The sequence below is a fragment of the Mya arenaria genome, chromosome 9 (assembly GCF_026914265.1).
Source record: "Mya arenaria isolate MELC-2E11 chromosome 9, ASM2691426v1".
Taxonomy (NCBI): Eukaryota; Metazoa; Mollusca; class Bivalvia; order Myida; family Myidae; genus Mya; species Mya arenaria.
Genome location: NC_069130.1, coordinates 41,894,772 through 42,144,878, shown reverse-complemented (window position 1 = coordinate 42,144,878; position 250,107 = coordinate 41,894,772). Strand labels below are relative to the sequence as shown.

The 250,107-nt window shown below is 34.4% G+C and overlaps 9 protein-coding genes, 3 long non-coding RNA genes and 3 other non-coding genes across 28 annotated transcripts; 9 read left to right on the top strand and 6 right to left on the bottom strand.

Annotated features, from left to right (window-relative positions):
• Positions 1-40,453: 40,453 nt before the first annotated feature.
• On the top strand, positions 40,454-165,954 carry LOC128203320 (protein polyglycylase TTLL10-like). 8 transcript variants are annotated; one of them, XM_052904700.1, is made up of 11 exons: positions 131,030-131,266; positions 132,184-132,333; positions 150,506-150,683; positions 151,307-151,425; positions 152,577-152,777; positions 154,973-155,135; positions 155,757-155,928; positions 157,163-157,309; positions 157,850-157,966; positions 161,334-161,427; positions 163,008-165,954. In XM_052904700.1, exons 2-11 carry the CDS (start codon positions 132,306-132,308, stop codon positions 163,766-163,768), a joined length of 1,980 nt encoding a protein of 659 aa, XP_052760660.1. In that variant the 5' UTR covers positions 131,030-131,266; positions 132,184-132,305; the 3' UTR covers positions 163,769-165,954. The 8 variants fall into 8 exon arrangements, with proteins under 8 accessions (XP_052760657.1, XP_052760653.1, XP_052760661.1 ...); XM_052904698.1 differs by having other exon boundaries at positions 131,848-132,333; XM_052904697.1 differs by lacking the exons at positions 131,030-131,266; positions 132,184-132,333 and adding an exon at positions 40,454-40,817.
• On the top strand, positions 43,593-120,538 carry LOC128203322 (uncharacterized). Of its 6 annotated transcripts, XM_052904706.1 has the most exons (6): positions 43,593-43,743; positions 49,251-49,416; positions 100,513-100,663; positions 106,032-106,238; positions 106,877-107,066; positions 116,185-120,538. In XM_052904706.1, exons 3-6 carry the CDS (start codon positions 100,579-100,581, stop codon positions 117,437-117,439), a joined length of 1,737 nt encoding a protein of 578 aa, XP_052760666.1. In that variant the 5' UTR covers positions 43,593-43,743; positions 49,251-49,416; positions 100,513-100,578; the 3' UTR covers positions 117,440-120,538. The 6 variants fall into 6 exon arrangements, with proteins under 6 accessions (XP_052760666.1, XP_052760669.1, XP_052760664.1 ...); XM_052904709.1 differs by lacking the exons at positions 43,593-43,743; positions 49,251-49,416 and adding an exon at positions 51,180-51,380; XM_052904704.1 differs by lacking the exons at positions 43,593-43,743; positions 49,251-49,416 and adding an exon at positions 54,745-55,104.
• LOC128203334 (uncharacterized) lies at positions 137,312-139,230 on the top strand. Of its 2 annotated transcripts, XR_008255926.1 has the most exons (3): positions 137,312-137,546; positions 138,581-138,677; positions 138,973-139,230. It is a non-coding gene; the product is annotated as an uncharacterized LOC128203334 (long non-coding RNA). The 2 variants fall into 2 exon arrangements; XR_008255925.1 differs by lacking the exon at positions 137,312-137,546 and having other exon boundaries at positions 138,277-138,677.
• Positions 165,955-169,721: 3,767 nt separating the features above from the next.
• LOC128203324 (uncharacterized) lies at positions 169,722-172,291 on the bottom strand. Its single transcript, XM_052904711.1, has one exon. The coding sequence runs from the start codon at positions 172,128-172,130 to the stop codon at positions 170,409-170,411; it is 1,722 nt and encodes a 573-aa protein (XP_052760671.1). The 5' UTR covers positions 172,131-172,291; the 3' UTR covers positions 169,722-170,408.
• A 2,258-nt stretch (positions 172,292-174,549) lies between these two features.
• Positions 174,550-176,179, bottom strand: LOC128246032 (M-phase inducer phosphatase 1-like). Its single transcript, XM_052964241.1, has 4 exons — positions 176,118-176,179; positions 175,485-175,809; positions 174,876-175,217; positions 174,550-174,711 (listed from the first exon to the last, which is right to left on the bottom strand). The coding sequence occupies exons 1-4, from the start codon at positions 176,177-176,179 to the stop codon at positions 174,550-174,552; spliced, it is 891 nt and encodes a 296-aa protein (XP_052820201.1).
• A 12,244-nt stretch (positions 176,180-188,423) lies between these two features.
• Positions 188,424-188,496, top strand: Trnav-aac (transfer RNA valine (anticodon AAC)). The gene has a single exon. It is a non-coding gene; the product is annotated as a tRNA-Val (tRNA).
• A 173-nt stretch (positions 188,497-188,669) lies between these two features.
• Positions 188,670-189,694, bottom strand: LOC128246031 (M-phase inducer phosphatase 1-like). The gene is made up of 3 exons (XM_052964240.1): positions 189,578-189,694; positions 188,999-189,340; positions 188,670-188,831 (listed from the first exon to the last, which is right to left on the bottom strand). The coding sequence occupies exons 2-3, from the start codon at positions 189,338-189,340 to the stop codon at positions 188,670-188,672; spliced, it is 504 nt and encodes a 167-aa protein (XP_052820200.1). The 5' UTR covers positions 189,578-189,694.
• An 8,004-nt stretch (positions 189,695-197,698) lies between these two features.
• Trnav-uac (transfer RNA valine (anticodon UAC)) lies at positions 197,699-197,771 on the top strand. Its single transcript has one exon. It is a non-coding gene; the product is annotated as a tRNA-Val (tRNA).
• Positions 197,772-197,963: 192 nt separating this feature from the next.
• Positions 197,964-199,214, bottom strand: LOC128246030 (M-phase inducer phosphatase 1-like). Its single transcript, XM_052964239.1, has 3 exons — positions 198,852-199,214; positions 198,289-198,630; positions 197,964-198,125 (listed from the first exon to the last, which is right to left on the bottom strand). The coding sequence occupies exons 1-3, from the start codon at positions 199,212-199,214 to the stop codon at positions 197,964-197,966; spliced, it is 867 nt and encodes a 288-aa protein (XP_052820199.1).
• Positions 199,215-204,771: 5,557 nt separating this feature from the next.
• On the bottom strand, positions 204,772-206,036 carry LOC128246028 (M-phase inducer phosphatase 1-like). Its single transcript, XM_052964238.1, has 3 exons — positions 205,674-206,036; positions 205,097-205,438; positions 204,772-204,933 (listed from the first exon to the last, which is right to left on the bottom strand). Exons 1-3 carry the CDS (start codon positions 206,034-206,036, stop codon positions 204,772-204,774), a joined length of 867 nt encoding a protein of 288 aa, XP_052820198.1.
• An 8,598-nt stretch (positions 206,037-214,634) lies between these two features.
• On the bottom strand, positions 214,635-216,624 carry LOC128246027 (M-phase inducer phosphatase 1-B-like). The gene is made up of 4 exons (XM_052964237.1): positions 216,563-216,624; positions 215,784-216,114; positions 215,061-215,361; positions 214,635-214,783 (listed from the first exon to the last, which is right to left on the bottom strand). Exons 1-4 carry the CDS (start codon positions 216,622-216,624, stop codon positions 214,635-214,637), a joined length of 843 nt encoding a protein of 280 aa, XP_052820197.1.
• A 12,256-nt stretch (positions 216,625-228,880) lies between these two features.
• Trnah-gug (transfer RNA histidin (anticodon GUG)) lies at positions 228,881-228,948 on the top strand. The gene has a single exon. It is a non-coding gene; the product is annotated as a tRNA-His (tRNA).
• Positions 228,949-233,327: 4,379 nt separating this feature from the next.
• Positions 233,328-237,052, top strand: LOC128246026 (M-phase inducer phosphatase 1-like). The gene is made up of 4 exons (XM_052964236.1): positions 233,328-233,465; positions 234,131-234,151; positions 236,303-236,644; positions 236,933-237,052. Exons 1-4 carry the CDS (start codon positions 233,328-233,330, stop codon positions 237,050-237,052), a joined length of 621 nt encoding a protein of 206 aa, XP_052820196.1.
• An 8,597-nt stretch (positions 237,053-245,649) lies between these two features.
• On the top strand, positions 245,650-246,144 carry LOC128203338 (uncharacterized). The gene is made up of 3 exons (XR_008255930.1): positions 245,650-245,720; positions 245,821-245,911; positions 246,107-246,144. It is a non-coding gene; the product is annotated as an uncharacterized LOC128203338 (long non-coding RNA).
• Positions 246,145-246,608: 464 nt separating this feature from the next.
• On the top strand, positions 246,609-248,013 carry LOC128203337 (uncharacterized). Its single transcript, XR_008255929.1, has 3 exons — positions 246,609-246,701; positions 247,731-247,827; positions 247,995-248,013. It is a non-coding gene; the product is annotated as an uncharacterized LOC128203337 (long non-coding RNA).
• The last annotated feature ends 2,094 nt before the right edge of the window (positions 248,014-250,107 follow it).

Sequence of the window (250,107 nt, the reverse complement as noted above, 5' to 3'; positions counted from 1 at the left end):
GGAACAGCCAAGTTTAGCTACTGGAACAGCCAAGTTTCACCACGCAACATTAAGAACAGCGTTGTAGAAATATATATTCGAAAAGAGTCACTTAAAGTTGTGTTCATTTATATACTCAGTAATCATTCAACGGAAATTTAAATTCTAATTTTAAGTAAGGCAACAAGATTTGTCTGAAACCCAATTGTGCTTGAAACATGACGGACAAAAAAATCTATGTCAATGTATGACTGTGTTAATAATGTATTGCTGTATACGGTTGATAGAACAATACGCATTAAATATCATAGTATGTTATGTATTAACATATCTAAGGTTTTTAGTTTATCCACACCTCGATCTGTGATCTACTGTGAATTATTTTAAGTGCATACGGTAAAACTATCAGTAATAAATAAATAATGTTAACATGTTTACAACGCGACAAGGGAAACCACTCTGTAATCAATTGTCAGGTGACTTATTCAATCTCCTACGCAGTGATATCCCTTAACATACAACTGTTATCAAAATATAGGTATAACAGTGTTATTTTTCATGCTAAAGCATTTCCAAAAAATACATTGCAGATGTGCCCCTGTCAAAAAAGGTATACCTGATTCGTAATTAACCTTGGGTCATTACTGACCAAGTGTGTCCACATGGATAGATGACATACCGGCACCGTTTATAAACCTCCGTCCTTGCATTATTTCCAAACAGGTATCACGATCTATTGCGATACGCTGGATCTGTATTACGATCTATTGCGATACGCTGGATCTGTATCACGATGTATTGCGATACGCTGGATCTGTATCACGATGTATTGTGATACGCTGGATCTGTATCACGATGTATTGCGATACGCTGGATCTGTATCACGATGTATTGCGATACGCTGGATCTGTATCACGGTCTATTGCGATACGCTGGATCTGTATCATGATGTATTGCGATACGCTGGATCTGTATCGCGATGTATTGCGATACGCTGGATCTGTATCACGATCTATTGCGATACGCTGGATCTGTATCACGATCCATTGCGATACGCTGGATCTGTATCACGATCTATTGCGATACGCTGGATCTGTATCACGATCTATTGCGATACGCTGGATCTGTATCACGATCTATTGCGATACGCTGGATCTGTATCACGATGTATTGCGATACGCTTGATCTGTGTCACGATCTATTGCGATACGCTTGATCTGTGTCACGATCTATTGCGATACGTTTTTAAATAGTATGTTATGGGTTTCAATAACAAACACCACGTGACTACTCTCGTCCAGTCAATGAGTTTATTGTGATACGTATATTTTATGTTATGCAATCTTCAAGTAAGTGCCGATTCTTACTTTTATGATATCGGGGATTGTTTTGGAGTTTCATGGGTTCTTATAATATTTTATATATAATATTTTATAATACTCCTTTGCAGAGAGGCGTTATAATGCCCCTTTTAAGTTTTATTGATGTATACGATTAGTTTAACATATAATTGAAAATATTAGTGATGCCAATGTTTAGACATAAAGCAATTCATCATCACCATACGCTTTACGTCTTTTACAATTGCCAAAGGCATGTTAATTAATTTTCATTGTTATTTTCTAATTTTGTCTAATAAGTATTCTATACCCAAATTTATTTCGGTTCAATGTAGTTATCTTTAAATGAATCATGCTGGCATTGTCCGTAAAGTTATCTATAAAACTGTTCCCAGCCTTGACTTAAGTCGTTTTGGTTTATTTTAATATGCATCACGGTAAGCTTGCATAGTAAGCTCCACGTACTAGTTACCGTCCTAATATGAGAATTAATTAGACTACGAGCGGAAAAGGGTTTTGCTCCCCCCCCCCCCCCCCCCCCCCCAGAGGGAATTTTGTAGACCATGATTTTATGAAAGTATATCATCTTGCAAACATTTTAAGACATGTTTACGCCTTAGAATGACAGGGTCTCAAAACTTTCCTGCAAAGTTGTCAATTTTCCCTTGGTCGAAAAGGAAACATGACATTTAGGTTACTAGTATCATGGACCTGCTAGTATATCATTGTTGACCATAAAAGCGATTCATCCGTAGGAGTTCTTGTTTCGGGACCAGATATCAAGAATGTTGGTGCAGTTCTTTTTTTGCATTCAACTTACTTGAATAAATCAGGGAAACAAACCAGCTTTCCGAATGTATCAGGTTCTCATGGTAGGTTTTGAAGTATTGCATTGCGGACATATGTTTGTGCAACATCCTCGCATGATTTTAAAAGCCATTCTATCAGCAGTTTCTAAGAACCATGTAACTTGACCATAGGAAAAGGGCAGTTTTGTGCACAATTGGATTTAATGACCTATTCCATAGTTGCAAAGCCTGTTCCATGAGCACAATTTTAAATCTTATTTATCTTACAAAACTTTCTTATCCACTTATTTATCAATTGATGCTTATGTTTGTAAACTACATTTTAAAGAATTTTCACGCTGTATTGAATATGAATAAAATATATTTTTTATGCCTTTATACAAGTTCAGTTGAACAAATAAATATGTTTTTGTATTATTGTGTTTTAACATTGAATTGATTTAAGCTCTATTTGATTTTACCCATTTTCCACATGAAACTTAACAATAGCATTCAAATATTCTGACTAAGTAACGTGATCATGGTTATTTAGGTTTTATCACTGGTTCAAATTAGAAATAAAACCAGAAAATAATGTGTGTATAATTAAAGCAATTTATTGTGATAACGGTATTCAGCATCAATCGTTATTATGCAAAATATAATAATGTTATCTACACAATAATAAATAAGATTCGGGATTTATTGATGAAGTCGTCTAATACATATTTAAGACATAGCATACCTCTTTAATCAAGCACAATAACATGATTTTATTTGTATAAGCAGTCTGTGTAACGTATTATTTCTATAAAAACGTTGCTTTTTATGTTACGTTTTAACAGTAACGTAATTTACACCAATTCGTGCAGTTTGAATTATTAGAAAACCTTCATTATTTCATTACTTCGAACTTCAGGACGACGTTTTTCCAACTTTTATCTCATAAACGAGCGTTACACATGGAAGAAATAGTACAGATAAAACTTAAAAGAAACTACTTAGGGTAACGTAGTTTAAAAGTCCGTTACTCATTTATGCCTCCTCCCCCAGAGCGTAAACATATCTCATTTTGTGGCGTTTCGCTTAAGCTTTAATAAAATCATAACATTCAAAATTCCCCCTTGGGGGAGCAGGGTGAATTGGCAGCTTAAGGTCTAAATGAATAAGAAAACTCTCCGATGTAGAACTTATTCGCTTCGTTTGAAATAAATCATAAAAAGTGCAAGTCACTATTAAATGTATCGTTTGTATGACATACCACTGAGTGTAACATTATATTGATATTAAGATAATAAAATAGCATATGATATTGTTTGAGAGCAGCAAAGAAATTTATGAGATTATCTGCTATCAGTAAGCTGCAAGAGTTTTTTGGTGGCACATCGCGTGCTTAGTTCAAAATTGTTCTAACTCAATGAAGAAAAAAAGTCGTTGTCACAGTATTGTGCTAAGCCAGCATGCACTTTGCTAGATGTTTGTCGCCGTCGCGTTTGTTTACTTGGATACCAGCCTTCAATGTAAGCTCTTCACTTATCATTAATATAGATCATTTATTATGCTAATATTCACTTAGTTTGTATTTTCTGCGGCATGGTTTAGCGCGAAACCATATTTTTTTAGTTAAAATAGGTATCCTTTAAGGACGATATTAAAGGTGTTCAGAAATACTACGTGTACTCTGGTACGTGTACGTGGGGGGGGGGGGCTCCTTTTTACGCTTTGTATCATTCAGGTATGTAAACATATTATATCATTTTGTTGCAATCTCAAAATATTCATAATGGTTACATATCTATTACAAAATGATCACGGCATCATTAAGATCCAACTAATGAAATTATATCTTTGGAAGAGAATTAAAGCAAAAACATTTTCTGTGTTCTGCCTTTCCAATCTTGCTTAAGCATACTGATTTCGTTATTAGAGCAACTGTATGGTTAGCTTCGTGAAGGTTCTTTTGATTATCTTGGTTGAGCCAAAGTGACATTCAAGGTTTGCTTATACATAAATAACATGGAAATATCTGAGCATTTGTTTAATTCTTTGAAGGTCAAACATCATCCATTCATTCATTTCGTTGATATTAAGTTAATATTCTTAACCTATTAATCTTTTTATTATCAAACATTAAGCAAAATACAAAATTCAGCTAAAATAATGCCATATGCCACTCGATCTCAGTTGATGACAGCAAGTGACGCTCAGCTTACATATTCGGTAATTTCCGTACCAAAATTCGATGTTAGATACAAAACGGGTACGAGCTGCATTCGAAAGTTTCCGGTAAATCGTCAATGGTTCAAGAACGGAATCATTTCAATAAAATCAATGATTGCATGGAACAATTGAAGTATTAGATGCTTAAGCACTGACAGTTCACTGCTGCTTTCAAATGTCGTCTGCCGAGTATAACCATTTCGAGAAAAACTAAACAAAACATCTGGTCAAAACGTACCAAGAAAATATTGTACAATGATTGAATATACATACCATGTTTTATATAAATTATCAAAATATTCGATTTTAAGTTCCATATTTCCTCTCTGAATTTGGTCAGGATCAATTTGTTCTTAATTTCCATGGATTTAAGTGCCGATACAGATTTAAACCTGGGCAACTTTTCCAGTTTATCTGATGTTCACTAGCGTGATATATTGCCACTAGGCAATTCTAAACAAGTGATTAAATCAGTGCATTTTGTCATGCCGCTAGGTCCCAGATGTCAATATTGGTCTGTTTCGGCTCTATTATTGGGGCATACTTGACATTGCTCATCTCGGTCCAGAAATTAGCTGGTTGACCGTCTTGGTTAACCACAGTCAAGGTCACTATAACGGTTCTTGAGCCTTGAATTTGTCCCGGTTATCACCTGGTATCACCCCAGGCAATGCCTTTGATGCTGTCGAAACCTGGGTACATAACCTTCATGGCCCTTCATCTGAATTCCGGAGCCATAAAAATACGCTGGTGGCGGCTTTGGTTCACCGCAGTCGAGGACCTTAATATCTGCTCTGAATTTAGTCGGGTGACTGCCTTGACTAACCTACTTCATTTCATTCGTTCTTTAGCTAAATATCAACAGTAAATGTTATTAGATCACAAGCAATGTCCCTGAGGTATGTCCGGAATTTAGATAAGTGACCTTAACAGTGTATCACTATCAAGCTCTCTTCAAGAGATCCGTTCTGAAAAATGTCCAGATAAGACGTAATGCTATGTAATCTTGTAAACAAAATAAAAATAAAAATATCAAATCTATAGTTATAGGGTAGTTTATATTGTTTAGCCCTAGTTAGAAGCTTAACAAATTTAATATTTATATGAAAAACAAGCCAAAAGTTTAAACATAAACCCCGTCTAATGGCACAGGGTAAACGCCAAAGACATAGAACACGAAAAAAAAATATCACAATCAAGAAACATGGAACAACAGCACAAAACTCCACAAAAACACAGTGCATATATACTTTATAAAAAAAAAACTAGGCGTGTTTATCAAGGATTTTTTAGGTACAGCCTTGGAACGGTCAGTAATATGTAAATTTAAAATATTACGGTGTAACGTCTGCCATATTACGGTGAAACGTCTGTTAAATTTAAAAGGAATGATCTATTCACTATTGACAGTGCATTGTTATCTCAACGGGAAAAACATTATATACATATTTATGTATGTAAATATCGTAATCATTTTTAAAGCAAATATTCATTCATCTAAAGGTGGACTCAGTTTCAGAAGAAAACACTTTATATTGTATAAGTACACTGCTTAAGTCAAGTATACATGTATCAGAAAATAAATGATTGTTTTTTATACTCTGACTGACTTTTCCAGTTATTAATAGTTTCAGCCAAAGTTTTAGTGTACAAACTTATCAAAGTAATCTAATTTGCCTTTTTTAAGACTACCTTAAATTTCTGTAGTCATTACTCAAGTAATATTCCTCCTCTAAAATATGTTTCCATCTGTTGAACATAAATACTCAGAAAATATTATTTTTATTAATTAAAATACAACATATGAGATGCATTTATGGTAGAATAAGTTACACCGTGGCTAGTCCACCATTGGCTTACACACTAAACCAGTCCAACAATGATCTCCAATTTAAACCAATCCACCATTGACCTACAAAGTAAACAAGTACACCAGGGATCTACAATTTTAATCAGTTACATACAATGTAAATCATATGTTGTATTTTAATTAATAAAAATAATAAATAAAAGCATTATCATATGAAAATTGCTTGAGCCTTTTCTAGGATACATCTAGTATAGAGAGGCAATTAGTTGGGGTGATACTTGAACAAAAAAGACTTCTTGGATAAGAGGCGGACACCCCTTGGCAAATTTCATTGTTTAAAATATCTAAATTAAGTTATCAGATGATCATACTTGATGTGGTCGCATGCATGTCACACGTTTTAGTGAAAACATGGTTGCTGCCAAATTCCTTTATATCAATAACAAGTTTATTTTGAGAAGATTAAACAAAGAAGATTGTCCATACTCATGATGAAAAACATGTAAATTTACTTATGATTTGCCTCAAAAGTATGAGAAATGATCGCAGATAGAGACAAGTGAGCCTGATCTTTCAGGCAGTAAAAGTATGACATTCGCAAAAAAAAAACAATATACCTAAGTGATATAGAACTAAAAACATGTGAAAAACAAACAAATAAAATAAAACCATCTTTTCAACCATATTAATTTTTCTTATCGTATCAGAAACGAGTCTACTCAAGATTCTCTTGGTAAAGTGTTATGGGCTTTATTATTTAAAATTTTGACACTTTGTGAAAGACAGGGGGTTATGTAAACATTAAATGCATTCCAAACGCAAATCTTGAATCCATTGGAATAAGTTAACTGATTAACAAAGAAATGGGTAAAATATAGTTGAAATTAGATTAATATGCCTATATGAAGTTAAAACAGCATATTTAGATATGCAACCTTGGCTAATTACTTGTAATGGTTTAAACAAAAGTATTTATCGATTTCATGAATTTCCATTTGTAATACATTATTAAAATAGCAGATTTGAACAGTGAAACATGACTCACTTTTAAGCACACCTAAAAAATACACAAATCAACATGATCATTTTTGATCATTAAACTTGCTAGAGATGGCATGAACTTATTTGTACACAAATGATACAAAATCTCGATTCTTAGTATGTTTATATTCTAAAAAAGACACATATATGGATTACAGGCCAATCAGTTAAGGGCAAGGTGGAGACAAATCATACACCTATTATGCATAAGATTTCAAGATTTCAAGATTTCAAGATTTATTTAGATCATGGGTTATTACAACCATGTGATTAGAACAATAACGCTTTAACAAACAATTAATTAAACATATATATATATAAACAAAGTGGACATATATTACATACAGTTTCCTATAATAGGAAATACTAAGACAAATAAGTCGTATTGTTTTTAAAGGAGAATGACTATTTGACATTAGATAAAAGGGATTTACAAAATATAGCCAGTTTAATAAGTTCTTTTTTGTTTTTACTGTTCATTAATTGATCTAACTTAATACAATTAGGGTTACGACAAAAGTACAATTTAATATTTTTCTTTCTATCGTCTGAAAAATGTTGACATTCAAACAAGTAATGAAATTCATCACCTAAACTATTACTACTACACAAATGACATGTTCTACAAAATCTCTCAACATTTTGACCACGCCCTACTTCAATAGGAAATTTGTGATTCATAATTCTAAATTTAAGCAAATACAATGAAAGATTCTTGGGTAGTATATCAATATAGCTTTCAAACCCAAACTCTTTTTTGTATACTTTATACATTTGACATTTTGGTGAATTTGAAACAATACTATACCAATTTTGAATAAATTGGTCAGATAATCTGTTTTTAACCATATTTTTAAAAATAATAACACTATTAACCTGTTGCAAATCAAAGTACATACTTAATCCTAGCTGAGGAAAAGCCGTCACTGACCATGATAGTACCTGTGAAATTGTGTACTGAGTACTGGCTTAAAAGAAGGAAAATTGTATTCCGTGCATCGGTGCTTAATTCCGATCACGTTGGTATGGTATTTCACTCTTATTTGCTTTCATTTTTAATTTGTTTCTTCAATCTTCCTAAAAATCTTGATTTGAATTGAAATTGCCGTCACTTCCACCTCATGTCTTTAATAACATTTAAACATACTTAAAATGCATCATGGCGGGGTCATGCCATGATGCAGCCAATGGTCGGCGCGGGCATAAATTATAAACTCTCAAAAATGTATACAAAATCAGTTAGTCTGGCAAACATATACTGAGTGATAATAATTAGTTCCTACCTTGTGGTTTTCTGGCGATGGTAGGCTAACGTCCCTGAACACTTTAAAGCTGCTTTCTCACAGATTGAACGTTTTGACAACTTCTTTATTTTTTGTCTTGGAACAAGCCAATTATTGCGAAAATCCATGGAAACCAGTTATATAAGACTGCTGACAAAAAAATAGCAGATTTTTATATTTAAGTTCAAAAATTGATGTTTTATGCAGTTTTTAAACCGTTAGTAACGGTTTAAGCCATAAAACATTAATATTCGAACGGAAATATGAAATTTTACGATCTGATTTTTTGTCAGCAATCTTATATCATTGGTTTGCAGATATCTACGCAAAAATTTGCTCTTAGAAAGATAAAAAACGTTGTAAAAACGGTAAATCTGTGAGAGTGCAACTTAAAAGGTTGTTATTAAGGTTTGTGTAAGACAAGGGGTTTGTGCAACAGTCAACGCGTTGACGTTCGGTTTTCAGGATGCTGCGATGTTTTGTGTTTAGGGCTTTGAAGACTTTAAGGTGAATCAGACCTTGCAAAGTCCAGGGAGATAAATAAGGCGTCGAGGTGCGGATAACTACTTGAATTTTAGAGGCAAGGGAGCAGTCACTGTAACTATGGAAGGTATAAACTCTTGTTCTGTGCTATAAAGTTTTTGTCTATATCTGAAATGCTAATGTTAAAACAGACACTATTTACGATTTCCATAAAAAGACATTAAATCAAGAGGATATTTCAATGTCATAAAAAACGCTCGGAAAATACGTTACACTTACATGTAAACAATCGGAATTCGCTCGGCTAAAATCCACAAAATAGTCGATTAAACATTGATGACACGAGTTTAAACTCAATTATTGCGATGAAAGAACATCGGTCGATAACTTGAAATATAAAACTGGATTCACTTTGACGAAGCTGCTAACTCAACAGTTCAAATGACACATTTAGCATGAAATTAAGCAAGATGGAAGTCCGAAAGCAATATTTAATAATTTTTAATATCAACGCCCGACGAATACATGAATAGTATCCCAGTAGAATTATTGCAATGCAATGAAATGAACGCACACAGAATAAATTTAAATTTTGGCAAATGTACACTTCATCATTTTTTATATTTTTAAATCAACAAATACTTTTTAAAAAGTACGACGATACGGCATAATATAATAACGAATGAGAACACTAACGTCAACTGCTTCAATTCATCACTGTGAATCAATTTTTACAGTGCAATCTCATTTTGGTTACTGTCTGTCAATTTCTGAGTTGAAAGTTCCATGTTGTTCAGGGCCTTCCACTGTGCAAAAGAGGATGATGAAAGCTTAATACTAAATTGTTGTGAAAGTTGATTTTTTTTGTTTTAAAAACAATAGGAGTAAAACATACATCCTTTGCAACATGTTTTGTGGTATAGGGAGTTGACCAGATTTTACGAAAGAAGATTTTATCAGATTTTGGATAAAAAAAAAACAAATTTTTTTTTGGAAAAGTCTGTCGACAATATAGGTGTGTTTCTGTGTCGAAATGCGCCGACCAATCCAATCAACAAGGTCTAGAAGTTTATTTCATACGATTAGCTGAGCTCATAATTGTACCTTCACATGTTGCAACAGATTTTTTATGCTTGCTAACTGAAACCTTAAAACTAAATAAAAAAAATGTGGGGTTTTTTAACATTTTTTATTTTGGTCTTTCGAACGACTTTTGACTTGTGGGAGGCCCTTAATTATTTTGATTGAACCTGAAACCAAGGAATTTATGATAAGCTTATTCTTGCTTGGAAACGTAGCCGTAGTCTTTAGATGCCATCAGGCTAAAAACGAACCAGCTGCTTGAATCCAAATTGATGACTGATTTTATATTATACATGGGATTTAAAAAATATAAAAGCGAAAATAAGTCTTAATGTTTTGTTGTTATACGTCATTATAATATAAAAAATATCATATGCAATTTTTATAGATAATATGTCATTTTAAATGCTTCCATTTTCTAGCTCGTAAAGAAAAGCTATATGTAGCCTTGTAAGATATGTAAGATTGCGCAATTCTGATAAACAATTAAACGTCTAGTGTATCAACAATTCAAAATGGAATACAACTTATGATAATATATGATTCGTACAAAGTATTGATAAAAGTTACGTTCGGATTCCTTTCATTAATTGACAGCGGTCTAATGGCAGCATAATGGCCTCTTACCGAGACATACTCAGTGAGAACGAAGCACAGAACTGTGTCAAGGCCGCCCTCGCCCTCAACATCACAAAGGATGGTCTACAGTGTTTTGTGGAGGACGTGCTGACATGCATGCACCACGATATCTATAGAATCACTTTGGTTTCCATTGGCCTGCCAGCCGGGTCAATATGCGCCCGTTGTTTTACCGAGAACGTGCTGCAGTGCCCCACTCGTGGGATATGCACCAAATCCCGAAACTGTAGATTTCATAACGCACCTCAGAAACAGTATGCTCCTTGTCCAACTGGGATTTGTGAAAGTGTCCGTGATCAAATAATTCAACACCACATATTTACGGGTCCATCATGGAAGAACACAAACGCTGACAAATGGTGTACCAGCCCATGGGAGATCGGAAAGTGTTTTCTCCCTCCTGATGGCTACAAGACCGTGTCCTCCATCAAACACAGTGACTTCAATGGCGTGATAAGCGTCATGATGAATTGTAATGCTTTTCAAAACAAGCTTTCCTTCAACATTGCAAACCAGCCAAATTTGTTGACAGAGGTATTTAGAAAACACATTGTATATTCTTTCAGAACAAGAAAGCACCCTTACATATCTACATAAAACATACATTTTAATTTGAGTCATGAAAACAAGTACAAAACATTATTATATAAACATTCCTGTAAATTTGTGTAATTCATTGATATTTAATACCTTTCATTAAAGGTTCGGGACATTGGTCGACTCGTCCGCCATTCCCATGATCAGAAAGTTAAGGACACCGAACTAGTGGACTTTCTTTTCAAGCTCCGCACCCTGCTTGAGGACAAGACTGAACTAGCAAACCGACCCGAGGCACAACATGCCGTGGAACAGCTTAAGAAGGTAAGGATTTACATGCTTAATGAAAAGATTGTACTATCGAACCGACACAATGCACAATATGCCGTGGAATGGTTTAATAAAATGTTGATTTTACATGCTAGTTGACAAGATTGAAATAGCCAAGCGACCCGAGGCACGACACGCCATGGAATAGCTGTAACAGGTATGAATACTAGTATACATGCTCAAGGACAAGACTGAGGTAGCCAAGCGACCCAGTGCACTACATGCTATGGAACAGCTGATACTGAGTATGAGTTTAAAGGCTAGAGAACAAGATTGAACTGACTGAGGCATTACACACAGTGAATTAGGTTAAAATATACGACGTTTAACTTACTTGTTTAAGAACAAGACTGTTTTAGTCAAGCGCCCCGAGGCATACCATGCCGTTGAAAAGCTGAAACATGGATGACTTTACATGCTAGTAATAAGTAATGGACTAGCCAAGAGACTCGAGGCAAAAATGCCGTGGACCAGCTAAAACATGCTAGAGACCAAGGTTGAACTAGCCAAGCGCCACGATGTACATCATGCCTCGGAACACCTAAAACAGGTAAGACATTAAATGCTTGAGAACAAGGAAAGACTAGCGAACCGACCGAGGTACGACAATCAGTTTGAGATTAAACAGATTAAACAGGTATGTATTTATATGCTAGAGGCTACTTTTAAACAAACGAAACTTAAAAAGGTAGGACTTTACATCTTAGAGGCCGAGACTAAAAGAGTGAACCGACCAAGGGGCGACACGCCGTAAAATAGCTTAAAATGGTATGATTTTAAATGCTGGAGGACCAGACTGAACAAGCGGGAGACCAAGGTTGAACTAGCCAAGCGCCACGATGTACATCATGCCTCGGAACAAAACAATTTCTTTCGGTGCTCACCATGGAATACAATTTAAATAAGACTGAATAAATAGTTATTCTCTATATTTTGTTACATTAACATTTTGTTAAGGAGCCTTTAAATGTGACATGTTTATTTACTTTGTGTTATCAGCTCCAGACAGACGAGTTCAAGGTCAGCGCTGGAAACGAACACGATATTTTGAAGGAAGGTAAAGAGGCGATTTTATCTCGGCGTTTAAAAGTTATTTAAACATCATATTGTCATATCGAGCATCTATTTATAATCAATATGTTATAATACCAATGTGTCCATGCATTCATATAATAATTACCAGAATTAACTAGTGATGATGCTGCTACACATCGTATTGCCAAGTCTTATTATATATCTGCTACTTATCTCCTTTACACTGTGTCATGTTATAAAGCTGCTACATATCTTCTATATAAAGTATTTTCATGATGGTGATACTCATCTAATGTACTATGAGTATTGTGATTATGCTGCAACTTATCTTCTGTATGACGTGTATTTGCGACTTATCTTCTTCTACGAAGTGTAACGATAATGCTGCTACTTATCTTATGTAGCAAGTTTCCTGTGATAAAACTGTTGCCCACATTTTATATGTTTTATGACCATACAGCCACTTATCTCATGTAAAAATTGTTGTGATAATTCTGTTACTAATCTTTTGTACCCAGTGTCCTTGTGATAAAGCTGTTAATTATATTTTATACACAGTCTGATGAATATACTTCCATTTATCTAGTGTGACAAGTGAACTGGTAATGCTGCTCCTTATCTTACGTGTCATTGTCGTGGGATAATGCTGCTACTTATACTCTGCTCCTAGTGTAATGGTAGTGCTGCTACTTACTTATGCACCAAGTGTAATTGTAATGCTGCTACTTATATTTTGAACCAAGGATAGATAGAATCATTTAGATCAATTTAGTTCCTTTCTGTATGTAATGTTTAAAACCTGGAAAAATATACATGAGTAAAACAACAAGCAAGTTAATAGACCATGTGAACTTCATTGCACACAAAGGAAGAAAATAGTTTGGCATAGGAATACACATTTAAACATATCAAAGATTGAAAGCTAGATTACTATTTAAAAAACAATCACAAATTGATAAAATAAATAATTGCACAGGGTGACGGCATAAGCAAAACAACAAGAAATCACAGAAGTGTTATGCTGAGGTTGAAACTTAAAACCTTTCACAATTTTATCACGCGAATTGTATTACAAATTATTATAATAAATATTCTTATAATAAATATATATATGACAAGAAACCAAATTAAAACAAATATAATTAAATGTAATTAAATAAGGGTGGCCGTAGTCCCACAAGTACGCTTTAATAGAGGAACTTTTATAGACTTTCCGTATATAATGTGGTAATTCATTCGACAGGAGTTGAAATCCACCAACGTTCCTGGTCTCAAGCCATTCAATTTTATCTCGCGGATTAACCTTTAATATCTTGATCCATTTTAACGTCTCTAACACAAATACCCCTATATCTATAAGGGACTGGTCGTATTCATTGAAATGATCCGACATTGGTTTACCACAGTGAACCCGTACGTCTGCCTAGTGCTCCTTAATTCGCTCCTTTAAAGATCAAGACATCTCCTCGACATAAACCATTTTGACACATTGTTTTGCAGAATACGTCATACAAAAAGTTCCATACCGTTCATTCTTGGTTGCAAGCAAACTTTACTTCTTGTTCCTTTTTTTTTTTTGGTGCATCCCTATGTCTAGCATATTGCAAACAACACAAGATTTTTTTCTTGTTGGACATTTTTATTCAGGATTATGTTTGTTTAACCGTAAACTAGTTCCCCAAGTATTACTGTTATTAGATACGCTATATTCGGAACTTTTGATAAGATTTATTTAGTGTTCTTTCATTTTCCGCTCTATCTTGTGAATGCCTGGCTATAGCTTGGAATATGTAACAACTAGAGGAACTCTTTGAAAGGACTGCCCAGTTGTTGATGTATATATCTGAAGAAGATTTCTTCTCTTGCTCACACTCGTGATAACTGGTTTTCAATGATTTTTTCACTGTATCAACGTATATGGTAGGAAACGAAATAGTTGCTCTTCGCCATGTGTTGTAATGCCAATTCCATCGTTGATGATTTTTGATAGAAAATAGGTATTTTTCCGATACTGAAGCTTCTTGAAATGTCGATCAAGCTATGATCCAATTGCAATACCCTCTATATGTGAATATGCCTTCTCGGCAAACTCAAATTATTATTATCACTACATTTATCATTTCTTCCACTTCGTTTGTCCGAATATATTTTACTACATTAAAGCAGAATACAACTGTATCTTTGGGTAACGATAGGTTTACTTCTATTTCAACCTTTTGTATAAAATCACTTGGTGTATCTGATAAAATTAGGTGACTCTTTAATAAATCAATTTAACTCTATTTCCGCTATTTCAGTCATTCTTTTTGTAAATGTACTTATACCACTCACAATTGTTTAGACTGGGTTGCATTTTTTGTAGATCTTTGGGATGGCCTTTGGGAACTATACACTTTTTAATATTTTTCGCGATGATTTCTTTCATAGTACATTCTGCTAGCAAATTGGTTAACTTTCTGATCGGCTATTGCTTGTTCAGTACCCTCAGAGTTCTCCTTCCTGCATTTTTTTCTCTAATCCTCCAATGTACTTTTCTGTATCTGGTATGACCAATCCTAAGCCCTTATCAACAGGCTGTATTATTATGCTGGAGTCGTTTAGATGCGTTTTTTTTTAAATCTTCTTGTTAGGGGGCTTGAAAGATTGGTTTGGGTAACTTGTTACTTGTTTCTTTATTCTTGAGTAATAGATTAAAACCAATTAAGGAATAGTCAAATTGGTACAATAAGGGATACTACCATCCAAATATTGGTATATTGGACATTTTTATTCAGAATCCTCAATATTGCATTTACTTTCTTCATCACAGCCAAAACCATAGCATCAAAACATTAACTCTTATCAATGGTTGCATCTAAGTATTTAACCGAAATACTTGGACTCAAATGAAAGAACTTGACAAGTGGCGTTAAGATTACACTGAGATTTAAGCCTCTGATTTGACTGAAATAATATAGTTTCTTCTTATCAATGTGTAATGATTGCACATGAGTTACTCACTTACATTTTCCAGCTAAGAAAAGCATAGAAAATGCATTTTCTCATTTGTATATTTGGCGGAAAATAAAATGGCAAAACCTTCCACATATATATATGTTACTTATGTCTTACAACAGCTGGCATGTTATTCACATATGCTAAATAAAAGAACCTAATTTAGATCCTTGGGGCACATAACATGTTTTGTTTGCCTGTGAAGAAAATCTTCCCGAAACATATACTAACTGATGCTTGTCAAACAAATAGGACAACAAGCACGTGGCAGCGGCCAAGGGCTGAAAGTTTGTTTTATAATATAAAATGTTTAACAGTATTATTTTCATCAAATGCTTTCTCTAGATCAAGAAGTATGGCTACTTACCCCTGTACTTGTATAAATGATTCTTCCAGTTTCTTTATCCAGTGTTCATTGGTACTACTGCTTCTAACTGACTGTATCGAGTGTCTCGTAATAATGTTGCTACCAATTTTCTTAAAAAGTGCCTTGAGATATTGCTGCTACTTATCTTCTGTACCAAGTGCCTGGTGATAATACTGCTTCTTATCTTCTCGTTACGCGTGCGAGTATACTCTTGTTTTTTCACGTTTTATCATGTTTTTCATTTATATATATTTACAGGATTACGTATGCGTTTGGTAAACAACTACCAAACCACGTTGGCCGACATGCCGCTTTCTCCCATTCTGGTTGAAAAGAACGCCAATCTCAGCAGATTTTACGCGGCACCGAAAATTATGGAGAAAGATCATAGAAAAATCGGTAGAACTGACAAGAACGAATGCGGTCAAAGAGTATCAAAGTTTTCAGATGTTTTCAGCAATAAAGGTCAGTTCCTCAGAAATGTTTTCCTTGTTGGTGAACCGGGTAAGGGCAAATCAACATTCTCCGTTGTGTGTGCCCTGGAATGGGCTTACCAGTTTTTACCAGTGGAGAATAGGGTTGAATGTAAAACAAGCTTTGCCGACTCAGAATTTTTCCAAGAGTTCGCATTTTTGTTTTATGTCACTTTACGAGATTCGGGTCAAAGTTGTGATCTTACTGAAATGATCAAGGACCAACTTATAAGTAAGATATACCACAATAAGGATGTCGATGATGGCTTTCGGCTTTTACAGACGGTCCTTGAAAGTGAAAAATGTGTAATCATAGCTGACGGCCTTGACGAATGGACTCATCCGGATAACTCAAACTGCACCTGCAAAACGGACGAGACAGTAACCCCATTCCGTAACGCGGCCAACAATGCCACACTTCTCACGACAACAAGCCCTTGGCGTCTTTCACAGTTTAGAGTACAGGATTCAAAAATCGACAAATATCTTGAAATAGAAGGACCTCAAGAATTATCACAACTCGTGAGAAACATTCTAACCATTCTTAATGAGGATACTGAGGATTTAAAGACACCAGAAGCTTTTATGGAAGTGGTGTCAGCGAAGGATTTTGAAGGTTTTTTATCATCACCTTTCATTATCACCCACCTCGTGTGTCTATGGTTCGAGGGCATATCGATAACAAATTCAAAGTGTGATATTTATGCTGGTGTGATCAACATGCTATCATGTAGACACAGTTCTGTGCGGAGGGAGCATACAATTCCGAAAATTGATCTGCCATCTGTACTAAATGAGCATGAATGCTTCATGCAAAATCCAACGGTTTACATTGCGCTGGCAAAGTTGGCATACACTACTTTGTTTTCAGAGTGTCCGGGATCGTCTGTTGTTTTAAGCAGCAAAATGGTCAACACAACGTTAAACAGGGAGCAGGTTGATTTTGCATTAAAGTCAGGCTTACTCACTGAGAAGAAATCCAACTCATTAATCAGGAGATCATCTCATTTTTCATTCTTTCATAAAATTCTACAAGAGTTTTTTGCAGCTCTTTATTTATGCTTAGATGGAAACAGCTACAATCAGCTTCTAAAAAAGTTCGATCTAGATAATAAGCAATATATCTTGGGATCTGTTTCTCAGGTATTTGTTTTCATATGTGGAATGAAGCCCGATCTCGCTGTTCAAATGTCTTCGTGGATCAACAAATCAATCCCATACGCCCTTTCTAATGACGGATTCATGAAGGAGGTTGCAACACCAACTGATGTTAAAATACTTCAGCGCCTGATTGTCTCCGGGTTCCGTGAACTCCAGGCAAATAACCACCGTTACATCCCGCTCACTCTTGCACACTTTGAGATTGAGAATTATGACAGTTCATTTAATAAACAAGTGCCGTATTCAGTCACTGCGCATCAGTGGATTTCCTGCCATAGTTAGTGAAGAAGAGATTCAGGATGTGTTAATCTCCTCCTACGACACCCTTAAAGCAGTGGAACTTACGTACCTGGATGGGCAGTATGATCTGTCTCAGTGTCACAGGTTAGAATATCTAACGATTTTGGGAAACACTACACATGTTCAGGTGGATACTACAAACCTTGTAAGATGTGAATTAATTGCAGTATCTTTGGAACTTGAATCATCCATACTTAGTGCCTTTAAACACAATAGAAAGGGGAAGAATTTAAAACAGCTTATATTATCAAATGTTACGAATATCCAGTTACTGTGCGATACCCTTTTCCGCCTGCCTCAGTTACAATATATTTATATAGCCATAACCAATTTCGGTGAGCTTCTCCTGATCCCTCCAGCTTCCATCAACAACATTGAACTGAGGTCCGTTACAATGACAGCAGATGCGGTGCGGATGCTGATGGAAACGATGGAGAACGCACAACACACCGTGAAATGTGTGATGCAGTGGTGCAAGATTGAGCCTGCCAGTGAGTTTGGGCAAATAAAGAATTACTTGGACAGTTCAGAAGCATTCAATCTTGACACATTTGACATTTACAAGGGTGAAATTATTTTCACCAAAATGTAAATAAAATCGTATGTATTTGTTAGCATCTATTTAGCACTGATATTTTTAAGTCAAAAGAAAAATGAAACGCTGTGCAACAAATCGTGAAAGTGTTTTTAGAAATCATTCGTATCTAAAAAAAAAAAAAAAATATTTTATGGGTTTCGTTTCTTTTCTTATAGAATATTGTTATCTAACTGAAAAAAGGCATTGCGTTTATGATTTTGGAAAACGCCTAATTTAAATCAGGTGTTATTTTAAAAATATAACATCAATCTTCAGTTTTTATCACAATTTAATAAAATGTTTATTTTTGGTTATACTGGTTATTTTGTTCGGCAAACATAGTTTTGCCTATAAAGCTAACGTGTTATGATTTAATAAAATGACCCAAATCATTCCATATGGAAACTCGAAAACTAAGCGGGTTGCCCGTGTGTGATGTTAGTACGTTTGTGTCGCTCATTCAATGTCGTTTTGGCATTACACATTGCCTCTAAACAACGTTTATGTTTGAAAATTTGAACGCCAGGCTTTTCCATGTAGTTTTCACTGTAGTATAGAGAGAACAAACACGTTAAGTTAACTTTAATTACAATTTATATTAAGATCAATTGTAACTGGAATCCTATCATATTAGGTATTGTAATGTCAAACTCAAATATGATATATGTGATTCTGTAAAACTGTTGATACATTGTATCAATTGGACTGAGAAAAGAAATTAAACATACTAGAACTTAGCATCGAATGATCAAGCGATATTCTTGTCTTTAAACGTTCACTTTAACCTTCATCTATGCCATCCTGATCTCAAAAATACACATAACTGCTTACGCATGTCGTGATTGGCAACCTAGGGGTGGAGGTGTTTGGTCCTATGGCCAGCCATACTCGAGTAATTGCTCGGGAAAAGTTTCCTTAACAATCTTGAATATGTTATTGATCGTTAAGCTGCTGATCCAAAACTGATAAAAGGGTCATCGGCAGCCTACTGAACGTGTTTCTCGGTACAGCCTTAATATATGCCCAACCGTTATCGAGCTGCTGTGCGAAATCAGACTTGACCCTATCCATTGACCATCTGTCTACAAACACTTTTCGGGACATATAAATGTCAAGGCCATCCTACCACAGAAATGGCATGGCCTAATGGCGACCTATTTGTCAAGTTACTGTGCTGACAAAGTTGTTTTTATAAAAGTATTGACCATTATCTTGACTTTTGATTTCCTAACATAAACAATAATAGTGGTCATGTATCGGTCAAAGTCAACCTACTAATGGTGTTGCATGGTCCAAAGTCAAACCGTAGCCACATCAAAAATATTACCTGTGTTTCTTGATTGATGACTTACTAATCCAAAAACAGATTATGGACATTTACTGATCAAGGGCAATGTACTAGTGTAGTTGCAGTGTCCAACATTAAACCGTTCTACAGTTGTTATGTGGATAACTATTTCAACTAGACTGTTTACATTGGCATTGACCATTAGCTTACTGACCCCCAAACAATACGGGTCATTTACTGGTTAGGTCAATCTATTGTTGAAACTTCATGATTTCACGTCGAACCGTTATTGTGCTGTTAAAGTACTACCCAAAATTAAACGGGGTCAAGTATTTTTGAAGGGTAGCCCACTAATGGAGTTTCATTATTCTATGTAAAACAATTCGAGTTATTGTGCGGACGAAGTTTTTTTATGACCATTACCTTTGAATCACCGTTCTCAAAATCATAGGGCAACCTTATTGTACAGACAAATATTTCATTTGAATGTTGACAAAGACCTTGATCTTAACCTTTGAACTACTCGGCCCAAAACATATTGATGATTTATTGTTCTATGGCAGTCTACAATTGAATATTCATGGTCCTGAGTAAAACTTGATAAAACCGTTCTAGAGTTATTATGCTGACAACGTTTTCCAAAAACGTGGTTATTTACTTGATCTTTGACCTACGGAACCCAGAAAACATTAGGCGGTAGTAACTGGTTAAGGACAGTCTACAATTGGATTGTTTAAATGTCCAACGTCATACATGAGCGTTTCAGAGCGAGTGTATCAATTCAATTGCGGGGTAGTAAATTATGTTCCATGTTGTAAGGAAAGCGTTCAATAAATAGCGTGTGGTATAAATGAAAAGCGTCGTAATTTATCCGCATGGTTATGCTCCGCCTTGTTCCCGCGCCGATATGTATGGGAGTTAATAAATAAAAAAGCTCAAAGAAAACACTCCCTTACATGGTACAAGAAATGATTGCAATATGCATGTCGAATAGGTTATTAATTACCATTGACGGTTTCATTTATTACTTTAATATCATAATTACACTCTTTCAAATTATCTAAGATCTACATGAGAAGCTACGTGATCCTTGGTAAACATGGTTAGCCCAAAAGAGCACACGGATTTTTTTGTGAGCAACTGACCACACAAATATTAATTCAACCCTTCACAATTGGCATAGGTGGGGCTTAAGAAATGGCCTCAAACTTGAACTGTCCAAAGTTGGCATTGTCAGGTTGTAATTACTGAAACAACATGTCCGTAAACTGTTGCTAAAAGACCTGTCTTACATATTGTTTATTGTCCTATATCATCGTCAGCCACTCCCAGCCTTGAGCATGGTTATCCATAATAATAACTCCACATTAACACAAGCATGGATTCAAGGGACTCACTCACACATTTTATTATGGTAACGAATTGTTTAATTTTTATTTAAATGGAGATATTTTACTTCATTTTATGAACAAATCAAACACCAAACAGCAACTGGCACATACTCATTTGAACAGAATTTGAAAACCCAAGGCTAAGATCGTAAAAAACGCTTTTCGTCAAATTAAAAAAATAATTATGTCATATATCTGACAAATATTTATTACTCACTTAATAAAACCAATTAATGACTAAATAAAAAATGGCTTTTGATAACGTCATTAAATGTTTATTTGGCGTGTTTTTTAAATGCGCAATCAATTTTCGGTTGTCAGTCGTCATCTACATAGTTATATGTGAATTTGCCCGGAGATTCCATTGGCGGAGGCAATGAGCCCGAACACTTATATGAACGTTTAATGACGGTTCATCATTGTAAATTCGATGACTGCTCCTATAAAAAGAGCTTGAGGTCATTGAGCTCTGTGCGTGACACTTGAAGCCACATGACATTGGTGAACACGATAGGGTCAACATTATAATGATTATCTTTTATACTTTTTGTAAGAAGACACTCTTCAGAAATGACAGAAAAGTAAGTCAAATATGGTAATTCAGTTATATCAAATTTTAAGCGCTAATTGATAAATGTAACGTCCATTATAACAAAAAGAATTGTATAGACCCTCGAGTTTAAATCATTCCTTATGACACAAACAGATGATGCAAAAGAAAAGAGTTGTCGTGGGACGGCACGATCGACACTACGGCGCTTTGTCTTAGAAATGATTACAATAATGGTGTTATATGTGCCTATCAAAAGCCAAAAACAAAAACAAAAGAAAAAAACGCCACAAGAAAACAACCAAGTTTTCAATGATTGACAGAAGGACTTTAGCCTTTGTTGTGAGGTTCAGTTTAAACTGTAACAGTGACCTATATCTTGACCCTAGGGGCCCCAGATGCAACCCAATGGAAGTCCTCCATAAACTTTTTGTACATACCAAGTTTAGTCACAATATGTCCACCGTAACTAAAGTTATTCAGAACCAAAGAGTTGTCCATTTTCAGTAACAGTGACCTTGACCTTCTCCCTAGGGACCCGAAACGCGATCCCGTGAAAGGTCTCCAAAAATTCTTCCTATAAACAAAGAAAGGTCACAGTAGGTCAACCCTAACTAACATTATGCAGTACCAGTTTTCTATATTTAGTAACAGTAACCTTAACCTTGACAATGACTATCGGGCACCAAACGCATTCAAATAAAAGTCCTCCATAAATTATTCCTATATACAACGTCTGGCCACTATATGGCAAACCTATCTTAATTTTTTTGAAACCATTTTTATAAAAAATAAAATTAATTAAAATAAGTCAATCAATGGTCATAATTTGAAATAATAAGAAGCTATGTTAACTCATTGTGTGGTGGTATGAACAACATTGTGAAGTATTTAATTAATTAAATTAATTAAAGGAGGGGTATTGGCGTTAAAATGCCAACTTGCCCTAAAACTTTAACCGGACGCTGACGCAGACGCTCGGGCGTGTAGTAAAACATCTTTTTTCTTTGAGTACTCGAACTTGAAAAGTAGGGACAAGTTATATGTTGAGAGTGGTCTAATGGTTAGGGTAATCATATTTATTTTGATGTTAATGGTTCGAGTGTCCGCCTCTTACACACGAGGTTGTTTGTTCGATCGTTACCAGGGTGTGAGTGGTCTAGTGATTAAGGTGTCCGCTTCTCACCCAAGAGGTTTTGGGTTTTACCCCAACCTGGGAAAGAGGAGTCAAGTGGTTAAACTGTCCTCTCACCCTAGAGGTTGAGGTTTCGAAACCCACAAGGGTTAGAGAGGTCTGGTGGTAAAGGTGTCCGCCTCCAACCCAAGAGGTTGTTTGTTGGATCCCCACTATAGAGTGAGAGTGGTCTATCTTCTCTCACAAAAACACTGTGGGTTCAACTCCATAAGGGTGTGATTGTTCTTGTGGTAAAGGTGTCCGCCACTCACGTTAGAAGTTGTAGGTTTGATTCACAACAATACTTTCTCGTGGCATCAATTAACACGCTTGTACATACAGTTTCCACCAATGGACAGGACTTGGGAGTGTTTGATATCAGGTTCCAACTGTCTTTACAACCGAGCTAAGACAAATTAGTATCGGGCGAACAAACAAGCAGAAAACACAATTAATACACACACTCAATATACTCAAGCAAAACATACAAACAAAACACGCATAAAATACACACAAACAATACACACCACAATTACAATACAAAACATTCAATATCAATTTGAATAAAAAGGTTTGAAAGATGTGCAGAGATAACCGGATACAACATGTTTAAGGTAATCAGCTTGCGTTTTTCTCCCTTGAACCATGCGTTATTGCAAATGCATACGGATCATTAGCTGATATTGTTTTTATTTCGAAACATAATGTACGTGTTCATTTGGGTGTAGAAGAAGTACATACTTACATTGCAGTTTAGTAAAAAATGGAATATTAATGAAATTAATGTTTGCACTTTTAGTAATGAGCTAACTGATACTCGCCTATAAAATACTTTCTCGATTTTTAAAATGCCAAAAATGCTGTTTCATTGTTTATTTAATATACTAGATACGAATGAATGGGTACACTTCTTTTCACGAGCGTACTCATATCTACATCATTAAACCGCCCGCCTTCAGTACCGAATTGTCCTTCATTTGCATACCAAATAATGCGCAACAAATTATATTAATAAATTTGGATAGTCTGCGCACTGAGTAATGCCACATTTTGAATTTCTGTCGATTTGACTACCATGAATCCAGATGATCTGCAAAAAAAGGCCATTGAAAACTGCGTACCGAAAATTGGGGATTCAGCCTCATACCTTACATATATCTGGAAGGTAGGTCATTGTTGAGCCTAGAAAGGAGCAGGGGACCGCGATAATAGAACCTTGAGGGACACAACGTGAAAATAGTTCACTCATTTGAGGAACTCACACCTTCGACTAATAGGTGCTTGTTGCTGTTAACAGGAAAGAGGCTATCAAGTGAATAAATTGTCCTAAAATCCATTGTGGAAGATCTTCCAAAGGAGTCATTGGTAAGTTACTCGGTCGAACGCCTTCGAGAAATCGAGTATGATGGGTCTCTTATTTAGGGATGCGCTAAGTTTATGCACTATTATGAATGGTTTGTTCTCCAAGTTCATAGGTCGATTAATACGTTGTGTTTGTCAATATTTTTTTGAGTGTAGCTTATTTTTATTTTACTATTTAGTGCTAAAGTAGTTTACCACAGAAGCTAGTGGGTAAGTCTTGTTTATAACCTGCTGAAAAATGGTGGATGCCTTTTTTACAATGTCTATTATATTAGTCGGCTTCCTATTATCTCTGAATCTTCATTCTGGTAGTGACTGGCGGTGAATAGTTGCCATCCGCATTGTCTTCCAGGCCTAAGATCTGCGTAAACATTTAACCTGCTATCGGCAAGACGAATATGTTTATTGCCTTTATGGTCGAAGCAGCCTTTGAGACACCGGCTATCAAAAAGCCTCCCCCTCCCGCCAGCTCCGCAAAGTTTACTCAGTCTCGATCCTTGTTAACTGTGCGTCCTCGCATGCAAATAAGTGTGAGTGTGAGTGTAAGTGTTTGGGTGTGTTCAAAGGATCCCTCTTATAATGTATCTCATTAACATATGTGAGGTTGGAAAGATGATGCCGTATATAGGATGGTGGTGCGAAGTATGCAGTATCTTAAATGATCATCCACGGTATTCGGGATGTATACCGGATTCGGTTCAGTGATCGGGGTGAGGAAGGATCTATACAGTAAATTGAGGAACGACTTTATAATAAGGACGTAAACTCATGTTACACCCATGCAAATTAAAACTAAAACAAACAGATAATAAATTTGGGTATTTTAAGTACCAAAGTATAATTGTTTCCGCAAAATCCCATTTTATGTTCATGATAAGAATCAAATATTGAAGGTACTAGACACCAGATGATCTTAAAATCGGCAAATACAGTATTTCTTCAAACAAGCCTTGAATTATCAATACGAGCGAGTTTACACAAACAACTGCATAAGGGGTTAAATGGAGCTTTATTACATTAACTTAACTATTGCTCCAAACTACAGAAGCGCGCGAACAATACATATATAAAGCACCGGAAAAATATAATATGGCAAACAATTACATAATATGATAAACGAATTACAATATGAACAAAAATATAAACACTCAATAATTAAAATTGCATCTGCTGATAAAATATAAATTAATCGCCCAATACCGCCAGGTTGTAGTAAGTAGCATTAGGGGTAGTAGAAAAGGGATTAAAATTTAAACATATGGCAAACGTCCAGTCTGATAAGCGCGCATGTAATGACCAGCATGGAGCGAGGAATTGGCTCCCAAAAAACCATTAGAGGTCACATGACCAGAAGGTGTGAAAAAGGGGGCGCCAGCAGTAGTTTGTCTAAATACAATTATGTAGCTTAATTAAACATGAGGACGATAATAGAGAATGAGAAAGATTTTTTCAAAAACGTACATAAGATTGATAGAGTTGTTAACAACGCATTGAATCTTAATTACTGATTTAAAAAGTGTCGTCGGTATATGTCTCTGTACTTATTATGTGACTTCCACATGCTTAATTTACACACTATAGACTGGGAAACCAATAAGAGCTGATTTTTATCGGATAAACTCATATGAGACAGCGACAAAAATCACTGGTCTTTTAATCATGTAAAATGGTGTTTTATCAGCCTCATACAAGCTCGTATTGACAGTTCTTGGCTTGTTTTGTGAATTTTGAACCAGCTGGTGGCTAGTTCCTTTAAATCAAGACACTGTGATTTCAACTAAGCACAATTGTAACAGGCACACAATGTTAGCATTATTACCTTATTAGCAACAATGGCGGTCAATTTAAACATATGTCTTACCTTTCTCTTCGAAAAGTTTCATTATATACAACAGTTATATAATTGGCGGTTTCCAACGACAGCATCGATACAGCATCAATAAGAACAATAAAATACCTTAAAAACACAAATGACTAATGTAACAGTATTTTTATGTTAAGTAGAAAACTAATTCAAAACAACATAGCAGTGCCCGATATCACAAAAAATACTTTAGTCATTTGTAAATTTCATAACCTTAAACCATGTAATAACAAGTGTAATCATCCTTCTCAAAAGTGCACTTTCTCTTTATCTGTAATCCCCTCTCCCTTGGAATCCGGAATACCATTTATTTGTAATCCAAAATACCGCTTAATTAGAACTTCAATTCAGAAGATCATAGAGTTTATGTTTATCAAGGATTGTTAGGTACCGCCTTGGACCGGTCAGTAAAGGCCTTGTTTGCTTCAAATTTTAGGCGTTTATTTAAACATTGGCTTCTCTGGTGATTTTTTACTACATGTTATCAGTTATTAAACGCCACATTGTGTGTTGATGTCCCTCTTTTGGTCGGTGTAATCAAATATAGTGGCATTCAGGTAAAAGAATGATTTACACTTGGTTCATACCAACGGCCTTAAGAATACAGAATCCACATCTCATTGCCCGTAAAAACACAATTAATGGAAATATTTATTTATGTTGTACCCGCTCTTCAAAGGGTATATATGGGAGTGTTTGTTACACAAAAATAATTTAATTTGTATTAAAATACGATGGACAATGTGAAACTCTTTACAAATATCATATCATAGGAGGAAATTGATGAATACGGGATATGAGAGAAAGAGAGCGGGGGAAGAGAGAGAGAGAGAGAGAGAGAGAGAGAGAGAGAGAGAGAGAGAGAGAGAGAATGAATTAAAGGGATTGACAGACAAAGAGAGAAAGAAAGAAATAGAAAAAAGAGAACGAGAGAGAAAGAGAGAGAGAAATGGAGTAGAGTAAGAAAGGGGGAGAGGCAGAGAGAGAGAGAGAGGGGGGGGGGCACAGAGAGAGAGAGAGAGAGAGAGAGAGAGAGAGAGAGAGAGAGAGAGAGAGAGAGAGAGAGAGGGGGGGGGGGGGCACAGAGAGAGAGAGAGAGAGAGAGAGAGAGAGAGAGAGAGAGAGGTTCTTGGAGCCAAGGATTCCGTTCAACACACACTAGAGCGGTAAATCTTTCAGTCGGGCTCTATAAATCAGCACCGGTAGCTTCCCGTGGAATTAAGAAATTGTAAATATGTACCGTATAACTTAAAAATCCTACATGTAACACAAAATATTCAAGTCAAAATTTAAGTTTTATTCTGAAAATACAATACATTAAAATAGTTCTTTTGGCGGTCGGTTTTTCATCAATAACGTATGTTAGATGTTCTATATATAAATTATTTGTTACAATATTTATCCATTGGGTTCGAAATTGGAATGAAAATTTTGTAGACTACCAGTGGTACGTGCACTATTGAACATGCTTTTATAATGTTTTTGTATAATCATTGAATTATTAATAGTCCTAGATACGTTTTATGCAGTTTAATACGTTACAATATATGATGTGACGCGCTTTGGTACAACTTAATCAATTAGATGTTTAAATGGCTGAAACGAATTATGTTCATGAAAAATCATGTCCAACCTTAATAACTTGTTTCGCCCATGTACTCGTAAGACACGATAACTTGAGCAGTTTATGATATGAATGTGAGAATTTCTTTATGTTTGTGGTCTTTCATGGTATATACATATAAGCGAAAATGGTGTTCACTTGATGAAATGATGTGGTGTAATAAACTTGGCAGAGAGGAGTAAAAAAAAGAAGGAAGCGTTATTGACGTCATGAAAATGCACTGAAAGTACTTTCTGTGTATCCTCTTTGAAAGAGCACAAGTACTTCTTCAATTACTGCGATATTCCTATGCAAATTACATTCCAAGCGGTTCGTGGGACGACCATCACACCACAACATAACAATTATATTGTCTATTTTCTATTGCACTTTCCGTTATCTGTATCAGGTTTTTGGTAAACAATTGCTTTTCGGCAAGCTTATTCACATGCAATTCAGTGAAGCAATATTTTTTCAAGTCTTTTGCTATTAGTGCGTCCCAAAATGGAACCTACTTTATTAGAGGTTTTTGATCGTAAGCCCAACAAAAGTACATACTTGTCTTTCACTGTTGTTATTCCATTTTGTTTGTTAAAGCGTTATTATTTACGTTTTTAAAACTAATGTTTATCTTGTTAAACAAACGTCCCTAAGTTCATCTCTTATACATCTGGTCACCAAAGTCATCTTGTTTAACAAATGTTCCTAAGTTCATCGCCTTTAACAACTGGCTCCTAAAGTCATCTTGATTAACAAATGTTCCAAAGTTCATGGCCTTTAACAACTGGTTCCTAAAGTCATCTTGTTTTAATAAAGGTCCCTAAGTTCATCTCCTTTAACAACCGTTTTTTACGGTCATCTGTTTAACAACAGGTCCCTTAGTTAATCTTCTGTAAGAACTGGTTCCTGGGTTTATCTTTTAATAATTCTCAGTGGAACAGTAATACTGCAGATCTTATACAGACGACCAAAAGCAAGTGGCTGGGTCCGGGTCATGCTGCCTCTCGAATCATCGGCATTATGGAATGTCCCGAAACATCTAGGACAAAGTCACATTCACATTATCAGGGACAGTCCCGCGACTAGTATTACAGTTACACTTATTGTATTACAATGAGTATTTGCTATAGATATAATTTTTATATCATTGATTTATGCGGGATATTTTTGGGGGGCTAATGGATTGGATCTGAATCAAGTTTGTTGTATACAGTCACGGATCTGACAATAACTCGACTTTTGGTCGAACAACAGGCTACTAACTAACACCATCTTGCGCAATTATTCTTAAGCATGGGAGCTGGCAAGCCTTAGTAAACAGGTAGAGGTGTTTGAATAAAAACTCGCCAGTGTTGGTACAAATACATCATGTTTACCTGCATCGATGAATAAAATATGTTTAAAGTGCATGCTGACGTGGTAATCAAGCAAAGAAATCGTGTTTCATTTCAAGACAAAAAGCGAGTTATGACATCAGAATTACACAAGTTGTATTTCAACGAAAAAAAACCACTATTGCAATTGTTCTGTTATTTTTTTAATATTGTTCTTTATATATCGTATGTTAATATTTTAATAATTATGTTATACGAACAATTTGGATTTTAGTGCGTTGTAAAATATACATGTAGAATATTTATCTCTGTCGAATTGTGATCTCGATAGTTATGGAGGTGATGGATCATAAAATGTATATTCGGCGGGAAAGTTTGGCTAAAATTATATTATAGACCAATTGAATGCCTCTCGTCTCAAAATGTTAACTAATATAAACGTTTTATTAACTATAAATTTAATCACTGAGCTTTATACGTGGCTTTTGAGTAGTCCGAAATTGAGGTCAAAACTCATTTCAAACAGCTATTCGGAAAATGTTATTCTTCTTTTGGCATAGATGACTGCAATCCAAAGCCTTTATGTCGAACACGGCCTCTCGATTTTCGACATGTATACTCTTACTAGCATGGTTTTTAGTCATACTTTATCACCAAAATAATCAAAAATTAACTACCGCGAAAACGATGTAATTTTAACGACATTATATGGACGCATTCAATGCAAGAATGCATATTTTTGTTGTTGTGCAAGTATTGTTCATCATTAAAACTTTAATATGGCTTGCTACTACGAAGTGGTTCACCGTGTAAACAATAACCTTCATAGTGAAGAGTCAGCCATAGTTTGTCTTCTCAACCTATATGTTTCTTGAAAACAATACCTTAATAAATACTTATCTAAAATATTTCGAAAATGTCAATAATACAAGAATTCGTAGCAAAAGTATACTTTATTCATTATAAATGATACAAAAAAACTACATGTAGGGAGAAGCCAAGTAGTCATAAACTCAACCCCTTTATTATGCTCAAGGTAAGGGCCTTAAAGACACTGTACGAAAAATATAAAAGTACAAACACCACACTCACAAGTTCAAACACCATCGACAAACCACACATATTTTTCATGAAAATGATGTGCAAGGTATAGCATTTAGTGCCAATACCAAACTAGTTAAGGGATTGAAACGGTTATTTTTGTCTTGATATAGGTGAATATAATACATTCTAATAATAATAATAATAATAATAATAATGTTTTTCGTTATCTTTATCACAAAAAAACAAGCCATGAAAAGCATATTTTAAAACCTCAGTAGCAATTACTTTTACCAAGGATTGGCTTATAAGCAGATCTTGATATACTGTACTATAGAAGAATATGAACGTGTATGTTTTATATTTAACACCGGACTAATCAGTAGCAACAATGATGTTTTCAATGATTGCTCTGTGAAGTTATAAATCTCACTTTGATTCAGATGGATACAGTCATGCCAACGTGTATTTCTGTTGTATTTATTGGCACATCTCGCTTTCTTGTATGTAACTAAAGAACTGTAGGGATTTTTTCCAGCCTTAGAAACAGCAACGAGAGTAAATAAAACATCTAGCAAATTAAACATTTATTGGCGATTGCTTATAGATAACACGTTGTATCCTAGGGGCATCTAAAGAATCAGATAATTTCACTGATTGGTGTAGTTAGACATTTCCTGGAATGCAACAGTTGGTCGTATCTAGGCAACGAGAAACACAGTAATATACGTCATATGAATATACTAATTAGTAGGCGTGCGCAGCACCGATATCTTAAATGTGATTGGCTGCCGTGTCATTCATTATGGCTGTCTGGAATTCTGTCTGGATATTAACATAATTAATTAAACAGCCGGTTGAACTTAATTCTAGTGTTGCGATTTTATTTTTCAACTCCATGTTCTTTATAGAAATGCATGTATAACCTTATACGAACAGACAAGTACATACTGAAAGAGCTTGGGGAAACGAACCTTGCAAGCTATGTCCCTTGAAAACTAGAAGTATTTTACGACTCTAAAGAATGCCATGTATGTGTTTGATCGCAGGTACACTGTAGGTAATACAATGGAAACAAACGTTACAAGCAAAGCAGCCAAAACTTCGAACAATGCCCTAGTTTAAGGACAAACTTATCAAGGAACAACAAACGGCTGTGGATGAAGCGCTAGGCGGACAGGGGTAGATTCTCAGCCTTGGCGTATGTGAGTTTGGTTTGTGGTCACCAAGCCGGACAAGTGGGTTTTCTCCGGGTAGTCCGGTTATGCCCACAATACAAGCCAACACTTATGCAGCATCGTGTCAACGAGATTGACATAGCATACGCTGATAGTGTAAAGAATCATGTGACTTCAAAGGAGTTTGTACATTGGTCACCACGGGTCACAACCGATGTAAACAGACAAGTTAGTGACGTTCATTTCTCAATACCTTTTTCGACAGAAAATACATGAAACTTATTCTTAGCCTATAGAGAATATGCTATTTTTCTGCTTCTGCACGTGTGAAATATTTTTGATTTTAATGATGCAATCCTTGGCCAAACTTTTAGCGTAGTATCGTTCTACAAAATCCGTCAAGTTAAAATTTTGGCCCAGGATCGCATTATAATGATACAAAGCAAATCTAAAATATGCCACACGTAAAGAAGCAGAAAATTGCGTATTCCTTTTATAGGCTAAGAAACATTTTTATGACTTTTCTGACAAAACAGTTATTTAGAATTAACGTCACTTATTTCAAGCGGTTTACATCGGTTATAACCTTGGTGACCCATGTGAGAACTCCCTGAAGCCACGTGAGTCCTTACCCTGTAAGCGTCCAGGGTTCTTATGCCAGCCTGGGCGTATGTGAGTTTGGTTTGTGGTCACCAAGTCGGGCGAGTGGGTTTTCACCGAGAACACCGGCTATGCCCACAAAACAAACCCACACTTACGCTGCATTGTGTTAACGAAAGTTACATAGCATACGTATATATGTTAATATAACTTCACACTCGTTGTAAAATAAACAAAGTTTTAACTTAACTAGAGAAACACAACACCATGTTGCACAATTTAAACAAAATAATAATAAAGCCGTTTAACCTAAAATTAATAACGAATTCAGTTTTAATTTACATGGTTGGATATTAAGTATTACTCACCAACAGGTCTTGGATGAGAGCAGTGAAGTTTTAACAAGACTTTTAAATTCTAATTATTTACCGCTTAACCTAAAATTGATCAAAACGAATTTAGTTTAATTTACATGGTTGTATATTAAGTATTACTCACCAACAGGTCTTGGATGAGAGCAGTGAAGTTTTAACAATAATATTTTATTCTAATTATTTGAATTAGCTTTCATCTACAACGAAGCCACTACTCTCGAAAAATGCGAAACATTCGTTGACAAACTGATTAGAACATTTATTCATTAGAAGGTCAAAGACCATTTCACCGATGACTGTACAAAATAGCAACGTGTCCAAATGTAATTTAAGATACAAACAATTTATACAAAATAAATGAATAAATACATGTTTACATTATGTAAAACATTAAAACGGATTAATACTTTAGAATATATGAATTGTAACAACTACCTTGCTACCAAGTCTATATATAAGATGAATAAAAAGGCATGAGTTATGTACTGAAAATCAAATTGAGGAACATATTTCAATAATAATAATAATAATAATAATAATAATAATAATAATAATAATATTGAGAATAGTTATAATAATTAACAGCCGTTTTAATAGTAAAATACATTATAATTATTTTATAAACTACAATTTACAATTTAGAATTAATGTAAATGAGAACTCTCATTTACCCCTTATTACTTTAAAGAAACAACGGTTACAGTTATTCACGAATAATTTCTATTATGCCTTTCCTTAAACAGTCTTGTAAGTCGCAAATTGGCTACAGAAACATGTATATTCAAAATACGACGTTGGTCAACGCTTTATTAGCAGGTCCAAACATAGTTGAAAAATGCATTAATATCATAACTATGTTTGCTAAAAACATGTCATTTATTTGTATTTGTATGATGAATTTTGTGCTAAAACAGTCCTTCTTGTGATGTATGTTTCTATTTGTCAGAGCTATTTCGATGTCAGATTTTACTAACAGAGTGTGAAACTTAAATCAATGGATTGTTTGTTGTTCAATCTTGTACGAAGCCAACGGTTGGTGGGAGAGGGTAATATTCGGTAATAAATGTTTTGGTATTTAAAATGATACTCTTGGAAATAATCCTTCATAATATTAATAATAATAATAATACTAATAATAATAATACTAATACTACTACTACTACTACTACTACTACTACTAATAATAATAATAATAATAATAATAATAATAATAATAATACTAATAATACTAATACTAATACTAATACTAATACTAATACTACTACTACTACTAATAATAATAATAATAATAATAATAATTATAATAATAATTTTTCACAACAAACTATAAGAAACAAACAACAGAATAATCAAACAATGGAGTCATCTATATGTGCAAAATGAACAACAATAACATGTGCAAAGTAACTGTCGAAAAAATGATTTTAAAGGCGATGTTGTTTAGTGGAAATAGAAAGTATTACCTAATATTTGATTTTGACAGACACACCACTATCAATTTAACAAAACAAACAAATAGTCCGTTCACAGTTGAATTATTTTACCTACATTTTTTCGGCATGCTTAACCGAAATGGATAAATATTGTCAGTAATTTCTTAGAACTAATTAATAACAGGTACCCTTTTTGCTGAATTGGATGAAGATACTTCCATCGGAACTGGAGCGTTACTTTGAACTTTGCTTGTTTGTGTTTTGTTTAATAACCAGAAGGATTCGTGTCAAATATTATGATAAAATGAATTATTTGTATTATTATTTACTGTGCTGTCCAATAAAATATTACAATGAATGTTTATATTATCATTTATCATATTTATTATAAAAAAAAAACAACTAACGTCTGGTCTACTTTTTATAAATGTTGTAGCGCTTTATTTATATATAAACATGTTAAAATTGTTTCTGATTTATATTAAGAAGGAAATAGTTTACATTTACCAGTCAGCCCTAAATATTGAATGGGCCCAAGCCGAAGCATAAGGTCGGCTATAACAGTTTTGATTGGGAGGTTTCAAAACTTGTAAACGGCCCGCAATGTCATAGTTTTATTATATTTATCAGTGAAATGAAATTGATATTACACTATTTAAAAGAGTGAGAAAAAACAAAACAATTTAACATTTTTCATGTTTTTGAATTTCAACTCCTCCATTTCGTCCAAATCAAAAGTCAGCAAGCACAGGACTGGGACACATTTTCATCGACATCAAAAATAGGTTTTTTATAATAACGTTACTTTCGCATACAATTTGGCGCGCTTTTCTGAAAAACTACAGCCAATTGTCATTTTATACGCTTTGTATGCATACATAAACAAAACAAAAAAAGTCTTCAGAGTAAGGTCGCAATATGTTTCACCTCAGGAATATGAAAAGTACATTTAAAGCTTTTGGTGCTCATTTGCTGAATTATATTGCTATTTTACACCAAAGCAAACAATTATCCTTGATAAAATACCGCTCAGTTAAGGTTTAATATAAAATTTGTAATTTTTAAGTAATACACAAAAATCATTTTTTCTTTACCTGCACATAACAACCCTTCAAATTGTAGCAACATTATATGGTATCATCATTGAATAATAAAGAAGCAGTAAAGTGTGTGTTTTCATAACTGTTTAGAACCAAGCTTTTTTAATTGCTCCTTTATTATTACATTCATATCGCATGGCTTCCAGTGCGACAGTACATATTGTCAACATGAGGGTAAATACTGTTGCCCTCAGCGAATGTCACTGTCACACCGGTAGACATGCACTATTTATTTTAATATACCGAACACAACTACAAATAGTCTTTTCACCTTTAAACAACTTTTCAAGTTTTATCAATTTATTATGTATTTTTTCTGTAACAATTTATAGAAGTTAAAAAATAAAACAAAGACTGGATTGATACAACACAACAAGTTGCAAACACCGGAAGTCACAGACTTACAACACATTTCTACAAGCGCTTTCCACATCAGATTTGGGAAACCAAAAATGTATGATTTATTTATTTTTAGATGCGCGTTCTATGTGACATTATCATGTCAACTGGTCAAAACTGTGCTGTCAGTGTGTTGCAGTATGGAATTGCCCATGAGTATACGAGAATTTAACACGGTAAAGTCACATGAGGTAAAGTAATCAATATTGTTCAGTGATCTTTTGGGTAGATATGTATTTTGAAACTCGAGGTATCCTATGTAGTCAAAGCAACACTTGTTGTGTTTGCAGAACAAAATATAAAATAATTCTGCTTCAGAGCTAACATTTACTAACGCTTCATCATTGTTTTTTTTTTACTTATAGCATTTGGAAGAAAGAAATCATTCCAATCAAATACCCTTTTTTATATAGTGAGAAGGAGTTTTTAAAAACAATTGAATATATCAATAAGGATATTTACTTTTTACAAATTAGTTATAATCAAGTGCATATCGAAAGTTTTCAACCCGTTTAAAAGTTGCTACCTTCGTTTGTGTATTCCTTGCATCCGCAATTCGTGAATTACATTGTATTATGAATGCCATTTTTCCACCGAATCATTTGTTTGTAATAAACACTCCTCAATTGCAAACGACCAAGTAAAGCGGGAACGGAATTATTTTTTACGTCCCGTGCCTCTTAAAATCGCCCCCCCCCCCCTAAAAACGTGCTTTGTTCGTTAGGGCATCTTTTTTCGATCAATTCATGTAGTACATCGTATGAGTAAATTCCTCAAAATGCATGAAAGAAACGCAAGGTGTGATTTCAAAATCTCCAGAAAATATGGATATTTGGAAAAAAGACGCGAGAATGTCCAATGAAACCTCGCGGCTTTTTCTTGGTGGATTTCAAGGGGCGATGGACAAAGACGCAAATGCCCTAACATGATTCCATTAACAGATGTAGTATTAGCCAGCCATTCACAGACCCAGTGATCTAAAGGTATTTCCTTCAGGGTTATATGACCTGTAAAATTGAGTGATATGAAATAAAACAATATGTTTTTCTTTAGTTTACATACGATTTCAAGACTTAGAACGATATACCATTCATTAAGTATGGATTTATTCCCTTCGCACCATTGTGCTCATCAAGTACTTTTTAGTATTAATGTTTGGTTTTCCAAATTATTAATTTGACATGGCGGGCACAGCCCGGCGGCGACTTATCGTGTAGAAGACCAAACATAAAATATAACTGTCTTAGTGTTCATTGTGAAATACACATCGAATGCCTTTATACAAGCCAATGCTCTTGAGTGAGCTGCTAAATAAATCACTTAAAAAACGATTTAATGAATGGAAAGTTGGTGGTAATTATCGTTACTAAATAGTAATTTGGCGGTTGTAATCTACTTAATGGATTTTTGGTTGTCATAGCTCTTTTGAATAATTAAATGTGGCTCTGAACACTCAGTTAAGGCCTTTGCCTTTTCCCCATTACCAAAACAAAAAGCTGCCGTCCACTACAGGACCGATGCTTTACAGATGGGTTGCCGATAAAATTTTGTTAGTTTCGGGAACCTTTCGGGATCATTATTCAATAAATGGGCGAAACATTGCCATCGGGGTCGTTCGGCATGTATTCGCATGTATAATCGGAGCGGCATACGAAAGGTTGTGGTATAAACGCCGATAACAATCCGAAGTAGCCGAATGCGAAGGGAAAGAATGCTGACCGTCCCGGAATCGGTTGCCAAATGTTTCCCGATCGTGTGGAAAGGTTCCAGAACATACTGAAGAGTAGCCGAATCGTTGGCGATAGAATGCTGAAATCTTGCCGATTTGAGAGTAGGGCTTTATAATCGTTACCGAACTACTACGTTTTTATCAGTTACTATTGGCACACCAATGATGTTTGAGGCCTTAACCTTACACTTCAGTTTCGAATCCAATCTGAAATGAATGCAATGCTTGCCTTGGAATTTTATTTGAGACATAGAGGATGAAGACGTCATCGATGGTGGGTCCGCCCCCCGGCTCAGACGACAGAAGGCTTCTGTATGGACAGTACAATACAGTCATGCACTCTAATGAAGATGTCGGATCCTTTATGAAGTATTTAAGGATCACACCAACAATGTTTGCCGACAAACTCCAGCGTCTAACGCCTCGCATTCAGAAAAAGAACACAAGGTTTCATAACGCCCTTCTTGTTGGCCTTAAGCTTGCGGTGTCGCTGAGGTACATGACAACTGGGGCGTATGACTTTCGTGTTGCTGCGGAAAGTGTATGCCTTTTGTCTCATAAGTGTGTACTGCATTGCTTCAGGAGTATAATGATAAAGTTCTTGCTATGTTCAATTATTCAGAGGCCTGGCGTGAAGTGGCAGCCTAAATTGAGAAAAGGTAGAACATGCCCCATACTCTTGGTGCACTCGATGGTAAACACAATGCAATTAAAAGAAGCGGTTTCGGGAAGTTTGTATCACACTAATAAGGGCTTCTTTAGCATATGTGTTCTGGCGTAAGTCGATGCAAATTATAAGTGTGACCTGGAGACATGGGCTTCATGTCAGACTGCAAGATATTTTATGATTTTAAATTGAAGAGTTGTATGGATGACAATTCTATTGGTTTCCCACTACCTTCGTGAATCACCAATGGCGACAATGACATGTCCTACTTTATTGTATTGAATAATGCCATACCAGCTGCGATAAATCTTACACTATAGCCATAATCGTCCACTACAGTCTCTCAAGAGAAAGAATAATAGTGAAGAACGAGCAAGGCATTCGTTCTGCTAGGTGGCAGTGCTTGACCAACTCCATGCTTCAACGTCCAGAGGTTGTCCGCATGATTACCATTGCCTGCATATTCATGAACAACCTTATTAGAATGCAGTATCCAGCACTTGACCGCGGCTACGGACAACAACTACGACTTGGTGCCTGGAGCCTGGAGGGAAGGAAACCAATTCCAAGAGGTTGAGCGAGCAGCTGACGCAGTTGCAGGGAAGCGGCCCGCGGGAATACTTTAGGTTCTACTTGGTCTGAAATGCTGGATCGGTACCATGGCAAGAGAGAGTGGTGAGAGTAGACAGTAAGTAGTTAGTAAGAGAGCCATGGACTGTTCAACTATAATTAGTGTTTCAGTGTTTTCAAAATGTACATTATTTCAGTTTGTCGTCGTTAAATAATAATGTAAAATATGTTTGAATGTGTTTGGTATATGAAGTTTATATTGTTAATAAATTGTTCATATGCTTTTCAATTATTTAGTTTATTTGGTTTTAGGGTCTATGGATCCTAACTTCGACATTATGCCATTATGCCACCGACACTTTCGTAAACCGGTAATCGTAAACCAGTCGAATCGTCACAAAATGACATCGTAAACGTTCGGTCTCAAGTGTCAAAAATAGCCGATGACGTTGTGAAGAAGGTACATTGAACAAGTGTACACAAACGTGTACGTTACAGTGCAGGAAATATATAAATGCACATCCAACCGCACTTAAGGGTGTATATATACATTATGACGAGTGTCCCTTAAACATTACAGTTTTTTTACGCCAATAAAATCTAAGTTAAAATAACACGCGAAGAAAATTAAGAAGCCTCGCAGAAAACTTTGCGATGCTGCCGAGCTACTTGCGACGGGTCCCAAAAGGTTGCCGATGGTTTGCTAAAGATCCCGAAGCCGTGCAAAAAAAAAACACCTTTAAACTTATAAAATTTCGATGCCGAAGTTTTTGTGATCACGCTTTGGCCCGAAGTGCCGAGAAGTGTCAAGGAAGGACACGAACGGGTTCCACAACATCGCGAAGACATGCCGAAACATACCGATTTTTGCGAATTCCGCTTTTGGCAACCCTTCTGGGCCTTGTAGACGGCAGGCCTTACCAAACTAACTGACATAAGCGAATTTCCATATTGAATGCTATTACGATTTTCTTCTCAGGGTAAAAAGGGTATATGAATTTCAAGTTTGAGCCCGGCATGTATCCGAAAAGAATGGTTTAAACAGCATTTTTTTTTCAGACAAGGTACAATGACAAAATATAAAAACATCGAGCCTAATCATGAACAATGCGAAATCAAGAATTACTAACTATATGCGTTAAGGACTACGCTAACTTTATATACTATGAAAATAGTCAAGCCGAAGCAAGCTTAGAGCTTATTAATAGCTTCTATGCATTTAACCCACTACCCCACTTGTCAAATATTAAATTTTTTAAAACCAATTCAGGAGTCTGTTACACAATGGTCTAAATATAGATAGACGCCAGGAGCCATTTTACGATGTTTGGTATTTGCAGACTGGTGGAAACAGCATTCTCATTCATCAAAGGTTTGATAATGATAATGTACGCATAGAAACATCGCTTTGGTACACGGGAATGGAAAACATGGACCCATAAAATAGATAAAAAATGTCCAACGGATGAAAGGTTTCTCAGAACACCCTTTATTTTGGCTAGCTAAACAACTGCATGACATTGCATGACAGTGCAGGCCCAACGAGTTCGTATCTATAGTTACATACACCTACCTTAACTGCTATTGGATCTGATTTTAAAATACAAACTTCCTAAAGAAATTGGCGTCAATGTAGTTAATTTCAACATTTAATGACTTGTTAGCAATAAACAGAGTTGTTCAACTTCATCTTTATAATGCCTCGTCCTATAAAATACATACTAAACATCGATGATTGAAAACGAAAATGTGCTATATGCTTCTATCATAAGTACCAGTTACAGGATTATATCTAACACCCATCGTTGTTAACCCGTAACCACAAAATATTGGCGCGATGTACATTTTACGTAAATTGCAATTAAATTTCTCCAGGGAAAATCATGTGATTAAGAATGATTTGCATAGCAGGCTTATTGCAAAGTCATCCATTTCATTTGTTCATCAATGTTAACTTTTCAACCAGACGCTTCCGCTAGCCAGTTGTTAATAGAAAACAACTTTTCAAATCATCATATTGTAACTAGGTATCGATTCATGCACTTCCTTTGTAAAAGCATTTTCCATATTCGATCCAAATCATATTGATTCAATTAAGTCCATCCGAAGTGCGAAAATGAATATAATATCGCACTCTGGGCATGGAATGAAATAGATGAATAAATAACTGAATAACATTCAGCGATCTCACAAAAGAATTAGTTTGTAGCAACAAATAAACACAGAAGATTTATTATTATCTGCCACTCAAAGCGTTCAGGTTTAATATAAAATCGAAAGTTTTATTGCTAGGTCCTTCTTTATTAAGTATTATGATATATCTATATCACTACAACAAAAGTAAATAGACTGATGTTTTATAGGCGTATTCATGATACAACGCCCTTTTGTGTGTACATAGAGATGAGCATTTGCATGTACACACTTCTTAACGGGTATTGAACGTTTTGAAAGCCATTGATTTTAATCGATCATCCTATTGCTCACGTAATAAATAAATAAATGCCAAACATGCAATAATTGGCTTTCAAGATGCTACACGAAATAAACTCTAGTGCAATATGGATACATTGGAGCTAGGTGAAGATAATTAATTAAAGAAATCGGACACTAAGGTTTCGAAATGGGAAGTAGTGTTAGCACTCCTAAAACAAACAGCAAGAAGGACGACGATGTTGCAAGTGTCAAAGATGAGCCTAGTGTAACAGCACAACATACAGGTAAAATATTTTCTGAATCTAATGCAACTAACAAAACCAATTGTTTAGGTAAAACGTCTTGTGAGACAAACGGTGGCAGGAAAAGCGAAAACGAAACCCAAAATGGCGGGAAACTTAAAATTGAAGAGGATACTGAGAGTTTGGATAGTAAGAACAGCGATGACACCATTGCGCTTGCAGGCCGAATGGAGCGTTATTTGGACGAGCAGAACAAAGACAAAGGACAGAGTAAATCTGGATATAAGTCAAAAGATGAGGAAAAAACAACCACGCTCGAGCAGGTTAGCAATGATAACATCATAGAGACCATTGCAGCAGAGAATAATGTAGTTTTGAATACTGAGTTCGGCGAAGAGAATCCGTATGAAGTAGATACTATAGCTTACTACATTTCTAAAGCAGATTGGCAAGCAGAGAACGAAGAAGTTATCAAGCTAAAAAATGGTGAGGTCAGTGAAAACAATGGTGCTACTAAGGACATTCCTGAACCAAATAGAGATGCAAGTGCTGATGTTGATCCTAACAGTAGTAAAGCTGATGCAAATGACATTACTTTAGACGATACAAATACCACAGAGACTGCTAAAGAGGACCACATTGATCAAGATCCGTTTGAAAAATACAGAAAAATCTATGGCACTAAACGCCAAAGCCTTAGAAAGCCAAGCCTTGCCAATAAGCAAGCTTTGGTCTTGGTTAAGGTCGGTCTCCAGTATAAATATGTAGCCGTACCTGCTTATCTGCCCGGACAAAAACTGTACAGCACGAACGCCTTTGCAAAGGGCTATGTAGAAAGGGCAGCAAGCTTATTCAAAGTGAAGCGACCAAAAGGTAGGTGATGCATGTTTAATCAAATAACACATTACCTTCAATTACAGTTACGCTAAAAGTATTTGAATTCTCGCATCTTTGAGTTTATGAGTATTACGTACCTTTTTGACCTAAATGTCTGATGCAAGTTAAGTTACCGATGAATGATTAGACTTTTCATTTCGTTAAACCATTTGTAATAATGCTATTTTTAATGCCTGGTGACCCATTTGATATCGGTAATTAATAATATGTAAACTAGATAACCAAAAAACAAACATTTAAGATAAAGTTATTGCAGTTCGTGTATTTGTTTCTTACTTCAACTTAAATTCGATGTGAAATTATAAATGCTGCAATTGTTCGAGGCATATTAATAATCTTGCCTGTTTTATATGTTTTGATATTGTTTGAACAAGTTATTTACCTACTGTAACATGACCAACCCTTTCGAATGATATCAAACTATATTGAGTCACCTGACTAAAAAAATAACATAATTGTACATCGGACACTTTAAAAGACATACTCTGCAAAATAATGTATGCAAAGAATACTGAACATGCAGTTGACTTTTTCAATATAAGCTTAAGATATGACGCACAGTCGAGCCCCGTTGGCTCGAACTCGTTTGGCTCGAATTCCTCGTTGGCTCGAACTAGATGTAAAGGATAGAGGTCTTTATACTGTAGGTACACAATTCCCGATTGGCTCAAAAAAATAGGCTTGGGGTATTCTCGCTGGTCCCTGGGATTCGAGCCAACGGGGTTCCACTGTATCTACCTTTAAAGCCAATGAACTTCAATTTTAAAACTTCGTTCTCCATATTGAGTTAAAATTTTCATAATATGCTTCGTTTTTGTCGCGTCATTGTACTCTACAAAATTAGCACTGAATGTGTTATCAAATGTAGTACAAGCAGTTTATCGCTTCATAATTTGATTTTTATAAGGTTTATATAAGCATATGCGCTTGATTGCCTTTGATAATATTTTATTTTGAGGTTAGAAAACGATGAAGTGCAATATGTTCTCTTTTTTAGTTTTACAACTCGATATACTTGCATGTACTTTAAAGTATATTTTGAATTTGGGCGATGTCTATCTTTTATGGGTTCCTTTGGGGGCTTTTCTGGAAACATGTTTATTTTAATTGTTAACGTCAATTAGTTTCAATTGCTTGAATATACAGTAACTATGGCTGAGAGCAATAAATGATGAAGTCGTGAAGTGAAACTGAAATAACTACAAACAATTATAAAAGTAAATAGGTTCTAATAAAACTCCCTATTTTCTTTCTTTCTGAACACGTGAAGAGCACTTTGTCTATCCTGCTTTTAAATGAACATTTTATTTGTATTTACATCAAAGTCTTGGCCACTTAAAATGGTTACATTTTGTGCCAATTTTATTATAGGGAACATAGCAGAACTGGTAATCAAACCAAAAGACAACTAGTTATATTTGCGATAACAACATGTGTTGATAGTAATTATTCCCCGGCTCGTTCTTATACATCTAAAGCCTTTCCACTGCAAATGGCCATAAAATACTTGTATTCAGCAGAGCATGGGGTGTTAATAATACTTTCTGGTTACCCAAGCGGGATGTTTGTCGGAAAAAGGCAAATAGTGTAGATTTATATAGCTATTGGTATTACAATATTTCATACATCATGTAATTTCAAGCAGTTCTATGTATGATGACTTTGCATTGTATGCATTTAAAAGTCCTTCAGTGGGTTGGTTAAATGAAACTAGTTTTTACATGTGACAAATACGAGAACGGTTTCAAAATGGCGCGGAACCGTTTGATCATCTCGCAGTCAATATAAACAGAATTATTTAGCATTGTAACGACATACACCATTGACCTGATCGATGATAAAATTTGAAGAAAAAGAGATCATTACATCGGGGCGGGAGGTGGAGGGAAATCTGTTAATATTGATTAAAACCGCGCGTGGGACATCCTGAGAAAAGTGAATATAGGAGGCTTAGGTGTCATGACAACGTACCGGCGCGCAGAAGAGCGTGTCGGGATACTTGTGAGCCAGAGGGTAGCGGGGATACTTCTCAAACCACGTGACCTTAAGGACACGATGACAACTGCACCAGGTAGGTCTCATTTGTTATACATTGCTTATTAAAAGCATGTATACATTTACATTTAAGGTCATACGCACGATAAAGTAATTAATATATGTTCCACAATGTTCTATGGTTGTGGTTTTTTTTCAAATAAAAAACAATCGTCTGAAGTTTCTCAATGCTTTGTATTTTGCGATACATTTGAATCCTTGGTAAACAGTTTTATACACAAATGATTTCTGTTTAACTCTTCGATCATTTTACGGTCTAATTCGGAAGTGATGTCCATTCATATTCAAAAGTTACTGTCACGCATAAAATAATATCGACGACGCGCATGCGCAAATTCTATATCGTTGTTTTTATGTAAATTTATCAATTAGAGGAATGTTAAAATTTTCGAAAAATTCGCATTGTAACATAAGTACATATTATAAATTCAAGTTCTCGGGAAAAAATAACTTAAATACAAGTTCGTGAATAGAACATTATGATTAAATCATTCATTGAGTCAAAATGGTCAAGGTTTTATCTGAGTTGACTTAAAAGAATGTCTTTTAATATGTCAAATACATTGACAGATCTAAATTACGGGCTTGCATATTAAGATATCATTGGTAAAATAATTGTTTTTCGGGCATATGAGCTCAATGGAGTTACGGATATTTGTAAATATAACTATCATTAAAGAACAATGTAGCAAGCGTGTAACTATATATCCACAAAATAAATTGATAGGGACAACACTATGAGTATCATACATTTACTTCATCATGTCCAAATATCACAAAACTACTCAATAATAATCTCAACTCATGTTACCGAATCAAATAAAAAGACATTTGAAATCGTACATGTTTTGAACACTTTTAAAATGTCCATTCTTTCATAGAAAATGTTGATTAGACACTTTGAAGATTCCGAACAAAACAACATTCTACAGCATTAAAAAAAACTTGAGTACAACTCATAGTTTTTTTTAACAATTACAAAAATGATCTTCCTTCCGCTAGTGTTCCCATGATATACTGACGAAGGGTTTTTATGAAAACATTCAATGAGATATACATTTTAAATGTAAGGCCAACTATCCAAATTATAATGAGATTTTAATATTTTATGCAAATATGCGGTCACTGATTCCCTTTTGTCATTTTTCATATCGAGGAATGAACGCGAAAAGGTTGTATCGGATTCCTTATTTAATGACAATAAGAACCATCTCTACTCATCTCAACTCAACTTTACTTCCACCAGGGAAAGTGATATTCATAAGTATGTATAAATGACTAGTATAATTAATAGTGAAAAAAATAGTTAAGCAGATAGGTTTTTTCCGTACTCATTGGGCAAAACAGAATAAATACAAATACCATTGTTACACTGTAAAAACACGTAGCTCTAAAAGTGTTTGTCTTAAGCATTCAAACAGTGAGATATAAACATATGTGTACGTCCTAAGACGTCTTTGTGCACCACATTGTATGGCTCTCTCACTTCTGCACCAAGAAGTTTCAAGAAGAAAGTTTGTCCACACATTGACAACAATTCATTTGCAAGATAGACGTCCATCTTTGTGACGTCAGCGATAAAAGTCAGGGGCTACTAAAAACTACATAAAACAGTTTACTTTGTTTTGTGTGAAGCAATGGAAGTAAAGAGTCAAGATGAGTGGCTAAAATAAAACCAAGATCCATTGATGAAGGTCAATCAACACTGATGGAAAGACATATAACGCCAGCAGGCAACAAACACATTACACAAATTCGAAAAAAAATCAGTAAATGGTTGGTTTACGTGACCGCCTTGATACGGTCAAGCATTTAAACTAGCGGGACAAAAACAGTAGTTGCAGTAAGACAGCCTTGGTCCTTTCTTAGAGTCAAAAATAATAAATAAAGTGCAATCTCAATATCGACGCATTTTAAAACATAACTTCAAAAATAATTTAACCTCGTGCAGTGCATATGTTAATACATGTATACTTTTTAAAAGTACATTCCCTCATTAAACATGTTGATTAAAAAGAAGAAGGAAATAGACAATAGCAAAAAGTATAGTGCAACTTAATGTTTTTAAGTAATTACTTAACTGCGTTATTACTTTCTTTGAATTATTGACAAATGGTTTTTATCATTACATTGTTTGATAAATGATCATGTGGGATAAACTGATGTTGTGTGATAACATGTCAGATTAATATAGACTTGGACATGTTTGCTATTAAAGGGCCTGTCCTCGACAAAAACTAGTTTGTACATCATTTTACTCCCATTGGTCCATATAAGATCATGTCTGTAGATGCCATGGTGTTTTCTTTAAATGGTAATAATGCTTCGTTGCTACTTACGCTCCACGCAGCATTGAAATGATAGTTCCATTAGACTCTTGCGCACAGTGGTCAGAAATTGGCTCAGGTAAAGCAATATTTAATATGCATATACAGAGAGCTAATTTTCTACATTTCTGCTCTGTGCGTATAAGTGATTATGGTAGAATGATAGGCAGTTTAAGAAGTCTTTGTGGTATTGTGACATTGTATGTCCCCTGTAAAGTATCTGGTAGGCTTTTAACCAAATACTTCAAAATAGGGTTATGATTATATGTTTGGATTCTGGGCTTGTTCTTGTAGTTTTCATTGATTGAACTACATACGAAAAAACAAGACATATCCCCCATTTCTTAAATGACAGGCATACATTTCAATATTCTGATCTTAATAATGATAAAAGTTTTATTCACATTCTTGCAATGCCGCATGGTTCTCAACAAAATTTAATAAATATATAGCCGTTTATTTTAACAGCAGGGAGATATGAAAAAATAAATCCATTGTCAACGTTGAAGGTCATAACATACCGCTACAGCTAACATGCAAATAGCAATGAAAATGAACATAAAATGTTAATATGGTATTCGTAATATGATAATATTTATGTTGTTCCATAATGTTCTGTCTCATATGAAAATAAAAAGGATAACATTGAGTACAAGGTACGGGCTAACATTGTATCTCAACGTAGGTCAAGTACATTGTAATATTATATTTGTGTTTGGATCTCTTCTTTCTCTACAGTAGGTGTATTTATATAAAACCTTAATGTCCATAATGGGTGTCAGATGCACAAATAAGATTTCGTTTTATCGTGATTTTGGTCGTTATTTTGAATATGGGTGCCGGGTAACACAATGTAACGTTGGTACCATTTGAAAGAGTATGTGTCACTAATTAATAACATGCTAAATATGTGACCGGACACATTATCATAGATAAAGTTATTGAAGAAAATGGTGTGTTCTTTTTACAAATTTATTTCAGCTGGTGAACATAGAAAACACCTCTGTTTCAATTTTTAAAGACCAAAAAAGTCGTATTTGTGATTTTGTTTTTCGGTATATTTTTATTTTGTACCACTGAGGACCCACGTTCTAGCGTGATAAGCTAAGGCAGTTAATTTCATTACGCCAATCTAGAAGTTAGCTTATAAAATTTAGTTAATCATGATTATCATAAGATAATTTTCAAAAGTCTAAAAACTCATAATAATGGAAATATTACGCATACCATACCAAATCAAATATAATGAGTTAAGCTTGATCTTGTTATAAGAAATAAAAGATGTTCCGAAAAGATTGAGGTCTGGCAACCAGTATTTACAGAATTGTACATCGTGTAGATGAATAGTCATTGACTTTGAGGTGTTGGACCATAACAGACAGGCAATATTTGTATCATGATATAAATAAATTGGTATATAGAAAAGATAAAAAAATCTAGCTTAAACTAAATAAATAACCAACCAAATAAACTAGACTACAGTTTAAGGAAATTGAAGAATAAAGGTTTAAGTATGATACATTTATTCTTCTTATTTCACGTGTTAAAACATTTTAAAAACCTGATCTGAATAGAATGCTCCTAAGACTAAAATACACGACTCAGTTTAGTTCTTCAACAAGCATCATACAACGGCCGTCCAGATAGCCAGCTTATTTTGGCTATTACGCTACAAACGTTGTAAATGATATCAACCAATCAAAGAAAGACAGAAACAATAAATAATATATATGAACTCTTTACATTAAATAATTTCCATAATCCGATCCATTTTATGATATGCTAACAACTATTTACTGCAAGCTGGACCTAAAAAAACAATAGGGGGTCATTACTGATGGAAGACATGTGGACTCTTAAGAAGTCAAGTGTTACAAGCGTTAGTCTTTCCCATACCAGAATGTGCTTTTACATATTTACGACAAGTACAACACACAATTTATACATGTTTGAGTGTCCTTTAAAGATGTGAAAAGGTTATAGGTTATACAATGATAGTGTTCGTATGTAGCGCATAAACAAATTGTCTCTTGGTAATAAAACGTTCCACCTCTCATATCTTTAGTATGTGTTTCATATGTATTGGTATTCCAGTTTGCTTGAATTTACGCTTGTGCACATTTGAATACGATTGTTGTATACAATGTTCATGAAAAAAATCAGTTGTCTTTGATGTGTTTCATATTTATTGGCATTTCAGTGTGCTTCAATTAAAGCTTGTGCACATTGATAATACGATTGTTGTGGCAAATGTTCAAGAAAAAAAACAACGAACAAATGTATTTGTCGCCATCAGCCAAACAATTCATGATTCATGTTGTGTAACTATCGATTTCATTGCAAAATAACAAAACATATTAATTCTGGAGGGATGGTGCAATTTTCTAGGTAAGGTTGGGTAAACTTCACAAAATATATTCGTATAAATAATTATGAATTTCTTCTCAATTCACCACAAGGACATTTTCTCTTTTTTTCAAACAGACGGCAAATACAGGTTTATTTCTTATTGAATGAGCACAAAACAATTTTCAGGCCAGGATTATCAAAATAGATTATCCAATAAAAAAACAAGGCATTAGCTGATAGAAATGGAGTGTTTCAGACATGAGAACATTAAGTATGTATACACGTTTTAGATGAAAGGGAATTGACGAACATCTTTTGAATCAAGATTGGAGTCCATCCCATTGATTTTTGCAGAATTTACAATTAATGCAGTCGTTAAACTGAGATTTAGAAAGGCGATAAAGACCCCAAATAAAATATTAATGCTTAAATGGTCCCAACATGGAAGATTCGCATTTTGATGAAATAGTTTCTGAAATGTTTGAATCCCTTTGCATGGCACCATTAAGTTTATTGTTGGCAGTTGACCTCCTATAACTATTTAAAGTAATCTTGAATTGATGATTCGTATGATAGGGTATATTACATGGTATATTCTTCTACTATAACGGTACTCTACTAGGTTGTAGGAGCATAAAATCACATGATTTACATTGTGAGTATTGTGGTCAAAAAGGAATATTTCAACTATCTTAATTATATAGTGGAAGAATTTCCGAATGAAATAACATCTTTTGGGTATACGAAATTCAGAATGGAATATTTAAATGATCTTACCCGAGTAGTCGGAGTTAAAACGTACCTTTTTATTCATATAAATAATTAGCATTTATTTTTTTATCCGTAGGGGCGGGACGATGTTTTATCCAACGATGCCAACCCAAATGAAACCGCAGACTACACCGACGTTCTGGCGCGGTTGAAAGACGGGTCCTAAAGTTCCAAAGAAACTCAAAGAATCTCGGATAAAGAACTGCAATAAAGATCGGGAGATTGGCGAGGGATCTAAAAAGGTAAGTGATCAAGCCTCTTTTGTTCTAAAATTGTGTTGTATATTACGCACTCCGTAGAATGTAGGATTGTATAGATGTGTGATTGTTAAAATAACAGAAAACAGTTACCTCATCCAAACATTTTCTGCTTGTTACCAGTTACAACATAAAATACTTACAGGTTTTTCTTGCTTAAAAAAGTAACAGTAATTTGTAAATATATACTTACACAAAAAGAATGTATAAATATGTGAACGGTTGAATTATTTATAAAACTGATGACTTTTCAAAGTTACGCCGATATCTACATCTATTATAAGTTCTTGCAACATACATTTTAGCCTAATAGGTATTCGCCGTTCTTTAAGTTAGAAAATATAAATATTTATATTTATTAAAAGATCACTGATTTTTTAAATTAAATATTTTATGTCTGGATACAATTTACTGCCTTATCAATACGCACAGCTTTTGTTTTGGGAGTTGATCTCGCACCCGTTTATTGGCATGATTGGTCAAGCAAAATGCTTGGTAGTACTTGTGTGTAAAGCAGTTGGATATATTGTGCATTTCCTGTTCTTATACGTGCCAAAGAACAAAATTCGGGTGGCTCATCGTATGTGTCTAATATGTGAAATGATCATTTTGGCATGGATTGTGTTACTATGTATTTCACAGCTTAGACATTGAGTCAACCGCCTTTGACAAAGACATGCATTACAACTACTTGACCACTGAAAACTCATCAACTTCATTGTTTTGAGTAGGAGAAGTCTTTGACAAAATGTATGCATACGGAAATGTACAACCTAGTCAGGATATAACCATGAATTTAAGTATGCAAACCATTTCTGGATAATTTATATCACATTCTTTGTGAAAAAATATAACATTGAAAGAATTTAGAAGTATAAATAACAAAGTTGATAAAGAAATAACATGTTTTTACATGTAATGTATGTCAACTGTACACGGAGAGTAAACGTCAAAATGACTATCTACCCCTGTCACGTGACTAGGTAGTCATTTTATTGCGTTTTTACGCACAGCGGATGTACAGGGTATTCAACTGTTCTGCGCATGATGAGCGAGGATTTTGCTTGATTAAGCAAATTAAATAACCCTTGTGATATGCATCAGTGTATTATTGGTGTGTGTGAATGGCACTTTTTGTTTGCTTTTTTATTGCTAAATTATATATGATACTGATAGCGAATAACAACATTAAAACATTTATGTATGAGACAGTGTATATTATTGTATATTTTGTGAACGTATGTTATTGCGTGAGATTCCTTAACGTTAATCAAATATGCATTGAATTATTAGTAGAATCAATTTAGTGTTTTAATTATAAAAAAATGTCAAAGAAAACATTACAACGTGCAAAAACTGAAAAAATAGGTGACCGGCTCTGATAAAATACAGCATTAAAAAATAATATCCATTCCTTAAAAAACAGTTTGTTAATAATACTGAACAAAGCGTCAATCTTTACACATTAAAGCCTAAAATATCCAACAATAAATATACTAGTATGTAGATTTTGTTATATCAATCATCAAATCTACGAAAATTCAAAAGCAAAAGTAAATACACATAGAGCCGAATATAATGAAAATCAAACTTGCTTATTAAAACGAAAAGGGATGCATACATAGGTTAATTCAATTGTCTTAGTGTTTAATATCTTAAATTATTTGACTTTATATGTTCTTTAATTTTAATCCAAATAAATCAATTTTGACAAATCGAGAGTTTCATAAAATTTCATAAGAGTTATAAATTTATGCAAATATATTCTGATCAATATAAAATTTTGCGCATGCGCAGTTTTTATAGCGCTTAAACAGACTGATTTATTGCATAACAAGCACCCAGCAAATTGTAAAAAGGAAAGCAATTTAAATAATGAGAAATGCAATAAATTAAATTGAGAATATTTTCGACTCCTGCAGAAGATTAACAATCACAATGACGTCTCTGTAAGTAAATTAAAACAAATTATACAGACATAAGCAGACATTCATCTATATATATTATGTGGATATAGCAGTTAACCTTAAAACATTTTCAAATAAAAAGTCGCGATGAATACTAAATTTGATTTCATTGGTTGAAATACAAATAATTTAAAAGTGAAATGATTCGAGCCAGTGGTGCGAAGAACATAACTTTAGTTGTAAAGATAATCATTGTGTTGTTTAAGAGATTGTACTTCAGGTAAAAATGATGAAAGGTTCATAACTGGTAGTGTCCTTGAATGTCAATGTGTAGTTTTATCACGTGTTAGCAGATGGTAGACCGAATGTTGCAGTTTTATGAAGAAAATGCGTTCCTAATTTGACAAAAACTACATTTACGGAAAATTTCAACAAATATATTTTTTTTTACTTCAAATCGGCTTGGGCACTGGAAGGGCAAATATTAACTTTAGTTTCCGGCTCTAGCATCACAAATTTTATCAGCAGGAGTGGTGTAGAATAAAAAAGTAGACAAATGTTTATTCTAAACTTAGGCTTCTTTTTCCTGTGCTCTCCTCACAACCACACTAAAACCGCGTTCGGAACTTATTTGATATGCTGATAGGAAAGCGGGTACACTCCAAGAAATTGCACACACACCCTCCGAAATGGGTCTACATTTACGTCAAACCCAAGTCAAGCCCCTAGGTAATTAAGAGCTCATACAGACTCAGTGAATTGTTTAATAAAAAAAATGTTTATCAAGAAGTAAATCAATTTTAAAGGAGACCTTTTCCGAATCAATACGAACAATGCCGATATATTGCAAATGGTGGACAACGGTCGTAGCTGGAACCGTAATTCTATGTGTCCGTTTATTTAAAAGGGCTGCTGCAATCGGATCATTTTAAATATAGACACCCGCCGAAAGGGGACGCCATATTGAAAAAAGTCCTCCCAGCTCATGTTAAAAATATACAAATTAAAGGCAAACAAGGCTGCAGTTTCATTTTATTCGTCGTAAATATAAACAAATAAAAAGGTCAAAATATAGTATGCGCCTTTAAGTAATTATCTTCGTATTTATAAAAAAGGAATCACGGATTATTTGATGAAAACAAGTTAATTAGGGGTATATATCTAAGTTTTAAAGGTTATTCAACTGAGCTCAGAACATAGTTTATAGTTGATGAGAGAGAGACAGAAATCTAACAACTGACAACCAACAATCGCATTCATAACCGCAAAGGTGTTCTGATGTTGTGTTGATAGTAAGTAAACCGTGTTCTTTCAGCCCTTTGATAATGTTGGAATTATCAATTATATCATTCTGATCATTATCCTTGAATTTGATATGAAAAAGACAAATTATATTAACATAAGAAGAACATATTCTGTATTCCTAATCAAACACGAAGCTATTTATCAGAATTCCATACATAGTTTTATTGTCCCATGATTAGGCCACGCTTTATTACACAAACAACATCATAAACACCTTGGCATAACTGCATCTTCTCTGACAAAACGAAAATCTCCTAGAAGTTGCATTTGATTGTAATTTGCTGGTCCCTTGTAATTTGTTTGCCTCAGAAATACTGGTGCCAAACATGATAATGCTATATGCAGTCAATTATCAAAACAGAAAATACATTATACGTGTACATTTACGTAGTTTGTTTTAAACAATACAGTGTTTCTTTGGTAACTTCCTTCCGTGTAGCAATTATTCGTGGCTAAACGACAACATCAACACGACATTGTTATCAACATAAGAATTTCATGGCGTGATACCATTGGAATTAATAAATTATCTGCAATTGTATGGCCCAATAAAACATCGCCTTATCGAACTCTTCAAAGCCTTTTCGCTACATATTTAAACACACCCCAGGCAATTCATATCTCTGGCAGTATGTTCATCGGTAGCCATGGAAACGCCATGCAACGCAGCTCAACGGCTCATTAAGCCTTCAGACACGAATAATACATTACAATTTTGCTTTTGAACTGTTTATGTATTCCTTTTGAGGCGGTGTTTTATCGCTGTGGTCGATGTCGTTTTCATCAGATTGGGATGTATCCAATTTTAATGAAGTGCTGAGTAGTCAGTGGAGAGGGTTTTTTCCACTGTGGATTATTTCCAGACTCAGTCTAGTTGCTTTTCATTTCCATGAACTCAGGGCCGTATTTTTTTATGAACTTTGCAGACTTGTTTTATGTTGACGCATTGACATACACTGTCACGTGTACACAACTGGTGTGGTTATTTCCAATGACTAAACCTTCGATTTTCATGACCTCAGGAATGTACTTTTATAAACTGGTACAGACTTGTTCAATGTTAACTCGTTAGCATGCAGGTTTACAAATATGTAATGGTCATTTTTAATGACTAAAGCTTAGATTTAAGAGGACTCAGTGCCATGTTTTTGATGAATTGTTGCAGACGCATTACAACACATGCATGTGCAATTGTTTATGGTTGCTGCAATGACAAAATCTTATTCTTGCACAACAAAGGAAATTGTAAAACAATACAATTATGTATTGCGTACATGCATAGACTGAAAGGGGTCCGAATGTACATGTAATTATATCATGCACTTTTTTATTTGTGCTGTTAAAAACATTTTTAAGAAAATGAGACCTCCTCTGGCCCTTTATTTGGCTTTTAACGGAGTATTCTGTACAGGTATCGTAAAGGCATAAAATGGGTAGCACTTTGATTAGAATTTGGCCAAAAAAATATCCATTCGGTGTAAATGGTATGTAAGCCAACACATTTGATAAAATGATGGTCAATTTCAATATTAAGGTCAACATCAGGTGGTTCTGGATTTGTGGTAAAGTTAATTTTCCTCTGTTAATAATATGAAAAAAATGATACATTGCATCCTCTGCGCATATAAGATGTAACGGATACAAACTTGGCAACTTTTGTTTGACGTAGTGGCGTAGCTTGTTGTTTTTTTTAAGTAAGTTTCACCATATAAGATTTATTTCAAATCTATATTTTTAAAGCGATGGCAAATACAAATAATTAATACGATTTGGAATAGTTACCACTTTAGGTTATGCCGGCATTACAGCAGATTGGCAGTCTTAAGTCATACTTTGATTGAACTGTGTGCAAACAAATACTCAAAGTCAAATGGTAAACGCTAGAAATGAGACCTTTAAACACTATTTAATTCAAACATAACACGATATTTTTGATTCCAGGCCATGTCCGAGTTTTGACTTTTTGTTAATTTAAACGTTCGCGCCATTAAGTACTTTCGCTCCTTTGCACATGATTTGTAAAAGAAGTTCTTGTTGGATGTGGCTGTTCACTACGAACCAATCGATAGTCCGCTTCGTTGGTCGTTAAGCACGCTGTTTATTAAAACAAGTACCTGTTGAAAGAGAAGTCCTACGCCCTAAACTTAATTTCTTTCAATATTCTCGTTGAATTTCTATGTAAATCAGTGACAGTTATATAAAATTAAGATTCTAATTATGATATGAAACTTCAGATATTCGCCACAACATTACTTTATCAGTTGTAAACTCGAGTCAAAACAGGTCATAAATAATGTAAACAAACAAAATGGCGGACATGGAATCAGACACATTGAAGGGAGAAGAAGAGACGCCTGTTAAACTGAAGTACTGCTCTTTCATTGACTGCACAGACACAAATTCTACTGAAGAAAACCTTTCACTTCAAGAAGCATTTAAACGATTCAGGGAAGCTAAACAGGTTAGAATTATTTCATTGTTTGGTCAACACAGTCTACTTTCAGTTTCACACTAAGGCTTATAACAGTAATCAAAGGGGAGCAACTTACATGTTCTATTTATCATGTCATGACATTCAATATGACTGACTGTCGAGTTCATTGATTCATGCCGGCTTTAAAGAAAAAGAGAAAGAAGGTAATGATTGTGGTTTTTTTTGTTGTGTAAACAATGTTTTGTTAATTTCTCAATGTTTTATTGCACGTATATGTTTAAATTGGTCCTCATTTCTTTATTGACAAACAAACTATTCAATTTGGGTCATTAAGGTCAGTGTTTGAGTAATTTAGATAAGCTTAGCATGATCAGTATGAGTGTTCATATATTACAATATGATACTGTGATAGAGGAGTCTGTTTATTGTTACTGGTATCATAGCATATTCATATACTTTTATTAATGACTACCGGTATATAATTATAATAATTATAATTATAAGTTGTGTATAATTATATAAACCATACCTTACTGTACGGTGTAATATTTGAAAGTAACTTTCTCTCTTTGCACATGAATACATGTACATGTGAAGGAAAATCTTCTAATATTATATTCTCATATGAAAGCTGCGATCTGCCAACCAAATAGGTTGTGCTTTGAATATTTATGAGCATCATTTCAATAGCTCTTGTTAAAATCCATATGTCAAAATTCAATAAGTTTTCTTTACTTTAAAAGGATAGAGTAATCAAGCTTTCATATCTTTTCTTTGAATGCCATACATTTGTACATCAGACATCATAATATAAAAAGTATATTATACCTAATGAAGATAACCGCATTTGTACATTTGAAGTGATTTAAAATAAAATTTTGAGAAATTATTAATGGAGATGATGTTGACGCATATGCTTTAGGGTTTTAGTTAAAATATTTTCAATAATTCATTAAAAGCCATTTCATTTAATATTCTTTATGAGAACGTGTGAATGAGGCATTTGTAGGAATCTTTAATAAAGAATTAAACAGATTGGATTAAAAGCCTGCAACATTCCTCTCTCAATATTCTCAGCCCATAGGATGGTGAATTTTGGGGGGTGGGGTTATTAAGCCAATAACAAAGTTGAGAAACATCACTTGTTTGTGAACTGGAAGGTTTATCTACATTTGCATGTACTCTTTGAGCTTATACTTGTAGACTATCCGACTCTTGCATAATTAATTTTTTCTTACATGAAATTTTTAAAACTTATACTATGAACTCATTTCTGGATGAATAAGCTCTTTATACTATGAACTCATTTCTGGATGAATCAGCTATGTACACTCAAAAAGTAGTCAATGTCAGGCAAAACAGAATCTTTTTTATAGTATAATATCAATGATATAATAGACAATCACATCTATACAATGGGAATAAGTGAATACACAGCATAATTTGAAGGGGATTTTTTTACATGAATATGAGGAAATAATATATACTTTTTAAGGTAAAGAATTTGAGACAGCTGTGAACAAAAACTAAAACTCCTAGGATTCTCAAAAGCTCAAACAATTCAACAGTTAATACATTTTGGGAGTGTAAGCAAAAAATCATTGCAAAGTTTTAAGGTAAAATACATGCAAACTAAATCAAAAAATTAATTGTTTCATTTTATAAATTGAACCTGTTTTATACATGAACAATAAAAGCTAATACATTTCCCACGAAAAAATGAGGTTCTTTTACAACATAGCAAACTTCAGAGAAAAGACGTTAATTCTATTAGGCTATAAAAGCCAGCGATTTGCATTTTACAATATCAGTAACATGTGTTAATAGATTCTTTAGATACAAGTTATTAAGTTATTAATATTTGGCTTTCATGTTGGTTTTTTAATTGGATATACAAAAACAATCCCACCAGAGAATGAATTCTCTCGCAGGATCTTGCTGATTAATTGAGAACGAGGCTTTACTAAAAAAATATTTTTTTCTTGTTCCCTGACCGACCCTATTCTTTAGTATCCCATCCAATTTCTTTTATTGCATTGAAAAGGACATTATGTTTTCCTGACAATCTCTTTTTCGATATGTTTTTTGCTATAGGTTTTCTGAACTGGAAATCACAACCCACCGACCCTTAGTATTAATATCTTTTGCAGTGATTTTTGTTTGGATTGATATAAAAAGAAGCAAACATATTTTGTTTTTAATTTCAAGGCTTTTTTCAGCTATTTTCATAGCTGTTGTTCAGCTATGTTCTAAAGCAAAAAGGTATAAAAAAAATACCATTAAGAATGCAAACATTCCCAAATAAATCTTTGAATAAATAAATGGTCTAGTTCGGCCACAAAGAACAAAATAGCAACATCATATTAAGATACTTCCATCTTACAGAAGCATTGAAAGGTATTTTATTTTACATTCCAGGATGTGATTAAAAAATATTTTAAGTAAATGCTGAGTGTGTTATTAGTGCATCAGTTGTAGAAGCAGTCATCGTTGTTGTATCATTAGCAGCAGCAGGAGCTGCAGCCGAAGCAAAATTGATTGCATTTGTGATATATGTGATTTTCTTTGGGGTGGCAAAGTTAGAGGATAATTGTTTGTTTCAGTGTAAGATTGTAATATATTTCACTGAGTGAGCACCAAAATTTATATTTCACAAGTGGCCTAAATACGCCACGAGTGAAATATTACCTTTTGGTGTTTACATAATCTGATTTTGTCATTCTTTAAAAAAATACTTATTTACATCATTATAGAATTACTTTTCTTGAGATGGATAATAAAGCAAATATCATTGGAAATTATTTAGGCTGGCGCCATTCATTCATAAATGATGCTAATTATATTGCATTTTTACAAACCCAAACATTGTAAATTATTATTCAAGCACTTTTGCAAGCAGATTTGTAATATCTTTATAACTGAACAGATAATTTTATCTATTGAAACTATTTACAATCCTGCCAAGGCATACAAAAGTTGTTTGTTTCTTCTAACCTAATCAACCCTAATTCTTTTTTTGAGCGAAATTACATTTTTCTCTGTCTGTCAGTTTTTTTTTTCGCTCTTTATATGTTCGATCATTTTTGCTATAATACACATGAATCCCATAAATTATAAGGCGACAACTTTGTACCTTGAAGAGTATTTCAAGACATTAGGTAAAACAAATTATTATTAAAGTACCAGGAGGAAACCCATTTGTCCGGCTTGGTCAGACCTGTGTGACTCACCAAACTCACATATTGCACCCAGGCAGGGAATTGAACCCTGGAGGTCTTACTACTATAGAATTGTTTTTTGGGAAAAAAATCGGGTTTTAGTTGGTTTCCAACCCACGCCAATAGTCGAGTCAAGGAATAAAACGGAAAAAAAATCAACAAAACCACACGCCCACAAAGTCTCATATACAAACATAAGGATAACTTAAGCTTTAAGCCTTTTGTTGAATCGTGTTTCAAATGCAATTCAAGATCGTGGACCTCAAAGATAATATTTGAGCATAATTATGAACATTTGTTGAAGTGTTCCAGCTGTCAGTATCTCCAAGTTTTAATTTAACACTCCTAATGATTTGCCACACTTATTTCGTCATACAAAACAAGAGCACTTTACAAAAACATGAGCCAGTCCTTTTAAGATATCATAGCGTTCATTATTAAGGCAATACAGTCAAACAAATTGCTGAATAACTACATTTATTTCCCTTTATCTATCGACAATAAAGACAATTTGTGTAAGATATGGTATTATTATCAGAGCTGACTCAACGCAGATTTATAGATTTTTAAAATGAATTGGTAATTACCAACTCATTTAATTTACAAATGGGTATTCAGGCTTTTACATTGGTTAAGTATTATTTTTAAGCAATTATAGCCTATTCTGATGAACAGATGAAAACAATACTTTGAAAAACAATAAATTTGATCTAATATATGGTTTCATTCTAGACTTACATGTTATTCAACTGGAGAAATAATGTATGAAGTAGGTGTTTCTGTTTTACAGTATGAATCAATGTGGTTCTTAGAAAAGCCATTTATTTGATTGCATCATTAAAATACAAGCAAATCTAAAATATTTTACACCTGTAGAAGCAGAAAATACCATATTCTTTTATAGGCTAAGAAATATTTTCATATCTTTTCTGCCAAAAAAGTTAATTAGATATTAACGTCACTTACTTGTTTGTTTACATCGGTAATGTTGTGAACCGTGGTGACCCATGTGAGAACTCCTTTGAAGTCATATGATTCCTCACCCTGATTGTTATATTAACATTTCTGCTGTTTTGATTGATTAATTTGATGATTATTTGAAATCATACTGACATGCATAAAAACTCTACATTTTCTCAACAATGGCATAAAGAATTGTTTTGTATGTGATTTTATACCCTGAAAAAATTATTAATTGCGTTTTCTGAGATTTGAATGGTGCAATTTTGCAAATTTGCTGCTTTGTTGCTGAAGCTTAATTTGTTTTTAAAGTTAAGATCATATTTCTACTTTTGTATGAACAAGCCTGATCCTTCAGTCATCGAAATTAGACTTTTGGATGAACAAGCCCGAATTCTTATACTATTGCTAATGGCACCAAATTTGTTAACAAGCCCTGCCTTATCAAATTCAGAATTTGAGCAAGCCCGAAAGACATTTTACCAGTGCAGGGCTTGTGGGCTTGTGTTTATTTTGACCACTGATCCTAATATCATTGCTTGGCAAAGTTTTGAAAAAGCCCTGCCTTATAAAATCCAAAATTTGATTATACCCGAAAAGGATTTTATCAGTGCAGGGCTTAAGGGCTTGTGCTCATTTTGACCACTGACAATGGCCATTTTCATTATAAAAATGATATTATATCCTTGAATTTTCATGCACTGGAGAATATTTTTCTGATTTTTGAGGAGGTGATAAAAATATTTCCAAAATGTTAGTATACATTTTCTTCAGAGCTTAATCTGATCTTAATGTTAATACATTTTGATTGAGTGTGTCATGCAATTATACCAACCAAAATATGTTTATAAATGATCATTGCTGTCAATTATTTGAATAAATTGTCCTTAAGTAAAAGTTAATGTTTAATTTGGGTCTAAATCTAAACCATAATGCCGGCAGGCCTGAGCCAGTGCGCATTCGCAAACAGCTGAACAACCCACTTAATAAAAACCAATTAATACGTAAATGGATCTTTGGCAGTCTCTTTTGTGGGAAGTTTCTGAACAATTAAATCAGAATCCGTCTGGCGATCCCATTGACGGAGACATGGGCGTCAACACTAAGTACATAAAACACCGAATTCCCCTTATTGAGTTGTAAAGATATATGTGGCAGTATCTCTAGGATCATAATTTTAAAGTAGTGTACACTGTCTGAGCTGTCGTACAGAGTATCGTATATTTCAGTGATGAAGACCGATGTTGACACAAAATTGGGGCGTTATCTTAGGACTATAAACCCTGCAAAATGGGCTTAAACCAGACCCTCGAGTGTTCCTAGGTTGAGTCCTCTACTTTTCTTATCAGACGAAAGATTAGTCTAGTGGGTGACCAATCAGTAATATAAAAATTTAGCACTCTATACCGTATATAGACAATCAAACATTTTCAAAAACAGCAATAGAAATAAGTTCTTTCACTTGCTTTTTAAAGATTGTGTGTGGAAACAAATATTAAAACCACATGTCCCATGTTTTTAAACTTGATAATTAACTTTAGTAGAAGGTTTACTTTTTAGTCAATACAAATCTTAACTGCGGAATGACAAAAATGTGAAGTGAAGTAAGAAAAGCCCAATTATAAGCAATACCTAATAATGTAATTTGAAAAGAAACATTTTACATTTACAAGGACAAATAAGGTTATTTTATACTTAAATTTCAGTTGAACAACTTTTCCAATGATTGAAGTTGAACGCAACGTACATGAAGTTGACCAAAAAATGAAAAGCATGATCTCTCTAAGGTATTTTCTGATAAAGTCTCTCAATTTCGCTTTCATCAAAGAGAGTATAACGAAGATCAATTAAATGATAAATGGCTTTTGATATGTGCCTTATATAGCTAAGTTATTACAAGTTTTTATCTGAGAAACTCTTCAGTACTCTTCAGCGAGATGGAAATGTCGCCAGTCTCCTTTGTAGAATTCCAATACCGCCTTTAAATCATGGCGTTTTCAGACAGGTATTTTACTTTTTATGGGGAAAATATATCAGTCAGGTGTTATAAGCGTAATTATTCCATTATCGGTATTGGGCTGTAATCCCTCGGTAACGTACGTGTTTTGTTGATTGTTGCCATGACGACAGATTGACTCCCAAGAGAGATTAGCTTTGCCGCCATGACGACTGACAGCAACAATTCAGTTGCCATGGCACTACATCCATGTACAACAAATTCTGTGCGTTTCATCTTTTCATTAGTAAGTTGTTGCATTACTTTCGCATTTTTCGACTTTCTTTCTACAGAAGGAAAACAATACCAGTATTCCGTCTACAAAACTAATTACTGCTAAATGTTGCCAACAACTATCGCTTTAAATATGTAATGAAACATTTTAGAAAATCATCAATATTGATGAGTTTCTTACTTGGTGCATCCTTTTTAGTTCATTTGCAAACAAAGAGCAATAATAGAGATACTCTTGGTGTCGTTGTTGGCTGTCAGGTGTCGAATGCAGTAGCACTGTCATCATACAAATACTTTAATGTTGGCCAACACAGGATATTTCAATGAAAATTTGTACACATGGTTATTAGAGAAATACACGTAGGTACATGTATTAGCCAAATTGTTATACATGTATCTCTGTTTTTGATAATTGGGGAGTTATGCCCCTTATCAGACTGGAAAAGCAGCAAACAATCTTTGGTATTTGCTCCAAAGCAATCTTGTAAAGTGTTTTCAGGGGCACATAGAAAATGCTTCAGGTTGCCCTCAGATCACAACAAAATTTAAAGGTCACTGTTCCTTGGAGTGAAGATTTATAAATATTTTTTGTGGGCTTGGAAGTTGAACCACCTTTGTCATCATGTAGGTCTAAAATTGCGAAGAGGGCTCGCAGAATTCTTGAATAGAAGCCTCAAGTGCAGCATTTCAATATTTATTATAGGTTTCTTACAATTCAAACAAGAATAAAATCCATGGGTAAAAATTACCAGTGATCAATGCTAATTCATTGCGATTGTCCGTCTTCTAAAGAGAGGGTAAATATTGAACTAGCTCTCATGGTCAATATTTGCATGCTGTAATGTTGACCAGTTAATAGACCATTATATTGAGGGTGATAGGGCTGGAATCAGGTCCAGACATATTTTCAATATCATCAAATTAAACAAAATCAATGGTTGCTATCACTGCAACTTCTCATTAAAGTCCTAGCACTATCTTTGTTGTTTCACCATGATTGTCTCGTTGGCATTTCAATCATCTTTGAAATAGTGGGAGAAAAGCTATCATGAGTTTTCATTTTTATATGACCATTTTATTACAGTTGAAAATGAAATTGTAAACCCATATTATTTATTGAAGTGTTGATACAAATTACATGGAAAATTTTTCTCCAACCAAGTAAAACTCATAAAACTGAAATGAAAAGTAATGTTTATAGGCCTGAGGAAACAGGTAGATGCATCAATGGTTTGATTGAGTACCGGGTTTTCAGTTTAAATGTGGCATAGCCATCCTTGAGCGATTTGCAAATTCCCCATTGAATTTATTCGTGAATATTTCAAATGCGTATAAATTTTACTAAATACATGTTTGTACAAGATTTTCTGAATACTACAGAGTCCAAAAGTACATATTTTTTTCAAACAATTTTATTTTATTGAGTTGAGGCGCGGACACCTCTAGCACTAGACCACTTTTACCCTGGTGGGGCTTGAGCTTATGACCCCTTAGGTCAGGCTTTAACCACTGTACCATTAGACCACTCTTTGCCCACTTGGACTTGAACTCATAACCTCTTTGGTCAGGCTAATACATCGCTTAACCATTAGACCACTCTTACCCTGGTGTAGCCCAAACTCCCAACCTTTTGGACCAGGCTTCAATTGCTATACCATTAGACCACTCTTGCTCTGCTGTGACTTTAACTCACGACCTCATGGGTCAGGCTTACATCGCTCTTAGACCACTCTTGCCCTGGTGGAGCTTAAACTCCTAACCTCTTGGATAAGGCTGAGCCAACTGTGTCACCAGACAAATCTTGCCCTCATCTTCATTCCCATAACTGAGTTGTTATGATGGAAGAAAAACGAAGGAATAAAAAATCCAACCATAACATTGCCTGTCTTGTCACAATTTTAATAGCTATCTTTACAAATACTGACTTGAGGGAGGTGTGAGCATTTTAGAGACTGATTTATACTAACTCAAAGCTATTTAAAATAGCAATAAATTTGTAATGGCCATGTTGACATATTGACATTTTATTAAGAATTCGAAGATGGATTAGAATTTTGGGGAGAAATATTTCAAACTTCCTTCAAGTGCTCTCGGTCAGATAAGGTCTGACATCCTGAAATCCCGAGACTTTTAGTTACATACAAATGTGACACTGTCAGAACATAATCTCTAAATTCTGTGATTGATTATTCCACAAACAAGCTCCTTACAAGTGAAGCAATCTCGAAGTGTGTAAAAGAGGTTAAGGTCATTTTAGACAAAAAAAAGGTCTCTGATTTATTTATTTTTTAAATTAATTTTAAAAAAAATCCCAGTACCGATTTGTTTGTTTTGTATTCCGTACCTTCCTCAGACTTATTTCATAGTTTTGAGTTATTAAGTGAAGATTTTTTAGAGAGTTTCCAAGGTTATTCATCATTGAGCTCAGATGCTATTTTGGAACTGAGGCACTGCCAGTCAGATAATGTTACAAATTGTTTGATCTTGTACTTATAAAATAAATACAGGACTTGTCATGGAAATGAATTGAAAGGCTGTTTCTAGTTTTATAATAAGATTTCATTTTTATATTCAGGGTGATTTTTTCATTAATCAAAAATTGATACTCAGGTGTACATGTAATGAAAGTAGCCATGTTTGACTTGTATTAACATTTATACAAAGATAAGTCCATTTTAAAGACTTCCTTAGGGACAGTTTTAGCTGGGTCATGCAATTCGGCATCACTATCGCCATAACTTACTCAGTAACATGCGATGATTTGAACTTGGCATTTACGGAGACACTGGGGCTTATATATTGTCAATATTCAGATTGTCCAAAACTGCCATGGGTGACACAGGAACAGAACCCATGAGAGAATAAAGCCTTGATAGAGATGTTTGCTCAGACCATAGTCACCATGATCCGTGTGTTTACTTTGTGGTTATGATCTTTGGAGACATGATACCAGCGGACTCAGGCAAACACTTTTATACTGGTCACCATATTGTAGAGAAGAAATCATTTAACAATTTAACAGTATTGGTTACATTGTTAAGAAAAAAAATGACTGCATCTGTGTTGTTTTGGTCTATCAACCATGGCATCAATGATTCTAAATTGTTCTTCAACGATGGCATTGTCTGTAAACAATGACATCCATGATATTGTTCTTCAACAATGGCATCCATAATGTTTTGTTCTTCAACGATGCCTTGGTATCCATGATGTTTTGGTCTGTAAACAATGGCATCCAAAATATTTTTTTCTTCAACGATGGCATGGCATCCATGATGTTTTGGTCTGTAAACAATGGCATCCAAAATATTTTGTTCTTCAACGATGGCATGGCATCCATGATGTTTTGGTCTGTAAACAATAGCATCCAAAATATTTTGTTCTTCAACGATGGCATGGCATCCATGATGTTTTGGTCTGTAAACAATGGCATCCAAAATATTTTGTTCTTCAACGATAGCATGGCATCCATGATGTTTTGGTCTGTAAACATTGGCATCCAAAATATTTTGTTTTTTAACGATGGCATGGCATCCATGATGTTTTGGTCTGTAAACAATGGCATCCAAAATATTTTGTTTTTCAACCATGGCATCCATGATGTTTTGGTCTGTAAACAATGGCATCCAAAATATTTTGTTTTTCAACGATGTCATCCATGATGTTTTGGTCTGTAAACAATGGCATCCAAAATATTTTGTTCTTCGATGATGCCATCCATGATGTTTTGGTCTGTAAACAATGGCATCCAAAATATTTTGTTCTTCGACGATGGCATCCATTATGTTTTGGTCTGTAAACAATGGAATCCTTAATATTTGTGTCAAGGTTTCTGTGATACAAAGTTTCGTAAAGTGTTCCCAAAATGCTACTTTTCAACAGCTATGTCATTATAAGCTTATAATGGGGAGTTAATATCAGATCCCAGTGATGTGAATTGCTCAAAATATTTTTGATGCAGATTGCCATGAACAATGATGTCATGGTTTAAATATTGACATGAAATATTGAACAAAAATAATTCAAAGTAATGCCTCATGCATGTATTGATGCCTGGCTCACAAATACGAGATCGTGGTACCAGTCCATAGCGATAGTACATGTCCACCCTTGAACCATCCTCAGAAGAGCTGCAGAGTTCTTACAAATTTCACTGTCTTTGTTTCATTTGACATGTTCATTCTGTATGGCTGTTTGAATATTCTCAAGTGAAAAGAATTTATTTAAAGGTTTTTTTAGGGATGAAAGTTGTTTTTTGTGCAAAAGTATATTATTTTACATGTTTTTGAAAAAAGAATCAAGGATTTCATTTTGGAATAAAGTTTTGTCTAGAGACAAAGAGATTATGTCACTAAAGTGTTTTGAAAAGTGTTGCATGGAATATAATTCCATGAGAAAATATTAGAACTTAAAAGATTTTTCTCATCAATGGCATGAAATTGTGTATTTTATTCGTGGGTAAAAGCGGATAAGCTTATTTGTCTAAACATGTTTGACTTTATATTTGATTATAAATGCGGAAGTCGGTTTGTTCCGCCGATTACCATGACAAAATAATATTTTGATATTGGATCAGCGATATTTGACTGTTTCTATAAATGTCATGATACTGTATTACATCATCTCAATATAGCACCTGATTTTGGTTACGTAATTGACAAATATTTATACGAAATAACCGTAGACTTGAAGCAATTTCAAGAATACAGGATTTGTATTAAAATCCATTTCTATTATCTGATTGGACCTCAGGCTACTGAGTTACTTAATATTATTAAGAGGAAACATGGTTTGTCTTTGTTTATTACACTATACACAATGTGTTACTATGGGATGAAATATGACCTTTGCGATTTTGTGTGTTATTATCATAGTGGACTTGTGATCGATCAAATAATTGATGAACCTCCATGAAAGAAAAATGTTTGAAGAGTTTGAAATGTGATAGCTAAATTTCAAGTTGAATCGTCAGTTGTTGAAAGAGCATGGCCTTGTCAAAATTTGGGAGAGCGTACATAACTCCAAAGAATTGATTATTATCGTAAAAAATGAAGTGCATTACTTTTGTGAAAATGAAACTTTGTGGAAGATTTTAAGTTTGGTTTTCTTTTATTCTTTATGGGTGGTATTATATATTTGATATTTAATTCACATGCACATGCAAGTATATACTAGCATTTTATTATGCTAATTTAATAAGCTGCGTTTTTATATGGAACATTTTATTCTGTTGAAATTCTTTGAAATGAAGGATCTTAATCAGCTTACATAACAGGATTATTTTTTAAAAAGTGTGATTTTTTTGCTAAGGAGTATTATACATAATATATGGAAGATATAATGCTATTACTTTAATTGAAATACCAGGAAATAATTTTCAGTGGAAAAATTTCAGAAGAAAAACATAATTGAGATTGAGGCAGTTTCTGAATCTAATAATTATAAAGTATGCTGAAACCCCAAAAATCAACATAAGAAAATTTAAGAAATGAAATAAAAACTATCTGATGGCTTTGAAATAAATTTTATAAAAAAAATACTGAATAGATAATGCTGAATAAAATTAATGATGAGATTAAATGTACAAAAAACTCTTAATCTAACATAATTAACACAATGTTTTTGTGAATAGGAAACTGATTCCAATAGTGTTTGTGGGCTGTCTCCTAGGTCAAAGTTTTCCATTGGATTATTTAACCATGCATTATAATGCTGCTTTTATTGAAGAGATGTTGGTCAATTGAATAGTAAAAAAACAAGTGACATCTGTTTATTATTTACAACCAGTATGATTAAAAAAAACAAAAACAATTTTGTTCCTAATTTTAAACAAACAATTTTTGCACAGTATATATATTGCTCCATATGTTTTCCTTTCATAACCCACACTTAATATGAGTGCTATACTGTGTGTTAAGGGGGGGGGGAATTACATATTAATGACCTATTCATTCGACATCATGATTGTCATAATTAAGTTCATTTACCAGTGAATAAACTACCATAAGTTAATTTGGTTCTTAAGTTAACTGACCCTATGTGAACTGTACATAAAAATACATGTATAATATAATAACCGCTCACTTCAAACGCATAAAAGCTGCCTATGCTATAGGTATAATTACAGCTGACTTCAAACAAACACCGTGTTTATAACTCTGCATGATTCACATCTTTTTTTCTACTTTTCAGTATAATAAGGACTGTTAAAATAATTAGTTATAGCGTTTAGGCTCAACATGCCTTGTACTTTCACTGAGAGAAAAATGCCTCTTCTTAATTTTCCCGCTCTTTTGGCTACGGAATGTCCTAGTGTGATGGTAAATTAGACTCGTGAAGTCAAAAAGGCAGTAGTTTGCATCCTAGTCAGATCGCGCGAGGAGTTCATTTAAACCAGTGTACCGTGACTTTTATTATGAATTTGTGAAGTACAAAATACGATCATGTGTTCAGATATGAAAATGATGAATCCCCTAAGTGTTCGTGAATATCTTTCAATTAGTCTAGTGGAACGCTATATGGATACATTTTGTTTCATTTTGAAAGTTTTTTTTATCGAATATATTTGTGCTTCAGTAGTTTAGGTTAGCCCGGAGCGAAATAGTCAATTATGATGCATTTCATGTTGAATATTTATTCGACAGGGGACTTATCAAAAAGATTGAACTGCCGATTGTGTTAGGCTGTGAGTAGTGTTTTTTTGCGTTATGGTTATGAAGCTGGCTTTAAACTGTAATATGGATATCCGTGGTTATTTAGTTATATATAGAAAAGTCACTTAGGCGTTTAAAAACTTGCTAAACAAGATAAATAACTTATGAATATTTCTGTTACTATTTGCTTTGACGACAGCCTGGATGGGCCCGATCAAGGTGCATGTATTTTATCGTGTTCACCGCGGATAAATAAAATACAGTGCCTGTCAAGTGTTTTACGATCAAGTGTTAAATTTTATATGGCTTTACGATCATAAGGGTGGTTTTAATTTCGTCACATGTAAGGACGTATGAATTAGGGCTAATATTTATTTTAGTGGATGAGTCCTCGGAGATTTTCATTTTCATTTTCATTTTCAAGGAATTCATTTTAACTTTAACGAAAGGCTGGGTGATTAGATACCAAATTATGTTAGAGGGAATAAGGATTTTAATGTTGTTTGCTTAAAGTTGACGGTTATATACTGACGGTTTTTGTTAAATTTAAAACTTGAAATGAAATCGGGATGTTTAATAGGCTAGTTTTAAACTTGAAGTGAAGACGTGTAATTAATACAGCACTTACAGGTTAAGAGATTTAAATGATAGAATCAAAGATGATTGGACTATTATAAATAAGATGACAAATAATTTTGAAATGATATCTGATCTCAAAGTTCTAAATAGATGTTATTGAAGTATTAAGTTTCAATATAATTAATTTATTAAAAATGGAACTAAAATTTAATGACTGTGAGTCACATGTGTTTATGTTTTGTTACGTTGTCTGTAGGTGGACATTGATAAACTGTCTCACACACACCTTTTTCGCGTACAAAAACGTAAATTTCATACTTGAGTTCATTGCTTTAATTTACCACAACTTCGGAATGTACGTACCATTATATGATGAGTTTATGGTTAAGGCGGTAGGCCTACAAAAATGAACCACGTCAGATTAAATACAGAAGTCACTGAATTGGAAGGCTGATTGCCTCCCTTGAATGGTTTGACTCGCCGAACACACACGCAAGAAGATCGGGAGAATTCAATTCTGCAAGTTGAATTGATATGATAGCTAGGCATGTAAATGACAAACATTTTTCTCGTCAAAATCGTTAAATCAAGAAGAGCTAGCTTTGTCAGCGGTGGACTCAGTGTTTTAAGTACTTTTTTCAGGGAGAGAGACACTTTTAAAACAGGATTTTATATTAAAAAGAGTTGTAAATTTTTAAGTTTAACAGTGTTATAATATTTGTGTAAGGATTTAGAAAGAATGGCTTTTGTTAATGTTCAGTGGTTGGAAAAAATAATCATATTTGTTGAGGTTAATTATAAAACGCCCTGAGAAAGAGGAAAAACTAGATTACGGATGTATGAATGAATACATTTTGTATCTGAAAGGTTGATTTTAGATTTGCTTAAGGACATGTTGGCAACATATGTTAAGCTTTTTGTTTTTTGTATGTCATATAAAGTAGGATCCGTGGCAAAAATGTTGTACAAAGACAATTTTAAAATCAAACTACTAAGAATTTGTAGTGAGTAAAATAGATTATAATGTTTAAGAGCTTCTAAGCCTTCTATGAAAAAGAATGTGAAAAAGTATCGGAAATGACTAAAACGTTTTCATAAATTTGTAACAAGCAAAGGAAGTATTACTATTCAACTGTAAGCCTGGAGCGGATGTAGAGTCAAAACTACTTGTTAGAGATGTTATAAGGTCGCCTATTGATAATCTTCGTAAAAACGTTTGACAAAAGTTGCATTGATGTATCGGAATTTAATGTTATGAAAATATCTCGATTTTATATCTTAAGGTAATTTATATTGATTTTGTAGATTGATATTTAATGTATCTTGTAGCTTATCAATTATAGATTAGGTTAAAAGTTTAAAAACGTCAATTTATTGCAAAGTCACTCTTATGAAATAGGAGTCAAATTGATGAAATTATGTGTAATTTATTATTCAGTAATAATGACATATTTATTATATCAAATTTGAAACTTTAGCATGTATGCATGCAGCATCCTTATAAAAAACCTAAGTTATGTAATTAACAAAAATATATGCATGCAATAGCTAATATCAGTTAGATTTCAAATTTCTTTGTAAGTTTTACTTAATTGAATGATAATACAAAAATATCGAAAAAAATGTAAATAATTATAAACACTAAAAATGACATGAAAAATAAAATTATTCGTCAAAGAAATAATTAAAATTATAGATATTTACAGTAAATTAATGAACAATTAATAACACCGCATTAAGAGGTGAATTGTGTTTTTTTAATGCATTTTTTTTTAATTATTAATTAAATTATTTTCTAAAAATGTATTTTTATATCTAAGTGTGTGTTGTAGTCGCTTCTTTATTTTCTTATATAATTTTTTTTTGCACTGTGTCGCTTTAGTGATCCACTAATATAGAAAATATTCATATGGACTTTATCATGCTTCGTCACCCTTGGAAAGATAGAAAAAATGTTTGAAAAAAGACTCTTGATGTGCATTGAAAAGTACAAATTTGGCGGGAAAACGTTCGAGTTAATTTCGCGGGTCAAGGAGCCATCTTATCTGATAGCATTAGGCTGGGAGTTCTAGACTTAATACTGTCAGGTAAAGATGTCTTTAGGGCTTGCCGACTTCGAATACGGAAACTTACGGATGCACGGAGAAAGCACTCAAGGAGTCGAGAAAAATTTACGAGAAAAAAAAAATGGCTGAAAAAATTAGTGACTAGCCAAACTTGCTTATTACCCCACTCACCTGGCTCAGTGTACACTGGCTATTTCAACAGCATGTTCTTCTATTGTACAGCCTAACTTGTTACCATATTAACATTTTAGTCCTCTTGGAGAAAATGATACTGGGGAGGAATGACACTTTTCTTGTGTTAGCTGTTTTTTTACACATGCTTATCTACTCAAAAGATGGAAATGATTTCTTTAGCAAAAATACAGGCATCGGCTTTCAGCATTTTCAGGAATTTGGATCATAGAAACAAGTTTCCAAACATGCTGCCAGCTCTCTTCGACAATATTATTATTTTTTCTGAGGAAAAATTGAAAAAAACAAAAAAAACTCAGTGAAATGGAGAAAAGGGGAAAAACATACGGACCCTGAGGGAGCGTCAGGTCTGGTTTTGCCATCATCCTGAATTTTGCACCAATATCCGAGAAGATTCTAGGTTCATTTGAAGCAAAATTGGGGCCTCTTTACTCAGAGCTTTAAGGTAAGAGATCAACATCTTTTCAAAATATTATTTCTCATTTTACTATTGAACTATTTTTAAGGTTACATTCCACTAAATCTAATGTGGAAATTAACCTAGCTGAGCTCAAGACCTGGTAGCTTTTCAGACAGTGCTGACAATGTTAGTCACATTTTTAATCTTGAAGATAGTACTATTGTGAATATGACTCAATGTTGCGTGCCAGACAAAAACATTTTTAATGACTTTGGAAAAGCTTTGATTCTCCTTAGTACTGAGAACAAATTGAGATCAACAAGGTAGCTTTCCCAGACATTACTACAATTGGTCATGTCATCCGTATAAAGGTAATGAAAGTGGCCAGACAAGAACATAAGGTATATTGACCATGGAAAAGTCTTTGATTCTACTTAAACTGAGAACATTTTAGGAAGCAATAATAGCTTTTTCAGACAGTGCTACATAAACATTAGTCAGGTCATCTATATAAAGGTTTTGAAAGTTGCTTGACAAGAATGTATTTCTTGACCCTGGAAATTCTTTGATTCTATTTCATACTGAGAACATTTATGAAACAGTAGCTTTTTCAGACAGTGTTGCAATTTCAGTCACTTCTTCAACTGTTCTAAAACCATTATTGAAGTCTTTTGATGAACTTTTTGAGATCTTCACTTATATTCTAAACAATACATGAGGCATTTTATGAAGATTTTAAGGACTGATTTGATTCCTGAACTTGATCTTGTTCTTCAACCTTTCATGAACACTTCCAAGTTCAAGTTCATGAATTTCATTTAGCCGGGTATGGCCATACAAGAATGTTTCTATTTACCCTGGAAAAGTCTTTCATTCTGTTCCATACTCTATTATTTGAGAAACATATACTTTTCAGACATGTTGTGCATTACCACTACAAAACTAGTTACATCATGACATCATAGCTTGTGGAAATGACCTGACAAAATTGTCCCTTTATTCACCATAGAAGAGCCTTTGAATCTATACAACATTTCAAGACACAGAAGCTTTTTCAGACAATCACCGTACATAAAATTAGTCACATCATCTACTTAAAAGTACTGTAAATGTTGCTTGTCAGAGAAAAGAAGATGTTAATTGACCTTGGGAAATCTTCTGATGCCATCTTTATAGTTGGTGTTATTTTCATTCTGTGGCTTTAATTAGTAATAATACTTGGGGATTCCTTTTTGTTGGCATGATCAACTAAGATCAGCTCATTTGATGTTCATGTTCGTTCAATAATCGCCTGATGATGTGTTCATTTATCAAAGAAAGTTTGACTAAATCACGCATCTGGAACATTTCCTTTTAATTGCCGACACTGCATTTGGAAACCTTTCTCTCTGACGAATATGTTGCTTTGAATCGGCTTTGATCAATTTTGCATCATGTCTGTTTTGCCTATATTGTGGTGCATCCGGCAATTTGATTAAATTATTGACTAGATACCATTTTTATATTTATGAATACGATTGCATAACATGACAATGCACAATTCTTCAGAACTTATCTTTATCAGATCACATTTCGATATGAAAAAAGATGTCAAATAGAATGTAGCTGGTACGTTACATTCCGGTTTACGGAACTGTTTACTTGTATCGCTATGACAATATGACTTCATGTTAAGACCAAATCGATGATTGAACATATCTTTTTATGCAGCTATTTCAATGCTGTTTTGTCTAAGCTTGATGTCTAAATGGCATATTTTATTGTTTAAATAAGGTATAATGTTATCATTAACATGGTGTTGTCCACAATTTGAAATGCTTACTCTTTAATTTCTGTGTAGAATGTCCTGTTTTGCTCTTGCACAAAAAGTTCATTAGTGACCTTTAATCTAGGGCAGAAAACAGACATCTATTTTGACCAGTTAAATATGATGTTATTGTTTTGTTTTCTATACGATTATTTCAAACAAAATATTTATAATAATAATTAATTTATGTGGTCTGGTTTTTGAAGATGTTTTTTTTTAAGTATATTGTAACACTGCTTTGGTGTTGCTGTTGTCGATTTAACCTTTGCCATCACTCAAAACATATTCCAGACATTCAGATGAAACTTGGTACCCTTGTTGGAAGACACAATATGCAAGGCCAATAACTTGGGTTTTAATATTTTTCGAGTTACGCCCCTGAAGTTGTTTGACCTAAAAAAAAGAAGAACAGACAATTATTGATGAACTTCGGGATTTCACTCCACGGCACCGCTTTTTATAAATATACATGTATGAGATGAAAACATGAGGCGCAAACATTACAAATGTCACATAATATTCAGAACACGTTTCAAAATTGAGTAATAATGATGCATTGTCCAACTCAGTACTTCAAACGAAAAATGACAAAATGTTCCGTAAAATTGTCTCTTTGATGCAACGTCTATGTCAATTCACAATATTTGATCATAGCCCGTTTGATATAAAACCTTCATGTATAGTTCACATTTATATGAAATTGCAATCTAAAATGAAATTGATATTCTCCTGTAACCCTGGTATCATTTCAAACAAACATTCTTCATATCACAGAGAGGGATTGTTTAAATATAGGACGTATTAAGTTTCATGAAGAATAATCAAAGAGTGTTACTGCAGTGTGTCCTCCCAAAATGGCACTATTGAGTAAAGAAAGTAATGTTTGTGTTATTGCAAAAAAATCTGGTTTAACTTAGTGCATTATATTATTCTGATATCTGCGGAACCATGAACCAATAATCTATTGTTACGTACCTCTTTATAATGCAAAAAAGAAATACTTGACTTTAATTTTGTTGTGTCAATATTAGCATTAAGAATTTCATGTACCTAATGGATTTCGTTTGTTAATGGTGTTTTTATTCAAGAGGGGGTATATATTATATACAACCAAAGTTCTGTTTATTTTTCTTTACAATAATGGCAAGACATGTTTAAGATGCACTTAAAAAGTTAGGAAAGTGCTACCTTAAAGTCTTTAACTGTTATTAATATTTGTTTGATGTTACAACAAATATTCTCAAGATACAGTGGCATGTTCCGTCTTGCTATTAAAAACAGGCAGTGTCTTTTTCACACTCTCAGGTTACATAATACCAATTCATATATTATTATATTTCAAGGATCACACCGTTTTTATTGCTTTTCAAATTCAACCATAAGGCAGTTATATGAAGGACATTTATAAGGGTGTTTTAATCTATTCTTCATGACAAATAAGTATGAACTACGACAGGCAATACCTAACCTACGGTCCCCAAACACACCCATTCTATTTTCAATGAAAAAATCAAATAAGATATATATACTTGATCACTTTAATCTTTGTAATTTAATACACTCACTCTATCAGACACTGGCATCTTTTTTCCTTTTCATTCCATTCATAAAGCTCACTTATTTTTAAATGTTAAAATATCTCATGTGAAATTAGCTACCTCCCTTGGTTTGAAAAACAATATAATCAGCATGATTTGTGCCCCTTATTTAAAGCACAACCATTGTTGTTTACAATATTAAAATCAATAGATATGCAAAACAAACAAACAGGCAGCATCTTTAGATTAATTAATGATTTGATTCCCCTACTAATTAAATTTATATATTTTTTATTATTATTTAAAGTATTTGTTATCATTTATTTAACTGTAGGATACATTTTGTTTGGGTTTTTTTGTGCATTTTTTTTTTAATTTTTAAAATGAATTTTGGTTTTGAAAAAAATCTTATGAACATGATCGTACACATAAAGTAATGAAGAGTAAAAATTAAATATTTCTTTGTGAAAATTATAACCATCATGATATCATATTTATCAAAGCGTTTCCCAGATGGTTTAATTAAATCCTCCATTGCTACTTTGAATTAAATTGAAATTTATTCATTTATTTCTATACCTTATTTTTGTAAAGTACTTTTCATCCGAATGTTATTTATAAATTTGATATTCAGATACATGCTATTTTAAAGGGTGTTCTTAAAATAAGAGTACTTTTTAGAAGTTAGACCATTTTAATACAGAGTATTAACATAAGCATCAATTGCATATTAAAGGATCTCATATAAAGCCTGTCCGAGCTTAAGCCAGGCAGATAAAAAAGCGCTCAGTTACAAATATATAAAATATTGTGAGAAGTATCTTTTATCTAAATACTATGTTTATTTGAAAAAAAAGCCTTTTTCACTTGAAGAATACAGAAATAACTGTAGAAAATGTAGCTGCTCAGGTTCCAAGTGTCCTTGATATGCAGGGAAACCCCATGGATATATTTATCTTACAAATTCTCATGAAAGTCAGGAGTTGGTCTTGTTATTATGCAATCCAAAAATGTTTTATTTGGTTGATTAAATTATATCACATGCAATTATTTAGTCTTGACATCAAATGGGGATCGAGCATAATAAACTATATATATATCTTCCCACATTGCCTAGAACCCAGGTTTACATGTGAAACTTGAAATAGACCCTTTTGGGCTTTACCCCAAAAAGTACAAAAAAACCAAACATTTTATACGTATTTTTTTTTTTATTATTATTTTCCTCATCTTTATATGTTTTTAGCACATTGAATGAAAGCTTTCATGCCTTTAAGGGAATTGAATTTTGATTTTGGGAAATTACAACTGAGTTTTAAATATGAATTGAATACGACAAAAATCATAGAAATATAATAACCAGAAATTACTCATATACCAAATAAAATAACTTTTATTAGGCAGAACATTTATGCAAAATGATACTCATGATATTCGTATGTTTTTTTTGCTTTTTTTACAAAACTAACGGAATCGTAGGCATATTATTATCGTTGTTTCATCAAAATGTTAATGACTAAACACATTACATCTTACAAATAGTTGGCATAGCAGCAAGAATATCAGGATAAATTATATGAAGGAATAGCAGCAATTCTTTTTCCTCTCATATCGGAACCACCCTAGTACATAGTTAATAGTTATGACTTATACACATGATGCAATCTCCAAGACTTCAGACAGAAGCAAAACCCTCCAGCTAATTCATAGGCCCGCTTTATGGCATATAAATGAAAGCCACATATTTCCAAGAGAGACATTGTGGAGCTAAGCAGGCTTTCATCATTGGGAAAGATTAAATGTATGGATATTACAAACATTATGAGTTGAAGTGGCGCTTATTATATGTTATTAATATCAGAATTTTTACTCTAGAATTCTCTTTTTTCCTCCCTGTTGTATAGTTATTTGAAGCATTGTGCTTTATGTATGGAGTTTATAAATCCCCAAATAATCATTTTTCTGTAGCTGCTGATTTTATTATAACTTACCCCTACAATGTGGCTCTCGGTTCACTGGAGTTTATTCAAGAAATTTTTGTTGGCGTTTTTGCTGATTTTTCTTCACATGCAATTATACAAATGATTTTTTAATGACCAAAAAAACAAAGCACTTAAAGATCATTCTCAGAAATTTACTATGTTTAAATTGTGAAATATAGTCCATTATATCGTCCCTTTAAATGTCCTTAACCCTTAGGCTGCTGATGGCGATTTTAAAGGCTTTGCAAACAGGTTGGAACCAGACCAGACGCCGAGTAACTCGAGTAACTCGGCGTCTGGTCAGGTTCCAAGCTGTTTGCCACTCAGTCAATATATCCCCAAAGTTTCAAGTAAATTGAAAGAAATTTAGAATAAACCAGACGACATTTTTGAGCAGATGACAATTTACCCAGCATGCAAAGGGTTAATTATAATAGGCATTATGTTATACATTTTTATAAGGTTGAACCAAATTATTTTAAGCACGTCTGTTATTCGGAGAAAAAAATTGAGGGATGGTGTCAATAGCTCTGGTGTCGATCTAGCTCATGACGAACTTGTTGAGAATGCCATCAGCAGTGTGCAAATTTGTTAGCCTTGCATGGTCATAATTAAACTATAAAAAAACAACATTTTAGAGCATCAACAGCTCAACTGAATCTTGATTCAGTCACATTTTTTATAATTTCAATAAAGAGCCAATATATCCACATATATAGCAAGGCCCATAACTCTAGCTTTAATTATTCTTCAGCAGCATTCCCTATAGTTAATGTTTCACCGAAAATTTAAAAACAGAAAGAGTTTTAACGAGATCTCTGAGTGCAATGTTTTGTATCGGGTAAACTAAGAGATGGAATCCTTTATGATTTTTATCGTGGCAATACATGAGAACGTAAAATCGTAGCCTCATAAGCTACTCCATTTAAAATGACGCCTTTTGATATGACGCCTTTGAAAGAATACCATTTTGAAACACACTTTTATTTGAGGCAGTTTAAACCAACATTACAAAGATTTTTTTTCTTGATATACAATACCAGCAAAAATAGTGGTCACATTTTTGTGTAGGCCAATGGCAATCAAGATTATATCAAATATTCTGTGCATTAATTTTGGGTTAAGGCCAATGGCAATCAAGGTTATTTAAAATTTTCTGTGCATTAATTTTGTAAAGGCCAATGGCAATCAAGATTATATCAAATATTCTGTGCATTAATTTTACGTATATCAGTTCTGCCAAAGGCACCAACCAGTCCAATTTTGAGGATCTACAGATAATCGAGCATGGTACCTTGGCCTCCCAGCTCTGTTTTCTGCAGATAGCCAAAATTTGAACTCTACCATATCACTAGGTATACAAAAGATGAAACTGCCTACTCACTAGTGCATTGTAACCATCTACACCAGCAACTTGATTTTCACCCTAAAGATGGGTAATTTGGGAAAATGTTAGAGATAACCTCCAATACCAAGGCTAATTACTCAAGCAGAAGCTGCCAAATAAATTTTTGTTGGCAGCAATTTATGTTATTATATTTGTTTATGGTGGCGACAAGTTTTTCTTCTTGAACAATCGTGCATAATGATATTCTCATATTTTACCAAAAATGCATGTCAACGAACAACTAGTTTGGTATGAGTTGTTAAACATTTTTTGTTAACAATTTATATTTACGGTACATTTTTCGAGGGTGGGTATGTCTGAGAGATAGTATTTCACTAAACAGTCATTGTTATCTTGCTAAGCATGTATTATGAAATCATTGAAAGACGATAGCTTGCCGGTTTTGTTCGCAGGGTCTTAAGTTTATGGGGAAAAATTCAAAGGTTATTATGAAACTCATTAACTTTTGTATGCCTTATTATATATATATATATACATATATATTAAGTTGTTTTTTAAATTACAGAAAACTCTTAAGTGCCTGTACCATACTTCTTATAATAAAAAAGATATACTGTAAATGTCCTATTAAACATGCATGCCCTAATGGACTCACTGGGGTAAAACTTTTCGTAGGACTGTTTTTCTGATTCTGTGAAATGAACAATGAATATCTTAACCTTAAACATAAAAAAATTCTAAAAATTCTGCTGGAAAAAGAATCACTATGGACACTTATTATTGTGCACCTGCTGATGTTATGCGTATACCAAAAACCCATACCCTATACTTACAGAATGACATGTGTGGCAAGACCCACACATCATTTGCTTCAATAGTTGTTAATATTTACATTGGCACTACAGGATTTTCTGTACTATAAAATTTGCATACATTTTTGCATGAACCGGTCAATCTTTCATGATCCCTAGCAATAAAGGACCTGGGTCATGCATATGTAAAACACAAATTAAAAAATCTTAATAGTCTTCTTGATAAAGCAAAATATATATTGCAATCAAAATCATCGTTACCACAGAAAATAAAGTAATGAAGAGGGGAAAATGTAAATGTAAGGTTTGATTCTTTTCATGAGTTCATCATCATGCATGGAATATGAATGTTTGGCCATGATTTTGAAAATTTTCCAATATGCATTTAAGCGGCTTCATGAACACACGAAAAATAAGAATCAATCCTTAAATAATTACCAATTTTGATAGAGAAAAAATCAAACAAGCGTTGGCATTGGCCAGTTACAGAGCTCTTGTACATGTATTTGCCATAGTTTTAAATTCTTACGTTTCAGAAATATAACCTCTTCAAGGTAGAAATTGAAATTGCACTGTGTTACGTAGATATTCTCACCCAAATTACATTAGGTGTGTTTAGGAGATCATAAGTCTCAAGTAAATATTTGCTGTACAAAGATTTTAAACTGTTGGGTGCTTTTTTCTTCCTTTAAAAAAAAAATCTTAAAAAAAATAATCTTTTTTTTATCTTGTCTTTAATTGTTTAAACTTTGACTAAGTTGAACATTTTGAACAATTAGCCTTCAAGTTATTTGGACTTTTAAGTTGATTTCAAAATACTAAAAAAGAATTCTCTTCCTCTTTGCATAGCTCAGTGTAAATATTTGTCAGGCGATCCCACCTTGGTGATATGTCATTGATTGCTAAAGTGTCTCTCATAATAGTTGCTTAGGCTAGAGGAAAATAATTGTTAGATTCTGATCCCCTGGAATTTTGAAAATATTGAAATGGGGTGGGTGGGGTATTTTTAGAAAAAAGTGACTTAACAAAAAGTGGTCCTGTTTTTCCAGATGTTTCAATATTTGTGTCACTGAGGCCAATGTTTTTAATAGAAGACATTCTTGTTTGCCACTCAGGGATTGGAGATTGGACTCATAAAATTTATTAGGCCTTGAAAATTTTTGACAGGTTTGTTAAAAAAAATAGTTTTTTCTCTTTCAATATATACCAGGAAGTGTTTATTGAAATTTGAAAGTTAAATTTCATTGTATTTTAAAGGTATCATATTCCAGGCCTTCATTGTGAATGTGGAATAATCAATTACCAAAAATGCATGTTTCGCTCCATGCATGCCCAAAGATAATTAACATAACATAACGTTTATATAGCATTTAACGTTACAACATTCATAGCCAAGCATATTATAACATGAAGCATAGTCATTAAAAGCAGACATGTTCAAGCATATAGCACTCAACGAAGCAATTGAAGGTTACATAATTTATTTTTTTAACTATCCAAAATCTAAGAAGTTTATTTAACAGCCATAGTACCAAATTACGTTGAAAAGTGTTCATAATTAACCAATCATAAGCTTTTTTTAAACCAAAGTTGTTTCAGAAATTGAGGTGTTATGTGAGGTAAAAAAATGTGCAGCCTTCTTTAAAATAATCTGAAAGTTAGGACAAACTTTCTCATACTAACGCAATTAATTAATGTTTTGAATTAATTCATAATTTAAATAAATTAAGCTGTTTTGTCCTCCAAGCATATGAAGTTGGAAATTGTCACACAAATTTGGACAAACATTTTCAGTACCAATTAACACATACAAAATATGAACTCATTTTCATCCTTCAAGCAATTAAAGTTGAAATGTCCTAGACAGTGAGCCAATTTGCCCTTTAAGCAATTGAAGCTGAAATGTCCTAGACAGTGAGCCAATTTGTCCTTTAAGCAATTGAAGCTGAAATGTCCTAGACAGTGAGCCAATTTGTCCTTTAAGCAATTGAAGCTGAAATGTCCTAGACAGTGAGCCAATTTGTCCTTTAAGCAATTGAAGCTGAAATGTCCTAGACAGTGAGCCAATTTGTCCTTTAAGCAATTGAAGTTGGAATGTCCTAGACAGTGAGCCAATTTGTCCTTTAAGCAATTGAAGCTGAAATGTCCTAGACAGTGAGCCAATTTGTCCTTTAAGCAATTGAAGCTGAAATGTCCTAGACAGTGAGCCAATTTGTCCTTTAAGCAATTGAAGCTGAAATGTCCTAGACAGTGAGCCAATTTGTCCTTTAAGCAATTGAAGCTGAATATTGTCCCAGAAATTTTAACAAACATTCTCCAAATGATGCAGTCAATCATGTTTTGAATAAAAACATACAACATATGAACTGACATTTTCATCCTTCAAGCATTTGCAGTTGTATAATGTCCTAGAAAGTACGACAAACTTTCTCATACTAATGCAATTAATAAATGTTTTGAATTAATTCATAAAACCTGTGAAGATGTTTTTGTACTTCAAACATTTAAAGTCAGAATGTCCTAAAAGGAGGACTGTGAACCATTCTCATACCAATTAATTAATGCAATTAATAAATGTTATGAATTAATCCTTGAATTGAAGTTGGATTGTCCCAGAAGTTTATTTTTTTAATGGATAAAAAATCTCAAAATAATTCAGTCAATCATGTTTTAATTAACAAATGAAACACAGAAAGTTATTTTTGTCCTTCAAGCATTTGAAGTTGGAATGTCCTAGAATGTTACGACAAACTTTCTCAATCTAACGCAATTAATTATAAATGGTTTGAATTAATACATAAAACCTGTGAAGTTGTTTTTGTCCTCCAAGCATTTGAACTTGGAAATTGTCCCAAATATTTGGACAAATTAATTAACATTCTCATACAAATTAACACTTATAACATATGCGTTTTCATCTTTCAAGCATTTAAAGTCGGAAAGTCCTAGAAAGTAGGGCAAATTAACATTCTCATACTTATGCAATTAATGAATGTTTTGAATTAAAACATAAAACCTGTGAAATAGTTTTTGTCCTTCAAGCATTTGAAGCTGGATATATTCCTAGAAATTTGGACAAACATTCTTGAAATAATGAGCGCACACAAGAAGTATGAACTCATTTTTGTCATTTAAGCATTTAAAGTTGTAAAAACCTAGAAAGTGGGACAAATTAACATTCTCATACTAATACAATTAATGGAATGTTTTTAATTAAGTCATAAATCATGTGATCTTATATTTGTCCTGTAAGCTTTTGAAGTTAAATATTTATTAGCCCAGAAATTTGGACAAACATTCTGAAAATAATGCAGTCATGTCATCAATGTTTCCAATTAATACATTTCTACAACATATGCTTCAATCCAGCATTTGCAGTCGGAATGTCCCAGTTTTTGAGGCTCTGTTTTCAAGCCTTAAAATAATCTCATGGAAATATAATATCTTCTCAAATTTGGGCTTGACATATGGTTGCATGATATAGAAATGTGAAGCCCAGGTTTTTAAGCCCTATTGTATTTCCATGGGCTTTTCTTAAGGGTTTACAAAATAAAGCCTTAACAATTGGGCCTTGACAATTTCAGTGGTGCCTGGAGTCAATTTTAAACTAAATTAACAATACCTTAATGTATTGACTTCGTCTTGACAATAGTGGGTCCCTACTGTTATTAGGATAATTTAAAAGGGTAATTTAAGGGCTCCCCTGGACCCCAGGTGAGGTCGTGGTCTGCTGGTTACAATAGGGTACTTGTGTTCAAGAGGTACAGGCATATGGTTTATAGGAGAAAAAGGAAAATTGATAATGAATATTTATGATTTCAAGCTATTTATAATGAAAGAAAATGGTTTTACCAATCTGCATTTTATGCGGAATTGAATAAATGTCAAACTCTTGTGGTAAACATGAATTACTTTGGGCTAAATTGCAACAGGTTGCATACTTAATTGTAGACATGTATGAAGGCACAGATTGTACTTGTGTATTATCCATAAACGCCTTGTTGTTTTGCATTTCTAAAATAATGATGTTTCGCTTCTTTGTTGAAAGTTTGGGTACATTCTTACGGATAACATTTAAGCAGTATAATAACTATGAAATTTCCTACATGGTACTTGATTTCTGAGCTAAATGTATGTCTCTGAGCACTAAGGACAATGAGCTAGACAAAACATCCCATGGACAAAACATCCCATGCCATTTTTGTCCTACATTCCTAAGGACATCATGGTTTCAACAGGGTCATCATAAATATTTTTGCTACTGGGCTTAGTGTAAGAATGCAGGTTTGTTCATCCCAAAATCCAATTTCAAAGGCTGAACTTGGCTTGACTAAACTGGATTGTATTGAACTGTTGGATGTTTACTGTTAACTATTCATATGCTTCCACTCTCTATTTCATCTGAATGCTGACAAATATCTTATAGCTCTACCACTTTCACCGTTTATTATCCATAGGTTGCCACCCTCTATTACACCAATGCTGAAACATATCCTATGTATCTCTGCCTGGACATTCATCAACAGGTTTACTATTAAAGACACTAGAGCTCTGCCTGGACTTTCATTATGAGGTTTACTATTCATACACTAGAGCAAAGTCTGGACTTTCATCATGAGGTTTGCTATTCATACACTAGAGCAATGTCTGGACTTTCATCATGAGGTTTGCTATTCATACACTAGAGCAATGTCTGGACTTTCATCATGAGGTTTGCTATTCATACACTAGAGCAATGTCTGGACTTTCATCATGAGGTTTGCTATTCATACACTAGAACAATGTCTGGACTTTTATCATGAGGTTTGCTATTCATACACTAGAGCAATGTCTGGACTTTCATCATGAGGTTTGCTATTCATACACTAGAACAATGTCTGGACTTTCATCATGAGGTTTGCTATTCATACACTAGAGCAATGTCTGGACTTTCATCATGAGGTTTGCTATTCATACACTAGAGCTCTGTCTGGACTTTCATCATGAGGTTTGCTATTCATACACTAGAGCAATGTCTGGACTTTTATCATGAGGTTTGCTATTCATACACTAGAGCAATGTCTGGACTTTTATCATGAGGTTTGCTATTCATACACTAGAACAAAGTCTGGACTTTCATCATGAGGTTTGCTATTCATACACTAGAGCAATGTCTGGACTTTCATCATGAGGTTTGCTATTCATACACTAGAGCAATGTCTGGACTTTCATCATGAGGTTTGCTATTCATACACTAGAGCAATGTCTGGACTTTTATCATGAGGTTTGCTATTCATACACTAGAGCAATGTGTGGACTTTCATCATGAGGTTTGCTATTCATACACTAGAGCAATGTCTGGACTTTTATCATGAGGTTTGCTATTCATACACTAGAACAATGTCTGGACTTTCATCATGAGGTTTGCTATTCATACACTAGAGCAATGTCTGGACTTTCATCATGAGGTTTGCTATTCATACACTAGAGCAATGTCTGGACTTTCATCATGAGGTTTGGTATTCATACACTAGAGCAATGTCTGGACTTTTATCATGAGGTTTGCTATTCATACACTAGAACAATGTCTGGACTTTCATCATGAGGTTTGCTATTTATACACTAGAACAATGCCTAGACTTTCATCACCATGTTTACTATTCATACACTAGAGTTCTACCTGGACTTTCATCATCAGGTTTACTATTCAAACACTAGAGCAATGCCTGGACTATCATCATCAGGTTTACTATTCAAACACTAGAGTTCTGTCTGGACTATCATCATGAGGTTTACTTTTCAAACACTAAAGCTCTGCTTGGACTTTCATCATCAGGTTTACTATTCATACACCAGAGCTCTGCCTGGACTTTCATCATCAGGTTTACTATTCATACACTAGAGCTCTGCCTGGACTTTCATCATCAGGTTAACTATTCATACACTAGAGTTCTGCCTGGACTTTCATCATCAGGTTTACTATTCATACACTAGAGCTCTGCCTGGACTTTCATCATCAGGTTTACTATTCATACACTAGAGCTCTGCCTGGACTTTCATCATCAGGTTTACTATTCATACACTAGAGTTCTGCCTGGACTTTCATCATCAGGTTTACTATTCATACACTAGAGTTCTGCCTGGACTTTCATCATCAGGTTTACTATTCATACACTAGAACTCTGCCTGGACTTTCATCATCAGGTTTACTATTCATACACTAGAGCTCTGCCTGGACTTTCATCATCAGGTTTACTATTCATACACTAGAGCTCTGCCTGGACTTTCATCATCAGGTTTACTATTCATACACTAGAGCTCTGCCTGGACTTTCATCATCAGGTTTACTATTCAAACACTAGAGTTCTGCACTCGACCAGTTTGTTTCACTAATGATGACAATTTTCCCTTAACTCTGCCTGGACTTTCATTCCAAGGTTTACTTTTCATACAATAAATGAGTAGGTTTCACCAGCTAATCTTTTATCATCAACAGCAAACTGTAAATGCTTTTTAGATATCCCTGGGCTAGTTTTCAAATTGATACACTTTCATTGGTTTACAGTAAATATTGCATAACTATTGACCAATCAGTAATCATTTTAGCTAACTTTGTTCTATAAGCAAAGAATAAACCAGATTGAAACATTTTGCTACAAACTACTTTTCATAGACTATACCAGAATATTCCTCAAAAGATGACAAATGTCACATAGCTGTGCATGGACTTCATGACTGTCTACCTAGTGTATTGTTACAATTCACCAAACCACTTGATAGATAAGGTGGATGACAACTTACCTCCCATTCCTACTGTGTTTGTGATGGTTATCTGAGGACATTGGCCAAACTTCACCTGCTGCATATTGCCCAGTCAGTACAGAAACATATCTCCCCTTTGCCACTGGTCAATTTGTGATACTCATCTGTCACAGCCATCAATTACAAAATGTAAATGACCCAAAAGTGTGCAAGACTGTTTCAACTTCCTGTATTGATATAAACAGTTACCTTAGTATACCTTGCGATCCTTCCAAATGTGACTTTCCTAGTTGAACGCAAGTCTGTATGAACTTCTTGTATGATACTATGTAGCAACTACATTATTGCAACGAACCCTCAAAATGTTGCCTCTTGCCCCTCTTTGTGTGCTCCTGCAAAGGTGACCATCTATTAACCCAGTAACATATTGGTCATTGCCCACTTTACGTGCAGGGTTTCTTTTGTTTTTAGTTTGATCAATCTTTATGGTAGATGACTCTGAATGATATTTGACTGGAGGTCCTGTGGACTTAATGTACTATGACTATATGGATACAAAGGGGATGCTGATTGTATTACTTTAGCTATTCAATATCCCCAGGAAGGCTTATTAAACTGATTCTAGTTTTCTATAGCATAATTTAATATATTGTCACCCATGCTGTTAAGACATTATTTAGATATGCTTTTCTCCCACCTCAGATAAGTAGATCCATTAATATAACCATGCTAGAATTTCTTATCTTGCCCATGGGCGAAGATAAAATGCCCGTATGGAACTTCTTTTAATGGTCACCACATCGCATATCCGTACGCAATTATTTTCACTAAGCACAAAAGAGTTCCAGTAAAAATAATACATTTTTACTTAATTTTGTTTAACTGAGGTGGGAGAAAAAGCATCTACCATAGCCGCTCATGTAAGATAGGTTCACCCGACCCTCGCGCAGGGGGTTTTGCGGAAACTCGGTAAACCTCGTTTACGCAAAACACCCTACGCTCGGGTCGGAATGAACCTATCTTACACTCTCGGCCATGGAAGATACTTATATTCTTCTCAATAGAGAGTGTTACTGTAACATAAGTCAAAGGACAGGGGTCATTGTTTCATTGGTAACCTAAAGGTCTTCTAGAAGGCAGGACCAATTCTGCCACAAGTATTCTCCAAGAAAATCAGTGCATAATGTTGTAATTGCAAGTGTGAAAAAATCATCAATAAAATTTTCATCAGTTGCAAGTTCCCATTCCTTTTCACACAGCATACACTTGCTAAATGCATTATCATCATTACTGTAGCCAAATGGCAACTGACTTAAAAACTTGGGAGTTTTCTTTAAAAAGCTTGGGCCCACCTTCACTCTTACTTTGCCATGCCTGGAGGTTTTAATAATTTTTCATACAGAAATTGGCTTGAAAAATGCCTGAATTTCTGTTCCCAAATGGCAGAAAAAATCTCTTTTTTCAAGCAAGTTTGATCACTTTAAATCGATGTAATAGTCGTATCAATAAGTGACAAAAAGTTTCGAAGCCAATCCAGTAGGTTAAATTACCATATCTTCCAAATATCCCCATTGATCCTTCAGTGCTTTTTAATAGTAGTATTTCAAACTGGAGACATTTTAGGCAAAGTATTTCATGTTTACAGATTTAATTTTGCAATGTCACTTTCTTCATTCAATTAATTTTGCACCCCTTGGCTTGCTCTTTTGATGTTTCAGTAATTTCAGTTCATTGCAGATTTTAAATGCATAAATGTGGCAAAGATTGACAGTAATTTGACTTAAGAAACTTAATTGACTTTTAAAAGGTGAGATTTGTATGGATCATCATATTCATTTTCGGACCCATGTACTGAAAATTGTTCTTTCCTGGATAATTGCAAAGCTTTTGATCATATTTGATGTCAAATAGTAGTTTGCTCAAACACACTAAAATGTGTTAAACAGTAGATTACAAATGTTAATAGAAGTTATATATACCCCTTGAATATAATCTAAAAGATGGTAATTGCATTAACTTTTGAAAGAAATGCAAAACGCATAAAAAATTAAAGCACCCCCTATGACACATTGATGGCCATAAAACACCTATCTGACAGGAAATTTATATCACCTCCTACTGGCCTTTTGATATACTAGTAATGTATGCACTGAGTGTCCTAAGTCATTACCATTGACCACAACTGACCAGCAGTCATTTGAGGTGAGACCAGGGTCAGTCTTTCACCTTTGGCATTGAATGACCACTTGGTAGAGGATTCAGTGTTCATTGTACCTTGCTATTCTTCCTGCTGTCTTCATAGATCTATGAATTTAATCAATTGAAACTTCCAGGACATTAGCACAGTATGAAATCTAGCTGGGCCATTATGCCATGTCAAAAGTTAATTGTAATCCTCCTTTAATAACCAGAAATTCTGATAATCATCAAATTCATTTAGACTCTCAGTGGGTTAACAATAATACTGGACATCAAAGGATATATCACATTTGAAGTATATCACAATTGAAGGACATATCAAACTTGTAGTATTAGTCATGTTATTCATTTATAAGGTTTATCTTTATCTCCTGTTATGAGTTATAAGTTTTTGTTCATTTCATCCTTGTTTTATGGCCATTGTTATGAAGTAAAAGTGTGCCATAAGTGCTGAAGTATATAGACTTATGCAAATATTTTTGCCTCTCTTTGCATTTCCTTTGATGTCATCACAGTGTTACACTTACCTTGTCTTTCAATGGAGCAGTCACAATCCAATCATGAGTCTTAAAGCTACTTGCATAAGTAGGATGTATTTGATGCTCTTCCATTTTCCAAGACATTCAGCATCTTTACCTTTGTCAGGAAGAAAACAAATTATTTCTTCAATAGTTTTTGTTTGTTTGTTTGTTGTTGTTGTTTTTTTGGGGGGGTGGGGGGTGTCCATTGTCCAGTAGCTTTATTGATCTATAATTCTGGTTTAATCATTCTCAATGTGTGTGTTTTATTCCTAATCAGTTTCAAGTTTGCTTGTTATATTCTTGTTCATTGGTATTGTTATGGCTGTATGGTCTTAGACAAAACCTTGAAACTAATTTCAGGGCTAGGGTTTTTATGAAACCTCTACTCAGGACTGAGTTGGGATTGGCTCATAAATTTCAATAAGCTCAGAAAAAAGAGTAATGGCATTTGAATTGTTCAATGTTTACTTAATGCTATTAGGATGATCATTTCCTAAACATTGGCTAATTTCTGTGTCAGATACATGTCATATTGTAGGGCATAGTGATTTCGTAAATTGGCTTTTGGCCTTCAAGTTTTTTGCTATCATTTATTTTGAAATTTGTCCCATTTTTCATGTAATTTAAATCTGATCAGATGATATTTTGTTTAACAATGAAGGAAACATGATATTGAGCTTACAGACGTGAAGGAGGTTTAAAATTTGTTGTTATATCTTAAACTTTGTGTTATGGGCATCAGATATGGTAATATTGTTCTACAATGCTTTCAGTCAAAATGGTTTCAAAGGCTTTTACATAATGGAAGGCATCTCATTTCAGTCTATATAAATACACAATAGCTGGTGATACTAAATGATTATTACAGTTTAAAATGTACTCAAAGTTTAAACTGCACTGAGAAAAGGCTTCCCATTGTCATAATTTAAAAAGAAAATGATTTTCAAAATAAGAAAAAAAAACATATCAATGTTCCCAAAGTTTGTAGTAAAAGTCCTGAAAAATGCTACCCTGTCATAAAGTATCAAGCAATATGTCTTTTATGAAAATAATAATGATTGAAATACTGAGAAAAGAATTAGAATATACCTAAAATTTGAAGTGTAATTGGCACTGATTTTAAAAGGCTACCCTGTCATAAAGTATCAAGCAAAAGGTCCTTGATAAAAATGAAAACCATTGAAAGAATGATGGAATTATTTGATGTACCTAAAGTATATAGTATGTCAGCACAGACCCCTGCAATGACCATGATTAAACCAGGTTCAATCATCTCCAACATAGTATGAGATGATTGGGCTTGCTTGTGTAAGCACTGATTTGAAAAAGCTACCCTGTCATCTTGTATCAAGCAGTATATATTTGATGAAAATGAAAAAGAACTAAAACAAATAAGAAATATATTCGCTTAATGATGTTTGTCTCCTGGAGGCATGAGTCAAGAGGTTCTTTCATGTTTGAAATATGAATTTTAATATTGTACCTGGGTCTGAGAGGAACTCCCTGGGGTTTAAAGGGCCAATTTTCCACTTGCAACTTTCAATGTGTCATTTTCATTCTCTGTTAATATCCAACAGATGTCTGGGAAAATATCATTCTGGTTTTTCAGAATATAATATTTTGATTGTGATACAGGAAATTATGTCCATTGATATTTCAATGTGAGATATCCATTTTAAGACTCGGCCAAATTCAAATTATTGTAAAGCCTTCTGGGGACTGTTAAGTGATTTTTAAAGGCATTTGACAGAGTAAAACATACTATGATTTTTGTCCTATTATGGAGGGAGGAAAGCACAAATGTTGTAGAGTTGAATACCTTTTATATCCTGTTGAAGCAGTTCATTGTGTGGCTTGATTGAAAGCATTGTTTTTGTTCTGGTTTAAACAGCTTTTCATGATTAAAAAAACTGTAGTACTTGATAAAGGTGCTTAAACATTGTAACATTCCCCTGGGAAAAGGGGATGAATGAACTCAAGCTACAAACTAGCCTTTTGAGGTACAGAAAATAAAAATATGCCAACTATTACTAAGGACACCATCAAGAACACATTCCAATGAAGTCAGTATGGAAGGAAACAAATTTAAGAACTTAAAAGAGCGGAAGAAGTCAAAGGACTCAGAATAAGGAAGGAAAAGGCAATTTATGGAAGATAATGGCAATATTGAAAGAAACGACAATGTGGAAGGGAATGGCAGCAAGGAAGAGATTATGGAAATTAAGGAAAGCAATATCAGAAAGGAGAGAAAAGGCAGTAACAGCAGGGAGGGAAATATCAAAGGAGGGAAATGACATTTTGGAGGAACCAAAAGTGAAGTAGGGAAGGGAGTATGGCAGAGAAAAGAAGTAAAGAAGGACAAAGAAGTATAGCAGAAAGACATGAGGAAGGGAAGGAAGGTTAAATAGGAAAAGGGAGTGAAGAATTGAATGAAAGTATAAAAGGAAAGGGACATAAAGGAGGAAAGGAAGTATGGCAGAAAAAGGACATGCAGAATAGAACTAGGGAAGTAAAAGGATATTAGGGAAATGAAAAGGAAAGTGATGACTGGAAAAAACAAAACTTGGGGCTACGCAGTGAGGATTTTACAACCCACTTTATGTTGGTGTTTGTGTTTTTATTTAGTATTGATATGCACGCTTGCTTACAATAATTAACACTAAACAAGATCCTGTCTAGACTGTAGTAGTTATGAACAAATTTTACAGATTTTAACATCAAAATAAAATCTTTATTAGGCTGCTTTTAATGTTGTGCAATTTTCATATAACTGATACTTGATCTACTGTATCAAAAGCCTTAAGAAAGTCTAAGAAGAAAATTACTGAACCAAATGAAGTGTTCACAACTTCAGATGTTAATTGTTAAGATGTTAACTCTAGGCATGATACGGTACATCTATTAGCCAATCAACTGCATGTGTAAAGTGTTTGTTAGTGTTTTGTTAAAATGTATGTCTAATAACATCCTTGAGTCAAGAAGGCAAATATCTAAAAAGAAGGAAAACATGTAAACAATTAAAATCTCCATTTGTTATAAGTTATGCTCACTATAACCTACCGGGTATAACCAATAAAATTCTACCTTCCTTAAGTCTGGAAAACATATTTCTCTTCCAAGTCTAGTTTAAACATCAGGGTAGTCCTTGACATTTACACAATTATTTTTCTCAGATCTAAAAAAGCATATATTTTTTTATAATTTGTAGATTAATTTACATAATTATATGCATGCATTACAACGATAAAAAATACAGATACATATATCTTGTAACGGTTTTGCTTATAGCCATTCAACATATTTTTAGTTATTATTAGGAGAATAGTAAATTAAATCAACAAATTGAGGATTGCAGCATTTATATGATATGAAATACCTTAGTAACAGGAGCATATTTTACCAGCCTCCAGTTTAGGGCAAATTTACCTTATAGAATACTTTTACTCCCTTGGGTTTATATGCATTTATATGCACATAGTGATGTTCTGATGATCAATTAAAATCAAACATTGATTGGTTTGGCCTGAAATCGGTGACAATCGATTGTATTTGGTAATAATTGATCATTGATTCAACTGGCGAGTTGTTTTTCTTCTTTTCTCTCGTTTTTTGATTTCAGTTAATTTTCACCAATTTTCTTTTTTGAATATATATACATATGGAAGGGTTAAGATGTTATCGTTAACAATCAGGCTGAAAGCCGCAACAACACTTAATAACTTAAAAGATAAACAATTAACTTAAAGCTGCACTCTCACAGACTTACCTTTTTTACAAGTTTTTTATTTTTTGCCCTGGAAACAGCAAATTTTTGTGCAAATATCTGCAAACCAATGATTTAATTAAGGTTGCTGACAAAAGATCAGATCGCAGATTTTCATATTTCTGTTCAAAAATTAATGTTTTATGGCTTAAACCGTTACTAACGGTTTAAGAAATATGCATAAAACATCAATGTTTGAACTTAAATATAAAAATCTGTGATCTATTTTTTGCCAGCAGTCTTATAGAACTGGTGTCCATGGATTTTCGCAAAAATTGGCTCGTTCAAAGAAAAAAAAAATAAAGTTATCAAAACATTAAATCTGTGAGAGTGCAGCTTTAAGCATTGTTAGGGTTTACAAGTACTTTTACTCTCTCAGGAAGTTACGTTTATATGAACATGTATGCCCCTGGGATAAATATGCCAACGAGGGTAAATAAACAGAATAATTACAGTGTACATGATGCATTTTCCCCCAAAGTCACTCTTATTACCTTGTATTACCTTGTAGGGCAGATGAGTAATGTTTGTGATATATGAAATATTTCTTTGATGTGTCTACCACCTAACTATAAAAATAAATAATGACAAATTGTTATGCAAATATGTAAACTTTGAGGCTTTAAGCACAGACACATTTGTATGTAGATTTTAACTTTATAATGTTTCATAGTCAGTTTAATTTATAAAACATGGTGATGATAAAGTGAATGAATTGCAATATGTCTCAGCAGCCTTCCATCCATCAAATAGGATCTAAAATATAGCCTGTAAAATAAGGGGAAGATTATATAAACATCTCTGCACAAAGGAACACGAGTAAGCCAGGCTGCTGGTTGTCTTTTGGTCAGATGGTCAGCTGTTTCTCTGATTCAATCTAGGTTTAAATTTACAATGTTCATACATCCTTTTCAATCCTTTCTATAAGATAAACTCAGCTGAGCTTAGTTTAAACGTTATTTATTTCTGCAACGATTGTGAAAAAAGCTATGCTAACTTATACTAAGTCACTCTCGTTGGCACAATTTTGCCTGAGAGTCTAGTCTTGTCTTGTGGGGGAAACTGGAGTACCCGGAGAAAACTTGTCCGGCTTGATGACCACTAACCAAACTCACATGTGCCTAGGTCGGGAATTGAACTCGGGTCGCCTTGGTAAGAACAGTTAGTGCACTAACCAAACAACCGAACTCAGCTTAAACTCAGCTTAAGAAAGTAGAGCAACAGGCCATTAGTGTTGGTGCACATGTCTCAATGTTAAGCCACTCTGCACACATCCGATGCACTGAGCCTTTAACCTAAATAGATTAGGACCTAAAATTCTGCCTGTAAGTGCAGACTATATACATATTTTTGTGCAAGGAGACATTCAAATAAGACTGAATGCTTATTAAATAAATTGGTAAAAAAAAATCATTATTATCTTAGTGTTGGCATGAATGTCTCTATGAACTTTAGCCATCATGCATGCACTAACAGCTGAATTTTGAACATAAATAATAAAGCCGGTTTTTAAATCAGATTCTGTCTGGTGATCCCATATGTTGATCACAAACAGTGAATATTAAGGTTATTCATGAGGATTAATTGAACTAATCATCTCATGCCACAGAAAATGAATGATGATGTTGATGATCATGGTGGTGGTGGTGGTGGTGGTGGTGGTGATGATGATGTTGATGATGATGATGATGTTGATGATGATGATGATGATGATGATGATCATCATCATCATCATCATCATCATCATCATTGTGATGATGGTGCTGGCAGATGTCAGTAATACTGCTACTGTTGTGGTAAATAATCTGATGATATTATAATGATAATCATCATCATCATCATCATCATCAACATCATTGTGATGATGGTGCTGGCAGATGTCAGTAATACTGCTACTGTTGTGGTAAATAATCTGATGATATTATAATGATAATTATAAAGAGGTAAACAACACTATGAATGACAATATGAACGTAAATTGTCAATGATCGGTTTGTAATTACAATTGTGTCACTTATAAATCCTAATGTACAAGATGACGGATATTTGCCCACTGGCGCAGGAAAAGATAAAAGGTTGCTCGCCCTAAAACACTTGATGAACAGCTGAACTGAATAGGTCGGCAATAATTAACATGTGGTAAAATGGTTGCATTTACTGGAGTTTGTACCATAAAAATGTGAAAATACTTGAGCCTCCCTATGATGTGGCAATGATGAAAATATTATTAATATATATTCCTGAGATGTTATGCTCGTTATTCTGTGCGAATAGGTGCAGATATAATTGATCAGCAAGAAATACACCCAATCATTAGCATTATATTAGATTTATGCAAACGGGTTCATAAAATGGCAGAAGGGATCATGTTGTCCGGTATCAGCATAAGCATTCATGATGTCACACATTAATGTCTGCCAATCTTTACCCACCTTGGTCAAATGGCATAATATCTTGACGGTGTTTGATCAACAGCCAGATAATTATAACACTGTTCACATAAGAGCTATTGCCCTTGATTTGTCAAATCTTGACCAAATTTGCTCTCTTTCTCTAGCATTTCTTTGACAATTCTTACCAAACTGGGTAAAAATGTTTATGAACATGATATCTCAGTTGAATAAAATAGATAAACAGCCAGATTGCACTCGTTCTCCCTGGAGTTATTGCCCTTGATTTTTCCAACTTCAATTTGTTTTCTTAAACCAAATTCACTCTCTGTTTTTGGCTCTCTCACTTAAGCATTTAATATAAAATAATTACCAAACTGCATAAAAATGTTTATGAATATAGTATCTCAATCAAATTAATTGGATTAACAGCCAGATTGCACTTCTTCTCTCTGGAGTTACTGCCCTTGATTTGTCGAAATTTTACCAAATGCACTGTGTTTACTGAAACCAAATTTAGTTTAGTTTACTTTAGTCATTTAAACTTAACTAAACTATTTTTAACCATATTTAATTACAATTAATGTTAAAGGGTATAGTTTTCATATATTCATATATATCAATTGTTACACCATTAACTTAAATGAATTATATTGAGTTAATTAATGTACCAAATTTACAAAATGAATATATCAAAAATAATACATATACAAGATACAGTCATGTCCCATAGATGTACGCGGAATCTGATTGTAATAACTTGTTTATCTATGGTAATCACAGCTTAGTGGAAACCAGTGTAATGGCATTTTTAAAATCGGCCATTTAATATCGTGTGATATTTATAAGAGCTCAAAATTACCACCATTTTATGCAATTAGAATCAGGATAGATTTGCATCGAATTAAGCCCCAGTTCATTAATTTACAAAGGCCTCGTGTCATATTGAGTTGATATTCGAGCGAAATAATGAATTGAATCCCGGACTTTATGACAACTATTATAGCTGGATACATTCACCATCTCCATAAGTCGGTTTCCCGATTTTCCCTGCTGTTCTATCAATTTATTTCCTAATGAATTAAAACCTGCTTTCCTGACAGACAACATAAATTAGGAAGCAGAATTGAAATATTAAAAGGTAAGGAAATATGGCGTCCTCCTTCTCAGCATGATTTGTATTCATGGTTAATTATAATCTGCCATTTAAAGCTGCACTCCACAGATTGACAGATTTGACAAAAAAAAAAATTTTCATCTTAGAATCAGCTGATTTTCAGGTATCAATGCTTTCAATTTAGTCGTACAAGATTACCTACAATAGAACAGATCGCTATCTTTTGGGAAACTGCTGAACATTGAATCTATCTAATACGCCATAATATAAAAAATTTGAACGTAAATACGATCGATTAACTGTTTTAGCAGTCTTACATCTATGGTCCAGCTAGACATTTACGTAAAAATTGCATCACAAAAAAAAAAGTTGTCAAAACAGTGAATCTGTGAGAATGCAGCTTTAACATAAAGGAAGATCATTATTGAGAGAATTTCAGCTGCAGCGGCTATTTTGAATTGAGGCTCAGGTGAAAACACTGCATGTCCTATAGGGATGGACGTTAATATTATCACAATATTTTATCAGTGTATCATGATGCGTATGGCGATAAATCGTTTGATATAAAAGAAAACATTTATAATAGTTATTTCAGTTTCTAATGACAACCTTTTCTAGTGAAACTATGTAGGTGGACAAAGATATGTGATTTTGGTTGAAAAAAGGTACAAGGTTCCAGTAAGAAATCTACAAAAGTTAACCGTATACCCCGATATGATTTTTTACAGCTTTTACAGTTTTTTATATCAGCCTTTTTAACCCTATCTTTGGGCGTGGAAGTTGCAAAAATGCAACAGCGCAACACCCCTAGGCCTGGCAATGAATTGTAAAAGTAAAATTAAATAAAATATATTTTTTCAAATTTGGTTCCTTTGGTTTGGTATGTAGGTAAAATTTAGAGATATATATGGGGCTGAGAGGTTTAAAATATAATATCAAGCTTAGATAGATAAAAGCTATAATTATGTAAGCCCCTATATACAACATTTTTTACAGCAAATATTAAGGCATTTACTGTTACGGGCCCCCAAGACTATTATTTATTTTTTTTAGTTGCTAATGCTTTTATATGAGAATATTATTGTCATCACTGGCAAATGGTGTTAAAGTAATCTTATGTATAAAGCTTTAATGGTTTTACATAAGCTTTATATTAATTAAAACATACACATAATACATATATCTTTTTTTTAACCAACTGACCTTAAAAATGGTATGATCGGCACCTTTTTCGTTGGTAGGTTGGGGCAACCCAAACCAAATGTAATCTTGTTAATTAAGGCCTAGCAAAAAGGTTGTTTTTTAAAAAACCCTGCTAGTGTTATTATATAAGTTACAGGAAAATTTAAGCTTCGTCGCAAAATATTCTGTCACATTGGCCAATCAATAATACAGACTGATAGAACACTGTCTTTTAATCTTACAAATTAAGCAGCGTCTTGTTATTTCTGAAAATTATTACTTTGCAGAGGCTAATTGTGTTGGTTGAGTGATGTTTTTTTTGCTTCTCATAGAATTAGGAGCTATATTTATGGACGTCGCTAATTTTGCAGGAACACAGTGGTAAAGATATAATTTTAGATACAAATTGGAAAGCATTAAACATTTCAACATATAATTTCTTCCAAGAACATTTTAAGTACATTGTCATTATATATATTTAATGACAATGTACTAAAATCTTATATGAAGTATTGAATTGTCCTCTGTCTCAGCGACTACCTGTATGATGGTCGCATTATCAGCATGCAAAAACTTTGAGTTGGCCAGAACTCTGAAATTATTCAAGATATTAAAATGAAATTTGGTACACATGTATGTTGCATGTTTTTTTTTTTCTGAAGTGGAATTCTCATCAAGGGAGATCACTGTGTAAGATATGTGATGATCACTAGTGGATCAAGGGTACCCCTAAAAAGTCCAAGTTTACTTTTTTATGTCCATATCAAACAGAAAAAGTAATAAAATACACTAAAAAATTCACCATTTCTGTCTTGAATCGATAAAAAATTGTTGGGGGAAATACCATCAGATCACCCCCGCCAGTATTTTATACATATCCATTTCAGTTTTGAGGGAAGGCGCATGTCAAAAGGTTGCGAATTTAAGTTACACCCCCTCTTACATTACCGGTAGTTCCACCCATGATGATTTTATTTATGTTGTTAATATATAAATATAAAAACTAATATTATAATACATTGTGGTTTATGCATTTGTGGTCTTTATGTGAGGGTGGAACGAACAACCTCAGTTTTGTATAGTTTTAATATCTTTTTTGCTTATCCTCAAATTTTGATTCAGATTTGAATTGCTAATGAACCTTATATGGTAAAATGTATGGGAGATTTATAATGTTGTCATTTAAGAGTTACCTTGCCTTATATAGTTAAATGATTTATAAAAATACATCTTAATTCATCTAATTTACGGCTAAAAAATATTGACAGCATTAATTTGCATAAGAACTATTTTGTGCTTTTTATGGGCACAAGACGCTCGCTTCGTAATTTATATCGGCAACTCTCTTTTTTAACCTTGTTGAAATTGAGTAATTTTACTAACTTTTATGAACAAACACTTAAAACAGCAACCTGGAGAGCAGATAATAATTGGAACAGAATTCGGTAAATAAAACCCAAAAATAATTAAATTTTCACTAGCGGTGCAATCCCATTTTTGGCAAAATGAAGCTCTAACTCATTTGATCCTGTTTTATCATGGAAATGAGCACATTTTCACAAAAATGATTTTTACTTCTGCCCCTCAAAAATCATGAGTCGGTTTGTTTGTGTCTGCAAAGAGAGCGGGGAAGGGTATAATATCTGAAGTTCATTTTTGCAAGGTGGGCAGCTGGTATCCTGCAGGTGTAACCTCTGGTTACATTGTAATGCTTACCAAAACATGGGCCAAAATAGCCACCGTTTCTTATATATACCCCATGTCAATTATTACTATTTACCAGAAACATGTATTGGTTTAAAAGTTTGTGGTAAGTTATGTTCAGATGTCAAGGTTTTTAACTCAGTGCCCATTAAGGTCACCAAGGGTCAAGGTCATTTTAAAGTCAAAATGTGAAAATGTGCTAAATAATATTTATACAGTTGACTCATGATTCTTCTCTCTTAATGTGTTAAACATTTGGATGATTTTAATGCAAACTTTAAGGTACAAGTCCCTAAAAATTAGCACAGTGTTGATTAAAAACTATATATTATATATAACATGTATATGATATATATTTTATTTTTGCAGTTTAAGTTTTTTACAATTTTTAATTTTCATATTCAGCCTAAAAATCAAAACTTCAGTTAAATATAACCAAAGAATTATAATTAAAAAGAACAAAAGTGCTGAAAGGCAATCGCCAAAGCTTGTTGGTATATTTTTGTAAAACAAGGGACATAACTCAACAATTGTTTCACCAAGCAAGGACTATATCATATTTTATTTTAATATGTTCAATGTTATTTTTGCTTATAGCAATGGTGAATGACGGCAAATTGTCATTGACGCCAGTGACACAAAAGCAATCACGATACTCCAATTTGTTTTCAAGCGACAGACAACCTCTAAAAAATCAGCATTACCTTACTGCATTTTATGAGCTTTGGGTTAAAATGATCATCTGTCTTTCTTCATGTAAACATGAAAATTGCAAAATATTAACAGTTATGATAAACAGGATTGGTTCGTCAGGATTGGTTCGTCAAAATTTGTGTAGGATGATGATGATGATGATGATGATGACAAAGCGAGATTTTAGCAAGGGTACCATGCATGTCTTATTATACAGAAAAAAGTAAAAACTTATTAGAGCATTTATGAACTTGTGAGTTAAAGGCTGAGTGAATGAGTTGGTGCACATCTAATAGTGTCTCTGCTCATGTTTCTGCCAATGCGGTAGTTGGACGGGATTTTAATTCAATAATTTTGAAAGTTTTTGATGAACATGACAGTCAAACGCTTCGGTCACTTAAAAGGTGGCCTTGACCGATTGTGTTTCATAATTTTAGCAGCCCTAAAATATATATATACTGGTACAGCACAAGACTCAGTGCAGTCATAACTCTATATGAGATAAGAGATGTTTAAATCTTAGTGTATTATCTTGGGCTATTAAGCTTCAATATATAAAATGTCCATAAAGACTGACTGTATATAGCATGTAGATCTTAATATACGTACTGCAGCTGGGTTAAAATGCAATTTATGGTTGCTTTTAACCTCGATTCATTGAAACTTTATAAAGAACTTCAGTCTGTAGTGAGGTAATAACACTCAGCCGCTGAATAAATAATGTGCAATAAATCTTTATAATTTGTAATTCATGTTTGTATACATGTATATTATTGTATTTTCAAATCATTATGATCGAAAGCAACTTGGTGTTTTTGCTCAATTTACGACCAGGTTCAAGACGACTATGAATAAATTAGAAAGAAAGCTGAACCAGAGTTTTGTATGGAAGAATATTTTACAGTTGCCGTAACAATAGGTATCATAATGGAAGATCTCCTTTCATTACTATGTAATATTTAGTGCGTCTTTTTTGTCCTTTAAACGATTAAGTTGCAAGCAGAAGTAGCGGAATATTGGCTATGCCAAAGAAGGGTAAAAAGACCCTGTTCTTGGACTTCTTTCTTTTTGATAGTTCCAAAAATTTAATTGCGTAACATTAAGTATGGTATTTGCAAGTGCCAATCAATAATTATTGATTGGTGGATTTCCCAATATAAAGTAACTGAGCAAATATGCTATCTGGTTGGCTTAATAATTTCGCATTAATTATAGAACACATATTTACATAACAAAAATCCAAAGTGAGGAGAAACATTATAAAAACATAATTTCAGGAAAATAGAACATTTAAACCAACGATTTCGCAACTTGTAATTTCATTATGCCCTTATTTTCAGGATGAGATTCGAAAAGAGCGATTGTTGCGGAAGAGGAGGGAACTTCGCAAGGCCACGCCAGAAAAAATGGCCGCCCTGAGACAGAAGTTCTTAAACCAGGCGAAAAAGTATTACGGTTACCCCTACGCAAAAAAGTACTGGGCCCCTGATTGTAAGTATAATCTTTTTTATTATATATTACGGGATTGCTAAACGCTTCCTGTCTGTAAAGGGTATTATTGTTCATTTATAATTTACATACTAAATGAATTTATTTAAAAGGCGGTCATCAATAGGAGGAATGGTAAAGTTAGCTTTTCCATTTTGTGTACAAACATCAACCCATATTAATTGCATTTATATATCATATTCACAAAGTCGCAACAATTTACCATCATTCGACACTCATTTAATGAAACTAACACCTTGGCAGTTATTTGACCTTCAAGTCAAAATACCACATGACTACAGTAAGGGAAGAGCGACATGTAGTGCGTAGGTCAAATAAGTGGGAACACCAAATAAGTTTGAGTTTTATTTGGCAGAAAATTTGGCAGAAAATGGTTCATGCAGGGTTTGAAATAAGCACAATCCTGATAGTTCTGCACTGATATGATGCTTTTAGCGCTTGCTCAAATTATGAGTTGCGTTAATTATAAGCAATTATTATTAAAGGGACTTGCTCATGTTTTTGTAACCCTTCAGCAAAAGTTGACATTTGCTCAAATATTGTCTATGAAGATGAGTTTGATTGGTTGATTGATTATCAGGTGATGTTATCAATGTATTGTTAGAAGTCAAAATATCCATCACTTGCCTGATGGCCTTATATAGTATCAATCGGGCATCAGTTTTCTAATTTTTTCTTGACTTAACCAGCATCATGCATGGGTTCGCACCGTACTAAAACCAAAATACTTTTTCAAACTATAACTGTATTTTTTTATACAATTTCAATATCATAGAGTAAAATAACCGTAAAATAAGTGTTTTCAAATGTATTGCCGCGAAAAATAATTTTGGTCCGTAAAAAGAGCAAGTCCCTTTAAAAATTTTGATGTACAAAAGGGCTTGTGAATCCAAAATTCTAATTTCGATGTCTTACAGTTTATCATTAAAACTCTGGTAAGTAGATCATTTTGTATGTAACATTATGGCTCTATATATGAATTCATATAGTCGCATAGTAAGCGTTATAAGCAAAATACAATGTACAAAATACTTGGCTCTCAATTTGGTGGACCTTTCAATCACTTAAGAACTACAAGGGTATATTGTTTACTTCTATTTGACAGCTTAACACCATCCGGGTTTTACGATTAGAATCCAAGTGTTTTCATTGGACTGTAAAAATAACTGACCAATGGACTGAAGGGAATCATTGAGGCGTGACTATAAGGTTAAGGATAACAGTTGTATTAATTACAGCCCCAATGTTTCAGTTTAAACCGCCTTAACCAGTATCTAGAACACACAGCCATGTTATCTTACGTCAAACAGTCATGACTAAGCCTGGTGTAAAATGTAGTAACATGTTTATTTACATATCAAGGGCTTCAATAATGAAAAGAGTTGAAGAGCATTCATGTTTAATGTCAATTAGATCCTTTTTGCTTTCGCCCATTTAAATGTACGTAGCTAATATGGAATGAACGGGAACAAGATGAAAGTGATTTGTGAGTATCATTGAAACTGTATGAAGTACATGTGTGAAGAGATATCTCATAAACAGCTTTTAAAGGCACACAATATAAGATTGTTGCAAAAAAAAAATTTTTGTGTTATTGGGCTGATTGTTCAAAACTTTGTTAAAGTTAATATCGTTATTAACGTCATCGTTGTTAACTTTCAAATCAATATTGCTCTGTAAGTTTCACAGGTACACTTATGATCTGCAGTATTCCTTACAAGAGGTGAGACAACTCTTTCAGCTGTACTGGTTTTTTTGAAATATATGAGCCCATCATAAAATGTTTCACCTTTAAAAGTTAACAACAATGTTGTTAAACCCGTTGTTAACTTTAACAACGTTCTGAACAATCGGCCCATTGTGTTTAACTCATTTGACTTTTATGATTGAAACAAAAGACAGCGCTGGATTTGTGTACAGATAAAAATATAACACAAATATTTATCATTAAAGCTGCACTCTCACAGATTGACCATTTGAACAACTTTTGTATTTTTTGTTGTGGAAATTAAGAGCAAATCTTTGCATAAATATCTGCAAACCAATGATATTAGATTGCTGACAAAAAATCAGATCGTAGATTTTCATATTTCCATTCGAAAATTAATGTTTTATGGCTTAAACCATTACTAACAGTTTAAGAAAAATGCAGAAAAAACTTATATATAAAAATCTGCGTTCAGATTTTTGTCAGCTGTTTTATATAACAGCTTTCCATGGATTTTTCGCAAAAATTGGCTCGTTCCAAGACAAAAAATAGAAAAAATTGTCAAAACGTTCAGTCTGTGAGAGTGGAGCTTTAAAGTCAAATGGGTTACGTATTTAATATATTAAAGCCTTGAAAAAAATAAAATAACATTAATCTGTATAAACATATAGCATCTTTGTAAAAAGGAAAATCAAGTAAGTGAAAGAATGTTTTCTTTCTATAAGTTTTAAATAAAAAAATTCAACAAAAGTTTCCCTGTACTTGGCCTGGGCCCTCTCGACGAGCAGCTTGGCCGAGACCAAGGGAAACTTTGTTTGGCCACACTTCCCCTGCTGGTAGACTGATCCGGGTGAATGAGGTACAGATGGAAAGGTCTCGACAAGCTCTGTCTATTATAAGCCAATGCGCCCGTGGGTGCAACCCATGGAGCACCGCCAGCAGGGCTTAAGCCAAGGACCGGAGGATTGACTGCAAGCTGGTTAGATGCAACACAAGACCTTTTCATCAGTAACCTAGATCGTTCTGATCATACTGCGTGTCTCAGAGTGGCGGCCGTTCAAAGTTCTCCATGCTCATGTCTGGTCGCCTCATCGAGATTGAAAATGCTTGTTCCCCTTTAAACCCAACATGCAACTTTAAAATACATGTGCATCATAGCTGAACGTATAAATAGTGTTTCATAACCCCTCTTAATGCAAGAAGTTGTCCATAAAACAGGAAACTTTCAAATTGCATTAAATTGGAAAAATATATGGTATCATTCAAATAGAAATACAATTGGTTGTCTGTACTTCACATTGTTCAGAAATCAGTGTTTACTGACTTAGAGTTTGCAGTTTAATAAATGAATAAAATACACAATTGTTTGATTGTATAAATAATGACAATGGATTGAGGGTATTTGCTTTCTTCTTATGCTCTCTTGAACCCTGTTTGAAAGATTTTCTTCATATCCATGCAACATTGTAAAAACTTGTATATGCTCAGAGGGGGTACTCAGGACATAAATCCTATAATACCAATTATTTTCTTTACACTTGAATTCCCCCTAAAAAATTGTTTAATTTAATCGCTTACATTTGCGTTTTTGGATTTCACTTTTCATTTATTACCTTATAGCCATGTGTTAAGTATAGCATGAATAATAGAACTTTTGAACTAAGCCTCATTTTGGTGATGAATCATTTTGATGAAGTGATTTTTAAAAAAAGCAAGGTCGTAAATCAGAAATTTAACTATATACCCTTGAGTAGATCTGCTAAAGTGAGGCATTTTTGCATGCATGCATGGGCAAACAAATTTTGCTTTTGGTATAAAAATATTTTGCAAATTACCCCCCGGGTGATATTTTACATAAAATATAAGGCGTGTAGAAAAAACACATTGTCATCATATTTTTGTTTCATCCCACAACTTTAAAAGGTGATGGATACAGTTTTTTTTATCATGGCCATTGAATTAATGATGTTTGCTCGAGAAGTTTGCTTAAATGGTTAAAATAAAATAAAAGGTGCATATTAAATTGTTATATGTATAACCATTATCATAATTTAAGCGTTTATTATTTGTTCAGGATCAATTTCAACCCTTTGAATTTAAATTGTGCATTCTAAAGCTTCGCTGCACCTTTTAATGATTCATTATTTGAGTGCTTCCATACAAATTGAAGTGTTTTCTCATTTTATGATGCCTATATCATCAGAGGCTTACCTACATTGTATCATACCAAGGGTTAAGTTAAATACTTAGCACTTTGAAATTTTAGACTATACAGCCCAAATTTTGTACATACTAAAAATTTCTGAGATTTCTTAATGTAAAATAATTGAACTTAAAGAGTTTCAAATATTTATGCAAAAAACATGAAACATCAATTGCTCATTAATTAAATTTCTGGAAATTGTGGAACAGACTCATTTTGAACTATGTCACATACATTATATTTTGAGATTTTTTTAAGTATTCATTATTTTTTTTTACATACAATAATGTAGGAAATCTAATATGCTATACAGTATATGATCAATAATGTGGTCTGTATATCTCGAAAATCTGGATGATATAGTGTTTATATTTGGTATTTTTGTTTTTCAAATGATTAATCTGTTAGTCCATACCAAAAATTAAAGCTAACTTTCTTAGTGTTCAGCGCCAAATGCCTATCAAATGCCTCTTTACTATCTTGAGTGCCCATGTGTGAGTTTCTAAATTACTCACTTAAAGCCTGAATTAATGAGTATAATTGGAAATTTGGCAGTTATTTTCTAACTGAACAGAAATTTGGAAGTTATAAACTTCTTATAAGATTTGATAATTGTCCTGTAATCCTATTTGGGGAAGGCATGAGGCTGGAAACTAATATGACTTTGCAAAAAAGATTTTATTTTTACAATTGCATATTTTTAATTTTGTAAGTCATAACTGTTTTTCATTTAGTTTGTAATTTGAGTGAAAAACGGAACCAATATGCAGGAATCGTGAGTTATGCCATTCGAACAGTTATCTGTCAGATATTTATTATTCATCAGCCCGACTGCTGATTTAATTATTTGTTAAAGGCCTAAGAAAAATAGTTTGTTATGGGTTCGTAACCTAACCCAACCTATGAAATAAGCGCAATCCTACCATTTTATAATCAGTTTTAGACATTAAAAATATATATATCATAAGTGTGTGTTTTAACATGTGGTTTAAAATCTTAAACAAAAGATAACTTTAATACCATTCGCCATTGATAACAATGACGTTCTTACATAAAGCCTTAAAAAAAAAAAATGAAAACCAACCTACCCTATCTGTTTCTAAAAAGGATGTAACCAGGCTAGTCAAATCATTGTTTTTGGGGGGCCTAAAGCTACAGAAAATATACATTAACTATCTTGGTGTTAATTGGCACAAATATCTCTCACAAAGTTTACTTGCCAGCACACAATATATACTCTAAGTCATAATGCATCAGAATCAGTTTGGCAATCCCATTGGCAGAGTCATGAGGGTACGTACTTAACACCCAATTTACTTAGTGTGAACATTATAAGATGTGCCTATAGTGGTAGGAAATATTTTTTCAAGCTATCTTTACACATGTGCTTAACGAAAGGGTCACTTTTCATAATGCTTAATTTTCCCTTTAATTTTCAGCACCGGAATACAAGTCCAAACTCTTCCTCGATTGTTGTGGGTTGGTTCGAAAGGTGATGCGGGATCTGGTTGATGATTTTGGCTTCATTATGGGGCCGTGGAACCAGGCGTACATGTTCGACACATTGCCGATCAATGTTCCGAGCAAAAAGGAGATGAAACCTGGAGATCTTGTCTTTGTGTCGGCGATTTACTACAATCCTAAATGTAAAAATAAATACTTTGACATCCTATTTCCCTTAAAATCCTAATGTTTTTCTTAACAATTGAAGCAACAATGAGCCATTCATGAATATTACCATAGGTCTGTTGATTACAAGGTTCGGAAACAAGTTGAACATTATATGAATCATGTGAGTATTATTCCCCTATTGCCAAAATGATGCTTAAAAGTGGAAAAATCACTGGTTTATACTGGTGTGTTTTGGCTGTATTGTGAAGCATGACAACTGAAAACTGATACCATGAATCTATCCTGGTCTATTTTTCGGGTTAGTAACCAGAATGTATTCCTTTTTGAGAGGTCATGAGATCAGACCTCTGGTGGGGATTGAGCCCATACCCTCTTGGTTAAGAGGTTGACCCCATAACTACTGGACCACTCTAACCCTGTTGGGGATTGAACCCAAAGCATTATAGGTGAGAGGCAGACACAGAAACAACTATGCCACTCTCACCCTGGTTGGGATTGAACCCAAAGCCTCTTTGGTGAGAGGCAGACACAGATACAACTATGCCACTCTCACCCTGATTGGGATTGAACCCAAAGCCTCATTGGTTTGAGGATGGACACTGTTTCCCTTGGTAAAAAATGAATGATTTCAAATATCTTTGTCATTTTCTAGCAAAGAAGCAGCGCCACAACATGACACACGTAGAAATATGGGCGGGAGAGGGGAACAAAACAGTCGGCGCTCGCTGGAATAACGGCAAAGTACAGTTATTTGACAGCTACAAGTTCACCGCGAAAAGCTATCACAGCGAGACGTACCACTTCAAGAGTATCGATACATGGTTGCGTGGAATTTGTAAAAGGTATGCGTAGGCATTGTTATACTCTTTTTAAAAGCATCTTTTAGCATTAAAAATCAGCCCCAAATAGGTCAGAAAAGAAAACTGTTGTGTGTTGTATCTAATAAAGAATCAAGTGATATTTTAATGCCACAATTTAAAAAACTAACAATTAAAAAACTCACCAAGAAACAATTGTTGTATAACTAAGAATTTATTTAAAATCATGACCACCACCTAATTAAATAATACCTTTATAAAGAAATGATTTCTAAATATGGAATTGTAACATGAGGTTAAGGTACATGACCACGTTCCTCCGAAAAATATGAATGTCGGCCGATTTTAATGAAACTTGGAACAAACAATCGTCAATGACTGTACTTGAACGAGGTGTATTTATTTTGATTAAAAATCCCGTTGTTTGTTGATTTACAGCGCCACCTAGCGGACACGTGCTATTTGGCGCAAACATTGATAAAACCGTAAAAAATATTCAATTGTACGGCTTTTTTTAATAAAAAAAATCGGAATATAATTTATTGTATGCTGAATAAATAATCCTATTATTAGATTGGCTCTTTCAGTATTGTTTGAGACTATTATTCTCACATTCATGTCATATGTATTAGTTTACATGGTGACCATAAAAAGAAGTTCCATACGGGCATTTTATCTTCGCCCATGGGCAAGATAAGAATTTCTAGCATGGTTAAATTAATGGATCTACTTATCTGAGGTGGGAGAAAATAATATATGATGCTGATATCTTGATGTTTGATAGATTTGTTGAATAAAATGTATGTAAACTAATACATATGACATGAATGTGAGAATAATAGTCTCAAACAATACTGAAAGAGCCAATCTCATTTCTGCAAGGAAATCAATTTTAATTCAGACGCCAGATTTATTTTGTGACGTTCTCGTTTTTTAGCGAGAATAGAATTAATTTAACTAAGAATCGATTATGGCTTATGATTTTATCCCAGTTTTAATAGGTTAATACAAGCCGTAAATTAGTGTTTCAATTCTGTAGATATTTTTCAGGTAGCAAGAATTTGATTTTCTTACTATATTCTGATATTCCACTTAGTTCTGATACTGGCAAATATTAGATTAAACAATAAAAAGATACAGATACCATCATTTATGGACGAATATAACGTTTCACTCCATAACTATTCTCATGCATCAAACAAACCCATGGCGTCACTAACTTGACGTGTTTTATATTGACGTTGACTGTGGCGTAGAAATCACGCTAACTCTATCAATTTTCTTATGCTACTTATATCTTTCAGCAATTTACCTCACCGTCATATTTTTATTTTTTTATATAATTATATTAATCATTCTATTCCATTTCCTATGAAATAATAAAAACATACCCTACCCGAGTTCGTTTTCGAAATAAATACGTCACATTCATCGATGGGTATCTGTTTTTGACGATTCCTTATATAAGGCTTTTCGCCATAAAACTTAAAATTAATAATAAAAAACTTAAGTACTAGTACTAAAATTATAGGATTATTTATTCAGCATACAATAAATTATATTCCGATTTTTTTTATTAAAACAAGCCGTACAATTGAATATTTTTTACGGTTTTATCAACGTTTGCGCCAAATAGCACGTGTCCGCTAGGTGGCGCTGTAAATCAACAAACAACGGGATTTTTAATCAAAATAAATACACCTCGTTCAAGTATACAGTCATTGACGATTGTTTGTTCCAAGTTTCATTAAAATCGGCCGACATTCATATTTTTCGGAGGAACGTGGTCATGTACCTTAAGTCTAAACTGCAAGAAACATTATGTAATGTTACCTGAGAAGAAACTGTTGCACTTATACTCAAATTAAAGGTATAAAATGCAAGAAATTCTTTCATAAATGACTTTAAGTGTGGCCAGGTGTTCCTTAGAATATTTAATTGATTATAAATCATGAAAAAAATAAAGTTAAAAATAATGTTTCAGTACACTCCAATGAAAAGACAACAACAAAAACAAGATTATTTCAAAGATGGTTTAAACCTGCACTCTCACAGATTGAATGTTTTGATAGCCATTTTTTTATTTTTGACTTAGAATGAGCCAATGTGTACGAAAATGCATGGAAACCAGTCATATTAAGACTGCTGACAAAAAATCAGATCACAGATTTTCATAATTAAGTCTTGATCTTCTATGCATTTTCATAAACAGTAAAAGTTAATAACGCTTTTAGCCATAAAACATTGATTTTTGAATGGAAATATGAAAATCTGCGACCAGATCTTTTATCAGCGGTCTTATATCACTGGTTTGCAGATATTTACGCAGAAATTGGCTCATTCCAAGACAAAAAAAAAAAAAAAATTCAAAACGGTAAACCTGTGAGAGTGCAGCTTAAAGATGTCCCTTATAACAGCAATTCTTAAGAAGAAAAATTATACAACCTTTCAAGTACTATTTCTTAGAAATTCATTTTTATTCTAAGAAGACAGGCTCATGTGTTAAATGTTACCAGAGACTATGAAAACATATTATAGATAATAGCTGCTTGGGTAATTGGTAATAAAAGTCAACAGACTATACTATTTATTACTAAGGTCAAGGACAGGTGGTCTATGTATTAGTTGTTAGTAAGAATGATATAACGTGTAATAAAATTGGAACTCCAGTACTCGGACAATATTCAGATCGGGGGTACTCGATTACTCGGAAAACTTGAATTGGTTTTGGGGAGAGTCAAGTTCATATAAAAATTGTACGGTTCATTTTAAGTCTGTCATTATGTAATTTTGTACTTAAGCAAAAAAATTAATAATTTTTTTTTTATATAAATATATGTATAACACTTCAATATAGAGCATGCGAAGAAGTAAACAATATATATGTAAACAAATTATCACATCAACATATGAGCTACAAAGATCAAAATTACAACAAATGAAATTTAATAGCATACATTAAAATTCAAAATACCTTTTAACTCTGTTTTGGGCATAAACATGCATTCCTTAATTTCAATAAAAACTAAAATAAAATCTTAAGGAGTTTATCGCATATTTTTGTTCATACCTTTTGGGAGTCCCCGAGCACTCTTAAGCAGCTTATAAAGTAAATAACTAAGATATGTTATTGCAACGGGCCACAGGGGGACCAGTTAATGAAAAATCCATCTAAGGAGTGGTTTTATACCTAGGAGAGAGATGTTTATCTCTGCAGTTCCACTGTCGAAAACATCATCTGTGTGAAATGGTCTCTAAACCGGAGCACACATTTTTAACATCAGCAAGAAAGTCAGCAGAGTTTGGTTGAGAAAACTCCTCAAAAATCCACAATTGTCTGTAGCACTACCTTTGTAGTAATGGCATATAAGAGCTGCATAATGTGCTACCAACCAAAAACCACTTTGCTTTCACCGATGTTATTTCGAGGCCCCACCTCTCTTCTACGAATGTGCTTTTGTTGACAGGAGCTACATGTATAGCGAAGTGATACTGTTTCGTTACTTTGTACTACTGGTATTTATTTATGCTGGTATTAGTACAGTAGAAATATGGTGTCTCCTTGGTAGCACATCGTTAGTTCATCTGAAGGACTACGATAGTACATAATGTACCTGTAGAGTACATAATTTATTGAGGCCAACAGTGGCTGAAATTTTGAGCATGTTCAAAAATTTATACTGTGTCACTCTGCTATAACTATTTGTTACACTGATTTTTCTGAAAATGTTCTGACCATCCACTTTCATTCTAAGTGATGTGATAAGGCTGTGCTGCTGTACTGAGGTAACATTCCCTGGCAATTTTTGTGCTCCGCCTTAGCTCCGGCAAGCTATGTCAGCTAGGTCTGACTGGCCCTTAAAGTGGACGAATCCTTTTAATGAAATGATGCACCTTTATTTACCACTTTGTAGAATTATAATGATATATTTTTACCTATGTTTAAAACACATGTGAACATCATGTATAAAATTGTTATTGAAATAGCTTTTCTTGTCAAAATAGGCTCTTAAAACTTATTTTAAAAGTCTTCTTATTAAGATCAATATAGACAGATCCTCAATTTAATGACATGAATATTTGGATCTAAAGTTATCATTTGGTATCATTTATATAATGATGGGAAATTGATCGGAGCTATTTTTCATCATAAACTCATCGATATATCAAAAGAATGATATATGGCATATTTTTTTCACCTTAAAACTGCGTCTCCCTGGTGAATAATGAACGTTCAAGCTACCTCTATATTTTCCCTTCATTAAGTTGATGAGCCTTGATTTACCAGAGATAGTTCAGATAGGGAGAGATGGAAACATGCTTTGTAACTATGGAAAATGATCAATAATTGTGATTGATTTTTGGTAGAGAAAATTGTCAGTCTTTGATTTAAAGCATGCAACATGGATGAGCAATAATTATCTTCGATGAAAAAAGTGCATGTACAGATTTCATTAAGTTCAATGATATTTGCATGTCAGAGCGGTAAACTTTATAATTTCACGACTAAAATGATGCAACAAGTTGTTTTTTGTTCATGATTATTTGAAGCTCAAATTTATGTGCTGACAGGTTTTTTTAATGTGTGCTTGAGGAGTAATAAATTTCAAATTTTGTATATTGTTGCAAAATCAACTGGGGGTTTAAAAACTTCTAAAGGTTTTTCTAAATTTATGACACCGTGTGGCCAGTCATGCATATGTGCCATTAACATAACTATGATTTTATCAAATTTCTATGACTTTTTCCCATCTTTATATGCAGGCCAAGTTTTTGGGAAAATTTAGATTTCACACCTTCGGAAACCCATTATATGGGCTACGATATTTTAATTTACTTATTCATTCGAGTGTTAAAGCATTAAAACTTTTTTTGCAGCAGTAAAACTAATGAAAAGTTATGATAATTGAGGATAAAAGTTGATTTGTATTTGAAGGTGAAAAATAATATACTGGCCTTTTGTACAGTTTGTTAGAATGTAGGCGAAGTTTTGTACAATAATTTACAATGATTATCCAAGGGCAGTAACTAATTTTTAGGTCTAATTGAACCAAACCCAAGTAATAAATTCTGATCATTGTAATAACAAACTCAAACTGATAAATTTATGTGTAAACGTGCGAGCAAGATTGTAATATTGCATTATATATTAGACCACAAATACTTTTAAGCTTAAAACAATAACATGAAAATTTAAGCTCCTTTGCCCTTTAAAAAACTGTATAATAATTATATTATTATATGACATGTAAAATATTCAAATGTAATGGAGTTGTGGACATAATTTTTTATGCAGGCTAATTTCATTTGAATTTCTACAAGTCTGTTTTCCCAATACAAAAGTCGTGTTTTTTTTTAAATAAATTAAACACACCACTAAGGGTCATATGACATTATAAAGATGGGCCAGTGACAGCCGCCTGGCTGTTCCTTATAATTCCTTATGGCCCGACGTGATGTGTTATATTTCTTATATTATACCCAACATTTTATTTAACCATTTACTATTTTAAAATGCTTTTGATGTTTTATTGAACAAAGCAAATAATGTTTACATGCGAAAATTGCAAACCGCATTCACCAGTTTTATAACATCATTAGTCCATATAATATTTTTGGCGAGGTCCAGATTATAATGATATGGACCGCTGAGGTCACACAACTCGATTGTATTAAAATACATTGATATACAGACCAATTGTCTTTATACATACAAAGAAGGGACACATATATTTAAGGTATAATATTTAATAATATCATAGGTGTAGTCATTGTTAGCGTTGTTGTACAAAAACTATAACCTTGGCTAGAACAGAAAATGTTTTTAAGATATTCAAACGAAACTTGGTAAACGTGTTGCCATAGACAATAACCACATGTTCAACAAGGACCATTACTCTGGCTTTAATGACTGTTGAGTTATGTCCCTTTTTTATTAGAAAGCAACAAATGAATGTTTGTGTTCATTGACAGCAGCTCTCTTGTACAATAATAAGATAATAATTGATGAAGTTCATTCATTACTACTTTTTTAATAGCATGCTTTCAAAGAGTATTCTTGTGCAACATTATAAAACACGAACAAATAAACCTGTCCAATAAATAGGATGAAAAGAAGAGAAAGAAAAAAACAAGAACAAAACAAGAACAGTGTTTCTTTGTGATAAACAGTCAATCACCATAATAAAAGGTTAATGCAATTAGCAGAAATGTTAGGTCTACATATGAAACGCTTTTTCCCCATGTTCTAATTGAAGTTATTTGCTTGTATGCTGTGTTCAGTGGCTTTGGGGAAAACTTATTCATTGAGTCATGACTTGCTAATTTTTACTAAATTGTTTGCCATTTAAAAGTCTCCTTTCATATACTATTTTTGGGGAAGAAAAAATTATTTTATTGAAGTAAGTGGTGGTGTTATTGGATTGTTGATGTTTCACGGCCTTAATGGGGCCCAATTTCCCTTTAGATTACTCAGGGCCCTTATAAGCACCTTTTGCTATTATAGTGCACAGAGACAACCCTGTGGAAGTTCAATTGAAGTTTGGTACATATGCAACATGTGTACCAAGTTTTGTACCAAGTTTCATGTGAATGTCAACAGCTCTCAACATGCGTACCAAGTTTCATTTGAACATAAATAGCCCTCAATATGTGTTCCATGTTTCAATTGAATGTCTACAGCCCTCAACATGTGTACCAAGTTTCATTTGAATGTCTACAGCCCTCAACATGTGTACCAAGTTTCATTTGAATGTCAATAGCTCTCAACATGCGTACCAAGTTTCATTTGAATGTAAACAGTCCTCAACATGCGTACCAAGTTTCAATTGAATGTCAACAGAGGGCTGTCTCTGAGGTTATATTTATATGTACATGTTTGGCAAGGCCAATATCTCTAGCTTCATTGATTGTCAAGAAATGACCCTTTTAAACAGAAAAAAATAGATGCATATATCAATGTGAAATTAAAAGTAACAATTGGGCACTGTTATTTGTTAAGTGAGAGTCAGGCCAAAATTTCAAAACACTGATCAATATCAAACTGTTATTTCACTATTTAAAAGAGTGACTATCATTTTTATTTCACTGATAAACCTCCATAAATCACTGGAAAAAATATAATAGAATATATTTCTAAATCATATGAAACAAATTGACTTATAATTACATTTCAAAGTTTGTTGAGCTTTTAAAAGTGGTCATGCATAATTTACAGCATAAAATATGGAAAAATTTAAGCACCTGCAGCTTGTATATGGAAAATTTAGTAAAGAAAAACAGTTAATGTTCTTTGCTTGGGTGAAAACTGCATTCGAGTGGCAGTTTTGTTACATAAATCTTTACAATTTTCTTTATAATTTCCTTCTTTCATTACACTGAGCCTAAAAATATAAAACGTGCCACACACAGTCTAATTGCCTTAGTTTCTGGAAACTTTTTAAATCCCATACAACAGGATCAAGCTTGGTTCTCTCTTTAAGTTTTTCTATTATTTGCTTAAAAAGTTTGAGACGTTTTTAGAGTTTTTAGACTTTAAATAGGATATATCTTTACGATAATCATAATGAACCCTGATTCATTTATTTAAAAAGAATTTTTATATTTTCGCTACTAAACCCAGCTAAAAACCTGTTAAGCTTAATAAGTTTCCAGATATTTAGGCTAGGACTTCTGTTAAAGGAAGTGTTTTACTCCATAGAAATGGGCTAAAACTTCCAAACTTTTGTGGCCGCACTGTGGTCCAGGGGTCACACATTTGTTTGTCAATACAGGGGTCAGTGGTTCGATTCCGCGCTGCACCACTGCAGAAAAATACTAATCGTCTTCCTGGAGGGATGTTAAATGGGGGTCAGTGCTAAACACTGGTGCATGTTAAAGATCGAACCATGCAAGGTAGCTTGAGCCTGGGTTCTGTCTGTGCACTATGCTCCAAAAACGTAAAATGACGCTCTTATAGGAGCACTTGCAGAATAGGTCTTGCCCGAGTGCAAGTATTAATAAGCTAACACACCACCACCCAAACCTCCTACATATTGTATACAATTTCCGAAAGTGAATGCTTGAAAGTTTAAAATATCAAATATGGCGTTTAAATGTTACATGGCGATTCTTATAGTATACTATTGAATTAAAATGGTTTTGTTTAAACCCACTTTTGTGGAAACTGGGCTTGATTTTTAGTTGCAAACAATACATCCAAATTATATATTTACTTGTGCAGTTAAATGAAGATGTACAAGAGAATTGAACCTTCATGTTTTGAATAAAAACGAAGTTTACTTCCAATTTTAAATTCTTAATGTAAGCCCTGCTCATTAACCATGGACATCTGTCTTAATTATTTCCAAAAAAAAAAGAAAAAATACATCTGCTGTTTCAAAATTTAATGTTCAGTGAAATTAAGTGCATTAAAATGTGTCAAATCAAGGCTTTGTTGCACATTACCTTTGCTGTATATCTATAGGTCTGATGAATTATAATTGCTTTCAGTTGACACTTTTACCTCATCTGTTTTGAGAAGGAAAAGTGAAAGTATTGTCATAGCCTTCAGGTGTTGACATAATTGTCGGCATGGCTACCATGCACACAACAATACTTATGTGAAAAACTACAGAAACAAGCTCAGTAGCCAATAGTTTAAACAAAGTATAAACCCGGTTTAATGGCACTGGGTAAACACCAAAGACATAGAACAAAAAAAAAAAATTAACAAACAAAAAACATGGAAGAACAGCACAAAACTCCACAAACAGCACAGTGCATATATACTACATAAAAAAACTAGGTATGTTAGGTACCGCTTTACAAATCAAACTAGGCATGATATTTACATGAAACTTAGCACACATGTTATTGATAATTAACTCATATATGTAAAGCAACTCTAGCTTTATTATTTATAGAGTTCTATCCCTTGATTGCCTGTAAAGAACAAACAAGTGTTGGCATTGAGTTACTGTGTTGCTCTTGATAGGCAGTCAGTGTAGTTGCTTTCCTGTACAACTTATCTCTGGCTTTATCATTTATAGAGTTATATCCCTTGATTGCCTGTAAAGAACAGAATGTGTTGCCATTGGGTTACTAAATGTATTTTGCTCTTGTTAAGCAGTCAGTGTAATCGGTTTCAATTTGTATCTTTCAGTTTCTGTCCCCAACACAGATGGAAGCTAGCAAAGTATAACCCCAAGAAGAAATCAATCTTTGCAGTTCCTGAAGAAATCGGACAAGCAGACCAAGCGGCAGGAGATGATGATGACAATGTGGACAACTTCTTGGTGAGAGGAAATACCTTCTGTCAAGACGTTAAAGAGGTTAAGACGATGGTAGATAAGGTCAGAGCTCAGGAACTTAAAAGGCCAAAGACAGAGATGGATTTGCCAACCCTATGTATGAGTGGATCGGCAAATAGTCTTGATTCTGTTGGTGCAACACCAAGGAGCCTGTTTCCACCTATAACTAATGATATGAAGAACATGAAAGCTTGGAACCAAAATGGAGCAGATACAAAGGGGAAAAATGATTGTGAAGGTGATGTTGGTGCAAGGAATTTGAAAGAAACTAATGGTAAAACTTGTCTTTCTCTTGATAGAAGTTTAACTGATCTTGGAAAGAAGGGGTTTTATTTGAAAGACTTAGTTGATACTCAGAAAGATGCAGAGTATGGTACAGCCTTTGATGAAGATGATGAGGATGATTTTGAAGAAGCTGATGATGACTTGAGTGACGATGATGCCTATCTAGCTGATGAAACAGATGAAAATGAAGGAAATGCTGTTGAAGATGATAATAAAAATGATTATAGTGCAGCTCAGGAAATGCAAAACAAGTCTGAAAATGTCAAAGATGATGAATTTGAAACAGCTGATAAATATAGTAGACAGACCCAAGAACAGAGCAAACCTGGTGCAAGAGAAGCTAATAAAAAGGTCCAAAGTAGTGAAGAAATCATTGGTCAAGCCAATGTCAATGACATTTTGAAAGGCCCGAGAATGGAAAATGAGGTTGGTGATCTTGCAGAGATTTCTAACAACCACACAGAGGAGAATATTTTAAGTTCTCTGAAAAATTTGAACATCAATGAAAATGCCAATACAAATCCGGAGTCAAATGAACGAGAAAAGCCAGACTCGGCAAAAGTAAAAAGACCACCACCTGAGGTCATTAAAAGGGAAACAATTCAAACAAAAGGAACAAGTGGTTCTAGCCAGGGTGAAAAACTTGTTAAGACAAAAGGTGCAGCAAGGTCACCTTCAGTTGAACTTGAGTTGTCTTCCAGTTATGAAGGTGTTGCCATAGAAACCAGGGAAAGCTGTTCTTGTATAGAGAGTGGAAGCGTAGGAACAAACAAGGGAGCGAATTCTCAAGGTGCTACAGTTCAAAAGTTGTTTGAATATTAACAAGACTGTTCATGAGATATGTTCCATTCTGTTAAATTGTTTTTGTGGTAATGGCATTCTGTGTTATGTTTTTTCTTGTTATTTCAGTGATGCATTTTGTCTCTGAAGATGTTTTATTTGACAAATTTAGCCATATAGTGTACATGTACATTAGGGCTTATCAGTTATCAACGAGCACATCAGACAAAGGATTTTTTTTTAATTCTTTGCTCTTGGTTATAAATGACAAATATTTTGAAAAAACATATTTTCGAAGGAAATACTAGTCTAGGTTAAATAAGATTTACCAGTTAATATTTGAATTACGGTATATTTCTGATTCGTGGTTTAAAGTAATCAATTAAAATCCACGAAATTACAAATTTTGTTGTACGCTGGTTGATATGATGCCCCCAAATCTATTGATTGCCTAATTTATAGGCCCTTATTTCTCATGTGAATATTTTGCCATTTCTGTACTCAACCAACAATATATATTATAGGATGTTTTTTTCTACATATTAATGTTTGCTTTTTTAATAATTATGCTCAGTATTATAGGATTTTAGCATTTTATATTGTCGTTTGTTTTCAAAAGATATTGCTAATCTATGTAATTTATCACATTGAAAATAGATATTTTGTATTTATGTAAGTTTAACATGTATAGATGATGACAGAGCATTTTGCCAAAAATGTGACCGATTGTAGATCTGCATTTAATGGCTTTTTTACACATATTTAATGGCTAAATTTGGAGTTTTTGGTTGTATTGTTATATGTTGATTTGTTATATTTGTTTTTGTTTGGGAGGTAAGGAAAATCTTAATGAATTAACTTATATCAGCCATTTGTGAATATCATTTTTGTGTAACCCTCTGGCGATAATTCTTCGACGAAAGTATATTTTAATCAATTGCATTCATAATCTAACGAATGTGACATTATCCTTATGAAATAACTGATATTATGTAAACTTTTTATGAATATCTTTATACTTTCACCTTGTGGCGATATTCTTTCGGTGAAACGTATATTTTTATCAACATCTAACGCTAGCTTCAAAAGTGATTCATTGGTTAAAGGATAAATGTGAAGCTGATAAAAATTGCATTTTAGTTTGAATATCCCATAGGAATTTTAAAAAAAATAGGGTCATTATAAGAACGGAATATTTTATCATTGGTCGAATGCTGAATGTGACGCTGATTAAAAATGTAACATCATTAAGATACTGCCGCTGTTCAAACAAGCAATTGAAACATTTTTTAAATGTCTGTAACACATTTTGGTTTGCATATCCCATAGAAATTTTTAAAATAAGATCGAGGGTAATTATAAGAACAGAACTTTTTAGACACGTGGTTCATCTGTGTTTGATGACATGTCATAGGTCAGTGCATTGAATAACCATAAAGTTAAACTTTTCTTAGGACTTCAAATCGGCCAGGTATTGACCAAGTGCGTTCATTCACAGTTGAATAGCAAAACTGAAATGTTCAATCGCTGAAAAGATATAATTTCAAATTTCTATTTTAAACATTATTGTATTTTTTTTTACATTTTTTAAACTTGATATATTCTGAAGAAAAAAAAGCCAGATTATGTCCGATTATTAATTTAAAAAAGCTTTTAAACTTTTTTTTTTTACGATTTAAATCCATTTTTATATCAGATTGATCTACATATACTTTGCATTGTTTATTTTATTTTCTGTGATGCTTTAAAAGGTAATAGACTGTGATAATGTCTCACCATTCCGTCCATATTATTTATAATTTCCATATTTATACTTTTCATTCAAATATCAATAAGTAAATTGATTATAAGTGGTAGAGAGCATTGATTTTTTTCCCTTGTGAAGACCACTTTTGTGGTTTCTTTTTTTAAGACAGAATTTTAATCTATTCATAATGGTAATTGTAGGTTAAACGTGCATTTTTTTTTTTCCTGAGATACGTTGGGAGATAATAGGACCTTACTCACCTTCGGAACAATAAGTTTATGATATTAAAATAACAGTTAACATGTCCATTTCACCCTTTCCATGGTGGGGGAAATGAAAAAGGGTTATTACTTCTGCATTTTGATCCAGTAGTTTGTATTAGACTCGAGTGTTTTAACATTTGGATTTCACGAGGCACTAGCCAAGGGAAATCAAAATCTGCAAAAATCGACAAGAGTCAAATATGAGATCCGAATCAAAACGCAGTACTATTAAAATGACCCTTGTATTATATACAGAACTGGGTTAGATTACACAAAAGACACAATCATAATAAATTTAATTTTTATAACTCATTATTTTGTTTTATGTAGTAATTTTAAAAAAGCACATTTAATGATACTTGTTTTTGGCGAGATGTCAGCAGCGAGCTGCAAGTGGAATTAATGTTACAGCCGTATTGCACTGGAGACTAATTTGGACTACCTTATTTTGCGATATTATTGAATTTGAATTTATGATTGGTGTAAAAATAAATAAAAAATAATAGTTCTTCCCTTAAATCTTTTGGTATGGAGTTTTTTGGGGTGGTTTGGAGAAATATAACTGTGTGTACTGGGAATAGCTTTTCAAAAACATTTATAAGAATGATAAAATTTATCAATATTTGATGAATGCAGACAAGACAGGAAGGCATCATACTTATATATTTATTTTAAATTTCCTTTAATTTAAGCTAGAAAATATAGAATATCACCACTTACAATTAAAGTGATTAAAGGTGTCTTACAGTAAATTTAAACTCGACATAAATATGGGTAAATGCAGGTTGTTAAAATTTCAGGTATTATTTTATCAAAAGAAATATGAAAGAAATTCTGAACATGATTCTTAGTAAAATATTTAATTACCATTCCTAAAATTTGATTTAGAAATTTGATAAAAAAATTGCAGATTCGTCTATACAGGGCAATACTTACACGGTATAAATTTGGTTTAGCCTCTGCAGGAAACAAAACAAATGCAAACATACCTGCACTTGCCTTCTATAAATATATTTCTAAAAATGATTTTACCATTTCTGGTCGATTTATTGACACCTATGGAATAGCTGTTAGTGCAGTATGTGTGATATTTGTTTGGGTAAAAGGTGAATGAAATAAAATTGAAATATATCTACTTGTTCTGTCATGGTTTCCTTTTTTTATGTTAAACTCTCCTTGTTTTTGTTAGAGAAAACGTCAAGGTTACATTTATGTCATTGCCAAAGTATCATGATACTGTTGTAAGTGGCAGGGCTGTTGCTGCCACTTGCAAAAAACTTAAATCTTGACCACAACATTCAATGGAAACTCAGATAAAAGATATGAATTCACCCGTTTTACAATGACAATTTGCATTATGTGTGGATTTCTTCCCTTGAATACTCCAGCTAAAGTATTTATAAATAATGTCCCTTGAATGTTCAACATTGTAAAAATGGAAAAGTGATGCCACTGGCATGCAGTGGCTAAATTGGATAATGGCCGCCCTCGATAATTACCCTTTTTGTTTATTTAAAGATTATATACATACATTATTATCACATGACTTACAGTCAATCCCCATTGGCTCAAATTCCCTGGGAACAGCGAAAATAACTTGAGCTTTGAAAAATTTGAGCCAAGCAGGAATATTTATTTTAAGTATAAAGAAATCGTTCCTTTACTTCTGGTTCGAGTCATTGATGATTCAAACCCCTGTTTGAGAAAACGGGGTTTGACTGTATGTAATCTCTTTATTTTTAAACAATTTTAATATTTTCATCAAGGTGGTTCTGCAAAGTCAAGTTGCATTATGTGTAGAAAATTTTCTTTTCAGTCTGGCTAAAAAGTTTAAAAGTTATGCCCATTGTGTGATCAACAATATCAGCAGTCAGTGGTCATGCCAACTTTGAGGTGTTTTTTCACACAAATTGCCATTGATTTTTACCAATGTATACACGAAAACATTGGAAATTGCTTAAATTCAATGACATCCTGAGGTAAGAGAGTGAAAAGGGTTTGTCGGTAAAGCCGTCGGCCTCTCACCCAAGAAGTTTTGAGTTTAATCCTGACCACGGCCCCGTTTCTATAAGATATCTTAGTCGTAAAGTTTATGCTGCTTATGAGTTCTTGGATACAATCATACAGTCACGGGCAGAATCTATGCACTAAATGTCCCTAAGATATTTGTATTGAACACATTTATGCCAAAAACGGAGTTACGCCCAGAAAGTTACGATCTTAAGCCTTACGATCTTTAAAGAAGCATGGCCCTGTGGTTCTATCTGAATTCTCATAAGACTTAAGCGTGATTTGATTAACTATCACCCTTTTCACAATCACAGTAAAAAAACGGATCTATAAACTAAATCTGAGATGGGCAATTTTGAAATATTATGCTAAACGCAACTTAAATACACATTATTGAAAGTATACAAATGTTAATTTAAATCATAAAATGAGAATGATCTGTAATAACTTCATCTCAACCTTGAAAAATCATGACCCTTGCATGTGATAGAGAACTCATGGCAAAAAAGTGTAAGTGTTCTTGTTTAAAATGTCACTTAGAATGTTTTTAAATTAACCCTTTGATTGGTTCAAGAGGATGAAAAATGTGTAATATATTTATCCCAATCATCGAGTTCAGTAAGCGATTTTCACTACACGAGACGCTTTCAAAGCGCCTTTAAAAGCTTTCGAAAGATAAAATCACCACTCTCACTTAAAATGTTCAAAGCTTCGTTGCACATACAGAATATTTATCATTAAATTACTTTAGATGCACATCATTGGTTTTTTATGAGTATGGAGAATAAAGTTATGTGGTTACTATGGTTACAGAATATTATATTTTTTGGGCAGGTGAAGATAAAATTAAAGTACAGTATTTCATCAGTAAGGAACTATGCAGTGCAAATAGAAGAAGATTCACCCTTTTATAACTGTTAAAACGAATTTGAATCACCAGTCTCTTCGGAAGGCGTGGGCGCGTATCCCCATGCTGAACCACGCTGACACATGAGGCAAATAAAACATAACTGTAATAACTGTAACAACTTTTATGTAACCGTTTAAGTCACCAGTGTCTTTGGAGGCATGGGGTCATATCCCTATACTGCCACCAAGCCAATGGGGACACACGGGGCAAATAGTAGAAGATTGACGTTTTAATAACTGTGACAACTTTTATGTAACCGTTTAAGTCACCAGTGTCTTTGGAGGCATGGGGTCATATCCCTATACTGCCACCAAGCCAGAGGGGACACACGGGGCAAATAGTAGAAGATTGACGTTTTAATAACTGTGACAACTTTTATGTAACCGTTTAAGTCACCAGTGTCTTTGGAGGCATGGGGTCATATCCCTATACTGCCACCAAGCCAGAGGGGACACACGGGGCAAATAGTAGAAGTTTGACGTTTTAATAACTGTAACAAGTTTTACCTAACCATTTAAGTCACCAGTGTCATGGAAATATTGGGTCATATCCCTATGCTGACACATGGGGCAAATAGTTGAAGATTGGCGTTTTAAATAACTCTATCAACGTTTACGTAACTGTTAAAGTCACCAGTCCCTTCAAGGCATGGGTTCATATTCCACCACTACCACCATGCCAGTAAAGAACAAAATGAGGCAAATAGTACAAGAATAACCTTTTAATAACTGAAACAACTTTTACTTAACAGTCATGGAAATGTCTATAGCTCTGGTTTGAGTCATCAGTCTCTTTGGAGACGAGGGGGTAATTATTCCAACGCTGCCACCATGTCAGTGAGTAACCACACCATAAAAAGTAGATCAACCTTTAAGTAACTGGAACAACTTTTACGAAACAGTCATGGCAAATTCTAGGGCTCTGATTTGAGTCATGAGTCTCTTTGGAGGTGAGGGTTCAATTATTCTTTCGCTGCTGCCACGCCAGCGAGGAACTGCACAAGGCAAATATTGTAGAAGATTAACTGTTTAATAACCGTAGCAACTTTTTCGAACAGTCATGGCAAATTCTAAGGCTCTGATTTGAGTCACAAGTCTCTTTGGAGGCGAGGGTTCAATTATCCCTACCCTGCCATCACCCCAGTGAGGAATCGCACAAGGCAAATAGTAGAAGATTCACCTCTTAATTAATAACTGTAACAACTTTTTCAAAACAGTCATGGCAAATTCTAAGGCTCTGATTTATGTCACAAGTCTTGGAGGCATGGCTTCTTATCCCATGCTGCCACCATGCCAGTTAGGAACATATTATGTACTTAAAATACAAAACAAGGGAAGGATCTCCTGCAACGTGTATATAAGGGAAGTTACAATTGTTTACTTCTGATCATGGTCTACGGTGTAAGGGAGGTAATTATGTACTGGTATTTATTATAATTTAAAAGTAATGAATTATTCCTTAAAATATGTAAATCATTTATTTAATTGTATTCTAAATTGATTGCAATTATTTGGAGTTTAAGTGGTCTTTTAGCAGGAGACCAGTATTGTGATGGAGTAGCCATGCATTTAAATATAACATTATCTTGTATAATATCATATTTATGATAAAGCTAGCTATATGACTTTTTATTACTTTTCTAAAGAAAAGAATTCATAACACTCAAAAAAGAAAAAAGAAAAAGGAATGGCCGTACTATTCCTTATCGTTGCACTCAAAGAGATGCGACAGATAAGGGTCATAATTGGCTTAAATATGCTTTAAAATGTGCCAATTATGATAAAAAATCAAACATCTGTTTGTATCAGTGCAAATACAAATTGTTATAAGGGAGTATCATTACTAAAATCGATTCAGGACTGTTTTGGGAATAAATGTTTTGACCAAGAATCGGCTATACCAGTGTTGAATCACTTCAGCTCCTTCACAGTGATTCCCATTGATGAGTGCTGCTTGCTATAATTGCAAAGGGAAGGCACACTGTCTGGTGCTTCTTATCGAGTTCTGCTTTTAGGATCAAGCCTATTGCATATATACATGTAAAATACATGTACGTTTGCACTTCAATGTGCCAGTAGACTTTAACAATCGCCATCACACTTAATGGAATGAAACCAATGTGTACATTGCACTTTACAAAATTACATATGGATATACCATACACTTCAAGTAAAAATCTATCTGTAGCTCTGATGTGGTAAATTTGTCATATGTCCTCAGAGACCAGTAATGTTTATAGTCTGCAAAGATTAAAAAAGTCGGATATTAGATGTTGGAAAAGCAATTAATTTCAATTTATGAGCTAAACATCGGGCTGATTATTCAGAACTTTGTTAAAGTAAACAACATTGCAAACAGCATCGTCATTACCTTAAAAAAGTAAAAAATGTTTGAGAAATGCTCATGTTACCTGGTAAGCAGCACTTAATACACTGTCTAACTATAGAGCTAGCCATTATAGCGACATGGTAGAGTCTCCGCCTGCAGAGCCGGACAAAAACATCTGGTCCCTCGTTGGGCGCAAAATGTAACAGACTTCACGAATTGCTATGTGCACCTTTCAGGGTTCGAACCCACGACCTCTCACTCTGCAGGCAGACACTCTGCAGCATCACTATAAAAGCTAGCTCTATAGTGAGACAGTATATTAACTCCTGCTATATACAAATCAAATACCCGGTTACACTCATATATTTAATAAAAAGGCAAACCGCTGAAACAAACGTCGCAAATCTTGTTAGACTTACTGCTGATCCCAAATGTGTCTATGAAAGTTCCTAAGCAAAAAAGATTTAGATGTAGCAACGGTGACAGTAACAACATTGGGCCAATTGATCAGAGATTAGTTAAATTAAAAACAAAGTCATAACAACATTGTTGTTAACTTAAAAAAGTGAAATAATTGTTAAAATAAATGGTAATATATTTCAAATAATACAAGTTTAGCTGAAATAGTCATATCAAATAATATTAGGAACACTGAGATTACAGATGTCTCCATTAAACTTCCAGAGCAGTAGCAATTTGAAAGTTAACAACGATGACTTTAAATAACATTGTTAACTTTCACAAAGTTTCGAAACATGCGGCCCATTGGCAACAAAGATTGAAAAATAATTTAACATCTTAAGAAAAAATGTTGGTCCATCATTTCAAACTTAATCTCTGAATTCAGTAACAGAAAGTTTTATAGTCATATAACTTGGCTGTAATAGAATCCCATATAAAATTAACTTTCTATGAAGTTACATCCCTTTTCATTTTGTGTCAAGTAAGTTATCAAGTTAACTCCCTTGATGCACTTTTTGAAATACAAGGGAAGCAACTAGTATAAGATATGTAGCGACCCTTGATGGTCTTACTCAGTTCAAAACAAGGGAAGCAAATAGTAAATTATATTTTTAAGCTGTCTTGTAAGAGTTAATTTTCTTGAATATGGATGTTCTATGTAAACATGAATTTATTATACAAGTTGTATTTCATATGTTTTATAGTTAGAATTTACTAAAAGGGATGGTTTAGATTAATTGATACCAATTTTTCCACCATTTGTTAATGCTGATTATTTTATTATAAATATAATGTTTACATATCAAATTGGAGTTTATTTTGGGGGTAGAAAGAAGAAACCATACCCAGGATTCCATTAAGAATGGTTTCCCTTAACAAAGAGCAGAGAGAGGCCCCGGGTGTACTACAGTAAAACAACTAATAACAACTTATAACTGACTACAGTATACAAACTAAGAACCGACTTCAGTATACTATCTAAGAACTAGATACAACAAGTATTATAATTGACAAACAACTGAATATCGTATGTCAACAAAGAACAGAACATATTATACCAACTAAGAACTGATTTTATTATTCCAATGAATAACTGGTTACAGCTTACCAACGTAGAACTTATTACAGTATACCAACTAAGAAATGACTGTAGTATACCAACTTAGAACTGACTATAGTGTACCAACTAAGAACTGACTTTAGTATACCAACTAAGAAATGACTGTAGTATACCAACTTAGAACTGACTATAGTGTACCAACTAAGAACTGACTTTAGTATACCAACTAAGAACTGGCTTTAGTATACCAACTAAGAAGTGACTAAAGTATACCAACTAAGAACTAACTACAGTGTACCAACTAAGAACTAACTACAGTGTACCAACTAAGAACTAACTACAGTGTACCAACTAAGAACTAACTACAGTATACCAACTAAGAACTAACTACAGTGTACCAACTAAGAACTAACTACAGTATACCAACTAAGAACTAACTACAGTATACCAACTAAGAAATGACTGTAGTATACCAACTTAGAACTGACTATAGTGTACCAACTAAGAACTGACTTTAGTATACCAACTAAGAACTGACTTTAGTATACCAACTAATAACTGACTAAAGTATACCAACTTAGAACTAACTACAGTGTACCAACTAAGAACTAACTACAGTGTACCAACTAAGAACTAACTACAGTGTACCAACTAAGAACTAACTACAGTGTACCAACTAAGAACTAACTACAGTATACCAACTAAGAACTAACTACAGTGTACCAACTAAGAACTAACTACAGTGTACCAACTAAGAACTAACTACAGTATACCAACTAAGAACTAACTACAGTATACCAACTAAGAACTAACTACAGTATACCAACTAAGAAGTGACTAAAGTATACCAATTAAAAATAACTACAGTATACCAACTAAGAAGTGACTAAAGTATACCAACTAAGAACTAACTACAGTGTACCAACTAAGAAGTGACTAAAGTATACCAATTAAAAATAACTACAGTATACCTGAAATAAAACTGACAGTTGTATACCAACTAAGAATTGACAAAAATGTACCAAAAACTTTTACCTGACTTAACAATTGCACCAACTTAGAAATGACTTCATTATACCAGCTAAGAACTGACTATGATATACCAATACCAAACAAAAATAATTAAATGATTACCAGAATGCCTTAAAAAGGGCCTGAATCCAAAGTAAAACATTTTTTAACACCTATGTTTGCATGGTTGCTTGGCAATCATGGCAACTTGGGAGTCAAAATATATGAGCAATAGTCTCAGATGCATAGAAAAATGAAATTATGAATTTTTAAGAACATGTCTTAGCAAGCCACTTTGGCTTATTTAGATAAACTTGCTAATGTGGTAACTTTCTTTTCAAGATCAAAGTAACCCCCGGGTGCACTAATCTGAGTTAAGCTACTGTAATGCAATATTTGATACCATATTTAAGTGCTACCATATTAGTGACTATTCCACAATTTAGCATAGAATGCAGATTAGTATCTTAGTGTTCAAAGTCAAAGACAATACTTGTTTACAACAAGAGCTATTCTTTACATTAATCATTATAAGTCCAATATCCCAATAGTCTTAATATATTTGAAGAACCCATGTATCTAGTTAACCATTAATGAATGTGTCATTAGAGTTTTAAGATTAAATTGGAATATAATAATTATATCAAAGCTTTGAAATAAAACATTAGTTTGGATAGAGTTTTCCTTAAACATACAAATATTTCTGTTTAAAGACAGGTATGATACTTTTTGATTTTGTTATTTTTCATAATTTACATTATGTTTCCTCATAATATTGTTTGTTTCCCATTGTATTTGTGGTCCACTCTGTTAAATATATTGTAATTGTTATTTTATTGTTATTTATAGTTGATAATTTGTATTGAGTTCTTCAAGTGCTTGAATATGATTTCAATAAAATAATTGAGTATATTTTAATGCATTCATTTAACAAAAGTTTATTTATAATACTTGGATTTCATGCAACATGCCCAAACATTAAAAATCTTATCCAACCTGTCAAAGGCTTATTTAAACAAGAAAAGATAACTCTAATATTAAGCAGTCTGATTTTATTGGCAATATCGGTGGCGGCTTTGTCAAAGATTTCATTGAGTTTAGTTTAGAGGTCAATATGAATAGTTGACGCATTTAGGATATTTTACACCTTAAATCGGATACAATAAAAATCTAATGCCACCAGGATGAGCAAAACTGAGGAAAATAATGGTAAGATTGTTTCAAATTTTCAACAAAAATTTAAGCATTTTTATATTTCATACTGAAAGTAGAGATAAGTTCAATTGTTACTATATATAGACATATTGGATTTTGATTGACAGGTGGAAAGGAAGATATAAACATTACTGGTAGCTAAGGGTAGCCATTTGTAAACAATTTGCCACTGTATATGGTAACAGGCATAATGTTTGGTTAGGTTTACAATCAATATCGTTGAATTGTATGGGTTTACGATAATCAACTTCATTCCTTTTTTGGAAAGTTAATCGAGCAATAATTGCCGTAAATGGCAAGTGGGAAGACTCTGTAATCAATTAAGATAATTAATGTTATTAAAATATAAGATCTTTAATAAGCATTTCCTCCAAGAAAGGAATTACATTATGACTTATATTATGATATTTCATGATAATATGAATATCAGTTACACATTGACCAATTATATGATTAACGTTGAATTTTAAACAGTTGAAAGCCTCCCTTTCTTGTTTTGATAAATTATTTGAAGATCAAACTAAATCTGTCCTCATGATTTTGATTTAAAATCATGAGATTCAAAAACTATGTATGTATATATTTGATATACAAATATAAACACCGGCATTGTTACAGCTATTCGTAGGCCCAGTCATAAACAATCTTTATCTTCTGAAAATGTACGTTTATTTTGTCTTAAAAGAAATGGGCTAGATCGATCCAGTATAAGCTCTTAGCCATTATGGAATTATAAATGTTTTCTTTGAGGAACACGTCCTAGGATTGCTCTGGCGCCATCATGATTAGCCTGATGATTATGAACAGTTTCAAGTCTGTCTCAGTCAAACCTCAAGTGGCAAAACTGAAAATCTTTATTTCATTGTAAATTTCCTTCTACTGGAGTATTGATCATAAAATTTGATGAATTGTGTATTGTTTATACTACAAATTTAAAACAAGATGATTTGTTTCAAATATAGAAATGTGTTAGTCTTTGTTTGGATTCAGACTTGAGACTGTTTTTAAAATCATGACCCCAGGCCTTTAACCAGGACGGGTCAATGCCCACGCCTACTTCAACTACGGGACAAGGGAAAGGCTGAACCAGGAACCACCCGGGCATACCCCTGCTAAAATTGTCCAAGTGTACTTTTTATTTCAATATACAATGCAGGTCCATTTCGGACTAGATTTCCTGGGGAAACACCCCATAAGGGGCGCAATTCAAAAGGTTTCGCTCCCTTAATTGCCCATCCTGTTACATCAAATCCTGGATCCGCCTCTGACAACTGTCCGAATTGTCCGTTGAACACTGCGGTCAACAATCAGGCCTCAACACTTGAGGCTGAACTCACACCAGCCACACACACCTTTTTGTACACGGTATATATATAGCGGGGGCTTTTTAGGTAGGACTTGTGACTCAAAAGGTTCGAACTTGGTATGCATTCAAAATTTTGCATTTTTTCGGTACGAAGACATCATGATTACAAAGAAAAAGGGGTTAAAGGGTTACACCCTCATAGTAAATAAGCTTTATAAAAATGCCTTTCTTCACCTCCATTTACCAACCTTCAAACCTCCTCCCATATATATATAGACTAACAATAATTATACAACAAGAATTATTTTGTTTAAGAATCAGCTCATAAAAGACGCAATTAATAGGATGCTTAGTGTTTACGTTCATGTCTCTATTAATGGGATTGGCCAATGGATTCTGATTAATCATTTTGAAAGGTTCTGATGAAAATGAATGCAACATTAGTGATTTTATTAAGTGGGTTTTATAATTTTGCAGTGGTGTGCACATGCACATTGACTAGTACAGACATATTTTATGCCAACACTGAGAAAGTTACTGTTTATTTATGCTTTACTAAATACTAAACTTTGCTGCAGGCTCAGCAATACTATAATATTTAATTATTTCATGGAATGCTGCTGAGACAATCAGCGGCGGATCCAGGATTCAATGTTAGAGGGGCGTAACTTAGGGGTGTAACCTTTTGACTTGCGCCCCTCCCTCAGAACTGAGATTTAATCGGTTTATAGTGCTGGCAGCTAGGGGGTTAAGGCATACTGACCCCAAAGAAAATTTGAACAATTTCCAGGTGCATCATTTTGGGCATATTTTTTTTTTTTTCTCCTATATTGAAATATGAAGTAATAATGTAAATTTGGACCATTTGGGGGGGCCCCGGGGCCTACGCCTCAGGTTTGCCCCCCCCCCTAAAAAGTTAGTAACCTACCTACCTACCTACCCTATTTTTTGGGGGGTATATTGGGGGGACTTATCATAAAATAACTTAATAAATTAATTGTCACAAGAGTGAATGTCTAAATTTTCACTGCATTGAACTTTGTAAATATATATGATAAATATGCCTATACATGTACTTCATTATAATTGTAAAGCCCTGTATTTCTAAAATTAAGTCTAATTGATTAATGATTTCCTATGATTAAACTCTTATTGTAAACATGCCATTGAAAATGCTATTTAATCGCTTTGACCTCAAACTTAGTTAAAAGATTGCTCTTCGGTTAAGCGTGTAGTATATTTGAAAATTTAAGATTATAAACTTTGACAAAATATGTTTAGTTAAAAGATACTGGTCTGATAGGAAATATATTTGTAGATTATAGTGATAAGCTATAGGACTTAAAATTGCAAGAATATTTGCTAGAAAATATATAAAATTTAGTGTTTTAACATTCGGATAAATTATTTAAGGTTAATTGACATAAACTATGGTTTAATTCTGTATGAAATGTGTTTATAATAAAAGAAAATGTGCATTGATTATTACTTAGCAATCAGCAGGTTAAAAAAATGGACTAAAAATCTACACTCAATCTACAGTTTATAACTTTAGAGGTGATTTTACATAGTTATCTCCCTTGATTTTAAGGCAGCCATTAATTTATTCAGTCCAAAAAAAAAAGCTCAGTAAACTAAGTTATTAAGATATAATTATCATGGTGATATTTTTTGAAATTATAACAAATAACAGTTTTGCAATTTTAATACTAGAAAAAAATACAGTTTAAAAAAATAAAAACAAAACTTTTTTAGATACATTTAGAATCAGGCCCAAATTTCTCGAAACTTCTGAAGTCTCTTATAACATGATTAAACTAAGCACACTTTTTGTTTTGGTATCATTTGTGTAGTGTAAACTTCGTTATGGGTTTTAAGACTTCAATAAAGAATTAATTTTCTCTATCAAATTTACAATTAACCATTTTTCATTTTGGCTAATTGAAATAAGCTACTTAATTAAGCCTTTTAAGTTTAAGAAGTTTCGAGAAACTTGGGCCAGTTTGTAATTTAATGTCTGTGAACATGATACATTTTCTGTTTTGATCATTTGGAAAGGACTTGTGTTTGATTGAAGGCTGTTTTGTTATCAAGGTCATTGTGAAAAAATATAGAGCAATTTTTGTTTGCTTACATAGGTATATCATTTTTAATGACCGTACTGTATCGATAAACACTAGACCAGGTCATATATGCATAATTTAAGAAGACTATCAATCATGGAACCGAGGGAATAAATATTCAAGATGTTCTCGTCTGTTTAGTTACCCGAAGTCTTAACTAAAGTGGAAATACATGATTTAGTTGTAGACCAATATAATGGATTACTTTATAAGGACGTGAGTGATCCAGCATAAAACATGTTTATGAATAGAAATTGAGAAAATTTGGGGACTTACCCCGATAATTGACATAAAAAAAAACTGAATTCAAAAATTAAAGATAAATTGGCTTGTTTTTTTACCAAAACTTAGCATGGTAATAATTTGACAGTTTAACCGAAAAAAATAAAAGATTAAAATCTTGAAAAAGAGTGCAAGTCCATTCTGTATTGTAAAGAGAAGCAAATGTGATTTTGGAGCAAGGACCATGAACAATGGGCCGCAAGAAAAGAAAAAGCGCAGGTAGGCATGCCATAATTATTTAATTTGACCGAGTTATGTATTTTTGCAGCTGTATCGATATAGAATACAGTATAGAAAATTGAGTATATTGTTAAAGCAACTTAATTTGGGTGCATTATTGAAATTTTAAGTGCATTAAAAATTAAAATGTAAATCTTACAATGAACTGGTATCTAAACTTACTGCAGTATACCGTCAAGAAATTGAATACCCTAAACCGACTAAGATTACTGACTAAAGTATACTAATTAAGAATTTAATTATGGTATATCAACTTAAGACTGACTCAGCAGTATATCAATTAAGAACAGTCACTCAGCAGTATATCAATTAAGAACTGTCACTCTGCAGTATAGTATCAATTAAGAACAGTCACTCAGCAGTATATCAATTAAGAACTGTCACTCTGCAGTATATCAATTAAGAACTGTCACTCAGCAGTATATCAATAAAGAACTGTCACTCTGCAGTATATCAATTAAGAACTGTCACTCTGCAGTATATCAATTAAGAACTGTCACTCTGCAGTATATCAATTAAGAACTGTCACTCTGCAGTATATCAATTAAGAACTGTCACTCTGCAGTATATCAATTAAGAACTGTCACTCAGCAGTATATCAATTAAGAACTGTCACTCTGCAGTATATCAATTAAGAACTGTCACTCTGCAGTACATCAATTAAGAACTGTCACTCAGCAGTATATCAATTAAGAACAGTCACTCAGCAGTATATCAATTAAGAACTGTCACTCTGCAGTATATCAATTAAGAACTGTCACTCAGCAGTATATCAATTAAAAACTGTCACAGCAGTATAGTATCAATTAAGAACAGTCACTCAGCAGTATTTCAACTTAGAACTTAAATTACATATAGTACATCATGGAAATAGGAACTGACTACAATAAACAAACTAAAAGACTACTGTATTATGTAACCAACTAAAGAACTGACTGTATACTAACTTAGAACTGACTCCAATTTACCAACTTAGAACTGACTATGGTTTACCAACTTAGAAATGACTTCAATTAACCAACTTAGAACTGACCACGGTTTACCAACTTAATTAGAACTGACTTCAATTAACCAACTTAGAACTGAACACAGTTTACCAACTTACTTAGAAATGACTTCAATTAACCAACTTAGAACTGAACACAGTTTACCAACTTACTTAGAACTGACTCCAATTTACCAACTTAGAACTGACTATGGTTTACCAACTTAGAAATGACTCCAATTTACCAACTTAGAACTGACTATGGTTTACCAACTTAGAACTGACAATGGTTTACCAGCTTAGAACTGACTATGGTTTACCAACTTAGAACTTACTTCAATTAACCAACTTAGAACTGACCACGGTTTACCAACTTAATTAGAACTGACTCCAATTTACCAACTTAGAAATGACTATGGTTTACCAACTTAGAAATGACTCCAATTTACCAACTTAGAACTGACTATGGTTTATCAACTTAAATTTACTGACTATGGTTTACCAACTTAGAACTGACTATGGTTTACCAACTTAGAACTTACTTCAATTAACCAACTTAGAACTGACCACGGTTTACCAACTTAATTAGAACTGACTCCAATTTACCAACTTAGAACTGTCTATGGTTTACCAACTTAGAACTGACTCCAATTTACCAACTTAGAACTCACTATTGAATACCAACTTAGAACTGGCTCCAATCTACCAACTTAGATCTGACCACGGTTTACCAACTTAATTAGAACTGACTCCAATTTACCAACTTAGAACTGACTATGGTTTACCAATTAAAACTGACTCTAATTTACCAACTTGACTGACTATGGTTTACCAATTTAGAACTGACTACAGTGTACCAACTCAGAGCTGACTTTGGTGTACCAACTCAGAGCTGACTACAGTGTACCAACTCAGAGCTGACTACAGTGTACCAACTCAGAGCTGACTACAGTGTACCAACTCAGAGCTGACTTTAGTGTAACAACTCAGAGCTGACTACAGTGTACCAACTCAGAGCTGACTACAGTGTACCAAGTCAGAGCTGACTTTGGTGTACCAACTCAGAGCTGACTTTGGTGTACCAACTCAGAGCTGACTACAGTGTACCAACTCAGAGCTGACTACAGTGTACCAACTCAGAGCTGACTACAGTGTACCAACTCAGAGCTGACTACAGTGTACCAACTCAGAGCTGACTTTAGTGTAACAACGCAGAGCTGACTACAGTGTACTAACTCAGAGCTGACTACAGTGTACCAACTCAGAGCTGACTACAGTGTACCAACTCAGAGCTGACTTTAGTGTAACAACTCAGAGCTGACTACAGTGTACCAACTCAGAGCTGACTACAGTGTACCAACTCAGAGCTGACTTTGGTGTACCAACTCAGAGCTGACTTTGGTGTACCAACTCAGAGCTGCCTACAGTGTACCAACTCAGAGCTGACTACAGTGTACCAACTCAGAGCTGACTACAGTGTACCAACTCAGAGCTGACTTTGGTGTACCAACTCAGAGCTGACTTTGTGACAGTGTACCAACTCAGAGGTGACTTTGGTGTACCAACTCAGAGCTGACTACAGTGTACCAACTCAGAGCTGACTACATTGTACTAACTCAGAGCTGACTTTGGTGTACCAACTCAGAGCTGACTACAGTGTACCAACTTAGAGCTGACTTTGGTGTACCAACTCAGAGCTGACTTTGGTGTACCAACTCAGAGATGACTTTGGTGTACCAACTCAGAGCTGACTACAGTGTACCAACTCAGAGCTGACTTTGGTGTACCAACTCAGAGCTGACTTTGGTGTACCAACTCAGAGCTGACTACAGTGTACCAATTCAGAGCTGACTACAGTGTACCAACTCAGAGCTGACTACAGTGTACCAACTCAAAGCTGACTACAGTGTACCAACTAAGAACTCACTTGTAACAGTATACCAACTAAGAACTCACTTCAGTATACCAACTTAAACTGACTCAAGTTTAGCAACTAAGAACTGATTAACAGTATACCAACTTAAAACTAACTTAGCATACATTATACTTATTAAGAAAGGACTACATACTTGTATATCAACTAAGATCTGACTACAATATACCAAATACAACATACATTATACCTATTAAGAAAGGACTATACTAATGTATATCAACTAAGATCTGACTACAATATACCAAATACAACATACATTATACCTATTAAGAAAGGACTATACTTGTAAATATCAACTAAGATCTGACTACAATATACCAAATACAACATACATTATACCTATTAAGAAAGGACTATACTTGTATATCAACTAAGATCTGACTACAATATACCAAATAAGAACTGATTGTAGAACATAAACAAAAAATATGTGTACAAATTAGTTGTATCCGTAATCTAAGTCCTCCCCGGCGAAATAATGACCATGGTCGACCATGGTCCCCATGGTTTTTGACAGTTTTTGACGGTCAACCATGTTTTTTCATGGTTAACCATCAAGTACCGTGGGAAAATCATTGCCTGGACCACGGTCGACCATGGTCGACCATGGTCTACCATGGTACAAAAAAATATCACCATGGTATACCATGGTTTGACCATGGTCGACCATGGTCTACCATGGTACAAAAAAAGATCACCATGGTATACCATGGTTTTTGAAGGTCAACCATCAAGTACCGTGAAAACCCCCACAGTAGACCATGGTACAAAAGTTTTACTCCGAGAGTCACCATTTCAACCATGGTCTACCATGGTACACCAAGGTTGACCATGGTCAGCCACTGTGACAGTTTACCATAGTCTACCATCATCCTTTTTTATCTGATTCTTTACTTTGGATAAGTCTAAAAATGATTTGTTGATTTTGGTAAATAACAGAAATAGCAACTTAATAAATGTGGTCTTATTCTTTACTGATATTTAGTAAACACACAACTTGTCAACAACAGAAGTTGTGTTTCAGTATTAACCCTTTACCAGCTGTTCTGCTAATTTTAGACTCATCCACAACGAAAGCATCTGATGGAAAGGAAGAATATCTATTGGAAAGGAAGAATGCCAAATTTGAAAACCTTTGAAAACAATTTGTGGGAAATAGAGCATTTGCTCATTAATGAGCATCTATGCTCCATTCCTCTGTGAAATGATGTTCTTGTGTTTAATTACTGTTCAAGAACTATGCAAAACTGTACTAGAACAGTAACTGATCACTTTTAAGAACAGTTGTACTTGAACAGTTCAAGAATACTTTTTAAGAACAGTTCTTGAATTTTTTAAAGACTATTGTTGTTCTAATACTGTTCTATATTAAAGTCTTAAGTACAATATAAGAACAGTTCATGAATAGTGTTTGCACTTAAAATGTTCTTGAACTGTTCATAAAGACAAGTTGGCACATTTAAAGAATAGTTTATGAACTTTTATGTTCTTGAAATGTTCTTTTTAAACAATTTGGCACATCATAGGAACAGCTTATGAACATGGCAAGTTCTTAAAATGTTCTGCATATGTCTTTGAAAGGAAACTTGTACAAAAACAAGTAGTTGCATCAGCAACAGGCAGGAAGTTGAGGTAGCTGTGGTTACAACTGGCTGGTGCATTTAGTGTAACACATTTGGCCCAGTTATAACCCAAAGATTATAAATAAAAAATAACAAACGTCAAGAAAATTCCATATCAAAATAGCATGAACATTAAAATTAAATTTATTTTAATTAAAGCACCACATATATCATATGTATCATGTAAGGTGCCATGGATTGCTGGTCACATTGCCTGGATACAGTAATTTATATTTTTTATATATATTTTTTTAATAGATTTTTTTATTTATTTTTTGTCAAGATTTTGTCAAGTTATTAGTAACTTTTTTTCATGAAAAATGTGGAATATTTTTTAAAATGACATATATTCACTATCTTGTCAAAAAAAAAAAAAAAAAAAAAATATTTTATTTTATATAAAATTACTGTATCCAGGCAATGTGACGAGCACCTGTGGTCAACACTGGTTAATTAGTTGTTAAACCGGTTAAATATAATATTTACAAAATACTATAGCCATATTCTAACGTAGCTATATAACTATATTCTAACGGTTACGCATTTAAGACGAAACGCTCTTCACTGGCGGAGATAGTTTCGAACGCCCGCCATTTTTGTCGAAATATAATGCGCCAAATAAACTGATGTCTTGTTTCGTTTATTTAAGGTAAGTTCAAGCGATGTAAGGAGTATAATTCAGTAACGTTTATAACGATCTTTTACGCTAATATTATTGTTTAAAATAACATAGCAACATTTTGAAGTAATGAGCAAATATGTTTTGTTGTAATACATTTTCGCGACAAACATACGAAATACGTTTGTGTAGAAACACAGTTAAATGCTTGTTTTTGACTAGCGTTCAGCTAATACTTAATTTATATATATATTAAAGCAGCTTTTAAATTTGTTTCTTAACGTTGGTAAGCTATTTTTGTCGAGAAAAAGGATCAATTGTAATGGGCCGGCAGCGATGCAAAAGTGGGTGGGGAAGGTCAAAAACTAAAACCTTTAAAAAAGTTTTTATTGTTTTGAGGAACGATCTTTTAGGGGAGTGAAACATATATTTTTGGCGACATGTTAGTAGGGAGTTAACAAATTTTACAATAGAATATTAATATTTTTTATAAAAAAAACTTTCACATTTATTCTAAAAAGTCTGTTGACATTATCACTTTGTTTTCATGTCAAAATGCTCCAGACTACCTATTTAACAATGTTGTGAGTTCGTTATTATATCTTGTCAAATAAAAAATAAAAGTTCTTCAGGTTAATAATGAAAAGTAGTGGATGAGAGATCATTTCCGGGTTACAAATATGTTAATATCTTTTTAAATATAGCTGCAATCAAAACAAAGACATTGTTGATTTGACAGTTTCAATAACTTCGACTCAGTCACAAATATACTCTTTATGTTTAAAGACAATATAGCTTTTTGATTTGAAATCTGATAAAATCTTATATCATAAAATATGCTCAAATCCTAATTACAGCTTCTCATGTTGCAATGGATAAATGGGTATGAATCATGCTTGTTAAATATTGAACCTCAAAACTAAGAAGAAATTGATTTTTTTAACATTTTTAAATTTTGGTCCTTCAATGGACTTTTGCATCGCTGCCAACCCTTGACCTTTTAAATAACCACTATGCAAGCAAATTATGGTTAAGTGTCTGAAATGTTGTTTCGTCTATTTTAGCCAACCCAAAGGAGCTAACAAATAAATCATCAGTCCTCAAACGAATCAACCAGTGAAGGAGAAAAACATTCAAAGCCGTAAATTGTCAAATCCATCAGTGAGTAGACTATTTTTTAAAGCAAATGGTAAGATTTTCATTCTGGTTTTGAAAACAATATGGTTGGATGTGTGGAGTGGATTTTATATGTAACAGACAAACACTAATGAGAATCTTTAAAAAAAAATCAGACTCAATAAATTTGAGCTCTTTGGTTCGAAAGAATTAAATAAGCTATCATTAATTTATATACCTGCAACATTGAAATCTTAATTCGCACTGATTTGATAACCAACTGGCCGTTAGTTATTTGAAAATGTTGGCAGTACAAATAAATAAAAGAAATATTTTTCAGGTTGGAAGATGGATGTCAAAGTCTTAGACAACGAAAGGCTTCCAGAGTTAAGAAAAGACCACTTCAACAAAAACAATCATGCAAAGAATGACTGCAAAAAATCTTTTCGCAGATGCGTTTCATCATCAAGTGTATAAGGAAAAGGGACCTGGGTACAGAGACTAGATGTAAATGTCAAGGACTGAAATGAGCAATTCAATGGTTTCTTACTAATTGTGTTTATATGCGTCATAAGAAATTAAAACTGTTATAAATGGATGTGTAGTAATGATGAAATTATCACCTTGTGTCAAATGACATTAACTATTCATGAATTTAGTTCATGAATGACATTTTGGAAAAATAATGTTCATGAACTGTCAAGTTCATTTACTAAGCAGGAGTTCATGAACTTAGTGGAAGTTCATGAACATGATTTGTCCAAATTGTCATTCATGAATAGTTCATGTTATTCTCATCAAACGCTTGACGTCACTGACATGGATAAGTAATTTGCTGGACTAAAGAAGCTCGATACATGGAAAATGATAAATGCGAATCAATTAATACGCTGTCGTTCTAGAATCAAAATAACAACTGTATGACTAACTTTTATCAGTAAATACAAAACTGAGTTTGGCGCGCTGATGCAAAAAATTAAGTCATTAATAACTATGCATTTAAACTCCAGAATTACCTTTAAGAACCATTAATGTGCAGGTGCATACTTTTTGTTTCTTAAATACAATAACTTTATCAACTGTGTTAGTTTGAATTTTTTATCCATGTTTTTATGCACATTGGTTAAAAGTACATGTTTGAAAAATATAATGATATAATTAAGGAGAGATAACAGTTTTACTTGCGTCTATGCTGTAAGAGCGCAGTAGGGCATGTGAGCAAATTTCATAAAGCATGTTAGAGCATCTTGGGTCATTTGCTTTCTTACCCTACTGCGTTCATACAGCATAAGCGCAGTAAAATGTGAGCAATACTTGTAACTTTAATACATAATCATAAATGAAAAAAATGTTCATTGTGGTAAAACAGAAGCAGTTAAGAAAAGTAATCTACTTTTCATGAAGAATTGAAATTGGTTACCTAAAACTGGAGCTTATAAGAAAGTGTTTTCAATTTTCTTGTTGACTATTTCTTTCATAATAGTGGTTGACATTTTAAACAAGAAAGTTATAATGTAACAATTGTTCAAGATTTGTTCCTAAAACGTTATCGTTTAACAATTGTTATCACATCTAGTCAGGAATGTACTGGGTAGATTTCAAGATTTTAATCCATGCAAGAACATTTCTAGATCCGTACTTGATCTATTCTTAACGTGTACAAGAACCACTAGAAAATGATAAGAACATTTTAAGAAATGTGCATGAATTGTTCTTGAACTGTTCAAGAACTGTACTTTTACTACTATTTAAGAAATGTGCATGAATTGTTCTTGAACTGTTCAAGAACTGTACTTTTACTACTCTTTAAGTGTGCAGGAACAATTCAAGTTCTTGAAATGTAACAGTTTCAGTTTAAGAACTATATTGAAGACGCTCCAATATTTTACATAATGGACAGTTTGAGGCCTATATCATACTAAATATATATATATATATATATATACTATAATTTTGTTCTAGTCAAAGTTTGGCACAAGTTGTTAGCTATTGCAGAGAAATAAGACATTTTTTTTCCTTCTCATATACATGTAAATGGGATATCAACAGAATACAGTACTCGGCATGCTAAACTAGATGACGCCATAAACATATTTTAATCAATACAATTCCATTTCACTGATTTTGATCTTTGTTAAGTTTGTTGTCAATCCTATTTATGTGACCATGGTCTACCATGGTATGTGACCATATTCTACCATGGTATGTGACCATGGTCTACCATGGTATGTGACCATGGTAGTTCATGGTCTACCATGGTAGTTCATGGTCATATACCATGGTAGTTCATGGTCTACCATGGTAGTTCATGGTCATATACCATGGTAGTTCATGGTCTACCATGGTAGTTCATGGTCATATACCATGGTAGTTCATGATATATCATGGTAGTTCATGATATATCATGGTATACCATGTAACGTCAAATGGCCGCCCCACGGTTTATGACCATGGTCTACCATGGTGTGCTACCATGGTCTACCATGGTGTGCTACCATGGTCTACCATGGTATCAAACCATGGTAGACCATGGTCTACCATGGTCTACCATGGTGTGATACCGTGGGGCGGCCATTTGACGTAACATGGTAGTCCATGGTAGTCCATGGTCATATGACCATGAACTACCATGGTAGTCCATGGTAGTCCATGGTTATTGGCCATCATTTTCGCAGGGGCTATTGATTTCTTTATTATTAACACTCCTAATCAAACTCATTTCAAATATTTTTGCCTACATAATTAATCCATTAAGTCTTTTAAGTAAATTGTAGTGCATTTCTTTTCAGGGACAAACTTTAAGCTATTTACTTTGGTCTTTCGGTAAGCTTATGTAAATAATCATGTTTTTCATTTTGTTTAACAAATTTAGAAATTCATTCAAAACAAGCTTAATTGATATCTTACAATTTTGAGGAGCTTCCCAGTTCTTTTACTTAAAAAGCTGCCATTTAAAAACATTTTTAAATTGAACAAAGTTTAGTAATTTACACTCGGAGTTAGGATATCATGTGCGCTGAAGACTCTTTTGAAATTTTATGTTTATTCTATTCTTTAGGAATGGTGGAAAAATTACTTTCGTCCATGTTTATTATATTGAATATTCACTTGAAAATTGATTTCTAATTGGATGTTTTGTTTAATTTCAAACAAGGTTCTAACTGCAAATAATGATTTTATTTGTGAAAACTTGAAATTCAAGTCAAATGGAGGACATATCACAAGAGCTGAGACTCGTGTTTCATGATAATTTGGAATATATTTCGAATCATTTTAAAGTGTTCAGGAGGATAACAAACTTTAAATATTTGTGAAATGTTTTTCGATATTATTTTGTTTAGCTGTTTTCGCTTACATACCAATGGAATACAGTGCCCGGGACGTTTCAACGTTTTATCGCTGTTTATGTTAACATATTACTTAAATAATAATAACAAAAAGTGCATTTTTGATATGACGTACCAAGTAACAAAGTTTGAATTTACCTATTTTATATTGTAATCAATCGAAAGCCCCTATATGCTGGAGAAAATGTTTCTAGAAAAACGCAAAAAATCAGAAACTTTGTTAATGTACTCTCATTTCAGTAAACGTTGTAAAAGTGCGGAATATTTTTATCAAAGGAATTTTACACTACCAGATATAGGTAATTGATGTTTATGTCTATCAAATGTTTCCATTTCAAAACAAAAAAGTCAAAGAAATTTGACACAGCCTTAAGGCATTCATTTATCCGGCATTTAAACTTTATCCAGTTGGCCAGTTAAACTTGAAGACAGTTCAAATTATGAATTACAAATGTTGTTTTCAAAAGAGAAAATTTAATGTTATTTCTCAAAATGTATTACCATATTCAACTGTTTATTGCAAATATTGACCTTTATCAGGTAAAAAAAAATTTGGTTCTTAGAAAAGAATAAAAGTAAAGTGCAATCAGAATTTAAGATATTGCTTTGTTGTTGTTTAGTGTTTTGGTGTTTGTTCATTTAGCCTTTTTAGGTAAGTAAAATAACTTGATTTCAACACAACTTTAAAAAGATCATTGCCACCATAAAGTCTGTGTGTGTGAAGGTGTTCCTTTAAAGGGTCTATAGACACAAGATGAAACTTAATTGCAAGGAAAAAGAAAATTGTCCAAAACCTACATAAAATTGATATCGTTGTGTACAACGCATTGAATCTTACTTGTGATGTATCACATCGCTTATAACACATGTATTTTTCGCAGTCAACTAAATAATTAACTACTGATTAACTGGTACAGGAAATAAGTGTTAATGAATTACTTACTGGTAAATACTGAACTAACATCATAAGATATAGACCCTCAGCAATAGTTTTACCCTTCTCTTAGCTTAAACAAAAAATATATTTGAGTTCTCTCCCTTGCACTTACTGATCATCTTTATGTAAAGTGGTGACAATGTTACCCTCATAAATATTAGTTGGGTGTAACCTTTCAGCATAGTTTATTGTTGATTTGGAATAGGTTGTTGCATCCTGCAAAGGAACTGACTCCTACAGATATCATGTTTAGCTAAATAAAAAAAATTAAATGTGAAAATTTATACCGCGCATTTCGTTTAGCAGCTAGATTTATTATGCTGTTTAAATAAATATTCTATTTCTAACACCTTTTGTTAGAAATTGTTTCTAGGAATTGATTAGAATGTTTCTAGGAATTGATTTTCACAGTTAAATTCAAATACAAAGGATTCTTGTGAATAATTAATTGAGTGAAATTCTAGCAAGTTTAATTTTTTGCAAAGAAATAACAGGTTGCATAATAGGCCTTTTGAACACTTCTTTTATAAGCGATATTACCCAACCTACATGTAACAGATTGTTGTTGTCACGAAAAACAAACTGTTACTGTTACTGTTGTCAACAAACATGCTTTTGTTATACTAGCTGTTGTCAACAAAAATGATACCATTACTATTGTCAACAAACATGTTATTGTTTTTATTAATTAAAATAATTGTTTACATCATCCATAGAAATATGCATAAACATTAAAACATAGATCATTTTTTTCCAATGCAGTAAGTGTTCACAAATTTTGCCTCAATGTTGAATTTTCTGGGGCTGTATACACTAAGTGTCTTGAGCTGGGGATGTATTTACTTAACACCTTGAGCTTGGGCTGAATTCACTTAATGCCTTGAGCTCGGGCTGTATTCACTTAATGCCTTCAGCTGGGGCTGAACGCCTTCAGCTGGGGCTGAACGCCTTCAGCTGGGGCTGTATTCACTTAATGCCTGGATCTGGGGCTGTATTCACTTAACGCCTTGAGCTGGGGCTGTATTCACTTAATGTCTTGAGCTGGGGCTGTATTCACTTAATGCCTTGAGCTACGGCTGTATTCACTTAACGCCTTGAGCTGGGGCTGTATTCACTTAATGCTTTGATCTGGGGCTGTATTCACTTAACGCCTTGAGCTGGGGCTGTATTCACTTAACGTCTTGAGCTACGGCTGTATTCACTAATAACGCCTTGAGCTTGGGGATGTATTCACTTAACGCCTTGAGCTGGGGGCTGTATTCACTTAATGACTTAAGCTGGGGCTGTATTCACTTAACGTCTTGAGCTGGGGGCTGTATTCACTTAATGCCTTGAGCTGGGGCTGTATTCACTTAACGTCTTGAGCTACGGCTGTATTCACTTACGCCTTGAGCTGGGGATGTATTCATGTAAAGCCTTGAGCTGGGGTGGTATTCACTTAACGCCTTGAGCTGGGGCGGTATTCACTAAACGTATTGAGCTAAGGCTGTATTCTCTTAGCATCTTCAGCTAGGGCTGTATTGACCTAACATTTTGAGCTGGGGCTGTATTCACTCAACTTCTTGAGCTGGGACTGTATTCACTTAACCCCTTCAGCTGGGGCTGTATTCACTTAACGTCTTGATCTGGGACTGTATTCACTTAACCCCTTGAGCTGGGGCTGTATTCACTTCACGTCTTGAGCTGGGACTGTATTCACTTAACCCCTTGAGCTGGGGCTGTATTCACTTAACTCCTTGAGCTGGAGCTGTATTTACTTAATGCCTTGTGCTTGAGCTGTATTCACTTAACGCCTTGAGCTTGGGCTGTATTCACTTAATGCCTTGAGCTTGGGCTGTATTCACTTAACTCCTTGAGCTGGAGCTGTATTTACTTAATGCCTTGTGCTTGAGCTGTATTCACTTAACGCCTTGAGCTTGGGCTGTATTCACTTACCTTCTTGAGCTTGGACTTATTCACTTAACCCCTTCAGCTGGGGCTGTATTCACTTAACGTCTTGAGCTGGGACTGTATTCACTTAACCCCTTGAGCTGGGGCTGTATTCACTTCACGTCTTGAGCTGGGACTGTATTCACTTAACCCCTTGAGCTGGGGCTGTATTCACTTAACTCCTTGAGCTGGAGCTGTATTTACTTAATGCCTTGTGCTTGAGCTGTATTCACTTAACGCCTTGAGCTTGGGCTGTATTCACTTAACTCCTTGAGCTGGAGCTGTATTTACTTAATGCCTTGTGCTTGGGCTGTATTCACTTAACGCCTTGAGCTTGGGCTGTATTCACTTAACGCCTTGAGCTTGGGCTGTATTCACTTAACGCCTTGAGCTTGGGCTGTATTCACTTAATGTCTTGAGCTGGGACTGTATTCACTTAACGTCTTGAGCTTGGGCTGTATTCACTTAACGTCTTGAGCTGGGGCTGTATTCACTTAACGCCTAGAGCTGGATACTTAACTGGTGCATTATATCCTCTGCATTTTTTTATTTCTAACCTTGTAACCTATTAATGGTTAATTGTAAGTATGTACATAGAAAAATTAAATGGTTAAATGGTTTGATGCTATGCAGTTGCTTAACCATTTATTTTGTTGAAGAACATATTAACAATCTTAAAGTGTTTTAGTGTTTTACATGATATTGTGTAAACTAGCCACTAACTATATCTACCTCTTCATCTGATTAAAATGAAAAATGGTTGACTGCTGATTTACTGAAATATATGAGTTGGAGAACTTGGGAAATACTGCCTTCTTATTGGACAAAATATGATTTTAAAAAACTAATAAATGTTAATGAAATATATGTTTTAATATAAAATTTGATAACAAAATTTAGCTTATTGGAGCTTCAAATGAATGTCTTTTGAGAATGATAAGAAGCCAAGAGTGTTTTTCATTTAATTTTAAAATGAAATTGTTCACTCTGGCAAGTTAAAAACAATTATCCAGAGCAGAAATATGATATTAACGAGATCGGAGATAAAATGAAGGTCTGTTTAAACAAAACAAATCATTTTACTCCAAATGAGCATTATATGTTTTAACGTCAAAACGCAATGTAAGAAAAAAATGCTGATATCGTTTACTTGCGAAATCGATTGATTTTCACACTGCCAGTTAAAACAAGCGCGAAATGAATAGGTTCGTTTTGAAAGGATATTCTAATGTATTTACATTGAAGATGAAATATTTATTATAGAGCTATTATATCTCTGAAAGCATAGAAATTTGGAAAGCCGAGATTTGAATATAATGGGTGATCACAGAAAGCTTTATCGCAACTTGTCATTTCGGACGGTGTATAAACCGACGTGTGATATTCTTATAGAAGGATTTAAAATGCAGCGATATTTAGAGAATCGTGGAGTTTCGGCAATTATTAACGATATGGGTAATTACTGTAATTTTTGGATGTCAAGTTTGACATTTTAAGTTTTCAGTGTTTTTATGTAAATTTTAAATAATTTTTTCAGATCTGTTTAATTCTCATTCGCTACTTTTATTTACCAGTTTCGGACATTTTAGTTTTCGGTTATTTTGCAGAAACACTGACCTATTTATTCCGATGATTAAAAACATTTCAATTTTTACTCTTTTTGGTATTTAAATATACTGTTTTTGGCTATGAAGTTAAAAAGTTTTAGAACAATGGCAGATTTTTTTTTTTTTAAATTATTTATATATTTGAACAATTCAAATTTAAATTATTTTTTTCAGAAATACCATCTTTGACAAATTGGTCACTACTGCACTTTTGCAGTAACCCTAATTTATCTATTCAGACAATTTAGTTATTTCAAATTTAATTCTCATTGGTTTAATACCATTCATTCAATGCTACAATATACCTACTTAGATAAGATCTTTGTGCAGTATTACAGCACTTTGCCTGAGATTTATAATATGCACTTTGTATTGTATTGACACATTTTCAGAAGTATTTGCATAACATGCATGTAACAGCTTTAAGATCGTCAGATATGATTGTTTGAAATGGCAAACTGTATTTTAGAACAGAACAGAACAGAACTTGCTCTCTGTCAGCAGCAATTAGCTTTCGTAATACAATTCTGGATAAAAAACGCTTTGATAATTGCTTGCGGGATAAAAATGATGTTTTATGATTTTTGGATAATGCATATTTAGGTGCAGCAAGGAAATGCAAAAATTATTTTTTATTTGTGCAGAAAAATCATACAAAAACAAGAATCAATTCTTGCCTTGAAAAAAAGTGTATATGTTGATATCATGTATGATTTTAGCATCTTTGGATAACCCTGATACACACTAAGCTATGCTTCGTTGTGTACTGTGGGCAATTTGGCTACGAAAATCTTCTAATCATGAATAATTAATACGGCTGTTTCATTGGTTCTGCAAAGTACCAGATGCTTTATGGTTGAAAGATATTCTGGCGATCGATTGCTGGAGTTGAACTGGGTCTGCCTTCTCAGTACAATAATATTTGGCAGTAGTCAAGGCCACACGGCCACGGAGGCTACTGACACTGTAAAGTTATTGAACAATATTTGAGTGTAACATGCTAATTGATTTGAAGAAGAGTCGTCTCTCCTGCCTCATGCATATTCATTAAAACAAGATTTTGTAAGTCAAATGTCCCACGGTATGTATGAAGTGTAACGGAAGAAAGTACCATGGTTGCCGTCATGGATTTTAGTTGAAATGAAGATCAAATAGGAAAACAACATTAACATCATGTAATTATTTATTAATTTTAGTCGAATAAATAAATTCTTGAGACTACCTGAGTCTTGGACACTTTTTACGATTTTATTGTAAAGAAATTGACATTTTTTATTCTAAACTGAATTTTATTTTACACGAACATGTACGTTTTTGTGTAAGCCAGGATGTGGAATTACTAAAAATACCAATGCAAAGTTACTAAGAACGGTGGAATTATTAAAAAAAAAATCCAGTACAGTATAAAGGCTGAATAATTAAAAAAATAATAATTAACACAGTAGGGTGCTAATTTGAACTAAAGCGAGGAGGTTTGGTTCTTGTTCTTCAATCTAAAGACTCATACAATCCAAATACCATTTAACTTTGCATACCGCAGACAATGCGTACTTTGGTTTGGCTCAGTCACGAATTTTCTATGGTTAGAGAATACAGTTTTATGCTAAACTGTTCATCAAAGGTCACAGATCCATTTTGCCTCGAGGAAATCATGTATTAGGAATTACTAATATACTTCTGATGGTACAACGTGTATATGAGAAATGGAGCAATGAAATAGCGAATGCCGATTGATTGTATTAGAGTGAGCAACAGTTACTGGTCTAAGCAAAAATCCAACCATACGTTTCTTAATTACAATCGAAAATGGATAGCGACCAAGTTCACCATGTAACATAACACGAGGCGTGCTCTTTTTAACTCCGAGAATATGTTTTAGGAAATGTGTGTGTAACCTTTTCAATAAAAAAAAGTTCAAATAAATATCTTTTAGCAGAGTGCAAAGTAGAAAGATGGAATTATTAAGAAAAATTATATTATAACAGTTGCTAAAGTGCAATATAGCAAAACGGAATTATTCAAAAAAATATATATTAATTTTCACATTACCACCCTGTGAGTGATAAGTTATAAGATGAAGTGCAGAGTAGAAAGACGGAATAAATGGACTTTAATAGTTGAAGAAAATATTTGACATAGATTTTGTATTCATACTGTATGTCTCAATCGACTCACGTTTGAACATTGGCACATTGACAACTAATATCCGAATATGGTGAGAAGAAAAGTGATATTGTCATTTTTATGCATAGTAAATTATAGAACTTTGAAAGTGTTATATTACATTTTACGTACAAAAGTTACAATTTTACCTACTCTAAATTCTAAATCAAATGTGTGAAAGTGTTCAATACTTTTTCTTCAACTTTTAAAGTGCATTTATTCCGTCTTTCTGCTTTGCACTTCTCAGAGTGTTAATATTTTAATTATGAGCTTTGACATTTTTATGACTGCTGCCTTGACCAAACTGACAAAAATTGCTGAGTTTTTATTAGAGGTCATATTCACACATTTTGCAAAGAATTATAAAAAAACTCCAACTGGACAGAATGTTTTTGATTGAACTGTGCTTGTTATTCACAGGTTGTAAAAATTGCAATTCGTAGAATTAAGTTCACAGTAAAATAAGGTACGAAAAATGGATTAGCACGTTCTGCATACTTATGACCACGATACTAAATGTATTATATATATAAAAAAAATAACACAGTACAATGTGCAAAGTAGAAAAAAAAAGGAATATTTAAAAAATGTATATTTACACAGTCGGTTACCTTTGCATTGGTAACTGTGTTTACATTCTTTAGCAGGTTTATCGCCTGTTTGACAACTTTTTTTTTTTTCTTGGAATAATTGAGCCATTGTTTTTGTAAATATCTGGAAACCAGTGATATAAGACTGCTGACAAAAAATCAGATCACAATTTTTTATATTTACTGACGCAAATTCATGTTTATATCGATATTGCTAAAAGCTGTGACAAACGCTAAAAGAAAAATGTCCTGATGGGCATAAAACATCAATTTTCGTACGTAAATATGAAAAGTCTGATTTTTGTAAGCAGTCTTATATCACTTTTTTTTTGGACATTTACGCAAAAATTGGCTCATACCAAGACAAAAAATGAAAATAGTTGTCAAAACCGTTAATCTGTGAGAGTGCAAATTTAAAAGTTGAAGAAAATATTTGACATATATATACGGTATGACTCTCAATAGAATCGACTTTTGAACATTGGCACATTGACAACTTACCCGAATATGATGTTAAGAAAAGTGATATTGTCATTATATGCATATAGTATATAGAACTTTTAAAGTGTTATATTACATTTTACCTACAAAAGTATTGAACACTTTCGCACATTTGAAGTATCAATTGACTGAGCTTTGACATTTTTATAACTTGAAAAAAACCTTACATGAAATTGAATACTAGATTTTCACATCAAGAGTCATAGATAGATGTATCACAATTCGTGAACAGAATTAAATATTAAAGAACTACTATAGTATTAAGAATTTTGTTAAAACTCAACTACTCAGTTAGTGTGAGCACCCAGAAATCACTAAAATTGTAAATATTGTAAATGTATTGCAAAAATTTTATGTAATAGTTATTGGTTCTATTTATAAAACTTGGTAAGTTATATATAGTTGTATTTTATTTGGAATCCAGTTCTGGGACTTAAGTGTACAATATAATTAAGAAATAATGAACGTTTATTATTTCTCTCATGTCATTGCTTCTGCTGACATCATTTATATATACATAACTATTCTTAGAAAGGTTATATAACACCAATATTGTATGCAACACCTTTCTTGGTTAAGAATCAAACCCCCTGTGTGTCTATTTAAGCATAAAATTATCGTTGTATATTGAAGGGGATATACACATCATCATCAGGGGCAGTTCTAGGCTTTTATGCTAGAGTCTAATGCGTCCCTTCCTGAGCCCCGTATCGGGGGCCCCCGTCTTGATCAGCTAGTGATCATCTCAGTAAAAAGCTTTATCATATATTTGACATAGATCTATAACATCTATTTTCAGGGGTAGATGCAGACAATCCCTCTGAGATCAACGACGACACAAGCGGGGCTGATTCGGGAAAACGGGGTCGAGCACGGAAATCTCCCGGGACAACAAAACCCACAAAACTGCCATCCTGTAGTTTGCCAACAAATATGACGCCTACGTTCTTTATAGGAGGTGGCAATGGAGTCTCACTGTAAGTTGCGTTATCCAAGTTTAAAGCTGCACTCTTACAGATTGACTGTTTCAACAACTTCTATTATTTTTATGTCCTGGAGTTAGCCAATTTTCGAGTAAATATCCGAGAACCAGTGATATAAGACTGCTGAAGAAAAAACAGATTGCAGTTTTCATATTTCTGAGTTTTTTTGTCAGCATTCTTATATCACTGGTTTTCATGCATTTTAGTAAAAACTGGCTCATTCCAAGACAAAAAATTAAAAAAAGTTGTCAAAATGTGAGAGTGCAGCTTTAAGGGCCTTCCACAGCGCAAAAGTTGGATTATAATTTTATTGTTTTAATCTTTTTATTTCATTTTGACCTGCAACATTTAGCAAGTATGGCTTCAAATCAAAGAGAGTATTACTATTAATTTACTATCTATATACCTGTCATAACTACTGTCAATCAGAGCAGCGCAGCAATATTAACCTTCTGTATGCATAACAGTGCGGTTACCTACAATTATTAAAATAGCTATACTTTCAAGCACATGCTTCCATTTATTGCTCTCTTATTTCTCTATACAGGTCAGTGTAAAGGATTATTAAACATTTATCTTTACACACCCGTGACCAAGTTTGCTATATTTTTTTCCAGAGTGGAGGCCCCATTGGTAAATATCGGCTGGAAACGAACCACGGATAAGTATGACGAGCGATTCCGGCTGAAGTGGGTGGAATGCAAGAGTAAAATCAACTATGGTGGTTTCAAAGAAGGTAGGTTCTGTATAAAGCTTATATATTCTACTATGTTGTTCTGAGTCAGAAAGACATAACATTTAAAACAGCCTCAATTGAAGAGCACCATTTGGAACTCCTTGGCCATTTTCCATTGAAAACAACATCTGATCTATAGGGACAGTTTACAATGTCAGAAATCTTAACTTTTAACTAAACTACAAGTAGATCCTGTAGTAATTTTAATTTAGCAGTTAAATTTAATGACTTTACTATATAAGGAATCTTAATTATTTATGAAATTATACACTTCAATCAATTTAAACTTAAATATAATAAATACATGTTAATAATCACTACAATAAATTAATACTCTTATTTAAGATTTTACAAACTACTTCTACTGATGTACTGGCATACACCTGAGGCTGTTTTTGATGGAAAATGGTCGAGGAGTTAAACATGTCTGTAACACTGAAAACTAAAGGGCAGCATAAACCTTGTTACACAACATAAGAGAGACACATTTAAAAAAAAATATTTGCCTTCAATTTTAGCTTACCACTAAGTCTTCTAACCATGAAAACAGGCTTTAAAAAATATGATGAGTCAGGTTAGGTATAAAAGGGAGACTACCATATTTTAGAAGAGATAAAGGGAGGCAACCTTTATTAATAATTTATAGAGTTTCCATTGCTTGTAAACATATTTTATAAATTGGACTAATCTTATTAACAGCTAAGTTGGTCTCATGAACAACCTCATTGAATACGAACCAGTTACATTTAGCAATAAAGTGAGACTACCTTATTTAAGCACAGTTAAAGGGAAGCAACTTAACTTCAACATACATGCCATATTTCTGAGAGGCTTCCCAGGGAATTTTGGTCTGCATTCCAGGCGATTTTGATATACTACACCAGGGGACTTTTACGCAGCGAGATTTTGTGCAATATCTACATTTATGATATAAGAATAAATACAGAAACACAAGTTGTAATTACAATAATTGTTGGACTTAGTCATCATAGACCTTCATGGAATTTTTTCCCACTCATAATATTATTTAAATTCCAGGGGATATGGATCCCCTGGCAGGGGACCATGGGATGGGTCTGAATTCAGGGGGATTTCCTCCCGCCATGGGATATGGCATGTATGCTTTAGTTTTATAAAATTTCTCTTTTCAGGTGAACAGATAGTAAACCACTTACCTAATTCTCACCTTCTAACCAACAAACTCGGCCTATTGAACAGTCTTAAGGAATACGAGCGAGTGACATTAAGTACAAAAGGGCGACTACCCAGATTACGCATGTCCGATTTTCACCCAGAGTCGTATAAACTGGACGAGAAGTCAGATCGTGAATTGTTTCTTGAGGTTTATAAAGGTTGGTATGCATATTTAATGAAAGTTGAAATAAATAAGACATATGTATTTGACTATTTGTACAGCTTTCTTTCAGCTAATCTAGGATCATGTCTGTTGGTGAAGGGGATTCCCCTCTACTTTGAGCTGGTTGGTGTTGACCATGTAGAGAAGATTCAACTCTACTGTAAGCTTCCCCTCTTCTCAAAGCTAGTTGGTATCAACCAAGTGAAGGGGATTCCCCTCTATTCAAAGCTAGTTGGTATCAACCAAGTGAAGGGGATTTCCCTCTACTCAAAGCTAGTTGGTATCAACCAAGTGAAGGGGATTCCCCTCTACTCAAAGCTAGTTGGTATCAACCAAGTGAAGGTGATTCCCCTTTTTTGTAAGCTGGTTGGTATCAACCAAGTGAAGGGGATTCCCCTCTACTGTAAACTAGTTGGTATCAACCAAGCGAAGGAGATTCCCCTCTACTGTAAGCTGGTTGGTATCAACTGAGTGAAGGGGATTCCCCTCTACTCAAAGCTAGTTGGTATCGACCAAGTGAAGGGGATTCCCGTCTACTCTGAGCTAGTTGGTATCAACCAAGACTTAGTGAAGGGGATTCCCCTCTACTCTGAGCTGGTTTGTATCAATTTAAGTGAAGGGGATTCCCCTCTACTCTGAGCTAGTTGGTATCAACCAAGTGAAGGGGATTCTCCTCTACTCTGAGCTGGTTTGTATCAACTCAAGTGAAGGGGATTCACCTCTTCTCTTAGCTAGTTGGTATCAACCAAGTGAAGGGGATTCCCCACTTCTCTGAGCTAGTTGGTATCAACCAAGTGAAGGGGATTCTCCTCTACTGTAAACTAGTTGGTATCGACCAAGTGAAGGAGATTTCCCTCTACTCAAAGCCAGTTGGTATCGACCAAGTGAAGGAGATTTCCCTCTACTCAAAGCTAGTTGGTATCGACCAAGTGAAGGAGATTTCCCTCCACTCAAAGCCAGTTGGTATCGACCAAGTGAAGGAGATTTCCCTCTACTGTAAGCTGGTTGGTATCGACCAAGTGAAGGAGATTTTCCTCTACTCAAAGCCAGTTGGTATCGACCAAGTGAAGGAGATTTCCCTCTACTCAAAGCCAGTTGGTATCGACCAAGTGAAGGAGATTTTCCTCTACTCAAAGCCAGTTGGTATCGACCAAGTGAAGGAGATTTCCCTCTACTCAAAGCCAGTTGGTATCGACCAAGTGAAGGAGATTTCCCTCTACTCAAAGCCAGTTGGTATCGACCAAGTGAAGGAGATTTTCCTCTACTCAAAGCCAGTTGGTATCGACCAAGTGAAGGAGATTTCCCTCTACTGTAAGCTGGTTGGTATCGACCAAGTGAAGGAGATTTCCCTCTACTCAAAGCCAGTTGGTATCGACCAAGTGAAGGAGATTTCCCTCTACTAAAAGCCAGTTGGTATCGACCAAGTGAAGGAGATTTCCCTCTACTCTGAGCTAGTTGGTATCAACAAAGTGAAGGGGAATCCCCTCTTCTGTAAGCTGGTTGGTTTCAACCAAGTGAAGGGGATTCCCATCTACTGTAAGCTGGTTGGTATCAACCAAAATGATGGGGGATTCCCCTCATGAATACTCTTTAAAGAACACACCATACAGAAAAAGTTTCTTCCTTTTTCAGGCCGTGAGATCTGGCCCCAATTTCTTGAAACTTCTTAAGCCCCTTATAACAGGATTAAGCCAATCTCACTTTTGTTGTTCTATAAAATGTGTTATATTTACTTCTTCAAGAATTTTTAGAAATTTAATATGTAGGAATAATCTGTATGATTATCAGAATAAACCATTTTTCATTTATCTAAACTAATTTTCAGTACATTGTATGTATTTTGGCTATTTGAAATAAGCGACTTAGGCCTGTTAAGCTTAAGATGTTTCGAGAAATTGGGCCTGATTAAAGTGAGTTGGTTACATTGAACCAAGGGTAGGAGATTTCCCTCATACATCCCTTTAAAGCAATAATACTCTTTGAAGAGCAGGTACAGAAAAAACTAATAATCACCATTAAAATTATCTTTTCCTTTCCACAGGCCATGAGGTTTGGTTAAAGCTTGTTGGTTACAATGAACCATGGGAAGGAAAAAGAAGTCATAGAAGTCATCGATCATGCTACTCTTGGAAGAGTAGGTTATAACAAAACTTCCACAATGAGTAACACCATTTTGTTTTCTATTGACAGACAATGAGATCTGGATCTGTAAGCCCGTAGGTATGAACCAAGGGAAGGGGATTTTCCTCATAAGGTCCCGAGAAGCCATCACGCAATTGTTAGAAGAAAGGGACCAGAAAAAACAGCAACCCCAGAAGCCTGGCAGGCCACTTATGAACCGGATTGTGCAAAGGTGAGTAGATACGCTCTTTAGACTTGTAGTTATTCTATGTCTTTATTTTAGAATAATTTTTTTAAATGTTATCTTGAAATTGTTCTTAGAGACGAAGCAATAAAAAATTGAGCCTCAAAAACCTGGGCAGCCGCTACTATGTGTGCGGATAAAGACACATAATATTGGCTGTCCAACTATTCGCTTGTCTTAATTTAGTTGAATATTTGATTCAGATGTCATCTGCAAAACTTTGAAAATTTACATCCCCGAACACTTGATTAAGTTAAATAAGTCGTTTTAATTGTTCGATGTTGGCACACGTCAACTGAAACGCTGGCGTTGGTGAACTTAGCTGTTAAATATTGTTAGAAGTTGGTTAAGCTTTTGGTGTAGAATGTTCACCTATGCTAGCCTCTTGCATTACCATGGGGTTCATTGCGTCAGGTACCAGTTGGCTTCTGTTGGACAAGCATTCAGCTTAGTTCACCATTGCCAGAGCCTCTGTACAACCTCTGTACTGTGAACTTAATTAACATTGGTCCAAAAGTTGTTGTGTGAACAAAGCTTTAGAAAGGGCAAGTAAGGAGTATAAATAATTATTATAATAATAAACTTCAATTCTACGTTATGAATTTTCAGGTACATATTAAACCCCCTTCTACTAGATGGCAGGAAATTTGACGTGAGAGCGTATATGTTGGTCGCGTCAACCACTCCGTTCCTAATTCTCTACCACAAAGGCTATGTACGGCTTTCATGTGCCAAGTACGACCAGGATGATATGAACCTTGGAACTCACCTTACCAACCAGGTAACATATACAGCTAAATGTATGAAAAGGTTAACTCCTTGGATTGGTTAAAGTTAGTCAAAATGTTTATTGATTGGTTAATATTTATCTTATAATCTCTGTTGACCAATCAAATAACTCACATGTGCAAACTAACCAAAAGATAACCTGCTGAAAAGTTATCCAGTTTTATAAAATTGGCTCAGGGTGTTTAATTTATTGCAATTAATTTTCATAAAAGTAAAAACTTTTGTTTGTAACATGAAATCCATGCACGCTATGCTTAAAGGCGCACAATATAGGTTGATGAAAAAAACTTCTTTTTTTCATTTTAATGCATTTACATGGTAAACTCATTTGACTTAAACGATCAAACAAATTACAGTCGAAACTCGATGGCTCGATATTCTAGGGACCGGCCAAAGTACTTCGAGCCTCGAGAATATCGAGCCAAGCGGGATTGCTTACAGAATGTTATTTTTTCATTTGTTACATAAAGTCTTATTTACCTCGTTTGTTATTGGCTACGCTATCTCCGCAAGAGAAGGAAGAGTATTTATTGGGCATAGTTACACACCCTAAATTTCGTAATATGACTTATTCGATTATCAGAAAATATCATTTTATTTTTTATTTATAATAAAAATACATTTATGCGAAAACAAGCAATTGTAAACAGTGGTAAAAATACATTTATGCGAAAACAAGCAATTGTAAACAGTGGGTAACACAAACACAGCTTAAAAGTTATATCAAAATGCATAGTAATTTAGGGATGGATAACAAGTAGAGACATAACTTAAAGTGATGGCATGTTTATTCAAACTGTTAAACCATTTTAATTCGATAATAATTATAATATCAGTCAAGCAATTTTAATCGATTAGCGCCTTGTGCTAAATGAAGCCAATCAAACAAATGATAAGGCGTGAGATTCTTAACTGAACCCGCGAAAATGACATCGACCCAAGCAACCAAATCAAAGTGTGAAATTCTTGTTTGGGACCGCGAAAACGACTTCCAGCGTGGAGAAATATCGACCCTCAAGATATCGAGCCATCCGATCGAAATTTATATGAACAAAGAGTAAATAAAAATCGGTCCTTTTAATTTGGTTCGAGCAAACGAGGATATCGAGCCATGAGATATCGAGCCAACGAGTTTCGACTGTATGTGATAGGACCCAAGGGTTATTTGAATCCACTTATAACTGTCTTGACCAAAGTGTAAACCAATGTCAAATTTATTCCTACAGTTTGTTCAGAAGAAGGATCCAAATTATAAGCAGCTGAAGGAGGACACTGCATGGACGATGGACAAGTTCAATGACTATGTGAACTCTGATATACGCCCAGACTGCCCCGTAGAGATCGAAGAAAACTGGGTTTACAATACATTCACGGTTGGTTTTAACTCTATGTTCTTTACAAAGAATTGTAAAGAAAATTTATTAACTAATGCTAGGTCACTCATGTAATGTCAGGTATGATGTTGCAAGGGTGCGGTCTTGTGCTGTGAGGGAAACTTGAGAACTGGTAAAATGCCCACATAAATGGTTTGGTTACAACAAACCAAACTCCAATATGTGCCTTGGCTTGGGATCGAACAAAGGTCACCTTGGCGAAAATCAAGTGCCCCAAATACTGTGCTAACGGACAACCATTACAGTTAGCAATATGCAAGTTGAAAAGCGAATAATAAATAATAATTTGGTCTACGTGATTAACATGTAATAAAGCTACATGCAAGCCATGTTGAAAGTCACATAAAACAGATCATCTAATTTAAATTAAGAAATAAAACTTTTAATTCAGTAAGTGATCTTTAAACAAAATCTTTAATTTAAATTTTCCAATTAAAATATATTGGCTGTATGCTTGTATATATGACGCTTGGACAATTCTTGTTCTTCTTGTGAAAATACAATTTTCTGTAATTTCAGAAACAAATGCAGAAGATAATGATTCACTGTTTCAACAGTGTTAAACACAAGCTGCAATCGAGGGTCGGATTCTTCGACCTGTTTGGTCTTGATTTTATGATCGACACAGATATGAGGGTAAACTATCTGCTATTATTCATTTCATAATGTTATGATCTTCTTTCATATTGATGTTTTATCATGTTAAGATCTTATATCATAATAAACTGTTAAGATCTTATAATAATATTTTATATAACAATGTTTAGACAAATATTTCATAATAAATTGTTAGGACCTTATAACAATATTTGATGTAATAATGTTAAGATCATATCTCATTTTATTAAGATCTTATTTGATAGCTTTGTTTCATAATGCTAAGATTTAATTAATAATATTAAGGTTTTATTTCAAAACGTTAAGATCTTATTCCATAATGAATGTTTAAGATCTTATTTTATAATGTTGTTTCATAATGTTCAGATGTTATTTAATGATATTAAGATCTTATTTTATAATGATAAAATCTTATTTTATAATGATAATTATTAAAATTTTATTTTATAATGAATTTTTGAGATCTCATTTCATAATGTTGTTTCATCATGTTAATTTTGAAACATAACAGTATTAATGTAATGAAATATTATGATGTTATGAAATATTCTTATAATGTTTAAATCTTATATCATAATGCAAAGGTCATTTATGATGGTTTTGGAATTGTATTTTATAGATTTAGAACACCAAACTAAAGAATGTGAACGTAACATCACTTTGGATATAATTATGTAGATGATATTTTGGCACCTTTATTTAGCAGCCTTAGTATATACTGAACTTTCAATATAATATTATTTTCAATTTTCCTAAAGATTTAATCATCTTTTTTGTATTTACAAAGGAATATAAAAATACTGACCTTGTTGGCTGCATTTAAGGTTAAAAACTTATAATTCTACCAATTTTACTAATTCCAGGGTAAAAATTAATAATTTTATATTTTTCTTATTTCAGAATCTGATTTTTTTTAGAAAATATCAAATTGGGAAGAGAACTTTGGATACTCAAGCTCACAGATGGCAGGAGTGAAATTCTGTACTAATACCAAATGATAAATACCTATTTGGACTAATTCTTTAAAAAAAAATGGTTTGTAATGGACCAACCCAGGGGTCCATTTCATCAAAGAATGTTAGTCATACCTGCAACAATCTTAAATCTGTATACATGTTACAAATGGCAATCATTTGATTCGTTTTAGGACCATAACTCTGTTTTTAATAATTGTTGAGTTCGGTCCCTTTTATTGACTAAAAAAACAACAACAACATACAGACAATGGCGTCTGCTTCATGGCACTATTGTTCAGAGATATTGTTGACAGAGATATGACGTGACACTCAGAACCAAAAAACATGTTTTACAAAATTGTTTTGTTTCTAATTTAATCCTTTAGTTGGATCATCTACGATATTTGAATTACTGCCTTCTTAGCGTGTATGAGGTTGGGCCACTACAGACCGGTATCCCCCACTGCCCAAGAAATCTTTTTTTTGAAGGATGGTCTAAATTTATATCATTTTCTTTTTCTTTCAGGTGTTTCTACTAGAAATTAACGTGAACCCATCATTGTCGCGTAAATGCCGAGCGCAAAAAGAAATACTGCCCGGTCTTATTGCCGAAAGCCTCTGTATGTTAAAAACATGTAGACGATATTTGTTAGCTCTTAAGTTTATTTTCAACCACACTTTTTATCGACAAATGCATAAAAGTTATTGTTGTTGTAAGAAAAAATGACTTTTCATGCTTGAGAAAAAGTGTCGTTGAAAATATGCCATGTGTGATCAAATACTTTTGAGTTTATGACTTCTCTAGCTGATTTCTCTTGGCTTGATTTCCCTGAATTCTGATTGGCTAGTATTGAACTTTGTGACAGGCTTTATAACATTACCTCGCATGATATTTAGCTCGCACGTTGTTTAAAGAAATAAGTGGACACATTGTAACCACCTTTGTGTCATCGCCCTTGGCAGCATTGTCATGCAAATAATTTACCTAGTTGGCCATAACTTAAGTTATGGCCCTTGATAGAATCAACTAGTAAAAATTTGGCAAAAATGTTGGAAATATTTGCATGAAACTTTGTTCCCATGCTACCAGTTTCACTGTACACATGTGTAGCAATTTTTTAGGCCCACAACTCTTGATTTAATTCTTGAAAAGTTATGCCCCTTTTAAAATTAAAAACAACAACAAGTGATTGCCTTCGCTCCTGGGATGGTATCCAATATGCGACTAGGTTAATCTTAAGAGTCATACATCATTGACTTCATTCACTCTATTGGTCAGTTATTAATAACAAGCAATCAGTTTAGCTACATCCTCCTTTAAGATCCAATTAAGACCAATTTGAGTAACCAGCTCAGGGCACTATTTTTGGTCTATGAATGTATCAGAACAACTGAAATGTAAAATAAACTGGAAATTCAAATATACACATATAATACAAACATAGCTCTTCTGTTTGATCAAGCAAGGCTGTTTTCACTGTTAAATACCAGCAATATTGATGATGGCAATGGGAATATTCTGAATATTTCTGGTATTTACTTGTCCTAAGTATGGTTGTGTTGCGTTATCTTTATTTTGTGATTGCATGATGCAGATAAATCATAAAAATCAGTAGAATTTGCAGGCTTGTGCATGCACATAATATGATGAACTGTTAACAATAAAGCCTATTTTCAGTAGAAATAGTATTTTTTGATGGTTTTGCTTGAAATCTGTCATGCATTCGCAATGGTTTAACCCCATCTTGACGTTGAAAAATGGACTCTGGAATTGACAGCATTATATAACGTCAAAATTTTTGCTATTTAATATAAACAGTTTAATAAAGTAACAGTTTAATAAAACTCTTTTCAAAAAATGACAAAGCTCGAAAAAAGGCTTGCGATAAATCTTTTCCTAAACTTGTTTCTTTATTTTCTGGGTAATAATTGGCAACTCGGGATGTAAGAGTAGTGTTAATAAACATGCCACTTATAGGCTGTTTACACTCGACTTCATAGCGGAATTAAGTTCATGTTTATTCTACTTTCCTTTTAACATTTTGTGGTCTAGAAAAAAGCCACTCGCAGAATTTTGCGAGCTTGAATTAAAGTCACTCGCAATTTCCAAATGTCGCTCGCATTTTGCGAGTATGCAAGTCTAAATTCGAACCCTGATAGTTACTTAATTTTTCAAATGACTTTTGTTTTAAATATTAGATAATGCATTGAGTCCATTATTCAAGCCAATTCTCCTAACCCAAGCAGGATAACATGAATGTTTTGAACATTTTTAAAACTTTTTCTCAGGTAAATTTTTTACTTTTTAAAACTGACAGCATTTTCATGTTACCTTGCTGACAAGTTTGGTGCCATTAGGACAAATTAACACGTAGGTACTTACATAAAAAAGAACAAAGATGGATTTGAAAAATTTATATTTTCTGCAGGTGCATTTAATCGAGGTTAACACGAATCCTGCTCTTCATTGTAACTGCGAAGCGTTAAAGGACGTTATTCCTGGCGTCGTCGAAGAAACGCTCTGTATGTAACAAAATAGGAGAAAAAAATCATCACTTTTATTTATTTTGAATATTACAAAAGTTGTTGTGTATGAGATTCAGGTGTACTTTTTGTCTGTAGTTAAATTTTCTTCAAAGGTACTCGCTCATGCTTTTGGACCTAAATTGGTTTTCCAAGTAATGCATCTGAATAGTTAATCATTATTTTAATTACTCTATGATATGGAAATTACAGAAAGAAATGTAAAAAGTTGTAATATAAACAAGACTTTTGAATAAGTGGGGTGTGTAAAGTAAAATAAATATATGTTAATCAACGTCTATATAAATATAAACTACAAGGCCACCGGGACTTTTACAAAATGGTAGATATTTTGACCTCTTAACAATACATTGATATCATCATGTGACAATGTCAATCAACCAATCACGGAACAATATACATGTTATTAAGTGTTAATAAGCGTTGTTAACGCTTAAGAAAATTGTGATCTTTAGAGACAATTTATCAGCAAATATCAACATTTGCTGAAAGGTTCCAGCTTTTGGTATCTTAGTTTTAACACCCCTATTTGCAACACTTTCGTTATATCAAAAAAAGTGCAATTTTCGTAAACATGAGCGAGTACCTTTAAATGAAAAAAAAAATTGTGTCCGTGTGTCTGTGTGTGTTTGTGTGCTTATGCAAATATGTTGAAAAGATACTTCAATCTAAATATTTTCGATATTTAACCATGAAATATGTAGAAAATGGTCATAAACGAATAATTATTATTATCTGGATTTTTTTTCTTCAAAATTCATATTACTCTATTTTCCATCTTTCATCTACTGATCTAAACAGTGTGTTACAACTAGTCTGTGCATGTGTGATATTTGAATAATACATTCATTTCAATGTATAATTAATATTTAAAATCATATTTACTTATTTCAAACAAATTCAAAATACTTCATCTTTTAACTATATTTTGCTTAAAGTTTGTTTGGTACTCAAAGTTCTTGACATGTTCTTTATGTGTTCACAGAACATTTTAAGAACAATTCAAGAACACTTAAGTTATTGACATGTTCTTCATGTGTTCATGGACATTTTAAGAACAATTCAAGAACTTATTATGTTCTTGACTTGTTCTTAAATTGTTCATAAAATAGTTCAAGAACTGTTCAAGAACTTAAGTTCTTGAATTTCTATTAAGATCTGTTCAAGCACAGTTCAAGAACTGTTCCCATCTGTTCAAGAACTGTCAAGAACTGTTCTTGAAAACAGGAACTGCTTTTCGCATGGGTGGTGATGTTTTAACTTGAATCAACAGTTTTATTTTAATAATTGTTCATTTTCCAAAACACTTACCTGCAAATAATATATTGAATCAGACAATAATTATTTTAGATTAATGTGCATGTACTGTAGTTTTTGAAGAAAAACAACTTTGAATTTGTTCTTGACATTAAACTTTTTTTCTAATTGTTTATTAATGAAAATGTTTTACTGCAAATAATAATTCAAATTACAAAATATTTTTTTGATAATATGCATTGTACATTAAAACCACTTTGAACTTACCCTTAACATACAACTTTTATTTTCTTTATTAACAGATGTTTCAATCGAGTGCTTTGAGAAGAGTCGGAAGAACCAGACGCTGATGCCGCTGCAGAGCCTGAAAAACTTCACAATCCTTTACTGCGGGACACGCCCGAACACCATCGTACCACGACAGAGTAGGAGTGTCTCACCTGTGAAAGACATTAATCCAAACACGGCCGAGAAACCCAGGCTCTCAATGGCTGGGTCTAGGTCAATTCCGCGAGCTTCAACACAAAGCACACCTTTGTCGAACCAAAGACGAAGCTCAGACCGCACTGACGCGAATCAGTCATCATCAATATCGGCAAAGAGTGGGACTAATTCAGCTAGTGTCAAAACTGGAGCGGTAAGCAAAACGAGACAGAAAAGCATTGTTGACGCTGATAGTATAAAGTCAAAAGAAGCGGATAATAAAGCTTCGGGAAACAAGTCAGATGTTGGTGAAAAAGATGCTGATAAAAACCATCCGGAGAAGGTTGCTAGTGACAATAAAGATGATGACACAAGTTCAGTTAAATCTTCAACGAAAGTTAGAACTAGCACAGTTGTTATTGATACCCTTTCAAAAACGACAGATTCCTTAAATCAAGCAACAACTGCATTAAGTCGGTTAAGTATGTCGTTAAATCAAGTTGGTCTAGCAGACTCGCTGTTGGATGAAGTTAGGTTAAAAATGACTCATGCAGAATCCCAAAGTAGCCCGCCAACGAAACCAAACTCGGCTCGCCCTGAATCATCTAGGGAGCGGGAAAATTTAGAGAGAGGAAACTAATTTTGTGTTTTTAATATTGTTTGTGTGTAGCTGCCAGAATGACTCACTGAAATTAAACCTACTCAATTTATCTACCGTTGAGTAAACAAATTATTGTTTTGCAATAGTTCTCATTTTTTTTTAAGCAAAGTCATCAATAGGTCATAAAAAATATATATATTGAATCTACCAACTCTCTTTTAACCCTTTGCATGCTGGGTAAATTGTCGTCTGCTCAAAAATGTCATCTGGTTTATTCTAAATTTCTTTCAATTTACTTAAAACTTTGGGGATATATTGACTGAGTGGCAAACAGCTTGGAACCTGACCAGACGCCGAGTTACTCGGCGTCTGGTCTGGTTCCAAGCTGTTTGCAAAGCCTTTAAAATCGCCATCAGCAGCCTAAGGGTTAATTAAAATGACTCTTTAAAGTGTGTTAACTTTTTTGTTCAGGGTTTTAGGCTAGCAAATTGTAAAGTTCTGTGATATTATCTATTCTGAAATTTGCTTAAAAAACAAGACCCAGTCTGTGGCTTGTCAGTTCACATTCAGGCCATACTATTACTGGGCGTATCATACTTTTTATTTTTAGTAATTTTAATTCATGGATGTTAGGCGATATATTCTATAAAAAAAAATCATAATTATTATTCAACTACATTTCTTGATGTTATGATGTTCTTTCATGCGCTCATTAATAAGATGTCCAAATTGTACACATTCATCAGTTCACATTAAAAAAATGTTTCATTCTGTCTCCAAAAGTGTTAACTTGCATTTTACAACCTAAACCAGTTCTCAAACAAATTGTTTAACATTTGTTTCTGCACAATATAACTGTGATTGTAACCGTTCACACAATTGAGATACTGTAAAGAAAATGATTACATTTTTAAGTAATTCTAAAGTATTAACTGACTACATTTTAAAATAAATGTTAAGTAATTGATTACATTCAAAAGTATTTCTTAAGTAATCGATTACATTTTAAAGATATTGTTAAGTAACTGATTACATTTTAAAGTAATTCTAAAGTAACTGATTACATATAAAAGTAATTCTAAAGTCACTGATTATATTGTGAACTATTTCCTAAGTAAATGATTACATTGTTAAGTAATTGTAATTTAATTGATTATGTTTTAAAGTATTGCGTGTCTGCTTTTTTCTTCATGGCTATTTTTTTAATTCTATGTTGTGATGCTTCAATAATTGATGTTAACAATTAAAACAAAATAGTATTATAATTTGTTTTAAACAATTCTTATGGAAGGATAACTCTAAAAAAATAAAACAAACATGCAATGTTTTGAAAGTTAGTTTTTCATAATAAATGGTTGTTAAAAAAGTTAAATTTAAATGAATTCATATATTTGTAAGTTTTCATTGAGAAAATCACCAACGTAATTCAACATATAATTTGATAATATGTTGAATACAGAAAATTGAAAAAAATACATTTCTATGCACTATCTGTGATTTTTAAGCCTTATGTTTTTTCTCAGGTCCAGTTTGTATAAGGATTTATTATATTCTTTGTGATATTTTATCTTTTATTTGTCAAAAAAGGTATATTTTTCTAAGGGTCACCTTACCAGTACATGATTTAGCCAATATGTTTGTGTATCAATTAAACAAAATTGTAATAATAACAATCCTGTTTGAACTTAAGTTTAGTTAACTTACTTTTCAATTTTTCATACATTTTGAAAGCAGTAAAGCAGTGAATGAATATTAAACAAGAAGTTAAACCCTAATTTACAAGTTGTTAACTCATAATTTGTGGGCAATTAAAAAACTCTTAGTTCACAAGCAGTTTAGAATTCATAGATTAAAAGCAAAATGATCATAGTTTACAAGCAAAATGATCAAAATTTACAAGCAGAATGATCATAGTTTACAAACAAAATGATCATAGTTTACAAGCAGTAAACTCACAATTTACAAGCAGGTTGTAAGCAGTTAACTTCTAGTTTACAAGTGTACTGCGACCTTATTTAAAAAAAAATGAATGGAACAGCTTTTTATTATTCTCAAACGACTTAATAAGTAGATAAGCATATTGGCTGAAAAGGTGAGTGATATTCTTTTAATGATATACCTACTAGTATTAATTGTATGTTATTTTTGAATGCATTGTGCCAGAAATTGTGATATGAAATTTTGTTATATTGTTTCTTTGGTTGAAAAATAGATCTTCATTCTGACCTGTTGTTTTGCTTTTTGCCCTTACTTAAAAGTGTATGATTAACTCAAGATATGGCTGGGGCATTGACAATGCATTATTGATACAAAATTACGTTGATGTTCAGATATATTGATACATACGTTGTGTATGGTTGCCAAAATCACGTTGTATAAATGTAAAAAAACTCCACATTTATAACGTTATGGCATAATGTTAAGGCAACGTAAGCGGTAAAGTTGCCGCAATGTTAATTGTTTGATGGGTATTGGGTTACACCCTTGGCATGGCAAGTTTATGGATAAACATTTGGTTACACATTGCCATTGTACATTTATTAATACACATTGGGCTACAGCCTTGGCAAGTCCAGTTTATGGCTAAATATTGGCATTATACATGGGTTTACCCCGTTGGCAAGTACAGTTTATGGATGAACATTGGTTTAACATCTTGGCATGTCTGGCTTAGGGAAAAACATTGGCTTATCACCTTGTCGTGGTCTGTTCATTCATTAAAACTGGCGTACCACCTTGTCATGGTCAGTTAATTCATGAAGATTTGCGTACCACCTTGTTGTGGTCAGTTAATTTATAAAGAATGGCGTACCACCTTGTCGTGGTCAGTTAATTTATAAAGAATGGCGTACCACCTTGTTTTGGTCAGTTAATTTATAAAGAATGGCGTACCACCTTGTCGTGGTCAGTTAATTTATAAAGAATGGCGTACCACCTTGTCGTGGTCAGTTAATTTATAAAGAATGGCGTACCACCTTGTTGTGGTCAGTTAATTTATAAAGAATGGCGTACCACCTTGTTGTGGTCAGTTAATTTATAAAGAATGGCGTACCACCTTGTTATGGTCAGTTAATTCATAAAGAATGGCGTACCACCTTGTCGTGGTCAGTTAATTCATAAAGAATGGCGTACCACCTTGTCGTGGTCAGTTAATTCATGAAGATTTGTGTACCACCTTGTCGTGGTCAGTTAATTCATAAAGATTGGCGTACCACCTTGTCGTGGTCAGTTAATTTATAAAGATTGGCGTACCACCGTCAGTAAATTCAAAAGGATTGGCGTACCACCTTGTTGCGGTCAGTTAATTTATAAAGATTGGCGTACCACCTTGTCGCGTTCAGTTAATTCATAAAGAATGGCGTACCACCTTGTCGTGGTCAGTTAATTCATAAATATTGGCGTACCACCTTGTCGTGGTCAGTTAATTCATAAAGATTGGCGTACCACCTTTTTGTGGTCAGTTAATTCATAAAGAATGGCGTACCACCTTGTCGAGGTCAGTTAATTCATAAAGATTGGGGTACCACCTTGTCGCGTTCAGTTTATTCATAAAGAATGGCGTACCACCTTGTCGTGGTCAGTTTATTCATAAAGATTGGCGTACCACCTTGTCATGGTCAGTTAATTCATAAAGAATGGCGTACCACCTTGTCGTGGTCAGTTAATTCATAAAGAATGGCGTACCACCTTGTTATGGTCAGTTAATTCATAAAGAATGGCGTACCACCTTGTCATGGTCAGTTAATTCATAAAGAATGGCGTACCACCTTGTCGTGGTCAGTTAATTCATAAAGAATGGCGTACCACCTTGTCGTGGTCAGTTAATTCATAAAGATTGGCGTACCACCTTGTCATGGTCAGTTAATTCATAAAGATTGGCGTACCACCTTGTCGCGTTCTGTTAATTCATAAAGAATGGCATACCACCTTGTCATGGTCAATTAATTCATGAAGATTTGCGTACTACCTTGTTGTGGTCAGTTAATTTATAAAGATTAGCGTACCACCTTGTTATGGTCAGTTAATTCATAAAGAATGGCGTACCACCTTGTCATGGTCAGTTAATTCATAAAGAATGGCGTACCACCTTGTCGTGGTCAGTTAATTCATAAAGAATGGCGTACCACCTTGTCGTGGTCAGTTAATTCATAAAGATTGGCGTACCACCTTGTCATGGTCAGTTAATTCATAAAGATTGGCGTACCACCTTGTCGCGTTCTGTTAATTCATAAAGAATGGCATACCACCTTGTCATGGTCAATTAATTCATGAAGATTTGCGTACTACCTTGTTGTGGTCAGTTAATTTATAAAGATTAGCGTACCACCTTGTCGCGTTCAGTTAATTCATAAAGAATGGCGTACCACCTTGTCGTGGTCAGTTATTTCATGAAGATTTGTGTACCACCTTGTCGTGGTCAGTTAATTCATAAAGAATGGCATACCACCTTGTCGTGGTCAGTTAATTTATAAAGATTGGCGTACCACCATCAGTAAATTCAAAAGGATTGGCGTACCACCTTGTTGCGGTCAGTTAATTTATAAAGATTGGTGTACCACCTTGTCGCGTTCAGTTAATTCATAAAGAATGGCGTACCACCTTGTCGCGGTCAGTTAATTCATAAAGAATGGCGTACCACCTTGTCGCGGTCAGTTAATTCATAAAGAATGGCGTACCACCTTGTCGCGGTCAGTTAATTCATAAAGATTGGCGTACCACCTTGTCGCGGTCAGTTAATTCATAAAGATTGGCGTACCACCTTGTCGCGGTCAGTTAATTCATAAAGAATGGCGTACCACCTTGTCGTGGTCAGTTAATTCATAAAGATTGGCGTACCACCTTGTCGCGGTCAGTTAATTCATAAAGAATGGCGTACCACCTTGTCGCGGTCAGTTAATTCATAAAGATTGGCGTACCACCTTGTCGCGTTCAGTTAATTCATAAAGAATGGCGTACCACCTTGTCGTGGTCAGTTAATTCATAAAGATTTGTGTACCACCTTGTTGTGGTCAGTTAATTCATAAAGATTTGTGTACCACCTTGTCGTGGTCAGTTAATTCATAAAGATTTGTGTACCACGTTGTTGCGGTCAGAGGTACGGACTAAAACGCATAGAACATAGAGATAGAGTCACGCAGAGAACAAATGTGAAGAAGGGTTTTCGACTTTGCATACAACGTGCACATGTACATACACAAAGGTGTTGAAAATGCATACACTAAAGAATAAGAACACAAATGTTGACATTGAAGTTTAAGTGTATAAAGTCATAAAGAATTATTATTTTTATGACTTATATCAAGAAAAACACTTGCCAAATTAAATCATTGATTTTGATTGATTTCACGAGTAAAACACTTATTTAAAATTGTGTTGATTTCGTCTGCAAAATTTTACATGTATATCTATCAGGGCCAAAAACCTATGCCCTACCGTTATCTAAGTATAGTGCACAACATTAAAAGCGCATCAAAATAGGGTATAATGCTTATTATAAATACTAATATTAACGAAAGGATAATTTATCTACTGGTAACTTAATTGCAATATAATTGGACTCTCAGTTGTCATAACTGTGTGCATTTTGCAGCCTAGGGAGGTCATAAGAGGCTCATTCAGAGTTGGACCAGTGATACCAGGGTTCATGATGGGTGCATTTAAATATCCTTTTACACCCATGTGAAAGCCCTTAGAAGGGATATGATGATGCATTCCTTTGCCCCTCTTGTGGTGATAAGATACTATAAAGTTCAGTTCAGGGGTACAAATTGGGTTAACGCGTTGGTATGGTCAGTTTATGGATAAAAAACATTGGGTTAACACGTTGGTACGGTCAGTTCAATGATAAACATTGGGTTAACGCGTTGGTACGGCCAGTGAAGCTCGGAGGGGGAGGGGGTATCTGTTTGTGGTGTAACTTTATTTAATTCTTGCATATATTTTGGTCAATCTGTATTTGAAAATGTCGAATAAAATTTATGTTGTAGTTTGTAATAAAATATACCCGTTAAGCGTGTTACGGATAATTATACTTTTTTAATGTATCATGTCCTCTGACAAGCAATTTATTCAAACAAGTATATTAAGTTAATTATTGAATTTATTGACTTATTATACAAAGAAAACGTTAATATCATAAATAAAGCACATTTATCAACAATAATCACATATGTCAACGAAATAAACTATGCACGTCTTAGCCACTGAGCAGTGTTAAGAGATACATGTAACTGTAGACATGGTAGATTGCGCATCAGACACGGCTAAACTGTTAATATGGTAGATACACATCCCACTTGGTTTAACTGTAGACTTGGTAGATGTGCATCAGACTCCGCTGAAATGCAGGCCTGGTAGAAGACGTATCAGACCCGGCTAAACGATATACATGGTAGATGCACATCCGACTCGGCTAAACTGTAGACATGTTAGATGCGCATCCGAATCGGCTAAACTCATCCAATTCATCTAATCTGTAGACAGGATTAATGTGCATCCGATTCGGATAAACTGTTCACATGGTAGATGTGCATCCGATTCGGCTAAACTATAGACATGGTAGATGCGCATAAAACACGGCTAAACTATAGACATAGTAGATGCGCGTCAGACTCGGCTAAACTGTAGGCATTGTAGATGCACATCTGACTCCCATGAAGGTTATGTGCCTATAAAGAGGTCAGTGGAATTGGATAACACGGATCTGATCATTTGACATCCCAACAAACAGACGCTCACTGACGTCACAATATGCGGCGCTGTACGGGCGCGCCAGACGTAGTTTGCCGTCCTGTAAAGTTTGTTCTTTCGTGCAGTATGACGTCATTTGTACGACGTTGTTTGAGCCCCAGCCGCAGGCGTAAACCGACCCGGCCTTATCCGTAGTAAGTCCACGTAAGCCTAGTAGACATTCGTCCTTAAAGACAGCCTTAATTTTTCCGTTAACGTCCATTAACGTAACGGAATTCTGGCCCGTGTCCGCGACGTATATACACCGTGAGTCGGGGCTAAGCGAAATATACCAGGGTACACCGAAACTTTGTGTAAAGGAGTGTATAGTCTCCCCTCGTAGATTTAAAACGTATACGCAACCAGGATTATTATACGTAACGTATAACTTCTCGTCAGCGTAGGAAATACCGTAGCAGTTTCGATTAACTTCTAGTAGTGTGTTCCTTATGATAATGCCATTTTCTTGAACGTTTAAAACTTCAATTGACGTCATATTCGGCAACGTGACAGCGACCTTGAGCCCGTCGATTTTCGCGACGTCCCAAGGCTCCGACGGACAGTTGTACTGTCCTTCGATCTTATTTTCAGGAATATTGATAAGTTTCACCGCCTTGTTCATACTATCTACCGCTAAAAGCCGGTCTGTACAAAGAAGCTCTAGCCCAGAAATGTTTGACGTCACTTGATCGACGTCAGTTTTGACGTTCAGTGATTCTGCAGTGGCGGCGACCTTGACGCTCGATTCTTTGATTACTAGTTCACCAAATTCCTTAATATAATCTTTAATATCTTTGATTCTCTGTTCAGGGAGAAATTCATACCGTCTGATTATGTTCTTTTCTAGCATTCTCTCTGTTTCTTCTTTTAAATATTTGACGTCAGTTTGATTTCTTTTCAACAAAAGGAATAACTTACAATACTGTTTTCCTGTTCGTTTTTCACTAATCTCTGTTCCATACGTATCAACAATCGCTGAGGTTTTACTAAGCTTTTCTTTGACACTGCTGACGTTCTTTCTATCATCTTCTTTCAGTTCTGTTATATCTTTCGTTACAACTTTTTCAAGTTTGTCGAAGTAAGTATCAAGTTTTACCCTTAAGTCTCTAACTCTTCCCAATGCCATTTTCTCATTAATATCAATAGCTCGGTCCAGGGAAGTCAATCTTGAGTGCCCAACTTTAATGAAATCCTTCAGTTCGCTTATACCATTTTCCAGAGCGATGACCTCATTTTCAAAGATGACGTCATCAACGATATCCGGTACGTAATCGACATTTAAGCACGTGCGATGACGCGTTGTCATACACACGGAGCATCCGAGTTCTTCGTGCGTTCGACAGTAATATTCAACAATTTTGTGCTCGTGTTTTATACACTGTTCCGTGCAGACGTCCTTCGCCGCGTTAACACTCGTGACGTCACGAGGCATATATTCTTTGTCCAATAGAATATGATGACGGGTGACGGTGGGGCGGCGGTGAACTTTAAAACATCCCGCGCACAGATATTCCCGACAGTCCTTGCAGTAGCCGTCGGCGGGAATTTCCTCTCCGTCGGCGCGACAAGGGTCACAGTAAAGTGCAATATCCGTCGGAAAAGAAATGGCAACATCTGTGTCTTCTTTTACTTCCTGTTTCAATTCACTATCATCTACCACTTGAACATCCATGATAACTATTGAATGATATCACTTCTTCTAACAAACGTGACCATCTCGCACAGAGTTTGTCTCTATCCTTTGGTATAAAGGTCCGTAAAAGCATTTAAGCCCGTACTTACATGCTATTTAAATCGTTTAAGAAAGTTTGCTATAACATCTTTTCAGGTGAAAAAGACACATGTAAAATGTGATGACCTAGGTTAAATCTACATGGACTATATATATATATATCTCGAACATTATAATACGCGTGAATAACTAGCTGCTATGCACTGAATGGTAGTAAACTGTAAACTGGCTTAAGCGTATTTGTATTACAGTATCAATTTATGTCCTGCATGGAAGCGTATGTCGTATATACTGATGATGTGAGCATTTAGTCTTATCGACTTGTTTCACGTCGACTTGGTGATTTCAACAAAAATGTTAAAGCCATGTCGACTATTTCACTTTTTAACTGGATACTGGTTGACATTTTGTTTTGTCGACCAATAATGTCACAATAGTTAACATACTATAGCATGTTAACTTGTTTTGACGATGAATTCCACTGAATTAGTTAAAATGTTGATTTAGTTCTGACAATACGTAGTGTTATATCTGGTCATGCCCACAATGTTGAAATCGACACGGCTAGATTATCACATTATCAGTATAAACGACATACGCTTCCATATTCTTTTTTTCCAGTTTTATTGTTCGATCAAATCAATCAAAATATTTAATTCCTCCAGCCCGGAGATGTGCATAGCATACATTCAGAAGTAAGGTAAAAGCATTTTTAGCAAATGTAAGCATTATTGTTATTTAAAAAAATATTAACAATAATTAAACTGTGAATTATAATTATAATCGTATGTCTATATTGCGCCGATCAACCAAATATCTATACCATCAAAGAGTACTTTCAGTCCTCCATTTCGTTAATAAGAGTGGTATAGGTATCCGCCTCTCGTACGAGAGGTAGTGTTTACGTGCCCCGCCAGATGTACTTTCTCACGGCTTCGCAAAAAGGCCACAACACTGGGTTTCAGATTGTCTGCCAAGAAAAAGGACTTGAGTGTCAGTGTGTGTCTGTGTGAATACCACGTGATAAATTACATGTACGTCATACATGCTACGTCGGAAAACAACATTTTGCTTAAAATGAAGACTTAAAACAAAGATAGCTTTTCTTTTACTAGTTCACCATTTTAAATGAAACAAAGGGCAGTCTATGCCGCTTAAAGAACCCCACCTCGGTTTTATTACCGGAGTTTGATAAGGTGATAAGTTGCATCAAACACTTCAACAAACCTGTTTCCAATATAATGTTTGATGGCCGGCACATCAAATTGGTTCTAGCTATACGCCCCTTATGTCAAAGCAAGAGCGTACGTTGTCGATGTAAGAAAGGACGCTGTCGATGCAAGAAAGCATACACTGATTCAAAATCTTGCATGTTTTTTATATTTTTTAAACGTTTAATTGTTCATAGAATGTGTTGATAAAAATATTTGGTCAATATTTCAAAGAAAAAAACTGATTATATATTTTGACTTTTTGAGGCTATGTGGTAAAATTAGTTCAGAGTGAGATTGAGATTTGAAATAAGTATTTTATATCAATCTAATAAATGTGTATTTATATTTTTTGAAAGTAGTTTAAATGTCCGTTTAGAAAGTTAGTATTGATACAATAGCACTTTCACGTGTAAAACAATAACGAAAAACTGAAAATGAAAGTATTTCAAATTATCTTTATTCATAAACATATTTAACAATAAAACAAGTTCAGATTGTCACTAACACATTATAACAGAAAATAAATAACTCTGTAAACGTTAACAGTTTCGGAAGAGAGAGAAAGAAGGGGTGGAAGACAGTGAAAAATAAAATGATATAAGGAACAATACAATAACATATTCTTACACACAAAAAATCAGTATGTATACGGTGATCATTTAAGATGCACTGATTTGTTCAATCAAAGTGCCGTTCAATTTCTAGTCGTAGAACTGGCTTTCTCATCCGTTTGTTCATCATACGGAGTCATGGTAGATTTGAATGACCTCCACCAGCACAAGTTGCAAAAGTTCATACAGTTATAGTCCAATCAGAACGTCAGTCGAACCGTTTCGACCTATAAGGAAGCAATTTAGAGCGTACCGCTTGGTCATAACGAACTTGACACGATGTTTTGTCCAAGACCCGGTTATAATGTCACTCTCCTAAACTGGTCAATCCGGCCCGAGTCCGAAGGAACTCACTACACGTGAAATAAACAAGCATGTCGCTTGATGTACGCCGACCAGTCATAAGCCAGCATGGTGGAATTCCTTGAGTTTTCCATCGGTAGTTTGTGGCGTTGTATGTCACATTCTGTCATTCTGCCAATCATAATGCCGCAACTTTACTACTTATGACATTTGACGTGAATGAATGACCAATCAGAATGCCAGTCTGACGGTACCCCCGGTTTGTCCCAAACGTGACCTGTGACGCGGTTTGTCGCCTGCTGCCCAGGACTTCGATTTGACCCGGAAGTGTCGTAAGTCATTTTTGTGCTCTTGATGCAACATGGGAACATATCTCTGGGGGAAGCACTGGTTCTGAAATAGCACAATAGCCACGTTAGTTCACGGATGAAATTGTTTTATATTCTAGCAAAACAAAAACTTATACATTTACATCACGACTCTTAAAGTCAGGATTTTTCCAGCGTGCTAAACATATCATTGCCTATTCTTATCAACATGTCAAACATATTACATACCTGGTTTTGTTGGTAAAACGCCTTGTATCCGCCTTCCAAGAGGTAAACCTCTGGAAAGTTCAGCCGTGGGTAAGAATCCTTGTTCAAGTCACGGTCCAATGATCTAAGATGGCGGTACATCTTTGGGCCTCGTTCTGATGAGAACTCGCAGTGGAAAATGATCACGTGATTATTTTCTGATGACGTCACAGTCTCGTTGAGAAAGTTCTGGACGGCGTCCTTCGTGTAGAGATTAATGGCTCCCCGAATATGGCCTCCCTCGAACTCGTACGGGTACCTGGCGTCTATGACAGTCACGTGATCTATGTGGTGGTTGTATATGCCGTTCAGAACCGCAGACATCTGGAAGTTAGATATTGATTTTATGAGAATATTTCACGTCTTTATTCAGTGCATTTTAAATTAAGAATTATGACTTCATTCCAATTTATTTAAAGACAATTACATAAACGATGATACGAACTAGTACACTTTAAACGCTGTTGTGCGTAAAGTTTTTGACTGCGTTTTCAGATGCGTTGAAAAAGTAATATGATTTTAGCGTTCTCATGCAGTTTAAGTCTCCATTGAAAGTTCAGTAAACGAAATTAAACATTAAAATAGTCTTACCGTTTGGGGTGTAATGGCCTTGAGATCTTTGTGTTTGCCAGCCACTATCGGCAACGCATTATCACGTGACCCGTCGGCCACGAGATCAGAATTCGTCGACAGCCGCTCTACAGCCCGGATGACATCACTCATAGAAGAATAGTCCTCGGTTATGTTGACATCAGCACTTTGGGATGACTTGGGTGTGTATTCAGCGGTTCTGCGTCTTTTTCGGTTGTGCGAAACGTCAATGACGTCTGTCGAAACAATTTCAATGTTTTTCGAGAATATTGTCTCCACTTCTATTTCGTCTGTAGTTATTTCTTCATCAAAGAAAAGCTTCTTTCTGGAAGTTAAAAAGTGCCCCTTTAGCAACGAAAACATGGTTATTTTGTTTTTAATTATTATGCTGAAAGGTTAGCATAACGACGAGATTCTTGCACTGCATTTAAGAAGATATCAATATTTAATGACGATTTTGTCAATAATCTTTCAGTATTGAATGTCAGTTTCTACAGGATTGAATACAAGTTTGTAAGAGTGTTGTGTTTCGCACGTTGTGTCCTGTCATGTCTGAAGTATGAGAACCCGGACTTTTAAAAAAAAAGAAGTTTTACTATATGAAAATTAAAATACTTGTACAAATGTACTTACGTCGATGCATAACGGCGGGCCAACGGCGATACGGAACAAAAATCCAAAATCTGAGGAGGCATGTTGAAAAGGTAGTTTAGTTGAAGCTGCATACACGAACAAGATTGTCGAAGATCTGATGAAAATTCTGAAGATCGGCGGTTTTATACGGTATATGTCAATATGTTAAGATAGTTCAGACGTCCAATCAAGCACGATGATTGGAGCGGCGAACGCTCTGAGTCGCTCAAGTCAACGCACTGATGGACGCTAAAAACCTCAACGCGGTGCAATTAGCCGCTCATCAAGCAATTAAGGTTATCCATTGACAATCTGATGAGTGATCATTGTTTGACAATATTGTTTGTCAGATTGTGACGAAACGTTTACGTGTTATTGAACCCAGAGCAATATTCATGGCGATGTTTAAGATGAAAGAGACTTTTAATGAGATAACATTAGTAGAATGTGAGATTGTATAAATGAGAACTTTATGGTCGCTAGAAGACATGCAAACAGAAAACAAAAAAAAATAACTGAAATATTTTGATAGTTAAATGCCCTAAATAGTTGTCTTTGTTGTATAGGAAAAATAGTAGACAAGCGAAAACAATTCCAATGTGAACAAAGTCTCAGATAACTCCCAAACAGAGAGCAGAAAAAGCATTGAAACATTTGCAACAAAAACCAATAATTGTGCCCGTTTTGATAAGCCCCAAGAAAGTGCATTTCTGAATTTCTTTTAAATCTTAGGTCGTTTAATATTAAAGGCCGCTAGGCCGCTAACTTCACGCCGCTAGGCCGCTAGATCGCTAGATCGACTTCTTTGAAAAAAATGTTGTAAATCGTTTCAGAGTGATGATTGGTGCATATAAACAGCAAATATATCAGTTTGTTAGCAGAGCAGACATGTTTGCATGCTATAAAATAGAAAAATGTTTGATAAACCTTTTTGAAAAAAATTGTTGAAAATCGCTTGAAATTGATATTTCGTGCACAAAAACATTTAATTTATCATTGTTTAGAAGAAAAAGCATATATTCCTACTTTGAAATAAGATACCATATTAGGCCGCTAGGCCGCTAACTTCACGCCGCTAGGCCGCTAGGCCGCTAGATCGCTTGATCGACTTCTTTGAAAAAAATGTTGAAAATCGTTTCAGAGTGATGATTGGTGCATATAAACAGCAAATATATCAGTTTGTTAGCAGAGCAGGCATGTTTGCATGCTATAAAATAGAAAAATGTTTGATAAACTTTTTTGAAAAAATTGTTGAAAATCGCTTGAAATTGATATTTCGTGCACAAAAACATTTAATTTATCATTGTTTAGAAGAAAAAGCATATATTCCTACTTTGAAATAAGATACTATATTTGGCCGCTAGGCCGCTAGGCCGCTAACTTCACGCCGCTAGGCCGCTAGGCCGCTAACTTCACGCCGCTAGGCCGCTAGGCCGCTAACTTCACGCCGCTAGGCCGCTAGGCCGCTAACTTCACGCCGCTAGGCCGCTAGGCCGCTAACTTCACGTACATCTTATTTTTTGTCATTTCATTTACTAAATTGGACCTTTTTCCAGAACTATTTAATATCTTTTTGCATTACAATGTGGAAAAATAAACGCTTTTTGGTACTGGGAATCGTGAACGCACAGTCAAGTTAAACGTATCATGAGCGACAGAGTCCAGGTAAAAGTATCATGAACGACAAAGCTCAGGTAAACGTATCACGAATGGAAGGGCCCATGTAATCGTATCACGAACGGAAGGGCCCAGGTAATCGTTTCACGAACGGAAGGGCACAGGTAATCGTTTCACGAACGGAAGGGCCCTGGTAAACGAATACGAACGGAAGGGCCCTGGTAAACGTATTACGAACTGAAAGGGCCTAGGTAATCGTATCACGAACGGAAGCGTCCTGGTAAACGTATTACGAACGGGAGGGCCCTGGTAAACGTATTACGAACGGAATGGCCCAGGTAATCGTATCACGAACGGAAGCGCCCAGGTAAACGTATTACGAACGGAAGGGCCCAGGTAAACGTATCACGAACTGAAGGGCCCAGGTAATCGTATCACGAACGGAAGGGCCAGGTAATCGTAGAAGGGCCCAGGTAATCGTATCACGAACGGAAGGGCCCAGGTAAACGTATTATGAACGGAAGGGCCCAGGTAATCGTATCACGAACGGAAGGGCCCTGGTAAACGTATTACGAACGGAAGGGCCTAGGTAATCGTATCACGAACGGAAGGGCCCTGGTAAACGTATTACGAACGGAAGGGCCTAGGTAATCGTATCACGAACGGAAGGGCCCAGGTAAACGTATTATGAACGGAAGGGCCCAGGTAATCGTATCACGAACGGAAGGGCCCAGGTAAACGTATTATGAACGGAAGGGCCCAGGTAATCGTATCACGAACGGAAGGGCCCTGGTAAACGTATTACGAACGGAAGGGCCTAGGTAATCGTATCACGAACGGAAGGGCCCTGGTAAACGTATTACGAACGGAAGGGCGTAGGTAAACGTATTACGAATGGAAGGGCCTAGGTTAACGTATCACGAACGGAAGTGCCCAGGTAAACGTATCACGAATGGAAAGGCCCTGGTAAACGTATTACGAACGGAAGGGCCCATGTAAACGTATCTTGGACTGCAGAGCCTAGAAGAACTATTTTTTGAACGATGGAGTGCAGCTTAATAAATGCTAAATGGCAAAGCTCAGATTAACGTCTCCAATGAATGTTATAAGTATGACCTATTATCAGGAATGACCCAAAATTTTGGGCTAATTACTGAAGATGATTGAGTAAGGACAATCTGGGCACTGTTTTTCACTGTAATTTGATCTGACTTATTTAATTATAAAATGTATGATTCCACGGACCTATAACTCTATATTTATTGATAAAAAATAAAATATTGTATTGACGTCGGCTTGGATTAATATTCATCTAAATGAGATGAGCAATTGTTATATAATGTTTGTTCTCATACTAATTCCAGACATTTTTGAATTACGAGAAGTTTGTCGTGGTTTTTATCAAACAAGAAATAAAATGATTATAATTTGGCTGTGCCTTGAGTCATCACAGATTTTCAGACACGATCAGTAATCTCTTTCATATGCACCGTCGCCATGAATATTGCTCTGGGTTCAATACCATGTGAAAGTTTTATCACAATCTGACAAACGTTATTGTCAAACAATAATCACTCATCCGATTGTCAATGTCTAATTGGTTGATGAAAGGTCTTATTCGGCTGCCTTTGAGATGATTCAGTGGCGTCTGAACAGTCTTGGCCATTCAAATATTGAGCACAGTAACATAACAACAACAACAAATAACAAGTACAAAAGTTGCTGCAAGATGCAGCAATTGGATTATAGCGCGGGCCAACTATTGGTTATGCAAGTCTGTATGTAGGGTCAGAGCGAAGTAAATAAAGTGAGGGCAAACATTGATTGTAGATGTCAGTGAAATGAAGTTACTTAAAAGATGACAGAATTGGGCTGTTGTTTTGAAATGGAAATAAAACTTGAACACAATAACAATTGTACAACTGATGGTATATCTATGACAGAAACCATAATTGTATCAAATAACTTTATTCATGAACTGTATCAATATACGCACATTTATAAAATACAACATGGCCACAGTGGTGGTTTTCTTTTGGAGTGGCTGATATGATAGCTGAAATGTTAAATATGCCAACATGATTTGGTAAAGTCTGGGCAAAGTTCAAATGGTTGAGAATTTGAAGTACTTCGGTGAAATGTTGACTTTAAACAGGAGTAGCACCAAAGGTTTATCCAAAAAACTAATTAAGGACATCTGCTTAAAACAATGTTTACTTTGGCTAATAATCCGCGAAACAAGTTGACCGTTATAATTAAGTGTTACGAAGCCATTGTTTCTAACTGAAAAACACACAAAACTGTTTGCTTATGTAACAGATTTTAACTAGGGATGCAAACGAATATTCGAATATTCGATCGAACGTTTGGTATTCGAATGCCAAAATCAGTATTCGAATATTCGATGTTTTTGTTGAAATAATAAATTAATAAACTTTTTGCCTACAACTGTCATCTTCGTCTGTCTTGTTTTTACAACGATGGACCCGTAATGCCAGAGGTGTAAACATATGACACTATACACGCGCCATATCGGATATATCGTCGGGAACTATAAACAGTCCCCGTAATTTTGCATTTACTGGCTGTTAGACAAGTGACATCAAACACATTCCAATTATTTTGGGAACATTTTAGATCGGCCTTTATACCAATGTGTTGTCTTTCCCTGCAAATCAAGCTTGGCGATATGCGCAAATCGCCTTGATGATTCGAAGGACATGTGCTAGTTATTTGCTTTAAACTGTTTTTCATGTTTCGTTACAACGCTCTTGCGTTGAAAAGTAGTTGTATGGTTTAACGTTTAAGGATATATGTCCTGTATTGTTGTAAAATACATCAGTCAAAATCGACGTGCGGCCATGGTTGGTGTCGTTTTCTATAAAAATATTTCGTAAAAATCAATCCCAGAACGAGGCTGCAAGTACCACGTTGGCGCATATCGTCATTTAACCGGGAAAAACGAAATTCCCGATCTTATTTTGCATTGTTTACAAAAGTGAACGCAGAGGAATTGATATAGTTTATTTTTTTGTTTAAAATATAATTATGGCTTTTTCTTGGGATATATTCTGAAAATGGGGAAATTCAGAGGCTGATTTGTGGAACAATAAGTGTCCGTCGCGTGTACCGAAAACGACAAAGAAGGGTAACAGGGCCCTAGCTATTACGTTATTGAATACTAGTTTTCTACAATTCTTAAAGGATCATTCTTAAAGGATCATTTTGGTATTCAAATATTCGAATATTCGATCGAAAGAATTACCGAATATTCGAATATCAATTTTGCCATTCGTTTGCATCCCTAATTTTAACACAATTAAAAAAATACTTTTAACATAAACTAAAAGAAGTTGGTTATACATGAGCTCAAAGAAAGAAGTCTGATCATCATTATTATTGTCATTTTCCTTGTTCTGTGGCGTAGATGATTTATAGGCATGCAGGATGTTTTAAACAAAGGAAACAAGTTTAGCATATACTGACACTTATAGGTAATAAACATTATGTAATCATCATGCATTATGCACTTTTAAGGCATAAGATATAAGAATGATGAGCAGAATGTGATGCAGGTTGATAGTGGTATGACTAGGAAGTTGATCACTTAATGTGTATGGAAATATAACTAGAGATTGCTTTTTTGAAAAAGCGCTTGTCTCCCCTATTGTGTGGTCGTAGCTGAGAAAAAATAAATGATGGACATGAAATTTGTAACTTTGGACTGGAGACAAACCAACAGTGAAGTTTGGTTTATTCGATTATATTAAATAGTGAAGAGAAGAAAGTGTTGTTGATTAATCATGGAAAATGTAAACGAAGTTTGCATTGTATGAAGTTCCTGGGCGCAAGCGTTATTCAATTATTGATCGGAAACCATTTTTCAGCTCACAGTCATCGTGACCATGACCTTTTACCTACTGATCACAACATCAATAGGGATCATCTACATAACCAACTTGCATACCAAGTATTAAGTTCTTGGGTGCAAGTGTTCTTTAGTTACTGAGCGGTAACCATTTCTTCAACTCAAGGTCATGGCAACCTTGACCTTTGACCTACTGATCTCAAAATCAATAGGGGTCATCTACTAGTCATGACCGACTAGCGTACCAAGAATGAAGTTCCTGGGTACAAGCGTTCTTAAGTTATTGAGCAGAAACCATTTTTAAGCTTAAGGTCACCGCCAACGTATCATTTTTTACCTGAAGGTAACCTTGACCTTTGACCTTTTGATCTGAAAATCAATAGGGGTCATCTCATAGTCATGAACAACTAGCTTACCAAGTATGAAGTTCCTGAAACCAAAGGATCTTTAGTTATTGAGCGGAAACTTTTTCTTCACTTCAAGGTCATGGCAACCTTGACCTTTGACCTAGTGATCTCAAAATCAATATGGGTCATCTTCTAGTCATGACCAACTAGCATACCAAGTATGAAATTCCTGGTTGCAAGCGTTCTCTAGTTATTGAGCGGAAACAGTTTCTTCACCTCAAGGTCACGGTGACCTTGACCATTGACCTACTGATCTCAAAATCAATAGGAGTCATCTACTAGTCATGAACAACTATGAAGTTCCTGGGTACAAGCTTTCTTTAGTTATTGAGCAGAAACCATTTTTAAGCTTAAGGTCACTGCCAACATAACATTTTTTACCTGAAGGTAACCTTGACCTTTGACCTTTTGATCTCAAAATCAATAGGAGTCATCTAATAGTCATGAACAACTAGCATACCAAGTATGAAGTTCCTGGACCCAAAGGATCTTTAGTTATTGAGTGGAAACCGTTTCTTCACCTCAAGGTCACGTTGACCCTGATCTTTGACCTAGTGACCCCAAATTCAATAGGGGTCATCTACTAGTCATGACCAACTAGCATACCAAGTATGAAGTTCCTGGGTCTAAGAGTTCTATAGTTATTGGGCGGAAACGAAGTGTGACGTACTGACTGACTGACTGACAGACTGATGGACTGACTGACGGACAGGGCAAAAACAATATGTCTCCCCATGAATGGGGGAGACATAAAGATATTACACGCAAATGATTTTTACATGGAAGGTCACCACGACCTTGACTATTGACCTTGTTACCCCCAAAACAATTGGGATCATCTAGACATCATGACCAACCTCACTTCAAAGTTTGGTGAACCTAGATCAAAGCATTCTCCTGATATTGCACGGAAATATTTTTTTACATTAGAGGTCACAGCGACGTTGACCTTTGACCTTGTGACCCCCCAAAATATAGGAGTTTTCTAAACCTCATGATCAACCTCCCTACCAAGTTTGGTGAACCTAGGTCAAACCATTCTCAAGATATTGAGCGGAAATGTTTTTTACATTGGGGGTCGCCGCGACCTTGACCTTTGACCTAGTGACCCCAAAAACAATAGGGATCTTCTACACCTCATGACCAACCTCCCTACCAAGTTTGGTGAACCTAGGTCAAACCGTTCTCAAGATTTTGAGCAGAAATGTTTTTTATATTGGGGGTCGCCGCGACCTTGACCTTTGACCTAGTGACCCCAAAAACAATAGGGATCCTCTACACCTCACGACCAACCTCCCTACCAAGTTTGGTGATTCTAGGTCATGCGGTTTTCCAGTTATCGATCGGAAACGAAGTGTGACGTACGGACTGACGGACTGACGGACTACCGGACTACCGGACTGACGGACAGGGCAAAAACAATATGTCTCCCCCAGAGAGGGGGAGACATAAATAGTCGAGCTAAAAAACACAAATGTGATAATATATTTATAACATGTGTTTTCTCTTCAAAAACAGTGAAACAAGGTTATGAAATCACCACAAAATATATGTATCACTTTATCGAAAATACTTAAGGCTTGCTATTTCATCTATGTTATGAATCAAGACTCATTTTCCTTTTTTTAGCCAAAATAACCTTGACATTGATCTTACCTACACTACACACAATATGTATAACTTTAACAAATACTCTTTTATTATGTTCAAATATTCAAGAATATTTTAGGTTACTGATCATACAACTTGTATTTCTATATTCTTGACCAGTGTTTGTGTACAATTTTGATCAGATTCAACATACCGGTCATGTTGCGAGAAAAACAAATTGCCTTGTGTTGACTTGATGTAGTGTCAGCTAAAGCATTGAGGCAGGTTGTTTCGTTAAGAATCAATTGGTCCTTTCACACTTGCAATGACAAGTTTTTCATTTTCAAACTTCCTCTAGTGTTTATAGGGAAGAGCACTGTGAGGTAGAAGTGAAGTGCAGGATCGTCACCGATTGTTTTCAGTTCAGGTATTGTGATGAGGAGTAACTCAACTGTTGAAGATCAAGTTGGAACAGTTTCCGCATTTCATACCTACTGCTGCGTCCTCAGCTGTGCAAAAGTAGGCCACTTGTGTAAGGGACTGGCTCTAACATAGAGGACATTTGTCAAGGTCCATTTACTTGTTGCCACACTCTAAAAAGATATGAAAGGAGTTTGTTATGATATCATGATAAGTGAATGTAGCACTGAAGACCTAATAACATGAAACATGAGAAATAAAATAACTCTAAACATTAAACTGAGGTGAAGTTGTTAGGTTTCAAGGTTGATTTCATAAGCTTTATTCGAAATGTGAATTGACAGGTAATTTGCAATTTGATGTCAATTCTGAATCAGGTTATAAAAATCAAAGATTGATGCATGAATTGCATAATAATAATTAAGATTAAGTATTTATATACAAGTAATGATTTCATTCATTTATTCAGCTATTGAGTTAAGCAATTTTGTTAGAAAAAGTGAAAAAATGTTATTAATTTTAGGAAGGCTTGTTTATAGGTCATGTATTTTGTGCGAAATAAATATCAAAATGATGTCTAAAAAAGATTATATTGTGAAATAATGTAAGCTTGTAGAGTTAATATTTTTTAAACATTATATGAAATTGTGAATAATTGTAAATACATTCAATTATTTATTGAAATGCATTGAAACATCCATATGTTTTTGTTTTATTAAAGGTTGAATGTTAATACCAAAAGCAATGCTATTTAAAGTTGCAGTTAAAAACTTTAAAGCAAAAGATTTGCCTACCTTTAGTTGGTTTACATAACAACACAAAATGCAGAAGGTTTGGGATTTCATTTTCAATATGAATGCTGGCTTTTGTTCTGAAACCATAAAGTTAACAGGAAACTAAGAAAGAGAACAAACCTGGTTTTGGGCAGTGGGGCAGCACTGATATTTGTGGGCTGAAGAATACTCATTTCTTGGAACTCCTCAGTCCTGGCCCATTATTGTTGGTGGCCATTTTTTGCAGTTTTCATCTTGAAGATGAGGCCCTATCTGTTCAATATTTACAACTCTTGTGGTAGAAACTGGAATGTAGGATGATAAATATAAATGTACATTTTATTGAGACATGTTTATTATTTTAAACTAATGCACCAGTCAATTGTAGTCCAAATAATTGTACGTTAACGGATTTTTTTTATATGATTTTTGATATGGCAAATCCTCCACGTACAAATTGTTTAGTATCAAAAGTGGGTAGTTGTTCCGATCAGGATTCCGGGTTAAAGCATATAGCATCTATAAAATATTATAAAATCAAGAAATATTACCAGATAATGTTATTTTATATTAGTTCCGTACACAAAAAATAAATATCCAACTTATAATTATGAGTTTGACGGCTTTTCTTCATTTCATTCGGTCAAAACATAACGATATATACATGAAGGGCACCTGCAAGGCTTCAGGGCACAGTTTTAAATCGCTCGGAACATTTCGGCCATGGCCGAGTTGTTATGATTGTATAACGAGGTCTATCTCGAAGCTTTGTCGGAGGAGGCCGAGTTATTACGATTGTATTGAGTTGTTTCCCTTCGCATAATTGTTGTCTGTGTCAGACAACTTTCGATTTATTGGAAAGGTTAACAACTTCTTTTAATGCATTAAATGCTTGTTTAGTGCAAAATAACATTTCACATTTCACTTGCATGGTAAAATATGAGTATAACTCTTTTTGATCAATTTCAACCATAAAATACTTCACTTAAAACAATTTCAATATTTTTAAAACACCCCTGTTTTTTGCACATTCCCGTTTAGACGTTAGGGATTGTAAGAATCCCGTATAACACGTCTATAATTTTAGACTACAGTCAATTGTAACCACGACCCCAAGGTCCGGGGGTATACCGGGGATAGCCGGGGAAATGGACCATGTTTTTAACTTTCAGGTGGCCCTGCATTGCCGGGTGAATGGGATGGTTATGTCTTCGCTTTAAATAAAGCAGGGAATGGGCCTTACCTAGGGTCCCTGTGGTGCGGGGGCCGGGGGCATTTGGCGAGATTAAACCATCTGTTCATCCTCGCAGGACGGGATTTTAGCCAATGTTGGCTGAAACTATGGTCAGGGTCCTCGCTATTCCCCTGACCGGGGGGGGGGGGCGTGGTTTCAATTGACTGATGCATTAGTCTAAAATAATAACTGGTGCATAATGAAAACGATGCAAAAATTTAATGACTACAAACAAATCACCTTAAACTCGTTACATACAGACTGACATGCAAACTTTGCGTATGCATTACAAAGAAGGGCTTGAAATATCATCCCTACCATTGTGACTCATTGAGTTAGACGCGTTAATGTCCAAATCGAACGTTTTTGTTGCGGTATTTCACTTCGAATCACCCTCTCGCAATTTTGACCTTGACCACACACTCGCCTATGTCTGAAATGCAAGAAGCGTTTTCATTGGACGGCTATCATTCCTGGTTTTAATGACGCAATTTGGAAAAGCCTTTAATGTTGTCCAAAATGAAAGAAGGAATACCGCAAAAAAAACGTTCTACTGTTTAAATCGAAAGACACAAAACCTGCTTTTAAAATGATAAATATAAAATAACAATAGTTTTTCAGTTCACTATGTAAAAAGAAAATGAAAATACCTTTCCCCAACCGCCAGCGTGTTGACCTCGATATCCCTAGTCTACTGGACGCTTGCATCTGACCCGTACGTGTCATAACCGGGTATCAGAAAATAGACTGGTTCACCGATTTTCTAAGATTATTGTAATATACATTCTGCGCATTCGTGGTTTATTCTTTTATGTAAAAATATTTAAATAAAAAAGAAAAGTTTTCTCAACAACTGTGCATTTATGATATTTTTTCTCTAAAAGAGTTATTTAAAAAAATCTCTGGTTTTAATTTGCCTTATATTTTCTAAGCTTCACATATTAGAAGATTACCAATCTTCTATTGCAAAATCGAACAGGAACCAGTCTAATGACGAACTGCTTCGGAATTATCCGAGAGCGGACGGTAAGAAACGGCGCATGCGCGATCAAAAAAATGAAAACGCCGCATGCGCAAGCCCATTGCACCAGGGACACTGCTAAAACAATCAATATATGCGCCGGGCGCCGATGCGCCCGCGCAATAATAAACCAGCAACACTCGAAATATTATAGAAGCTGCCGTTGTTTCATTAGTTTTCGGTCAACTAATGGATTTTTCAGAAGGTTCCATTAAAAGATAAAAGATTGTTTTGTTAAGAACTTAGTCGCCAATAGTCGTCCAAATGTTATTTTGGTTTGTCTTTGAAATAAAAAAGGCGAAAAAAAATCAGAATTAACTATCTTATTTTTAACATTCAGTATCGCCGTCTGAATTCAAAACATCATGCGCCAAATTATTGATGTGTTGTGTGGTTTTAATAAATTTAGTAATGCTTTAGAAAGATAGCAATAACACACATTTTCAAAATAAGCGAAATATACATATAACCGATTCCGTCAACATAATTGATGAACAGATTCTAGTTTAATCGCTTACTATTAAAATATCATTTAGATTAATGATGTGAATACCATTTTCTTCTAGTTTGCCCTAAACACAGAGAACTGCGAAAAAAGTATTTAAGCAATTTTTACTGCAGATGGCCAACATTAACAAAATTCGAAAACCTTATGATAACTACATCGCCAAAATTACTTCTAAATGTATCAAAGTTTGTATAATTTTCATTTTGCGACAGAAGTGGAAATTAAATGTTCACTCTTCTTCCGTGTAAAAGTTTGTGTTCTTGTGTACTTGTACCACTGTATTTCATTGTATGTTATTTTTGGTATGGCTATGATGTTGCCACAACATTAATGCTAATAAAACTTATGTTATTTTATGTTATATTAAGCGGTTCGCGAATGAACGCTGGCTAATATAGAGCCATATCGCGCTAAACACTAAGCTACATTAATATCGGCACAGGGTTGTTCAGAAGACCAAACATAAACAATAACTATTACTGATATTATTATTACTTTCTAGTTGGTGCATATCCGCCGATTTAAGTTGTACCCACTAATTGCATGCATTATATTCAAGTTTTTAAAGTAGTTTGTGGGCTCGTTTAGCAAGGCGACATTGACAGTTAGTATTGAACAATCGCACCTTTAAATATATTTAAAACTGATGACAATCTTAAATATAATCTTTATTCATAAACATATATAACAATAACACATGTCACTAACAAAAATAAGCACAAATTACTTATACGCAATATATAAATAACTCTGTAAACTTTAACAGTTTTGGAAGAGGTAGCAAGTAAAATGTGAAAGAAAATAACAATACAATGTACATAAAATAATTATTTGCATAATGTGATTTACATACGTATCTAACATATCAGGTTCCGTAGTGTAGTGGTTATCACGTCTGCTTAACACGCAGAAGGTCCTGGGTTCGAGCCCCAGCGGAACCAGTGGTTTTTTTTACAATCACTTATTTATTTGTTCTGAAGTTTACTGATCTGTCTCCCGGCGGTGTTTATGATGTCTAACCTGTGACGTATATTGTCGTATTCATTCTGCTGGTGAAGAGGCATGCCTTAAGTATTCTGTGATGTCACGACATATAACATTAATGAATGACCAATCAGAAAGCGAGTCGGAAGGTTCTCCCGGTTTTATCCATACGTGACCTGTGACGCGGTTTATCACCTGCTGCCCAGGACTTGGACTTGACCCGGAAGTGACGTAAGTCTTTTGCGTGCTCCTCGTGCAACATGGGGACATACCGCTGGGGGAAGCAATGGTTCTGCAATAACAAAATGGTGACATTATTTTACGCATGAAATGGTTTAACTACAGAACAAATAATGATACAAAATTAAATCACTCTTCTTTAAATCACTCTGGAATATATATATATGTCCGTTTAACATCACATTTCCCATTCTTATCAACATGTCAAACATAAATTACCTCGTACTGCTGGTAAAACGCCTTGTATCCGCCTTCCAAGAGGTAAACCTCTGGAAAGTTCAGTTGCGGGTAAAAATCTTTGTTTAAGTCACGGTCCAGTGATCTAAGATGGCGGTACATCTTAGGACCACGTTCTGATGAGAACTCGCAGTGGAAAACGATCACGTGATTCTTATCTGATGACGTCACAGTCTCCTTCAGAAAGTTCTGGACGGCGTCTTTGGTGTAGAGATTAATGGCACCCCGGATGTGGCCTCCATCGAACTCGTACGGGTATCTGCAGTCTATGACGGTCATGTGATCAATATGGTGGTCGTACTCGCCGTTTAGTACCGCTGTCATCTGAAAAGGTATAGCATTGTTTTATGAGGATATCCAAGACACCTTTACTCATTACATTTTTTTCATGATACTTAAACAAATATATACAATATAATATATTGAAAACGCTGGGTTGGATAAAGAAGTTGGCAATACTTATATGTGCACGAAAGACAGTAATTCAGTTTGGGTGAACATTTAAAGTACAAACGCCCTGAACAATTCAGTACACGATATTAAACATTAAAATAATCTTACCGTTTCAGATGCAATGGCCTTGAGGTCTTTATGTTTGCCCGCAATTGTCGGCAGAGCGTTATCACGTGACCCGTCGGCCACGAGGTCAGAGTTCGTCGACAACCGCTCAACAGCCCGAATGACGTCACTCACGGGAGAATCGGCTACCATGACGTCATGATGTTGCGATGACGTTGGTGTGTTTTCAGATGTTCTGCGTCTTTTTCGTTCCTGTTGAGCGGCGGTGACGTCTGATGAACATTCTTCGAAGTTCTTGGTGAATAGTTTCTCAACTTGAGTTTCATTTTCGGCAGTAGTGTTTCCTTCATCAAATAACAGCTTCTTTCTATAATTAAAGAATTGTCCCTTTAGCAACGGAAACATAATGACTTTAATTAATTACTACACTGGGAAATTCACAAAAAGACACAATTTTGTTTAAGTCCTTGCACTGTATTTTTTTACCATGGATTAAACGTTAACGACCGTGTCTAACAAACTCGGTGTAAGCATAGAACCCCAGATGTATTTAAAAATATATCAATATTTAATGCCGATTTTGCCAATAATCTGGCAGTATTGAATGCCAGTTTGTATAAGATTGAATAAAACTTTGATAGAGTGCTGTGTTTCGCAAGTTATGTCCTGTCATGTCTGAAGTACGAAATCCCGGATTTTAATGAGGGTTTTACTCAGTAAAAACTAAAAGATGTATGCAAATGTACTTACTTTAATACATACCGGAGGGCCAAAGGCGATACGGAACAAAAATCCAAACTCTGAGGAGGCATGTTGAAATAAAGCAGTAAAGTTGAAGCTGTATACACGAACAAGATTGGAAAGGATCTGATGAAGCTCTGGAGATCGCCTGGTTTTTATATGTCAAATGTGTGCAGATAGTTCAGCTCAAGCTGTGGTCTCTAAGAGTCGCTCAAGTCAACACTGTGATGGCCGCTGAACACCTCAAATGAATTCCAATTAGCCGCTCAGGTCAACATTAAAATGTTCTCAAACGCGGTCCAATTAGCCGCTCATCAAACAATTAGTGTTAACCATTGACAATCTGATGAGTGATTATTGCTGGACAATATTGTTTGTCTGATTGTGATGAAAGTTTAATAAGGTATTGGACCAAGAGCAATATTCATGGCGATGTTTAAGATGAAAGAGACTTTTAATGAGATAACATTAGTAGAATATTAGATTGTATCCATATAAACTTTATTGTCATTAGAAGACATGCAGACAGAAACCAATATTATCTTTCAAAGCAATAGTAGTTTTATGAAGTGGGTAGAAAAGGTCATTTTTTGAAACGTTTATAAATGATATATTACGACCGGCAATATATGTTGTCAAATGGGGTTTGTTTGTTTTTAACCAAAAAAATAAAAGATCTTTTTGCTACTAATTGTGCTAAAATCAAAAGCTTGATATCATATCGTAGAAATTTGAATTAAGTGTTTTGTTTTGTAATTTTATTAATAATATTTTTGCTGTTTTGGTATTTTACAGGACGAAATATCACATAAATACTTAAGTCATATCTCAATCTCAGTCTCAACTCATATTACTGCATAGAATCAAAAGGTATTAAAACCCTTATATGTTGTTCACACCTTTAAAATTGCTTTCTCGTATAGACTATGTTCATTAATCACTTTGGTCAAGATTCCTAAGATTTTTTCTACAGCAATAAATGCAATTGAGTACAACTCAATGTTGTTTGAAAAATACTCAAACATAGTGTTTGCTGTAGAATTAGAGTTGACCTGAGTATTTTTATGATATTGGGGCCAGGAGTTTAATTTGCAAAGACTGTTTAAAAAGTATTTTACATCCAAAAATGTTTAAAGGGTATTGTTTGAATAATGTGTTTGAAATTTGGGGATAAAGACTCACGACAAATATTACAGGTGAACGTATCATGAACGACAGAGCCTAGATAAACGCATCACGCACGGAAGCGCCCAGGTAAACGTATCACGAACGACAGAGCCTAGATAAACGGTTATCGTATCTTGGACGCCATAGTCCAGATGAACTCTGAACGATGCAGCGCAGGTTAATAAATGATGGCAAAGCTCATATTAACGTATCATGAAAGACATAATTCGGGGAAACCTCTAAGCTAAGGCTATAATTATTTGGTGTTATATATTAACTTGTCTCCAATGTTTGCTATAAGTATGTCCATATCATTAGGAATGACCCAAGCTATGGGCTGAATACTAAAGATGGTTAAGTAAGGACCATCTGGGCACTGTTTTTCACTGTAATTTGATTGGACTTATTTAATTATAAAATTTATGAATCCACGGACCTATAACTCTTATATTTATTGATAAAAAAATGTTGAGTCTCATACTAATTCCAGACATTTTTGAATTACGAGATGTTTGTCGTGGTTTTATCATACAAGAAATAAAATTAATAATTTTTGACTCTGACTTGAATTATCTCAGATTTTCAGACACGATTAGTTATGTCAATAGTAATCTTTTTCATCTGCACCGTCGCCATGAATATTGCTCTGGGTTCTATACCATGTAAAAGTTTCATCACAATCTGACAAACATTATTGTCAAACAATAATCACTCATCCGATTGTCAATGTCTAATTGGTTGATGAAAGGTCTAATTGGGCTGCATTTGAGATGATTCAGTGGCGTCTGAACAGTCTTGGCCTTTCAAATATTGAGCACAGGAACATAACAACAACAACAACAACAACTAATAAACCAGCAACACTAGAAATAGTATAGAAGCTGTCATTGTTTCTTCAGTTTTCAGTCAACTATTGGATTTTTTATAAGGTTCCATTCGTCGATAAAAGATTGTCTTGTTAAGAACTTAGTCGCAAATCGTCGTCCAAACGTTTTTTGGTTTGTCATTGAAATAAAACTGCGAAAAACTCAGAATTCACTATCGTATTTTTTACATTCGGTATCGCCGTCTTAATTCAAAACATTATGCGCCAAATAAATGATGTGTTGTGTGATATTAGCAAATTTACCAATGCTTTAGAATGATAGCAATAACACACATTTACCCGTCTGTTTTTCGTGTTATTTTTTCGCAATTTAAAAGAAGCCAAACTGAAATATACATATATTAACTGATTACGTCAATATAATTGCTGGACGGATTCTAAATGAATCGCTTATTATCAAAATTACATTTAGTCTTTAATGTGAATTATACTATAATTTTATAATTCAAGAGTTTACTGGCGAATCGGCATGTTTGCCTTTGGCCATTTACAAACTATCTACTTATGGCCAAAACACAAAAGTATAATAATAAAGCAATCATGTGATGACCTAACATATCTATTTACAAAGGCAATAATCTATTAATATATACGAAACTATAACCAATAGAAGCAGCTTAACTTCTAGCGTTTCTTGTCTTAATTTCATAGCACTATATATAAAGTTCTGTAAAAATAAATCCCTCTTTACTGACATCAAATATTTAAATTTAGCCATTTTTGGCCAATTAAATTTAATACGATATTTTTGTCTAAGATCTGAATAGGCTGTACAACAAAGTAGAAAATGATATTCAGACTCCAAAATGTCATGTGAACAAAGTTTACATTTTCTGTTTTCTCTGTTAATATAAGTATATCGACCAGTCTCTATTTCCAGTGAATGAGATGATACTAGTAGTCTAAATCTTGATACCTGTCATATGACAAACTTTTTATTAACAACAAAATGTACACGGTTGAAACTATCCGTACTTCGGGCTTTAGCTAGGATCTTGGCCAATCACAACTATCTTTTTTAGTTTGGAATGTCCAAGGCATCAAAGCAAAACTTGACGATTCAGATTTTTTAAACTTTGTGTCTAATTACGACCTACTATTACTTACTGAGACTTGGAACTCTAAAATAACTAATGTATCCATTGAAGGTTTTGATTACTTTAACTGCCCAAGACCTAAATTTAATTCAAAAGCTAAGCGCCACAGTGGTGGTGTTATTGTTTATATTAAAGAATGCTACAAAAATTACATTGAACTAATCGAACTATGTGATAAAGGTTATATTTGGTTTAAATGTAAAAAAGAATTGATAAAATCAATCCGTGATGCTTACTTTTGTGTATGTTACATTCCTCCGCATGATTCTTATGTTTATAGAAATGTTAACTCCACATTGTTTGAATTTGATTTTTTCGATCAGCTTAACTCATGTATTCGTAAATACACGATTCTCGGCGATGTGTATTTGACAGGTGACCTAAATTCACGCACGGGTGAGCTCCCGGACTATATACCTGAAATACACCTTGACCGATATATTGATTTACCAGGGTATAGTCAGAATGCAAATAACCTACCACATAGACGTAATAATGATAAAATATGCAATCAATTTGGCACACGACTTTTATCACTTTGTAAAGAGAATGATCTTTGTATTCTCAATGGCCGTTTAGAGGCAGGTAACTGTACTTTTCACGGATCGTGGCGAAATAAACCAACTTCAAGTCTTGTGGATTATATTATCTGCAATCACAATAGTTATGAAATTATAAATAAAATGTATGTTATGGACCTGACAGAATTCTCGGATCACTGTCCAGTTTATTTTTCTTTAAATTGCACTGAACTTGAAATAAATGATACTTGTCATGAATATGACAAAATTGTGTGGGATACTTCCCGAAGAAACATTTTCTTGCAATCACTTACAAATAAGTCTGAGCTGTTTGATAATATAAATACAAAATTATTATCCAATCAATCCTCGATTGACGATTGTCTGCAAAACTTTTCAAATCTGATGTATGACATCTCTTTAAATTGTTTCGGGAAGACTTTTCGTAGCCGCAAATCTACCGGAAACAGAAATACCAAAAAAGCGTCTTGGTTTGATGAAAGCTGTAAAAGCGCGAAACGTGATTTCTTGACTGCGAAACGCACTTATGATCATAATCATACTGATGTTAATAAATTACAGTTTTTAAACGCTAGGAGTAAATTTTCTAAAACAAAACGCAAAGCTAAACATATATTTTATGGGGCAGAAAAGAAAAAGATATCATCTTTAAGTAAAACAGCACCTCGTAAATTTTGGAAATACATCAAAAAGTTCAGCAATTCTGCTAAGTCATCCACTAATGCATCTGAAAATTCGTTTTTTGATCATTTTTCAAACATTTCAAATGAAGCTGAGGGTCAATTTAACATTAGAGACCATAATATATCGAGAGACGAAACTCTCTCCATTGATTTTCTCGACTGCGAAATATCAATAGAAGAAATTGTCAAAACCATAAAGTCGCTGAAGCGGCACAAAGCCTGTGATTTTGATAGAAACGTTGCGGATTTTTTCATTGACAGTAACGATTTTATTTCGCCTTATCTTTGTACTCTGTTTAACTATATATATGATAATTGTGTTTATCCTAAATGCTGGACTAAAGGCGTAATTGTCCCTATTTTTAAAAAGGGAGACAATACTAATCCGGCAAATTATAGAGGCATTACTCTAGTAAATGTTACTGCCAAAATATATTCACTAATATTAAGAAATCGAATTAACAAATGGTGTGAAAATAACAATAAATATTATGATGGTCAATTTGGTTTTAGAGATGGTCACTCTACAGCTGATGCAATTTTCCTTCTTCACGCTTCTATACAAAAAGTCCTTAACAAAGGTTCCAAACTGTGGTGCGCATTCATAGATTACCAAAGAGCTTTTGACACAGTTAATAGAGATGCATTATGGGTAAAATTGATTAAATCAGGTATCAGCTGTAAAATGATCAACATGATCAAGTGTATATATAGCGACATCCAATCCTGTATAAAAATAGCTAGAGACAATAGCTATTCTCAAATGTTTGATGTTACAATCGGTTTGAAACAGGGGGAGCCTTTATCTCCCCTTTTATTTATATTATTTATAAATGATATATATGAAAATATTGATTTCAACTCACTCTGTACTAAAGACCTTGAACTGTTATCTATGTATATGATACTATTTGCTGATGATATTGTGCTTTTTACTACTGATGCAGCCAGTCTCCAAGCTCAAATTAACTCTATTTTTCATTACTCTATCAAATGGGGTTTGAAAATTAATGTTAACAAAACAAAAGTTTGTATATTTGAAAAAAGGAAGCAATATAGAAATATTGAGTTCTTTATAAATAATGAGACTATTGAAGTTGTTGATAATTTTACGTACTTAGGTATTAATTTTATGTATTCAGGCAATATGTCTAGTGCTGTTAAGATATTACATGATCAAGCTCTTAGGGCATATAATAGTCTCCTGATTTTGTTCGATCGAGTCAAATTAGATGTCAAGACCAAGTTATCGTTGTTCAATACTATGATTGTGCCTATTCTTGTATACGGGTCAGAAGTCTGGGGAGTTTATAATTTTAAAGAAGTTGATAAACTGCAAGTTCGATTTTTAAAGCATTTACTTTGTGTAAAAAAACAGACTCCTAACTATGCTGTATACGGTGAATTTGGGGAAATACCATTATCTGTCGTTTGCAAGGAAAGGGCAATCAAATTCTGGTTAAAGATTATGAAAAATGGTGACTCTCCGATGAATTATATGTATCTCGATCAGTGTAATAATATTAATGGCCCATGCTGGGCGACTAAGATGAAATCTATTATAAACCATTTAGGATTAAATTTTCTTACTGATAATTTTGATGTAAATGCCGAATACTTTCCTTTGTTAAAAGCTAGACTCCGTGACCAGTTTATCCAAGATTGGCGTGGATCGATAAATAGCATGACTAAATTAGAAACATATTGCTCACTGAAAACAAATTTTGAATACGAAGAATATCTTGATAGAATTGAAAACGATAATTTACGCAAACATTTTTCTTCCATGAGATTGTCTGCTCACAAGTTAGAAATTGAAGTCGGCAGATACACCGGTATTGCAAGAGAAAACAGACTTTGCAAATGCTGTAACGCTAATGTTATAGAAAATGAATACCATTTTGTATTATGCTGTAGTAAATTTAGACTCTTACGCTTAAAATATCTAGGAAATATATCATGGCCAAATTTAAATATGTTTAAACGACTAATGTTAAGCAAAAGACAAACTAAGATAGCAATCTACATTAAAGAAGCCATGAATTTAAGAAATACTTTCCTTGTACAATAGTAATCCTCCTTATGTTAACTTTTGTTAATTTCTGCTTTTTCCTTCTAAGTGTTTAACAATTTATATTTTCATATTTAATTACATGATGTATATTTATTATTATTCCGTTACTTTTTATAGTTGATTTATGTTTTTGCCATATTTATGTTGTTAATGGCCAAAGGCTATTCTATGCCGATCTGCCAATAAATTTTGAAACTTGAAACTTGATAATAAGCGGTTCGCGAATGAGCACGGCTAATATAGAGTCATTTCGCGCTAAACACTAAGCTACATTTATATCGGCACAGGTTTGTTCAGAACACCGTAACTACTACTGATAGTGATATTACTTTCTAGTTGGTGCATTCCCGCACATCTAAGTTGTTACATTCCCCACTTATTGCATGCATGCTATTCAAGTTTTTAAAGTAGTTTGTTGGCTTGTTTAGCAAGGTGACATTCACAGTTAGTAGTGACACCATAGCTCCTTAAAGTATATTTAAAAGTGATGACAAACTTAAAATATCATCTTTATTCATAAACATATATAACAATAAAACATGTCACTAACAAAACAAAGCACAAAGAACTTACACATAATAAATAAATTATTCTGTATAATTTAACAGTTTCGGAATAGAAAGCAAGAAAGAAAGTGAAAGAAAAACAATACATATACAGTATCATTTCCATTATGCATTATGTACTTTTTTTATAAATGCTATGGATTTTTTTCGATAGAAGTGCCGTTAAATCACTTATCTCAGAACTGGCGTAGTTCATCATATTTTGTCCAAGACACGGTCTAAATGCTTCTCCGTGACCAGTGCCACAGATTGTCGCCCTCTTCTAGCTGACAAATTTGACAGCCAATCGTAGCGCATTGAGCCGTCTAATCTGTGACGTTATTTGTCGTATGCATTCTGCTGGTGAAGACGACAGATGTCAACGCATCAACGTATAATGTGCTTTACATACATATCATATCATATCCGGTTCCGTAGTGTAGTGGTTATCACGTCTGCTTTACACGCAGAAGGTCCTGGGTTCGAGCCCCAGCGGAACCAGTGGTTTTTTTTACAATCACCTATTTATTTGTAAAAAATACAGTTCTGAAGTTTACTGATCTGTCTCCCGGCGATGTTTATGATGTCTAATCTGTGACGTATATTGTCGTATCCATTCTGCTAGTGAAGAGGCATGCCTTGAGTATTCTGTGACGTCACTACACACGACATATAACGTTAATGAATGACCAATCAGAAAGCGAGTCGGAAGGTTCTCCCCGTTTTATCCACACGTGACCTGTGACGCGGTTTATCACCTGCTGCCCAGGACTTGGACTTGACCCGGAAGTGACGTAAGTCTTTTGCGTGCTCCTCGTGCAACATGGGGACATACCGCTGGGGGAAGCAATGGTTCTGCAATAACAGAATGGTCACATTATTTTACGCATGAAATGATTTAACAACAGAACAAATAATGATACACACTTAAATCACGCTTCCTTAAATCACCCTTAAATATATCTGACCGTTTAACACCACATTGCTCATTCTTATCAACAAGTTAAACATACATTACCTCGTACTGCTGGTAAAACGCCTTGTATCCGCCCTCCAAGAGGTAAACCTCTGGAAAGTTCAGTCGCGGGTACGAATCCTGGTTCAAGTCACGATCCAGTGATCTAAGATGGCGGTACATCTTTGGACCTCGTTCTGATGAGAACTCGCAGTGGAAAACGATCACGTGATTCTTATCTGATGACGTCCTAGTCTCGTTGAGAAAGTTCTGGACGGCGTCCTTCGTGTAGAGATTAATGGCACCCCTGATATGACCTCCATCGAACTCGTACGGGTATCTGCAGTCTATGACAGTCACGTGATCAATATGGTGGTCGTAGTCGCCGTTTAGTACCGCAGTCATCTGGAAGATTAAAGCATTGTTTAATGAGGATATCCAGGACACCTTTACTCATTACACTATTTCATGATACTAAAACGAACATATAAAATATGATACATTGATTATGAAATTGATTATACTAATGTGTGCACGAACAAAAGTTATTCAGTTTGGGCGAAAATTTAAAGTACCAACGCCCTTAACAATTCAGTACACGATATTAAACATAACAATAATCTTACCGTTTCAGATGCAATGGCCTTGAGGTCTTTGTGTTTGCCCGCAATTGTCGGCAGAGCGTTATTACGTGACCCGTCGGCCACGAGGTCAGAATGTGTCGACAACCGTTCAACAGCCCGAATAACGTCACTCACGGATGAATCGGCTACGATGACGTAATCATGTTTCGGTGACGTGGGTGTGTTTTCAGCTGTTCTGCGTCTTTTTCGTTCCTGTTGAGCGGTGGTGACGTCTGACGAACATTCTTCGAAGTTCTTGGTGAATAATTTCTCAACTTGATTTTCATTTTCGGCAGTAGTGTTTCCTTCATCAAATAACAGCTTCTTTCTATAATTAAAGAATTGTCCCTTTAGCAACGGAAACATAGTGACTTTAATAAAATACTACACTGAAAAATTCACAAAAAGACTCAATTTTATTTAAGTCTTTGTACTGCTTTTTTGACCATAGATAATATGTTAACGACCGTGTCTAACGAACTCGGTGTAAGCATAGAACCTCAGATGTATTTAAAAATATATAAATATTTAATGCCGATTTTGCCAATAATCTGGCAGTATTGAATGCCAGTTTGTATAAGATTGAATAAAACTTTGATAGAGTGCTGTGTTTCGCAAGTTATGTCTTGTCATGTCTGAAGTACGAAATCCCGTATTTTAATGAGAGTTTTAATCAGTAAAATCTAAATGATGTATGCAAATGTATTTACTTTAATACATACCGGAGGGCCAAAGGCGATACGGAACAAAAATCCAAACTGTGAGGAGGCATGTTGAAATAAAGCAGTAAAGTTGAAGCTGTATACACGAACAAGATTGGAAAGGATCTAATGAAGCTCTGGAGATCGCCAAGTTTTTATATGTCAAATGTGTGCAGATATTTCAGCCGTTCACTAAGGGGTGGACTATTTGAATCGCTCAGGTCAACACTGTGATGGCCGCTGAACACCTCAAATGAATTCCAATTAGCGGCCCATCAAACAATTAGTGTTAACCATTGACAATCTGATGAGTGATTATTGCTGGACAATATTGTTTGTCTGATTGTGATGAAAGTTTAATAAGGTATTGGACCAAGAGCAATATTCATGGCGATGTTTAAGATGAAAGAGACTTTTAATGAGATAAGATTAGTAGAATATTAGATTGTATCGATATAAACTTTATTGTCATTAGAAGACATGCAGACAGAAACCAGAAAAAGATGATATGCATAGTCTTTTGCTAATATTATCTTTCAAAGTAATAGTAGTTTTATGAAGTGGGTAGAAAAGGTCATTTTTTGAAACGTTTATAAATGATATATTACGACCGGCAATATATGTTTTCAAATGGGGTTTGTTTGTTTTTAAACAAAAAAATAAACGATATTTTTTGCTACTAATTGTGCTAAAATCAAAAGCTTGATATCATATCGTAGAAATTTGAATTAAGTGTTTTGTTTTGTAATTTTATTAATAATATTTTTGCTGTTTTGGTATTTTACAGGACGAAATAGCACATAAATACTTAAGTCATATCTCAATCTCAGTCTCAACTCATTTTACTGCATAGAATCAAAAGGTATTAAAACCCTTATATGTTGTTCACACCTTTAAAATTGCTTTCTCGTATTGACTATGTTCATTGATCACTTTGGTCAAGATTCCTAAGATTTTTTCTACAGCATTAAATGCAATTGAGTACAACTCAATGTTGTTTGAAAAATACTCAAACTTAGTCTTTGCTGTAGAATTAGATTTGACCTTAGTATTTTTATGATATTGGAGCCAGGAGTTTAATTTGCAAAGACTGTTCAAAAAGTATTTAACATCCAAAAAATGTTTAAAGGGTATTGTTTGAATAATGTGTTTGAAATTTGAGGATAAAGACTCACGACAAATATTACAGGTGAACGTATCATGAACGACAGAGCCTAGATAAACGCAACACGCACGGAAGTGCCCAGGTAAACGTATCACGAACGACAGAGCCTAGATAAACTCATCACGAACGGAAGTGCCCAGGTAAACGTATCATGAACGACAGAGCCTAGATAAACGCATCACGAACGACAGAACCTAGATAAACGCATCACGCACGGAAGTGCCCAAGTAAACGTATCATAAACCACAGAGCCTAGATAAACGTATCATGAAATGAAGTGCCCAGGTAAACGTATCATGAACGACAGAGCATAGATAAACGCATCACGAATGACAGAGCCTAGATAAACGCACCATGAACGACAGTACCTAGATAAACGCATCATTAACGAAAAAGCCTAGATAAACGTATCATGAACGGAAGCGCCAAGGTAAACGTATCATGAACGACAGAGCCTAGATAAACGCATCACGAACGACAGAGCCTAGATAAACGCATGATGAACGACAGAGCCTAGATAAACGCATTATGCACGACAGAGCCTAGATAAACGCATCGTGAACGACAGAGCCTAGATAGACGCATCACGAACGGAAGCGCCCAGGTAAACGTATCACGAACGGAAGCGCTCAGGTAAACGTATCACGAACGAAAGCGCCAAGGTAAACGTATCATGAACGACAGAGCCATATAAACGTTTCACGAACGGAAGCGCCCAGGTAAACGTGTCACGAACGGAAGCGCCCAGGTAAACGCATCACGCACGGAAACGCCCAGGTAAACTGTCATGCACGACAGAGCCTAGATAAACGCATCATGAACGACAGAGCCTAGATAAACGCATCATGAACGACAGAGCCTAGATTAACGCATCATAAACGACAGAGCCTAGATAAAAGCATCATGAACGACAGAGCCTAGATAAACGCATCATGAACGACAGAGCCTAGATAAACGCATCATGAACGACAGAGCCTAAATAAACGCACCACCAACGACAGAGCCTAGTTAAAAGCATCATGAACGACAGAGCCTAGATAAAAGCATCATGAACGACAGAGCCTAGATAAACGCATCATGAACGACAGAGCCTAGATAAACGCATCACGAACGGAAGTGCTCAGGTAAACGTATCACGAACGGAAGCGCCCAGGTAAACGTATCAAGCACGGAAGCGCCAAGGTAAACGTATCATGCACGACAGAGCCTAGATAAACGCATCACGAACGGAAGCGCCCAGGTAAACGTATAACGAACGGAAGCACCCAGGTAAACGAGTAAACGTATCACGAACGTTATCGCCCAGTTAAACGTATTACCAACGGAAGCACCCAGGTCAACGTATCACAAACGGAAGGGCCCAGGTAAACGTTTCACGAAAGGAAGGGCCCTGTTTAACTTTTTACGAAAGGAAGGGCCCTGTTTAACTTATCACGGACGGAAGGGCCCAGATAAGCGTCTTACAAACGGAAGAGCCCAGGTAACGTATCTCGAACGGAAGGGCCCAGGTAAACGTATTACGAACGGAAGAGCCCAGGTAAACGCATCACGAACGGAAGGGCCCAGGCTATCGTATTTTGGACGCCATAGTCCAGATGGACTCTGAACGATGCAGCGCAGGTTAATAAATGATGGCAAAGCTCATACTAACGTATCATGAAAGACATAATTCGGGGAAACCTCTTAGCTAAGGCTATAATTATTTGGTGTTATATATTAACTTGTCTCCAATGTTTGCTATAAGTATGTCCATATTATTAGGAATGACCCAAGTTATGGGCTGATTACTGAAGATGGTTGAGTAAGGACCATCTGGGCACTGTTTTTCACTGTAATTTGATCGGACTTATTTAATTATAAAATTTATGAATCCACGGACCTATAACTCTTATATTTATTGATAAAAAATATCAAGCATTGGTGTCGGCTTGGACTAATATTCATATTAATGAGATCCGCCATTTTATTATAATGTTTAGTCTCATACTAATTCCAGACATTTTTGAATTACGAGAAGTTTGTCGTGGTTTTATCATACAAGAAATAAAATTAATAATTTTTGACTCTGACTTGAATTATCTCAGATTTTCAGACACGATTAGTTATGTCAATAGTAATCTTTTTCATCTGCACCGTCGCCATGAATATTGCTCTGGGTTCTATACCATGTAAAAGTTTCATCACAATCTGGCAAACATTATTGTCAAACAATAATCACTCATCTGATTGTCAATGTCTAATTGGTTGATGAAAGGTCTAATTGGGCTGCATTTGAGATGATTCAGTGGCGTCTGAACAGTCTTGGCCTTTCAAATATTGAGCACAGGAACATAACAACAACTAATAAACCAGCAACACTAGAAATAGTATAGAAGCTGCCGTTGTTTCTCCAGTTTCAGTCAACTAATGGATTTTTATAAGGTTCCATTCGTCGATAAAAGATTGTCTTGTTAAGAACTTAGTCGCCAATCGTCGTCCAAACGTTTTTTGGTTTGTCATTGAAATAAAAATGCGAAAAACTCAGAATTCATTATCGTATTTTTTTACATTCGGTATCGCCGTCTTAATTCAAAACATTATGCGCCAAATAAATGATGTGTTGTGTGATATTAGCAAATTTAGCAATGCTTTAAAATGATACAAATAACACACATTTACCCGTCTGTTTTTCGTGTTATTTTTTCGCAATTTAAAAGAAGCCAAACTGAAATATACATATATTAACTGATTACGTCAATATAATTGCTGGACGGATTCTAAATGAATCGCTTATTATCAAAATTACATTTAGTCTTTAATGTGAATTATACTATAATTTTATAATTCAAGAGTTTATTGGCGAATCGGCATGCTCGCCTTTGGCCATTTACAAACTATCTACTTATGGCCAAAACACAAAAGTATAATAATAAAGCAATCATGTGATGACCTTACATATTTATTTACAAAGGCAATAATCTATTAATATATACGAAAATATAACCAGTAGAAGCAGCTTAATTTCAAAGCACCATATATAAACTAAGTTCTGTAAAAATAAATCCCTCTTTACTGACATCAAATATTTAAATTTAGCCATATTTGGCCAATTAAATTTAATACGATATTTTTGTCTAAGGTCTGAATAGGCTGTACAACAAAGTAGAAAATGATATTCAGACTCCAAAATGTCATGTGAACAAAGTTTACATTTTCTGTTTTCTCTGTTAATATAAGTATATCGACCAGTCTCTATTTCCAGTGAATGAGATGATACTCGTAGTCCAAATCTTGATAATAAGCGGTTCGCGAATGAGCACTGGCTAATATAGAGTCATTTCGCGCTAAACACTAAGCTACATTTATATCGGCACAGGTTTGTTCAGAAGACCCAACATAAACAGTAACTACTACTGATAGTGATATTACTTTCTAGTTGGTGCATTCCCGCACATCTAAGTTGGTACATTCCCCACTTATTGCATGCATGCTATTCAAGTTTTTAAAGTAGTTTGTTGGCTTGTTTAGCAAGGTGACATTCACAGTTAGAATTGATACCATAGCTCCTTAAAGTATATTTAAAAAGTGATGACAAACTTAAAATATAATCTTTATTCATAAACATATATAACAATAAAACATGTCACTAACAAAACAAAGCACAAAGAACTTACACATAATAAATAAATTATTCTGTATAATTTAACAGTTTCGGAATAGAAAGCAAGAAAGAAAGTGAAAGAAAAACAATACATATACAGTATCATTTCCATTATGCATTATGTACTTTTTTTATAAATGCTATGGATTTTTTTCGATAGAAGTGCCGTTAAATCACTTATCTCAGAACTGGCGTAGTTCATCATAATTTGTCCAAGACCCGGTCTAAATGCTTCTCCGTGACCAGTGCCACAGATTGTCGCCCTCTTCTAGCTGACAAATTTGACAGCTAATCGTAGCTCATTGAGCCGTCTAATCTGTGACGTAAGTTGTCGTATGCATTCTGCTGGTGAAGAGGCATGCCTTGAGTATTCTGTGACGTCACTACACACGACATATAACGTTAATGAATGACCAATCAGAAAGCGAGTCGGAAGGTTCTCCCGGTTTTATCCACACGTGACCTGTGACGCGGTTTATCACCTGCTGCCCAGGACTTGGACTTGACCCGGAAGTGACGTAAGTCTTTTGCGTGCTCCTCGTGAAGCATGGGTACATACCGCTGGGGGAAGCAATGGTTCTGCAATAACAGAATGGTCACATTATTTTACGCATGAAATGGTTTAACAACAGAACAAATAAAGATACACACTTAAATCACGCTTCTTTAAATCACCCTTAAATATATCTGACCGTTTAACACCACATTGCTCATTCCTATTAACAAGTTAAACATACATTACCTCGTACTGCTGGTAAAACGCCTTGTATCCGCCCTCCAAGAGGTAAACCTCTGGAAAGTTCAGTCGCGGGTAAGAGTCCTGGTTCAAGTCACGGTCCAGTGATCTAAGATGGCGGTACATCTTTGGACCTCGTTCTGATGAGAACTCGCAGTGGAAAACGATCACGTGATTCTTATCTGATGACGTCACAGTCTCGTTCAGAAAGTTCTGGACGGCGTCCTTTGTGTAGAGATTAATGGCACCCCTGATATGACCTCCATCGAACTCGTACGGGTATCTGCAGTCTATAACAGTCACGTGATCAATATGGTGGTCGTAGTCGCCGTTTAGTACCGCAGTCATCTGAAAGATTAAAGCATTGTTTAATGAGGATATCCATGACACCTTTACTCATTACACTATTTCATGATACTAAAACGAACATATAAAATATGATACATTTTAAACGCGGGTATTGATAATGAAATTGATTATACTAATGTGTGCACGAAAAAAGTTATTCAGTTTGGGTGAAAATTTAAAGTACCAACGCCCTGAACAATTCAGTACACGATATTAAACATAACAATAATCTTACCGTTTCAGATGCAATGGCCTTGAGGTCTTTGTGTTTGCCCGCAATTGTCGGAAGAGCGTTATTACGTGACCCGTCGGCCACGAGGTCAGAATGTGTCGACAACCGTTCAACAGCCCGAATGACGTCACTAACGGGTGAATCGGCTACGATGACGTCATCATGTTGCGGTGACGTGGGTGTGTTTTCAGCTGTTCTGCGTCTTTTTCGTTCCTGTTGAGCGGCGGTGGCGCCTGACGAACATTCTTCGAAGTTCTTGGTGAATAATTTCTCAACTTGATTTTCATTTTCGGCAGTAGTGTTTCCTTCATCAAATAACAGCTTCTTTCTATAATTAAAGAATTGTCCCTTTAGCAACGGAAACATGGTGACTTTAATAAAATACTACACTGAAAAATTCACAAAAAGACTCAATTTTATTTAAGTCCTTGTACTGCTTTTTTGACCATAGATAAAATGTTAACGACCGTGTCTAACAAACTCGGTGTAAGCATAGAACCTCAGATGTATCTAAAAATATATAAATATTTAATGCCGATTTTGCCAATAATCTGGCAGTATTGTATGCCAGTTTGTATAAGATTGAATAAAACTTTGATAGAGTGCTGTGTTTCGCAAGTTATGTCCTGTCATGTCTGAAGTACGAAATCCCGGATTTTAATGAGAGTTTTAATCAGTAAAATCTAAATGATGTATGCAAATGTACTTAATTTAATACATACCGGAGGGCCAAAGGCGATACGGAACAAAAATCTAAACTCTGAGGAGGCATGTTGAAATAAAGCAGTAAAGTTGAAGCTGTATACACGAACAAGATTGGAAAGGATCTGATGAAGTTCTGGAGATCGCCTAGTTTTTATATGTCAAATGAATGCAGATAGTTCAGCCGTTCACTCAAGCGGTGGACTCTTTGAGTCGCTCAGGTCAACACTGTGATGGCCGCTGAACACCTCAAATGAATTCCAATTAGCAGCCCACCAAACAATTAGTGTTAACCATTGACAATCTGATGAGTGATTATTGCTGGACAATATTGTTAGTCAGATTGTGATGAAACTTTTACAAGGTATTGGACCAAGAGCAATATTCATGGCGATGTTTAAGATGAAAGAGACTTTTAATGAGATAACATTAGTAGAATATTAGATTGTATCGATATAAACTTCATTGTCATTAGAAGACATGCAGACAGAAACCTGAAAATGACAATATGTATTGTCTTTTGCTAATATTATCTTTCAAAGCAATAGTAGTTTTATGAAGTGTGTAGAAAAGGTCATTTTTGAAACGTTTATAAATGATATATTACGGCCAGCTATATGTGTTTTCAAATGGGTTTTTGTTGTTCATTTTTAAATCCAGAAAATATACGATATTTTTGTACTACTAACTGTGCTACATGTGCAGCTTCTGTTGTTGCTTACATAACAACTACTGCTACTAAAACTGATGCACTCTATATATTCAGCATTTACTTTAAATAGAAGGACTACGATGCAAAAGACATATAGTGTATGAACAAATACCGCGGTAAAACACATCATTTTGTGCAAAGACCGGTTAAATACCCTTCCACCGAACTGTATTTTATAATGTTTAACATTATGGTTATAAACGTTTTAAATTCGAATACAATGAAACATTATAAAGCTGATGTTATGTAAGTGTTAAGCTAGCAAATAATGGAACCAAAAGTTTAATATCATATCGTAGAATTTTGAATTAAGTTTTTTGTTTGTAATATTATTACTTATATTTTTGCTGTTTTTGTTTTTCATGACCAAATATAACATACATACTTAAGTCATATCTCAATCTCAACTCCTTTTACTGCATAGCATCTAAAGCTATTGATCACGTGATCTAGGCGCGAACACTCGAATTTTGAATGTGAAAATAATTTTGGAATTAATTAAAAATAAAAGCTTTATAAGATTAGTTGAGTTGTGGATTTAATGTATTTTAGTGCATGGAACACATTCACAATGAAATATAATGACTAAATCTAAAAATAAAAAGAGAAAAGATAGAAATAGTAGTGACAATGAAACCAATATCCGGAAAATATGTAAACAAAGAGGCCCGTCCGGAGATTCGGACACTGGAATTACATCTGTAAGTGATATTCTAAACAGGACTAATTCTGTGCTTTACGGTGATGAGAATTTAGACGGTAGTGTATTTTTGAGCACAGTTAGTGGAGTTACAAAGGTCAGTACAGCCATGGCAGAAAGCAGCAGTGAACCTACAAACCGGGACTTGTTGAATGTGTTGAATGCCGTGAATGGTAGGCTTGAAACCGTAGAAAAAAGTAAGGGGCCATTGAATCCTTAGAAAAAAGAATGGCATCTTTTGAGGTCGACATAAAAAAGTTGTGGGTAGCGCTGGATGACCGGGTGAAGAAAATTGACGCGAGAGTAATACGTCTCGAAGACAAGGTGGAGGGGGTCGATATGCACGCGGCTGTCCTGACAGAGCGGATGCAGAATCTGGAAAAGGAGAGAGATACTCTGCGTGACGACGTATCATATCTGCAGTCTCAATCTATGAGAAACAACTTGGTTTTCACCGGGGTGCCCGAGGATAACACCGACGGGAACGAGCAAGCGGAAGCGACAGAGCGGAAGCTGCGTCGGCATCTCCAGGACGCCTTCAAGATCGCCCGTGAGGTAGCGGACATTATTCGTTTTGAGAGGGTTCACCGGTCACCAGGTTCCCCAGTTGCGGGCAAGACCAGGAATATTATTGCAAAGTTTTCTTTTTTCAAAGACCGGGAAATGGTTCGTAAATCATGGAAACAGCTTGATGGGACCCAGTTTCGGGTTTTTGAACAATTCCCCCCGGATGTCATTCAGAAGAGAAGGAAGCTGGTTCCCCAGATGAAAGAGGCGAGGCGGCTGGGTAAGAGGGCTTACCTAGCCTACGACACCCTCTACATCGACGGAACTGCTGTGAGGGCATAGGGGCACGACGGCGGTGAGGTGTCCATCCTGTCGTGGAACATCAATGGTTTAACTGATTGTAAAAAGAGCAATACTGATTTTACTGATTTGATTAGTTCATTTGATATTTGTTTTTTATATGAAACTTGGACAAATTCATCTAGTAACGTTAATTTAAGCGGTTATAGTTCGTTTAATTTCTACAGAAAATTTCAACACAAAAACGCTCGTAGAAATAGCGGTGGTATCGTTATTTACTTTAAAGACCATCTAGCAAACGGCATTCAAATTGTAAAAAACCATTATGATAGCATTATCTGGCTAAAACTAGATCGTAATTTCTTTAATACTGAAGAGGATGTATATATTTGTGCATCTTATATATGGGGCGAAGGTTCGCCAGTTTACAATACATTTAACGTAGATCTATTTGAAATTCTAGAAAATGACATCACATATTTTTCTGAATTTGGTAAAATATTTTTATCTGGTGATTTTAATAGCCGTGTAGGCAACAAATGCGATTTTATTACACATGATAATGTTAATACTTTTTTTGACGACCTAGACTATGTCCCTGATTATGCCTCTGTTAGGGCCTCTGTTGAAAATGTACATAATAGTCATGGGATTAAATTGCTAGATCTTTGTAAATCAACTTGTATTCGCATTTTAAACGGTAGAATTGGTGACAGTTGTAAACATACTTTTTATTCTCATAACGGATCTTCCGTAATTGATTACTTATTGACCCATGAATGTAACTTTTCATTGATATCCAACTTTACTATTGGCGATTTCAATGAATGGAGCGACCACGTTTTCATTATATTGTAATAATTTTTCGAATAGTTACGATACATACACTGATGTTAGATTTAAATGGGATAATACTCTACGTGAACAATTTCGCAATGGGATTATTACAAAATTACCTGTGTTCGATGATATTGTTGATTGTATAAACTGTTCAAATAGATTGTCAATTAATGATGTTTTAGATAGATTTACGGCTACAATCCGCAGTGTCGCGGACCCGTTATTTTCTAAACGTTGTACTTACAGTAACAAACCATTGTTTGATATTGATAGTTGTACGAAAAATGCAGATTGGTTTGATAATGAATGTGTTAATGCACGGCGATTATACCAAGAAGCTTTGCATATTTTTAATTCGATTAAAACCGACATTAATAGAGCTAGTCTCTGTGCACAAAAGAAGTCTTTACTTCGTAAAAAGAAAAGCTTTGCTTATCGTCAAAAAATGAAGGATATTGAGAATTTAAGAAAAAATAAACCTAGAGAATTTTGGAAATTTTTTAAATCAAAAAATAAAGTTAATAATTGTAATATCCCTTTGGAAGATTTTAAAACATTTTTTAAAAATCTTAGCAACAATACGTTTGATTGCAATAACGACGAGGCTGAACAGTTTTGTTCAAGTAATGATTTTGATGAAGATAACTCTACATTTCCAGAGTTAGACCAACCTATTTCTATTATTGAAGTACGTAACGCAATAATGCATTTAAAACGAAATAAATCGGCTGGTAGCGACTGTATATTAAATGAGTACTTTATTGAATGCGCTGACATATTAACAAGCCACTTTTGTGATGTATTTAATAGCATTTTAGCGTCTGTTTTTTTTCCAGAAAAGTGGACAGAAGGTGTCATCATTCCACTCCATAAAAAAGGTTCTGTTAATGATGTCAATAATTATAGAGGAATTACACTTGTTAGTTGTTTTTCAAAAGTATTTACAACAATTCTAAATAAGCGCATCGAGTCATTTTGTGAGGCTAATGCCACTATTTCGGATGCACAATTCGGATTTCGAAAAGGTTGCTCAACAGTTGACGCAATTTATATTTTAATGTCTATTGTGCAAAAATATATCAATGATAATAAAAGATTATATGTTATTTATGTCGACATGTTGAAGTGTTTTGATAGTATTTATCGCAATGCTCTGTGGCTTAAGTTGTATAAATCTGGTATAAAAGGTAAATTACTTAGAATAGTGAAAGATATGTATGAAAATGTTAAATCTTGTGTGAAATCATGTACATCTTACTCTGAATACTTTAGTTATGCCGTTGGCCTGCGCCAGGGGGAGGTTATGTCCCCGATTCTTTTTTCCCTGTTTGTAGAGGACTTAGAACTATATATGCAAGATAGCATCACTTCCGGTTTAAGTATTGATGACATTGTTTTAATTATGTTGCTATTTGCTGACGATATGGCCATTTTAGGGAAATCGCCCGAGGAAGTCCAAAACCATTTAAACACTCTTTACTCGTATTGCAAAGCATGGGGGTTAAATGTAAATACATCAAAGACAAACATAATGGTTTTCCGTAAACGGGGTGGAATACGTCGTAATGAGCATTGGACATATAATGGCCATACTATCGATGTTGTTGATAACTTTAATTATTTAGGTACTGTGATAAACTACACTGGAAGTTTTACATTGAATCAAGAGCATTTGGTTGGAAAAGCTCTTAAGGCCATGAATACTTTATTATGTAAATGCAAAGAATACGACCTTAAACCTAAAATATTTTGTCAACTATTTGATTCTTTTGTTGGCTCAATATTGAATTATGCCTGTGAAATATGGGGTTTTAGTAAGTCAAAAGAAATAGAACGTATACATTTAAAATTTTGTAAGCGATTGTTACACGTTAAAATAAACACATGTAATGCTACAGTGTATGGAGAACTAGGTAGATACCCTTTATACATTAATCGATATGTAAGAATTATTAGTTACTGGTTTAAGATTTGCAACAGTAATAACATTATAATAAAGTCCGTGTATAAACAGGCTATTGATGACTGTAATAAGGGTTATATAAACTGGGTTTCTAAGGTAAAAAAAACTGTTAAATGATTATGGTTTTGCATACGTATTTGATAACCCAAATATTGCGCATGTTAATGTATTTATAAACGAATTTAAATGTAGAATTATAGATACATTTAAACAAGAATGGTATGGTAATATTAGTAACAGTTCTGTTTTGGATATGTATAGAATTTTCAAAACTTCCTTTGATTATGAAATATATTTAGATTTAGTTCCAAAGAATTTACGTTTATACTTTGTTAGATTGAGAGTTTCTGCACACCCTTTAAGAATACAAACAGGACGTTATGCACGTTACAATATACCTCGTAACGAAAGATATTGTTTATGTTGTAATAGTAGGGACATAGAGGATGAATATCACCTCATATGTATTTGTCCATGCTATCGTCAGTTACGTGTAACTTATATAAAACGATGCTATTATGTTAATCCATCTGTGTTCAAATTCCATCAATTATTGGTATCATGTGATAAAAAGGAAGTTATGAATGTTTGTAAATATATTAAAGAATCATTTATTATACGCAACTCACTTATAAATAAATTAACTTGATATAGTAGTTATGAAACATTCTCTCACTGCCAAAGTTAACATAATAATTATTTGGTATCCAATTTACATAATAATTTTGCTTATATTTTATTTTATTATATTATGTTTGTAAGTTTAGATACGTGACATGTTTATATGTATAACTATATGTATTAAGACGATGTACACATGTATAAGTCGAATAAACTGTCTGTTCTGTTCTGTTCTGTTCTGCTATTGAAACTCGTATATGTTTTCACACCTTTTTAAAATTGCATTATTTTATAGACTATGTTTATTAATCACTTTGGTCAAGATTCCTAGGATTTTTTTCTACAGCATAAAATGCAATTGAGTTCAACTCAATGTTGTTTGAAAATTACTCAAGCATATTCTTTGCTGTAGAATAAGTTATCTTGGTAACATTTACAAAATGTGTTTATCAACACATTCTATGAGGAAATGTTCTTTTAATAAAAAGTAAAAACACAAGAATGTATTATATACGATGCTTTTCAACGGTAAAACGATTTGAGACTCAAATTGAGATTTGAGTATTTTTATGATATGGGGGCCAGGTATTTGTATTGAAAACGCAAAGACTATTCAATCGTCACTAGACCATCTCAAACTTGGCCCAATTAGCGGCCCATCAAACAGTTAGTGTTTGCCATCGCCACTCTGATGAGTGACTATTAATTAACAATATTGTTTGTCAGATGGTGATAAAACTTTTAAATGTTAAAGAACCTAGAGCAGTTTTCATGTCGATGGTACAGATGAAATAGATTCCTTTTGAAATTACATTATTGAAATAACAGATCAAGTCAAAGTGAATGCTTTATTTACTCTAATTCATTAAAACATGAGGTATTGCTCACAAATCGAAATGGTCATGACAGACATCATGATTAAATTACATATTCATATACCATAAAAGCATTTTTTCTGCTAAAATAATTTCCGCTAAGGAAAGTCTGCATTTCACAAAAACAGTTATTCCTGGACTATAACCATACTCCATAACAATATCATTATAATCATACTCCGAACCATTATCATTATAACATACCGGTACTTTATTTCGACCATAGATGATACATATGTAATAATACAGATAATCATTACGTCAAAAGTATTTTACATCCAAAAAATGCTTAAAGGGCACTGTTTGAATAATGAGATGAATGAATGAAACCATCAGTGGCGTTTCCATACCTACGGTATTATATATTTGGAAAACAAGAACTCAAATGGCGGGAACTATTGTATATGATAACGAATACTATCAAATCGATTGAATATTTATTTAAAATAATCAATCATAAAATTAGCAGCTATGTTTTAACCCGAAGAAAGTGCCCAGGGGTTCTAAGCAAATGGCTGGGGGTCAATAACTGACGCTTTGAATGTCTAGAAGTTGATATAAACCGTCATCAGTCACAGGGCAGTGTTGTGATTGTATATATTTTAATAAAATACCAAAACTTGTTTGTGAAACATAAAACGTTGATGCTTTTAAGAGTTAAGGGTTTGTCCGAGCCCATAATCAGCATTTAAAAATTGGTTTGTCCCGTGACGCAATAAAGACTTGAGTTGTTTATTTAAATGCCAGAAGTTACATGACTTAAAAGTGGACCCTCTTTCCAGGCACTTCCAGAGAAGTCCTTTTAAGTAAGCAGAATTGAAGAAACAGAAACAGATTCTTTGTTTCTTTAAACGTATGTGTCGGAAAGCACTGATACAACCTTAAACAGACGGGCTTTATTTTAATTAGACCGATGTTTGTTTATTTCATTTTCTAGCCTCAGTGACAATCCAGCTAGTTTATGCTTTCAATTTAACATGTGCGGTCGTTGTTGACCGATACAGCTCGTCAAGTATTTTGTGCCCTAAGTTACATACACCTAGCGTCTAATATTGAGTCCGCCAACTTGAGCGAAATGAAAATAACTGTTTCACGTTTGAATGTTCATCAGTATCATTTAAAATTGGTTATGAAATACCAAATAAATGTCGACAATTCATATTATATTTGATATACACAATTTTAAGCATACAACAAAACAAAACAATTTCAAAAATAATAAATACATACATATTTGCAAAGTAATTCAGAAAGTTAGCGAGAAAAAATATGAAGGGAAAGAGACTAGAAAAATATAGCAACAAATAATAATAATAATAATAATAATAATAATAATAATAATAATAATAATAATGAAACGTTAATAAAAATGGCCAGACGTTTTTCTCAGCCGTTTTGTTAATATGATGTCACTCGACTTGAGAAATGACCAAATCAGTTCAAGATAGTTGTTAAGCGAGTCTTGATTTTGCGGAACATTCACAAAGCGAGTATCCAAAGCGTGTATCACATTCTTAATACTAGCCTTTCTGTTCTGGGGCGCTCGTCTTCATGTTTGTGAACACTGACGTACATTTGCACTCCCTCCCAGCTAACAACGAATCTCGACAAATGACAAACAAATTCTTTCTAATTTGACGCATACATCCTGCTCTACTCCCTCTGGTTATTCCTCGATCTCACAATACGTGCCCTGTGACAGGTTTAACCGGCTGCTGACCATTCTCGAATCAGAAAGCAAGTTTTAGGGAATTGCCACTTTTTTCTTAAACGTGAACTGTGACGGTGTTTTCGCCTGCACGCCCACGACTTGGACCTGCCGCAGAAGTGACGCAAGTCGTCCACGTGCCCCGGGTGCAACATCGGAACGTAGCTTACAGGAAAGCATTGGCCCTGAAAGAAGCGAAATCAAAATAAATGTTAAACATTATTTGTGTAGAGAGTATCATCATAATCAGTATGTCAAATAAGAATATTTTCAAAATCATTTCTTGATAAATATTTCCCAACTTTTTTACTAAATAAATTGACAGACTTCCACCTTTTTGCCGTTTGTCTTAGAAATAGATACCAACGTACATATGGCAAACACATTTCTACCAAAAAAACATCACAAAAACAGAACGTACATGGAACTGGTGATAAAACTCCTTGTATCCGCCTTCCAAACGGTAAACCTCTGGGAAATTCAGTCGTGGATATGAATCATTGTTCAAGTCTCGATTCAGTGATCTAAGATGGCGGTACATTTTTGGGACTCGTTCTGATGAGAACTCGCAGTGAAAGATGATCACGTGATTCTTGTCTGATAACGTCATTGTCTCGTTAAGATAGTTACGGATTGAGTCCTTTGTGTAGAGATTAATGGCACCCCGGATGTGGCCTCCTTCAAACTCGTACGGGTACCTGCAGTCTATGACGGTCAGATGATCAATATGTTGGTCGTAGTAGCCTTTCAGTACCGCAGACATCTGAAAAAATAAAGCATAAATGAAATATAAGTTTTTTTACTCACGATTTCTTTTCAAAGTTTCCAAAATAAATACATTCAAAAAACATTTTAACATAATTCAAAGGTTTATAAAGGGAAAGGAATGGCGTTTTGTACATATGCATTTAAGGAAAAACTTTTTTATGTGAAACTTAACATTCAAAAAAATATATTTATGACGAAAAACTCATTAATCTTAAAACGCTTGTACCACTTTTAGCTATCAATCATTTATTTTCGAACGTAACTATGACAACTGCGGTCAGCTCTTTTGTCAGCTTTCTTTTATCATTGGTTTCCAGACCGCTAAACTTGACTCATTCCAAGAGAAAAAAGTTGTCAAAACAGTCAAATTGTGCGAGTGTTATTCACTTCTTTAAACATCTTTGGAAAAATACTTACCGTTTCTGGCGAAATGGCCATAAGAACCATGTTTTTCCCGGTCACGGTCGGGAGTCCATGGTAACTAGACCCGTCTACCACATGATCAGAGTAAATCGACTGCCGGTCCGCCGCCAGGATGACGTCACTCATAGGAGAGTGGTTCAAAGTTTTGATGAAATCATGGCTTTGAAGTGATATTAGGACCTCAGAAGTTTGGGGTCTTTTCTGATCATTATCAACGTCAATGGCGTCAATCTTACGTTTGTTAGAGGTCTTGGAGAATGTTTTCCCCATTAAAGTTGTCTCTGATTTCGGATCGTTGTAAACGGAAACTTTTTTTCTCATGTTTCTGGAAAGTAAGCGATATAAGATCATAGCTTGATTGACAATTCTAAGTATATTAAAAGTATCCTTGCATTTAATTGTAAACTAAAATCACTACAATTATGTAATAACTACGTGCAGTATTGGAACTGAAGTTCCGATTAATAAATATGCCATAATAAATAGTATAATAATTTCCGTCTTTCATTATATAAATATTTGATTTCTGTTTAATTGTATTATATACTGAAAACATTCACAAGGATATAATGACTATATACAGTATTTTTTTAGTTTCAGAAACAGTATGATTGTGACCTTCTACCAATATAATATACATAACTTTTTTTTTCTTTTTCAGCATGATTAGAGCACACTTTGTCAGAGTGTTGTGTGTCGCACATTATATCTGATCAAGTTTCACGCCTAAAACGCTGTATTTTTTATCCAGAATAAAAAAAGGAATAACTTACTGTGCTGCATACTGGCAGGCCAATGTTGGCATGGAACAGAAATCCAAAATCTGTGGTGGCATTTTGAAAAATCTGTTTAAGTTAAGTCCAAGTAAGCTGTGTAGATTTAAAAGTATGGTGAAAATCTGATGAAGTTCTGAAGATGGGCGAAATTTTATACAGAAGAAGCGTTAACACATTTGAGCCAAGCACTCAAACGCGATGATTGGAGCGTCTGAAGCTCTGAGCCGCTCAAGTCAACACTCTGATGGTTGCTGAATACCTCAAACACGGTCTAATTAGCTGTTCAACAAACAATTAGTGTTAACTATTGACAATCTGATGGGTGATTATGGCGGACAATATTGTTTGACTGATTGTGTTGAAACTTTTACATGGTATTGAACCAAGAGCAATATTCATGGCGGTGTTTCAGATGAAATACATTTCTTTAGAAATTACGTTATTGAAATAACCAAACAGATCTGAGATTATCTCAAGTCAAAGTATATCCTTTATTCACTCTAGCTCCTATTACATAAGTAGATGAGGTTTTACTCGTAAATCAAAATGGCCATGACAAGCATCAATATAATATTGCAAATTCCGTTAACATCAATACATTTTTTTAGGCCAAAATTGATTTCCTTTAAGAATATTGACATTACATCAAAAACGTTATTTATATACTTAAACCATACTCCTTACCATTATCATCTTTAACATAAACATATCAAAATGTCGGTACTTTATTTAGACTTTAAATAAGATATGTGGTGCCCTCTGTCTAAATAATGATAAATGTTATCATCCCAATAACAAAAATGTTTACATCTTTGAATAGAACGTCATCCATAACGTATTTTTTTTCGTGAATAACGTCATGTCTAATATAAACAATAGCCGGGAAGGAATATTTACAATAAACGACATTAAGGTATTTTTCCTAATGTTTGCGTTATTTTCACATAACCCAAACTCTCTACAATGCATGTTTAATGATCTCCAAGAATATTGCAGCAACTAGGGGTTTAAAAATGAATGCTTACAAAACGAAAACTTTCATTTTTGAAAAGGATCGTCACACAACAATTTTATCTTTACGAGGCCGAGATAGAAAAAGTCATTCCTTTAAAAATCTTGGGACACATTTATATAAGAACAATAACTGGAACAGAACACAAAAGCGATTAGCACAGCACGTCTAATATTCTATGCACAATGTGTTTATTGCATTCATAACATAACATAACATAACATAACATAACATAACATAACATAACATAACATAACATAACATAACATAACATAACATAACATAACATAACATAATATTTATTCAGCATTAAATGACATATCATCTATAGCCAAAATGCAAAACATATGAAATAAATCATATTCAATCGTCATCAACCAACTGCACCTACCTATAAAAGAAAGAAATATTTGATAACCTAGCACTAATATTTAACTATTCGGCAGAAGTATGGGGTTTTTCACAATGCCAAAGGTGTTGAAATGATACATACTAAAATTTGCAGAAAATTATTATGTGTTAAACAATCAACAAAATTTAGAAGGCTTGTATAGTAAATTAGGAAGGGTTCCAATGAATAAAAAATAGGAGGATTATAATGATCAGATACTAGATAAAAACTCTTAACTCTCCGAAATATAGCCTGATTAAACTACTATATAATATGCTACGCGATGACATTAACAATAATAATAATATGTATAACGGTAATAACTGGGCTTATCATATACATGCCTTATTGAATCACCTTGGATTGACTAACATTTGGCTTATTCAAGATATATAAAACCAATACGACAAAGAATAATCGACAATTATAAGCAGACAAGGTATGGAAAAATAAACAATCTACCTTAACTTTGCTTATATTCATTTTTTAAACAGGATTTTGACCAGGAAACGATTTTGACCAGGAAACGTACCTTGGTGATATCAATGAAAATACGTTTAGAATTGCTTTAACAAATCTAAGAACTTCAACACACGATTTACAAATATAAATAGGCAGATATACTAATATTGATCGACACGAAATATTATGAAATACTTATAGCATGAGAATTATTGAGGATGAATACCATTTCCTTCTAGTTTGCCCTAAAACAGATAAATATGAAAGAAATGAGCATAAACGCTGCATTTCTACCTTATGAGACTACAGTAGACCACTGTAAATCTTTTAGCAGTCACCAATCATTTAATAATTTTGCGCTTTCCGCTATTAAATACACGCGTACAATCTTGTTTTCAGTAATTAATATTTTCCATAAATGCATCATTTAGTTTATTTAGTTTATTAGTCAAAATTGATGTTTCTTATACATGTGTATGTATTGATTTAGAATAAGAGTGTCACCTTAAAGCTTAAGAACAGAACAGAACAGACAGTGTATTCGACTTATACAAGAGTACATCGTCGTTATACATACATGTATAGTTATATAAACATGTCACGTATCTAAACGTAAAAAAACATTATAAATGTATTATAAAATAAAATGTAACAAAGGCAAAAAGTTTATGTAAAATTGAATACAACATAATTATCATGTTGACTTTGGCAGTGAGGGAAAACTTATGTTCTGTTAATGCTAAATGCCAGAGATTCATGTAAACCGTATCATGGTGCTTTTTAGAGGCAGTTTTGCTTGTCCTCACCCTGACACCATCACAATTTAAAATAAGTATTTAAATGCCATTGTGACAAGTCTTAAAAATGGACGTAATATATATCCAGATATCAGACAAGTTGAAGAAACAAAGTGAGATACAACTCCGGATGGGTACCGAAGATATTTTCGAAAAGCCGCCTTCGTTCTTAACATACGCGTGAAAATCACCAGTACGCCGATAAACTTCCCTGAGATAATCCCAAATTTACATTACACTTTAATTTGAAAATTTCAATACTTGTTCAACTAAATTCCGAATGTGATAATCGCTTTAGCATATCCATGTTCATTTAAACTGTTTGTACGATTTAGTATTGTATCGTTTGCTTTAAGGAATGCCCATCGTTAACCAACTCTTGAACTTCTTCAAGAACTTCTTCATCTACAAATGTTCTTCGCTATAATTCAAAATACAAAATCATAATCGGTAAGTCAATTTTTATTTGACATCATAGTTTTCAAAGATAAAACATAACAGCAAAGAATATTCGTAAACATATCATTGAACACAAACAAAAAAACGCCTTTAAGACAGATAGAGAAAGAAGAAATGAAAAAAGAGGATAGAAAAGTATTACAACACAGAATAAATAAAACAATAAATATGCAATATAGCATTAAATCAATCTTTGTCCTGTTTCAGAAACTGTCTGGCTTCCAAATTTTGAAAGTCATTTTAAATGATGTCGTGAAAACAATCACATTGGATTGTTTGTATGCAAGTCTTACTTTCTCCAATAGTGAGAATGCGGATGTCACATTTTAACAACTAGTGAACTGTTCTTGGACACTCAATAATCTGTATGCATGTGATCAGTGACGTAGCTTTTCGCTGTTTTCTAGCTGACCATTTCGACAGCTTATCGAAGCGCACTGAGCCGTGTAAATTATGAAGCAAATTTATCCTGCTGGGGAAGGGGCTTGTCTTTGGTATTCATCGATTTCACAACACATGACCAGTGACGTAAATGAAGGACCAATTAGAAGGCGAGCCTGACGGTTCTTCCGGTTGTAACCACACGTGACCTGTGGCGCGGTTTGTCGCCTGCTGCCCAGGATTTGGACTTGACCCGGAAGTGACGTAAGTCGTTCGCGTGCTCCTGTTGCAACATGGGAACGTAGGTCTGGGGGAAGCACTGGTTCTGAAAAAGCAAATGTTACACTAATGATTAAACATTCCGCTGGAAATCGTTTGTTTATATGCCATCTTCATTTAAAGACACATATCTAATAAAGTACTTAGAGATTCAAATAGATAATTGTAAGCTTGTTTACCTAAATAGGCATGTATCATTTGAAGATAAAATTATCTTGGACAGATAAAAACACACCGTCAATAATACCTGGCATACAATTTACAATCATTCAATCTAGATATAGTACATTACCTTGAACTGGTGGTAAAACGCCTTGTATCCGCCCTCCAAGAGATAAACCTCTGGGAAATTTAGTCGCGGGTAAGACTCCTTGTTCAATTCACGGTCCAGCGATCTAAGATGGCGGTACATCTTTGGGCCTCGTTCTGATGAGAATTCGCAGTGTAATATGATTACGTGATTCATATCTTGTGAAGTCACAGTCTCGTTGAGGAAGTTTTGAACGGCGTCCTTCGTGAAGAGATTAATGGCGCCCCGGATGTGGCCTCCTTCGAACTCGTACGGGTACCTGCAGTCTATGACTGTCAGCTGATCAATATGTTGGTCGAAGGAACCGTTCAGTACCTCAGACATCTGTAAATGATTACAATATGTTATGAAAATATTCAGGACGTCTTAACTCAGAATTATTTTGTTCAAGTTTACAAAATTACAGTAATTAAACGTTGATCTAGATCACTTTGCTTATATTCATTTTTTAAACAGGATTTTGACCAGGAAACGTACCTTTGTGATATCAATGAAAATACGTTTAGAATTGCTTTAACAAATCTAAGAACTTCAACACACGATTTACAAATATAAATAGGCAGATATACTAATATTCATCGACACGAAATATTATGAAATACTTGTAGCATGAGAATTATTGAGGATGAATACCATTTCCTTCTAGTTTGCCCTAAAACAGATAAATATGAAAGAAATGAGCATAAACGCTGCATTTCTACCTTATGAGACTACAGTAGACCACTGTAAATCTTTTAGCAGTCACCAATCATTTAATAATTTTGCGCTTTCCGCTATTAAATACACGCGTACAATCTTGTTTTCAGTAATTAATTTTTTCCATAAATGCATCATTTAGTTTATTTAGTTTATTAGTCAAAATTGATGTTTCTTATACATGTGTATGTATTGATTTAGATTAAGAGTGTCACCTTAAAGCTTAAGAACAGAACAGAACAGACAGTGTATTCGACTTATACAAGAGTACATCGTCGTTATACATACATGTATAGTTATATAAACATGTCACGTATCTAAACTTAAAAACATTATAAATGTATTATAAAATAAAATGTAACAAAGGCAAAAAGTTTATGTAAAATTGAATACAACATTATTATCATGTTGACTTTGGCAGTGAGGGAAAACTTATGTTCTGTTAATGCTAAATGCCAGAGATTCATGTAAACCGTATAATGGTGCATTTTAGAGGCAGTTTTGCTTGTCCTCACCCTGACACCATCACAATTTAAAATGAGTATTTAAATGCCATTGTGACAAGTCTTAAAAATGGACGTAATATATATCCAGATATCAGAAAAGTTGAAGAAACAAAGTGAAATACAACTCCGGATGGGTACCGAAGATATTTTCGAAAAGCCGCCTTCGTTCTTAACATACGCGTGAAAAATCACCAGTACGCCGATAAACTTCCCTGAGATAATCCCAAATTTACATTACACTTTAATTTGAAAATTTCAATACTTGTTCAACTAAATTCCGAATGTGATAATCGCTTTAGCATATCCATGTTCATTTGAACTATTTGTACGATTTAGTATTGTATCGTTTGCTTTAAGGAATGCCCATCGTTAACCAACTCTTCAACTTCTTCAAGAACTTCTTCATCTACAAATGTTCTTCGCTATAATTCAAAATACAAAATCATAATCGGTAAGTCAATTTTTATTTGACATCATAGTTTTCAAAGATAAAACATAACAGCAAAGAATATTCGTAAATATATCATTGAACACAAACAAAAAACGTCTTTAAGACAGAGAGAGAAAGAAGAAATGAAAAAAGAGGATAGCAAAGTATTACAACACAGAATAAATAAAACAATAAAATATGCAATATAGCATTAAATCAATCTTTGTCCTGTTTCAGAAACTGTCTGGCTTCCAAATTTTGAAAGTCATTTTAAATGTTGTCGTGAAAACAATCACATTGGATTGTTTGTATGCAAGTCTTACTTTCTCCAATAGTGAGAATGCGGATGTCACATTTTAACAACTAGTGAACTGTTCTTGAACACTCAATAATCTGTATGCATGTGATCAGTGACGTAGCTTTTCGCTGTTTTCTAGCTGACCATTTCGACAGCTTATCGAAGCGCACTGAGCCGTGTAAACTATGAGGTAAATTTATCTTGCTGGGGAAGGGGCTTGTCTTTGGTATTCATCGATTTCACAACACATGACCATTGACGTAAATGAAGGACCAATTAGAAGGCGAGCCTGACGGTTCTTCCGGTTGTAACCACACGTGACCTGTGGCGCGGTTTGTCGCCTGCTGCCCAGGATTTGGACTTGACCCGGAAGTGACGTAAGTCGTTCGCGTGCTCCTGTTTCAACATGGGGACGTAGGTCTGGGGGAAGCACTGGTTCTGAAAAAGAAAATGTTACATTAATGATTAAACATTCCGCTGGAAATCGTTTGTTTATATGCCATCTTCATTTAAAGACACATATCTAATAAAGTACTTAGAGATTCAAATAGATAATTGTAAGCTTGTTTACCTAAATAGGCATGTATCATTTGAAGATAAAATTATCTTGGACAGATAAAAACACACCGTCAATAATACCTGGCATACAATTTACAATCATTCAATCTATATATGGTACATTACCTTGAACTGGTGGTAAAACGCCTTGTATCCGCCCTCCAAGAGATAAACCTCTGGGAAATTTAGTCGCGGGTAAGACTCCTTGTTCAATTCACGGTCCAGCGATCTAAGATGGCGGTACATCTTTGGGCCTCGTTCTGATGAGAATTCGCAGTGGAATATGATTACGTGATTCATATCTTGTGAAGTCACAGTCTCGTTGAGGAAGTTTTGAACGGCGTCCTTCGTGAAGAGATTAATGGCGCCCCGGATGTGGCCTCCTTCGAACTCGTACGGGTACCTGCAGTCTATGACTGTCAGCTGATCAATATGTTGGTCGAAGGAACCGTTCAGTACCTCAGACATCTGTAAATGATTACAATATGTTATGAAAATATTCAGGACGTCTTAACTCAGAATTATTTTGTTCAAGTTTACAAAATTACAGTAATTAAACGTTGATCTAGACAAAAGCTGTCTTAATTTTCAAGTGTATCTAAGAAAACAATAATGGAACTAAAAATGTCACCGTTAGAATTTCTTTTGTTCTGTTTGCTAAACCAATAATCATGATAAACTTACTGTTTCCGGGGCTATAGCATTGAGGTCCTTGTGTTTGCCGACCACGGTCGGGAGAGTGTTGCCACGAGATCCGTCTGCCACAAGGTCAGAGTTCGTCGAAAGCCGCTCAACAGCCTGAATGACGGCACCCATTTGAGAATGATTTGCGGTTTGTATCAAAACATCGCTTTGGATTTTGCTTTTGTTGAAGTTCTTGTAGAAAATTTCCTCCATTGTTGTTTCCTCTGAGTTCTGATCGTTGTCAACGAATATATTTTTTTGTATGTTTCTAAAATGTTAAATTTGCAATTTAGCAATATGTCATTTTGGCGTAATCACTATATTAGTCCAAACATCCGTTTATTTTACTATTTAGTAATGACAACGTACTAGATGAAGAGTATTTATTTTGTAAATATGCGATCAGAAACAATATTACCGTGAAAATATTAATAGTTGATATTTTTTCAGCGTGATAGAGGAACTAATGGTCAGAGTGTTATGTTTCGCACATAAGGTGTTGTGAGATATTGGGTAAATGTCAAAACTAAAGACCTAATTGAGTCAGAATATCATTTACTTTTAGTATGTCCAAAACACAGGGAACTGAGAAATTTTCGTTCAATCAATAGGCATTGCCACTTAAATAATGCCATCATTACTCTTTAATGAAAATATTAATTAAATCAATGCATTATTGATTGTTTTACCCATTTTTGTATATGTAGTTTTGCTTTAAATCTCGTGTTGTATAATGCAATTATCTATGGAACAAATTAACAAGCATGGTTTACCCATAAAGAGAGAAATAGAAAAAATTAACAAACAGATAAACTTACTTCGCTACATGGCGGCTGGCCAACGGTGACACAGAACACAAATTCATAATCTGAGGAGGCATTTTGATATTTATTAATGAAATAGCAGTTGGCGAAGTTAGATGTGAACGCATAAACGTTTGATGAAAATCTAATGAAATTTGATCCACTGGCGAGTTTATATACGATTAGATCAAAATGCGTTAAGATAGTTCAACCGCTCACTCAAGCACGACGATTGGAGCAGCGGACACTCTGAACCGCTCAGGTCAACATTAAAATGTTTTCAAACGCGGTCCAATTAGCCGCTCATCAAACAATTAGTGTTATCCATTTACAATCTGACGAGTGATAATTGTTTGACAATATTGTTTGTCTGATTGTGATGAAACTTTTACAAGGTAATGGACCCAGAGCAATATTCATGGCGATGTTTTTGATGAAAGAGGCTTTTAATGAGATAACATTAGTAGAATATGAGATTGTATCAATACGACATTTATTGTCGCTAGAAGACATGAAGACTTTATCCAGGTAGTGACTGATATTTTTACTGATGATTTCTCAGATACAATTTTGATATACACAATATAAAGTTATTTTATCGGGGAAAAAGGGTCAAATACTTAATGCAAAAAGTGCGTTTATTGTTAATTGTGACAATTCTTATTTATTTTTGACTCACTGGGGGATTTTATTGTATTATAGTTACCATTTCTTTATTTGACTTTCTAATCAACAAACGCCATTCTTTGTTGGTATTTTAAAAGTTAAGATATATTAAAGATACAGACGAATACGGTTACATTGTAAGATTTTTAATAATAATTTTAGATTTTTTTAGAGCAATACAAATATAACAATGCATGTATACCAGTGAATGAGACGGTGTCTGAAATACCATCAGTTGCATGTTTATATACATTTGGTTAAAGTTTGCTCTTACTTTAATTAATAATATAAAATAACATAAAAATCACTTTACGGTAGAGGTTGTGCTACTGATACAGAGTCAATCAGAGTGTTACATTAAGTTTCAACTAAACAATAAATAATAAATCATTAATGAAGAATATCCTTGAACTGCTTGGTCAAGATTTAGATTGAGTGTTCGTTCATTGGCAATAGATACCGGACATTACAACAAATTGAACAGAAAATGTAAAATATTATTATTATTATTGTTGTTGTTGTTTGCATTTCCGCGTGATACGAAAAAAAGTTTTTTAAATTCAATTCCGTCTTTTATCTTTATTTATTATTTTTATTTATTGATTATTATTATTACTATGATTTAAAATCGAACACGATCCAATTAGCCGCCCATCAAGCAGAGTGTTATTGTTATACAGTATTGTTTGTTAGATTGTGTTGAAACGTTTACACGGCAGTGAACCCAGAGCTATATTAATTTCGACAGTGCAGCAGATGAAAGGGATTCCTTTTGAAATAACTCAACTTGATCTGATTATTCAAGTTATTTACTAACTTTACATACTCTTTCATAATTCATGTAAACAAGTGTTACTATTCTCAATTCAATAAGGTCCATAATTTTCGGCTGTTGCTAGCCGTCTTTAATTCGGGTATTTCCCCAAACCAAAAGCGTGCCAAAAGAAATCTGTGAGAAAGGGACTTGTTAACAATAATAAAATTAAGTAGACCTGTGTCTCTCTTAAGCATTAAAAATGACATTTGTTGTCAGTTCTCTCTTTCCTTCCTGCATGGCACATACCAGAATATTTTTCATCGTTGTTGTCTCAATTTCAACCATCTACACAAAAATTTAACACATGTGAAGGTGATGTTCATGTCGCTTAATTACACTATTTTAGAATCATCTCATAAACGTTGCTCAGATTGAAAGGACCTACGAATGAAAAGAGATACAGAATCGTTTACTTATTCAAATTTCTTGGCACCTCTTAAAATGGACATAAATAATGTTTTTCCCTCTTTAAATAAAAATATTAAAATGTATGTTTTCTGTTATGCTTTCTATTTGCGAGGTTTCAGAGCTTTTAGTGTTGTTCTTCATGCAAGACGCCTCTTTTTTATTTTCAATCAGTTTTCTTTTATATAAAAAAATCCAAAACCATTAACAATCAAAACATTTCAGTTATTTCTTGGTTTCTGTCTGCAAGTCTTATAGCGATCATTGATTCTGTCTGATATTCTACTACTGTCATCTCAATAAAAGTCTCTTTCATCTTCGACATCGCCATGAATATTGCTCTGGGTTCAATACCATATATAAGTTTCATCACAATCTGACAAACAATATTGTAAAACAATAATCTCTCATCAGATTGTCAATGGATAATACTAATTGATGAACTGCTAATTAGAATTCATTTGAGGTGTTCAACGGCCATCACAGCGTTGACCTGAGCGAATCAGAGCGTAGCCGCTTGAGTGCATGGCTGACCTATCTGAACACCTTTGACATATAAAAACTAGGGGATGGTCAGAACTTCATCAGATCTTCATCAATCTTGTTAGTGTATAAAACTTAAGTATACTACTGTATTTTAACATGCCTCCTCAGAGTTTGGATTTTTGTCCCGTATTGCCTTTGGCCCGCCGGTAAGTACATGTACATATATAGTTGGCCCTTTTCTGAGTAAAACTCTCATTAAATGTGGGATTTCATATCTAAGACATGACAGGACATAACGTGCGAAACACAGCACTCTATCAAAGTTTTATTCAATACGATACAAACTGGCATTCAGTACTGTCAGATTATTGGCAAAATCGGCATTAAATATTTATATCTTCTTAAATACATCTGGGCATCTATGCCTACACCGAGTTTATAGGACACAAGCGTAAACGTTTTATCCATGGTTAAAAAAGCAATGCAAGGACTTAAATACAATTGTGACTTTTTGTGAAACATTTGATGTAGTAATTTATTATAGTCACTATGTTTCCGTTGCTAAAGGGACATCCTTTTAAATATAGAAAGAAGCTGTTACTTGATGAAGAAAACACTACTAACGAGAATGAAAATGAACTGGAGAAAATACTCACCAAGAACTTCAAAGAATGTTCGTCAGAGATAACAGCCGTTCCACAGGAACGGAAAAGACGCAGAACAGCTGAATACATACCCACGGCACCGCAACATGATGACGTAAATATAGCCGCTTCTCTTGTAATTGACGTCACTCGGGCTGTTGAGCGGTTGTCGACGAACTCTGACCTCGTGGCCGACGGGTCACGTAATAACGCTCTGCCGACAATTGCGGGCAAACACAGAGACCTCAAGGTCATTGCATTAGAAACGGTAAAAATATTTTAATGTTTAATTTCGTGTAGTGAATTTTGAAGGGCGCTCGATTCTTAAAATGCTTGCCCCAAATCACTTTCTTGAATGCACATGTAAATGAGGTCAACTTCTTTATCCATACTCGCATTTAAAATGTATCAGATGTTATATTATTATCTTACTGTCATGAAAACGGTAATACGTAAAGGTGTCCTCGATATCGTAATGAAAAAATACGATATTGTTTCAGAAGACTGCGGTACTGAACGGCACCTACGACAACCATATTGATCACCTGACCGTCATAGACTGCAGATACCCGTTCGAGTTTGATGGAGGCCATATCCGGGATGCCATTAATCTATACACGAAGAACGCCGTCCAAAACTTTCTCAAAGAGACTATGACGTCTTCAGACAAGAATCACGTGGTCATTTTACACCGCGAGTTCTCATCCGAACGAGGCCCATAAATGTACCGCCATCTTAGATCACTGGGCCATGACTTGAACAAGAATTCTTACCCGCGACTGAATTTCCCAAAGGTTTACCTCTTGGAAGGAGGATACAAGGCGTTTTACCAACATAACCAGGTAATATAATATGCTTGAATCGTTAATTAGATTATGCAATGTGATGTTAAATAGGTAGTTAAATTTCAGTTCTGCTTAAAATTTAACTCATTTGAGTCGTGAAATAATGACAATGTTCTGTTATTTCAGGACCAGTGCTTCCCACAGGAATATGTTCCAATGTTGCACCAGAAGCACGCAAACGAATTACGTAACTTCCGGGTCAAGTCCAAGTCCTGGGCAGCAGGTGATAAACTGCGTCACAGGTCACGTGTGAGTGCAACCGGGATAACCGTCAGACTCGCGTTCTGATTGGTCATTCAGCAACCTTATATGTCTTGTGTAGTGAAATCGCTGAAAATTCAAGAAATGACTCTTCTTAAGCATGATGCATACGGCAATGTCCGCCCGGTTAGCTCAATCGGTAGAGCGTTGGACTGTGAATCGGACAATCCGGGTTCGATTCCCGGGTGGACCAGGTCACTTCTGTTGTGATTGGATATGAAATCCTTTCTACGACCATTCGCACTGTACCACTGCCCCTGGCATGTACAGAAGTTGTCAGTTCCTTGCAGAGGTGAAGGCACCTAGTACTGGTTAACCGCCAGATAGTCTGCCCAGGATAGATGTGCACTGGTTGAACTGTCACTCTGGGACCCTTCAATGTGCTCACGCCGGGACCCGGAGTATAAACTACTAACACCACCGCATACGGCAATATATGTCATAGTTAGAAGTCTCAATGCGCTTCGATAAGCTGTCGAATTGCTCAGCTAGAAAAGGGCGACAAGCTGCGTCACTAAACACGGAAACACATTAAGTCCGGGTCTTGTACAAAACATGATGAACTACGCAACAACGTAAAATGATTAACGATATTTTATCGAAGAAAATCAGAGCCTTTTTATAAATCTACGAATACATAATGGAAATAATTGTGAATATGTATTGTTTATTTTCATGTTGTTGTTTTTTCACTCTCTTCCTTGCCCTCTCTTACGAAACTGTTAAAGTTTACAGAGTTAATTATTTATTTTTTGTAAGTACTTTTTGCTTTGTTTTGTTAATGACATTTTTCTTTGTTTATTATTTAATATGTTTATGAATAAAAATGTTTTAAATTACATGTGTATTTTTATTTTTACTTTTCATCAGTTTTAGATAAACATGCTTGTGTTATTTATATCAAAACTAACTTTTAATGCCACGTTGCTAAAAACACTCAGCGTACTTCTTTAAATCTTTATTGATATCTGAAATGAAATGGTGTTTCAAACAAACATGCATCTAATTGATTTTGAAATAACCCCCTTAAATCATCGGCAATATACCACCTAGAAAAACTTATTACAGTATATAATATTTATTGTTTATTTTTGGTATAATCAACATCTCGCTGCCAACCTTTTAGTTATCTTATTGATAGGCGTAAAATGGTTTTTAAATAGATTAAATAGTCATTTAAAGACAGTAACCAGTAGTCAATGCCTTTTTGAGAGGCCCCAAGAAATTGGAATAGCGAACAGTTTTGAATCTCCTTTAATTCTTAAGTCGTTGCATCTTGAATACGCATATTGGGTCATTTTTAACAGTGTAATGAGGGGTCATAAGCATACCAACTGGGTTTATTTCGTGAGTAGATGGTTGAAATTTGAGACAACAATGGTAACTACTATGTCGGTATGTGTCAGGTACCCAAGTTAGAAAGGATTTTTGCCGTACAATTGTTCGGTTATTTACATTTGCTGCATATCTTATAGCGACAACTCTCAAATCCTCCTCAAACCAAATCGGTTTTCCATTTACTAATTATTAATGTGAAACGGCTTATAACATAGTTCTTCGGTAACCAAAACGCCGGGCCTAAAAAGTGTGGAATAACAAGTGGCGTGCAAGAGCGTGGCAGTTCATTTAAAAATAACCATCACACGGAAAAAGTGTGTTAATCCACTTTCGAAATGTGTTTAAATGTGTATCCGAAGTGTGGGAGTGGGAGGGGCTTTATCACATGTATATAGTCTTATGTACTGTGAGTAATTTGCCATACTAGCAAGCCTTTTTATACGAGATACAAACAACCGATTATTAAAGCCAAGAATGAAATGATTATATTTTTTTTAATATCGCGTTTCGGTAAAATAGTTTACTTTATTCTGTTTATCCTCCAAATGTGAAGAGAAGTATAGTTTATATACACATACACAAATATATACAATACAATACAAAGTGTAGACAGAGAAAAATAACAACAAAAAACAAACAAACACACAAACGTTATGGACACATATAAAGCATAAGGTTATTTACAATATACACAAACAATACATTGCCTCTGTCATTTGACAGGAACTGACGCTTATCGTTTGATTGAAATAAAGTCCGTTTACCGTTGTGTTGTGGTTACAATGGCATTTATTGTCAATTTATATTTCTTGCAAAATTTGAATTTTTGACGATGTTTTATCTTTTAATCAAGCACTTTCTTCGCATTTTACAAGGATAAATATGTTTGATGTCTCACGCTATCAAATGTGAACGATTTTTTTTATGAAATATCAAATATGATGAAAATTCACAATTTTTAGAGAACAAGTTCTTTGAGTACGTTATATATGACGTTTAGATCTTAGAAGCAGAGTGTTTTGATTGTGTTAATAATATGTATTATTTTTCAGACAGATCGCAGTTTTTTGCTATTTTAGTATCTAAAAAAGTACCGGTATATTTTTTTATTTGTTTGGTACCATCATTATGGCAGTGTTCGTTAAGATAGAATAGATATATATATAATTACGGTGTTGGTGTGATGTAAACTATTCTTTACTGCAATTGATTTGCACAAAAAATGCGTATGTTTAAGGGGTTTGCCAATATTCTCTAGGTGAGACCAATTTAATTAACGAGTAATACTTCGTGTTTTAATGTTCTATGAAATAGAGTATATAAAGCATTGACGTTGACTTGAGAAACTCAGATACGATCAGTTATTTCAATAATGTAATTTCAAAAGGAATTTATTTCATCAGTACCGGCGCCATGAATACTGCTCTAGGTTCCTTTACATTTAATAGTTTTATCACCATATGACAAACAATATTGTCAATTAATTGTCACTCATCAGAGTGACGATGGCAAACACAAACTGATTGATGAGCCGCTAACTGGGCCAAGTTTGAGATGGGTTAGTGACGATTGAACAGTCTTTGCGTTTTCAATATTAAACACCTGGCTCTAATATCATAAAAATACTCAGGTCAACGCTGAACTTTAGTTTCAACTCATTTTACCGAATAAAAGCATCGTATGTTACACATTATTGTATGATTTAACTATTTTTAAAAAAGAACATTACCTCATAGAATGTGTCGATTAAAACAATGGGTCAATGTTTCAAAGATAACTTATACTATAGCAATAGCATATGTTGGGGTAATTTTCAACAGCATTGAGTTGTTCTTTATTACATTTTCTGCTGTAGAAAAAAGCTCTTAGGAATCTTGACCAAAGTTTGAATCAATATTGTCAATAAGAGAACACAATTTTAAAAGTTGTGAAAACATATACGATTTTGATAGTTTTTATAATATACAGTAAAATTGGTTGAGACTGAGATTGAGATATGACTTTGCATTTTTGTGATATTCGGCCTGTAATATCGCAACAACAAAAACACACACAACAACAAAAACATATTAGTAATAAAATTATAAAAGAAAACAGTTCAATAATAATTTATAATCGTATAATGCAGTCGTCGTACTTTTCAAACATTTTGTGTGCATTTTCTGTGTGGGTAGGGGGAGTGCAAAATCCTGCTGCACTTAATTCAAAATTATATATATGTAATACTCAACTTTTCGTTCCAATTTTAGGCTTACTTACTACATTTGAAAACACATATAACTGGCCGTAATCTATTTTTTATAAACGCCTCAATTGTGACATTTTCTATCAACTTAATAAAACTACTATAATAATAATATTACTTTGAAAGATGATATTAGCAAAAAGCAATACATATTGTCATTTTCTGGTTTCTGTCTGCATATCTTCTAATGACAATAAAGTTTATATCGATGCAATCTAATATTCTACTAATGTTATCTCATTAAAGTCTCTTTCATCTTAAACATCGCCATGAATATTGCTCTTGGTCCAATACCTTGTAAAAGTTTCATCACAATCTGACAAACAATATTGTCCAGCAATAATCACTCATCAGATTGTCAATGGTTAACACTAATTGTTTGATGAGCGGCTAATTGGACCGCGTTTGAGGTGTTCAGTAACTAATTGAGCGTTGACTTAAGCGGCTCAGAGCGTCCACCGCTCCAATCATCGTGCTTGAGTGAACAGCTGAATTATCTTAACGCCTTTGACTCAGATCGTATATAAAACAGCCGATCTTCCAAATTTCATCATATCTTTACCAAAAGTTTACGTTTACACAACTTACTTAGACTGAACTGCTTTTAAATAGAAATTTCAAAAATGCCTCCACAGAGTTTGGATTTTTGTTCCGTGTCAACGTTGGCCCGCCGCTTTGCAGCACAGTAAGTTGATTTTATTGTTGTTTATTATCATTACATCATTGTGAAACTTTTCAGAATACAATAAAATGAACTTGCTTTTTTGCTAGCACTTCAAATTGATAAGCCGATATGATAATAATTTGCTAACTTTCCAGAAACATGAGGAAGAAGCTTCCCGTTGAGCACGATCTGAAATCAGAGCAAACAACATTGGAGGATATTTTCTACAAGAACTTCAACCAACGTAGGACTGACGTCAATGACGTTTACCATGATCAAAAAAGACGTCGAACTTCTGAGGTGCATCCGAAGTCATCCCAAATCTATGACGTCATCACAAATGAGAGCCGATCGTCTACGGCTGTCGACGAACTCCGACCTTGTGACAGATGGGTCACGGGACAACGGGCTCCTGACCTTGACCGGCAAACACAAGGATCGCATGGCCATTTTGCCAGAAACGGTGAGTTTTATTTAAATTTTAAAGCAGCTTAAATCAGTGTTCTGAATAACAGATTTTTTTAAGGCGACAAATGCCTTTTTACATTCAATTTCTTATAATCCCCTCTTCAATAAGAAAATTTCATTTTCTAGATAAGATTTTAAAAGCACTGTGAGGGAGCAAGAATTGTGACGTCACCACAAATGTGTACGACCACGGCGATCTTGACACAACAAAAGGTATGTTTGTGTATATTTTCTTTACTAAATCGAATCAAATTAAAACAAAACCTAGCCCATGGTACGCCACATGATTTCCGCTTTCATATGGTAAACTGTCTGTTATTCTTGATGTTGTAGTTTTTGAGAACATTCAAAAACAAATTTGGAATCGGCGATGCAGACGACCACACATTTTGTTTATCTTGCAAAAAAACAACAATGATAAATCGACTAATTCCAACTGGTTCTTTACAAAAAGATATATAAACAGTAAATATATACCATTTACAATACATGTTCAAGGCGAAATGATGTTTTTAAAAGAAATCGTACAATATTAAATTATGCGAACGACCACACTCGATAATTTTAGGCGAACGACCACACTTTTTAATCTAATTTTGATAAGAGTGCGAATAAAGCTTCAAATACTTTATTTGTTAATGTGTATGGTATATCTTTTAGATGGAGAGTCGACAACCTCAGGTCTGCAGATATTGTGGCAAGGTCCTTTCGAACATTTCAACATTGCGGCAGCACGAAACAACACATATATTATTAGAAAACCTATTGTATTTTCTAACAATATTTTGTTTTTGAAAAGAAATCGCCGTATTTACATAACCAGGAAGGCATTTTCAGAACTGTTTTAGTAAATTCTTGCTTTTGTTTGAGGCGATTGGTTTTTAGCTCGACTATTCGAAGACTAACGAGAGCTATCCTACCCACCCTAGCGTCAAACTTTGGTTAAGGTTTTGCATGTAAGCACCTTTAAGTCATTATCTCAGCAAATACATGTATTGCATTGAAACTTCAGACAGGCGTTTCCAACTATCCAACAGACTTAATTAATCAAGTAAGATAGCTCCATTTTGCATAAAATGTAAATTATGGCCCTTTATTATTCGACTAAAAGATTCTGGTTAAGGTTTTGCACATATACCAAAACTTTGCAATCTAAACTAAGCGACGGAACAATTGAGCGCGCTATCTCTTTGACAGCTCTTATTATAAAGGATCATTGCACTGTGATCAATTTCATTTTTGTGATTTTTTTCCAAAACTTAGTAAATTCTTGTATTATTTTGAGTCGATATTATTGTAGTTGATTCATTTCACTTTTTGTGATTTGCTCTGTGATTACATTTATATGTTTAAGTTTTACATGTAAACAGCCTGATCAGTCTTATAAATGCGATTGTTTCACAAACAAATGCGGATATTTTTGTTTCATATTGATGTGATTTATACTCTGTGTTTAAAGTGATCCGTTTGTATTTTTTAAATAAAGACAATAAACGTTATCAAATAACAGTTTTATTTGATTAATCTTCACTATTATTGCCATATAATAACACTGCTTATTGCCATATAAGTGACGTGTCAATAAAGAATAAAGACAACACATATTTAATCAAAAACAACTTGTAAATGAGTAATAACTACACATGTCATTCGCGGGCTATAAATGAACTACCCAGTAGCATTAGAAGTTCCATATGATCATATCGATTGTCGACATTGAATGTTATGAATCCCATTTAGGATGTAACTAACGTTTTTCAATCTTTTCTCCTCGACTTTTCCCTTCTGACACACAGTGCCCCTTTTTGTAATGAATTTCGATCCAAACATACTGCACCACTCTTCCTCCTTTTCGTCGAACGTATATCGAACATACGGTCCCTGAAATTGTGTGATGAGATAAATTAAATGTATGTTTTCTTCATCTTACAATACAAAAATTGGTGTTTTAACAAGTTTAACGATTGACATACTTAGAGATATAGGTGTCATGGGATTTGGGTGGGTTTTAGCCCTATTAAATGTACGTTAGATCTTGGCATTCGAAAATTGCCCTACTACTTCTTTTCATTCTAGACACACATCCTACAGTGACTTCTATCACCATCGTACTTGACAATAATCTCCTTTACAATGGTCGAATGCCTCGAAACGCATGCCGCACAATCTCGGTCACATTCTGGTGTTGACATGTCGGATTTGTCGAGAAGATTATACACGTGTGTGCGTCCTGTGCGGGTACAAATGTCCTTAGAATAGAAAAAAAAACATTGAGATCACGAAGGCTTTATTCGCAACCCCTTCAAATTTAATTTAAGAAATGTGGTCATTCGCCTAAATTATCGAGTGTGGTCGTTCGCATAATTTGATATTTTGATATTGCCTTCAAAAACATCAATACCCCTTGCAAAGGTACTCTAAATGGTATATATTTGCTTTAATAAGAGTTTTTCGTAAAGAACCAGGTGAAACCAGCCGTTTTATCATTGTTTTTTCAAGATATACAAAATGTGTGGTCGTCTGCACCCTCGATTCCAAATTTGTTATTGAATGTTCTCAAAAACTACGACACCAAGAATATCAGACAGTATACCACATGAAATCGGAAATTATGTGGCGTACCATGGGCTAGGTCTTGTTTTAATTCGATTCAAGATAATAAAGAAAACGTCAAAAACATACGTTTTGTTGTCTCAATTTCTCCGTGGTCGTTCGCATTTGTGGTCACGTGATTGTTTTTGCTCCCTCACAGTGAAAATGCTAGTTATTATTATTTTGAAAAGAAAATGCCATCTCAACATCCTCATCAGAAAATGATGCTATATTTTTCAGATGTCAGCTGTACTGAATGGCGACTACGACAACCATATTGATCACTTGACCGTCATTGACTGTAGATACCCGTACGAGTTTGAAGGAGGCCATATCCGGGGCGCCATTAATCTCTACACAAAGGACTCCATCCGGAACTTCCTGAACGAGACAATGACCTCATCAGAAAAGAATCACGTGATCGTTTTTCACTGCAAGTTCTCATCAGAACGAGGCCCGAAGATGTACCGCCATCTTAGATCGCTGGATCGTGAATCCAACAAGGATTCTTACCCACAACTGAACTTCCCAGAGGTTTACCTCTTGGAAGGCGGATACAAGGAGTTTTATCACCAGTTCCAGGTATGTGCTATATTTAATATTTTGGTATAAATTTGTTAAGCATATGGACGTTGGTTTCTTATTTCCAAGGCGAACGATAATGCACGCTGTACCCAGTCACATTTTTTCTTGACTAAAAAAATTAAACTGTTTAGAAAAATAGTAATTTAATTTTATATTAAGATGTTCATGCTTGACATACATATAATTATTAAACTATTCAAACCAATAATATTTAAATATGTATTGTGATTTTTCTCCTTTCAGGACCAGTGCTTTCCCTAAATCTATGTTCCCATGTTGCACCAGGAGCACGTGGACGACTTACGTCACTTCCGTGACAATTCCAAGTCGTGGGCGGCAGGCGACAAACCACGTCACAGATCACGTTTAAGTAAACCTGGCAGTTCTCTCAGGCTTACCTTCTGATTTGACAATGGTCAACAGCTGATATTACCCGTCACATGGCACGTGTAGTGAAAACGAGGAATACCTGGAGTTAACTGTATGCAATTCACAAATTAGCCTGAGTGAAATGACATACGCCCATGTTCTTTGTTGTATTGGGCAGCTGGAAGGGAGTGCAAATGTAAGGAACTGCTCACACGCATGAAGACTATCGAGTGCCAAACGACAACGTCGAGGGACATGCTATTATCTTAACGGCTGAAACAAACGTCTGACAATTGTTTACGTTTATTTATTTATAATATTGGTCAGCTTGAAGATAGTGCCAATGTACGGCACTGCTCACACGCACAACTACCATTAAGTGTGAAACAACATAATCTAAACGTCTGATACAAACGTCTGTCAATTTGCTTTTACTTTGATGGTTTTATAATCATGTGTTGTTATTCTTTTATTTTCACTTTTTCTTCATATTTTCTAATTCTGTCTTTCTGAATTACGTTGCAAAGATTTAGAGGGAGGAGAGAGAGAGAGAGAGAGTTTTTTAGGTATTCTTTTGTCGCCAACATAATGTTATTGCATCTTTACATGTAGCGACAGTTGTAATATAATATATTTCATTCATAGCTACAGCTGTAAGTTATAGCTAGAACAGTAAATATATAATTGTATGTTGCTGTTGCTATAGTGCTACAGATGTACATTAGCTTAATTTTGATGATAGTACACCTTTGAGGCACTTGGTCTGGTAATGTTCATTGGATGCAATAAGATATGTCAGTGGGGTAAATGGCATTCTCGTACACCAGAGTTATCAAACCTCTGATGGATGAGATGAGAATGAGAATGGGTAGATGAGCGATATAATGACCTTGGAATAAGCCTGGTTTCATATTATACATACCATAAGTAATCGTTAATTATTGTTAGTATGTTCTTATAAAAAAAAAATGGTTTTGTCTTCCGACTGCCTTCTCATTGGACAAAATATAATGTTGACCACTAAATGTTGTGAGTTATCTACATACTCGGCCACTGTTAATCAACCGCTTAACTAGATTAACAATGATAATGGCTGATTGATGATTTACTGTAAGAAATGTATGGAAATCTCAAGAAATACTGCCTTCTCAATTGACAAATTATAATGTTTAACACTTACTCATGTTTAATTAATCTCGAAACCATTTCAACTCACAGAGCATGCATGCGATTTGATTTTCTCCGGGACTATTTAATGAACTTCCAATTTCGCCATTGCTCTGAAAGAGATTGTGAGGTATCATTGAGAGAAGAATTTATTTACCGAGTTTTTATATTTTTATGAATAATTTATAATGTGTGTGCAGTTCTTTTTAAACATTTATTGGCTCTACAGTATGCAATGACCGTTGAGAAACGTTGAGGTCCAAAATAGGTCTTAAAGTTTATAAGCATTTCAGCCTTATAAAAGTACCCCCCCACCCTCCACATTTACACCGTACTAAACGAGAGACCTGTTGTAAGTTTTTCGGTATCGGAAGTAGAGGATTACCTTATATGGAGAATGATTAAAATAGCACATGACGTATTGCAAAGGTTACGATCTACGCACACTTCCGGAGAAATGACCCGGAAACTGATGCTTTCTGTCACGGAAAGCTCACGAGAGAGATTCGATTCGAATTTCTTGAGATTGAAACTGAGATTTAAGCTTGCTTAGATATCATCGCTGACCAAACTTTAAATCAAAATACTTACACTTTTTTTAAAATATAATTGTGACTGAATTAAGTTCCTAGAATTATTTATCGCGTTTTCGCTTGTATTGTGAATCGTCATTTGATTTCGCGACTTTATTTAAAAAAAGAAAGTATTTGTCTATATTTAATTTTCTGTCGAGATGCACATCCAGGTCGAGGAGCGTGTGTTTTCTTCCTTTTCAGGTTCAAGTGGATGTCTTGGTAGTGCGCTTGTGGCAGGTGATTCCAACGTACATCGTATCCAAGCAGCGATTCCAAATTGGTCCACTATTCGATGCCTCCCAGTATCAATTACACACATTCTTAAAAGGCAAATGGATGTTATTTAAATGATTATGGCGAACTATTTTGCTTCAATATTGCATAAAGATGTTAGTGAATGTATTATGACCAAATAATCTGCCACAATATTCAACTTATAGTCTCCTTCAGTTTTGCAGACGACATATTTCATCAACCCGAAGACCTTATTCCTTATAGTATCCAATTTGCTCTGATATATTTGATGGTTATTACTGTAAACACTATGTTATGCACCAGTAAATTGTAACCCCACCCCCAGGTCCGGGGGAATACCAGGGATAGCCGGGGAAAAGGGCCATGTTTCTACTTTCCAGGTGGCCCCGCAGGGCCGGGTGACTGCGGTGTTTTTGTCATAGCGCCAAATTAAGCCGAGATTGGGCCTTATGTAGAGTCTCTGAGGTGCGGGGGCATTTGGCCGGGGTTTAACCATCAGTTTGTTCCCGCAGGGCAGGGATTTTACCCGGGGTTGGCTGGACCGAAAGTCAAAGTCCCGGCTATTCCCCCGACCCTGGGGGCCATGGTTACAATATTGACTGGTGAATTAGCGTAGCACTATTATCTCAAGGGTATTCTGTGAGGAAAAGTGTGTCCATGCAGTGTTGGCTTTCAACCCAGAACTGCTCGAACCAACTGAGCTTTCCGGACATGTAGGATTTCTTATCCAAACACTCTCTAATTTTCCCCATATTTACATTTAAGGGTGATTCTGGCACTCGGTTCTTTCTTTTCTGACACCAATAGGGATGGAAACCGGATACCAAATCGGTATCCGGATATTCGTGTCAAGTATTCGAATACTATCCGAATACTCGTATCATATTGTTTTCATAATAAGTAAATTTCCTATTATATGTCACCCAACTTCTGTTATTTGACATAATTGTCCACTTAATTTATAATTTGTCATATGGCAATTTCACTTTTTCATTCATTCTTTCTCAGTCTTAATAATTTATAATGTTATAATCAACTCATTTTACGTCATAAAACTCATGATGAATACCACATAAACACCTCGAGAATTTGATAGTCACTTCGGCCGAGGTGGTTACTGCCACGTGCTTTCGAGTTTGTAATTTATCAGCAGGTTTCATGTTAAATGACACTTCGGTTATTGATAGTCGGATGTAATTTTATTTCATTACATTGTTTGATTTAATGCAATACCTACAATTTCTGCGGTGTTTTGTTATGAAGGATATATTTGCGGAAAAGATAAGACGACAAAAAAAAAACGATCTGATTTTTCTTTATTTACATGCGTGTACTTTTTTTAATTTATCAATAAACTAAACATGTTTACATATCGTATGAAAAATAAAATACACTACACAAAATAAAACGTGAATAAATACTAAATAGGAAATAAATCATTTATATGTTTGATAATTTAATCAAACACTGTACACACACTACTTTCAAGTCCGAAATGTTCGAATACTTCACAACAGTTTTCATTCGATGTCGCACTTAATCGAACGCATGTTCTTGTTCAGAAACATTCTTTAACTCCCTTATCTTGTGATTGGACGATCAATTCCTACGGATTAATGATCAATCCGTTTAATATCAACGGTATCAATTAGTGTCAATTAAGCACATCTGAGATCATAAAACAACACTTGTCATTGTAAACAAGGCCATAGAACTTCACTGGGTACTTTCACTACCTCCAAGGATGTCTTTATTGGTGACTCACCAATAAATACATCCTTGGAGGTAGTGAAAGTACCCAGTGTGGTGGCTGGACACATGAATACCAGAACAATAGCACAACCCTCTAAGCAATTGGCTAGCTGGGCAGCTGGTTTTTACACACACACGCACGCACGCACGCACGCACGCACGCACGCACACACACACACACACACGCATATACACACGCTTCATGTCTTCCACCAATAACCTTTTAGGCTTATCCAGAGATTCTTGCATTTTACTTTTGATATATCAGTATATAAGTAGTCCTGCGAGAAAGAGTGCGTCCTGTGTGTGGCTTGAACCCATGATTGCACTAGCATGGCATTCCAGTGATTAATTGTGTGCAAAGGCTTCTCAAGGCTGTTTCACTGGACCATAAATCTTATTTTTCCCAAAATATTCTTATTTTTTGTCCAACTTCATATTTGCAAATTATGTTGATTTATACAAATTGCAGTGAATTTTATGAAAAAATCTTGACATGACAAACTTGCTCAAAGCATAATGTTTGCATAAAGAAGTGATAACATGTCTATTTACCATTACCCACACACTGTTTACTCCACTCCACCATTTATTTTGTAGCTTGTTCTTGCTCACACATTTTACACTCCTTGGCCCCAATTAACCTATTAGTTGATTCTGGCATTTTTACCTTTTATTGACACAAGTAAGGAAAACAATTTGGAGGAAATATTGTTTGATTGAATAATAGCCTTCTTTTGGACTCAAACCCATGGCGGCAGGAACACTAGCACAGTTCTCTAACCTATTGAGCTTACTTGGCTGGTGGTTCTTACCCACACAAGGTACAGATACATGTAGGCCAATATATTGCTAGAAGTAAAAATGTCATATATTGCCTTGTTTCTCAGCCATTTCATCTAAAGGTCCCTGTTAGCTCAAAGTACTTGTTAAAGTGATTGGTGTATACAAAATGTTTTTCTTAAGTTTCTAGTCAAAGACCTTCTTTCTTTTCACTTTCCTGTTTAAACATCCTACATATCAGTCAAGCTAAACTGAATAATTTTTTATGTATATGGACAAACAAGAACTCCACACAACCACTTCTTAAACAGTTTATTATGTGAAAAGAAAAGGAAAAATGTTTTTTTTTATTTAATACCAATTAAATTCCATGCGCCAATCATATCACAAAATATGGAACTGCGTATTCCATTCCATATTAATTATTGAATCAAATGTTTCTTGATTGATTTAAACCATCCAATACCAAAATAATATTATTAATGCATCAGTCAATTGTAACCACGCCCCCCCACACCCTTTCGCACCAAAAATAGCAAGAAATGGTCCTTATCGGGGTTAGGGTTAGGGTTGGCAGTTTGTCCCCACAGGGCTGGGGTTAAACCCGGGATTTGCTGGACCGAGAGTCAAAGTCACCGGTATTCTGGACCCAAAATGGGGGTGGGGGGGGGGGTCGTGGTTAAAGAAAACATAAAAACAAAAGCTACCATTGTTCAGTTTACCTCAATTGTAGGAGCCAAGTTTGTGAATGACAAGAAGGGATTTGTGGCAGTTCTGCAGCTTTCATTGAAGAAGGAGTTTTACCCATGTGTCTCTCTTTTCAATAAGCTTCGTCAAGGTACCAGTTTTTAAAAAAAAAACTCCCTTTGCAATTTATGAAATTTTATTTAATCTCCTTTTCCTCAAATTTTAATGTTATGAAATATGGCTGATTCAAGAAAGTTATGACAAAGTGTTATTACGACTTTATAATGCTTTATTTGAAGAAGTCACTACTTGTTTGCCTTGGCTTTATTAATAGTCTAGTAATGTATATTTATTTCAAAGGAGAGTCACTGAGGTATGTGATAGTATCCACGAGACGAGTCCGGAAACTGAGATTGTTTTATGTTCTATTCTGCCACGAAAAAAGAATGACAGACGAGTATCTTCAACATTAGCGAGAGTCTTCAACAGATGGATCCAGAATGCTAACACCATGCTAATGAACATTTCAGAGGCCATCCCATACATCAGATTCCTTGGATATGGAGCTCAGGTATAAATCAACAAAATAAGTTTATGCAATACAGCAATGAAAGTTGTAGATATTTGGCAAATTTAAGATGATCCTTATTTATATAGACAGGTAGAAATATGTAACTGTAATGCATTTTTATGCCTTTGTGGATATGGGTTGTCATAATGATATTGTTTATTTCATTGGTATACATATATCATTATTATAAGTCACGTGACCTGCCCATGTTTATTTCTCATATACCCATCATGGGCAATTTCGTACTGTCACACACTGACAGTATCGCTTTGACCGGTTGACATGATACTATCACATAGCACGCGCGTCTTAAAATAGGCATTTTTTGGTTTCCCAAGTCTGAGGTGGTAAGCGCTTATTAAAATGAATTGTGAATCTGGTTACTACCGGTGTTTGCCTTATTTCTAAACGACATTTGCAACAAAATGACAGCTAAAGTAAACAAACAATAATTACACAATAAATTGATTAAACTTGAAAGTTGTGTTATGGTAAAAATCTTATATATCATGTATATAAATGTAACTGTGTTCGGTATAATAAAATAAATATTGCATGGCTTCCAGTGTGACAGTACATATTGTCAACATTCGGGTAAATACTGTTACCCTCGGCTTCTCCTCGGGTAACAGTATTTCCCTCACGTTAACAATATGTACTGTCACACTGGAAGGCATGCGATATTTATATAATATTCACCAACCTTTTCAAAAACAGTATATGAGCAATATCATTATTTTCGTTTCTGTATCTCGGTTAACAAGATAGTATATTGATGATAGCAAAGATGAAGACTTAATATTCCAATGATTGAAACGTTTGTTAAACCATGCATTCTGTTTTTATATACAATTAAGGAATGTGCTGATGTGTTGGGTCGTGATGGACTTCATCTGAGTCGTGTTGGTGGTAGACATTGTAGTCAGGTGATTGAGGAGGATGTGTATTCCTGGAGTGAAATAGCCTATCAGCAGGATTAGTCCACCTAAATGGCCGTCAATGAGTCTTTTGACGATTCTTAGACTATGGCAGACTCGTGACAGAGATACACATGAAATGTCAAAATAATAAAAAAGTATCCCTGATCGCTCATTATTGTAGCTATCAGCAGGATGTACATTGGAATGAAGACATACGCCAACCACATTCAGCAGAGATTGATGCATCAAGCTTTGACCAGTGGTATTTGTTTCAAATATATTTCAATTCAGCTGAGTTAATTAGTTTTTGCCTGTGTAAAATATCTGAATATTGTCATTGCCTCAGTGTTGTTTAAGGGTATAAGATGAACATGTCATGTTGATGAATTAACATGAAATATTTTACAATGATAAAAATTATATTAAATGTTGGCATTGTTCGATACTGTCTTACTTAATTGCTTGTTGTATGATGCAAGGTTAAGTATGACTCTTGTTCGGTTTGTAATATGTTAGTCAGTTAAAGAAATGATGTCCATTTAATTATAGTTCATATGGTGTTCCTAACTCCCTACGTCTGAGATATTAAAAACGATATTTTTCTGGTGCCTTATTTTAAGCTCTGACTATTTTCAAAGCCTGGCAGCTGCTGTTGAACCAGTCAGTGACCAGAATGTCCAAGCCAGCAAGCAGCCTCTGTACTCGGAAATAGTCCGTTTGGTAAATACAACACTTGCTCTAAATGGATGGCATTTGCTAGATCAATAGTTATAATTTATCAAAAGCATTGAATTCTCTGATAATATCCAGCTGATGCTTGTGTTGGTTGGTAGATATAGGATCTTCATTCATAAGTTACCATTTACAGGTAATTCAAACAATTATGAACCTTTTCTAATTTGATATTCGTAACATTTGGTCAGTCATCAAGTTAGTCTTTCGGATGAACAAGCCCGAATTCATGTACAAATGCTTGGCATTTGATTTTTGAACAAGCCCTGCAGTATAAAACCCAGAAATTGAGGAAGCCAAAACACATTTTACCAGTGCAGGGATGGGGCTTGTGCTAATTTCAACCGCTGTTCTGTATTGAATGGCAACAAATGAACAATTATATTAATTTTAAGATATTTTGAACAATGGGGAAATATATTTTATCTATTTTGTGTTGAAAGTAAATTAACACTTATTTATTAAGGCAAAAGAGGTCAATGTCAAGTGTTTTAACCTTAGCATGGAAGAATGAAATATGTTGTGTGTGTTTTTTTGCCTTAATTCCTATTTTGTACCACTGTTATTTTTATTTTGAAAATGCCTCTCTAGAGGAGATAACGAAGGTTATTCTTAATTATAGTGACTTCATAAAACAGATGAACTGAACTTCATATTATGACCGCAAAAGGAACATTTGTTTTATTCTTAAAGCCAGCAGCTGAAGTTCCAGATGTTACCTCAGTGCAGCATAATGTGAAGTTACCAAGTATTGAAGGTCTCTGTTATGTTTGTTTTGTACTTAAAATATATATTATAACATAATTATTTAATAAATATAGGTAATAGTGCAAAAAAAACTTATGTCAATCTGAAATTCCTGTGATCGGTATGATACAGTGCTGGTGTTCTTTTTGAAAGCCTGTTAAGCTGTTTCAGATGGGCATTGCAACAATTTTAATAAAATTTAATGAGCATTTACATAACTAAACTTAAATACATTCATTGATGAAATCATTTAAAGCATGTCTGCTTCTTGTCTACCTTTGGTAGGGACAAGGGTTAAACCACCTGAAACATTTCCATATTTTGCTTATATTTTTATATATCCTGATTGACTTTGACGCTGTTAATATACCCAGAAGGTAGCCAACGTTTTTTGTCATTAATATTTAGGTTGATGAATGTGCTAGATCAGCCAGACCATGTGATCACAGATCAAACAAACATCGAAGGGCAAGGCGAAGAAAATTTACGCAACACAGACAGCTGAAAGTTCAAAGGTAAATGAAATATATTTGCTGATGTTAAAGCTTCTGTTGAATTTACTTGTCAAATCAATTAATTGATGTTACAATTATGTTTCCACATGTATATTTGTAGATCTGAGCAGTATAAAGATCACATTGAAATTCCGTTGACATCTGATGTAACGGTAAAGGTGAAGGCAGACAATGTACATAGCATCTGGATGGTAAGTTACAATATTCCTGTACTGATGTAGTTTCTTCAAAGAAGATTAAAATCAACATAACTATCAAAGTTAATCCTGATCCTTTTCTGAGCCATACCAATGTCCTAGTGTTCTGATGTGTTCTTGAAATAAAGAGAAGATACACTTTTGATGGTGGTTTTGGATAATGAATGTGTTGATATCTTGCATATTTAGTGCCCGAAAGAAGACGCCATTACCACAAAGAAGCGCCTACCGGTCTGCTCTACAATGACTGGAGTTAAGAAGATAAACAAGGTAAGAACATGCTACATGTAATGGCAATTTGTAACAAATTGCAGCATCATTTAAATTAAATACAATTCAGTTTTCCAATAATTTAATAAAAAAGGGGTAGGCAAATGCAAAACCAATGCCTTTGTTAATCTATGAGGATTTCATTCCCAGCTTCATTTAGTAAAATCAGAGTTATAGCCCTTGAGTTTGCATTATTATTATTATTATTATCATATTTTTTTCTATTTATTTCTAAGAATGTTTTGGTGTATTGCTTTGATGCTTTCTGTTGAAATGTTTTAACGTGCAATATTACGAAAAGTGTCGAAGTAAATTGTAAAAACCTCATTTTATAACTTGAAGCAAGAAATATTGAATGCATTGTGTCCGTTAACTGTAGCAGACATGGTTTGACTGCCCCCTATGCCCAGTAAAGTGTTCTAGAGAAGATTTCCTACTGGACCATTTCTGTCGACTCCATGTACCTTGAGGGACCAAATACAAGAAGAACACTGACAATTCTTTCTGTCATCGGGTATGTTAGATATTTACTGAGTAGTACGGTAAACAAGTTTTTTTTTATCAGTGAATGAGTTTTACCTCTTAGTTTATAATAATACATTGTATAATAATTTTTTCATAGTCCTTGGCATCTTCATTTCTTACATGACTACTTTGTAAGTTTTAATAAGGTGGCTATGATTAAATTGGTATATTTTGATCCCCCACCCCCTTTTCGGAAATTTCCCCCTGGCCCCTTAAATTTATTGACTGATATAAAAATGCTAAACACGGGTCTGACCGTCTTGCATATTAGTCAGGTATTGGAAACAGCTTAAATTGATACCAGCTGGTGTTGATGTAAACATTTACATGTAAAAAGGGAGGATTGTTACATTGTGTTATGCAATAAGACAGAGCATGAACACATATCCAAATGTGATACAGACATTTATAAAAACAAACAAAACCCAAACACCTATTTAAAACAAGAATTTGATGAAAATGTGGCAATAAATTTATATTGGCGTAAGATACATTGGATTGTCTACTTTCTCTATGTGACATTCCACCCATCCCCAGTGAAAGATATGTTTATAATTGTATATATGCATTAGTTTTGTTTATTTACTGAATCTTAATGCTCATTAGATAATCAATGATTCTTGCTTGTCAATAATTGCCAATTCATTTAATTGAATTAATGCCAAAAATGACAGATTTATATGTAATATTCATTATGTGCTTTCTGTCTAATAAAAGAAATTTATCAGTAAAACAAAATGGTTGTTTACACTGTTCTGAAATTTTAGTCAGTTCTAATGTCAAAACCATACTTTAGTGCAAACAGGGTCCAGGAACTCAAATTATAAAATTATGATATCCTTTCAGAAATGGCATTTATCTTGCTCGTTCAGTGAAATAAATTACAATATTACATTGAAAAACAAAACAAGCATCATCTATATATAATGAACTTCCCCTTGGGGTAATTTTAATGTTAAAATAATAAAAAGGGATATTAATGTTTAATGAAATTATTTTATTACAATTTACGAACAAGAAATCAACGAAGAGCAGCAGAAGTCAGCCAAACTCGAAGAGCACCATTTCAACATCCAGCCTGAACCCTGTAGAAAAAACTTCACCTCCTCATCAAGGTTTAATTTCTTTCTTGGGTACTAAATCAAACATTGTTTATATATTTTTTTATGTTATTCATGCTTCTTTTTGTCAACACTTACTTATCAACTTAATATCTGTGTAAAAATAAAATTTATGAAGGCTCAAGTGTACATGAATTCAGAAATTTGTGTGTTTCTTACAGATGAATTGGATATCGCAGATCACGCCGATTTCTCCAAATTAAAATTACTTTTATCATTTGATGTTGAGCAAAATCCTGGACCTGTGAGTTATAAAATGACAATCGCTGTGAACTTGCATGGAATGAAGGCCAGAGTGAATCAATTCATGTTTTTAGTAGTAAAACAGCTGCAGGTGACGAAATAGGATGGGAGTTTACATCATCAGTAATGAAAACTGGTTGTTCAGCATACTGTCAGATGAAGGATGAACTTTACTGAACTCGTGACCCAAAGGCCAAGTTTATGGATGCAACAGTTTTTTTTAAAATGGTGGTTTAGTTGGGCAGCTAATATGAACATTGATTTCAGACAACCATGTGACATTTGTAGGTATGAGCCTAATAGACTGTGCTGTGATGGAACCAGAGTAGGCGTAGGTTTCCGTCATTCAAATTTCACAGAAATAAGTACACCTGATAGTTCTTTACAGACACAGCAAACATTGCATCGACGGATGGACAGATGTTACCTGAAGAATAAGCCTGGAGTTGAAAAGAGACAGATGATCGCTTATCGTGAAGCATTGGATAATATAGCCCGAACTACAATTGCAGAATTTGAACCCTTAGATATTCCAGAAAATAATGATAGAATTAATTTGCTTATGCAGGCTCTACCTGAGGAGGCTCATCAATCATTCCAGCGATTTATTCGAGGGATGTCAGAATTTGAAAGAGTAGCTTATGCATCTGTCCTTAAGATGTTGGCTACAACAGCATCTGTGACAAGCATTTTGTCACCAGAATATGCACTTTTCTTGCAGGAATTTCTAACTAATGAAAATCTTTCAGATTTTGAGTTTAACAGACAGATGTATGAGATGAGAGCATTTGCTCCAGAAATACGGGACTTGATTGCAGAGTCAATGTTGAACAATAACAACATTCTACCTGATGACATTAAACTTTTTCTAGTTCATCTTACTAATGAGTCTCTAAACTTACCAGTTTATGCCCCAGAGGATGCTACTTTTCAATTCGGAACATACAACCCTGAGAAGCTGGGCCGGGCTTATTACTTCAATGAACATGGTGTTAAACTGAGGAATGTACGCAAATTTCAGATAGATGAGGACCGAGCAGACAGAAACAATGACCATGATGATGAAGCTATGGACTTTGAGCGATGCAGAAAGATTTACTCTAAAATACAACAATCGCTGTGAACTTGCATGGAATGAAGGCCAGAGTGAATCAATTCATGTTTTTAGTAGTAAAACAGCTGCAGGTGACGAAATAGGATGGGAGTTTACATCATCAGTAATGAAAACTGGTTGTTCAGCATACTGTCAGATGAAGGATGAACTTTACAGAACTCGTGACCCAAAGGCCAAGTTTATGGATGCAACAGTTTTTTTTAAATGGTGGTTTTTAGTTGGGCAGCTAATATGAACATTGATTTCAGACAACCATGTGACATTTGTAGGTATGAGCCTACATCAATCAATGACCATGAATTGAATCAGCACCCGGCACATCTAACTTGTTTCTTTGGTTTTGTCCAGATCACAGTCATTGCTATGGATTCCACATGACAGTGGCTGAAGGCAGAAAAGATCCATCAGCTTCATTATACTCTCATCTAGCCAAACCTCCACAATCAGTGTTTTATGACTTTGCCTGTAACTTACAGGAATATTGCCTCAACAGAGAGAGTGGGTACTACAGGAACGTTAGATTTGTTCACGATATTTTTCATGGTTATTCACACAAATGCTCTACTTCTTTTAGAAGCTCTCGACTTCAAGGATTTGAAAGTGTGAACTCAGAAATCTGCGAACAGTTCAACAGATTCTGAAGAAAAAGAGTTCCTTACAAGAGGAAAATCAGCACTGCACTAGCTGGGCTTTTATGAAATGTATAACAACTTTGATTTTCAGAGAGCTGTGCATCATAAAATGATCAAATGAACTATGTTTAATTTATATTTCATTCACTTCTTATATATATTTGTTTGACTTTCTCATTTGCGTATACTTTTGACTAGTAATTATCACTGCATCTGCAATTGTTTTCGGTTTCTGCTGTGTTTGTTAGTATGTTTCAGTTTGAGCGCACAGACTTCAACTTTGGC

What these genes read in the sequence shown, in the direction of transcription:
- LOC128246030 (XM_052964239.1), bottom strand. Translation starts at nt 199,214, where the DNA reads ATGTTTCCGTTGCTAAAGGGACAATTCTTTAATTATAGAAAGAAGCTG. An exon ending in AGGCCATTGCATCTGAAACG is followed by an intron (nt 198,631 to 198,851) that starts GTAAGATTATTG and finishes TTAATCTTCCAG; the next exon opens with ATGACTGCGGTACTAAACGG. An exon ending in CGTTTTACCAGCAGTACGAG is followed by an intron (nt 198,126 to 198,288) that starts GTAATGTATGTT and finishes CTGTTATTGCAG; the next exon opens with AACCATTGCTTCCCCCAGCG.
- LOC128246031 (XM_052964240.1), bottom strand. Translation starts at nt 189,340, where the DNA reads ATGACAGCGGTACTAAACGGCGAGTACGACCACCATATTGATCACATG. An exon ending in CGTTTTACCAGCAGTACGAG is followed by an intron (nt 188,832 to 188,998) that starts GTAATTTATGTT and finishes TTGTTATTGCAG; the next exon opens with AACCATTGCTTCCCCCAGCG.
- LOC128203324 (XM_052904711.1), bottom strand. Translation starts at nt 172,130, where the DNA reads ATGGATGTTCAAGTGGTAGATGATAGTGAATTGAAACAGGAAGTAAAA.
- LOC128246028 (XM_052964238.1), bottom strand. Translation starts at nt 206,036, where the DNA reads ATGTTTCCGTTGCTAAAGGGACAATTCTTTAATTATAGAAAGAAGCTG. An exon ending in AGGCCATTGCATCTGAAACG is followed by an intron (nt 205,439 to 205,673) that starts GTAAGATTATTG and finishes TTAATCTTTCAG; the next exon opens with ATGACTGCGGTACTAAACGG. An exon ending in CGTTTTACCAGCAGTACGAG is followed by an intron (nt 204,934 to 205,096) that starts GTAATGTATGTT and finishes CTGTTATTGCAG; the next exon opens with AACCATTGCTTCCCCCAGCG.
- LOC128246026 (XM_052964236.1), top strand. Translation starts at nt 233,328, where the DNA reads ATGACGTCATCACAAATGAGAGCCGATCGTCTACGGCTGTCGACGAAC. An exon ending in TGGCCATTTTGCCAGAAACG is followed by an intron (nt 233,466 to 234,130) that starts GTGAGTTTTATT and finishes TATATCTTTTAG; the next exon opens with ATGGAGAGTCGACAACCTCA. An exon ending in AGTTTTATCACCAGTTCCAG is followed by an intron (nt 236,645 to 236,932) that starts GTATGTGCTATA and finishes ATGTTGCACCAG; the next exon opens with GAGCACGTGGACGACTTACG.
- LOC128203322 (XM_052904704.1), top strand. Translation starts at nt 54,952, where the DNA reads ATGGCGGACATGGAATCAGACACATTGAAGGGAGAAGAAGAGACGCCT. An exon ending in GATTCAGGGAAGCTAAACAG is followed by an intron (nt 55,105 to 100,512) that starts GTTAGAATTATT and finishes CCTTATTTTCAG; the next exon opens with GATGAGATTCGAAAAGAGCG. An exon ending in GATTTACTACAATCCTAAAT is followed by an intron (nt 106,239 to 106,876) that starts GTAAAAATAAAT and finishes GTCATTTTCTAG; the next exon opens with CAAAGAAGCAGCGCCACAAC.
- LOC128203320 (XM_052904693.1), top strand. Translation starts at nt 41,003, where the DNA reads ATGGAGCGTTATTTGGACGAGCAGAACAAAGACAAAGGACAGAGTAAA. An exon ending in CAAAGTGAAGCGACCAAAAG is followed by an intron (nt 41,649 to 150,505) that starts GTAGGTGATGCA and finishes ATCTATTTTCAG; the next exon opens with GGGTAGATGCAGACAATCCC. An exon ending in TGATCGACACAGATATGAGG is followed by an intron (nt 157,967 to 161,333) that starts GTAAACTATCTG and finishes TATTTTCTGCAG; the next exon opens with GTGCATTTAATCGAGGTTAA.
- LOC128246032 (XM_052964241.1), bottom strand. Translation starts at nt 176,179, where the DNA reads ATGCCTCCTCAGATTTTGGATTTTTGTTCCGTATCGCCGTTGGCCCGC. An exon ending in AGGCCATTACACCCCAAACG is followed by an intron (nt 175,218 to 175,484) that starts GTAAGACTATTT and finishes TCTAACTTCCAG; the next exon opens with ATGTCTGCGGTTCTGAACGG. An exon ending in CGTTTTACCAACAAAACCAG is followed by an intron (nt 174,712 to 174,875) that starts GTATGTAATATG and finishes GTGCTATTTCAG; the next exon opens with AACCAGTGCTTCCCCCAGAG.
- LOC128246027 (XM_052964237.1), bottom strand. Translation starts at nt 216,624, where the DNA reads ATGCCACCACAGATTTTGGATTTCTGTTCCATGCCAACATTGGCCTGC. An exon ending in TGGCCATTTCGCCAGAAACG is followed by an intron (nt 215,362 to 215,783) that starts GTAAGTATTTTT and finishes TTATTTTTTCAG; the next exon opens with ATGTCTGCGGTACTGAAAGG. An exon ending in GAATTTCCCAGAGGTTTACC is followed by an intron (nt 214,784 to 215,060) that starts GTTTGGAAGGCG and finishes CGCTTCTTTCAG; the next exon opens with GGCCAATGCTTTCCTGTAAG.